Source organism: Coregonus clupeaformis, chromosome 10 (genome assembly GCF_020615455.1).
Source record: "Coregonus clupeaformis isolate EN_2021a chromosome 10, ASM2061545v1, whole genome shotgun sequence".
In the NCBI taxonomy this organism is placed as follows: Eukaryota; Metazoa; Chordata; class Actinopteri; order Salmoniformes; family Salmonidae; genus Coregonus; species Coregonus clupeaformis.
The window spans coordinates 13,023,157-13,288,156 of NC_059201.1; the positions used below are offsets into that span (position 1 = coordinate 13,023,157).

The following is a 265,000-nucleotide window of genomic DNA, read 5'->3' on the forward strand; positions in this document are numbered from 1 at the left end:
GCAGTTGTTGATGTTGTTGGGGGTTAACTGCCTTGCTCAAGACTTCTTCACCTTGCCCCTCAGGGATTTGCTCTTAACCGCTCTTAACCGCTCTTAACCGCTAGGCTACCTGCCGCTACCTGTTTTACCTACCCTAGTTAAATGCACTGACTGTAAATCGCTCAGGATCAGTGTTGGGGAACGTTACTTTTAAAAGTAATTTGTTACTTTCCATAGTAAGGAACATTGTAATGTAACTTGTTACATTACTTTTGCGTTACCAAACACAGAAAACCCTCTGAAGATGCCTTGCTCGTGTTGGTCATTCATTCTTATGCCCAGTAGAGGGCGCACACTACCTTTGAATGGCTTGCATTATAGCTTACCGCCCGTAGCCTAATCTATAACTCTGGGCTATACCAACTCAAGGACTAATGACAGATGTAATATCTCCTTTACAATACTTAATATAAATGATTTTGTTGAATTATTTACACATGAGTAAATACATATGCAAACCAACTGGCCCAGTAAAAAGAGAGCTCAAATACGACTGGCTACCAATCTGTTTTACACATATATGAACTGGCCAGAGAGATCTAAAACTATTTGTGTAATTGTCCTTTTCTTTATATTTATCGTGAAGAAGGAGCTGGAGAAATGTCTGTTCTTATCAATTGAGCATAACTTGATCACCTAACTAAGTTGTTTGCTTCATTACCAGACAGTAAATGGGGCACTCACCTGAACCCCATGATCCCGTGTTTGCGCGTGAATCCTGCAAGTATCGTCAGTCAAGTAACATCTGTACTTTTTCTCTACCAATTCAAAGTAATGCGAATACTTCCACGATAAAGGCTATTGTCTCTGCCATCTCGCTAGCTATCTACCAGCTACCATGCCAGCTACCATGCCAGCTACCATGCCAACTACCCGCCACAATGTTCATGCAGAAACGTGAAGAGCGCAACAGACGTAGCCTGGGGGGATTTTCATTTTAAATATGCGTCAACAAAGAAAAAGGGAAATAATATTGTAAAAGTAACTAAGTAACTGATTACTTAAATTGACAAACTAATGTGTTAGGTTACTCATTACCACAAAATAGTCATCTGAATACTCTTAACACGTTATATATAACGCGTTACCCCCAACAATGCTTTGGATCTTCTGCTAAATTACCAAAATGTAAGGATAACACAAAGCCACTGACTTTATGTCCACTGGGTTTCTCTTGGTGCAGATGGTGGAGCAGCAGCGGCAGCAGCCAACGGAGCAGAGCTCTTCATCGTCGCCGTGGCAATGATCGCAGAGAAGCTTCGCGAGGGGTGCCAGAAAGACCAGGACCTGTCTCGCTTCATGGCCGTCTACTTCGACTACTCCCACGAGAGCGACGTCCCGACCGTGCTGAGCCTGGCTCCGAAGTTCAAGCTCATGGACCAGCTCCCTCAGATGTTCAGCCGCCTCCACTCCCGACAGCTCAGTTTACCGGAGCGCGAATCGCAGCCGCTCAACATCAGCAAGAGGAACTACTTCAGGAGCAAGTCAGGGCGGTCTCTATACGTAGCCATCTGTAACATGCACCAGCACATTTCACTGGAGCCTGATTGGTTCGAGAGGCAGCTGATGCCCGCCCCCGCAGCCCCGCCTCCGAAGCAGCGTGATGCTGCTGGAGCATCTTCATCATCATCATCATCACCTCACATGGAGAAGTTTGACTCTGGGCTGGTGCTCAACGAGGTTCTGTTTAAGTTGCCATCAGAAAGTGAGGGTACTCTGAAGAGGAATGTGCTACTCACGTCTCTCCCCCACAACCTCGGTCTGGCCCACGGCTCCCTGGACGGACCTGTGGGGCCTGGGCCCAGCTCCAGCCTCTCTCAGGGGGAGATCGGGGGGCTGTCGGGGGCCTCATCTGGTATGGGTCCTCTGGGTCTGAGGTCTCTGAGGCCTGTGGTCCCGCTCCAGGCTGGGGACGGCTCGGCCAGTCCTCCCGAAATGCCCAGGGATTCGGGGATCTATGATTCGTCAGTGCCTTCCTCTGAGTTGTCCATCCCACTCATGGAGGGCCTGTCACCTGACCAGGCTGACTCCTCCTCTCTGGCCGAAAGCGAATCATCTTCTTCCGGACTGGGTAAGAGACCAATGACTAAAAATGCCTAAAAGTATGTTGTATGACATTTTCACATACAAGTAGTCATGAACCATAACTTCCATATGTGGTCATGAATCATAAATCAGATTGCGAATTAGTCAGATTTAAAGCCCATTGCCTAAAAATTCCTAAATTATGTTGTATGACATTTTCACATTCAAATACAACAGGACTGATAATTAACCATGGGTCAGATTGACAATGAGTCATCTAATTTGAATCGGAGATGATTCAGTCAGATGAGTCAGACTGACATCATACCAGAGTTTCTCAATCCACTCCTGAGGGACTCCTGGTCGTTTCACAGAATTGTTTTATACACTGTGTCCATATTCATAAGAAGCAATTCCCTTCGACCACACCCACAAATTGGGGAAAACAAACATTCTTTCCCATTGACCCCCATTGTAAAATATAAAACAAAACATGCTGAAAAGCTGTTTTGTTGTTCAATGGTCCTCTGTAGCTCAGCTGGTAGAGCACGGTGCTTGTAACGCCAAGGTAGTGGGTTCGATCCCCGGGACCACCCCATACACAAAAAATAAATAAAAAAATGTATGCACGCATGACTGTAAGTCGCTTTGGATAAAAGCGTCTGCTAAATGGCATTTTATTATTTTATATTATAAGTAACTAGGTCAAAAATCCCGACCTACGGTTTGCAACGCTCCCATGTAGGGAAATGGAGCCTCACTCACTAACGTGGCTTCTAGCACTGTCATGAAAAGGGGTAAGCCCTACAATATTATGTAGTGAGAACATTCGGGAGCAGGCAATGTTGAAAAGTAATCTTTAGACGTGTTGTACTTTTCTTAAATGTAGTTTTGTAATTGACTGAAACAAGCAGACAACAAAAAAAGGGTTTGAAAAAGGTTGTTTTCCCCACAGGCGGGTGGGGGCCGTGACGTTCTATCTAATACCGACTGGGAGTATTCAGGGGTGGAAATTGAAAAAAGTCACTAATTCCCACCCCTTTCTCTGTTTCACCACTAGCACATCTGAATCAACATGTTCAACTAATCATCAAGCCCTTGATTGGTTGAAACAGCTGTGCTAAAACTACACTGTATTTTACATCTGGCCATGGCCTGTTTCTAACGTCACGTAATTTGTGTTGGAATATGTTTGTTGTGCCTCCAAAAGTTGCTGAATATCTCTTCATCTTGTGTGTCTCCAGGTGATGAGGAGCCCCCTGCTGTCAGCTCTCTGCGCTGCGCCATGTCAACCATCTGTAAAGCTGAGCTCCACCACCACCATCTTAAGCAGTCTGAAGGACTGGGGCTCCCTCCTGTTCCTGTTCCTCCCTTGTAGTGAACGTAACAACAACTTTACATTACCTGGACACGCATAAAGACACTTTACTGCCTTCAGTGACACTGCCTTGATACAGACCCTAACCCTGAGTAGTACTAGCTATCTACACATTGGATGATCCCAAATGGACAGTGTACAGTAACCAAGCCCATGGATACCAGTGATGTCATCCCCTTCGGAATCTCTGTGGACTTGTGGCTGATAGAACACTGAGGAATGTTGATGTCACTGTTTTAGAACACAGAGAGTTTTGTGAACGTTCTAAATTGTGAGAAGACAAGGCGTTATTTAACCAAATGGTTTTATGTTGTTTTGCAGCGCTGTCCTGTAATTGTTAGTGGTCTAAAGGTGTTTATTTTAGACTTCCCTTTAAAATGCCCCATACCAGGTTACCAGTTCACTAACACACCTGCTTCAACTCCTCTAATAATCATCAACCCTTGATTACTTGAATCAGGTTGTGTTATTGCTGGGCTTGAACAAATAATCTGCGACTTCAACACTAGATGTAGTGTGTTTCTAACTGGGACAATTCCGTGAGCCAGTGGTGATGACCATGCTCGTTTGAGTGAGAGAACTTTTGTTTGTTACTTCATTTTAATTTATTGTCAATTATGAAATAACATTTTAAGGATACAAGGTGCTGAAATTGTGTGTCAAAACACTTTTACTTGTTTTTTAATGTAGTTTTCACACCAATTTGTTTTACTAATAGAAAAGGTTTGACAACGCTTGTGTAAGAGATCAGATAAGTTGTGAGTACCTAGGGCTGTGGCGGTTATGACATTTCGTCAGTCGGTGATTGTCAAGCAAATAACTGTCGTTCTCACGGTAATTGACCATTAATTAACATTGCCTACAAGCCACTGATGCAGACCTTTGGAATGTCGACATTTTAATTTTAATTCTAATAAATCCATGTAATATAGCCTACACCTTCACAATAAATCCATTATTTATTTTAGACAGGTCTAAAGAAACATGATATGAAGAAAATGTAGTCTATTTCAGAAGAACAGAATAACATACTCTGGCTATGCCATATGGCTGTGGGCTACACTAGTTCATTTAGCAGACAAGATTTGGTTTTATATTATTTTATAGTATGAAGAATGCAATTGAACCAAGCTGAATAAAATAGAAAGGATATTTTCTCTGAACGATTTGAGGGGTGCACACATGCGACTATTCAGTGTTGAGTGGTTGACAAACAAATAGGTACTCCTATATGCTTAATTTAGAGTTATTAATGTAACTTTAGTTGTTCTACAAATGTTGGGCTATATGTTTTGATTTTTAATACATTGTAAGGCTGCAAAAAAGTAGTTTGAAAGGCATGTGCTCTGCTTAGTTTTTTTTGCGCAGGCTGTAGACACTTCTTCAGTCTCTCATTCACAATTTGACAATCACTTGATAATGCCTTGAATTTCCCGGGGCCATCCCCTTTGTGTGGCCGTAATGCACCCTCAAAAATGCCTTGCCTTTTGCGGCCAGTACCCGTTGTGCCCTTCTCCCTGAGTGCTGCGCGCCCCGAAGCACCTCTCACTCACATGGCTCTCCATCAAGTGATCGGGTTTTTCCTCACAGGCTACAAGTGAAGACAGACACTTCGGGGACACAACTGTGTGTGTCCTTATCTAATTCCGAGGTGCATATTGAAGATATTGGAAGAACTGTCCACATTTACTTTTCGTCAGCCAACAAGATGAGTTGGCCTAACGAACAGCAAAAGCACTAGCCTATGTCAATCTACTATCCCCCATAGTGCAAAAGTTGACCTATTCTATTCTGTGCAATAAATAAATATTCCAAACATAGTCTGGGACAGTTGTGGGATGCGAATGATCCCAAATTAATATAACCACTAGCATCCCAAAAACGTTTTTACACAATGAGGCTGACGCAACAGATCAGAACATTTAGCTTAAAATGTGATAAACTATTAGGTTATTTCTTCACATTATCAGTGCAGCAATGCGCACACGGCAGTAGGCTATAAGCGTGAATGTTCCATTAGCGGTAAAACACCATTATCAAAAGTGACCTCAAATGTGATTATGCATGTAATGCTTTTATGATAAAGGTGCATTTTTATGGTGAAAATGATCTTCCCCAAACTTGAAACTCACGTGCTGCTTATGTATGCCAGTTAGGCTCTACACTCCTTGTAAAGCGGATTAATGTGCTTAATTTTAAGAAGTTATTTGGCCACTTTAGTTGTGATACAAACCTTATCAAAACATATAGGCCTATGGGCTAGGCTACATGAGGTGTGCGACTATGATTAGAAAAAGTCACACAAAAAAGGGATTGTTTCTTGCAATATTAGTGATAGTCTAATATTGTCACCCATCAGACTATTCTTGAATTAATCTTGTCTTTACATATACTAAATAATATATGTGTGAAATTTGTTTTGATTTAGAATGGACCATTATCATCACCTGTCTCGAAACAGGGGCAGGGGAAAAAATACATGTCATCTATGCACTTAAATAGCGAATGGAGGACGCGCTTCCCGTGGTTCATTTTCATGCCAGCCAGGTAGGCTATACTCCTGTTGTAAACAAAAGCAATGTGATTAATATTAGGAATGTTGAGAAATAAATATAGTAGGCCTAGCCTATAGAAAGCTGATGGGATCCTCCTCTTTTTAATAGAGGCCATCACTCTGTTTTGTCTCGCAATTGCATAGAAATGTTGCGCAACAGGAGCTCATGGGCTCTCATTAAGTGTTTGATTAGATTTTTTTATTACATTTGCATGTTGCGCAACAGGAGCTCATGGGCTCTCATGAAGTGTTTGATTCGATTTTTATATTACATTTGCATTGATGTCCGAGTGATTAGAGGGACAATAGAGTGCTGAGTACCAGGCAGTTAGCAAGTTTGGTAGGCTACTAATGACCATCAGCAGCATCAGAGCTTGGAGAAGCCTAATTACCGTGACTATACGGTCATGTGGAATTTGACTTGCGACAGCCGGTGTGGCGGTAATACGGTCACCGCAACAGCCCTGGGAGTACCCACACTCTTTTATCATAAATTTGACACCAGCAGTTCTGATTTTTTTTTGTCTCACTCAGAGGAGTGGACAGGGGTGTCATTTTAGGAGCAATCTCATTTCATAAACTAAATGCCTTTATTTGAAACTTTATTTGAAAAATGTAACCCAGCCTTATGGGGTCTTCAGTGTACAGTGCATTTGGAAAGTATTCAGACCCCTTGACTTTTTCCACATTTTGTTAACGTTACAGCCTTATTCTAAAATGAATTAAATACATTGTTTTCCTCATCAATCTACACACAATACCCCATGATGGCAAAGTGAAAACAGGTTTTTAGAAATGTTAGCAAATTAATTAAAAATCAAAAACAGAAATACCTTATTTACATAAGTATTCAGACTCTTTGCTATGAGACTCGAAATTGAGCTCAGGTGCATCCTGTTTCCATTGCTCATCCTTGAGATGTTTCTACAACTTGATTGGAGTCCACCTGTGGTAAATTCAATTGATTGGACATGATGTGGAAAGACACACACCTGTCTATATAAGGTCCCACAGTTGACAGTGCATGTCAAAGCAAAAACCAAGCCATGAGGTCAAAGGAATTGTCCATAGAGCTCCGAGACAGGATTGTGTTGAGGCACAGATCTGGGGAAGTGTACCAAAAAATGTCTGCAGCATTGAAGGTCCCAAAGAACACAGTGGCCTCCATCATTCTTAAATGGAAGAAGTTTGGAACCACCAAGACTCTTCCTAGAGCTGGCCGCCCGGCCAAACTGAGCAATCGGGGGAGAAGGGCCTTGGTCAGGGAGGTGACCAAGAACCCGATGGTCACTCTGACAGAGCTCCAGCGTTCCTCTGTGGAGATGGGAGAACTTTTCCAGAAGGACAACCATCTCTGCAGCACCGATCGAACCTGATAGAACATCTCTGGAGAGACCTGAAAATAGCTGTGCAGCGACGCTCCCCATCCAACCTGACAGAGCTTGAGAGGATATGCAGAGAAGAATGGGAGGAACTCCCCCAAATAAAGGTGTGCCAAGCTTGTAGCGGCATACCCAAGAAGACTCGAGGCTGTAATCGCTGCCAAAGGTGCATCAACAAAGTACTGAGTAAAGGGTCAGAATACTTATGTAAATGTGATATATATATATATTTTTATATACATTTGGAAACATTTCAAAAAAACTGTTTTTGCTTTTTTATCATTATGGGGTAGTGTGTAGATTGATGAGAGAAAATAACAATTTAATCAATTTTAGAATAAGTCTGTAACGTAACAAAAAGTGGAAAAAGTCGAGGGGTCTGAATACTTTCCGAATGCACTGTATGATCCAACAATGTTTTCAGTGCCAGTCAATTTTACAGAACTTTGTAAATATGCAAAAGTTTAAAAAAAACAAAAAAACATCTGTTTTATTCCAGTTTTGTATAGTTTTTAGATTTTTTTTTTTTTCTACATTATATACTGTGTACTGTTTTATAGTACTCTAATGTAGGAAGTAAGCATAAAATGAAATAAACATTTTTTTATTTACTTTTTTATTATTGAATACTTTTATTCTAGCCTCGTACAACCACGAGACTAAATGTTTTTTCCTGCTCAAAAACTAAACATGTCACTGCAAGAACACAATCTGTTGCAATATCATTTACACCCTTTATTTGGAAACAGAGATGTATATTTGATATCTTCCCAGTTGAAGTGGTATTTGAAGTGATAGACCAATTGAGTGAGAAACTGATTTCCCTGTACAGTACATATAACCTAACGTAGCAGGCATTAAAGAAACGCCTGAAACTAGATCCCCTAAATCAGGGTTCCCCAACTGGCGGCACGTGGGTGGTTTTATTTGGCCCCCCAAGTTTTCTGAGCAATATACTCTACCAGTCAAAAGTTTGGACACACCTACTCATTCAAAGGTTTTTCTTTATTTTTACTATTTTCTACATTGTAGAATAATAGTGAAGACATCAAAACTATGAAATATCACATATGGAATAATGTAGTAAACAAAAAAGTGTTAAACAAATCAAAATATATTTTATATTTGAGATTCTTCAAATAGCCACCCTTTGCCTTGATGACAGCTTTGCACACTCTTGGCATTCTCTCAACCAGGTTTACCAGCATATCACTGTAGAATGATGTGGCAGCCATACTGGTTAAGTGTGCCTTGAATTCAAAATAAATCACAGACAGTGTCACCAGCAAAGCACCACCACACCATAACACCTCCTCCTCCATGCTTTACGGTCGGAAATACACATGCAGAGATCATCCGTTCACCCACACCATGTCTCACAAAGACACGACGGTTGGAACCAAAAATCTCAAATTTGGACTCCAGACCAAAGGACATATTTCCACCGGTCTAATGTCCATTGCTCGTGTTTCTTGGCCCAAGCAGGTCTCTTCTTATTATTGGTGTCCTTTAGTAGTGTTTTTTTGTTGCAGCAATTCATTTAACATTTACATTTTAGTCATTTAGCAGACACTCTTATCCAGAGCGACTTACAGTTAGTGAGTGCATACATTTTCATACTGGCCCCCCGTGGGAAACGAACCCACAACCCTGGCGTTGCAAGCGCCATGCTCTACCAACTGAGCTACAGGGGAATTCGACCATGAAGGCCTGATTCACGCAGTCCCCTCTGAACAGTTGATGTTGAGATGTGTCTGTTACTTGAACTCTGAAGCATTTATTTGGGCTGCAATTTCTGGGGCTGGTAACTCTAATGAACTTATCCTCTGCAGCAGAGGTAACTCTGGGTCTTCCATTTCTGTGGCGGTCCTTATGAGAGCCAGTTTCATCATAGTGAATGATGGTTTTTGCGACTGCACTTGAAGAAACCTTCAAAGTTCTTGAAATGTTCTGGATTGACTGACCATCATGTCTTAAAGTAATGATGTACTGTTGTTTCTCTTTGCTTATTTGAGCTGTTCTTGCCATAATATGGACTTGGTCTTTTACCAAATAGGGCTATATTCTGTATACCACCCCTACCTTGTCACAACACAACTGATTGGCTCAAACGCATTAAGAGGGAAAGAAATTCCACAAATTAACTTTTAAGAAGGCACACCTGTTAGTTGAAATGCATTCCAGGTGACCACCTCATGAAGCTGTTTGAGAGAATGCCAAGAGTGTGCAAAGCTGTCATCAAGGCAAAGGGGTGGCTACTTTGAAGAATCTCAAATATAACATATTTTGAATTGTTTAACACTTCTTGGTTACTACATGATTCCATGTGAGTTCTTTCATGAGTAGGTGTTCTAAAACTTTTGACCGGTAGTGTATATAGTACACCGAGTGTACAAAACATTAGGAACACCTGCTCTTTCCATTACATACTGGCCAGGTGGATCCACCTTAAAGCTATGATCCCTTATTGATGTCACTTGTTAAATCCACTTCAATTAGTGTAGGTGAAGGGGAGGAGACAGGTTAAAGAAGGATTTTCAAGCCTGGAGACAATTGTGACATGGATTGTGTATGTGTGCCATTCAGAGGGTGAATGGGCAAGACAACAGATTCAAGATTCAAATATATATATTTATTATTATTTTATTTACTTTTTCTTTGAGAGAGACGTGATCGTATACAAATGTCAGCAAGGTTTGAAATGATTGTTTTAGTCAAATATTAGATCTGTTTGGGCTTCTTGCGGTCAATTTGCAGTCTACATATTATTTGTAATTATCTTCCGGTTCCCCGACCATCCGCTCAAGAAGAAATCGTCCCGTGGCTGAATCTAGTTGATGATCCCTGCCCTACATACTGGTCTTTAAGAGATGAAAAAAACTGTCGCCGGAGGTTCTTTCCTCTGCACTGTTCAACCAATTCAGTAAATGTGGAGGAGGAGTTAAGATGGATTTTCGCTTTGTTAAGGCTGGGACTCTGCGGAGGTTATTGTAGCTCTGAGCCAAGTGCACTTGCACGTGTGCTGTAAATCAAAAGTCCAGGTCAAGATACACACCGGTAGTTATGATACAATGTAGCCTATCATTCCACGTTTCAGTAACTGTCAGATGTGGTGTCATATGTATTGGGATAGAATTAAACCTTTGTAAAAGCTTTACATAGTCATATTTCCCCCAACATACAAATGAAGTCACATGTTTGCCTATTATAAACATGGCTTTCATTAGGACTGACAGTCACGCTTAAATTCAGTAGCAATATGGAAAGTGTATTATCCGTTATTAATCTTCCTTTTTTAGATGGTGTAGATTAGCTTCCAGTGGTGAATATAATTTACTATTCAAAAGAGAAAATCAGGGTAAAGAGCAGATTAGAAATCACACCGATGACTACACTTCCTGTAGGATAGTTACGAATGTAATTTCCCGTAGTGTGCACGGTACTGTATTATCTCACTGTAAAAAAATAACCACTTCGGTCAAACACACACACACAAACCCATACACTGTTTATGGGCGGTGTTTAGAGCGGCGATATACAACTCCACAGTTTACCATAGTCTGTGTTCCGTGAGGCATCAATCCGTGAAACAACAGTAGCCACAGAAAAAAGAAGTGTAAAAACTTGATGGTTAAAAACAAAGCTAGGCGATGCGTTATGTATGTAAATATTGGTGATTCAAAGTGAACGTTTGTCATTGACGACCTGTTTTATTATAAGCGGAAAAAGTAGTTTCTTCTTTTTTAATCGGGACTGTTTTGAGTTGACAGTCTATGAATGACGAGAGACGATTATAGATTACTTGTTTCCTCGTTCTAAAAACGTTTTAGTTTTTTTGGAATACATTACAGTGGAATAACTCTAATCACATGCAAACAAGCGATGGAAACAAAGACGTTTCAGGGTAAGATGTCTTTCTATTATAACTCTTTATTTAGATAGCTCAAACTCAACCAATCAAACTTGCCATAATTTCCATAAATGCAGTCAACACCAACTACAAACATGTTATGATTTATTTGTTATATTTCGTAGGATACATTATGGGATACACTGTAGACTACAATGTAGGCTAAATATACTGTCAACAGGTTCTTAATCATTAACTTTTATCCTTATCCCGACATGATGTAAATCTGAAGCTGAGTAATAATCTTCTTTGCATGGCATTGTAGTGTATAGTCAGTAGCTTATTCCTATGACCAACTGTAGCCTATCTTTTAACTCAGTTTCTAATTATGCAACCTTTATCCTACATCCCACATAGACATAGCTTCATTTGTCAATTCAGGAAAGCATTGCCAAGACATTATTTTTCCAATATTGTCATTTGTATATTCAATCTCTCACATATAGACCAGAGGGATGTCAGAATGGGCTCATATGAGGTCACTAAGAGTTAAAATGGCCAACTGTAGGAACCTACTTCTTATCCTACTGTAGCTGATGACTCAAGTTTCCCCAGTTGTCTGTGATTTACTGTGTGTGTCTTTCTGTCTACCAGCAGGGTCAGTCCTCAGGGTCAGACACTGGTGGCCTCTGGTACTTGTAATGTTTTGTCACATCTTTGTCCTCCCATTCATGGTCTTTAGGAGAGCAAACATCATCAAGGTGTTGGAATGCTGCTGTCTCTTTGTGGCTTGTATTGCCGGAACCTTCATGAATTCCAGCCACTGCCTGGTAGTTCTGATTCTTCTTCTTCACAGTTCCATTTGTTCCAGTTCTTAGTATTTTTTTATGTTCTGTTCTCTCTCACCCATGTGCTTTATGACCATGTCACTTGATGACAGAAAGGAACTATAAAGGAACTGTTTGAGTGTTCTCATCAACCTCTGCCATTCATACACTTTTAGATGTTGTTTTTGATTGAGACAGGAATGTTTCACTGGCTAAGCTCAGTTAATATTCTAAACATCTACATTTCAACATTCAGTCAAAAGCCATGATGACAGACGTGGCGACCGGCTTTCCTTTTCCCATGTTGCATCTTTCTAATCAGCAGGTGTTAAGACCGTCGAGTTGTAGTAGTACCCTGGTTGTCTACACAGTGTCTCAGGCTTGTGCATACCAGGATTTGTGCGGTATGTGGGAGCCGGCAGATCAGGTTTTTGTCTGTGAACACATGGATTGAACTAAATAGGTCAGGTTTTTGGATGTGAACACAGAAGTGGGTGAACCCAGGGATGCATCCCAATTGGCACCCTATTCCATACATAGTGAACTACTTTGAGAGAGAGAGAGAGAGAGAGGGTGCCATTTGGGACCAGCCCAGCAAGGGAGAGGACCAGCATGCTCACACCTAATCCCCAACCTAATCCCCTTTCAATGTGCCAGAATAAATAATATTTTGACATGGACTGACGGCCGCATTGCTCCTCTGAGGTTGGGGCTATCTCTACCCTCTTTCCACGTCCTCTTTCTATCTCTCTCTCTCTCTCTGTCCCTTTCTCTATTCTTCTCTCTTTTACACGTTCATGGCCAACGAGAGCCCTTCCCTGTGTTTTCAGCCTATGGTAGTAGTTTCTCACTCTGTCAGGCTTCCCTCAGTTCAGTCAGTCTCTACCTACTGTATATGGTTTCTCTCTCTATTTGTCTATTTGCCACAGTGTCAATTAGAAAGTTCCCTATCTCTTCCTCACACATGAGTTCACACACTCACTGAGTTCAGCATGGCAAGTGAGGTAATGGCAGATTTTGTGCAGGCCTGATTGCAGAGTGGTGGTGGGAATCACAGACACAGAGTGCTGCTGGAAACCTCCTCCAGAGGACTGGAAAGTTGTTGGGAGCTTCCAGCTTTCATGGTTACCACTCCCAACCATTTTCCTGCCTCCCTCTCTACCCTCTCTCCCTCGCTCTCTACCCTCTTTCCCTCCCTCTCTCCCCCCTCTCACTACCTCTCTCCCCCCTCTCCCTCCCCCTCTCCCTCCCTCTCTACCCCCTCTCCCTCCCTCTCTACCACCTCTCCGTCCCTCTCTACCCCCTCTCCCTCCCTCTCTACCACCTCTCCGTCCCTCTCTACCCCCTCTCCCTCCCTCTCTACCCCCTCTCCCTCCCTCTCTACCCCCTCTCCCTCCCTCTCTACCACCTCTCCGTCCCTCTCTACCCCCTCTCCCTCCCTCTCTACCACCTCTCCGTCCCTCTCTACCCCCCTCTCCCTCCCTCTCTACCCCTCTCCCTCCCTCTCTACCCCCTCTCCCTCCCTCTCTACCACCTCTCCGTCCCTCTCTACCCCCCTCTCCGTCCCTCTCTACCCCCTCTCCCTCCCTCTCTACCCCCTCTCCCTCCCTCTCTACCCCTCTCCGTCCCTCTCTACCACCTCTCCCTCCCTCTCTACCCCCTCTCCCTCCCTCTCTACCCCCTCTCCCTCCCTCTCTACCACCTCTCCGTCCCTCTCTACCCCCCTCTCCCTCCCTCTCTACCCCCTCTCCCTCCCTCTCTACCCCCTCTCTCTCCCTCTCTCCCTCCCTCTCTACCCCCTCTCCGTCCCTCTCTACCCCTCTCCCTCCCTCTCTACCCCCCTCTCTCTCCCTCTCTCCCTCCCTCTCTACCCCCTCTCCGTCCCTCTCTACCCCCTCTCCCTCCCTCTCTACCCCCTCTCCCTCCCTCTCTACCCCCTCTCCCTCCCTCTCCACCCCTCTCTCTCCCTCTCCACCCCCTCTCTCGCTCTCTCTCAGGGCAGAGGGTGGCAGTGTGTTTAGTAGCGTGGGAACTTTATCCCTCCTAATAACGGTTTGTAATATTCCACTCTACTCTTCTCTTTACAAACAATCCCTATATATTTATAAATTTCCCCTCAAAAGTCTAAAAATGTTCCAGTGGACAAAGCCATTCTTCAGGGGAAAGACAGGGAAATGATTTTGTACAGTTACTGTTACACCTCTTCTTCTCTAGTTGAGGTTTAGGTGGAACTGAAAGTTCTAACAATCAGAGAAGCAAGGTTATACTACGCCCTACAGTCCTAAATGAGGAAGAGACAGTGGTGTAAAGTAACTACGTAAAAATACGTTAAAGTACTACTTAAGTTGTTTTTGGGGATATCTGTACTTTACTATTTCTATTTTTAACAACTTTTACTTTTACTCCACTACATTCGTAAAGAAAATATATACTTTTTACTCCATACATTTTCCCTGACGCCCAAAAGTACATTTTCAATGCTTAGCAGGACAGGAAAATGGTCAGATTCACGCACTTATCAAGAGAGCACATGATCATCTCTACTGCCTCTGATCTGGCGGGCTCACTAAACACAAATGCTTCATTTGTAAATTATGTCAGTGTTGGAGTGTGCCCAACGCTATCCGTACATTTTTAAAACAACAAAATTGTGCCGTCAGGTTTGCTTAAGGAATTTGAAATGATTTATAGCATTTACTTTTACTTTTGATACTTAGTATATTTTAGCATGTACTATTACTTGTAATATTTTAAGCATATTTTAAACCAGATACTTTTAGACTTTTACTCAAGTAGTATTTTACTGTGTGACTTTCACTTTTACTTGAATCATTTTGTATTAACATATCTTTACTTTTACTCAAGTATGCCAATTGGGTACTTTTTCCACCACTGAGATTCATTCTGCCCATAAAAAGGACAGCTAGTATACAGCATGTTGTGTACTATGTATTTCTTCAGTTGATAACAGTGTCTTATTTACTATGTATTACTATGGTATTAATATTATATTATATCACTATGTGTTAGCTCATTCGAATTGGGGTTGTCCTTCGGGCTTGAACCATATGTGAGTCAGTACTGTGTTCCCATAGGAAAATGGAGGCAGAGGGAGTTCTGAGAAAAGATTGTGGTGCTTCAATGATATATCATGGGCTGGCCCTCCTAGCAGTTAAAGAGGGCAGCTGTGGGCAGTGTGAATCTGTCCCTCCCTGCCCACTATGGTACATTACTACAGTACATGTGCTGTCACCATGTTGAATACAGATGTCTCCGTATCTGCCATTACCCTGCGGTGTCCATATCTGTGAGAACTCTCTCTCCTGCAACAAGGCAGTTATATTATGAATTTAAAGAGCAACTGCCCCTAAAAATCAACTGCTCATTTAGAAAACAGTCTATATGGCATCGATATGAGTCAGAAACATTTATCTCCTATCAAAATTGACTACAAAGTGTAAATAGGATAATTTCAGTCTCATCCAACACTGAGTTTTGTGAGACTTGTGGTCGTGACTGCATCACAACGTAAATGAAGGTTGGGTTTGTTTCAATCCTTCCCACATGCCGACAGTTGGCAGCACACAAGTAATCGTCAATTCGTAGTGCAGCTGCACGTGTCACAATCGTAATGCCCGTGGTAAATTTAGGTTGACATTGGATATCCCATGGGGCGGCGCACAATTGGCCCAGCGTCGTCCAGGGTAGGGTATGGAATGGCCGGCAGGGTGTAGCTCAGTTGGTAGAGCATGGCGTTTGCAACGCCAGGGTTGTGGGTTCGATTCCCACGGGGGGCCAGTATGAAAAAAAAAAGATATATATAATAATAATGTATGCACTCACTAATTGTAAGTCGCTCTGGATAAGAGCGTCTGCTAAATGACTAAAATGTAAATGTAAATGTATATCCAAATGGGGCTAGTTAGGGACCATCTGTAATTTACACAATGTACATGGAACAATATATTCAAATTTCAATGACTTAAAAACCTCAAACCAGCTATAAATTGTAGAAATTAATGTACAAATATTGAAAGCATTTAATGAGAAAACTAAAAGGTGTGCAACATGAAAATATTGTCTCATTTAACATTGTGCAATTTATTGACGGTCCCTAACTAGCCCCGGAAGCTATCCAATGTCAAACCAAATTTGCCAAGGTCGCACACCAGCCGGCTAAAGCTAATTGGCTAAATAATTTGTCTATCTCTTCCCACCTGTGAACACACACAAGAGACAACAACATCAAACCACACCCCAAACCAACTCACTTTTGAATTCATTCGTGGCCGCTAACTTTCGTGATGAACCAAATCTAAAACCAGGCCAAATCAGGAAGTGCAGTCACTCTTTAACCTTTATATGTATTTAATAGACTAGGAACTTGAAGTTGTGTTTTCTGTGCTTCCTTGTGTGTTTGCTTGTCTCCTTGGTTAACAAGTTGGTAAACAAGCCTTACAATCTTTCAACCACGCTGGTAAACAGCAGTGTGTATACACTCAACTGGATCACGTTTAGAGACAATTATTTGAGTGTAATAGGCTCTGCCAAAGCAGTAATATAGTATATTATATTGTATATAGTATATTATATTGTATATAGTCCTATAGTAATATCTAGATATCATGGTTGGTGATGGGGGTAGTTGGATACAGTAGTTGACTACAGAGAACTGAGCTGGTTAACATCCTGTATTTACCATCCACTCACAGTGACGTTGTAATGCTAAAGTCCCAGCCAGCCTACTGATAGGATACGGTGTGTGTGAGAAAGTTGTGCACACACAGCAGTAGTTGCTATGTGCTGGAGAGGAGACAACGGCTGTTATCAGAGAGAGAGAGAGGGATAAGGACTTACAGTTTCAGGTAGTGTGTTCATGCGTATGTGTGTGTGTGCACGTGTTGATTCTTACCAGCTCCGCATTGTAGTCTCCTCTGGTTGTTACTGTCTGTTCTCTCATGGTATTGGTGGGCAGACCAGGCATCACACATTGTGAACCAATCAGACTCCACCGCAGGGAATGGTTTACATGGAGGAGTCTCTCCTGAGGGTCCAGTTCCTCTGCCAGACCTTTATCACTAGTTGATAAGTTGGGCCTCTACAGTTGATAGGGATGAATACAATTAAGGTGTGGTTGCTCCTCTGTATGATCAAATAGATACAGGGTGATCCAATGTGGGTCTAAACAGAATAGCCATTTAAATATACTGAACAAAAATATAAACGCAACATGCAACAATTTCAACGATTTTACTAAGTTACAGTTCATATAAGGAAATCAGTCAATTGAAATAAATTAATCAGGCCCTAATCTATGGATTTCACATGATAGATTGGGAGACAGGGCCACCCACTGGGGAGCCAGGCCCAGCCAATCAGAATTAGTTTTTCCCCACAAAAGGGCTTTATTACAGACAGAAATACTCCTCAGTTTCATCAGCTGTCCGGGTGGCTGGTCTCAGCCGATCCTGAAGGTGAGGAAGCCGGATGTGGAGGTCCTGGGCTGGTGTGATTACACGTGGTCTGCAGTTGTGAGGCCGGTTGGACGTACTGCCAAATTCTCTAAAACAACGTTGGAGGTGGCTTATGGTAGAGAAATGAACATTCAATTCTCTGGCAACAGCTCTGGACATTCCTGCAGTCATCATGCCAATTGCACGCTCCCTCAAAATTTGAGACATCTGTGGCATTGTGTTGTGACAAAACTGCACATTTTAGAGTGGCATTTTATTGTCCCCAGCACAAGGTGCACCTGTGTAAGGATCATGCTGTTTAATCAGCTTCTTGATATGCCACACCTGTCAGATGGATAGATTATCTTGGCAAAGGAGAAATGCTCACTAACAGGGATGTAAACTTGAAAACTTGAGAGAAATAAGCTTTTTGTGCGTATGTAAAATGTCTGGGATCTTTTATTTCAGCTCATGAAACATGGGACCAACACTCTACATGTTGCTTTTATATTTTTGTTCAGTGTAAATACAGAATAGCCATTTAAATAGATACAGAGTATATTATCTTAGTCTAAATCTAGAAGATGATAGCCAGGTTCAAGATTTGTTTGTGCTAAGCCCCTCTGACTATCATTGTAGACGTTTGCTAATATAAGCACATGTAACAATTGGCAATTATTTAAAAAAGAAAAAAAGTGGTTGTCCCACTTGCTATCATAAGTTGAATGCACCAATTTTTAAGTCGCTCTGGATAAGAGCGTCTGCTAAATTATGTAAATGTAACAGATCTGAGGTCAGTGCAGACTACCCAGCTAACAATACTAGGGAGAGAGAACGTTTTTGTAATGTTACCGTAACGTTCCCCTAATGCTTGAGTGTCCAGCTTTCCGTTAGTTAGGAGAACATTCTATCTATGTTAGCAAAAACCTTCGGATAACCTTTTTAGCATGTTGTGGTGTCAATGTTAGGAGAACATTCCCTTAATGTCAAGCAGAACTTATCTAGAATATACAACATTAATGTTCTAGATGTTTTTTATGGGACGTTGCATGAACATGACGTGTCCAGTTTTCTGAGGGTTAGGAGAATATTCCATCAACGTCACATCAAACATACACAGAACGTGGTTGCCATGTTCTCAGAATGTAAGATATTAATGTTCTAGACACGTTTCATGGGAAGGTTGCAAGAATATTTCTGTGTATTAGTTGTCAGGACGTCGCCGGATGGTTCCAAAAAATGCTAATACACATCACGCATTATTACCAAGGCTCTTTTTGTCTGTTGGCAAGGTTAGGGATACTCACACACAGTGTGTCCTCATCTGGGACTTGAACTCACAACCTCTTGGTTCACAGCATTCAGAGCTTCCTGCGACGCCACCATGTCTGTGTCAGTTGTCAATTAATTTGACTATTCTCTCGTCATTGATGATTTACTTATTTCAACAATTTAAGAGCTGTCTGTAGAGTTGTCTAATTTTGGTGGGGCATATTAACGATTTTTAATAATACTCATTAATCACTATGATCAATAAACATTTTAATTGAGTGTACTTTTAAACAGAGCTGAGATTTACTTCAAAGTGCATTCACCCTATTGCTTACACCTATCAAGTTATTTCAGATCTACACAAGTGCCTAGGGAGGAGGGCTTAGGGTTTCTTCTGGACAGGGCCTAACTATACTGACCCAATAAGCACATGCCCTAGAGACAGGGGCGCAACTTTGGTTTTAGAAGTGGGGGAGACATATATACATGAAACGTGTCTAGAACATTCACATCTTATATTCTGAGAACATGGCAACCATGTCCTGTGTATGTTTGGTGGGATGTTGATGGAATATTATCCTAACCACAGAAAACTGGACACATGAATGTTCATGCAACGTCCCCAATGCTCAGGAAGCAGATGTGACGGGGGTGTGTGTCAGAAGGCTTTCCTTTCCTGTCCCAGGTACAGTGAGAGAGGTCAGGAAACAGAGGATTGTAAATCTCTCAAGGTGCCCTTCCCTCTCTGTTTCTCTATTTCTCTCTACCTCTATATTTTTCTCTTTCTCTAAGTAACATACTTATTGAGGGTGGTGTTCAAATTAAACTGTCAAATGTTCCCCATAGCCTCATTTTCCCACACCGTCTTTTAAAATTACAGCAGTACTCAGCAGACAGATATATTTGTCTCCTGGAACAACGCTGACACAAATGACTCTCGACTGCTAACTCTTGGCAATGGAAGCTTTTAGCAGTTTTCAAATCAGACAGAAGTGGAAAAGCCAAGTTGACAGTTGCTCCTAGATAGTTTCCTCAGGGCCTAATGGCCAGGTGATGGAGCTCCAGTTTAGAGAGTGAGAGAGAGATAGGGAAGTTCCCAGAAAAGTAGTGCCTCCAAGCTCATGTCCAACACAGAGGACAGAGGAAAGACAGTTTTTAATGTTGAATTAAGGTGTTTTCGAGGTGCAATATACAGATTCAGAGGACGGAGAGTTTCAATCTGCATGAGGATCTTTAGACTGAAACGCAAGTCTTCTAGTCTGGTCTCTCTCTAGCAATTAGCCTGAGGACGAGGTTACACGTCTTCAAGTCTTAGGTAAGGTTCATCAGGCGATCATGATTCACCGATCCACCTCTGTTTTAGTCATGCCATCAGTATGAAAAATGTATGCACTCACTAACTGTAAGTCGCTCTGGATAAGAGCGTCTGCTAAATGACTAAAATGTAAATGTAAAATGTAATGTGGTAATCTGGAAATGCATTCCCAACTCCTGCGTGTGCTGACCTTGTCATGTGGTAGTATTTACAGGGTGTTTACAGGGGGCTCGTAGGTTTTTTACATGATGAAACCTTGTAATTAAAAGATGGCGGTTAATGTTCTCAGTAATTAGTCTACACACAGATTCACCATGCATCACATTCCCATCTAAACATATCTTTCATGCTGTATATCTCCCAAAAATGAGATGGTTCAATCATAGTAGACATATCACCTAAAATCTAAGAAGAGGTATGTTTTCCTAAATTGGCTTTTGAAACCTGACAGTCACTTGTGGCATGAGGGTTAGTTTTGTTTTATAGTGAACGTTCAGCTCTCGACATATGCTTTTACTGGACCTGGAGTTCTTCAAACCATCATGGCCCAGTTTTGATCGGATTTTGGCAATCTGATAGGATTAAATGCATATAAATAGAATGAATAGAACGGGCGTCCCCATTCAAGTCAATGATACGCTCATTCTCCTATCCTACGCATTTAATCCTATCCGATTGTTGAAATCCGATCAGAAACTTTTGAAAAACTGGGCTGTGATGAACAGGGAAAACTCCTGACCCTACTAAGTCATAACCTTTTAATGTACAGTCGTGGTCAAAAGTTTTGAGAATGACACAAATACTAATTTTCACAAAGTCTGCTGCCTCAGTTTTGATGATGGCAATTTGCATATACTCCAAAATCCCTCTTTGCCATGAAATTGAACTTAATCCCCCAAAAACATTTCCACTGCATTTCAGCCCTGCCACAAAAGGACCAGCTGCCATCATGTCAGTGATTCTCTCGTTAACACAGGTGAGAGTGTTGATGAGGACAAGGCTGGAGATCACTCTGTCATGCTGATTGAGTTAGAATAACAGATTGGAAGCTTTAAAAGGAGGGTGGTGCTTGAAATCATTGTTCTTCCTCTGTTAACCCTTGTTACCTGCAAGGAAACACGTGCCGTCATCATTGCTTTGCACAAAAAGGGCTTCACAGGCAAGGATATTGCTGCTAGTAAGATTGCACCTAAATCAACCATTTATCGGATCATCAAGAACTTCAAGGAGAGAGGTTCAATTGTTGTGAAGAAGGCGTCAGGGCGCCCAAGAAAGTCCAGCAAGCGCCAGGACCGTCTCCTAAAGTTGATTCAGCTGCGGAATCGGGGCACCACCAGTGCAGAGCTTGCTTAGGAATGGCAGCAGGCAGTTATGAGTGCATCTGCATGCACAGTGAGTCGAATACTTTTGGAGGATTGCCTGGTGTCAAGAAGGGCAGCAAAGAAGCCACTTCTCTCCAGGAAAAACATCAGGGACAGACTGATATTCTGCAAAAGGTACAGGGATTGGACTGCTGAGGACTGATTTTCTCTGATGAATCCCCTTTCCGATTGTTTGGGGCTTCCGGAAAACACCTTGTCCGGAGAAGACAAGGTGAGCGCTACCATCAGTCCTGTGTCATGCCAACAGTAAAGCATCCTGAGACCATTCATGTGTGGGGTTGCTTCTCAGCCAAGGGAGTGGGCTCACTCACAATTTTGCCTAAGAACACAGCCATGAATAAAGAATGGTACCAACACATCCTCCGAGAGCAACTTCTCGCAAACCATCCAAGAACAGTTTGGTGACGACCAATGCCTTTTTCAGCATGATGGAGCACCTTGCCATAAGGCAAAAGTGATAACTAAGTGGCTCGGGGAACAAAACATCGACATTTTGGGTCCATGGCCAGGAAACTTCCCAGACCTTAATCCCATTGAGAACTTGTGGTCGATCCTCAAGAGGCGGGTGGACAAACAAAACCCCACAAATTCTGACAAACTCCAAGCATTGATTATGCAATGGGCTGCCATCAGTCAGGATGTGGCTCAGAAGTTAACTGACAGCATGCCAGGGCGGATTGCAGAGGTCTTGAAAAAGAAGGGTCAACACTGCAATTATTGACTCTTTGCATAAACTTAATGTAATTGTCAATAAAAGCCTTTGACACTTATGGAATGCTTGTAATTATACTTCAGTATACCATAGTAACATCTGACAAAAATATCTCATAATACTGAAGAAGCGAACTTTGTGAAGACCAATACTTGTGTCATTCTCATGTAGTGGAACAGGTTGAGAGCTTCAAGTTCCTTGGTGTCCACATCACCAACGAACTATCATGGTCCAAACACACCAAGACAGTCGTGAAGAGGGCACGACAAAGCCTATTCCCCCTCAGGAGACTGAAAAGATTTGGCATGGGTCCTCAGATCCTAAAAAAATTATACAGCTGCACCATCGAGAGCATCCTGACTGGTTGCATCACCGCCTGGTATGGCAACTGCTTGGCCTCCGACCGCAAGGCACTACAGAGGGTAGTGCGTACGGCCCAGTACATCACTGGGGCCAAGCTTCCTGCCATCCAGGACCTCTATACCAGGCGGTGTCAGAGGAAGGCCCTCAAAATTGTCAAAGACTCCAGCCACCCTAGTCATAGACTGTTCTCTCTGCTACCGCACGGCAAGCGGTACCGGAGTGCCAAGTCTAGGTCCAAAAGACTTCTCAACAGCTTCTACCCCCAAGCCATAAGACTCCTGAACAGCTAATCATGGCTACCCGGACTATTTGCATTGCCCCCCCACCCCATCTTTTTACGCTGCTGCTACTCTGTTAATTATTTATGCATAGTCACTTTAACTCTACCCAAATGTTCATATTACTTCAACTACCTCAACTAGCCGGTGCCCCCGCACATTGACTCTGCACCGGTACCCCCCTGTATATATAGCCTCCCTACTGTTATTTTATTTTACTTCTGCTCTTTTTTTCCTCAACACTTTTTTGTTGTTTTATTCTACATTTTTATTAAAAATAAATGCACTGTTGGTTAAGGGCTTTAAGTAAGCATTTCACTGTAATGTCTGCACCTGTTTTATTCGGTGCATGTGGCCAATACAATTTGATTTGATTTGATTTCTCAAAACTTTTGACCACGACTGTAAACTTGAGACAATGGTTGATGTTGTGCACCTTTTGACCACTAGATGGCCCCAGATGTTTGTTTTGACTGAGAGGGGATCAACCATATACTGTAGGGAACATGAGTGAAGTTGTGGCTTTATCATCTGCTTTTTCTAAACAGATGGAAACTGTCACCCTATTCTCATCAGGCTCCTGGCCATCCATTTTCAGGACTCATTGTACTTTCATCATTTTATCTAAAAGCCTTTTTAAATGTCATTATTTAGCATCCTGAAGTGCTGTTTTGGCAAACACTCATATTTTGCCTGACATTTGCTCATCTTTAGTTATGGAGCAGTCCTTTATTTTGCTTTTAAAGGATTACAAAAAACACATTTATTTGGTAATATAAACCCAGGGGAGTACAGTAGGGGGCATGGAAGGGGACTAGGGGAGTACAGTAGGGGGCATGGAAGGGGACTAGGGGAGTACAGTAGGGTGCATGGAAGGGGACTAGGGGAGTACAGTAGGGTGCATGGAAGGGGACTAGGGTAGTACAGTAGTGTGCATGGAAGGGGACTAGGGGTAGTACAGTACATGGAAGGGGACTAGGGGTAGTACAGTAGGGGGCATGGAAGGGGACTAGGGGTAGTGCAGTAGGGGGCATGGAAGGGGACTAGGGTAGTGCAGTAGGGTGCATGGAAGGGGACTAGGGGAGTACAGTAGGGGGCATGGAAGGGGACTAGGGTAGTACAGTAGGGTGCATGGAAGGGGACTAGGGGAGTACAGTAGGGTGCATGGAAGGGGACTAGGGTAGTACAGTAGTGTGCATGGAAGGGGACTAGGGTAGTACAGTAGGGGACATGGAAGGGGACTAGGGTAGTACAGTAGGGGGCATGGAAGGGGACTAGGGGAGTACAGTACATGGAAGGGGACTAGGGGAGTACAGTAGGGTGCATGGAAGGGGACTAGGGGAGTACAGTAGGGTGCATGGAAGGGGACTAGGGTAGTACAGTAGTGTTCATGGAAGGGGACTAGGGTAGTACAGTAGTGTGCATGGAAGGGGACTAGGGGTAGTACAGTACATGGAAGGGGACTAGGGGTAGTACAGTAGGGGGCATGGAAGGGGACTAGGGGGTAGTGCAGTAGGGGGCATGGAAGGGGACTAGGGTAGTGCAGTAGTGTGCATGGAAGGGGACTAGGTTAGTACAGTAGTGTGCATGGAAGGGGACTAGGGTAGTACAGTGCATGGAAGGGGACTAGGGTAGTACAGTAGTGTGCATGGAAGGGGATAGGGTAGTACAGTAGTGTGCATGGAAGGGGACTAGGGTAGTACAGTAGGGTGCATGGAAGGGGACTAGGGTAGTACAGTAGGGTGCATGGAAGGGGACTAGGGGAGTACAGTACATGGAAGGGGACTAGGGGAGTACAGTAGTGTGCATGGAAGGGGACTAGGGTAGTACAGTGCATGGAAGGGGACTAGGGTAGTACAGTAGTGTGCATGGAAGGGGACTAGGGGAGTACAGTAGTGTGCATGGAAGGGGACTAGGGGTAGTACAGTACATGGAAGGGGACTAGGGGTAGTACAGTAGGGGGCATGGAAGGGGACTAGGGGTAGTGCAGTAGGGGGCATGGAAGGGGACTAGGGTAGTGCAGTAGGGTGCATGGAAGGGGACTAGGGGAGTACAGTACATGGAAGGGGACTAGGGGAGTACAGTAGGGTGCATGGAAGGGGACTAGGGTAGTACAGTAGTGTGCATGGAAGGGGACTAGGGTAGTACAGTAGGGGACATGGAAGGGGACTAGGGTAGTACAGTAGGGGGCATGGAAGGGGACTAGGGGAGTACAGTACATGGAAGGGGACTAGGGGAGTACAGTAGGGTGCATGGAAGGGGACTAGGGTAGTACAGTAGTGTGCATGGAAGGGGACTAGGGTAGTACAGTAGTGTGCATGGAAGGGGACTAGGGGTAGTACAGTACATGGAAGGGGACTAGGGGTAGTACAGTAGGGGGCATGGAAGGGGACTAGGGGTAGTACAGTAGGGGGCATGGAAGGGGACTAGGGGTAGTGCAGTAGGGGGCATGGAAGGGGACTAGGGTAGTGCAGTAGTGTGCATGGAAGGGGACTAGGGTAGTACAGTAGTGTGCATGGAAGGGGACTAGGGTAGTACAGTGCATGGAAGGGGACTAGGGTAGTACAGTAGTGTGCATGGAAGGGGATAGGGTAGTACAGTAGTGTGCATGGAAGGGGACTAGGGTAGTACAGTAGGGTGCATGGAAGGGGACTAGGGGAGTACAGTACATGGAAGGGGACTAGGGGAGTACAGTAGTGTGCATGGAAGGGGACTAGGGTAGTACAGTGCATGGAAGGGGACTAGGGTAGTACAGTAGTGTGCATGGAAGGGGACTAGGGGAGTACAGTACATGGAAGGGGACTAGGGGAGTACAGTACATGGAAGGGGACTAGGGTAGTACAGTACATGGAAGGGGACTAGGGTAGTACAGTACATGGAAGGGGACTAGGGTAGTACAGTAGGGGGCATGGAAGGGGACTAGGGGTAGTGCAGTAGGGGGCATGGAAGGGGACTAGGGTAGTGCAGTAGTGTGCATGGAAGGGGACTAGGGTAGTACAGTAGTGTGCATGGAAGGGGACTAGGGTAGTACAGTGCATGGAAGGGGACTAGGGTAGTACAGTAGTGTGCATGGAAGGGGATAGGGTAGTACAGTAGTGTGCATGGAAGGGGACTAGGGTAGTACAGTAGGGTGCATGGAAGGGGACTAGGGTAGTACAGTAGGGTGCATGGAAGGGGACTAGGGGAGTACAGTACATGGAAGGGGACTAGGGGAGTACAGTACATGGAAGGGGACTAGGGTAGTACAGTACATGGAAGGGGACTAGGGGAGTACAGTACATGGAAGGGGACTAGGGTAGTACAGTAGTGTGCATGGAAGGGGACTAGGGTAGTACAGTGCATGGAAGGGGACTAGGGTAGTACAGTAGTGTGCATGGAAGGGGACTAGGGTAGTACAGTGCATGGAAGGGGACTAGGGTAGTACAGTAGTGTGCATGGAAGGGGACTAGGGTAGTACAGTAGTGTGCATGGAAGGGGACTAGGGTAGTACAGTAGTGTGCATGGAAGGGGACTAGGGTAGTACAGTAGGGGGCATGGAAGGGGACTAGGGTAGTACAGTAGGGGGCATGGAAGGGGACTAGGGGAGTACAGTAGTGTGCATGGAAGGGGACTAGGGTAGTGCAGTAGGGTGCATGGAAGCAGAACTCTAGAACTCTCCTGAAATAGATTAGGGAGTCACAGACGGAGCCTGTTGAGGGGCAGTGGGCTCATTAGACCCCAGGCCATTTATAGCTCAGCCGTCTCCCAGGGGACTGAGATGGGTCTATTACAGTACAACAGGAGGACCATGACTCCAAGATCAGATGCCTTGTATTGTTCAATGATATCTTTATTGTATTTTGAATGTGCTAGGATGCCCTTTGGGCGGGAATTAGAGAGATGTTTTTCAACCTGTTGCTTCCCTACTAAAGGAAATCGGGGTTTATCCTGCGAGGGCCTGTGTGGGTGCAGGCCTTTGGTCCAGCTAGCCAAAACAGTTACATGCACAGCTGATTCAACCTAATAAAGTTATAATTGAACATTGTGTTTAGTTGATTAGCTGAATCAGGTGTGTTTCTGCTTTAGACAGAGAAAAGGCCTGCCCTCTCACCGGCCCGTCCTACTCGTTGCACCAAGGAGATCATATTAATGGTGCTGTAGTATTTTCATGCAATGGCTAAAGAAAGTCCACACTCGTCATCTCTCCTGCTGTAAGTATTTTTAAAGTTGGCATTCATCAGTGTGGCCTGGGTCATTCATCAGTGTGGCCTGGGTCATTCATCAGTGTGGCCTGGGTCATTCATCAGTGTGGCCTGGGTCATTCATCAGTGTGGCCTGGGTCATTCATCAGTGTGGCCTGGGTCATTCATCAGTGTGGCCTGGGTCATTCATCAGTGTGGCCTGGGTCATTCATCAGTGTGGCCTGGGTCATTGATCAGCGTGGGCTGGGTCATTGATCAGCGTTGGCTGGGTCATTGATCAGTGTTGGCTGGGTCATTGCCTGAGGGGATTTCAGCATGACTGCGGTGATGGCTGACGGGGCATCTCCTGTCTCACTATCAGCGAGAGGATGTGATTTATCATCAATACCTGGTGTCAGAGAGCCTGTCTGGTCTGTGGTCTCAGGTTAGAGTGGTCTTATCATAGCTCCTCTAATATAACCTCTGACCTCTAGGACTGTGGGAAAAGACCTCTGCAGATAAGATAGGACAAGAGTCCCACATTAAAAAATACTATAGTATACTATGGTATAAAAACTATAGCATTCACTGTAGTGTTTTTGCGGACTTTACTGTAGTATACTGTAATATTTCCAGTTAACTATAGTATAAATATTGTAGTAAAATAACGATAGTATATACTGTAGTATTTACTATAGTGTTTTTGTTGTATTATCTTTAATAAAAAGCATGAGCTGGCGACACACCCAGAGAACATTATTTAGTGTAGAGGTGCTGACCAACGGAGAATAAACTGTAAGCTATAAAAACAAATAAAGAGAGTAGCACACACTATATTGGGTAAGAAACCACCAACGTTTCGGCATCACTGTGCCTTCTTCAGGGTGACAGAAGTGGAGGCTTTCACCTTAAGGAAACATCTGGAGAATACTAAAAGAGTACATTTTCCATAACCTGTAGGTAGGTAGGACTGGGGTCTAAAGAGATAGTTCAGCGCTTCTGCTCTTTTCTATAACACATGTAGGGTACACAATATATGGTCTATATTTGGCATATTGGTTTCTCACTTATGGGTGGTACAAATTGGGATATGGGGGAAGGGAATGGGTAGGTTATATGCATATTAAATACTGTAGTTAAAAAAGTGTAGTATGTTTTTGCGGACATTACTACAGTGTTTCTTTTACATTTTAGTCATTTAGCAGACGCTCTTATCCAGAGCGACTTACAGGAGCAATTAGGGTTAAGTGCCTTGCTTAAGGGCACATCGACAGATTTTTCACCTAGTCGGCTCGGGGATTACAACCAGCGACCTTTCGGTTACTGGCACAACGCTCTTAACCACTAAGCTTACCCACTAAGCTACCTGCCGCCCATTTGTGGACAATACTGTAGTATTTACTATAGGATTCTACAGTATATTACAACATTCTATAGTAACTACTACACATGATTGAGGTATACTAAAGTGTTTAGTATAGTATTCTAAAGTATACTACAGTTTATTACAAAATTCTACAGTAAGTACTGTAGTATTCTATAGTAAACTGTAGTATTCTTTCATGTGGGGTGGAACACATCTGATCATGTTTAGTTTAGGCTGTGGGAACATCTCTTCACAGGGGGTTTGTGTCTTGGTTTTCATGTTTAGAAAAGAGAGACCGTAACAGAAAGAAACAGTACTCTTTTAAGGGACAGTAAAGGTTAAACACATTGTTTCTCTCACATATTTTATTCAGGTCTAACGTGTAACAGAGATACACTATACAGTGCCTTCAGAAAGTATTCACACCCAATGACCTTTTCCACATTTTGTTGTGTTACAGCCTGAATTTACTGGCCTACACACAATACCGCATAATGTCAAAGTGGAATTATGTTTTTCTAAATTTTTACAAATTAATTCAAAATGAAAAGCTAAAATGTCTTGAGGCAATAACTATTCAACCCCTTTGTTATGGCAAGCCTAAATAAGTTCAGGGGTAAAAATGTGCTTAACAAGTCACATAATAAGTTGCATGGACTCACTCTGCGTGCAATAATAGTGTTTAACATGATTTTTGAATGACTACCTCATCTCTTTACCCCACACATAAAATTATCTGTAAGGTCCCTCAGTCGAGCAGTGAATTTCAAACACAGATTCAACCACAAAGACCAGAGAGGTTTTCCAATGCCTCGCAAAGAAGGGCACCTATTGGTAGATGGGTAAAAACAAAAAAGCAGACATTGAATATCCCTTTGAGCATGGTGAAGTTATTTAATTACACATTGGATGGTGTATCAATACACCCAGTCACTACAAAGATACAGGCGTAATTCCTAACTCAGTTACTGGAGAGGAAGGAAACCGCTCAGGGAGTTCACCATAAGGCCAATGGTGACTTTAAAACTGTTACAGAGTTTAATGGCTGTAATAGGAGAACTGAGGATGGATCAACAACATTGTAGTTACTCCACATACTAATCTAATTGACAGAGTGAAAAGAAGGAATCCTGTACAGAACAAAACATGCATCCTGTTTGCAACAAAGCACTAAAGTAATACTGAAAAATGTTTGGCAAAGCAATTAACTTTTAATCCTGAATACAAAGTGTTATGTTTGGGGCAAATCCAATACAACACAATACTGAATACCACTCTTCATATTTTCAAGAATAGTGGTGGCTGCATCATGCTATGGGTATGCTTGTAATCGTTAATGACTGGGGAGTTTTTCAGGATAAAAAAGAAACGGAATGGAGCTAAGCACAGGTAAATTCCTAGAGGAAAACCTAGGTCAGTCTGCTTTCCACCAGACACTGGGAGATTCATTCACCTTTCAGCAGGACAATAACCTAAAACACAAGGCCAAATCTACACTGGAATTGCTTACCAAGTAGACAGTGAATGTTCCTGAGTGGCAGAGTTACAGTTTTGACTTACATCTGCTTGAATATCTATGGCAAGACCTGAAAATTGTTGTTTAGCAATGATCAACAACCCATTTGACAGAGCTTGAAGAATTTTGAAAATAATAATGGGCAAATGTTGCACAAACCAAATGTGGAAAGCTCTTAGAGACTTACCCAGAAAGACTCACATCTCTAATCACTGCCAAAGGAGCTTCTACGAAGTATTGACTCCAGGGTGTGAATACATATGTAAATAAGATATTTCTGTATTTAATTTCCAATAAATTTGCTAAAATCTACAAAAACATGTTTTTACTTTGTCATTATGATGTATTATGTGTAGATGGGTGAGAGAGAGAAAAATATTGAATCCATTGTGAATTCAGGCTGCAACACAAAAAATGTGGAATAAGTCAAAAGGTATGAATACTTTCTGAAGGCTCTGTATATACTTAAGTATGTGGACACCCCTTCAAATTAGTGGATTCGTTGCTGACAGGAGTATAAAATCGAGCACACAGCCATGCAATCCCCATAGACAAACATTGGCAGTAGAATGGACTTACTAAAGAGCTCAGTGACTTTCAACGTGGCACCATCATAGGATGCCACCTTTCCAACAAGTCCGTTTGTCAAATTTCTGCCCTCCTGCTGCCCCGGTCAACTGTAAGTGCTGTTATTGTGAAGAGACCCTGTATATAGCCTCTCTACTGTTATTTTATTTTATTATTTTTTACGAAACTTTTTTTTCTTAAAACTGCATTGTTGGTTATGTGCTTGTCAGTAAGCATTTCACTGTAAGGTCTACACCTGTTGTATTCGGCACATGTGGCAAATAACATTTGATTTGATTTGATTTGAAGCGCGTAGCCCGTAAAAATTGTCTGTCCTCGGTTGCAACACCCACTACCGAGTTCCAAACTGCCTCTGGAAGCAGCGTCAGCACAATAACTGTTCGTCAGGAGCTTCATGAAATGGGTCTCCAGGCTGAGCAGCCGCACACAAGCCTAAGATCACCATGCGCAATGCCAAGCGTCTACTGGAGTGGTGTAAAGTGCATAGTGCCAACTGTAAAGTTTGGTGGAGGAGGAATAATGGTCTGGGACTGTTTTTCATGGTTCGGGCTAGGCCCCTTAGTTCCAGTGAAGGGAAATCTTAACACTACAGCATACAATGACATTTTAGACAATTTTGTGCTTCCAACTTTGTGGCAACAGTTTGGGGGAAGGCCCTTTCCTGTTTCAGCATGACAATGCCCCCGTGCACAAAGCGAGGTCCATACAGCAATGGTTTGTCAAGATCGGAGTGGAAAAACTTGACTGGCCTGCACAGAACCCTGACCTCAACCCCATCGAACACCTTTGGGATGAATTGGAACGCCGACTGTTAGCCAGGCCTAAACGCCCAACATCAGGGCTTCGACCTCACTAATGCTGTTGTGGCTGAATGGAGGCAAGTCCCCGTAGTAATGTTCCAACATCTAGTGGAAAGCCTTTCCAGAAGAGTGTAGGCTGTTATAGCAGCAAAGGGGGGACCAACTCCATATTAATGCCCATGATTTTGGAATGTTCGACAAGCAGGTGTCCACGTAATTTTGGTCATGTAGTGTGTCTCTCTCTATGAACTACCTGAATAAATAGGATAACTCGTCTTCACTGATTTACATTCTTTATTATTCTCAATGTATGTAAAGTTGTATGGACCATTCTCAGTTGTATGAAACAACACAGGGAGTGATGTGATGTCCTGCTCTGTGTGATGAGAAACAGAGACATCATGAAAACCATACAAAGAATCTCCCAGCACCAATCATCCAGGGAGTTAGAAAAAGTATGAAATACACTTAGATCACATTAATATACACTTACATCACATTTTGATTTGATATGTATCTTATAATTAAGTTAACCTTAGGAAAACAAAGCACAAATCTAATCAGTGATACTGAGTGGAAGGTTATTACTGTCAGACAGTGGGTTCATGTTCTTCCTGAGTGTCCGAACCTATATCTCTCTAAGGTGTGCGGTAATGAATGGTTGCGCCTTGTTCTCATTTTATTTTATTGGGGAGGAATGCAGGGTGACTGTCAATAGCTCCAGGTAAGAACTACAGGCTCAGAGAGAGAGAGAGAGAGAGAGAGAGAGAGAGAGAGGGAGAGAGAGGTGAAGGATGCTTGGTGTTCACAGACGGAGGACAGTAGTCTTCCCTACTGACGTGTCCTCAGCTTGTTGACAGACTCAGGCCTGAAGACATTTATCTAACTCTGACCTCACCTTTTGGAGGATCCAAGACCCACAGTTGTGTAACATTGTTATTGTATTAGTATGCTAGTAACACAGTGGCTACCGACAGACTGAGCTTACTTTCTACTGTTGATTCAACCCTTCCTGATCTGAAATTGAGACCTTAGCTACTGACTGGCCACCTCTGCGCTGGCCAGTGAACATTTATGTTTACAGTCACGAGAAACTACTAGAGGTTAGAATCACGTCTGCTCTTTAGGCCATCCCAACCTGGTCTCAGAGCATTTCGTATTATTCTGTTCGTAAATCCATAAAATTACATTTAACATGATATGTTACGTTCCGTATGGTGTGTACGCATTTGTGGATTTCCATCACCTATTTCGTATGATATATTTTATGAATTACAATTCGTATTATAAGTTACGAATTTGCAAAAACGTATGATATGTTACAAATTCTAGCTAGGTGGCTAACGTCAGCTAGTTGGCTAACTTTAGCTAGGCTATGGGTTAGGGTTAAGGTTAGGGTTAAGTTTAGGAGTTAGGTTAAAGGGTTAAGGTTAGGGTTAGCGGAAGGGTTAGCTAACATGCTAAGTAGTTGCAAAGTAGCTAAAAAGTAGTAAGTAGTTGAAAAGTTGTCCGTGATGAGATTCAAACTCAACCTTTGGATTGCTAGACGTTCATTATACACCTACCCATCCACCCCGACCAACCACCCTACTTTTGTTTTTGCCTTAAGTAACTTTCTGTCTTATGTAACCAGACCAAACGTAACATATCTTACTTTTGAGTGTCTCGGATTTACATTTTACTATGTTACGTCTAGTCTATGAGACCAGGCTGGCCATCCACATAGTCTACTTTAAACTTCCTTCCCAGACATCAAGGCCTGCTGTAACCCTGTAGCACCTGTAGCCGTCTAAACTAAACCACGGCCGTCTCTCAGTCATTCCTACCGCCTGTAACTCATGCCTGGCTTCGCAGCTTTGAACTCTGTAGTGCACTTTAAACACACCATCAGCAGGTCCATGTACATCCATGGCTCTGACCACCACCCTCGTCAGGCTTCGAAGTGTCCTGAATCACCAGTTAACCATGGCCATCTTCAGACTCTTCAGACAACACAGCTTCTCCCCTCTCCATTAGCCATTAAGGCCATAAAGACTTCAGAGTGTTTATGTTTAGGGATCTGGGTGTCGGTCGGCTTTGTGTCTGTGAGTTTGTGTCTGTGCGTGCGTGAGTGTGTGAGTGCGTGTGTGTGCGTGCGGGTGTGTATTCATGCTTGCGTGTTTGCCTGTGTGTGTGTGTGTTTAGGATCCATCAGCTGCTTCCGGAAGTTCAAAGGGCCACGCCACCACTACCAGGTTCATCTCCATTAACATTAACTGTGGAGTGATGTCATCTGTCTGGTCTCTGAGGGCCTGACTGGAGTGAATGTGATTAGAGGCTAGCTGGGCTGGAGCTGCTGCCGCTTCTTTAGTGTCTTTTTTTTACTGTGGTTTAATGGACAGACATTTACTCTGTTTGTCTCTCTCCTCTCCTCTCCTCTCCTCTCCTCTCCTCTCCTCTCCTCTCTCTCCTCTCCTCTTCCTCTCCTCCTCTTCCTCCCCCCCCTCTCCTCTCCTCCTCTCCCTCTCTTCCTCTCCTCTCCTACTCTCCTCTCTTCCCTCAGGCCAACGCTGCAAAAAAAGAGCTGCTTCTCTCTGCTTCCCTCACCCGACAGCTGGATGTTCAGAGGGGTAAGTGGTTTACATTTATTTTTTATTTTTTTACATTTTTAGTCATTTAGCAGACGCTCTTATCCAGAGCGACTTACAGTTAGTGAGTGCATACATTATTATTATTTTTATTAATTTTTTCATACTGGCCCCCCGTGGGAATAGAACCCACAACCCTGGCGTTGCAAACGCCATGCTCTACCAACTGAGCTACATCCCTGCCGGCCATTCCCTCCCCAACCCTGGACGACGCTGGGCCAATTGTGCGCCGCCCCATGGGTCTCCCGGTCGCGGCCGGCTACAACAGAGCCGAATAGGGCTGTGTGTTTTGTGTGTGTGTGTGCGTGCGTGCGTGCGTGCGTGCGTGTGTTAACACTGCCATATTCATACTCCTCTGTATTGATTACGATAATTCTGATTACAATGGATCTCTGATCACTACTCAGAAAATGAAAACAAAACAATGTTTGTTTATTTTCAATTAAGGACATTATGTCATTTACACATGCAAATCTTACCCAGGATGTCCTTTGTGTTTCTCCCCTCTATGTTTGTCTGGAGCTAGGCTGAAAGAATGGCTGTGCCTGGCCATAGGGCTCCTGGCAAAAGTAGTGCACTATGTTGGGAATAGGGTGCTGTTTTGGACACAGCCAGAGAGTGTGTTACATATTTTACTTTCACTATGGTCTCACTTAACAATCCAGTTTGTCTGAACGTACTGGATTTGATTCATGTTTGATGAGTTTGATAGCTGATTGTATTTCAAAGCAAACCTGACACTGGATGGCAGAGGAAACTAGCTGTTTGAATTTGTTGCAGTTACAGCTACCTACAGATACCTACAGGTACCTACAGACACCTACAGGTACCTACAGGTACCTACAGACACCTACAGGTACCTACAGGTACCTACAGGTACCTACAGGTACCTACAGGTACCTACAGATACCTACTGATACCTACAGGTACCTACGGACACCTACAGGTACCTACGGACACCTACAGGTACCTACGGACACCTACAGGTACCTACAGACACCTACAGGTACCTACAGGTACCTACAGATACCTACAGATACAGTGAGGGGGAAAAAGTATTTGATCCACTGCTGATTTTGTACGTTTGCCCACTGACAAAGAAATGATCAGTCTATAATTTTAATGGTAAGTTTATTTGAACAGTGAGAGACAGAATAACAACAACAAAATCCAGAAAAACGCATGTCAAAAATGTTATACATTTATTTGCATTTTAATGAGGGAAATAAGTATTTGACCCCCTCTCAATCAGAAAGATTTCTGGCTCCCAGGTGTCTTTTATACAGGTAACGAGCTGAGATTAGGAGCACACTCTTAAAGGGAGTCAATCAGATCAATCAATCAATCAGATTCCAAACTCTCCACCATGGCCAAGACCAAAGAGCTCTCCAAGGATGTCAGGGACAAGATTGTAGACCTACACAAGGCTGGAATAGGCTACAAGACCATCGCCAAGCAGCTTGGTGAGAAGGTGACAACAGTTGGTGCGATTATTCGCAAATGGAAGAAACACAAAATAACTGTCAATCTCCCTCGGCCTGGGGCTCCATGCAAGATCTCACCTCGTGGAGTTGCAATGATCGTGAGAATGGTGAGGAATCAGCCCAGAACTACATGGGAGGATCTTGTCAATGATCTCAAAGCAGCTGGGACCATAGTCACCAAGAAAACAATTGGTAACACACTACGCTGTGAAGGACTGAAATCCTGCAGCGCCCGCAAGGTCCCCCTGCTCAAGAAAGCACATATACATGCCCGTCTGAAGTTTGCCAATGAACATCTGATTGATTCAGAGGAGAACTGGGTAAAAGTGTTGTGGTCAGATGAGACCAAAATGGAGCTCTTTGGCATCAACTCAACTCGCCGTGTTTGGAGGAGGAGGAATGCTGCCTATGACCCCAAGAACACCATCCCCACTGTCAAACATGGAGGTGGAAACATTATGCTTTGGGGGTGTTTTTCTGCTAAGGGGACAGGACAACTTCACCGCATCAAAGTGACGATGGACGGGGCCATGTACCATCAAATCTTGGGTGAGAACCTCCTTCCCTCAGCCAGGGCATTGAAAATGGGTCGTGGATGGGTATTCCAGCATGACAATGACCCAAAACACACGGCCGAGGCAACAAAGGTGTGCCTCAAGAAGAAGCACATTAAGGTCCTGGAGTGGCCTAGCCAGTCTCCAGACCTTAATCCCATAGAAAATCTGTGGAGGGAGCTGAAGGTCGAGTTGCCAAATGTCAGCCTCGAAACCTTAATGACTTGGAGAAGATCTGCAAAGAGGAGTGGGACAAAATCCCTCCTGAGATGTGTGCAAACCTGGTGGCCAACTACAAGAAACATCTGACCTCGGTGAATGCCAACAAGGGTTTTGCCACCAAGTACTAAGTCATGTTTTGCAGAGGGGTCAAATACTTATTTCCCTCATTAAAATGCAAATCAATTTATAACATTTCTTTTTTGTTGTTATTATGTCTCTCACTGTTCAAATAAACCTACCATTAAAATTATAGACTGATCATTTCTTTGTCAGTGGGCAAACGTACAAAATCAGCAGGGGATCAAATACATTTTTCCCTCACCTACCTACAGATACCTACAGCTACCTTGAGGCAGGGAGGAAACAAAGACTTGCGACAAAATGAACGTAAAGTTTCAGAACACAATGTCCTGATATCAGACCAGTTATTACATGGTAATATATGGTAGATAGGACCAGAACCTTCTATTTGGGATATATCCAAAGCCTTATATAAGGAATATATTTGGAATATATTTGGAATATTACCATTTTAGCCTCTTCGGATGTGACTTCAGCTTTACCATGTTCACGCTGTGGCTGTAGATCAGTTAACTCAGGTCAGAGAGCCTGCCTTTTTGAGGTCCTAGTAGCTGGAGGACTCCTGTCAATCAATGTAAACATATCCTGTCCTGTGCTGCCTATCCTGTCCATGGCTTTAGGCCTCAGCTCAGTTCCCCCTCCTGCACATTGCTCTGACGCTAGCGCTGTGACAGAGACAGGGTCGGTTGGGCGAGCAGACAGTGAGTCTGGTGGTTGGAACAGCCAACACAAACAAGGCCAGGGGCTGGCACATCGCTGGCATCTCACACCCAGAGATGAGCACTGGAATCCTGGACTGATTCAGTCACTGGAGAGGAAAACAGAGCCCTGGCCTGACTTCCTTTCTTAGGTTAGATCACAACACTGTCAGTCTACTCTGCTGCATCAGAATGTTGTTGAAGATGAAAGTTTGTTTGAAATATCAGTATTTTATTGTAAAACCAACACGTTTTGGCAAATGCGTTTATTTGGGTCTGAAGCGTCTGAATGTTGTGTTGCACTTCAAGACTTTAAAGTTGTAAATATTCCAGAGATTTCAGCTGGAACCACGGCAACTCCTAACGAACAGCACAACGTGACCACCTCTCCTTCCTACCTGGCTCCCCATCAAAACCTTTTTGTCTTCAGCACACACACAAGAAAACACACACGCTTCACACACCAAGCTGACCAAATTTGTCGTTGTGTTTTTCCTTGCTCGAGGCTGGCCGTGGGGTCACAGCCAAGTTGAGTGTGAATTGAATAAAAAAGCATTAGCCACTACTCTGAGCGATGCCGTATCTATCTCAAGAAAAAGGCCTGACGAGAGATAAAGATAAGGCATCTTGGAGGTATATCTAAAAAACTGGAACAAGAACAGCTGCTTTCTCTCTGCCAGCTGTAGTTATCTATATACAGTGGGGAGAACAAGTATTTGATACACTGCCGATTTTGCAGGTTTTCCTACTTACAAAGCATGTAGAGGTCTGTAATTTTTATCATAGGTACACTTCAACTGTGAGAGACGGAATCTAAAACAAAAATCCAGAAAATCACATTGTATGATTTTTAAGTAATTAATTAGCGTTTTATTGCATGACATAAGTATTTGATCACCTACCCACCAGTAAGAATTCCGGCTCTCACAGACCTGTTAGTTTTTCTTTAAGAAGCTCTCCTGTTCTCCACTCATTACCTGTATTAACTGCACCTGTTTGAACTCGTTACCTGTATAAAAGACACCTGTCCACACACTCAATCAAACAGACTCCAACCTCTCCACAATGGCCAAGACCAGAGATCTGTGTAAGGACATCAGGGATAACATTGTAGACCTGCACAAGGCTGGGATGGGCTACAGGACAATAGGCAAGCAGCTTGGTGAGAAGGCAACAACTGTTGGCGCAATTGTTAGAAAATGGAAGTAGTTCAAGATGACGGTCAATCACCCTCGGTCTGGGGCTCCATGCAAGATCTCACCTCGTGGGGCATCAATGATCATGAGGAAGGTGAGGGATCAGCCCAGAACTACACGGCAGGACCTGGTCAATGACCTGAAGAGAGCTGGGACCACAGTCTCAGAGAAAACCATTAGTAACACACTACGCCGTCATGGATTAAAATCCTGCAGCGCACGCAAGGTCCCCCCTGCTCAAGCCAGCGCATGTCCAGGCCCGTCTGAAGTTTGCCAATGACCATCTGGATGATCCAGAGGAGGAATGGGAGAAGGTCATGTGGTCTGATGAGACAAAAATAGAGCTTTTTGGTCTAAACTCCACTCGCCGTGTTTGGAGGAAGAAGAAGGATGAGTACAACCCCAAGAACACCATCCCAACCGTGAAGCATGGAGGTGGAAACATCATTCTTTGGGGATGCTTTTCTGCAAAGGGGACAGGACGAAGATGGGTCGTGGCTGGGTCTTCCAGCATGACAACGACCTGAAACACACAGCCAGGGCAACTAAGGAGTGGCTCCGTAAGAAGCATCTCAAGGTCCTGGAGTGGCCTAGCCAGTCTCCAGACCTGAACCTAATAGAAAATCTTTGGAGGGAGCTGAACGTCCGTATTGCCCAGCGACAGCCCCGAAACCTGAAGGATCTGGAGAATGTCTGTATGGAGGAGTGGGCCAAAATCCCTGCTGCAGTGTGTGCAAACCTGGACAAGACCTACAGGAAACGTATGATCTCTGTAATTGCAAACAAAGGTTTCTGTACCAAATATTAAGTTCTGCTTTTCTGATGTATCAAATACTTATGTCATGCAATAAAATGCAAATTAATTACTTAAAAATCATACAATGTGATTTTCTGGATTTTTGTTTTAGATTCCGTCTCTCACAGTTGAAGTGTACCTATGATAAAAATTACAGACCTCTACACGCTTTGTAAGTAGGAAAACCTGCAAAATCGGCAGTGTATCAAATACTTGTTCTCCCCACTGTAGCTGTTTATAAGCTTAATCATAGTGGAGGAATGAGCTTCTCTGTCTGGTCTGGTCTGGTTCTTCATGATGCCAGTGACTCTCAAATCAAATCAAATCAAATGTTATATGCCACATGCGCCGAATACAACAGGTGTAGACATTACCGGAAATGCTTACTTACAGCCCTTAACCAACAATGCATTTAAACAAAAAAAAGTAAAATAAAACAACAACAACAAAAAAGTGTTGAGAAAAAAAGAGCAGAAGTAAAATAAAATAACAGTAGGGAGGCTATATACAGGGGGGTACCGGTGCAGAGTCAATGTGCTGGGGCACCGGCTAGTTGATGTAGTTGAGGTAATATGTACATGTGGGTAGAGTTAAAGTGACTATGCATAAATAATTAACAGAGTAGCAGCAGCATAAAAAGATGGGGTGGGGGGGGGGGTGGGGGGCAGTGCAAATAGTCTGGGTAGCCATGATTAGCTGTTCAGGAGTCTTATGGCTTGGGGGTAGAAGCTGTTGAGAAGCCTTTTGGACCTAGACTTGGCGCTCCGGTACCGCTTGCCGTGCGGTAGCAGAGAGAACAGTCTATGACTAGGGTGGCTGGAGTCTTTGACAATTTTGAGGGCCTTCCTCTGACACCGCCTGGTATAGAGGTCCTGGATGGCAGGAAGCTTGGCCCCAGTGATGTACTGGGCCGTACGCACTACCCTCTGTAGTGCCTTGCAGTCGGAGACCGAGCAGTTGCCATACCAGGTGGTGATGCAACCAGTCAGGATGCTCTCGATGGTGCAGCTGTATAACTTTTTGAGGATCTGAGGACCCATGCCAAATCTTTTCAGTCTCCTGAGGGGGAATAGGCTTTGTCATGCCCTCTTCACGACTGCCTTGGTGTTTGGATCATGATAGTTTGTTGGTGATGTGGACACCAAGGAACTTGAAGCTCTCAACCTGTTCCACTACAGCCCCGTCGATGAGAATGGGGGCGTGCTCAGTCCTTTTTTTCCTGTAGTCCACAACCATAGGGTCTCATCAACATCGCAGTAAATGTCCTCATTGTTCATGCACCTGGGGAAAAACCTTTTGGCATGGTGAATCCAAGCCTAACATACAGTACCAATCAAAAGTTTGGACACACCTACTCATTCCATGGTTTTTCTTTATTTTTACTATTTTCTACATTTTAGAATAATAGTGAAGACATCAAAATGATGAAATAACACATATGGAATCATGTAGTAACCAAAAAAGTGTTAAACAAATCAAAATATATGTTCTATTTGAGATTCTTCAAAGTAGCCACCCTTTGCCTTGATGACAGCTTTGCACACTCTTGGCATTCTCTCAAACAGCTTCATGAGGTAGTCACCTGGAATGCATTTCAATTAACAGGTGTGCCTTGTTAAAAGTTAATTTGTGGAATTTCTTTCCTTCTTAATGCGTTTGAGCCAATCAGTTGTGTTGTGACAAGGTTGGGATGGTATACAGAAGATAGCCATATTTGGTAAAAGACCAAGTCCATATTATGGCAAGAACAGCTCAAATAAGCAAAGAGAAACGACAGTCCATCATTACTTTAAGACATGAAGGTCAGTCAGTCCGGAAAATTTCAAGAACTTTGAAGGTTTCTTCAAGTGCAGTCGCAAAAACCATGAAACGCCATGATGAAACTGGCTCTCATGAGGACCGCCACAGGAAAGGAAGACCCAGAGTTAACTCTGCTGCAGAGGATAAATTCATTAGAGTTAACTGCACCTCAGATTACAGCCCAAACAAATGCTTCACAGAGTTCAAGTAACAGACACAACTCAACATCAACTGTTCAGAGGAGACTACAGTTGAAGTCGGAAGTTTACATACACCTTAGCCAAATACATTTAAACTCAGTTTTTCACAATTCCACAAATCCTAGTAAAAATTCCCTGTCTTAGGTCAGTTAGGATCACCACTTTATTTTAAGAATGTGAAATGTCAGAATAATAGTAGAGAGAATTATTTATTTCAGCTTTTATTTATTTAATCACATTCCCAGTGGGTCAGAAGTTTTCATACACTCAATTAGTATTTGGTAGTATTGCCTTTAAATTGTTTAACTTGGGTCAAACGTTTCGGGTAGCCTTCCACAAGCTTCCCACAATAAGTTGGGTGAATTTTGGCCCATTCCTCCTGACAGAGCTGGTGTAACTGAGTCAGGTTTGTAGGCCTCCTTGCTCGCACACGCTTTTTCAGTTCTACCCACACATTTTCTATAGGATTGAGGTCAGGGCTTTGTGATGGCCACTCCAAGCACAGAACATGGGAGTAGTCCTCCCTACCTCCCTGTCTCCTCCCTCCCTTGTTCTGTCTGTCTGTCTGTTATTTCATACCAGGGAGAGCTGGAGTGAAGATGATGCCGTTTTCCACTCATCAGCCGACTCAGACTTGTTTTCCGATTTGTTCATTTTTTAACGACCTGGCTATGTTGTGATGCGTGTGATAGAAGGAGTCAGACACAGGAGAGTAATATGCATCCAAAAAGTGTATTCCGTCGATAAACAGTTGCGCAAGCATGCGACAACAAAACTCAGGCACAGGGGAAAATCTACCCTGGCAAACAACAAGGTAAGGGTAGCTCAACCGAGCTACACACAGCTCACAACAAACAATCACCCACACAGACAAGGAAGCAGAGGGAACACTTATACAATGACTAATTGGGGATAAGGACCAGGTGTGTGTGATTAATTAGACAAGACAAGTGGAGTGATGATAAATGGATCGGCAGCAGCTAGTAAGCCGGTGACGACGAACGCCGAAACCTGCCCGAACAAAGAGGGGAGGCAGCCTCGGCGGAAGTCGTGACATATGTGCACAACATGAGAATTGCACTAGAGTTAGCGGCATAACACATTTCCATCCAAATGTATTAGTAGTGCATAGTTCGTACACTAAATACAAATTACTATTCATGATTATTCATGATATAATAAGTTAAAATAAATCATTATAGAGTGTCGCTATCTTCTTTGTTGTGTAAAGTCCCAACACAACACTGTATCTATCAAGTTCTATTAATCATATGTATCTATCTCCAGGGTATGAATGTTCTGTTCCTTCAACCAGGAGATCAGCCAAGTTTAGAGGCTATGGCAGCGTCCCAAACGGCACGCCTATTCCCTATCTAGTGCACTAGATAGCCATTTGGGACGTACCCTATGATTTACAGTACAAGTCAAAAGTTTGGAGACACCTACTCATTCAAGGGTTTTTTCTTTATTTTTACTATTTTTTTACATCGTAGAATAATAGTGAAGACATCAAAACTATGAAATAACACATATGGAATCATGTAGAACCAAAAAAAAAAAGTGTTAAACAAATCATAGTTGTGATGTCTTCACTATTATTCTATAATGTAAAAAATAGTAAAGATAAATTAAACTGTTGAATGAGAAGGTGTGTCCAAACTCCATAAATAGTTGAGTTTGTACTTTACAGTTTTTTTCCTATTTCATTTTTTATTGAGATTTGTTGTTTGTGTGACCTAAATACCCCTCTCATTTTAGTGTTATCGGAACTTTGGTTGTCTGACACGTTGGTTTGCCCTGTTCCTATGAGTGTAATAGCGACTATTGAATGCTACCATATACTTCATTGCAGCGTTTCAACCAGAGATAACTGGGTGCAGTGATCTATTTCTCTCTGAGTGGAATTCCACCTGGGGAACGTGCACAGTCCGGAGTTGGCAGCCACTTCTGAAATGTTTTACACCCTGCTCCTGGATAATTGCTAGCTGTGTGTGTGTGTGTGTGTGTGTGTGTGTGTGTGTGTGTGTGTGTGTGTGTGTACTCTACGGTTGAACTGTGTGCCCTGTTGTTTGCAGTGAGCCCACTTTTCCTAACCTTTAGAGCAGGGTTCTTCAATTCCGGTCCTGAAGGGCTGAAACACCTCTGTTTTTCATCCTCTCCTTCTAATCAGGGGCTAATTCAGACCTGGGACACCAGGTGAGTGCAATTAACTACCAGGTAGAAATAAAAAACAGAAGTGTTTCGGCCCTCCTGGACCGGAGTTGAAGAACCCTGCTCTAGAGTAACATGAGGCAAATCTGGAAAGTATTATTGTAATCTCGAACCACAAGACTATGACAACACGATAACATGTTGTTTCCAGTGAGGTTATCTAATGCTTTTATAACAACATATCAATGTTGTGATATAGCCTATACACTTGATCAGCAAACACCTTGAGTGAGGTTTTCAGACAGGAATCGGATTGAAGTTTGAAAATTTAAAAATTCTAACTAATAAAAGCAGAATAATGATAAACATATGCTATCAACACAATAATGTTTTCAACTTATGAAACATAAAACAAATGAATTAAATAAAACATTTTGGATTGATGCATAAAGTAACAGGAGGTCAATGTGGTGACGTCATTAATATTAAGTACAGTTGGGGTTATTCAAATAGAACTTGTACTGCAGTTCGTGAAACACTTCAAAGTGGATGAAACTGCACTTTCAGGGTCGTATTTCAGACATGTATTTTATAGCATGAGTTATTGTCAGATGATTACTACTGAACTTGATGCGTGGTGTCACCCTCAATGTACCTTGCTGCAGCAAGCAGGTATTTTGAGAAAGTCACTCTTTAATGCCCCAAACTGAAGGCTATAAATCAGCTATACATGTTCTTGTTTTATCCTGTCTCAAGATGGTTTATGTAATCCACACATATTTTAGTAATACACAGTTACACAGGGCAGGTTTTTTCGGACATACTTGCTTTATTAAAGTTAAAGGTATAGCTTCGACCACTGTCGTCTTGACGACTTCAGTCTTAGCTATCTGTTATGGTCTCGCTCTTCTTCCCTTTGTATTCAGGAAATACAGGAAATGCTTCCAGGAAGTTGTGACTCACTGTAGCGTCTTAGATTCCTGTTAGTTTCCTGTTAACTTCCTGTTCTCACAAGCAACACCCTGTTAGGTGAACAACATCCTGTCATACACCTACTGTACTGTAGGCAGTTAACCAAATACTTTACCATCCATTTGCACAGTATGAAGTTTGTTTCTATCCCAAATATGGGCAATGTTGTTATCAGGCTATCTGTGTCACCAGGGCTACAATGACGAGTGATTGAATAAACTTTATTGATTCCTATAGGGGAAAAACATTGGATTTGATATGGAGTGAGATGATAGCATTGAATGTGATGGTAAACATTGGTTTGCAGGCTATAAAAGTATTTCACACTGTCACACATTTCTAACAGCATGGATTTTTTTTTCAGTGGAAATAAAGCTTTTAAGGCTTGTAGTACTGCCAGTTCTTTATTGACCTCAGTAATGGGTGTGAGAAGTGGACCACAGAACCTAATGATCATGAGGAGATGGCACTAGCACTACACCCCTAGTACTGCTCTCTCTATTTGTGGCCAGGGACTGCATTGTCTGTCAGGCCGAGAGGCAGCAGGGCAGGCGGGTGGGCGGTGCACTAACCTTTCGGACGAGAAGAGGAAGAAGAAAAAGTGTGGTCTGTCGGCCATTGTGACTCGTCAGGCCCGATATAGCATCAGCTCAGTTACTCCTCTCGCTACTAGAACATCCTGTTGTGAAGCAGCGCGACTCTGCCTCGTCTGGCTGTCGCTCATGCATGGGACTCTCTCTCTCTACCACACACACACATTCAAACAGATACAGGCACATACACACCTCTGTGGACCCTGTGTGTGAAGAGCAAGCTGGATGTGAGACCCTTGTTTCCTGGGCGAGCAGAGGAGCAGACTAGATCTGAGTCTGTGTGACCTGGGCTATCTGAAGAACGGGCTAGATCCGGGCTAGCAGTGGCCCTCAGTGGGAAAGGAAACCGTTAACGTGACTCTGGGGAGCAAACCGGCTCAGGGGTCCCTCATGATGGGGTGCTGTCTGTTTGTGCATCAGAAGGTAAGTAAGAGGAGAGGTCCTGTATGTACCAACCCTGCTCTGGAGGATATAGTGAGAGAGTCCTACCAAACCTGCTCTGGAGGATATAGTGAGAGAGTCCTACCAGTGCTGCTCTGGAGGATATAGTGAGAGAGTCCTACCAGTGCTGCTCTGGAGGATATAGTGAGAGAGTCCTACCAGCGCTGCTCTGGAGAATATAGTGAGAGAGTCCTATCAGGGCTGCTCTGTTATTAAGTACAGTTATAGTCCTACAGTAGACTGCCAACCCTGGTAACCCTGACAAAATGATGCTTCTGATGTTTGATGCAGAGCAGAGCATGAAATGACCATGTCTTTTATAGGTTTTTGTTACAGCCTGCATTACAAGTTAAGCGATAGTTGAATTGCGTAACTTTTTGGAAGCCAATAGTCAGGCAATGTTAGTAGTACATGATCCTGCTTAGCTAAGGGAATGCATAAACGGGCAAAATAATTATTGTCTCAAAGTGATACATACTTTATTCAATCTTGAACATCATCTGTAATGTTCTATTAGTAGGTTATACAATTTTTAGCATTTTTTAAAAATTGTATTGTCCAATCACACACTAATTACTACCTTTTAGGACAGACCGGTCACATATTAGTGAGATAAACAGGTCTTCACAACATCCTCTGGTCTGGAGGAAACAGAGGTAGTTTCACTGTATAGTCAAACAGAGAGCTAGTCACCATCTGTTGTGTCCCCATGCACTCAATGCTCTGTATGATAAGGTGTGTGTGTGTGTGTGTGTGTGTGTGTGTGTGTGTGTGTGTGTGTGTGTGTGTGTGTGTGTGTGTGGGAAGGCTCTTGTCACTCTACACAGGAAGTGTTATATGTTCCCTGGGCCGGCTGCACCTGCTGTGCCTCTGGAGTAAAGACGTGCGTTGATATAAACTAGTCTGAGTGAACATAAACTAGTGAAACGTTTTGAAACTAAGCTAACAGGTTCTATATAGATGGGGAGGGGGGTGGTGATGGAGTAGGGAGGGGGGTGGTGATGGAGTAGGGGAGGGGGGTGGTGATGGAGTAGGGGAGGGGGTGGTGATGGAGTAGGGAGGGGGTGGTGATGGAGTAGGGAGGGGGGTGGTGATGGAGTAGGGGAGGGGGTGGTGATGGAGAAGGGGAGGGGGTGGTGAAAGGAGTAGGGGAGGGGGTGGTGATTGGGAGGGGGGTGATGGAGAAGGGGAGGGGGTGATGGAGTAGGGAGGGGGTGGTGATGGAGTAGGGAGGGGGGTGGTGATGGAGTAGGGGAGGGGGGTGGTGATGGAGTAGGGGAGGGGGGTGGTGATGGAGAAGGGGAGGGGGGTGGTGATGGAGTAGGGGAGGGAGTGGGGTGGTGATGGAGAAGGGGAGTGGGGTGGTGATGGAGTAGGGGAGGGAGGTGGTGATGGAGAAGGGGAGGGGGGTGGTGAAGGAGTAGGGGAGGGAGGTGGTGATGGAGAAGGGGAGGGGGGTGGTGATGGAGTAGGGCAGGGGGGTGGTGATGGAGTAGGGAAAGGGGTGGTGATGGAGAAGGGGAGGGGGTGGTGATGGAGTAGGGAAGGGGGTGGTGATGGAGTGGGGAAGGATGTCTCTCTGCCAACTAACTGCATAGATACCAATATCTTTGATACAGATCTGTGACTCAAATGTTAATGAAGAAATGTTCATCATAAGGTAAAGCTCTTTGATGGAGATGGTGTTTAAACCCTCCATAAAGTTTCACTATTAATAGGAAATGAATCTCTCAGTTCCATGAACTATGACTAGTTTCCTTTCAGTCTAACCAGTTATTTTCCTCTGAATGCTTAATAAGATTTAAAATAATGATGACCTCGAATAGTCAGTTTACTGGAAAACGTTTACTCCAGAAGTGCTGTAATTTCTAAAAAAAAAAGTGCTGTAATTTCTAAACAGTTCACCCGATATGGATTAAAATACCCTCAAATTAAAACTGACAGTCTGCACTAACCTCATAGTCATTGTATCATTTCAAATCCAAAGTGCTGGAGCACAGAGCCAAAAGAACAACAAAATGATCATGTTCCCAAGACTTTTGGAGCCCACTGTAAGTGTTTAGATACGTCTGTGCTACCAAGGCCCTTTGCATAAAGGTTCCATATGTAACACACTCCAAACAACACATCTGTCTGCGTTGTGGTCCACGTGCCCCATTGTTCAGCTCGAGAAGATCCGTTGGAGTGTGTTGTGGAGGTCTGTTGTACAGTAGGGAGGATGTTTCATTGTCCTGTTCAGCTCAGATCCAGAGGATTTGTGTGCGTCTGTTCTGCTGTTAGAATGCAATGTAATGTTGTATTCCATTATAGAAGGACTTCTATCTCTGCCAAGGCAAGTAGTTAGGCCCCAGAAATATGCAGATACTGTACATCTCAGAGGCCCTGTACTCATTTGACACAACTGTACAACAATAATTACACAAGCGTTGTGGAGAGATTATTGTGCAGACAAACTCTCTGTTGTTTCAGGTCAAATGTACATCAGTTGTACAACCTGATTGTGTACCGTGTTGTGCTGAGTTCACATAAATAATGCATATTTCTCTCTGTGCTACCTGTGTTCCATTACATACATTGTTCAACTCCTCTCCCTGACCTCAGAGAAGCCCTGGTAACCAAGCTGGAGAACACTTGTTGTCATGGTAATTAACCAAGTAGAAGAAAACAGCGGATGGAATCCATTTAGACTAACTGCTGCTAGGCCTGTAAATATAGCAGCCTAGTTTATCTACTAAATGGTTGGGGAAGAGCCAACTATTATGTGCACCAATGATTGGTTTACTGTATGCTGGATTTCTATTAGCCTTAGGCACATGCATATTTCATTCCTATCGAAACGCCGAATCGGAGTATGCAAAATATAGAAAGAGGCTCTACCTCTTCTTCTCACTGGCCTCATAGCCTCCATACCTTCATTTAACCTTTATCAATCACGAAAGACCCTAACGTTTAGAAACCTCTTTTGTTTTCACAGGTCAACCTGTAGCTTAGCAACCGTGTGAGGCAGTAAATTACTTTTATTCAGTTGCTCACGTTACCGAACTTCCATGTTCTCTCTAAAACTCACCCTTTTGTGTTGTTGTTGTGTGTTTACAGAAGAAGAGGAAACAGAGGAGGAGGGATGTGGACTCTCTCAGCCTGTGCAGCCTGGACATCAACGTGAGTACAGATTCATCTCAGAACGCTGGCTTTGTCTTCGCCCTCCTTTTCCACTCTATCGCCATGTCTCTGACATGAACTTGTTAGGACCATCTTTGACTTACGGTCCCTCGGTTCTTACCTTTGTACGGTAGCTCCCCAGCTCCCCTCTCTCCTCCCGTTACTGGTAAGTGATATTCTAAATTGGTGATAATGGGTGATTGAACAACACTGTTCCGGAGGGAGAACTCTCTGTCTCTCTCTCTCTCTCTCCCCCCCCCCCCCTCCCTCCCTCTCTCTCTCTCTCTTTCTCTCTCTCCCTCTCTCTTTTTTCTCTATGGTCTGTGTGATGCAGACAACAACTTGCTTTACTCTCTGGTCATTACGAGACTCTCTGCTTCCCTAAAGGTCAGGCCATTTCCAGGCCTATGTCTATTTCCTAAGGTCCGTGCTACCTAGACCCTTTAGTGAATAGCAGTAGTAATAGCTGGGTCTTTATAAAACCAACTGTCAACATTTTGTTCTCCTTGGTTGGGCCAATGCTAAAACGCTGAAGTACCGTACAATGCTATTGGCGCTTTGGCTGTGTTGACGTGGACATTCATTGGCAGCCAAGTCCAAATTCTTAGCTAACAGCATAAAACCACAACAACAACGTCAATTGCTCCGAAGCTGTACCTTTAAAGACCAGACTGAAGAAACCTTGACAATCCAGACAGTGTGTAGCTCAGTCAGAGAACAAAAGAGTTTTGAGTGGTGTCAGGAAAAAAATGCAGTATATGACTTGAACTTGTGTTGGCTGTTGGTTGTAGGCTATTTCCACAGAATACATTGAGCATGTCCAAACACAAAACCAACCATGTGGAATCTGCTTCAACGTGTTTTTCTACTTAGTTCCTCTTTAAAGTGTAGAGGCAGCAGGTCTGGGTGATAATGGAAGTTGTGAGTGTCTCTGGGTGGGGTGTCAGTTGATTGACAGGTCCAGAGCTGGCGGAGACAGGTCTGGGTGTGGGATGGATGAGGTCAGATGTGAGGTGGAACTGTGGTGTTTGAATGCAGAGCATTGTGATTTTACTGTCTTTGTCCGACCATTGTTTTTAAAACAGCACTCCTCCCTTTACCGCTTTAAATGATATGACTCAGGTTGTAAAGTCAGACAGAAATAGGAAACATTAATCCATGGAATAAATTGTTTATTTTAGATACAAACAGTTTCTAACAGATACAATCTATTTTTGGATTGTCTTGTATTCTTTTTGGATTATTAGTTGGCATAATCGTGCTATTATCTTTAGCTATAGATAGTCAAACTTGTGTTGCTTTCAGTATTCTAGTCAACACATTAATTGTATTAGAAGGTACCTACAGTACCTACTATTATTATTATTATTATTATATATTTTTTATTCATACATTTTTATTCAAGAGCACATAAATGATAAATTCTAAACTGTTATTTTAGGAGTTACGGCCAGGCCAGGTCCTGTGTACTGTAATCTAGCCACGTGTTAGTTTGACTGGAGTCCAGGACAAGCAGGGTGCAGGACAGGACAGGACAGGGCAGGACCAGAGCTTGAGGCAGGGCAGGGCTAGATCTAGGGCCAGGGCTAGAGCCAGGGGTAGGGGGTAGGGGGGTGATGTGGTGCCACGTGACTGTTTGGCCTGTGTTCAGCAGTGTGACTGACTGACTGGCCTGGTCGGCTCACACAAAGGTCGGCCTGGTATTGTCAGGGCCAAGCCTCTGCTGGCAGGAGACCACTGGAAAAGGAAAAGGAGGTCAACTATTGTTTCTCCCTCCACTCCTTCTGGTGAGGAACATAACCTAGTGATTGCTATCAAGCGACTCAACGGTAAATCTACAATAACAACAACATGCTGTGGATTGCCGTAATAGGCTATACACCCATTAACGATAGCAGGCCCAGATGGGATGTGTGCACGAGCTACGAACACAAGCATTTCGCTACACCTGCAATAACATCTGCTAAATATGTATAATACAATTTGATTTGATTTTTTATTTGATATTCCTAAACCAAAGCCACGTGTATTCCATATAGGACACTCCTCTCTATTTATATGGGACTCTGTATATTGTTACAAAAAATGATGTTGATAAAACTGATAAGCGCACCCCCATGGAAGCTAGCTTTCTTGGTGCTTCCCCGAATTGCTACAACATGTAGAACTTTGCTACAAACTTTATTTGCAGGGTTCAACAAGAGCACATGTCAGTGCCTTCCAGATCATAGCTAGATATGTGAAAGGTATTCAACCACTCTTTGAGGAAAATGGCAAATGTCTTAGTTGTTGATTTTACCCTAATCTCGTGTTGCCACAAGTCTGGTTTTCACTCGGCTATTGGAACAAACATGAGACAGCCGGAAATGGAGGTTCATTTGACCTACGGTGGCTTGCGAAAGTATTCACCCCCCTTGGCATTGTTCCTATTTTGTTGCCTTACAACCTGGAATTAAAATGGATTTTATGGGTGTTTGTATCATATGATTTACACAACATGCCTACCACTTTGAAGATGCAAATTATTTTTTGGGTGAAACAAACAAGAAATAAGACAAAAAAAACGGAAAACTTGAGCGTGCATATCTATTTACCCCCCCAAAGTCAATACTTTGTAGAGCCACCTTTTGCAGCAATTACAGCTGCAAGTCTCTTGGGGTATGTCTCTATAAGCTTGGCACATCTAGCCACTGGGATTTTTGCCCATTCTTCAAGGCAAACTGTTCCAGCTCCTTCAAGTTGGATGGGTTCCACTGGTGTCCAGCAATCATACCACAGATTCTCAATTGGATTGAGGTCTGGGCTTTGACGAGGCCATTCCAAGACGTATAAATGTTCCCCTTAAACCACTTGAGTGTTGCTTTAGCAGTATGCTTAGGTTCATTGTCGTGCTGGAAGGTGAACCTCCGTCCCAGTCTCAAATCTCTGGAAGACTGAAACAGGTTTCCCTCAAGAATTTCCCTGTATTTAGCACCATCCATCATTCCTTCAATTCTGACCAGTTTCCCTGTCCCTACCGATGAAAAACATCCCCACAGCATGATGCTGCCACCACCATGCTTCACTATGGGGATGGTGTTCTCGGGGTGATGAGAGGTGTTGGGTTTTTGCGCTAGACATAGCGTTTTCCTTGATGGCTAAAAAGCTCAATTTTTGTCTCATCTGACCAGAGTACCTTCTTCCATATGTTTGGGGAGTCTCCCACATGGCTTTTGGCGAACACCAAACGTGTTAGCTTATTTTTTTCTTTAAGCAATGGCTTTTTTCTGGCCACTCTTCCGTAAAGCCCAGCTCTGTGGAGTGTATTGCTTAAAGTGGTCCTATGGACAGATACTCCAATCTCCGCTGTGTAGCTTTGCACCTCCTTCAGCGTTATCTTTGGTCTCTTTGTTGCCTCTCTGATTAATGCACTCTTTGCTTGGTCTGTGAGTTTTGGTGGACGGCCCTCTCTTGGCAGGTTTGTTGTGGTGCCATATTCTTTCCATTTTTTAATAATGGGTTTAATGGTGCTCCGTGGGATGTTCAAAGTTTCAGATATTTTTTTATAACCCAACCCTGATTTGTACTTCTCCACAACTTTGTCCATGACCTGTTTGGAGAGCTCCTTGGTCTTCATGGTGCCGCTTGCTTGGTGATGCCCCTTGCTTAGTGGTGTTGCAGACTCTGGGGTCTTTCAGAACAGGTGTATACAGTGGGGAGAACAAGTATTTGATACACTGCTGATTTTGCAGGTTTTCCTACTTACAAAGCATGTAGAGGTCTGTAATTTTTATCATAGGTACACTTCAACTGTGAGAGACAGAATCTAAAGCAAAAATCCAGAAAATCACATTGTATGATTTTTAAGTAATTAATTTGCATTTTATTGCATGACATAAGTATTTGATCACCTACCAACCAGTAAGAATTCCGTCTCTCACAGACCTGTTAGTTTTTCTTTAAGAAGCCCTCCTGTTCTCCACTCATTACCTGTATTAACTGCACCTGTTTGAACTCGTTACCTGTATAAAAGACACCTGTCCACACACTCAATCAAACAGACTCCAACATGGGGCCATGTATCGCGAGATCTTGGCCAACAACCTCCTTCCCTCAGTAAGAGCATTGAAGATGGGTCGTGGCTGGGTCTTCCAGCATGACCACGACCCGAAACACACAGCCAGGGCAACTAAGGAGTGGCTCCGTAAGAAGCATCTCAAGGTCCTGGGGTGGCCTAGCCAGTCTCCAGACCTGAACCCAATAGAAAATCTTTGGAGGGAGCTGAAAGTCCTTATTGCCCAGCGACAGCCCCGAAACCTGAAGGATCTGGAGAAGGTCTGTATGGAGGAGTGGGCCAAAATCCCTGCTGCAGTGTGTGCAAACCTGGTCAAGACCTACAGGAAACGTATGATCTCTGTAATTGCAAACAAAGGTTTCTGTACCAAATATTAAGTTCTGCTTTTCTGATGTATCAAATACTTATGTCATGCAATAAAATGCAAATTAATTACTTAAAAATCATACAATGTGATTTTCTGGATTTTTGTTTTAGATTCCGTCTCTCACAGTTGAAGTGTACCTATGATAAAAATTACAGACCTCTACATGCTTTGTAAGTAGGAAAACCTGCAAAATCGGCAGTGTATTAAATACTTGTTCTCCCCACTGTATATACTGAGATCATGTGACAGATCATGTGACACTTAGATTGCACACAGGTGGACTTTATTTAACTAATTATGTGACTTCTGAAGGTAATTGGTTACACCAGATCTTAATTAGGGGCTTCATAGCAAAGGGGGTGAATACATATGCACGCACCACTTTTCCGTTATTTATTTTGTAGAATTTTTTGAAACAAGTTATTTTTTTCATTTCACTTCACCAATTTGGACTATTTTGTGTATGTCCATTACATGAAATCCAAACAAAAATCCATTTAAATTACAGGTTGTAATGCAACAAAATAGGAAAAACGCCAAGGGGGATGAATACTTTTGCAAGGCAGTGTAGATACTGTCTGGGGGCACCTGTAAGTAACAACTCAGCACATTTTAGTATTCTGTCTAAATCTGTCTAATCCAGCGTGAGAATAGTTTAATCTGGATTTGAGGACCAACCTATTAATGGCATTGATTCTAGGAACTGGCTGCCCACTCACCACAGGACACAACCAACAACAAGACTAATGAGACGATTAAAGTATTAAATCTGGACCAAACACAATCCCTTTATCCTGAGCTAAACATGGCCTCTTAAAGGGAATCTTCATATTCATAATCTCCAGCACCACAACATCAACATACAGTTTGTGAAAATGGCACGTTTCTATGTTTTGTAGTGAAAAAGAGAGAGGAAGATAAGTGTTTCCAATGACATCATCAACCAATTAGTGGGCAATTAGTAGGCAATTAGTAGGCAATGCCTCCTCATAATTGATTAAAATCACATGATGCATACCGATGATGTCATTGGAAACACATCTTGTTCTATCTTTTTTACTACAAAACATAGAAACACGCCATTTTCACATACACTACATGACCCAAGGTATGTGGACACCTGCTCGTCGAACATCTCATTCCAAAATAATGGGCATTAATATGGAGTTGGTCCCCCCTTTGCTGCTATAACAGCCTCCACTCTTCTGGGAAGGCTTTCCACTAGATGTTAGAACATTGCTGCGGGGACTTGCTTCCATTCAGCCACAAGAGCATTAGTGAGGTCGGGCACTGATGTTGGGCGATTAGACCTGGCTCGCAGTCGGTGTTCCAATTCATCCCAAAGGTGTTCGATTGGATTGAGGTAAGGGTTCTGTGCAGGCCAGTCAAGTTCTTCCACACCGATCTCGACAAACCATTTCTGTATGGACCTCGCTTTGTGCATGGGGGCATTGTCATGCTGAAACAGGAAAGGACCTTCCAGAAACTGTTACCACAAAGTTGGAAGCACAGAATCGTCTAGAATGTCATTGTACGCTATTAGTGTTAAGATTTCCCTTAACTGGAACTAAGGGGCCTAGCCCGAACCATGAAAAACAGCCCCAGACCATTATTCCACTATTCGCTGGGGCAGGTAGCGTTCGCCTGGCATCCGCCAAAGCCAGAATAGTCCGTCAGACTGAAGCCTGATTCATCACTCTAGAGAACGTGTTTTCACTGCCCCAGAGTCCAATGGCGGTGAGCTTTACACTACTCCAGCCGACGCTTGGCATTGCGCATGGTGATCTTAAGCTTGTGTGCGGCTGCTCGGCCATGGAAACCCATTTCATGAAGCTCCTGACGAACAGTTCTTGTGCTGACGTTGCTTCCAGAGGCAGTTTGGAACTCGATAGTGAGTGTTGCAACCGAGGACAGGCGATTTCTACGCACTTCAGCACTTGGCGGTCCCTTTCTGTGAGCTTGTGTGGCCTACCACTTCGCGGCTGAGCCGTTGTTGTTCCTAGATGTTTCCACTTCACAATAACAGCACTTACAGTTGACCGGGGCAGCTCTAGCAGGGCAGAAATTTGACGAACTGACTTGTTGGAAAGGTGGCATTCTATGACGGTGCCATGTTGAAAGTCACTGAGCTCTTCAGTAAGGCCATTCTAATGCCAATGTTTGTGTATGGAGATTGCATGGCTGTGTGCTCGATTTTATACACCTGTCAGCAACATGTGTGGCTGAAATAACCGAATCCACTAATTTGAAGGGGTGTCCACATATTTTTGTATATATAGTTTATGTTGAAGTTGGGTTTGTGTTGAGATGATGAATATGAAGTTGAACATTTAAAAAATGTCCCTTTAAGAGTAATTGGTTTCACGTTAAAAGGTTGTTCTGGGCTGTAAATCAAGTTTATTTATCTACCCCTGTGTGGTGTGTGTGTGTGTGTGTGTGTGTATATTTGGCTGGATACAGCAGAATATTTAACAGGACAGAGAGGAATAAACAAACCACAACAACCTTCTAGAACATTTACACTCTCTGTCACTAAAATAGATGGCTTCATGAGAGAGAAAGACATAATATAAATGTAGGAACATTTATATGATTAGAACAATTTACAGTATGCCATATTGTATACTCTATCCAAGTTTGCCCAAGCCCTCTGTAACAGACTCCCTTGGTATCATGTAAAATGGCACGACACCTCACAAAAATTACAACAAACCCTCTCCAAAAGGGTTCTACCTGGAACCAAAAAGTGTTCTTCAAAGGGCTATCCTATGGGGACAGCCAAAGAACTCTATTAGGTTCTAGATAGCACCTATTTTTCTAAGAGTGTTTATCACATAGCTCTAACAAAATTACTACTGGCCTGCTATCAGTAACCTCAGAGAACGTTGCTCATCTCCCTGTGTGCTGTTAGAACCAGAACATTAATAAACATGATGTTTAATATACAGTAGTTGGTTACAGTACAACAGCTTTCAGTTCTCACTGACTAACGCTGAGGGTCTCTCACATCACTGTCACTACAGCAGAGATAATATTGTGTGTGTCGGAATAATCTTTTACAATGACGTGACACGTCACTGTCACTGTAGCATGGGCCCAAGCCTTTCTAGAGAGAAGGCTGGCAAAGGTAGTCATTATTATGCATTGCAGTCCCCCAATTTGACTGTCATGTTTTATTGGGACAGACAACAATAGGGATCTGTCGTTTCCTGTCTAGTCATGTTTGTTTGAATTCAATATGAACTCGATTTGCTTTTCGTTTTGCATTTGTGTCAGCAGCTTCAATTGTATGGGATGAGCCATTCACTCTTGTGAGAAAATAGACGGCCTCTGATGTAAGCAGCTTTGTAATACAGAAGATGCCTTGATTATTTATTCATTCATCCATTCATTCATTTATTTATTTACTCACTCACTCATTCACTCATTCACAGATTCACTCATTCATTCACTCAGTCATTCACTCATTCACTCATTCACTCACTCACTCACTCACTCACTCACTCACTCACTCACTCATTCATTCATTCACCATAGAGCGGTTCTGGATATTATACAGACAAACAGAAATAAACACCAGAACACAGACATGAATTCTGATCCCATAACAGGCAGGCTCAATCATATGATTGTGTTAGAGCTATGGGTAACTGAGGAGTGGTCTACAGGACCAACCAGGTGTCTGGCTGTCAGGTCACATCCTCAGTCTCTCATGAAGCCCTAAGCTTTGATCATATGCTGCATATTGTTCAGTGGAAGATGTGTCAGATCTGTATCTGATGTTCGTGGTGGGGTCAGAGGACTCAGAACCGTCTCTATGGTGATGATCCCACACACAGCACTATTTCCTCTGAACTATCCCAGCCAGGTACAGCAGGCAAATAGTCAACATTACCCAGGTCTCTCTTCAGGCCAGGTTCTTTCTGAACCCAGGCAAAGCGAGGCTAATAAACATTGTTTAGAGATTCTTAAAAACAAGCAAGTGAAAACTGTGAACAATGTGCTTGTGTCTGTGAGCCGGGGATAAAATATATCCATGTTAATTCCTTTTTGCCTGGAAATGCCTCTTGAAAATGATGTAACAGACTGAAGTAAAAACAACAAGCCTTAAAAACAACTCAGTGGAGACTTGAGAAAGGACCCCTTAAGACAACACATCAGTCCATGTTTTTAGCCCCAACAACGTCCTGCCAGGACTGACAAGTGAAGTGATCAATCAGTGTGTGTGTGTGGTGTGTGGTGTGTGGTGTGTGTGTGTGGTGTGTGGTGTGTGGTGTGTGTGCGTGTGCGTGTGTGTGTGCGTGCGTGCGTGCGTGCGCCTGCGTGTCTGCGTGTGTGCGTGTGTGTGCATTATAGGCCAGTGTTAGGGCTGTAGCCTGTTTGTCAGACGGTCAGCAGTCTATTTACCTTCCTGCATTCGTCGGGCCAGAGAATAGAGACCACTGCTCTATCCTGGCGGACAGGAAGCCTGACATTAGTTGGTATCTTATAAATAACCTTGGCATGGGCTCTACCCACTCTCTTCCTACAATGCAGCCTAATATGGTCCTGAAGACATGGTTTAGGTTTGAAGTATTATACTGTAGGTACAACTTAGGTACATAACAGGGCCCCGTTTAGCTCAGTTGGTAGAGCATGGTGCTTGCAACGCCAGGGTTGTGGGTTCGATTCCCACGGGGGGCCAGTATGAAAAAAAAAAAAACATGAAAAAAAAAATGTATATGCACTCACAAACTGTAAGTCGCTCTGGACAAGAGCGTCTGCTAAAAAAATTAAAAAATAACACTAAGCTACAGTGAACCACATAATTAGCCAATTAGATGTAGTTCATGTCTGGCATGGATATTATTCACAATATGCACCCAATAAAAAAACACAACACATGGACAGTGGGATTATTACGTGGTCATTGGATAGTTGTTCTATGTAGAGAATTGGTTGATAGATTCACATAACTAGCAGCAGTCCTAGAGGACAGTTACCAGTAGTCCTAGAGGACACAGTTACCAGTAGTCCTAGAGGACAGTTACCAGTAGTCATAGAGGACAGTTACCAGTAGTCCTAGAGGACACAGTTACCAGTAGTCCTAGAGGACAGTTACCAGTAGTCATAGAGGACACAGTTACCAGTAGTCCTAGAGGACACAGTTACCAGTAGTCCTAGAGGACACAGTTACCAGTAGTCCTAGAGGACAGTTACCAGTAGTCCTAGAGGACACAGTTACCAGTAGTCCTAGAGGACACAGTTACCAGTAGTCCTAGAGGACACAGTTACCAGTAGACCTAGAGGACAGTTACCAGTAGTCCTAGAGGACACAGTTACCAGTAGTCCTAGAGGACAGTTACCAGTAGTCCTAGAGGACACAGTTACCAGTAGTCCTAGAGGACAGTTACCAGTAGTCCTAGAGGACAGTTACCAGTAGTCCTAGAGGACAGTTACCAGTAGTCCTAGAGGACAGTTACCAGTAGTCCTAGAGGACACAGTTACCAGTAGTCCTAGAGGACACAGTTACCAGTAGTCCTAGAGGAGTCCTAGAGTCCTAAGGGCTCTAGCTAGCTATCAGTAGCAATATTTGGGGCCTCTTTCCTGTTTACTGTCTGTATGGGGGGTCCTGTTAAGGAAACTCTTCAGTGAGGGAGAGAGACCGAGAGGGAGAGAGATAAAGCAAGAGATTGGGATAGGGGGACACATAGAGAGGGGGAAGAGAGAGAGGGGAGGAAGGGGAGGGAGTCTGTAGGTACTCAGGACATGTACAGGGTCGTTTGCAGTAGTTTCAACATGGAAGAAAACTGAGAAAAACGGGGAGTGAACACCTGAACTGTTCCCATAATTTTTTTTAACACAACCTGGTATGATCTGACAGCCAGCTGTGCCTTTAGGTCAACCCTGGGTTAGCTGGCTAACTAGCTGCTTCAGGGGAGGCCAGCTGTGCCTTTAGGTCAACCCTGGGTTAGCTGGCTAACTAGCTGCTTCAGGGGAGGCCAGCTGTGCCTTTAGGTCAACCCTGGGTTAGCTGGCTAACTAGCTGCTTCAGGGGAGGCCAGCTGTGCCTTTAGGTCAACCCTGGGTTAGCTGGCTAACTAGCTGCTTCAGGGGAGGCCAGCTGTGCCTTTAGGTCAACCCTGGGTTAGCTGGCTAACTAGCTGCTTCAGGGGAGGCCAGCTGTGCCTTTAGGTCAACCCTGGGTTAGCTGGCTAACTAGCTGCTTCAGGGGAGGCCAGCTGTGCCTTTAGGTCAACCCTGGGTTAGCTGGCTAACTAGCTGCTTCAGGGGAGGCCAGCTGTGCCTTTATGTCAACCCTGGGTTAGCTGGCTAACTAGCTGCTTCAGGGGAGGCCAGCTGTGCCTTTATGTCAACCCTGGGTTAGCTGGCTAACTAGCTGCTTCAGGGGAGGCCAGCTGTGCCTTTATGTCAACCCTGGGTTAGCTGGCTAACAAGCTGCTTCAGGGGAGGCCAGCTGTGTGCTTCTACCTATCTGGTCTCTGGGGAGTTGCAGGGAAATGTAAGGTTCTAAAAGCAGAGTGCCAGGCAAGCAGCATTCCTGGGCCTGCATAGTGTGCGAGAACTGTGTGTGTGTTGCTCATCGTGCCCCAGGGATCAGACGTCTAGTTCTCCACAGAGAAAACACTCTGACTGACTGAGGATTGTTACAGCGGGAGGCTGCGCCCAGTCATCATAAAATACTCATACACACACACTCACAGACACACTTATTTCAGATGGAAGATGTGGTCCTATTTGTAAGTCGCTCTGGATAAGAGCGTCTGCTAAATGACGTAAATGTAAATGTATGTTACCTGTCAAAAAATATACGGCAATGCTTATATGACCCCCTTTCAAACCGCCCCTTGTTTAAAAGACCATGATTTATACCCCTACCCCTTTCAAATATACAAAGAAGCTGGTATAAAAACCTGTTATGGTACATTTTGGGGATTTTTGTTTGTATATGAAAGTGACTAATTACACGTTCCCTCAGACCCGTCTGACAAGTGGATCAGCATGATGGGCAGTGTGGTCTTTTGGTCAACAGTCCAGTTCTGTCTGAAATCACTTCCTGTTAATATACTACTCAGATTCCTCAGTGGCAGCTCTGTGTTTGTGGTAGCTGGTTAGCTGCCTCTTTCGTTCGTTCTTTCGTTCTTTCGTTCTTTCTTTCTTTCTTTGTCTGTCATCTAGACAAACTATAAGCTGATAGACTGTGTGTGTGCTCATAGTATCATTTTCAGATCTTTGAGCTTTCAGAAGTCTGTGTTATCTACCCTGGTGCAACAGGTTGTCAAACATGGTTTGAGTTCTAACTTCTAAAATAATTTGACACAGAGAGAGATATCTCCGCTCCCCATTTTTGATCAGCTATGGTTCTGATAGTGGATTTCTTGACAGTTGTAATGTTTAGCTCTAGCTAGCTGTTGGAAAAAATACGTGTTTTTCTCAACGACGGAGATGAAAGAAATAAAGTAACTGAAACTCTCTCTCAATTTCAATTTAAGGGCTTTATTGGCATGGGAAATGTATGTTAACATTGCCAAAGCAAGTGAAGTAGATAGTAAACAAAAGTGAAATAAACAATAAATATTAACAGGAAACATTACACTCAGAAGTTCCAAAAGAATAAAGACAATGTGCAGAGTTAAAGTACAAATGGGAAAATAAATAAACATAAATATGGGTTGTATTTACAATGGTGTTTGTTCTTCACTGGTTGCCCTTTTCTTGTGGCAACCGGTCACAAATATTGCTGCTGTGATGACACAGTGTGGTTTTTCACCCAGTAGATAAGGGAGTTGATCAAAATTGGGTTTGTTTTCGAATTCTTTGTGGATCTCTGTAATCTGAGGGAAATATGTGTCTCTAATATGGCATTTGGCAGGAGGTTAGGAAGTGCAGATCAGTTTCCACCTCATTTTGTGGACAGTGTGCACATAGCCTGTCTTCTCTTGAGAGCCAGGTCTGCCTACGGCAGCCTTTCTCAATAGCAAGGCTATGCGCACTGAGTCTGTACATAGTCAAAGCTTTCCTTAAGTTTGGGTCAGTCACAGTGGTCAGGTATTCTGCCACTGTGTACTCTCTGTTTAGGGCCAAATAGCATTCTAGTTTGCTCTGTTTTTTTGATGATTCTTTCCAATGTGTCAAGTAATTCTCTTTTTGTTTTCTCATGATTTGGTTGGGTCTAATTGTGTTGTTGTTGTTGTCCTTGGGCTCTGTGGGGTCTGTTTGTGTTTGTGAACAGAGCCCCAGGACCAGCTTACTTAGGGGACTCTTCTCCAAGTTAATCGCTCTGTAGGTGATGGCTTTGTTATGGAAGATTTGGGAATCGCTTCCTTTTAAATGGTTATAGAATTTAACGGCTCTTTTCTGGATTTTGATCATTAGCGGGTATCGGCCTAATTCTGCTCTGCATGCATTATTTGGTGTTTTTCTGATATTTTTGCAGAATTCTGCATGCAGAGTCTCAATTTGGTGTTTCTCTCTCTCGCTCTCTCTCTCTCTGTCTCTCTCTCTGTCTGTCTGTCTCTGTCTCTGTCTCTGTCTCTGTCTCTGTCTCTGTCTCTGTCTCTGTCTCTTTCTCTCTCTATCTCTGTCTCTGTCTCTGTCTCTCTGTCTCTCTTTCGCTGTCTCTCTCTCTCTCTCTGTCTCTCACTCTCTCTCTCTCTCTCTGTTTCTCTCTCTCTGAAAAGGAGAGGCTTCAGAGCACAGGAGGCTGCTGAGGGGAGGACAGCTCATTATAATGGTTGAAATGGAGTGAATGGATTGGTTTCAAACACATGGAAACCGTGTGTTTCATGTGCTCGATACCATTCCATTTATTCCGTTCCAGCCAGTACTATGAGCCCGTCCACCCCGATTAAGGTGCCACCAGCCGCCTGTGCTTCAGAGGCTGTGTAATGTGTTCTGTACATACTGTCAGTCTCTCTTACCTGTACCCTACTGCCTGTACCCTACTGCCTGTACCCTACTGCCTGTACCCTACTGCCTGTACCCTACTGCTTGTACCCTACTGCCTGTACCCTACTGCCTATTACCCTACTGCCTGTACCCTACTGCCTGTACCCTACTGCTTGTACCCTACTGCCTGTACCCTACTGCCTAGTACCCTACTGCCTGTACCCTACTGCCTGTACCCTACTGCTTGTATCCTACTGCCTAGTACCCTACTGCCTGTACCCTACTGCCTGTACCCTACTGCTTGTACCCTACTGCCTGTACCCTACTGCTTGTACCCTACTGCCTGTACCCTACTGCCTGTACCCTACTGCTTGTACCCTACTGCCTGTACCCTACTGCCTAGTACCCTACTGCCTGTACCCTACTGCCTGTACCCTACTGCTTGTACCCTACTGCCTGTACCCTACTGCCTGTACCCTACTGCTTGTATCCTACTGCCTAGTACCCTACTGCCTGTACCCTACTGCCCTACCCTACTGCCCTACCCTACTGCCTGAACCCTACTGCCCTACCCTACTGCCCTACCCTACTGCCCTACCCTACTGCCTGTACCCTACTGCCCTACCCTACTGCCCTACCCTACTGCCTGTACCCTACTGCCTGTACCCTACTGCCCTACCCTACTGCCCTACCCTACTGCCTGTACCCTACTGCCCTACCCTACTGCCCTACCCTACTGCCTGTACCCTACTGCCTGTACCCTACTGCCCTACCCTACTGCCCTACCCTACTGCCTGTACCCTACTGCCTGTACCCTACTGCCCTACCCTACTGCCCTACCCTACTGCCTGTACCCTACTGCCCTACCCTACTGCCCTACCCTACTGCCTGAACCCTACTGCCTGTACCCTACTGCCCTACCCTACTGCCCTACCCTACTGCCTGTACCCTACTGCCCTACCCTACTGCCCTACCCTACTGCCCTACCCTACTGCCTGTACCCTACTGCCTGTACCCTACTGCTTATTACCCTACTGCCTAATACCCCACTGCCTGATAATGCCACCAGCTCCTGACCCCAATTCTGACAGGTTGTTTGATACCTCACCACAGCAAAGGGAGAGCTGGCTTTCATACGGAATCTTTGAACGTCACTTTACTGAGCTGAGCTGCTGAGCCATATTTTTTTTATTTCACCTTTTGTTAACCAGGTAGGCCAGTTGAGAACAAGTTCTCATTTACAACTGCGACCTGGCTAAGATAAAGCAAAGCAGTGCGATAAAAAACAACAACAACACAGAGTTACACATGGGATAAACAAAACATACAGTCAATAACAAAATAGAAAATCTATATACAGTGTGTGCAAATGTAATAAGTTATGGAGGTAAGGCAATAAATAGCCCATAGTGCAAAATAATTACAATTTAGTATTAACACTGGAATGATAGATGTGCAGAAGATGATGTGCAAATAGAGATACTGGGGTGCAAATGAGCAAAATATATAACAATATGGGGATGAGGTAGTTGGGTGGGCTAATTACAGATGGGCTGTGTACAGGTGCAGTGATCGGTAAGCTGCTCTGACAACTGATGCTTAAAGTTAGTGAGGGAGATAAGAGTCTCCAGCTTCAGAGATTTTTGCAGTTCGTTCCAGTCATTAGCAGCAGAGAACTGGAAGGAATGGCGCCAAATGAGGTGTTGGCTTTGGGGATGACCAGTGAGATATACCTGCTGGAGCGCAGACTACGGGTGGGTGTTGCTATGGTGACCAATGAGCTAAAATAAGGCAGGGATTTGCCAATCAGAGATTTATAGATGACCTGGAGCCAGTGGGTTTGGCGACGAATATGTAGTGAGGGCCAGCCAACGAGAGCGTACAGGTCACAATGATGGGTAGTATATGGGGCTTTGGTGACAAAATGGATGGCACTGTGATAGACTACATCCAATTTGCTGAGTAGAATGTTGGAGGCTATTTTGTAAATGACATCGGCGAAGTCAAGGATCGGTAGGATAGTCAGTTTTACGAGGGCATGTTTGGCAGCATGAGTGAAGGAGGCTTTGTTGCGAAATAGGAAGCCGATTCTAGATTTAACTTTGGATTGGAGATGCTTAGTGTGAGTCTGGAAGGAGAGTTTACGGTCTAACCAGACACCTAGATATTTGTAGTTGTCCACATATTCTAAGTCTGACCCGCCGAGAGTAGTGATTCTAGTCGGGCAGGCGGGTGCAAGCAGCGTTCGATTGAAGAGCATGCATTTAGTTTTACTAGCGTTTAAGAGCAGTTGGAGGCTACGGAAGGAGTGTTGTATGGCATTGAAGCTCGTTTGGAAGTTTGTTAACATATCAGCAAGCAACTCTGACCTTAACCTACAGTAGATATCTTCTGAAGAGCTTATTCATCCATTCCTTTGCTTAGAGTCACTACAGATGCCATATCAGATTTTAAATGTAGTATATATTTTATATTTTTTCACTGCAACTGCAGAAAGACAAAGCCCCGGGACATATGATTTCTTAATCCGGCCCGGCCTATAATAGCAAAAAGTTAAACACTGATCATGTGTCCTCCTGTTCTGTGTTGCATAACATATTATAAAAACTGAGTAGTGGCTCCTGATTGGCTGAGTAGGTGGCGGGGCCGAGTGTGGGTCGATTTTTCCAAATTCACCAGCCTGATAGCAGCTCATTTACAATTTGATGAATTTCTCTAAACTCTGAATAGAATAGGAAAGTAGTTATAGGTCTACTCAGGCTGGTTATAGGCAGACTATCACGTTCAACCTATATCGTAGTAGACCATGTAGCCCATCTAGCATATTTAAAAAGGACTGAAGACAGAAACAGATCATTTGGTTCCATTTCAACATATTTATTAGTGAGCCCAAAGTGCTGTAACATATATAAATTAAATCAAATAGCCTCCTACACACACAAAAACTTTTCAAATGTTCAAATCAAAAGGCTAATGCACCAAAAAACATGGACAGTCGGGAGCATCATAAATTCAGGACCGCTGGACAGCAACATAATATAGTAAAGCGCTGATCATTGGGAACGGGATCAGAATGACTGCTGAGGCTTGATCCATACATTAAATAATGAAATCGGTAGCCTACAAAATAAAATCATTCCATTCAAATGAAAAGGCCTGATTAACATGACATCAATAACGCAGCCACATCCCCAGTCCCTGGTGCTGACACATTTAGAAATCCAAAGATGGTTTAGTATTTAGTTTAAAAGCTCCGTTGAAAGCCAAGAGAACAAGAAATCAGAAATCCACTTTGGGTAAAAAATTAAATAGAAAATACTTATGTTTTCAAAGATGTAACCTACAATGCAATACTCGTGATCATTTTAAGGAGAACAAAAACTACTTAGCCTACATTTGAACACCACCGCAGAAGCTTCGGTCATCTTCACAATTAAGTAAACTAGTTTTGTTGTGGCTATTTGAAGAGAACTAGGGCCTATCACTTGCAGCCCACCTCTTCCAATGCAGTGTAGAAAAGTGTGCATCGAATTCTACTAGATGAAGAGCGGTAATGAGTATCATCCTGGCATTTAAACCATACTCGATTTTCTAAACGTCGCATACTATTAAACATTCTATTTTGGCATACTGAGAATGCGCCATGCGTGATTGCATTGTTTCCCGCTATTCGTTGATTTCGGTAGCTCCTCCGCACATCTAATTGATCAGCTGTTGTCAAAGCAAGAAATTAGTATGACATCAGGGCATTTAAAGTATCCTCGATCGCATAATATTCTCTTTTTGTTTTTGTCATACTCAAAAGGCCTACTATTTAGGACACAAGTATGGGTATTCGGACACAGCAACTGTGTCTACTCTACTGATGTCCTGGACAGTAAAGGTGTTTGTGTGTGTGCGTGTGCGTGTGCGTGTGCGTGTGTGTGTGTGTCTGCACTGTAAAAAGTGGGACGGCGCTGTTGTTCATCTGAAGTGATTTTTCTGATTGGTACGATAAAGAAATCACGCTGGCTTGTTCAACCTATTCTATTCAATTTGTCTGAAATCAAATAACGAATTTGATAGCTCAATGTGATTTTTTTGAATTAAATGAAAGCTTCTAAATTGCTTTCAACAACCCATGCGCATTCAAATTGGATAGCTCTGGGTGAAATATAGCGGCGGCAGCCTATCAGAAGATTTGGAGGCGTGGCCTATTGGGGGCATAGCTTTGAGTTAGTTATTTTTGGCCACCTGTGAGAGAGTGGATGTCATTCCAGGTAATGTGTTCATTTTGGGGTTTTCTTATGATTATATGTACACTGCCAGCACTGAATCTTAAATTATATCTGCGTAAGTACTGTGATACTAAAGAGCCTGGAAATGTTTCCATTGATGAGATGGTCGTCATTTGGTTACAAAATTATAACCAGTTAATGTGACTTGCAGTCATTATTGAATGTTATGTGTGAAGGAATTCCAAACTGTGTGTGAGCTGAGGACAGGAAGGCGGTGTGTGTGGATAAGTCCCTGTCCAGACACCAGAAGCTCTCAAACCAGCTGTGTTTCACATTTCACATACTGTTCAGCTCTAGACAGATAATCACAGCCATGTGTTTTACATATTACAAGCTACCTTTTTTGAAACTGACAATACATTACGTAAAATGTGAAAAAATAAAAAAATTACATAAGGACATTGTAAAGCTAAACATACGGTTCCAGTAAAAGCTGGTTGAACAATGAGTGACTATGATTAGTAATAGTAATTAGTAATAGGGAAAACACAACTTTGTTTGTGTTGAGGTTGGGTCTCTCTTTGACTACAAAACAGGATAATTGTCCCAGAGGCTGAGAAACTCACTGGTCTAAACTAAAGGCCTGGGTCGAATTCATTTGTGCAGATCGTAGCGAAACGTTTTGCAACAGAAAATAAAACAAGCGTTACTTATTGGTAAAGGTAGTCTCGCCCTGTGAGTCCGTTTTCTTCCGTTTGGTGCCTAATAAATATGACCCTGTTGTGATAAAAAAGGAGGGTCCTGACTGAGAGCCCTCCTTTATAACATTGATCTACTTAATAAATATCATGCCCTAGATGGGCTATAGAAAAGCAAATATGTAGATTGGCTACAATGCTGAAGGGCTGTTGACTTAATGTGAAAATGACGCTGTTACAGAGCAACAGCATTCACCCAAGCATAATGATGACAACCGTGATGAGAGGGTGTCAGCAGGGTGGGTATTGTACAGGAGTAATTTAGTGGGATTGTATTGAATTGAAGTCATATGCCACATGAATAGTAAAATAGCGGGCTGTTAGACAAGGACAGACAGAACAGAGAGAAGTCCTGTCATTTGCACTACGGTAAATAAACACACTGGATGAAACAGACTGTAATTTGATAGTCTGACAGATAGCTGCTCTCCTGGTGTGATTCTTGTTTGTATAACACCAAGCCTGCCTACACACAAACACAAACACATGCACGTACGCACACACACACACACATGCACGCACACACACATACGGCTACACGTTGCCTCTAATTAAATTAATGGAGAATGAAGCATCCTTTATATCAGTGGTCACCAACCTTTTCTGAGTCAAGATCACTTCCGGTCCAAAGGTAAGCTGAGATCTCTGATTTTTATTTATTTAAACATGACTTAAAAAACATAAGCTAATGCAACATTAACCTACTAAAAACTGTTCTGTAGCAATGAGGTTTTTGCAGTAGGCTATATGCCCAATACTTTATCCCTGCATATTGGCTATGCTTGAATTGCCCTGCCTACAGTTGCTTGCGAAAGTATTCCCCCCCTTGGCATTTTTCCTATTTTGTTGCCTTACAACCTGGAATCAAAATGGATTTTTTGGGGGTTTGTAGAATTTGATTTACACAACATGCCTACCACTTTGAAGATGCAAAATATTTTTGGGTGTGAAACAAACAAGAAATAAGACAAAAACACAGAAAACTTGAGCATGCATAACTTCACCCCCCCAAAGTCAATACTTTGTAGAGCCACCCTTTGCAGCAATTACAGCTGCAAATCTCTTGGGGTATGTCTCTATAAGGTTGGCACATCTAGCCACTGGGATTGTTGCCCATTCTTCAAGGCAAAATTGCTCCAGCTCCTTCAAGTTGGATGGGTTCCACTGGTGTACAGCAATCCTTAAGTCATACCACAGATTCTCAATTGGATTGAGGTCTGGGCTTTGACGAGGCCATTCCAAGACATTTAAATGTTTCCCCTTAAATCACTTGAGTGTTGCTTTAGCAGTATGCTTAGGGTCATTGTCCTGCTGGAAGGTGAACCTCCGTCCCAGTCTCAAATCTCTGGAAGACTGAAACAGGTTTCCTTCAATGATTTCCCTGTATTTAGTGCCATCCATCATTCCTTCAATTCTGACCAGTTTCCAAGTCCCTGCCGATGGAAAAACATCCCCACAGCATGATGCTGCCACCACCATGCTTCACTGTGGGGATGGTGTTCTCGGGGTGATGAGAGGTGTTGTGTTTGCGCCAGACATAGCGTTTTCCTTGATGGCCAAAAAGCTCAATTTTAGTCTCATCTGACCAGAGTACCTTCTTCCATATGTTTGGGGAGTCTCCCACATGGCTTTTGGCGAACACCAAACGTGTTTGCTTATTTGTTTCTTTAAGCAATGGCTTTTTTTCTGGCCACTCTTCCGTAAAGCCCAGCTCTGTGGAGTGTATTGCTTAAAGTGGTCCTATGGACAGATACTCCAATCTCCGCTGTGGAGCTTTGCAGCTCCTTCAGGGTTATCTTTGGTCTCTTTGTTGCCTGTCTGAATAATGCCCTCCTTGCCTGAGCTTTGGTGGGCGGCCCTCTAATTGGCAGGTTTGTTGTGGTGCCATATTCTTTCAATACATTTTTTATTTTATTTAATGGTGCTCCGTAGGGGTTGTTCAAAGTTTCTGATATTTTTTTATAACCCAACCCTGATCTGTACTTCTCCACAACTTTGTCCCTGACCTGTTTGGAGAGCTCCTTGGTCTTCATGGTGCCGCTTGCTTGGTAGTGCCCCTTGCTTAGTGGTGTTGCAGACTCTGGGGCCTTTCAGAACGGGTGTATATATACAGAGATCATGTGACAGATCATGTGACACTTAGATTGCACACAGGTGGACTTTATTTAACTAATTATGTGACTTCTGAAGGTAATTGGTTGCACTAGATGTTATTTAGGGGCTTCATAGCAAAGGGGGTGAATAGAAATGCACGCACCACTTTTCCGTAATTTATTTTTTATAATTTTTTGAAACAAGTTATTTTTTTCATTTCACTTCACCAATTTGGACTATTTTGTGTATGTACATTACATGAAATCCAAATAAAAATCCATTTAAATTACAGGTTGTAATACAACAAAATAGGAAAAACGCCAAGGGGGATGAATACTTTTGCAATGCACTGTATGTTGTTCTTCTTAGACCGTTTTGAAATTATATTTTAAATTTGTAGGTTTGATCACACTGGTAATAGATCATTTGTTGTATTTCTTGTGAGGCACAACTGAGTGAGCCTAATAATTTGCTTTTTTTTATTTTACTGGACTGATGGCCTGCATCTGATGGTCAGTCTGAGGGGAGGGAGGGAGCAGCGGTGAGGCTGCCTCTCACCCGACTCACCATCCCTCCTCTCTCCCTCCCTCCGCTGAGAAAAGGGGACACAGTCTTCCTTCCAGCTGCTGGTAGAAACTCAAGTTGCACTGCATTATTTCTGCCTCGTGCACCAATTCATGTTTTTACTCCTGTGACCAGAGAAAGTGAAATATTATTCGATTTTAAAAAAAGCCACAAGCCACTAATTAATAACAACACAAGCTTATCGAAACACTTTGCTATACTCATTCATTGCAGCTGCAGTGCTGGTTCTAGTGTGAGTGGAAGTAGGGAGAACATGCATTTTATGGCTTATAAAAGTGTTGATCAAAGTGTTGACAGTGCTGAATAACAACTTAAACATGAACTTATAAAAACAGCAGTCTCTCTCTAGTCATGGTTTTAAAAGTTTTGAAACCTCAATATCAACTTTGCTGTGCGCTCTAGGCTTCTTTTTACAGTCTATGGCGTGAGGAAACTGTGCAGACACAGTGATCTGCGCTATCTGATTGGCCAGCAGTAGGCCTATAGGTGCACTTGATTTGCTCTCTCGGCCTGCCGGGTATACAGAGTTGTACCTTCACACAACACTTTGCCTTCCCCGCGCTAGGGCTGCTGAATCAAGTGCACCTACCGCCAACATCGCAAAAAAATTTTAATAAAAGGAGCACAAGGCTTTATCTTTGTTGTTTTTTACAGAAATGTTTGGTGATCGACTACGAATGCCTTGGAGATCAATTGGTTGGTGACCACTGCTTTATATGATTAAATTAGTCTTCCTGTCAACCCCAATAACACCCACAAAATGCCATCTAAAATACACACACACAAGCACACACACACACACACACACACACACACACACACACACACACTTCAATCTCAACACCACGGAACTGTGAGTCCCTAGTTAATTAACTCAGTCTCTCATCTCCACTCATCAGAGCATCAGCCCAATGTTTAATATGGAGGATGTTCAGTCGACTGCTTCACTCTGCTCTTCATCATGCAACAGCATTACTCAGCCTGCCAGACTAACTCTTCATCAGGCTAACACCATTACTCAGCTGTATTAGACAAACTCTTCATCAGGCTTACACCATTACTCAGCTGTGTCAGACAAACTCTTCATCAGGCTAACACCATTACTCAGCCTGCCAGACAAACTCTTCATCAGGCTTACACCATTACTCAGCCTGCCAGACAAACTCTTCATCAGGCTAACACCATTACTCAGCTGTGTCAGACAAACTCTTCATCAGGCTAACACCATTACTCAGCCTGCCAGACAAACTCTTCATCAGGCTTACACCATTACTCAGCTGTGTCAGACAAACTCTTCATCAGGCTAACACCATTACTCAGCCTGCCAGACAAACTCTTCATCAGGCTTACACCATTACTCAGCCTGCCAGACAAACTCTTCATCAGGCTAACACCATTACTCAGCTGTGTCAGACAAACTCTTCATCAGGCTAACACCATTACTCAGCCTGCCAGACAAACTCTTCATCAGGCTAACACCATTACTCGGCCTGCCAGACAAACTCTTCATCAGGCTAACACCATTACTCAGCCTGCCAGACAAACTCTTCATCAGGCTAACACCGTTACTCAGCTGTGTCAAACAAACTCTTCATCAGGCTAACACCATTACTCAGCCTGCCAGACAAACTCTTCATCAGGCTTACACCATTACTCAGCCTGCCAGACAAACTCTTCATCAGGCTAACACCGTTACTCAGCTGTGTCAAACAAACTCTTCATCAGGCTTACACCATTACTCAGCTGTGTCAGACAAACTCTTCATCAGGCTAACACCATTACTCAGCCTGCCAGACAAACTCTTCATCAGGCTAACACCATTACTCAGTCTGCCAGACAAACTCTTCATCAGGCTAACACCATTACTCAGCCTGCCAGACAAACTCTTCATCAGGCTTACACCATTACTCAGCCTGCCAGACAAACTCTTCATCAGGCTAACACCATTACTCAGCCTGCCAGACAAACTCTTCATCAGGCTAACACCATTACTCAGCTGTGTCAGACAAACTCTTCATCAGGCTAACACCATTACTCAGCCTGCCAGACAAACTCTTCATCAGGCTAACACCATTACTCAGCTGTGTCAGACAAACTCTTCATCAGGCTAACACCATTACTCAGCTGTGTCAGACAAACTCTTCATCAGGCTAACACCATTACTCAGCCTGCCAGACAAACTCTTCATCAGGCTAACACCATTACTCAGTCTGCCAGACAAACTCTTCATCAGGCTAACACCATTACTCAGCCTGCCAGACAAACTCTTCATCAGGCTTACACCATTACTCAGCCTGCCAGACAAACTCTTCATCAGGCTAACACCATTACTCAGCCTGCCAGACAAACTCTTCATCAGGCTAACACCATTACTCAGCTGTGTCAGACAGGCTTCACTGAGCTGAGCTCCCTCAGTGTTCAGGAATAAGGATAGAAAATAGGGCTGGGAATTGCCAAGTACCTCACGATATGATATTATTACGATACTTAGGTGCCGATACGAAATGTGTTGCGATTCTTACGATTCCATATGTATTGCGATTCGATACTTTGATTTTATTGCGATTTGATATTCCAAATATACTATATGTCTTCTGCAGAGACAAGAAAGAGCATGAGAAAATTAGTTTTGATCAATCATGGCAATAAAAGTGTTGATAACATGTTGGCTCACTATTTAAAAAGAAGATGGAGAACAAGCTATAGGAAGAAAAATACCAGAGTTTTGGTGCAGGTACAGCCAACTAGCGCTAGCTAATGCTAGCTAGCATAACAATAAAAACAAATGCTTGGAGTCAAAGGATCCAAAATAATATTGCGATATGTTAATGTAGTGATGTTTCCCCTATCACTAATAAAAATAGAATATTGGGTTGGACAGGTTAGAAATGACATATATCTGGTTTCCAATACTTTCTATTTAGAAAATAAAATAAAAAAAAGTGAAGAAGCAAGCTTATGTTCCCACATTCAATGTTGTTTGAAAGTCACTTCCAGATGAATACCTCAGGGCCAGAGGGCATGTTTTTGTACAGACAAGGGATGTTGTGTGAAGAGCTAACACAAGCTGCTCTGACTGACATTGATCTATGGAACTGCCAGAGGATAGGATTTGATAATCAATTGTATCTCTCTGGTGGGTGGAAGGTTATCATGAAGGCCACGTATTAATAGGCAATCTTCAGTAATACCATCAGATCAGAAGAGATGTTCCTTTCTCAATGATAACTAACTGACTCACTGTCTGACTGACTCACTGACTGACTGACTGTCTGACTGGCTGGCTGACTGACTGGCTGACAGGAAAGAAAATAACTGACTGACTGACTGGCTGGGTGACTGGCTGACTGGCTGACTGACAGAACAGAAAAGGACTGACTGACTGACTGGCTGGCTGACTCGCTGACTGACTGACTCACTGTCTGACTGACTCACTGTCTGACTGACTGACTGACTGACTGACTGACTGACTGGCTGACTCACTGTTTGTCTGACTGACTCACTGACTGGCTGACTGACTGTCTGACTGACTCACTGACTGTCTGACTGACTGACTGACTGGCTGACTCACTGTCTGTCTGACTGACTCACTGACTGGCTGACTGGCTGATTGACAGGACAGAAAAGGACTGACTGACTGACTCGCTGACTGACTCACTTGCTGACTGACTCACTGTCTGACTGACTGACTCACTCACTCACTGACTGACTGACTCGCTGACTGACTCGCTGACTGACTCACTGTCTGACTGACTGACTGACTGACTGACTCACTAACTGACTGACTGACTGACAGGACAGAAAAGGACTGAATGACTGACTGACTTACTCACTGACTGACAGGACAGACTGACTGACTGAGTCACTGCCTGACTGACTGCCTGACAGACTGACAGACAGACTGATTGCCTGACTGCCTGACTGCCTGAAATACTGACTGCCTGACTGACTGAACTATATGGATAGGGCCAAATTGAAATGTTTTTAACAGAAGAACTATAAAAAGCATACTGTATGACCATGGTAACAATTGAAAGAAAACACTTTGGAGATTGTGGGGAAATGATCAGACCAAAGGTGAGGACACAACAGTTCACCTGACACAAGACTGAATCCAAACATTACACTGTTGATTTTATGTGAGTTTTTGCATTTGCTGTACTTTTTTGTCAATAACGAAGTCTGAAAATACTCCGGAGACATTCAGTAACATAATAAGAATATTCATTGAAAAGTTGGAGTAGGTGCAAGATAAGAAAAACGATTCCAAGGGTTTGAGTGAGAGGTCTAACTGCTGTCTCCAAGTGGCCACACACCTCTCCAAACTGTGCACAGTTCCTAAGTCATTTCAATGCACTTTTATGACTCAAGGAAAGAGCCTTCAACTAAAAGGTGCTTTTTTTTAGCTCTCCTAGCTTTGCCGTTGAGGGACTGAAGCAAGGACACTTCTAGTTTATTGTTTGTAAAACAGTCCTGCGTCCCCACTGTCACCCAATTACTGTTGTTGTTTACGCAATCCAAAAACGTTATAAATCACAATCTGGGTCATGTGGGCATAATTTGAAAACGTATTCTATTGCCAACATGGCTAGCTAAGTTATAAAATAGGATCTTACAGTGTTAGGCTTTCAAAAGTCACTTCAGACAAACAGATTGTAATTTTGTTGCCCATAGAATAGAATCAAGAGTGCATTCAAGTGCGTCTTCCACTGCTAATTGTATTCACAATATGACAAACATAGGCTCATTGTGTTCAGGACAACCCAGGGTATAACGCATGTCATCTTTGTAACTATGGATCAAACATAGCGATCATAAACGGTGAAACTGTAAATGACTCCCTTACCGTCGGGCAGACGGTATCGGAGCAGGAGGTCTGATACCAACAGGCTCAGAGACAGTTTCTATCTCCAAACCATCAGACTGTTGAACACTGGAACTGGACTGACCACCTGCTCTGATTCTCCGCACCTTAGCACACACACCCACTCACGCACACCCACACAGACACACATACATTCATGCTACACATACATCACAACTGCTGCTGCCAGACTCTTATTATTATTGCAAAATGGTGCACAATTTAAACACTTGGACTCACGAGTGTGTGGTTAGCTTGTATGACATCAAAGCTGTATTTATTATAATCCTCAACGTCTCATCTTTCAGAACACATTGACTCCTCTTGACTTACAGCATTTTCCTCACTCAGACAACAACAAATGTGCAAAAGTAGCCCAATTAGGGGGAGGGATGGGGGCATCTTCTTGTCACGCTGTGCTCAAGTTTATAAAGGCTGACAGTCAAAACCCATACAGCTCTATGAGGAGGAGAACCTGAACTCTGACAGTCAAAACCCATACAGCGCTATGAGGAGGAGAACCTGAACTCTGACAGTCAAAACCCATACAACGCTGTGAGGAGGAGAACCTGAGCTCTGTCAGTCAAAACCCATACAACGCTGTGAGGAGGAGAACCTGAGCTCTGTCAGTCAAAACCCATACAGCGCTGTGAGGAGGAGAACCTGAACTCTGACAGTCAAAACCAATACAGCACTATGAGGAGGAGAACCTGAGCTCTGTCAGTCAAAACCCATACAGCGCTATGAGGAGTAGAACCTGAGCTCTGACAGTCAAAACCCATACAGCGCTATGAGGAGGAGAACCTGAGCTCTGTCAGTCAAAACCCATACAGCGCTATGAGGAGTAGAACCTGAGCTCTGTCAGTCAAAACCCATACAGCACTATGAGGAGGAGAACCTGAGCTCTGTCAGTCAAAACCCATACAGCGCTATGAGGAGTAGAACCTGAGCTCTGACAGTCAAAACCCATACAGCGCTATGAGGAGGAGAACCTGAGCTCTGACAGTCAAAACCCATACAGCGCTATGAGGAGGAGAACCTGAGCTCTGTCAGTCAAAACCCATACAGCGCTATGAGGAGGAGAACCTGAGCTCTGACAGTCAAAACCCATACAGCGCTATGAGGAGGAGAACCTGAGCTCTGTCAGTCAAAACCCATACAGCGCTATGAGGAGGAGAACCTGAGCTCTGACAGTCAAAACCCATACAGCGCTATGAGGAGTAGAACCTGAGCTCTGTCAGTCAAAACCCATACAGCGCTATGAGGAGTAGAACCTGAGCTCTGTCAGTCAAAACCCACACAGCGCTATGAGGAGGAGAACCTGAGCTCTGTCAGTCAAAACCCATACAGCGCTATGAGGAGGAGAACCTGAGCTCTGACAGTCAAAACCCATACAGCGCTATGAGGAGGAGAACCTGAGCTCTGACAGTCAAAACCCATACAGCGCTATGAGGAGGAGAACCTGAGCTCTGACAGTCAAAACCCATACAGCGCTATGAGGAGGAGAACCTGAGCTCTGACAGTCAAAACCCATACAGCGCTATGAGGAGGAGAACCTGAGCTCTGTCAGTCAAAACCCATACAGCGCTATGAGGAGGAGAACCTGAGCTCTGTCAGTCAAAACCCATACAGCGCTATGAGGAGGAGAACCTGAGCTCTGACAGTCAAAACCCATACAGCGCTATGAGGAGGAGAACCTGAGCTCTGTCAGTCAAAACCCATACAGCGCTATGAGGAGGAGAACCTGAGCTCTGACAGTCAAAACCCATACAGCGCTATGAGGAGGAGAACCTGAGCTCTGTCAGTCAAAACCCATACAGCGCTATGAGGAGGAGAACCTGAGCTCTGACAGTCAAAACCCATACAGCGCTATGAGGAGTAGAACCTGAGCTCTGACAGTCAAAACCCATACAGCGCTATGAGGAGTAGAACCTGAGCTCTGTCAGTCAAAACCCACACAGCGCTATGAGGAGGAGAACCTGAGCTCTGTCAGTCAAAACCCACACAGCGCTATGAGGAGGAGAACCTGAGCTCTGACAGTTAAAACCCATACAGCGCTATGAGGAGGAGAACCTGAGCTCTGACAGTCAAAACCCATACAGCGCTATGAGGAGGAGAACCTGAGCTCTGACAGTCAAAACCCATACAGCGCTATGAGGAGGAGAACCTGAGCTCTGACATCATGTACAGCATATTACTGTACAGTTCCAATTGAGGCTCCTTATCAACGACAAAATCTGCTATTTTCAACCTGTATATGAATGGGCTAAAGCACATCAGCTGAGGCCAGATGTTTATCATGGCCTGGGGGACCTGAGAAGGGTGGGAACAAAAATATATCAAAGTCTCTTAGATATCACACATAAATGAATGCCAACAACAAACATTAAAATCAAAAAATATACGTTCTATGTAATTTATTGATTTGCTGTATTGACATAACCTGATTTGTTTACTGATTGTCCATATTGAAGTTTAATGTTCACACGTGATACTGGGAGCTGGATGGATTCTATTCTGACTTCACAGAGTCGTTGACCCGTGTAGCAGCCCTGACATCTGAACCCTGACACACACACACTCACTCACACACGCACACACACACACAAACACGACCCCCCGAGCCCATTTAAAACACATCACTTTCTGTCCTCTAACCAATCTCCTCTCATCTCATCTCATCTTTCTCTACCAGAGCACAGGATGTAATCCAGGGGTGAGTCTATTGCGAGGTGTCATTTTTAGGTGTTGATGCAGAATTTCCTGTCATCTGAGCGTGCAGCAGAGCAGGACCATCGCCCATACGTTTATTTTACAACACACATCAGATTAGAAAATGGATAAGCAAGAAATGACACAAAAAGTAATGCAAAAAATAGATTGACGAGAAGTTGACGTGTATAGTTATAAATATGAGGAAACTGCTGCATGGCGCGTTACCAGCAGATGTAGTTCTACTCTGTACTTCTTTCTTTTCATCTTGTAATAGTGATGCCAAGAAAAATGTTCATCCTAGGATGGAAAATAAAGTTATATTCTATTATATTCTACTCATGTAGTGTACTTCAACACCATGCTCACAGTGATGCCAACGGCTGCCAGAGGCCTGGAGGTAGTAGTTAGGAGGTTGGGCCAGTAACCGAAAGGTTGCTGGTTCGAATCCCCAAGCTGACTAGGTGAAACATCTGTCGACGTGCCCTTCAGCAAGACACTTAACCCTAATTGCTCCTGTAAGTCACTCTGGATAAGAGTGTCTGCTAAATGACTAAAATGTTTATATATATATATATATATATATATATATATATATATATATTATCATAGTAGCACACTAATTAGAAGTCCCCATGTTGATTTCCAATACATAGAACAACAGCAGACCGAACTGGATCACTAGGCATCCAACTGGGTCACTATGCACTGGCATGACATGAATAGTATATTAGTTGTATCTGTAATACTTTATTTGAAGAGTATCTATATAATAGTAATGAAAGTAATAATAATTTGGTGGGTGCTTATATTTGTCTTATGGACTAACACATTCATAAGCCAAAGCGAACACTTCCATATACCGTACACAATCACTTCTGATTATGGTAGTATCCTTTCAGCTGGGCTCCGTTTTAGATCCTGTTTGTATTTGTATCAGTCAACGTACACCTGTAATATCCATTGACCTATTTATTACACTGAATACTGAACAACAGGAAACTAGAATATATCTTGGAACAAACAGGTTGGACCCAGACATAATCCAGGGGTCAGTGAGTTAGTTGAACCTATAATACAGTTCCCAGCCAGCCAGGTCAGGACAGACCAACTCTATTTTCTATTGTATGATTGTTGGCACCGTGGATGGAACTGGAACTAAGGCCTCCAGTGTTTTTAAACATGCAGGGCAGGGGCCGTTAGGTTTGAGTGACTCTTCGTTGAGTGACAATGTGAAAGCCAGCGTTTGTTTACAGCCAGGCAGTAGCTTGGCTCGAGTGTGAGGGGAGAGGACTGGCAGGTGCCGGGCTGGTCCACACACACACACACACACACACAACACACACAACACACCTTCCTCCCCCTGGCCTAGCCCCTAGCCTACACACTTCCCTGGTCTTATAGAAAAACACAAAGCCAGGAACTTCTCAACCCCTCCAGAACAAAGACTCTTAAAAGTGCGATCAATTTCCTGCTGGTCTGAAACTGGATTTGGGAACCGCTTTTTTGGAGAGCTATTACTTTAACAAATCATAAAACACAACATGCAAGGGAAAGCAAGGCACCCCACCTCTGCTTTCTGAAACAGGAGTATGCACTGTGCACAGGTAGCTGCTGGGGATTTAATTAACCTTTTACTGCAGTGGGCAAAATCAGGGTCACACAGAGTGTTTCTTGGTAGTCTTAAACAAATCTACTTTGAAACAAAAGTATACACCTCACACACATGGTTATGGGCTTAACAAAAAGAAGACACCTGTACCATGTCAGATATAGAGTTGAAATGTATAACATTTTCAGTTTGCATCCCAATATTACACTTTATATACATCACAGAAGATTGAAATATAACAAAACCATTTGACATAGCAACACCTGATTTTCTGCGGGTTTTAAAAATAATGTTTCTTAATATAATATTAATATCATTCCACCCATGAGGCCACTAGGTCAGAGCAGGAAAGGGCTACTGAATGTTGTTGTTTTCTCTGGTTTTATTTCTATAATTTTACCAAATCATAAAACACAACATGCAAGGCAAGGTACCCCAGGTGGAGCAGTCAGAGTTAGGTCTCAAGGTTTATGTCCCTAGGCGTTTTCTGATTCATGTTAAATAGGATAATATGGCTTTCCATACTGCAAAATATGGGAGGGTTGTCAAACTTTGTGTTTTTTTTATTTTATCCAAAATAGGGGAGGGTTGTCAAACTTTATTTATTTTTACTTTATATGTGTGGAGCTGAGCTGGGGTGGGGGGACTGGTCCAACTCAAGGTGTCATAGAGAAAAAATGCACCCCCCCCAACATTAAGAGCAAACCCACAACTGATCCAAGTGGAATTAAATATTCAAATCACAGGGTTTTTGTGCGGTTATTCAAATGACATTTTCACTGCAGTTTACAGCCTAGAGTAGAATTGTACTCACTTGAAAACAATAATGCAATTATTCATTGCATTGTGGTGTTGTAGGCTAGTGTAGGTAGGATAATTGTATTGTCCCTAAACAGGATAAATAGGGGACATTTTCTTTCATGAACAATGACACACCTGGCCTCTCTGCTTATATTGAAAAGTGGTGCAGCTTTGAATGCTTTTATGTGTGGTATGATGCTAGTTAGCCTATTGCAGATCTGGATAAACGATCCACCAAGCACTACTGTCACTAAGAATGGTGGATAGAGGGCAGGATAGACAGACTGGTACACTATATTGACCTGTGGTTTCGTTAGTGCTCCGAAAAGCATAGTGCATAAGGGAAGTACCAAAACACCTTGATTTAGGGGAGGCACATGCAAGCAGATAAGGAAATCTGACTAGGATGAAAGAAAATGTATAGTAAAACCTGCAAATAAACCAGGGAAAAGTGCCCCTCCTTCCCCTGTGCCCAATAAAAAAACACAAAGTTTGACGACCCTCCCCTCGGTTTCAATGAGATAACAATACACGCTGAGCGCGCACGGCAGGATAATTTTTACTGACACAGAGGCTCTCTCTACTGGCAATCGCGGATTCCACAGCAGTAGAGTAGACGGACACAACGCGCCGGGATGAGTTGGCAGGAAGAGCGGTTAGATTTTACATTACTGGAACTTGACTTCGAGCAGCCCTAGCGAGCACAATAGCTGCTGGAAGACTAGACCGTGTCTGTGACTACGCTGCCGCGTTCACAAGCTCCGTGGCCGGGGAAAGTGACAGCATGGTGGTGGCCAAGGATTACCAGTATTACCTCGTCTTTAAGAGGGCGAACTGCTCTCCGGAGGTGCAGACAGTCAGCAGCAACATCCATCCGGCTAAAGAAGTGGAGGTATGTAGATAATGACTAATATGCGATATAACTCTTATAAATTGCATACATTTTCCTGTATGGTGAAATGAAGTGGAGGCAACACTGACAGCGAGTGATGTGCAGACTGGCTTGTTGTGGATATTTAATGAAACAATGTTGCAAAAGTTAAATGTAATCACTTATGGAATGTTGACAAAATAGTATCGGCTGAAGGATTTGAAGACATTTAATGCCACATTTGCACTGATGATTGCACAACTATTTCCCATGTGAATCACATTGTTGGTAGTGCTATTATTGCTTTTGAAGTATGGAGTATTATTTTGTATATAAATACATTGCTGACGTCCTATTATGTAAATGTAACCCAACAGTAGTTTTGAGGGAGTTAAATGAGTCTTGAGTAAAACCATTGCCTGAGACCTGTTGGCTAACGTCTACTCTAGACTTTAGCTCAGCAGGCTAACACAGTCATTTGAGCAAATTGATATCAGAGCAGAAGTCTCACAGCTGATGTTTGGTCAGTCTCCTCATTTCAACTTCTCAACTTAACCACAAAGCCAGTTTCACATGTTCATTTATATTGTTTTGTCCTTTAGCGTTTCACAGTGGTGAACATGGTGGGCAAAAGGCCTCCTCCAGGGACGGGGGCTGGGATTAAGATGTTTATATATATATATATATATATATATGTGTATATATATGTGTATATATACTACCATTCAAAAGGGGTCACTTAGAAATGTCCTTGTTTTCGAAAGAAAAGCATTTTTTTTGTCCATTAAAATAACATCAAATTGATCAGAAATACAGTGGAGACATTGTTAATGTTGTAAATGGCTATTGTAGCTGGAAATTGCTGATTTTTTATGGAATAGCTACATAGGCATACAGAGGCCCATTATCAGCAACCATCAGTCCTGTGTTCCAATGGCACGTTGTGTTTGCTAATCCAAGTTTATCATTTTAAAAGGCTAATTGATCATTAGAAAACCCTTTTGCAATTATGTTAGCACAGCTGAAAACTGTTGTGCTGATTTAAAGAAGCAATAAAACTGGCCTTCTTGAGACTAGTTGATTATCTGGAGCATCAGCAATTGTGGGTTCGATTACAGGCTCAAAATGGCCAGAAACAAATAACTTTCTTCTGAAACTCATCAGTCTATTCTTGTTCTGAGAAATGAAGGCTATTCCATGCGAGAAATTACCAAGAAACTGAAGATCTTGTACAACGCTGTGTACTACTCCCTTCACAGAACAGCTCAAACTGTCTCTAACCAGAATAGAAAGTGGAGTGGGAGGCCCCGGTGCACAACTGAGCAAGAGGACAAATACATTAGAGTGTCTAGTTTGAGAAACAGGCGCCTCATAGGTCCTCAACTGGCAGCTTCATTAAATAGTACCCGCAAAACACCAGTCTCAACATCAACAGTGAAGAGGCGACTCCGGGATGCTGACCTTCTAGGCAGAGTTGCAAAGAAAAAGCCATATCTCAGCCTGGCCGATAAAAATAAAAGATTAAGATGGGCAGTCTGAGATATGGCTATATATATGACCAAACACACATCACAACAAGAGAGACAACCCAACACTACATGAAGAGAGACCTAAGACAACAACATAGCATGGCAGCAACACACGACAACACAGCAAGGTAGCAACCCAACATGAAAACAACATGGTAGCAACTCAACATGAAAACAACATGGTAGCAACCCAACATGACAACAACATGGTAGCAACACTACATGGCAGCAGCACAAGACATGGTACAAACATTATTGGGCACAGACAACAGCACAAAGGGCAAGAAGGTAGAGACAACAATACATCACGTGAAGCAGCCACAACTGTCAGTAAGAGTGTCCATGACTGAGTCTTTGAATGAAGAGATGGAGATAAAACTGTCCAGTTTGAGTGTTTTTTGCAGCTCGTTCCAGTTGCTAGCTGCAGCGAACTGGAAAGAGGAGCGACCCAGGGATGTGTGTGCTTTGGGGACCTTTAACAGAATGTGACTGGCAGAACGTGTGTTGTATGTGGAGGATGAGGGCTGCAGTAGGTATCTCAGATAGGGAGGAGTGAGGCCAACAGGGTTTTATAAATCAGCAGGAGCAATTCAAAATAATAAAAAATATTAATGTTGGGACTGGAAAACTCTATTCTGTCTGATGCGCTAATATAGGTACTATGAGAGAACAAAATGTGCTTTTTCCACTTTTCCTCTGCAGATAAGGAGGTAGATGCTGAATTACTGCTGTTATTATTATGGTGAATGCTGCCTTTTCTGGCGATATGAAGCTCTGACTGAAGTGTTTGTTTCATTTTACATTTTAGTCATTTAGCAGTCATTTATCCAGATTGACTTACAGGAGCAATTAGGGTTAAGTGCCTTGCTGTATAAAAGAGGGTCTGACTCTGATCGAGTGAGTCAACGCAGCATGATGATACAGAACTAATCCAAGCTGTCTGCCCCCAAGTCTTTGTCCTGTCCTGGAAAAGTCAAGACTCCTCTCAGGTCAATACTGTAGAGAGGAACAGTCATGTCTTCACTGAAAGGACTGCTAATACCCTGGCCTTTATAACAGTAGAGAGAGAGAACCCCTGTGGCAATGTTGGGACGGGGGCTGGGGCTAGGATGGGGACTGGGACCCCCCACAACACAACATGAGTGTTCCTATTGCTCATTCTAACAGGAAGCTCAGAAGAACAGCTAAGCTACTGTGGATCCCTGTGTCAGCAGCCTCTGACATGAGAGTCACACAGTATAATAATAATAATAATAATAATAATAATATGCCATTTAGCAGACGCTTTTATCCAAAGCGACTTACAGTCATGCGTGCATACATTTTTGTGTATGGGTGGTCCCGGGGATCGAACCCATAGTCATTTAGCAGATGCTCTTATCCAGAGCAATTAGGGTTAAGTGCCTTGCTCAAGGGCACATCGACAGCTTTTTCACCTAGTCAGCTCAGGTATTCAAACTAGCAATCTTTCAGTTATTGGCCCAAGGCTCTTAACCACTAGGCTACCTGCCACCCCAGATAAAACAACAATCAATGTTCATTCTATGACATAATTCCCATGTACAATCAGTTTTGAATTAATCATCTGGAGAGCCGCTTTCACACTTTAACGTTTTCCATCAGCATCAGATTATTCACACAATCAGAAATAAAACATATCTCTAGAGAACAGAGCAGGACAGAGCTGCAGCAGTGACTCAGCTAGGTTAATTGGCCAATAACAATGGAATGGAGGTGGGGTGGCAGGGTGGAGGTGGGGTGGCAGGGTGGAGGTGGGGGTGGCAGGGTGGAGGTGGGGGGGGTGGCAGGGTGGGGGTGGCAGGGTGGAGGTGGGGTGGCAGGGTGGTGTGGCAGGGTGGAGGTGGAGGTGGGGTGGCAGGGTGGAGGTGGAGGTGGGGTGGCAGGGTGGAGGTGGAGGTGGGGTGGCAGGGTGGATGTGGGGGTGAGGATGGAAGTGAGGTTGGCGGGGCTGCCATGCTCAGATATGAAAGGGCAATTCCACAGTTTTGGAAATTGTTAAAAGTTGTCCTTGTATATAGATTTGTATGGCTTGTTTAACTTTGCAATCATTGGTTTTAGTTTGACAGACATTTTAAAGTGAAACAGCTGTCTCAGCATAACTCTGTTGTGCTCTACAAACTGAGCCACACGGGACCATTACTGACATGGTTATTCTAATTTAGGTCGTTTCCTTTATCGATTTTCTAAATGCAGGTTGCGTGTGATTTAAAAGTTTAAAAAAAAAATGGAAATCCTAACTCTGGCTGGATTCCAGTAGGAATTACATATAATTTTGTGATTTGCCCGATATGACCTGCAAACCAGGAGTTTCAGACCACTGGGTAAAACTAGACTGTGAAAGTATGGCCCTATTATATATGTAATATATTGTCATAATGAGTTTAATTTCAATGATAAAATATTATCTTAGGCACTCACTTTGGAGAAAGGCTACAGGACTGAAAGCCATTGAATGCAACAACCATGTCTGTCACTAGTAAACACAGTCGTGGGTGGTACTCGTAACTCAAAATTTAACTTGAAAGGCACCCTGGGAAATATGCAAATAATGCTTTACACCCTACAGTGTTACCCTAAAAAGGCAAATGTGTAACTTTTCCAAAGGGATGCTTTTGTACCTGTACCATCTTGTCCCCTACGGTACACTATTGTCTCTTTTTAAGGTACGAACTGCAAGGATACAATTATGTACCTATAACTAAAGGTACAAAGGTCGTGCCATACAGGTTACCACTACAGTGAAAAGCGTTTGTAGGCACCACGAGGCCCGGGAACCTGGCAGCCACGTCTGGATAGCGTTAGTTTGCCAGCCAGACAGGATGTCAGCTGTGGCTGTGACAGGGAGATAGGAGTCCAGCCAGCACAGGCAGTGCTTTAGTGATTGTATGAACTATGAACAGACCATAAGCAGCGATTAGTGCCAACCTATTAGTCACTGACTCACTTTACCGGGAAGAACTAGGTGTTCTGACTGAAATCTGTTTTTTTGTTGTGTTCTATTAACGTTTCAATGAGCAAGGTTATCAGCTGAAAAATTATGATTAAGTATTTTTAAGTGCCTAAATACCTAACACATTTTCTTTCAATTTTAGTAGTTGTAGCAGTTTTGTGCGTAGTTGAATGTTGGCTTTTGTTTATGTGAAAAATGAAGATTTGAGTGTATCTGAAAAAAATGTTGACATTTATAAACAAATCACTTCTGGTATAGTCACCCCCCCCCCACCCACACACACACACTCCAACTCCATCTCCATCCATACATTGTTTTTGTCTGTCCTGTTTCCTTATATAAACAGGCTATAGGCAGCTCTCTGTCTCTGTCTTCCCCCAGTGCTGGCTGATCTAATGTATATATCTCTGGACCCTTGGATTCCCTCTCTGTATGTTTATGGTCCTCTGTAGCTCAATTGGTAGAGCATGGCGCTTGTAATGCCAGGGTACTGGGTTCGATCCCCGGGACCACCCATACGTATAAATGTATGCACACATGACTGTAAGTCGCGTTGGATAAAAGCATCTGCTAAATGGCTTATTATTATTATTATTATCATCTAGTTGAACATGCCAGTAGTTCACTAAGCCACAGGTAACTGGGTGGATGGGAGACAGCTAACTGGGTTAGCACTTTTCTATGAGATCTGCTTTTTGATGCTAATGCTGGTAATCGATGACTGCTTTTTTTGTTGACATTAGATAGACAGACAAGTTGTTTTGAAAAATAAATGAAAGTTGCCGCAAAACAAAAAAAAATTCACTACAGTGTTGAAAATCTGTTGTTCTACCATCATGTAATTACCCAATTTGTAAAACCACTATGTGTATTGATTTACTAGTTCCAATCCAGGACAGGCAGCTTGGAGGTATGTTCAGACCAACATCAGGACATATTGAGCTGTGGGCCCCACGCCACGGACTAATCTCACCCTCTGTGTGCGTGTGTGTGTAGTGATGTAGTAATGTAGTGCTATGCTCCTCTCATGTTCAGATATGATTAACTTAACCCCCGTGGGCCAGTTGGATCAGGCCAGTATAGGAACATGATATACAAGTTCCAACAGGTGTTAAGTTAAATTATATTATTAGGAGTTTTTCTGAGATCGGACTTCAAATGAGCATAGCCGCAGAAATATGTTTTTTTTTTTTTTTTTTGGGGGCGGCATTTTGCCAGCACTACAGATGGCTATATCGGTCTGCTAATACAGGACTAGTAAAGGCCCAGCGCACTACTTTTGTGAAATATATATATTTATATTTTCCATTGTGATTTTTCGGAAGGTGCTGCAGCACCCTCAGCACACCTACTTCCTGTTGCTATGGAGACAGGTAGACATGGCAGCAGAATGCCCTCTACTTCCTGTTGCTACGCATATGGAAGACCTAGATAATGATGTACGGTTAGTTTATACGTCTGTTCGTTTTTAGAAGAACCAAACCATGTATCCGAATGTGTTTGTTTGTGCATCTGTAAAGGGATGTCAAAATATATAACAAAACAAAAGGAAAGAAATATAGACATTGAAAAAGACAATGTACGAAAGACATTCAGAGTTTATGAGGTCAAACGCACAAAGGAGGACAACGTTTGAAAGAGTGCTACGCTCTGCTGTATCTAATCAGTTGATGGGAGTGGTAAACAGAGATAACAAATGAAGTAACTTCTCCTATAGTCTGATATGTCTTTCGTCATATCTCTAGAGCCTTTACTGGCTATGTACTATCTATCTCCCCTGTAGAGATCAGAGCCTCTACTGGCTATGTCCTATCTATCTCCCCTGTAGAGATCAGAGCCTCTACTGGCTATGTCCTATCTATCTCCCCTGTAGAGATCAGAGCCTCTACTGGCTATGTCCTATCTATCTCCCCTGTAGAGATCAGAGCCTCTCACTGAGACAGGGGATGTAGTAAAGAAATGAAGGAGCTGCTGATGATGATGATGATGATGATGATGACGATGACATTGATTGGCAGGTCAATTTAAAGCACAGGAACAGATTGTGTAACATCTTTTAGGTCATTGCTTTAAGTGAGGCAGGGGTCAGAGCAGCAGAGCTTTGAGGTACTAGACCTGAAATCAGTTAGTCTGCAGATGATGGAGGACGTTGTATTGGAACAACATCATTTGTTCACAGTACTTATTCACTGTTGACAAGTCTCAAATAGCATCCTATCCCCTAGATCAGTGTTTCCCAACCCTGGTCCTCCAGTACACCCAACAGTACACGTTTTTATTGTAACCCTGGACAAGCACACCTGTATTCAACTTGTCAACTAATCATCAAGCCCTCAATGAGTTGAATGAGGTGTGTTTGTCCAGGGCTACAACGAAACTGTGTACTGTTGGGGGTACTCGAGGACCAGGGTTGGGAAACCACTGCCCTATATAGTGCACTACTTTTGACTAGAGTAATATGGGCCCTGGTCAAAAGTACTGCACTATATAGGGGAATAGGGTACCATTTGGGATTCAGTCTAAGTAAGCAAGTAGGCTTTGATTAAATTGGAAATGGATCCCATTGTGAGTAGATGGTAGATACTGTTCAAATTGACACCATTTGTACAGTCTGATTTGTACTGTCACTCACTTCTCTCCAGTTGAGTAATATCTATAAGGAATAGATAGATTATCTATATTGTGTGAGGCACACTGGCTCTGCTTTTCTGCTGCATAACCATAACTATCGTGCGTGTGTCTGTCTGTGTGCGTGTGCGTGCGTGTGTGTGTGTGTGTGTGTGTGTGTGAACGTGTGTGTGTGAACGTGTGAAGCAGGCGTGCGTGAATTGTGAAGAGGGGGTACTCGGTCTGAAAAGACTGTTTTCCCAGAATAGTGATTAAATAGCTGCAGTGACGTCACAAGGCGGCTCTGCAAAGGCACCGACGAGGAGAGAGCAGGAGAGGGGAAGAGGGGAAATGGAGGATAGGAGAATGGAGTGCTAATGCTGCTACCATGAGGGTTTGCAGGTTGCAGATATTCTCTTTCTGTCAGTCTGTTTTTCCCCTGATGATTCTGACTGACTGCAACCACTGGAGTATGGATCTCTTCTTCTGGTATCCTGATGGAGTGATGCAGAATGAATCGAAGGGTATTCTAAAGCTCTTCTCCCTGCTGTAAGGTCACATTATCTGTCGCGATCAGAACAGAACAGGAGTTTTGTCAGCTGAGACCGTGAAGGCACACAGCACAGGCTGATAAACCTGTTGAGGGGAGAGGAGAACAAGGGAAGGAAGGAATAGGGGATCTATGAAAAAGGGAAACATACACACATCCCACTGGTTAAGGTGCTGGAGGTACGGACCGTACATCCTTCTTTAATTTCTCTCTCACCTACAGGACACCTGTGTCTTTGGTCTGATTACAGGAGACCCTGTCTGACTGGATCTCTGTACTGTAACCTTGAAGGGCATAAAGGAGAACAGAGTAGAGGAGAAGAGTGCGTTGATGTGTGTAGGTGTGACGGGGGTTCCCCTGGTTAACAATGCAACAGCTGGTCAGGAAGGCTGAGGTTCCGTGGTCGTGATAGAGGGAGAGATAGAGGGAGGGGGATAGAAAGAGAGATGATTAGGTGCTATGAGAATGATAGTCCTGGTGTTGATCACAGAACTCATCAAAACCGCTGGTTAAGTTCAGCCTGTTCCACACCTAAAGCTCTGGTCAAGAGTTGATGGGCTCCGATGGAGATTGTGAGGCAGAAGGTACTAAACTACCGTACATTGTTTGGCATGAGTGACAAGGAGTTGGCATGGTAGCACAAACATACTGGCACTCAGGCTACTGCTGTACTGACCTCACAGCATCGTGTCTTCTTCTATCCGGACTTTTATGGGATGTTTCTTTCCTCTATTTGCTGGTAATGTTTGTGTCTGACTGGGTGTTAACAACAAGGTGTCTCTCTGTGTCCACTGTGTCCTAGGAGCCCAGTAACAAGCGGGGGAAGCCCCTGTCCCGCGTCACCTCGCTGGCCAACCTCATCCCTCCAGTCAAGACTGCTCCTCTGAAGCGAATAGGACAAACACTGCAGGTACAACAGTACAGATAACTATGCTGACAAATACGAACACGTAGGACAACCACTGCAGGTACATATAAAGAGTATCTAAATGCTTAATTACAAAAATGTCATTAATAACACTTCACAAATACGACCTGCAGGTTTAGTACGTTATGCTGTGGTTATAATGCATTGTAAGGTTTGTCATAAGCATTTATGACCCTCTTATAAGCTCTCATTGTCATCTCACCATGATCCTGACTAAATATCAGCCATTTTGAATCAATGCAATGGACACCACATGTAGTCTACTAAATAACTTTGCTGATGATGTGTTATGCTGTAACATTTTACATTTTTGCATTTTAGTCATTTTAGCAAACGCTCTTATCCAGAGCGACTTACAGTTAGTGAGTGCATCCATTATTCATACGTGTTGTGATGTGTTTTCTTCTTGATGGTGTTGATGACACCCTCCAGTGTTATTATGCAACACGATGCTCAGTGATTGAAAGGTGGGAACGTTCACGCCCGATTATCACTGGTCCTCTACGATTACGTCCCAAATGGCACCCTATTCCCTATATAGTGCACTACTTTTGACCAGAGCCCTACAGGGTGCAATTTGGGACGTATCCCTTATGGTACACAGATGCAGGGCTTTGATCCTTTGTCCTGTGAAGGGACATTTTTCTCATCTTTTGTCTTTTCATACTCTCCTCTCAATCAGTCACCCTCCTGTGTGTCTCTCTCTATTCCGCAGCGTTCCATCAGCTTCCGCAGTGAGAGTCGGACAGAGACGGTCATGCCTCCTCGACCATGGACGCGGCCGGCCCCACAAGCCAACACCAAGCGGCGTGACAGCAAGCTTTGGAGCGAGACCTTTGACGTGCGGCTCGGACACCAGATGCTGTCCTCTAAGGAAATCAAACGCCAGGAGGTAAGGGTTTTCCTCAGGGTTACCATGGGAACACCGTTACAAAACAATAGAAATACCTGCTTCTATATAGTACTGTACTATATCATCCTGTTTTGATGTCTTCACTGTTATTATACAATGTAGAAAATAGTAAAAATAAAGAAAAACCTTTGAATGAGTAGGTGTGTCCAAACTTTTGACTGGTACTGTATATATTTGTTGTTGTATTTTACCCCCCTTTTCTCCCCAATTTCGATCTTGTCTCATCGCTGCAATAGCATAGTTATACCAAGGATGTACATCTCCTAGAATGCATGAAAGATGCTCAGATTAAGGGCCCATAGCAAAACCCAAACCCAGAGAGAGATATTCCCTAGTCTATGAGCAGATCCTGCCTGGTAAGCACTGATGGGAAAACCACAGCCAAATTACAGAGGAACATCAGGGTCAGGAGTGGCTTGGAGGTGGAGGGGCTCCAATAACATCCCAGCTGCTTCTTTTTCTCTCCCTCCTCTCTCACTCTCTGTCTTTCTCCCCCCCCGCCCCTCTATCTATCTATCTCTCCCTCTCTCTCTCTCTCTCTGCCCTTTCTCTATCTCTCCCTCTCCCCCTCTCTCTCCCCCCTCTATCTCTCGCTCTCCCCCCTCTCTCTCGCTCTCTGCCCTCTCTCTATCTCTCCCCCTCTCTCTATCTCTTCCTCTCTCTCCCTCTCTCTCCCTCCCCCTCTCTATCTCTCCCCCCTCACTATATCTCTTCCTCTCTCTCCCATCTCCCTCCCCCCTTCTCTATCTCTCCCCCTCTCTCTATCTCTTCCTCTCTCTCCCTCTCCCCCCTCTCTCTCTCTCTCTCTCTGCTCCTAGAGATCTCCTCCACTCTCCCAGGCTTAGACTCAGTCACAGAGGGGATCAAGTATCACTTCACAGTTTTAACAGTTAAAATTAGAAGGCCTGTCTGAAACATGCCCCCCCCCCCCTCCACTAAAACTGGGACTCCCCCTCTCAGGCCACACAGAGTAGACATCAAAGGACAGGAGATATGGGATAGGGTGTTCACAACAGAACCCAGCTGTCCACTGGGAAGTATTGCATTTTTAGGGGTCAACGGGGTCTTGTGGTTTTCTCTCTGTGTGCCCAACAGAAGTCTTGTGGCTGTAGAGAGGCGAAGCGTTGAAAGCTCATCTTTCTGCAAAGACCTTTAGATTTGTCAGTCTGCCATTTGTTATTTCATACATGTACTCATTTTTCTAAAAAGACAGAAAGAAAGAAATAAGAAAGAAAGAATGAATGAAAGAAAGAAATTATGTGTATATGTTTTCAATGTTCATGGTGGTGAAATAGCTTTGATCTTTGAAGCTATTGACTTGTTGTTTTTCTGAAATGTTTGACTGAACAAGGACCCTTGTTTCACCATTCTGTCTTTCTCTCCTTCCTTTTGTGTGTTTGCAGGCAATCTTTGAGCTTTCTCAAGGGGAGCAGGATCTCATTGAGGATCTGAAGCTGGCCAAGAAGGTACGATCTGCTTTTCAAATTAAGATAATTTCCCTTTTTCGTTTTCATTGAGCGTATCACAGCTCAGTTATTCTACGCTGGTGATCAGCCAGTCTCCGGTTTCCCCTGTGCTCCCACAATCACACACCTAAGACTGTGTGTGTGTGTGTGTGTGTGTGTGTGTGTGTATGTGCGCACGCGTGCTTATGGTTTCTCCCAATACTTTGTTACTCACACAGCACTTTCTGTGAATGACCATTAGGCTACGTGTTCTGTGATTGACCATTAGGCTACGTGTTCTGTGAATGACCATTAGGCTACATGTTCTGTGAATGACCATTAGGCTACGTGTTCTGTGAATGACCATTAGGCTACGTGTTCTGTGAATGACCATTAGGCTACGTGTTCTGTGAATGACCATTAGGCTACGTGTTCTGTGAATGACCATTAGGCTACGTGTTCTGTGAATGACCATTAGGCTACGTGTTCTGTGAATGACCATTAGGCTACGTGTTCTGTGAATGACCATTAGGCTACGTGTTCTGTGAATGACCATTAGGCTACGTGTTCTGTGAATGACCATTAGGCTACGTGTTCTGTGAATGACCATTAGGCTACGTGTTCTGTGAATGACCATTAGGCTACGTGTTCTGTGAATGACCATTAGGCTACGTGTTCTGTGAATGACCATTAGGCTACGTGTTCTGTGAATGACCATTAGGCTACGTGTTCTGCGAATGACCATTAGGCTACGTGTTCTGTGAATGTCCACGTGTTCTGCATGGAGGTACAAGACACCAACAGATGTTTAGGCTATTTATGTCCAATACTGTTTCTGAAAATATCTTTAATATCTTCTTGACATGTCCCATTTGACGTCAGTTACCTTTCTTAGTGCTGTTTTGGAACGCGAGTAAAGTGTTTTTTTTACTAATATTGGGTGTGTAGTTTATATGATCCATCTGAGCTTGGCTCAAGTAACTTATCTGGGTCAAACACTTTTTACATTTCCATTGTATTCTTATCCAAAGCGACTTCCAGTTAGTGAGTGCATACATTTTCATACTGGCCCCCCGTGGGAAACGAACCCACAACCCTGGCGTTGCAAGCGCCATGCTCTACCAACTGAGCTACACTTGTAGATATCCACGTCATAAGCTACCAATAAACCCCAAGGGTATTTCCATCTTTAGAGCAAACTCTTGATTCAGCTTTCAATGCTTATAAAGCACGTGAGTAAAATAGTGTATAAATAGAGTTTGGTTTCATTGCTACTGTTCTAACTTAACCGTTCTCCTTCCTCTGTACCTGCAGGCGTACCATGACCCTATGCTGAAGTTGTCCATTATGACAGAGCATGACCTTAACCAGATCTTCGGAACCCTGGACTCCCTCATTCCGTTGCATGAAGGTGAGAACGGAAGCTTGCAAAGGGTAGAACCACAGGATAGGGAATTGCAAAGAAACACAGTTGCTCACACAAACACAGAAGCCATCACACACACAGTGGTCCTCTGTAGCTCAGCTGGTAGAGCACGGCGCTTGTAACGCCAGGGTAGTGGGTTCGATCCCCGGGACCACCCATACACAAAAATGTATGCACGCATGACTGTAAGTCGCTTTGGATAAAAGCATCTGCTAAATGGCATATTATTATCATTACAGTCACGCAAACACACAGGCACACATCCACCCACACACACACACACACACACACACACACACACACACACACAGAGTTCTTACACCTAAAAGAGCCGATAGACAGAGGCTGAGCGCTCTCCTCCTTCTCATCCATCAGATCTGCTGAGTCGACTGCGAGAGGCCAGGAAACCAGACGGCTCTACAGAAAATGTGGGACACATCCTAGTGGACTGGGTAAGACCATCTATATCCGCCTGTGTTATAATGCTGTTATAATCATATAGGGCGGTGAGGGTTTCCTGTCCATATGACCTAAACAGGAAAAACGGATAGATCAACTGTATTATATAACAGTTTTAATGCAGATTTTACTTTTCTAGAAATCAGGCATTTGTACGTTCATACTACACATGCCCAAGGTGGGGATATCTAACAGTCAGCAACATGTACTTCTGAAACAAGGTAGAGAAGAGGGGTATGACCTGAATTGTTACATAGATGAGTTGTGGTAGTTACAGAGTTTAGTCTATTAATCAGGGTGACTGGCCTGGTCAGGATTAGCAGGAATTTTGTGTCACTTCCTTTCAACAGCATCAATTTACTTTCTGAGGAAGGACTTCAGCCATCCAGAACCCCAAAACAGCTAGTTTACGAGGCAGCCTGCGATGTTGTTTGTTTTCCATAATGTAGCTATCTTATAACAACCGATAAATCCCCTGTGTTTTAAGGACCTTTTGGCCCAGTTTTCTTTTTTGATTCTCTGTGTGTGTGTGTGTGTGTGTACTCAGAGCTCTGTAAGTTGACCTCTGGGGTTCACACAACAACAGTAGCTGTTGAACCCAGATGAACCTCTTTTGGTGTGGAGTCAGGTTACCCTGTGTGGAGGTTAAAACAAAGCTCTTAAGTAACATGCAATGATAACTTCCTCAGAATGCGTGCAGTAACACTTTAGCTGGACACAGAGCTGGAACCAGGCTAGTTCTGCAGTGCTGTGAAGTGTGTTAGTGTAAGGATGCTGAGCAGCTCCTCTCCATCCCTTTCCCTCCATCCCTACTTCCTGTTTACACTAGGTAGTTATGGAGGGGAACAATGCATGCCTGACGGGGACGCGGAGAGCCTCCTCCGCTCCTCTGCTTCTCAGCTGTTTACTTGCCCTAGTCCACCTCTCCTCTGAACTCTGCTCCACCGCGGAAAGATGTCAATATGGTTGCATAATAGAGTAAATATGTCCCATTTCCATGGTAGATGGCCTGGCTTATGCCTTGGTTTATCTATCGGTTACATTAACACTGACATCTTTCTGGCTCTGACTGCACCAGCCCACTGACATTCCTATAGTGTTCAATGTGATGTAGACCAGGTACAGTATATTGAATAGATCTGGAGGTCCATTTAAAGATGAAGAGACGTGTTGTATGGTAGACCTACACAGAGCTAGAACTGGAACGCTAGTGCTGAGAGATTAACATTTCTGGGGGGTTTCGGTTTTTCAACAACTAATTGACTAACGTCAGTTCAATTACTTGAATTCCATTTAGTTCTGTTTTTTTTTGTGAGCACAGCGCGCTGTTTCTCTAGAGAGAAATCAAATCATTCACGAGAGAAATCAAGTCAAAAACGATGTGGGATGCTCGGCTGAAGGGAGTTGTAGTTTTCACTAAGCAAATATTCATGCTAGTTCTGTTCAGAAACGTGGTAATTAACTACAATGACCATAATCCATTGTGCCTGTTCTTTCCAGCTCGGACAGAGATGGATACACTTTTACGTCTGCTAAGTTAGGTTAGATACACACTGACTGCATGAGAGAGGAATGTACACAACACAGCGACATAGAGACAGTTCGTGAAAGTATGCCTTATCTACTTTGAAGAACTAGTACAATTATTTCCGTCAGACAGCTCTGCAGCATACTTAAATCAAATCATAAAATCAAAATGTATTTGTCACATGCGCCAAATACAACAGGTGTAGACCTTACCGTCAAATGCTTACTTACAAGCCCTTAACCTACAATGCAGTTTTAAGAAAAATAAGAGTTAAGAAAATATTTACTAAATAAACTAAAGTAAAAAAGAAAGTAATACAATAACAATAATGAGGCTATATACAGGGGGTACTGGTACCGAGTCAATGTGTTGGGGTACAGGTTAGTCAAGGTAATTGAGGTACTATGTACATGTTGGCTGGGGTAAAGTGACTATGCATAGATAATAAACAGCGAGTAGCAGCAGTGTAAAAATAGAGGGAGGGGGGGTTGGGCAATGCAAATAGTCCGGGTAGCCATTTGATTAACTGTTCAGCAGTTGTATGGCTTGGGTGTAGAAGCTGTTAAGGAGCCTTTGGACCTAGACTTGGCGCACCTGTATGTACCTCTAACCCTTTTCCTGTAGTGCACGATCAGCTCCTTTGTCTTGATCACGTTGAGGGAGAGGTTGTTGTCCTGTTGAGGGAGAGGCTGTCAGATCGTTGTCGGTGATCAGGCCTACCACCGTTGTGTCATCAGCAAACTTAATGACTGTGTTGAAGTCGTGCTTGGCCACGCAGTCGTGGGTGAACAGGGAGTACAGGAGGGGACTAAGCACGCACCCCTGAGGGGCCCCTGTGTTGAGGATCAGCGTGGCAGATGTGTTGTTGCCACCCTCACCACCTGGAGGAGGCCCGTCAGAAAGTCCAGGATCCAGTTGCAGGGGGAGGTGTTCAGTCCCAGGGTCCTTAGCTTAGTGATGAGCTTTGTGGGCACTATGGTGTTGAACGCTGAGCTGTAGTCAATGAACAGCATTCATTGAACAGCATTCAACTGGCAAGTGAAGACACTTGCCAGTTGGTCAGCACATGCTCTGAGTACAAGTCCTGGTAATACGTCTGACCCTGCGGTGTTGTGAATGTTGACCTGTGTAAAGGTCTTACTCACATTGGCTACGAAGAGCGTGATCTCAGGCTAGCCTTGCTAAATAGGATGACTAAAGACAGTACGTTATGGGGAGTACCGACCTCCCGAGTGGCGCAGTGGTCTAAGGCACTGCATCGCAGTGCTAGCTGTGCCACTAGAGATCCTGGTTCGAATCCAGGCTCTGTCGTAGCCGGCCGTGACCGGGAGACCCATGGGGCGGCGCACAATTGGCCCAGCGTCGTCCAGGGTAGGGGAGGGAATGGCCGGCAGGGATGTAGCTCAGTTGGTAGAGCATGGCGTTTGCAACGCCAGGGTTGTGGGTTCGATTCCCATGGGGGGCCAGTATGATTTTATTTTTTTTTAATTTACAAAAATAATAATGTATGCAATCACTAACTGTAAGTCGCTCTGGATAAGAGCGTCTGCCAAATTACTAAAATGTAAAATGTAATGTAAATGTACTGGCTGGTACTGCCTGAGCAGGATGAAATGATGACTTTAAGGAATGACAAATAATAAATTAATCAAATAAAAATATATATTTTATCAGAAGTCAAAAAACGTGATTTAAAATCAAATCCAACCTCAAAAAGCGCTATGGAACATGCACACTACATAAGAGATCCTGCTAATAAATATTAACTTGACTGAAGGAGAAACTCAATTACTGACCTCTCCCCCCCCCACCTTTCTCTCTTCCTCCCTCTCGCTCTCTCCCCCTCCCTCCCTCCCTCCCTCCCTCCTCCCTCCCTCCACAAGTTACCGTGTCTGGACTCCTACAACTCGTACTGCAGTAACCAGGTGGCAGCCAAGGCTCTGCTGGACCATAAGAAGCAGGACCACCGGGTGCATGACTTCCTGCAGCGCTGCCTGGAGTCGCCCTTCAGCAGGAAGCTGGACCTGTGGAACTTCCTGGATATACCCAGGAGCCGGCTGGTCAAATACCCTCTGCTGCTCAGGGAGATCCTCAAACACACACCTAACGACCATCCGGACCGTCAACACCTGGATGAGGCAGTGAGTGGATTTGGTGATAGACATGAATGCATGCACACACACAAAACCCCACACTAACCCCCCCCCACTTTTCATTCCCTCATCCTGTCACCAGATCAACATGATCCAGAGCATCGTGGCTGAGATCAACACCCAGACGGGCGAGTCAGAGTGCCGTTTCTACAAGGAGCGTCTCCTCTACCTGGAAGACAGCCAGAGAGACCTGCTCATTGACAACTCCCGTATTCTCAGCTGTCACGGGGAACTGAAGAACAACAGGGGAGCTGTGAGTAGAGCTGCCTAGCATCTATCACTACTAAGTATGCATATGAACAGACCTGCTACACTACACAGCTAAAAACCTACAATAACAGGTTGCTTTCATCATGCAAACACAATGCAAACGTTACTCAGTGTAGCAGCTCTTTTAATGGTAAAACGGCACGGCAACGTCTGCTGACAGGGAATTCAATACTAACACTCTACTGCTTGGTACGTCTTCTGGCGTAAGTAAGGTCAACGGTGAGGATATTTGTTTAGCATTGAATGAGTCACAGTTTTACGTTTGTACCATGTAGAGATATACAGTGTACCTGTGATGGTACGAGCAAACCCTCTGACCATGACCCCTAAAGCACCTCTCTGCCACCACATATCAATACGTCTACTGGGGTCAGGGGTCAGCTCTGAGAGCGTTGGTTCACCTCTAGGCCCTCGCTGGGTCATCTTTCCTGCTGAGGGAAAAGACGTTTCCAAGGTCAAAGACAAGAAGACAGATTTTTGAAACATCTAGTCAATCACTCCGCTCCGTCAACACTGTTACGTAAGCTACATAACAACAACAGGCAAGCGCAGGGCTGCCGGGGTCAGGGAGGGCAGAGGGAAGGTGTAGGCTAACCTAGCCAAGCCAGAGGGCAATGTCCTTAAACATGCCTAGGATACACTCTAACATAGGCTTAGAAAGAAACATAACATCACGTGCATTGTGTGTGTTTAGAAAGAAACATTCTGTTGTGACATCCTGAGAAGCTGATTGGGTTCTGGGTGCCGAGGTGAAAAAGAAACGATGTGGACTGTCAGTCAGAGAGAGGGGCCGGAACATTTGTTTCATCTCCTCCCTTCAACCAAAGCTTTTCATTTGGGTTTTGTTTACCATGTTTGTGCCACATGGTACAAATTGGAAGCACCTGGTCGCGTGTTGTTAGATGTTGCATATCCCTATCCATCTCTGGGTTGGTGGTAGCATACTGGTGGTTTGGGCTTTGATACGGTTCAGTTCCCACCAGCAGTAATAAGAGGGTAGTGGTGGTGTGGAGAGGGACGGAGAGAGAGGGAGGGGGGGGAAGAGGGAAGGAGAGAAGGAGGGAGAGAGGGAGTAATCACAGGAAAGGAGAGACTGAAGGCTATTAATCAGGCTGTGCTGGGGTAGCTAGCCAGGACCGACCCAAGCAGAGGCACACACAGCCTTTCAAGTCCGGTGGGAAAAAACACTGAAACATTACCATATTGTGTTTTAACAATAAACCAATAAATCTACCTGTATTATACAGGAAAAGGACTAAAGGCATTACACTAAAGATCTGCACATTAATTTAGCTATGAAGTTAATTTATTGTTTGTTTTATCAAGTGTTAATATGAGAAGAATGGAAGCCTACAGGTCGTTAGAATCGAGGTGAGGTCATAGTGACTCATGGTCGACTAACATGGCCTTTGTCTCTGTCTATCTGCGGTAAAGTGTTGTTATTTAAGGATGAACAAAGACACAGAGCGAGAAAGTCAACCAGATGAAAGTTCCACTTCTTTCATCTTCTCACGCTGGTTTCACCTAAACCAGCCCATTGAAACCTGAGGGTCTTCATGCAGACACACACATAGCCTGTACTCACACACACACCACAGATTTTTTTGTGTGTGTTTATGTTCTGTTCCTTTATGGTCAGCCATGACTGGCTTGTGTTCTATATTAGACTCATTCTTATACGGTCTTATATCGGTATCTCAGAAAGAGTTCTTATAAGTGAAAATTGAAATGTTGAGAGAAGAGAGATTCCCCCTTTGATGGAGTAGTGTTAGTGGGTGTTCTATCGTCAGGATTCACTGTATTCTTACACAACACAACCCTGGAAGCCTCCACATCACATCTCTGCTAAAGTCTGTTACAACATTATAGACCATCTCTGTCTCTACTCCCTTAAAAGTCTTCCAGTGTTTACTAAACACTGGTCCTCTTAAATCAAACAGTGTAAGTGCTACAGGAACACATCATCCCCTTCCTACTCCAGTTTTGAACTTTCAATACAAGTTGAAGATGTTCTCTTATGTATCATGCAGGGTCAGCTTATGAAGCCATTCATCACATGGAAAGGAAAACATGGGCCAAAGTGTGTTTAAAGTAAACATACCACCCACACTGGTGGTGTTCGTACTATTTTCTAGTCTGAGGAGTTGGATTTTGTGGGAGTAGTTGGCCTGCTGCTGAAATATCTGGCCCTGTTTGGTCCAATGACCTTTATTTCCAATGTAGCTATGAATTGTATTGTGTTATGGTGTATTGTATTATTTTTGTATTGCTTACTGCTGCCGCCAGGGCTCCCTTGAAAAATATATTCCAATGAGATCTCAATGAGTAACCTGGATAAATATGTTTTAAATGAGGAAAAAGCAGCTTACCCTTACACCTTCCTTATCCCTCTATCTCCAGAAGCTGCATGTGTTCCTGTTCCAGGACGTGCTGGTCATCACCAGGACCATCACCCACAGTGAGCAGCTGCTCTACCAGATGTTCCGCCAGCCCATCCCCGTCAGAGACCTGCAGTGGGAGGACCTGCAGGACGGGGAGATCCGTCTGGGAGGCTCCATCAGAGGGGCCTTCAGCAACAATGAGAGGAGTGAGTGTTTACTCCATAGAATTACATATAGAACATTGGAATATGAATGATAGGATCTGTATGGTTTATCCCTAGTGGATAACGACTGTGGCCGCCGATAACTGGAGCTTGACACCCTATCCTATTAATAATGTGGTCATTAACTTGTAATCTGCCCGTCTAATTTCCCCTGTCTAACCTCTTCATCTCTCCTCTCCTTTCCTACCTCAGCCAAAAACTTCTTCAGAGTGTCGTTTCATAGTGGTGGCCAGCTCCAGTCCCACTCGTTCCAAGCCAGCGATGCCTTTAACAAACAGCAGTGGCTGAACTGCATCCGCCAGGCCAAAGGAGCCGCCGAGTCGGCCGTGGGGGTGGGGATTCCTGTCAGGGTGGGGACCAGTAGCAGTGACCCAGACCCCGCTCCAAGCCCACTCAGCCCCCAGAGTCTTCTGAGCCCTACAACACCTGCCCTCTCAGGAGCACTGGCCCCCCAGCTGGTCCCTCAGCCAGAGAGCATGGACAACAGCGACAGTGACTCGTCTGTAGACTCTCCAGACTGTAGCGTGGACGTGGACATGAGCGAGGCCTCTGACTCCACCACAGGCTGCCCTGGCTCTGCCCAGATGGACCAAACAGACTCTAGTAGCAGCAGCAGGCCAGCAGAAGTGTGACCACTGGGGTGCCATAGCTACACCTGGGCAGTATTGGTGGCGACATGGCAATGGTCTTTATATACGGGAGGGAGGAAACACAGTGTATGGATATTGGAGAGCACTTATTTTTTTCTACCCCTTTTTCATTTGTTGATTTTGTCTTAACTTTCACAATTCTCCCTCCTTTTCTTTCTCTCTCTTTCTCTCTCTCTGTCACTCCCTCTATCGTTTTGAGTCTTTCTATGAGACCGTGGTGTAGTCTATAGCAGTGGTATCCATGTGTCTTAGCTGTGACTGTCAGGTCCACTATGGAAGTCTACATGGAGAGGAGAGGAAGGCAGCCATGACTGGGACCTCAGGACAGTATTGTTGTTGTTGCTCCTGGTCTGACTCTTGACCTCTGCTGTAGGCGGAGTCCTCCTACCCTACAGACAGGCTCCTCTCATCACCTTCTCACCACAACTAGAGACACTGCCATCACACCTTATCCCACTGCACTGCTACTGCGTTCTCCCAGAGCGAAGAGAATACACAGATGATATTCTCTTTATTTATATATATATATATATATATATATATATATATATATATATATATATACTGTATGTATATTGATGTAGGAATCTAGAGAACCTGTTGTGTTTGCAATAATTTACCCAGTCAAAATGACCAGAAGAATGTTTTCAAAGACAATCAATATGATGATATGTTGTTGTTAGGACTTGACATGGTGTTGGAGGGTCTTTTGTTAAGGATGGGTTACAACAGTGTTAATGGGGCAGAGTTGTTTGCTACAGATTCTTCCCACATCTTGGCCAGAACTATGATGTTCCAGAACTATGGTGTTCCAAAACTATGGTGTTCCAGAGGTCAGCAACTGGCATCTAGAACTGGCCTCTTGGTAATGTAACCTAGTATAAACACGTCACTCAGAGGGGAGAGCTGTTGTTGTTGGTGGGTCAAGCTTGTTTGATTATTTTTATAATCTATTGGGTGTTTATTTTTTATATCCTGTCTAAAGGTAAATTCTGCATTGGTGGGAAAGGGATCGTAAGTAAGCATTCACGGTAAAGTCTACACCTGTTGGATTCTGCGCATGTGATAACTACAATTGCATTTGATTTTAAATTAATATGAGTTAGAAAAAAAACTTTAAAAGGCAATTCCACCACTTTTCAACCTCATTGTCATGTTCTCCAGCACAATACCAGTGTCTATGTTTTGTAGAAGTAAACATGAAGTTAAAAAGTTCTACCTGATGACATCATTAAAAGTTACAATATTTTTCAAACAGTGGTTTTCAAACACTATGAGATTTGCGGTGACGTGGGACGCAAGTAAATAACATCCCTCTGGCTAGAAACTCGTTGCAAGGTTTGAAAATCACAGTTATTTTAATCCTACCCTGTGATGTCACACAAAAGCATTTTTTAGGAACTTTCTTATCTTTTTAACCATGGATCATAGAAAAGCTCAGTTTTCACATATGTAGACACTGGTATGGTGCTGAAGATGATGAATATGAGGTTGAAAAATGGCAGAATTGCCCTTTAACTCATTACATGAAATTCCATGAAAAATGATGCAGATGCCCTAGCTGAAAGGATTCCATTGTCATGCAGTTTTGGACCACCTATATCTCCACAAGTGGGACGTGGGAACAGTAGCATTTTACAACAAGTAAAGAGCTCTGGAGGAAGCAAGATTCTCAGTGGTGTTAAGAGTCAATGTCTTACAGAGAAGCTTTGTATTAAAACCAGTATTAAATGAATTACTGTTGGTGTGTTTTAGTAGTGTCAGGTTTTTATCACCCACAAAGTTCTTTACTCACTGGACATTTGTGTAAAAAGTGATGCTGAGACTTTCATATTGTTTAAAGAAGTAGTCGCTTGTGCCATATAGCTGAGCTCAGACCAGTCCTCTGTCACTGGGTGCTCTCTGTGTTGAATTGATGAACTAGGACTGCTAAATCGTTGCCAAAAAATGTGTACGTGTCATATTCTCTCTCATTTGTATAGAATGTCACCCTGTTAAAAAAGGAATCAGTTTGACCAAGTAATCACTAAAATAAATACCCAAAATACAGTATATTATTTTATTGTGTTTTGTTTTTTAAAGAAATGTATTGAAATATATTCTTTAGGATGTCTATTTATAGTTAATTTTTTACTATGAATTAATGTTATATGCTTTTGTTTGGTTCTTGCTGGAGACTGGAGGTGAGAATTATGGTTGCACAGGGAGATATGGGAATGGGAGGAGCCCAAAGAACTCGACTGGAAAAGAAGGGTTTCAGAACTAGACAGAAAAAGAAGGGTTTCAGAACTAGACTGGAAAAGAAGGGTTTCAGAACTAGCTACTATGTGGTTGTAGGCTATGTAAGCCCTCAGACACATGGACTTGAAAGGTAAAGATACTATATTGAATTATGATATATGAACTGACTGAGAAAGATTGACATGAACATGTATAACCTAATGGAATTTAGACTGTACCAAATAAAAGATACGAACCAAGCCATATTTGTCATGTTTATTATGGTCTGTTGTGATATTGAGTTATATTCCATGTGATGACTTATCATTTTTCACATGTAGCTGTGTTCAAACAAGGTCAATGTCTAGCTATAAAATGTAATTGCTATTCTACTGATAAGACTATGATAATAAATGACAGTACATCAATGGGATGCAAATGCCTTAGTAGATGCTTGCCAGACTCATGACAAAATACTGCAGCTGTGACTGCTACCTTTGAATCCCTCTATGTAACATAATGTTAAGGAAAATAATAACAAATATAAATGTTTTATTGTCACACACCAGATAGGTGCAGTGAAATGTGTTGTTTTACAGGGTCATACAATGTATTACTATAATATAATTTGAGTTTAGTCCCCATTCTCTTCCTGGGGGGTCCACATAAAACGTACAAATACATGACAATGTACAGAACAGTAATAGACATAAACAACATAAAATAAAACAATAAGAGTTATATATAGGAAAGACACGAACAGACAAAAATACTATTTACACACTATTCATACATACATATTCATATTCTTGTATACAGTACAGTTAAATTAGATCTTCAGAGTTACAACATAATGTATAAGATTAGAGGATTTTTGTGTGAACTTACAGGAAAGTAAATGTCTCTCAACTATATATTGGTAAAAATCATACACAAAGAGAGTGAATTATACCATCATGGCATGGGAACACCCTTAATGGCCTAACTGTTGGTGTGGCTGAATACCTCTCCTCATGGGACCTCTCTTAGCCAATAGTAGTGGCTGGGGCCCTCTTAGCAGGCTACCTACCACAGGTGAGAAAGGCCTAATCAGACAGGTGTGTTTGTGTATGTCCCCCGGGCCCTGGTTAAATGGTTGGTTTAACTCCCCTTTGTCATGATGCAATCACATGCAATCAGACCAAGGAGAACACAGACACACGTTGGCTTGGATGTCAGTCTGTTTTTGCTTTCTTCACAACTCCTTATGGAATTGTCAGGCCAGGAGCACAAACAGATCTGGGACCAGGCTAGACACAATGCCCATGTTCCCCAGAGAGAGAGAGCCTTAAGGGGTGGGCTTACAGGCATTGGCGTACCTTGTCTCCCAAGGGCCTCACCTCATGTCAGCTCAAGTTTCTTTTGCCCATCTGTGCATCAGGCCAACAGAACAAATAGCATCTCATTCAAGAGCTGGTTATTTTAGTCCGTGAATAAGTGGAAGAATACAGTACTTATGAATATTTCTGAAACACAAATGAAAAAATATATACAATTATTTTCCATCAAATAAAACAAGCTACTTTTGTATAATGACTTCCTATATCTCACATGTAATATAAATTGAGCCGTCATGCCTTTCGTTCATATACCCGCAGGTGGCGCTACAACCCTTCGCATAAAACCCAATGTATCGATTGTCTGATCCGGCAGCGTCAGCCGTGGTTGAGGGAACAAGGCAGTCCTTGCGTCGAATACGTCAGTGAAGCAGCATGGCGGAGATGTGGTTGGAGTGTCTGCGCTCTGAATGTGTGTGGGGAAAAAATTATCTGCCGATTTAAAAAGAAAGATAAGTGTTGATTGCATTTGGTGTCAAATAAGTGTTTATCTACGATGGAGAGCCACAGCGGTGGCAACGTCCCTGCATCGAAATACAGCTCAGTGAAATATTACATCCCACCCGAGAGTAACGTTACACCAAGTCAAGATGGCGAGCATTCTGGTACCGAGCAAGCTGGTGGTACCGAGACAAGACCGAGAACTGGAGTATCTTCTACGCAATATATTCCAAAAGCGGGGGACCGCTTGAACTTTCAAATACCGAGAAAGAACAAAGAAAAGAGAGGTAGCTACTTTCTCAAAAGCTAAATTCGCCGTATATGCTAGCTAGCTGATGTTTTCCAACATTTAAATAATGCTAACGTTACTGCATGCTAGCTGGTAGCTAACGTTACTTGTAAACAAACTGTATTCCATCTGTCTGATCATTGAATTTGACCCTGTTCAGCAAATAGCTAGAGGGTAGCTTGTTCACTTAGCATGTTCTTCGCTAAGGTCAGCTGCTTTTATTGCACCTGAAAGTGAAACATTGTTTACCTGTGGTCAGGTAGGTAGCTAGCTAGCTAGGTAGCCATTTGAGTGTAGTGTAGAGTGGAGGTAGGCACTACGTGAGAGTTGTATGTCTTGTGTGAAATGTGCATGCTGTTAGAACAGCATGTTTTCTAGTTTCCCTTGCACACTACTGTAGGCTAGCCTACATCTTACACACTGTTTCTGCAGGTGACGTTAGCAGTCTTTGTTTGGACACACCCACGTCCCATGGTTGTTGTTACATACCCTTCCCGACACACACGTCTTTGGATCCTAAATACAGGGAAGTCCTCCTAGACAACCTGTTCTACAGAACACCATTTATGTAGAGGTGTCATCTCTCGAGCCCCAATCAGTCAGTATGTTCTAGTGTTGTGTATGCTGCCAAAATGTTATTGATAGAAAAATTGTTGGACCGGAAGAATATAGATTTGATTTGTTCGAATGGACAAAAATCGCAATATTAAACAATTACTCTTAAGTGTCCTCTGGATGTGATTTATTGCTGGGCATTGCCTAGCCCTTGATAATCTCTCAGTTCCATTACATTACACATACAGTGCATTCGGAAAGTATTCAGACCCCTTGACTTTTTCCAAATTGTATTATGGTATAGCCTTATTCTAAAATGTCAATCTACACACAACATAATGACAACGTTTTTTTTTTTTGTATGTGTATATATATATATATATATATATATATATTACAGAAATGCCTTATTTACATAATTATTCTGATCCTTTGCTATGAGACTCGAAATTGAGCTCAGGTGCATCCTGTTTCCATTGATCATCCTTGAGATCGTTCTACAACTTCATTGGAGTCCACCTGTGGTAAATTCAATTGATTGGACATGATTTGGAAAGGCACACACCTGTCTACATAAGATCCCACAGTTGACAGTGCATTTCAGAGCAAAAACCAAGCCACGAGGTCGAAGGAATTGTCCGTAGAGCTCTGAGACAGGATTGTGTCGGCACAGATCTGGGGAAGGGTACCAAAGAATGTCTGCAGCATTGAAGGTCCCCAAGAACACAGTGGCCTCCATCGTTCTTAAATCGAAGAAGTTTGGAACCACCAAGACTCTTCCTAGAGCTGGCCGCCCTTGCCAACTCAATATCGGGGGAGAAGGGCCTTGGTCAGGGAGGTGACCAAGAACCCAATGGTCACTGACAGAGCTCCAGAGTTCCTCTGTGCAGATGGGAGAACATTCCAGAAGGACAACCATCTCTGCAGCACTCCACCAATCAGGCCTGTATGGTAGAGTGGCCAGACGGAAGCCACTCCTCAGTAAAAGGCACAAGACAGCCCGCTTGGAGTTTGCCAAAAGGCACCTAAAGGACTCAGACCATGAGAAACAAGATTCTCTGTTCTGATGAAACAAATATCAAACTCTTTGGCCTGAATGCCAAGCGTCACATCTGGAGGAAACCTGGCACCATCCCTACGGTGAAGCATGGTGGTGGCAGCATCATGCTGTGGGGATGTTTTTCTGCGGCGGGGACTGGGAGACTAGTCAGGATCGAGGGGAAAGATGAACGGCGCAAAGTACAGAGAGATCCTTGATGAAAACCTGCTCCAGAGCGCTCAGGACCTCAGACTGGGGTGAAGGTTCATCTTCCAACAGGACAATGACCCTAAGCACACAGCCAAGACAACGCAGGAGTGGCTTCGGGACATGTCCTTGAGTGGCCCAGCCAGAGCTCAGACTTGAACCTGATCGAACATCTCTGGATAGACCTGAAAATAGCTGTGCAGCGACGCTCCCCATCCAACCCGACAGAGCTTGAGAGGATCTGCAGAGAAGAATGGGAGAAACTCCCTAGATACAAGTGTGCCAAGCTTGTAGCGTCATACCCAAGAAGACTCAAGGCTGTAATCGTTGCCAAAGGTGCTTCAACAAAGTACTGAGGAAAGGGTCTGAATACTTATGTAAATGTGATATTTCAGTTATGATTTTTAATTTGCAAAAATTTCTAACCCTGTTTTTGCTTTGTCGTTATGGGGTATTGTGTGTAGATTGAGAGAGGGAACTATGTAATCCATTTAAAAATAAGGCTGTAACGTAACAGTGGAAAAAGTCAAGGGGTCTGAATACTTTTCAAATGCACTGTAAGTCAGTGGATGAAGACAGACAGAAAACAGAGAGAACGCCTATGCTAATTAGCTATTTAGCAAATCATGCTCCGAACACCTGTGTGTGTGTGTGTATTGGAAGAAGGCAGCCAGAAACATGTTGTCACTGAAAAATACTGTCGGCTGCAACAGTGATAAAGCCGGTTAAAACAGTGTACAATCAGTGTATATTTTGCGTTTGTGAAATTATTTTGATGTGAAATGAAAGTAAAGGGCTTTATGATTCTGTAACCGTATCGCAATCGAGAATCCATTTACTTTTAGATGGAGAATCTGGCTGTTTTGGCTGCCTGAGCCAGTCTACCTCTGAAAATAGCATATGTTGACCTTAAGGAGCAACGGTAGGCTCCTGAAGAGTACATCTTGGGCTAGCTAGGCAATTCCACGCCAACAGTGACCCTGAGACTCAGATTGTTCCCTTTAAAATGTATGTCGAACAAAAAACCAATGATTGCAACGTTAAACAAACCATACAACTCATTGCACAAGGACGACTTTTAACAATTTCCACTGTAAAATTTACAAACACATTTACTTGAAGAACAGTGCAGATGCAAAGTTTGGTAACAGAATGACTGCACAAACCACACACAACCTTCATTCTGTTACCAAACTCTGCAGCTGCACTGTTCTTCAAGTAAACATGCTTTTGTAAAATGTTCTGTTGAAATTGTTAAAAGTAGTCGTTGTGCGTAGAGTTGTATGGTTTGTTTAACTTTGCAATCATTGGTTTTTGTTTGGCAATACATCTTTAAGTGAAAAATCAGAGTCTCCGTGTCGCTCGATTACCATGGAAATTGCCCTGCTGTTATCAGAATTTCTGCAGAGCGTATCGCCGTAGGATTGCATTGCATTGACCGGCAGAGTGGTCTTTTAGTCATCCCGGTTGCGAGATGCACTATTGAGATCAAAGAGCAGATCCACATTTAGCCGCGTGCGCACATTTAGTTTATTGCTTGTTAATTAGTGAATTATTTGCACAGTTATAGCAAATTTTTGGTCAGCAAACAGGCTTCGTACAGTCATGAAAATCTTGGTGTAAATTAATTACAGCGGTAGCCAATTCAACACACATCATGTGTGCTGGCTAGCAGGGGTGAAACTTTGGTTTTAGAAGTGGGGGGGACATAATAAATATATATTTATATATTACAGTGAGGGGGGAAAAAGTATTTGATCCCCTCCTGATTTTGTATGTTTGCCCACTGACAAAGAAATGATCAGTCTATAATTGTAATGGTAGGTTTATTTGAACAGTGAGAGACAGAATAACAACAACACAAATCCAGAAAAACGCATGTAAAAAATGTTATACATTGATTTGTATTTTAATGAGGGAAATAAGTATTTGACCCCTCTGCAAAACATGACTTAGTACTTGGTGGCAAAACCCTTGTTGGCGATCAGAGGTCAGACATTTCTTGTAGTTGGCCACCAGGTTTGCACACATATCAGGAGGGATTCTGTTCCACTCCTCTTTGCAGATCTTCTCCAAGTCATTAAGGTTTCGAGGCTGACGTTTGGCAACTCGAACCTTCAGCTCCCTCCACAGATTTTCTATGGGATTAAGGTCTGGAGACTGGCTAGGTCACTCCAGGACCTTAATGTGCTTCTTCTTGATCCACTCTTTTGTTGCCCTGGCCGTTTTGTTTTGGGTCATTGTCATGCTGGAATAGCCATCCACGACCCATTTTCAATGCCCAAGATTTGACGGTACATGGCCCCGTCCATCGTCCCTTTGATGCGGTGAAGTTGTCCTGTCCCCTTAGCAGAAAAACACCCCCAAAGCATAATGTTTCCACCTCCATGTTTGACGGTGGGGATGGTGTTCTTGGGGTCATAGGCAGCATTCCTCCTCCTCCAAACACGGCGAGTTGAGTTGATGCCAAAGAGCTCGATTTTGGTCTCATCTGACCACAACACTTTCACCCAGTTCTCCTCTGAATCATTCAGATGTTCATAGGCAAACTTCAGACAGCCCTGTATATGTGCTTTCTTGAGCAGGGGGACCTTGCGGGCACTGCAGGATTTCAGTCCTTCACGGCGTAGTGTGTTACCAATTGTTTTCTTGGTGACTATGGTCCCAGCTGCCTTGAGATCATTAACAAGATCCTCCCGTGTAGTTCTGGGCTGATTCCTCACCGTTCTCATGATCATTGCAACTCCACAAGGTGAGATCTTGCATGGAGCCCCAGGCCGAGGGAGATTGACAGGTCTTTTGTGTTTCTTCCATTTGCGAATAATCATTGTCACCTTCTCACCAAGCTGCCTGGCGATGGTCTTGTAGCCCATTCCAGCCGTGTGTAGGTCTACAATCTTGTCCCTGACATCCTTGGAGAGCTCTTTGGTCTTGGCCATGGTGGAGAGTTTGGAATCTGATTGATTGCTTCTGTGGACAGGTGTCTTTTATACAGGTAACAAGCTGAGATTAGGAGCAGTCCCTTTAAGAGTGTGCTCTAATCTCAGCTCGTTACCTGTATAAAAGACACCAGGGAGCCAGAAATCTTTCTGATTTGAGAGGGGGTCAAATACTTATTTACCTCATTTAAAATGCAAATCAATTCATAACGTTTTTTACATGCGTATTTCTGGATTTTTTTGTTGTTATTTTGTCTATCACTGTTCAAATAAACCTAACATTAAAATTATAGACTGATCATTTCTTTGTCAGTGGGCAAACGTACAAAATCAGCAGGGGATCAAATACTTTTTTCCCCTCACTATCTATATATACAGTGGGGAGAACAAGTATTTCATACACTGCCGATTTTGCAGGTTTTCCTACTTACAAAGCATGTAGAGGTCTGTAATTTTTATCATAGGTACACTTCAACTGTGAGAGATGGAATCTAAAAAAAAAAATCCAGAAAATCACATCGTATGATTTTTAAGTAATTAATTTGCATTTTATTGCATGACATAAGTATTTGATCACCTACCAACCAGTAAGAATTCCGGCTCTCACAGACCTGTTAGTTTTTCTTTAAGAATCCCTCCTGTTCTCCACTCATTACCTGTATTAACTGCACCTGTTTGAACTCGTTACCTGTATAAAAGACACCTGTCCACACACTCAATCAAACAGACTCCAACCTCTCCACAATGGCCAAGACCAGAGAGCTGTGTAAGGACATCAGGGATACAATTGTAGACCTGCACAAGGCTGGGATGGGCTACAGGACAATAGGCAAGCAGCCTGGTGAGAAGGCAACAACTGTTGGCGCAATTATTAGAAAATGGAAGAAGTTCAAGATGACGGTCAATCACCCACGGTCTGGGGCTCCATGCAAGATCTCACCTCGTGGGGCATCAATGATCATGAGGAAGGTGAGGGATCAGCCCAGAACTACACGGCAGGACCTGGTCAATGACCTGAAGAGAGCTGGGACCACAGTCTCAAAGAAAACCATTAGTAACACACTACGCCGTCATGGATTAAAATCCTGCAGCACACGCAAGGTCCCCCTGCTCAAGCCAGCGCATGTCCAGGCCCGTCTGAAGTTTGCCAATGACCATCTGGATGATCCAGAGGAGGAATGGGAGAAGGTCATGTGGTCTGATGAGACAAAAATAGAGCTTTTGGTCTAAACTCCACTCGCCGTGTTTGGAGGAAGAAGAAGGATGAGTACAACCCCAAGAACACCATCCCAACCGTGAAGCATGGAGGTGGAAACATCATTCTTTGGGGATGCTTTTCTGCAAAGTGGACAGGACGACTGCTCCGTATTGAGGGGAGGGTGGATGGGGCCATGTATCGCAAGATCTTGGCCAACAACCTCCTTCCCTCAGTAAGAGCATTGAAGATGGGTCGTGGCTGGGTCTTCCGGCATGACAACAACCCGAAACATACAGCCAGGGCAACTAAGGAGTGGCTCCGTAAGAAGCATCTCAAGGTCCTGGAGTGGCCTAGCCAGTCTCCAGACCTGAACCCAATAGAGGGAGCTGAAAGTCCGTATTGCCCAGCGACAGCCCCGAAACCTGAAGGATCTGGAGAAGGTCTGTATGGAGGAGTGGGCCAAAATCCCTGCTGCAGTGTGTGCAAACCTGGTCAAGACCTACACGAAACGTATGATCTCTGTAATTGCAAACAAAGGTTTCTGTACCAAATATTAAGTTCTGCTTTTCTGATGTATCAAATACTTATGTCATGCAATAAAATGCAAATTAATTACTTAAAAATCATACAATGTGATTTTCTGGATTTTTGCTTTAGATTCCGTCTCTCACAGTTGAAGTGTACCTATGATAAAAATTACAAACCTCTACATGCTTTGTAAGTAGGAAACACTGCGATTTTGCAGGTTATCAAATACTTGTTCTCCCCACTGTGTGTGTGTGTATGTGTGTGTGTGTGTGTGTGTGATATATATATATATATATATATATATACACACACACACACACACACACACACACACAGTGGGGGAAAAAATTATTTAGCCAGCCACCAATTGCGCAAGTTCTCCCACTTAAAAAGATGAGAGAGGCCTGTAATTTTCATCATAGGTACACGTCAACTATGACAGACAAAATGAGAGAGAAAAAATCCAGAAAATCACATTGTAGGATTTTAAATGAATTTATTTGCAAATTATGGTGGAAAATAAGTATTTGGTCAATAACAAAAGTTTCTCAATACTTTGTTATATACCCTTTGTTGGCAATGACAGAGGTCAAATGTTTTCTGTAAGTCATCACAAGGTTTTCACACACTGTTGCTGGTTTTTTGGCCCATTCCTCCATGCAGATCTCCTCTAGAGCAGTGATGTTTTGGTGCTGTCGCTGGGCAACACAGACTTTCAACTCCCTCCAAAGATTTTCTATGGGGTTGAGATCTGGAGACTGGCTAGGCCACTCCAGGACCTTGAAATGCTCCTTACGAAGCCACTCCTTCGTTGCCCGGGCGGTGTGTTTGGGATCATTGTCATGCTGAAAGACCCAGCCACGTTTCATCTTCAATGCCCTTGCTGATGGAAGGAGGTTTTCATTCAAAATCTGACGATACATGGCCCCATTCATTCTTTCCTTTACACGGATCAGTCGTCCTGGTCCCTTTGCAGAAAAACAGCCCCAAAGCATGATGTTTCCACCCCCATGCTTCACAGTAGGTATGGTGTTCTTTGGATGCAACTCAGCATTCTTTGTCCTCCTTTTTTACCAAAAAGTTCTATTTTGGTTTCATCTGACCATATGACATTCTCCCAATCCTCTTCTGGATCATCCAAATGCAGTCTAGCAAACTTCAGACGGGCCTGGACATGTACTGGCTTAAGCAGGGGGACACGTCTGGCACTGCAGGATTTGAGTCCCTGGCGGCGTAGTGTGTTACTGATGGTAGGCTTTGTTACTTTGGTCCCAGCTCTCTGCAGGTCATTCACTAGGTCCCCCCGTGTGGTTCTGGGATTTTTGCTCACCGTTCTTGTGATCATTTTGACCCCACGGGGTGAGATCTTGCGTGGAGCCCCAGATCGAGGGAGATTATCAGTGGTCTTGTATGTCTTCCATTTCCTAATAATTGCTCCCACAGTTGATTTCTTCAAACCAAGCTGCTTACCTATTGCAGATTCAGTCTTCCCAGCCTGGTGCAGGTCTACAATTCTGTTTCTGGTGTCCTTTGACAGCTCTTTGGTCTTGGCCATAGTGGAGTTTGGAGTGTGACGGTTTGAGGTTGTGGACATGTGTCTTTTATACTGATAACAAGTTCAAACAGGTGCCATTAATACAGGTTACTAGTGGAGGACAGAGGAGCCTCTTAAAGAAGAAGTTACAGGTCTGTGAGAGCCAGAAATCTTGCTTGTTTGTAGGTGACCAAATACTTATTTTCCACCATAATATGCAAATAAATTCATTAAAAATCCTACAATGTGATTTTCTGGATTTGTTTTCATCAATTTGTCTGTCATAGTTGACGTGTATCTGATGAAAATTACAGGCCTCTCTCATCTTTTTAAGTGGGAGAACTTGCACAATTGGTGGCTGACTAAATACTTTTTTCCCCCACTGTGTGTGTGTGTGTGTGTGTGTGTGTGTGTGTTATATATATATATATATATATATATATATATATATATATATATATATATATATATATATATATATATATATATATTTTTTTTTTAATCCAGTCGGATAAACACTCCAAACAGCCTACCCGACCACTCGGAGGCGTCCACATGGTCCTAAAGCACAATGTTGCCTCGTTTTGTATCACATGTATCACACAGTTCCCAGTGGAAGTTGCGCCCCTGCTGGCTAGTTATCTCGCTAGTTAACTATTTAGCCATGATCATGTATTAGTCTAATTGTCATGTATGATATCCTAAACTTTCCATCGGCATAACCGCAAATGGCGACACTCTGTTGATAAAACAATGCTTAGCCTACTCCGGTTGTAAAACAGCATCTCCAGCGCCCAATATTGGGAGCTGAGAAATGACTAACACTGTTGAAAAGCTGGGATTCCCCTCTATTCAACATTGGTCATATCATTCTGACAACTTTCAAATATATTCCTAGAACAGCCTAATGGAAAAATATCTCCCATGCTGTCAATAGATCTCCTCTGAAACCTGAATATTTAAGCCTTACAAGGTTATAAATAAACATCTTCATTAGTTACCTTGCTTTGAAGTAGCCTACTTTAGCCATTTGATCCCAGATTCATTGATTGAGGACATTATTTTATAAAGAAATAAAACAAAACATATTTGGTTGTAATTTAAAAAATGAAATATGTCATAGCCTATGAATGGTGGCCAACCAACCGTCAGGAGAGCCTTGAAGGGGCTGTGTTGTATTTTGATACCGGCTTGAATATGCAAAGAAGCCAATAAGCAGAGAGTAGCCTACATTTTTGTCTGATTCTCTGTATGGTGATGGACCTAATAATGATAATAATGAATCTCTGTATGGTGATAGGCCTAATAGTGATAATAATGAATCTCTTTATGGTGATAGGCCTAATAGTGATAATAATGAATATATTTATGGTGATAGGCCTAATAGTGATAATAATGAATCTCTGTATGGTGATGGACCTAATAATGATAATAATGAATCTCTGTATGGTGATAGGCCTAATAGTGATAATAATGAATCTCTATGGTGATGGACCTAATAATGATAATAATTAATCTCTGTGTGGTGATAGGCCAAATAATGATAATATTGAATGTTATTCATTAAAGTGGTTCCTTGCATCATACAACACCCTTTTCACTTTTCAGACCATTTTTTTATTTTTGGAGATGTGACTTGAGCTTTCAGAAAAGTAAAAAAAAACAGTTGTACTTGTCTAAAGGACAAGTGGCTAAAAAGAGTTACTTTCAAACCCTGTGTATGTGTGGGCCAATATTTTGTGCTTGATTCTAGATTATGCATTATTTTGTCACGGGACAAATAAATTGTGATTGTCTCTTGTCTCCAACAGCCTTGTTCCAGTATGTGTCGTCAGAGTCCCGGGAGTTTGAAGACATCTTGACTGTCCTGTCTTCCAACTACAGAGAAGCCAGCTCCAACGGGATGTTCATGTACACCAAGCCAAGACTGGTCCACAGTGAACTGCTGGAGAAGGATGTAAGCAATGCTTTAGGCCGGGTGACATCATACAGAAATGCCATTCATCTGCAGCGCAGATGTTTTTTCATCTTTTCGATCATTGTTTGATTGACAGTTTGTAGAGAAAAGGAGGGAGCTGAAGCTGGATGGGAGGACAGAGAAGGAGCTGGAGGAGACCCACTGTTTCCTGATGGCTGACGCCACCAAGGTAAGAACCTGTAGTATTTACACATTTCTATGTACGATTGAGTGTACATATTACATATGATAATACTGTTATACCCCTGGTTATAGCTGCCATGGATCTGTGAGAAGGGCCTGCTTGTGGGGCACAGCTGGATCACAGCTCTGGGGAACCCTGCCAAGGGTAAGGTCATCGTCCAAGCACTTTTGGGTTATTTAAACCTGACGAAGTGTTGGCAATGTATCTTTGGTGTAGTTATTGAAGTTGGTATGTGTAATACAGAGATTTCTAAACTGAAGTGAGGCTAATTGTAGAAAAAAATATTGGGATAGTAAAACAGTTATAAGGAGGAATAAGACTGAATTGTTTCTGTTTTGTCTTTCAGGTGTTTATCTGTCTAAAAACTCAGACTTACTGCAGATCAATCCCTTTAACCCTGGAGTCATGGGAGAGATCATCATATTCAAGGTCATCAGGGTAAGAAACGACCATCGTTGTTGTTTTTCTCAAAAGGTTTGTCGTCCTTACGTGGTCAGGAAAAATTCAAGGCCGTTTTGAACATGTAAATGAAAGTGCTCTCTCTCTCACTCTCTCTCACACACACACACACACACACACACACACACACACACACACACACACACACAGGGTAAAGTGAAGAGCATCTATGAGAACATGTCAAAGAACCTTCTGGACCCCACGCCCAAGTTTGACAGCCATTTCTCCAAGAACGCCAGCAAAGTGACATCTCTCACCTCCTATAGAGCATACGAGCTTACTCAGGTAAATGCTGGTATTAACAACATTGTGTGTAGAGGATAGGGCTCAGTAGATGTGTTATACCGGTTACTTACTGATATTCTGTTTGTTTGGAAAACAAACATCTGTAAATCAAACTGAAATGCAAGTGCGGCATTAAGGTTTCTTGTTTAAGTCATCATACTGTCTCTTCATACCAGAAGTCCCATTCTGTCCTGTTTGTTTGCTTTTTCCCCCCACAGCAATACTTCTATGAGTATGACTTTGATGAGCTGAAGTCTCGTCCGAGGCATGTGTGTCCCTATGCAGTGGTCTCTTTCCAGTTCAAAGGCAAAGATGCTCCTCTTCAAGCCAAGCCCATGGCTCCCCTAAGGTACTCCAGCACAGATAGAACAATGAGACGGGTATTTTACCGGATGTATAAATGTGAAGCATCCGCTTGGCGTTTCCACTCACTACCAAATATGGTAGGGAGAGGAAGCCCAATGGCCGGCAGTGGGAGGAGATGGATTTTGGCCGACATTCTGCACATTTTCTCATCGATGAAACATTTGATCTCCATACAGTTTTCTGTTCCCAAAACTAGAATCGGTTACGAACACAGAGGACTATGTTTTGTGGACTTTACACTTTGCCAAAGTTGTTAAAAATTGCGTTATTTACAAGGAGTTTAAAGGCAAATTGAGTTATTGCGCACTTCACAGAGTAGGCGTTCCCTAGCGGAAATATGTAGATGCATGCTAAAATGGTCCAATAGGATCTCCCTAGCTCATGCTTGGCTCTGCCCACCTCCTTGCTTGTTCTGCCCACTATGACTCATTAGTTCCCATTGGAAACGACAGGCTGTGGACTACCTTTTGGTTTAATTATATCCTAATACAGGTATATATGTGTTCATGTGACAATGTTAGGCAAATGATTTAGTTTTCTTTCCCTATCAGGTCAAACAGCCAAACGTCTGAAGGAAGTACAGGTAATCCATATCTTTTGAGACTAATTCATGAATGGCTTTAAAAATACGGTGGGTTTTAAAAAATTGTAGTCATTGAGCAGTGCTCGTATACAGAGCGACTTCCACTGTGTTTGTGTTATTTACTGATGGCTGTTTGACTGTCACGTCCCTGTGTCTACAGGCAGGAGTAAATACACAGTGTGGAGTGGAGAGCTGGTGAATGAGGGTAGGGCCGTGTCCCACGTCTCCTTCTGTTCCTTCTCGCCCCCCTTCCTGCCTTTCAAACTGTGAGTCATGTGACCTGTTTTACAAATCAATGTCAACTTGTTAATGAAGTCACCATTTTATGTATTTATTCATAACGTTTGCTTTTTAGCCACGTTAAGTCTAAAGGTGTCCACGTGAGGAGGATTCAATGTTAGTAAATGAACCTGTGTCTCTTTTGTGTGTCCGTCCGTCTGTAGGCCTGAGAAGCTGGATCTGGGTCTAGTGATGTGTATCGACCAGGTGAATCAGATGATCCCCTCAGCTCTGTTCTCCTGGAACCTGTACGCAGGCAGCCACGAAGGTACACCTTACAGGAGGGAACACGTGACACACACAGTGGTAATATATACATTATGTTCAGTGAAAAGTTAGTGCACACTGCGATCTATGCTTCCACGTTGTACAACATAGGGGTGGGTACCTGTTGTCTTTCTACTTGTGCGGTGTAGATTTCACAGTGATATTTTAATGTGTCTTGAATACTCCGCTGTTCCTGCCATAACCAACCAGCAATTTGAAGAAGAGTCGCTGCTATTCACAGGGCTTCTAACGTCTCTTCTGTAACATCTGTGTGTGTGTGTGTGTTGGCTATTCTAGTGTTGAAGAATGGAATCTACTGCAGCCTGCTGGAGGTGGTGAATAAGAGCAAGTCGGGAGACCGTCTGGCAGCACTACTACAAGGCCTGGAGACACAGAGACTGGTAGGTCCAGGTCCAGGTCCTCCTGGAGGGCTACTGAGAATGCAGGCTTTTGCTCCTGGCCTGCTCTAACACCTCTTCTATGTGCAGGTGCTTGTCCACGCATTGGCTGACAAAGGATTCCTCTTCCTCCTGTCTTCAGTTCAGATGGCTGCTCCGGCTGGTAGGTCAGAGTAGAAAGTATGTTGTACTAAAACTGTGAAGGAGGTAATTGCTCCAGTAATGATTTGTGTTTTTGTGTTTTTCAGAAAGAAGAGACGGGTGGAAAAGAGGCCTTCAAGCGCTCTTCGTTTTTCAAGAGTCGAGGGATGTGACAAAATACAGTACAAATTCTCCAGCTACCCAGGAGCCTTTGCAGTCGTCATCCTCCCCTGACACTGTGATGCCCCAGCTGAACAGCTTTGTCCCGGCCCTGCATCACGCCCTGGTCAAGGTGCGCTCCAACCCGCCCGCTGACCTCTCGGCCGGGGTCGAGCACCAGGCCAGGGACTATCTAAGTGGACTTCACGATGGAAAGGTATAAATGTGTGACAGTATGATAATTATATGATATTATAAACCAGGTAGTTTGGATGCTGATTGGCTGAAACCTGTGGTATATTGGCCAATATACAACACCCCCTTAGGCCTTATTGCTTAAATATATCATATTGATTTAAATGTTATGTTTTGACTAGATTTCTGTCTAGTCAAAGTTTTTCCCACATGGTGCAAAGACAGCCATAAGGTGTATGTTATTGATGATCTATTATGTGTGTTATACTGTGTAGCTTTCTGTATGACATGGAGCTAGTGATTTTCCATGCAAGCAGACGGTAAAGTACTGCATCATCTCATCATCTCCTCTCTAGCTCCGCCACGTTCCCATGACGGAGTACGACGCCAAGCTGGATGACCGGGGGAAGCTCTTCCCGGCTCCAAAACACCATAAGCTCAACATGGAGGGCTACCTGCGCTCCTACGTCTACAGCCCTAACCTTTTCACCATGCCCGTGGTCCGAGCCAAGGAGATCATGGAGAGTTACTGCGTCGTGCTTGATGACAACAGCCCTGTGACTGACTGGGAGGGTGGCAGTAGGGCCAGCGGGAACAAGCCAGTGGTAGGGTCGGAGGTCGAGCCTAATGGTGCCACTGCTGCCCAGCCCCCTGCGGTCCAGGTCAACCTCTCTCCTTTTCAGTCTCCTACTGACTCCAACCCTCAGAAGGTGAAGGAGCTGATCAACCTGATCCTGAAGTGTCGGAAGAACGCAGAGGGTGATGTGAGGAAGAGAGGGGAGGCGCAGGGAGGAGCGAAGGAGGGGGCAGGGCCGTTGGACCCCCGTGGGCTGAAGAGGAAGCTGGAGAGGGAGACTGCAGAGAGGACTCTGAAGTACCTGAAAAGGGCCTCACAGGAGAGGGGTGGAGTGGACAGCAGACCAGGTATGATAGGCCTTACTGAGGGGTCGTGGTGCCTTGGAATTGCTTCAATACTGTGGCACTGTCTTTGGGATAACATAGGTCCCACAGTTTTCCCTTGACAGGTCAGATAAACTCCTAGCCTGCCTAGGCATAAGGAAAGCATGTTGATGTCAAGCTTCTCTTAGATCTAGGCTCTCAAGTGTGTCTATGGGCAACTTCCTGACACTCCTAGCAAAACAGATACATTACATCTTGAGTTGATCCCAATCTGTCTTCTGTTCTCACTTCCTCCCTCTAGCTGAAGGGGGCCAGAGCCAGTCCTGTCTGTCCTCTCTGATGCTCCACAGTGTGGGTCTGAGAGACGTGGACCTAAGGAGAGACGGATCAGAGGCTGCTGTCAAGTTACTGAAAATGTTAACCAGCCTGAAGAATGCTGCAGGTCAACATCCACAGGGTTCTGAGGGGAGGGGAGGAGGGTCAAGAGAAGGGACGGAGCAAACTGAAGCTCTGCTGTTTGATAGGATGATCAAGCTGGGTCTGCCGCCCAATCAGGACATTGACCTAAGGAAACGACCTTCTGGGGGCCTGCAGGACAAGTCTGAGTACTTAGAGGTACTGAACTAAACTGGAATTATCACTTCAAAGATGATATCCCCAACTCTGATATGCTTCCAACAGTGATTTCACAAATAAATCACTTAGGAGCTATCAGTATGAATTCAATTACTGTAAATCCAAGTGCAATATGGGTGTGTCCTATGTGTACATGACATTGTATTCTCGTGTGTGTGTCTCTCTGTCTGTCTCTGTGTGTGTGTGTAGGAGCAGGCAGCAGGCAGCGTGAGCAGTCTGGAGGGCTTCAGCCCCAGTTCCAACGGTGAAATGCCCAGGAGATCGCACTCACAATATCAGGGGGAGGAGCAGATTCCATGGGTCCTCATCCCCATCACAGGTAAGGATGGACTATCCAATCCCCTATGTGTCGCCTGACGGGGGGTCGAGCGTGCCCAAGCCTTGTTCAATAATCCAGAGTCTTGCAATAGTTGCCGAGGACTGGTCTACAGAGGAGACCGTAATGCGCAGCCCCCTCCCGAGGCCCCTCTACGTCCAAGCCTGTCACAGTCGGAGACACAACAATTGAGGCTGTTCTGAGTGCAAAAGGGGGTGCAACTCAATATTAGGAAGGTGTTCCTAATGTTTTATACACGCAGTGTATGCTATGTAGAACAGACTTGGTGTTTCTCGGGCATGTAGAGTATAGAATCGCGGAAGCTCTATATAGGCTAAGACCTTTTTCTTCTGCAATGACCAAGCCTCCGACCAGCTCTGCTTGGGATACCAGGTTCACGTGACATCGCTTACACAAGGTCGGCCTCTTCGGAGGAAAGGAAGGTCAACCGTTTGCCCTCGAGACAGCCACCTTCATTTTTCACCATGTGCTCGATTGGCTTCCCGACCAATCCGGATCCGCCCGTGACGGGCACATGCATCGGCTCAGCCTTAGGCAACAATAAACGCAGACAATCAAAAGGACAAATAGCCTAAAATAGCGACAGATATTAGATTTTTATTTATTTATTTTTTAGTTGGATTGAAAATAAGTGTTTAGCTCATTAGGCCTATATTACAAAATAGTATATTGCTAAGTATTTTAGCAACACAAACAAGTAGGCTAGCCTAAAATTATACGAAGTCAGTCAACATACTATTTTGGGCTATTTTGAATTAAAATCAGTCTGCCATTTTTAACTCAGTAAGACTCTCGCGTTAGCTATCTATAGATACAGAAAGTACATTCAAACCTGTAAAATGTTTCATTAGAATTTTCCTCCTCAAATAAAGTCAGTATTAGATAATTTTTCTGTGCGCTCAAGTGAAGAACGGGGGGCAAGGCTATCTCTTGTCTTGCGTACTTCAAATAGGCTGCTAAACCTGTCTGAGGCTAGTAGGCTGCTAAACCTGTCTGAGGCTAGTAGGCTGCTAAACCTGTCTGAGGCTAGTAGGCTGCTAAACCTGCCAATAGAAAAGCTGCAGGTGCGAGGTGCAGTCACTCTTCCATAGGCTACCTGTGAGTAGCAGTAGCTAGTAGTCTAACGGGTGACAGCATGTGCAGCGAATCTGACTATCCTACTTTCTCAGCACCATCACTCACGTACCACAATAAGAAAATACCAGGAAGACTGTTTTTTAAATATGTGTAAAGAAATATAAATTGATTTACATTTCTGTGAGAAGCGGATCTTGCTGATATGTGATATGTGAAACTATTATGATATTTTGTAATACCTTTTCCTCCTGTGCAGGGTTGAAGTCAAAGAAGTACTGCCAGAGAGAGAAGGACAACCCTCAGGACCCACGCTTCGTACCCCAGATCCCCATGGCAACCAGCAGCTACCCCCCCTGTGTTCCGGAGCGAAGGGAAAGAAACTTCACCCCTACGCTAGAGGAGCCCCCAGAGCCTAGCCCCAGTCCTCCCCTAGAGGAGCCCCCAGAGCCTAGCCCCAGTCCTCCCCTAGAGGAGCCAGAAGAGCACAGCCCCGTCCCCAGTCCCTACCCCAGTCCCTACCCCAGTCCCTACCCCAGTCCTTACCCCAGTCCCATAGAGGATGATGAGCAATTAGCTGAAACCCCCTGTGACCCCACAGAAATAACCAACAACGAAAAGACAACCACAGACAAGACAAACCAGAGCCTCCTTCAGATCCCTGTTACTCCAGAGAGCACCAGCCTTCCAGAGAAAAGCAGCTACCCATCCCCCTCCCCTGAGCCAGGGCCAGCTGAAGAACCAACCCATACTAACCCTAGCCCCGTGGAGGCTGGCCAGGAACAAGCTGAAGGCAGCACAGGAAAATATATACCAACTGTTGTGGCATTTGAAGACCGAAGAACAATGGAGGTTGAACAGGAAGAGGAGGTTGTTGAAGAGAGAGAGGAGGAGGAACAGGTGACTGAGGAAGTAGAGGAGGAGGAAGATGTGATGGAAGTGGTAGATGAGGAGGAACAGGTGACAGAGGATGTGAAAGAGAAAGATGATGTGGAGGAGGAGAACGTGGTGATGGAAGTGGAGGAGCAGCTGGAGGAAGGGGAATTGGTGGAGGACGAGAACAAACATGTGGAAGAGGAGGTGGAGACAGAGTCTAAACAGACAGAGCAGGTGTCACCCAGACCACCCTCCCCCATTCCTCCTGTCCATAATCGCCAACCCATCCAGAATCCTCCTCTTGTCCAGAATCCTCCTCTTGTCCAGAATCCTCCTCTTGTCCAGAATCCTCCTCTTGTCCAGAATCCTCCTCTTGTCCAGAATCCTCCTCCTGTCCAGAATCCTCCTCCCGTCCAGAATCCTCCTCCCGTCCAGAATCCTCCTGTCCAGAGGCCCGTTCTGACCGGAGTGGAAGGTATCCTGGACCAGCAGTTCAGTGACTTCTCCACAGAGATGCAGATCCTCCTGCTCAGAGAGAGCGTCCACTACAACTCACCGCTCCTCCATACCCAGAATGCTCCACAGCAGCTCCTGGTGCCTCTGCTCCTGCACTTCTCAGAGTACGTCTCCTTCTACAACTCCTCCCCTCCCATGCAGGCCTACGTCTCCTCGCTCCGAGACCGCATGGGCACCATCATAGACACACAGGAGCAATGGATTCCCAGCACGTTAGCCACCCACCCTGCCCTGGTCTCATCTAACACTAACCACGTTAGCCACCCACCCATCTTAGCCACCCACCCTGCCCTGGTCTCATCTAACACTAACCACCACCACGTTGACCACGCTCCTCCTACCACTACATACAACTGGAACCCTTCTCTCTGTGGCACTAAGTCTCCGTCTGTCCCCAGCCACCGCCTCTCTCCTGCTCCTGGCCTTAGCCTTGCTGTGTCTCAGTCTGTCCCAAGTCGTCACTCTCCTACGCTGTTTGCCCCTGGTCTTGATAGCTCAAACTCTTACAGTTCTCTACCTGTGTCTCAGTTTCACTCAGCTGAATCTCATTTTAATAGTAATAATAATAATAATAGTGCAACGATTCCCTCTTCATTGTTTCCCGGCACGGCCTGTCCTCCTACTCTCTACAACAACCCACCCCAGACACAGACGGGCCTACCTCAACTCAGCTCCAGTCTAGCGCCACTGCCCCTCCAACCACTGGACAGCCAATGGACAACCACAACACAGAACCCTGGCTCAGACGGGAGACTGGGAACCTGCAAACCAAGTGATATGTCAAAAGTAAATAAGTGGACAACCACAACACAGAACCCTGGCTCAGACGGGAGACTGGGAACCTGCAAACCAAGTGATATGTCAAAAGCAAATAAGTGGACAACCACAACACAGAACCCTGACTCAGACGGGAGACTGGGAACCTGCAAACCAAGTGATATGTCAAAAGCAAATAAGTGGACAAACACAACACAGAACCCTGACTTGGATGTCCGAGGGCTACGAGCAAAGTGCAAGCCGCAAACAAGTGCCATGTTTGAATCAAAAGACGATGTCATAATGGTGGATCAGCCGGTTTCAGCAGCCACTGTGGAGGCTCCCCCTCCTCGCACTCAGATGATTGACAGTTTGTCAGGGGTGGGAGGACCAGTGGTAGAGCCTGGGCCAGGTCCCGCCCCCCCTTTAGCCATCAGTAGTCTGATCAGCCAGCTGAAGCCGGAGTTGTTCAGTAACCTGGTGGAGATTATAAAGGATGTCCAGAAGAACTCTGTCCAGTTCTACATCCACACACAGGAGGGGGAGAGGGAGGTCTCCCACCACATCAAGGTTATTGTAAAGCAACTGCTAATGTAAAAAGAGCTTTAGAAATACATTGGAATGATTGAATGGGGTCTGGGGCGTACACATGTAGTCACACACACACCAAGCTCTCTCTTTTCATTGCATGTTTAAATGTGTGTGTATTGTAGCAGCATCAATGTATGAAACTGAACTTGTTTCTCTGTTGTCCCACTAGGAGTACCTGCAGAGGTTGGGGAACGTGGAACGCAGTCCTGTGAGTTTCCTGGAGAGAGAGAACCGGATGGACAAACTAATGGTTCTCATCCAGAACAAGGACATTGCAGCGCACATTCATAAGGTACACTACAATAATATTAACGATATATCAGTTCTAGTCATGACATTTCTATGACATTATTATTTCTACGTAATATATCAGAACGTCCCACAACGTTGTGCCTTGCTGAACGCGGACCTGGTAACTAACATGCTTGGCATCTTCTTTGTTTTAATGAAAGAAAGTTGACCTACTGTTCCGCTATTGGCAGTTCACAACATCAGTAACAGCTCTAAGGTGTTATTAATAAGGTGTCATTAAGTTAATCATGCTGGTATGCGTGTGGTGGTCAGATCCCGGCGCTGGTGCAGCTGAAGAGGCAGCCGTCGGTGATCTTTGCTGGAGTAGACAGTCTGGACGATGTGAAGAACCACACCTACAACGAGCTGTTTGTTTCCGGAGGATTCGTCGTCTCAGACGAGTTTGTCCTCAACCCCGAATACATCACTCACGGTGAGTCTGAGTTTTAGAGGGATGGACTCAGAAGACAACCCACCTGCTTCTCGGGCTTTGGGTAGACGTTGAGCCAAGAGGATACTCACAATGTGTGTCTGGGACTGGAGCATGGCCAAATTGGGACTTGACCAACTGCCAGTTTTCTTATTGTTGACCAGCAGGGGTTTTACATGCACGTTTTTAGAAGATGAAGTAACTGAGTAACATGTTGTGTTGTAGAGCGTCTGCGGGTGATTCTGATGTTCCTGGACCAACAGAACTCAGCGGAGAGCCTGTGGAGGTGGAGGGTCCACTGGAAGACCCAGAAGAAACTGAAGGAACAATCCAGGTACTGGTGCTTTTGAAATGGTCAATGTTCAATAGCGCCAACATAAAATGATTATGAACAAACTCGAAGGCAGTTTTTGTTTGCGTTGGTGAAACTGTAGTATGCACTAAACTCTGAACTAAGACTTAACTACATTTGACATTTTAGTCATTTAGCAGAGTACATGTTTATCCAGAATGACTTAAAAGGGGCAATCAGCAATTGCTACATACATTTTTGGACTTATAAATTAATTATATGTACCCATTGATTCTTGAAGAATATAACTTATAAATGCCTTATGAGCTTAGTTTAACTGTCGTACCCCATCAGAACCTAAAATATAAGTTTGTTTAACTTCAATGTTTGTAAACAATGGAAATGCAAACAAACAGTGTAAAGCCTCAAAACATGGTTCAAACGATCATGTTGATATCATGGATGTTCAGTCCTCAAAACGATCATGTTGATATCATGGATGTTCAGTCCTCAAAACGATAATGTTGATATCATGGATGTTCAGTCCTCAAAACGATCATGTTGATATCATGATGTTCAGTCCTCAAAACGATCATGTTGATATCATGGATGTTCAGTCCTCAAAACGATCATGTTGATATCATGGATGTTCAGTCCTCAAAACGATCATGTTGATATCATGGATGTTCAGTCCTCAAAACGATCATGTTGATATCATGGAGGTTCAGTCCTCAAAACGATCATGTTGATATCATGGAGGTTCAGTCCTCAAAACGATCATGTTGATATCATGGATGTTCAGTCCTCAAAACGATCATGTTGATATCATGGATGTTCAGTCCTCAAAACGATCATGTTGATATCATGGATGTTCAGTCCTCAAAACGATAATGTTGATATCATGGATGTTCAGTCCTCAAAACGATCATGTTGATATCATGGAGGTTCAGTCCTCAAAACGATCATGTTGATATCATGGAGGTTCAGTCCTCAAAACGATCATGTTGATATCATGGAGGTTCAGTCCTCAAAACGATCATGTTGATATCATGGAGGTTCAGTCCTCAAAACATGGTTAAAATGGTCAAATCAAATTGTATTTGTCACATGCGCCGAACACAACAGGTGTAGACCTTACAGTGAAACGCTTACTTACAAGACCTAACCAACAATGCAGTTTTAAGAGAAATAACTTAAGTAATCAATAGATAAGTACAGAGTCTATATACAGGGGGTACGGTACAGAGTCAATATACAGGCTATATACAGGGGGTACCGGTACAGAGTCAATATACAGGCTATATACAGGGGGTAACGGTACAGAGTCAATATACAGGCTATATACAGGGGGTAACGGTACAGAGTCAATATACAGGCTATATACAGGGGGTACCGGTACAGAGTCAATGTGCGGGGGCACCGCTTAGTCAAGGTAATTTTTAGGGCCTTCCTCTGACACCCCCTGGTATAGAGGTCCTGGATGGCAGGAAGCTTGGCCCTAGTGATGTACTGGGCCATACGCACTAACCTCTGTAGTGCCTTGCGGTCGGAGGGCGAGCAGTTGCCATACCAGACAGTGATGCAACCAGTCAGGATGCTCTTGATGGTGCAGCTGTATAACTTTTTGAGGATCTGAGGACCCATGCTTTGATATCATAGAGGTTCAGTCCTTGCATCCATAGCTCTGTCCAAGAATTTGAGGGATTACATTTTCTCCAGGCCCATCCCTAAGCTTTTTACCAAAACAGTGGCGGTGAGTACGCTTTGTTTCAACAGCTGATTGGCCCTTTAATGAAATAAGTAGAATTTCTGTTCAAAATTTTCCCCCTAACTTCTCAGATTTGATTGAACTGATATCCTCCTGATCTCTGTCCCCATCCAGGTTTAAAAGTGAAGCCAGGAAGATCTTGAACCTGCTGACCACGTACCAAAAGAAGAACATTGTGGAGTTCCTGCCGTACCATGAGTGTGATGCTCCGTCTCGCCCCGCCCCCGACCTGGACTGTCTCCTCAAGCTGCAGGCACAGCACATTCAGCAACGACACATCATCTTCCTCACAGGTAACACACACACACTACCTAGACTGTGATCAAGCTGCAGGCCTGGTACATCCAGCAAAGACACATTTCCCTCACAGGTAACACACACACACACACACACACACACTAAACTAATGCTTTTCTGTTCCAGAGAGCCACTACGAGATGTTCCCCCACTACTCCAGCACTGGCATCGTCATCGCCAACATCAACGACATCATGCACAACTTCGGTGGCCTAGTTGGTTTCCATGACATCAGAGACAAGCGGTCTACCTCAGAGGACCTCATAGCTGCAGCTACCACAGGTAGTTAGTATGAGTCATATTTAGGAACAGGAGTTTTTCCACTGACCATAGCCTGTAACTAAGGCCCAGAGTTTGTTCTGGTCAGGTCACATGGTCAGGAAATGCTGTTGGCCAATAGCATATCACAGAATCATATTGTTTTCGTAGCTTTTTGGGGTAAAAGAGGCATCTAAACATGATCTCTAGAGCACAGAACAATTCTGCCCTTCCCAATGTTTTACAATTTACCCACAACCCTGACTATTGAAACCTTTTGTATTTTCCATCCACAGTCCGAGAGGAAAAGCGTGTGCTGGAGGAACCCATCCTCCTGGACTCCCCCTCCTCCCCAGATCGCCTGGTGGACCGCTTGTCCACTCCGCTGAACGAGGACGACTTCCGTCCGCCCCTCCCCGACCAGCTGGTCCCTGATGCGGGGACCCCCATGGAGCTCAACTTCCAGGCCCTGAAGGAGGCCATCTCTCAGTTCAAGGCTGATAAGGCTGCTCGGTCACAGATGGCACCTCCAGAGGTGGAGGGGGAGGGACCAGACTCCCCACCAGGACCAAGGATTCCTGGCCTGGGTACAGACTCACCGGGGGGTCTAGGGGACTCTGGAGTTAATTTCCTCACCCCTGGTCCTGGTCTCACCCCTGGTCCTGGCCTCCTCACTCCTGCCCCTGGTCTCACCCCTGGTGCTGGTCTCCTCACTCCTGCCCCTGTCTCTCTCCTCTCCAGCCAGTCCCCTGCTGGAATACACAAGAAAGTGGGACTGACTCCCACATGGCAGGCCGAAGAAGCTACCCTCTCCTCCCTCCACTCTAAGCTGGGTCTGAGTGGAACTGGTGGTGCTGAGGTGACCAGTGACATGTCTCTGTGTGGCTCCCAGGACAGACTGAACGCTTTCAGCAGCCACCGGGGTCCTATAGCTGGCATTGTCACTGAGGGCCACGGAGAGTCAGGAGCCACACCCAGCAACGCTAACGACCCCCACGGCCCTGAGCCTCCAAGGACCCAGGGGGAGAACACTAAACCCAGCCCAGTGGCAGGCAGCCTCCAGGGGGGAGGAGGAATGACTGACGAGGCCCCTAGCAGCCCCCTCCCTGGTCCTCCTGGTCCCAGGGCAGCAGCCCCCCGGCATGGTGGTGTTGGGGATAACATAGCGGCAGCTGCAGACAGACTGGCACAGGCAGCCAGACAGCAGCAGAGAAACGGCTTGTTACCCATGCCTAATACACTGTTCCTTAACAGCAACCTCAATATGCACAACCATGGCATGAGCGTATTGCAACGGCCCATGTTGAACAGGCTGGAAGGACCTGCAGGACTGGGAGGTATCAGAGCATTGATGCCTAACGCCATGGCATGGGCTAGGATGGGCCAGGCAGGGGGGCCCGAGTCCTGTCTATGGGCCCTTCAGCACCAGAACATGGGGCTGGGGGGCCACACCTTCCCTCCTCGACTGATGGGGAACCCTCATCACCCCTGGGGGGGTAACCAGACAGCTAACCAGGGGCGTGGGAATGGCCCTTGGAAGCGGTGACGAACGGCCGTGTGAACAAACGAGGGTTGTGTTCAGTAGGTATCAACCTGAAAACACTGAGTGAAACAGGGAGGAACTACCTGGATGTTCATTTTCGTTTTCTGTTGTGCCCCAATGGATAGAGCAGCCAGCACGACTACCTACTTCACGGATAGTCCAATCTGTTCTATACATTAACATTTTTCTAACTGAACAATTGTGTAAAATTGCACCCTCCTGTCCCGAACAGGCCCCAGTAGTGAATCTTTGTTTATGATCCGAAAGAAGCGCTTCAACAGACTTGACATTAAATAACTTTTTTTTTCTCCACCAGATCAATCAATTTTATTTTTCAATCAATTTTATTTTATATAGCCCTTCTTACATCAGCTAATATCTCGAAGTGCTGTACAGAAACCCAGCCTAAAACCCCAAACAGCTAGTAATGCAGGTGTAGAAGCACGGTGAAGGTAAAGCCAGCTGTGGGCTGGCGATGCTACTCACTAACATGTCAGATCTTGTAAAACGAAACGATTATATTTGTATTTTCTAGGAAAAACTTTTTGGTTATTACTTGTTTGTTTGTTTGTTTGTGTAGGGGCTGGATTCAATCATATCCACTTTAGCCGACGTCTGCGTAGCGGTTATTTTGGCGATGTTTGAGGTGGAACTGTGTTAGAGCTGTCAAATACACAAGCGGCTCCTGGCATTACACCTAAAGCGGACATTGCAATTGGCTGCATGGAGTCGCATTAAGAGAAATCCCATGCAGCCTTGTTTACAAATTCTAACACTGGAATGTGAGATGTAATCTACACCTCGATTAGGCTGATAGAAATCCTCATTATTTCATTATTTTTCAATTTGAGCGTAATTATTTCTATATAGCCTACACGTTCTCATTCTGAACTTCTAATGGGAGTGGGGCAGGTGTGGCTTTGTGACAATGATCAAGAGCAGCTGCTCACCCATTTAAGGCCCAGTTCGACCTTCAACACCGCCAAACCATCTGCGATGCAACGCTTGATCTCATTTCATCTAGGCCTAAGTTAATATCATTGTACCTTTTTTGGTTTTGTAGCCATGTGGCCTTGTACAGAAAACCAGTGGTTTTTATCTTAAATGTTATTTTTTACACAACTTTGTTAGTATTAAAACATGCTTGTCAAAATGATGGCGTTCTTGTTTGGCTCTGTTTTATTATTTCAACTAGCACTGACTTAAATCCGGACATTTGAACAAAATAAAAAGTTACCCTTTAAATAATTGTATATTTAAAAAATAATTTTATTCACACAACACAGTACATTTTAAATGAGTTTGTTAAATAACAGAATTGATACACATGGTCATTAGATGACATCAGGTCCCTTCGAAGTTTCTAAATAAACTAACAGCGTCCCACAGTGGAAGTGTCATAATACCCATAAAACCTAGCAGTCAAACAAGTCATTTTTCCCCATAGGGGATTTTAGAAACACTTAAAATAAGGGCTGTGTTTCATGTAGAGTTACTGTAAATCTCTCTCTGACAAGTGGACTTACTATATTCGGCTGAATGTATTAGTGTCTTATGAAATGCTGATTGTTGGCCTGTTTGGGTTAACTATTTTTAGGCTGGGGGGGTAAATGTATATCATGTGATTATATTGTGATCTAAAACGAATAAATAAAAAGAATTAGAAATATATTCCCAAGCTCCTGCACGTCATCTCTAGCTGACACATTTGATAACCGGTCAATTTAAAACTTGCACAAGACACTTCATAGAATTGTCCATTTGAAGAAATGTAGCCAATTTATTCATTACTACATTTAGCTAACATTAGATAGTTAATCCAGGGATTCTTACTTTTGCCTCGATTTGACAGTCTCGTCCAGATCATCTTGACATTTGTAGTTCTTTATGATAGCCACATTAGCAGCAAATTAGCATTTCATTTTTGGGGGTAAATACAGGAGAATATATTGATTAAGTCCCCTTGTCCGAGAGTTTTACATAGTTATCAAAACGTCACGCCAGGGTAAACCTATACGAAACAGCCCATAAGTGTTTCAAATTCCCTATGGGAAAAATAATTGGAACCATTTCCCTGTTTGCCCACTAGGCTTTATGGGTACTATGACTCATACTGTGGTACTCTATTCTATGGCAGCAAAAGTACCACTACATATCAAGTGATCACAAATACCAACACTACAATCATAGCCACTCACACACAGGCCATTACATTCTATATAATATCTACAATGTGGTCAGTAAAGTGCCAACTTTAGCTTAAATACTCTTTACAAACTAAGATGTCAGTTCAATCATAATGGTAAAGTGCTGTATGTATGCTCCAGTTCAGGATTGCGTAATACACACTCCAGTTATACAACACATTCAACACAACGATTGTGATACAATGGATATCTTGAGTTTGTCTGCACAACAATGCTCTCACAAACCGTTGTCAAATGCTTTGTACATCAGTTGCACAACCTGAGTGTTTACTAGGGCCTTTGTGCCTTTGGACATGAGGCTGTGGGTCACGTGTAGTAGAGGAGGTCAGTGGTGGTCCTCAGCAACGATCAACAAAGGGTTCAGTCCTGTCTCCAGCTCTTTCTGCTTCTGTAACAAACCCTGGAATCAAAACACAGTGCTTGTGAGTTATTTCCTCCCGCCTACTTTCAGATTCTCTACTCTCTCCCTGAAGTGTTCACTCAATTACTCTCCCTCGTGGATTTAAAAGAAATGGACTGGTGTAAGAAACAAGGGGAGGGGGCCATTAACACATGCTTGCTTTTTACTTTAGAGTGAAGGAGAGCTCACTGAGGAGAAGGGTGGAGAATGGCACAGAAGACACTGAAAATCTAGAATATGGAATAGGTGTGTGCTAGGTGTAATACAGATACCTGCCGTAGCTTTGAGAGGCTCTTCAGTATGGCCTGCTGTCTCTCTGTGTTCCTAAGCAGCTCTGGGTGGAGCAGCGGGTCCTTCTGTTGGGGAGGGCTAATGGGCCTGCACTGGACCGCATCTGTTACAATACCCACAACATGAAACTAGCACTATACACAAAATACATCTGACAATACCCAGAATACATCTGAGATGATCCCTATGCACAATAAATCTGTATATTATTGTAAATTTGCCTTTGGCTCGACAATAACATGACAAAGTTACGGTGTTGAGAGCAGAGCCGCAGCAACAGTGAAACTGACCTGTGTGTGGCTGTTGCTGTGTCTGTGGATGTGTAGAGGGTCTGGAGATGGGGGCACGGGGATCCATGTGGTACACCTCATCGGTCCTCAGGTAGGGGACGTAGTCAGAGGGGGGGGGGGGGCTGACTGTGTCCTGGAGCGACCCATGGGCCTGGGTAGGGGGGCGGGAGCCACGGGACTGCTTCTGAAGGCGGTGTTTGATGGCAGGAACTGGAGGGGATCTGGGGGGCCCCCTGGAGGAGCAATACCTTATTACACTGTCACTATATCTGTCAATGTGGTAGCCTGGTTAAACCAGACGGAATGTGGTAGCCTGGTTAAACCAGACGGAATGTGGTAGCCTGGTTAAACCAGACGGAATGTGGTAGCCTGGTTAAACCAGACGGAATGTGGTAGCCTGGTTAAACCAGACGGAATGTGGTAGCCTGGTTAAACCAGACGGAATGCTGAAAATGATTTCACCTCAAACAGTAAACAGTCTGTGTTCAGTCTGATTTAACCAGGCTACAGATGTAACACCACGGCCTGTATTTCTACTCACCTTCCAGTGTGAACAGCCATGGCGTGTGTCACACCTGTGATAGCATTTTTAATCCTGCCCTGTGCAGTGCTAGCAGGGTAGTTGGCATGTGGTGGCGAGGGGTCAGCAGGTTCGGGGTCAGGGGGGTGAGGGGTTCTGGTGTTCCTCTCCATCAGGGTCATGAGTTCCATCTGCCTGTGGAGGCGGCTCTCCTGCCTGGTGTGTTGCAGCCCTGCAGGGTAGCGCTCCGATGCTGGGACAAAGGGTTTACTGGGTCTCTGAGTGTTCCACTCTGGCCTGCGACCTCCTCCCCTATGTCTCTGGCCCTGGCCTCGGTCTGTCCGGGCAAAGGCCTCGTACAGGTCTCCTGCACCTGAGATGAGACTGTACTTTATTAATCCCCAAGAGGAAATTATTTTGTCTCACTTATAGACAGTGAAAAAAACAATACACACCACCTTCTCCACCTCCTCCTCTACCTCCCAGGTCGTTCAGCCAAACGTTCTCCTTCCCCGCCCCTGGGCCAGGAGGGTTCCTCTGGGCCAGCCGTGCCTCCTGCCTGGCCTCCCATCTGTACCTCTTGGCGTTGGGAGGAGGAGGAGGTCTGTGCTCTACAGGGATGTCTGAGGTCTGCACCGCCTGGCTTCGATTACCTAGAGCCTCCACTGTGTATGTGCAGCCTTGCCTGACTGCTGGGTTCACCTCTATGCAGACACAGAGAGAACACACACAGGGAGGCATTTTAGAATGCCTATTTACAATGGGGATTTGGTGAGTAGTAGATGCATGCCTTTATAGTACACGGTACATGACACTAAATCAGTAGTGTAATGTATATTACCAGTCTGGACTGCCGTGTCCTTCCTAAGGGAGGTGGTGCTGCAAGTCTCTTCTCTCAGGGTGTCCATCTCCCTCCCTGTCTGGTAGTGGTATGGTCCTGAGCCGGTGTTAAAGACTGAAGACAGAACAATCACAAACCTACTTTGCTTTCATCAAATACCAAGAGTCCCAAGGTTTCCCGGGCCCTGGTAGTCATCTACTAAACACCATGTTCAATGGAGAATCTCTATTGAACGTTTTTTAGTCCAGGACTAGTTATAGTCCAGTCCGGGAAACCAGAAGGCTTAGTCAAATAGCACTGTTACTGTATAAAGCACATGCGGTCGACTCCCCACCTGGAGAGCTAGGCCACTGGGTGTGCAGGATTTTGATCCAGCACTGCTCAAACACACCAGGGTCAGCTTAACATGGTCCTGTTGAGCAGTTGATTTGTAGAATGTGGTGTGTTAGAGTAGGGCTGGAACAAAAGTCTAAACACCCAGTGGCTCTCTTGGATGTAATATGCTATAACATTATAACATACATTAGCCTACAAACAAAAAGTATAATAAAATAATTCCCTCATTCAGTGAATCAGGTATCAAATGGCTTTACTTCGAAGCAAGGTCGCTAAGCGGAAGGGTTCTACAGTGGCTTGCGAAAGTATTCAACCCCCTTGGCATTTTTCCTATTTTGTTGCCTTACAACCTGGAATTAAAATAGATTTTTGGGGGGTTTGTATCATTTGATTTACACAACATGCCTACCACTTTGAAGATGCAAAATATTTTTAAGACAAAAATACAGAAAACTTGAGCGGGCATAACTATTCACCCCCCCAAAGTCAATATTTTGTAGAGCCACCTTTTGCAGCAATTACAACTGCAAGTCTCTTGGGGTATGTCTCTATAAACTTGGCACATCTAGCCACTGGGATTTTTGCCTATTCTTCAAGGCAAAACTGCTCCAGCTCCTTCAAGTTGGATGGGTTCCACTGGTGTCCAGCAATCATACCACAGATTCTCAATTGGATTGAGGTCTGGGCTTTGACAAGGCCATTCCAAGACATTTAAATGTTTCCTCTTAAACCACTCGAGTGTTGCTTTAGCAGTATGCTTAGGGTCATTGTCCTGCTGGAAGGTGAACCTCCGACCCAGTCTCAAATCTCTGGAAGACTGAAACAGGTTTCTCTCAAGAATTTCCCTGTATTTAGCACCATTCATCATTCCTTCAATTCTGACCAGTTTCCCAGTCCCTGCCGATGAAAAACATGGGGATGGTGTTCTTAGGGTGATGAGAGGTGTTGGGTTTGCGCCAAACATAGCGTTTTCCTTGATGGCCAAAAAGCTCAATTTTAGTCTCATCTGACCAGAGTACCTTCTTCCATATGTTTGGGGAGTCTCCCACATGCCTTTTGGCGAACACCAAACGTGTTTGCTTATTTTTTTCTTTAAGCAATGGCTTTTTTCTGGCCACTCTTCCGTAAAGCCCAGCTCTGTGGAGTGTACGGCTTAAAGCGGTCCTATGGACAGATACTCCAATCTCCGCTGTGGAGCTTTGCAGCTCCTTCAGGGTTATCTTTGGTCTCTTTGTTGCCTCTCTGATTAATGCCCTCCTTGCCTGGTCTGTGAGTTTTGGTGGGCAGCCCTCTCTTGGCAGGCTTGTTGTGGTGCCATATTCTTTCCATTTTTTAATAATGGATTTAAATGGTGCTCCGTGGGATGTTCAGGGTTGGGTTATAAAAAAATATCTGAAACTTTGATCTGTACTTCTCCACAACTTGGTCCCTGACCTGTTTGGAGAGCTCCTTGGTCTTCATGGTGCCGCTTGCTTGGTGGTGCCCCTTGCTTAGTGGTGTTGCAGATTCTGGGGCCTTTTCAGAACAGGTGTATATATACTGAGATCATGTGGCACTTAAATAAAGTCCACCTGTGTGCAATCTAACTAATTATGTGACTTCTGAAGATAATTGGTTCCACCAGATCTTATTTAGGGGCTTCATAGCAAAGGGGGTGAATACATATGCACGCACCACTTTTCCCGTGACTTATTTTTTAGACAAAAAAATTTATACGTTATTTTTTCATTTCACTTCACCAATTTGGACTACTTTGTGTATATCCATTACATGAAATCTAAATAAAAATCAATTTAAATTACAGGTTGTAATGCAACAAAAATGCCAAGGGGGATGAATACTTTTGCAATCCAGTGCCAAGTAAGACATGAAAGAAGTTAACTATTTCATCTAACATGTTCAGGGAAAGCTGGATATTTTGACATGCAACATGTCAAAATAGGATCCAGAATAGTTCGATATTTTTGTCTCTTTAGAGATCAATTTGCCTGCATGTTTTCTGTGCATATTGTCCTAGGCCAGGGTTCTCCAACCCCGTTCCTGGAGAGCTACCCTCCTGTAGGTTTTCACTCCAATCCCAGTTGTAACTAACCGGATTCAATTTATCAACTAGCTAATTATTAGAATCAGGGGTGCTAGATTAGGGTTGGAGCGAAAACCTACAGGAGGGTATCTCTCCAGGAACAGGTTGGAGAGCCCTGGGCTATGCCTATAGCTACATTATTTAACACATAAGGAAGTGGGAACACAAAACATTTGCTAGATTGCTAACTAAATATGATATTGTTGCTAGATAGCCATGCAATTGATCTTACAGTAAATGTGATGTCCTACAAAATCTTTCCACTGGTAGGCCTATAAAATCGGCCGATGTAGGCCTTTTCACCTTAAATGGCTTGCTCCACTCCGTTCTGCTGGCGCATCATCTCAATTACACACTGTTTGTGAAGGTGTAATTTCCTCTATATTGACACTTGAGAAATACTTTTTATACCTCATAAAGCTGAGACTATCCTCTTTTTTAACAACAGTAACGGTAGTTGTTTTTCCTGCAATTACATTTTGAAATGTTGCTCAACTGTCAGTATGCTTGCGCTAATCAGAACGCATATCTCCCTTCACTCAGTGTGCAAAGGGGGGAGAGGGAGTGAGCGCCAGCAACGAAACAGGGACAGGGCAGATACTTTCACTGCAGGAAGCAGGTTAATGCATAATACTGTTGACCAAATAATGGTTTTAGAACCCAAAAATCTGCAGGAACATTGTGTAGCCTAAATTACCGAAATTACCGACGTTACAGAAACAGGAGACAGACTCCTGCTCCCATGTGCCATTCTAGGTCACCTACTTTACCTCGGTAAGAGGAGAGCAATGTCGGTAATTTTTTGGTTTGACCACCGTCCCAGCTCTATTAGTGTTGTGGTCTATATAATTGTAGGCCACCTTGCTCTCTCCTCTGGCAACCGCCCGGCTTGCACTGGCACACGCACATGACGTGAACCAACAGAGGCACACGTGGTTGGATAGCTCTCTTGACAGTGCGCTTCGAGTATTATTTCATGTAAAAATATATATATATATGTTTTGCTGCGTGGCAACAATTAAGCAGACTAAGACTTTTTTAGGCCCGGCAACACCCTGTAATTAGCCCCGGTAACTGTAATCACCCCGTGACGAGCCAGGTTCCCCCTCCAGAGAGCATTGCAGCTTGGAGACGTCGTGTCCCTTCCTGGCCAGCTCTCTGATCCTCTGCTGGTGCTTGTCCTTCAGGGCCTCCTCTTGGGCCCGCTGAACACTCAGGTAAAGCTCCTCCTGCTTCCGACTGTGCTGCTCCTGCAAGGAACCCCGCACGTGTTACAAAGACCCCAACAAACACAGTCTGTTGTCAGTTAATATAATGCATGCTTGGCATGACAACACAACAGGAGTAGGCTAAAACTCATAATACAATTCAAAATGAAAAAGCTGGCAAGCTCCAGCCACATGACATTAACTTAATTTGTGATTGCTAGTCATCTCTTTTATTAAAGCGGATCTACTGCCAGAGATCCCCAATGAGCTCTAAGTTCAGAAGTGTAACGTCTGTGTGCTCTGACCTCCTTGTGTCTCTTTCTCTGAGTGTCAAGCTGGTACTGTGTCTGAAGCAGCTCTCTCTCCTGCGCCACTCTCCTCTCCTCCTCCTGCTCCACAGCCTGGCGCACGGCCTCCTCCGCTTCACGCTGCCTCCTCCTCTCCTCCACCTGAGCCTCAATGGCACGCTGGAACAGGACGGGACAACCAATCCACAATCCTGTCAATCATCTCAGAGTCTCAATGGCCAAGAGAATTCAACATTTTATTAGGATCCCCATTAGCTGACGCCATGACGTCAGATAATATTCCTGGGGTCCAACATAGAACATTGCGTAAGATTCAACATTAGGTTAAAGGGCTTGGTCTTCTCCCGTTATCCCACTCATACCTGATGCTCCAGCTGTTTCAGTCTCTTCCTCTCTCTCTCCTCGATCTGGGCTGGGTCCAGTAGGGCCGTCATGGTACGGAGATGGCTGAACACAGAAATATAATCATAGAATAGAATAGAATTAATAATTGTTCCTCCTGTACTGGATGGCTCACCTGGCCTTCTGTGGGAAGCCTCCAGTGGTGTCGACGCTGGCTCTCCCAAGACTGTCCCCTCCGTAGGTGCTGGCTCCGTCCCAGGCCACAGACAGGGCTCCAGAAGCGGTCCTCTGGTGACTGAGGGAGCTCAGGGGCTCTGACTTGCCCCTTTCTGCAGCCACGGGGACCTGGAGAGGGACTCTCATCTGCGGGGAGTCAAAGTGCATGGCCCAGCGCTCATGGTCCTCAGCCTGGGAGAGAGGGAGGGAGGTGGGTTAGTGTAAACACGCTATTGAGCAATGCTTTCAATTCAAGTCCTGGGAACCTACAGGGGCAAACATTTTAATTATATCCCGGCACTAACAAACCCGATTCAACTAAGCAATTAATCAGCCTGTTACTTGGCTGAGATACTGTTTCTCCTTCCGGCGTCGAAGCTTGTCCTCCTCCCTCTGCTGGTCCAGGTCCTGCAGCCATCTCCTATGCTGCTCCTTCTTCTGAGCACTGAAGGCATGTTCTACTGGGGTGGCCTCCTGGACATCACAATCACAAAAACAGCAACATTACAACAGCACTCTGTTGTAACCTTCAGTTGAGATGGCCTGTGGCTGTTACCTGTAACTCTAATAGTAAATGTGTGTTTTTTACGTTATGGTAGTGAATGGTACTCTACCCCCACCACGAAGGCAGATCTGATAGCAGAAGGGAGGTCTCGGTGACTGCTGCAGCTCTGAGTGGACCACACTGTGTCTGTGTCCTCCAGACCGGGTCCTCCTAGCCTCTCCTCCTGCATCTGGCCAGAGACCACAGAAACTTGTCAACAAACATATTCTTAGGACATTGACAGTGAAAACTATTAGAGCCAATGAGCTGATAATAATGACATTGATTGGGTGAAATCCATTGCCTACCCTGGTGTGCATGTGACCATCTCCAGGACCAGGTTTAGATGAGATGGTCATTTTTCCCCTTGGGCCATAGTCTGCCGTGACATCTGGTCTGCTCAGGTCTTTCTGCTGTTCCTTCAGAGCCATCTGTTCATCTTAACCAGACAGAGAAGCAAGCCAATCAAATCACTTCATTAATGTCTGATATAAGCTGTATCACACCACAATACCCAGACACCACCAATCAATCAATTAAAGTGATGCTCCAGAGGTTTTGAATAATTTCAGGCAGTAGTTTTGAAAATAATGCTAAGGAGCCAAAATGGGTCCCAGAAAATTGTGCACTACGTCATCCATTTCGTATGATATGTAATATAATGTGAAATTCATATGATATGTTATGAATTTGTAAGTGCTTAAAATCCCATAGATAAAAATAAAAAAATGTAAAGGCACTACCGAAAGTGAAATCAGACCTTTGCTGTATGGTGTGCTGTGGTCCTAGGGTTTGGAATTGCCAGGGACTTCACAATACTATATCACGATACTTAGGTGCCGACACGATATGTATTGTGATTTTCACGATTCTATACTGAACAAAAAAATATAAACGCAACATGCAACAAATTCAAAGATTTTACTGAGTTACACTTCCTAGAAGGAAATCAGTCAATTTAAATAAATTCATTAGGCCATAATCTATGGTTTTCACATGACTGGGCAGGGGCGCAGCCATGAGTGGGCCTGGGAGGGCATAGTCTCACCCACTTGGGAGCCAGGTCCACCCACTTGGGAGCCAGGCCCAGCCAATCAGAATGAGTTTTTCCCCACAAAAGGGCTTTTTACATAAATAAAAATACTCCCCCCCCCCTGCTTCTTTGGCCTCCACTGATTCTTTGTCCATCTCTCTTTCTCCCAGAGAACTGAACAGGCCAGACAGTAGACCACCATTCACCCACCTGCTCCTCTGTAGCTCAATTGGTAGCGCATGGCGCTTGTAACACCAGGGTAGTGGGTTCGATCCCCGGGACCACCCATACGTAAAAATGTATGCACACATGACTGTAAGTCGCTTTGGATAAAAGCGTCTGCTAAATGTCATATTATTATTATATTATAAAAGAAAGTAAGTTAAATACAAGTTGTCAAGTTGTGAAATGTGCTACTAGAACATGACCTTTCATCCTCCCTTTTTCCCTGTGAGTTTCCATTCCCACTAACATGTGGCGCTTAGTGGTTAAGAGCGTTGTGCCAGTAACCGAAAGGTCGCTGGTTCTAATCCCCGAGCCGACTAGGTGAAAAATCTGTCGATGTGCCCTTGAGCAAGGCACTTAACCCTAATTGCGCCTGTAAGTCGCTCTGGATAAGAGCGTCTGCTAAATGACAAAAATGTAAATGTAATGTGCAGCACTCCCTTCTCTCCCCGTTCCATTCAACAGGCAATCCTCTTTAGAGTTCCCTGCATTTCCTTAGGGATATGCAGACACTGTTAGCTACATGTATCATAGCAGGTAGTGGTACATCTTCAATTTCATCATCAGGTTTATTTAACAGAGTGCCAGTTGCACTAGAATTGGGATGATTGTAAACATCCACTCTCACCTGTTTGAGGCTGGGTGTGTACGTCCTGATTGTTGATTGTGCTGAGGATCTGTTGGAGCTGCTCATTGGTCAAACAGACCAAGCTGTCCTTCACAGTGGTCTTTGGAGGTCTATCAGTGGCTATCTGCCTGTGTTCTTTAGCTGAGGGCACTTTGGCCACGGCTTTGGTATTGTGGTCAGTGCTGCCCTTGGCCTTTGGTTTTGTATGATTGGATGCAACCATTGGAGTGTCATTCTTGACTGGCACAGTGTTGGTGATAGGGACTGCCGTCCTCCTCTCTGCACGTTTCCTCTGTACTCTCAGAGGCTCCTCAGATACTGGCTCAGGAAACTTCTTTGAGTTGAGAGCATTTTGCGGTCTGGTTCGAGAGAGTATCTAAACATTAAGACATAAAAAGGAAAGGAAAACAACAAGGAAAGTTACAGTTCATGCATTTAGTCCCCTGTAGCTCAGTTGGTAGAGCATGGCGCTTGCAGCGCCAGGGTTGTGGGTTCGTTTCCCACGGGGGGCCAGTATGAAAATGTATGCACTCACTAACTGTAAGTCGCTCTGGATAAGAGCGTCTGCTAAATGACTAAAATGTAAATGTATGACCCTAGGTGCAAAAAGTAACAGTTGGTTGTTAGATAGCAGATCAATCTCTTACCTTATTTTGATTCTTCGTATCAACACCTACAATCATGGCAAGACATAAATTACAACTCAAGTTCAAATCAGCTTTGATTCCTTTGAAGCACATGGTAATGTATATTGATATCTTAAAGTTTAACTGAAAGGTATGATACCTACCATGATGATTGGTTAGAATTAGCCTGGGCTTTCCATTTTCAAGTTCGAACATCAGACCATCCCTGTTCACCAAAACAAAAGGTTATAGCTATAGATCTAACGTTAGGTAGCTAGCTTGCTACATAAGGCAGATATAGATATAACATTACAGTACAATGCTAGACAAATTATCTTTCCAAACTTTGCTGGCTGGTTTACAAGCTTTAGCTAGCTAGCTAGCTTACGTCACCAACTGCAAAACTCGCTAGCTAACGTTAGCTATGCTAGCTAACTTTAAACACGACTGGTGATAGAAAAAAACATAACTCACCCCAGATTCATTTTAGCTGACAGTTGTCAATCAACTGGCTGAACGATATACATAAATCTTGGTTAGCAACGTTGTTATTTGGTGAGAAACATTGCTAGGTAATAATTGTCCAGTTAGCCCAAACTGCTAGCTAAACATTGACACCTCTTGATATGTTTATTGTGTCAGAGATCCTTTTCTAATATCTCTGATTGTGTATGTTGGTTGCTGTCAACGACCAATGAGAACATCATTGATTGGCTTATCATTCACAAGTTTGTATTGAGCAGCGAATCAGAAAGCGTCTTGCTAAACAGGTTAACTTTACGTTTCCGACATTACGGCGGTAAACCCCTCAGTGTGTTAAACTCGGATTTTGACTAGATGGTATACGGGACAAGAGAGCAAGAGGCGAATCGAGAGGATTTACTCCGCCCAAAATATGTCCGAATGAGATTTTTTTTAAAGAATTGTATGGAGGTCTGTGAGAGTGTCGAATTACGTAAGGCTTATTTGATCGAATAGAAGTTTCGTAATATTTAGGCTGTTACAAATGTATTGATATAAGTGGATGCACGTCGCATTCCGACAACTTTGAGAAAAATGACCTAGTTCATGTTGTTTTTATTTTTGCACTGTCTCTATGTACACCAAATATTGTATAAATAAAGATGCACACTCACATGACTCTACACACTGCACTAACCCTCCAACACACACACATAACATGCAAACACATTTATATTGACTCTACACACACTCACATTCAATCATCATTTACACTGCTGCTACTCTGTTTATTATATATCCTGATGCCTAGTCACCTTACCCCTATATATACCTACCTCTATCACTCCAGTATCCCTGCACATTGTAAATATGGAATTGTAACTGACCCTGTATATAGCTTCTTACTTTATTGTGTTCTTCTTATTTCTTATTTGATTTATCATGTGTTTTTGTTCTACCTTTTTTTTAGTGCTACATTGATATTGATTACTGCATTGTTGGGTTTGGAGCTTGCAAGAAAGGCATTTCACTGTGCTTGTGCAAGTGACATTAAAAACTTGGCAGCAGCTACTCTTCCTGGGGTCTGGCAAAATTAAGGCAGTTCCACAATTTTAAAAACATCACAATACATTCATAACAGATTTCACAACACACCAAGTGTGTGCCCTCAGGCCCTTACTCCACTACCACATATCTACAACACAAAATCCACGTGTACGTGTGTATAGAGTGTGTTATCATGTTATCATGTGTGTGTATGCGCCTATGTTTGTGTTGCTTCACAGTCCCCGCTGTTCCATAAGGTGTATTTGTATCTGTTTTAAAAAATCTGATTCTACTGCTTGCATCAGTTACCTGATGTGGAATAGAGTGACATGTAGTCATGGCTCTATGTAGTACTGTGCGCCTCCCATAGTCTGTTCTGGACTTGGGGACTGTGAAGAGACCTCTGGTGACATGTCTTGTGGGGTATGCATGGGAGTCTGAGCTGTGTGCTAGTCGTTTAAACATTGATTAACATTAGAATGGTCCCGCCTGACCTTGCCTGCCTTGAGGACATGTATTTCCATTGTTAGAGCGGTCACTCTGCAATCTTGTCAATATAATAGATACTCTGACGGGACTCCTGAAAACACGCCACTTCGACGGTTATGGCTAGCAGGGATTCAGTTTTAGTCAGAATGTACTTTTCTTAGCAGGTTTAGGAGAACGTATGCAGCAGGTTATAAGAATAAACGTGGCAGGTTAGGAAAAGGGTTAGGGTTAGCTAAAATGTAAAAAAAAAACTAACACATTTGACAAAAGCTGGATCCCATCTAGATTTGATCCACTTTGGATACAGTTCCGACCGGAAGTGACTTTTCGTAGCAGGTTAGGAGAGCATTTTCGCTAACCCTAACCTTAACCTAATTATCATAGCCTGCTACGTTAGTTATCCTAACCTGCTGCACACATTTCCATAACCTGCTAGGTTAAAGTCACTTCCGGAAGTAAGTGGCATGTTTTTTTAAGGAATCTCGATGGTATACACACATACAGCTACAGACATAAGTTACTTTTTGTAGCAGGTTAGGAGAACGTCCGCAACATGTTAGGATAATTAACGTAGCAGGTTAGGATAATTAGGTTAGGGAAAATGCTCTCCTAACCTGCTACGAAACGTCCTTTCCGGTCGTAGCTATATCCAAAGTGGGTAATGTCTAGAAGGGATCCAGCTTTTGTCAAATATATGTCAAGTTTTTTTTGTTGTTGTTGCTGCATTTGACCTAACCATAACCTAATTGTCATAACATGCTGCGTATGTTCCCCTGGGTGAATGAACGTAGCAGTTTATGAAAATTAGGTTAAAGTTAGGGAAAGGGTTAGCTAAAATGCTATCATAACCTGCTTCAAAAAGTCACTTCCGTCCGTAGCTGCATTCTTTCTAGTCACAACCGTAAACTCGGCCTTCGTTGCTTTACGCCGGTGAAACGAGCATACCTGAGTAACGTGTCATTAATTTTTCACAATCACACGAATGAGGAGGGGACTAATTAGGAGGAAACATGAAAATGTAACAACAAACGGAAAAAAACAACCCTTTGGACCATGCTAGCAAAGATACTGATACTGTTCTGTGACGCAAGGACATGCTATTGCTAGCTAGCTAACATGATGAGACCAAAGAGAACCTGTTGGGTCGGTGTATGTCGTGCTTGTGGGGAAAACATTTCCCATAGAATATACATGCACAATCTCTTCAGTCAATTCGAAGGTCAATGTTTGAAACCATATGACTACACCACAGCATTGGAGGACCTCACTGGACCAATTTCTCAGGACGATGCCTTACCACAGATCATTTGCGAAACGTGTCGCAAACTTCTCAAAAGGTATTACAAAAGCTTTTGCGATGTGGAGAAAATTGGCAGTATATTTCGAGAGAGTGCTCAGAGGCAGAGGGAGAGTCGCTCTCTCGCATGGCGAACTCTGGAGGCCCAGCAAGGTAAGAGTAGTATCACCCCCTCCCCTCAAGAGAGAATGACAGACGCGTGTAAGGTTACCCCGCCAGATTTTACAGTAACGTTAGTAGTTGTGCCAAAGAGCGAGAACACAGACGAAGACGCAACACCAGACCCCAACAGCGATAGCATCAAACATGAGCCTGCAGAAATCTCAGTATACTTGGAAGAAGATATGGAGCAGGAGCCACAGTCTGGCGATGATGATGATGATGATGATGATGATGCTGCTGCTTCTTCGAAGCTAAGCCAGGTAAACACGTGTTGTCACCTCTAATACCTGCTGTATGTTGGAGAGAAGTCGGGGGTAGTGTGAAAGGATCTAAACATCTTGATATAGTTTCTAGGTAGGTGTTTAAGGTCGCTAGTCTGCACACTACCCCCTTCCTTCAGAAAATGTGTGCTGAGGTTCTGAAGTCCTGCACCCCTCTTATAGCACCACACAGTAGTGCCATGATCCTATTTCTGACAGCAATGCGGTGATAATTTATAACCTATAAAGTTGAACTTCACTCAACCCTGGTCAACGTTCACATCAAAATGACAGAATTTTTATAGTTTGGTCGCTGGTATCAGGTGAAAATGCTTGCTGGGCCATTAAAAGTTACATATTGATTGATATTGATTTCCCCCTCCTATTTCTAGGTGAGTGTGCAGTCTAAATACATCCTTTCTGGACCCATGGAGAAACTTGTGGATAACATTTTGAATGGACAATTCTTCAGCGCAGCAAAGGCAATAATGGAAGATCCTGATTTGGCTCCCCTTGTCACCAAAGAGGTTTTGAATGAAGTCGTCAAAGAATGCAAAGAGCTCACTAGCGTTCCATTCAACTCCATACTTAGACAGACCAGTCCATCCTCTCTGGAAGCCTTCAAATGGGACACTGTTTTTACTGAATGGAAGACAACCGCACCCACGTTCCTTAGGTTTCTGGAGTCTGCAAGCACATCTACATGGGTTTCTGCCATGACCAAAGAACGTACGCAGAGAAAGAACTTTGCCATAGGCATGGCTGGAGCCACTCTTCTCAAGGCACGTTGCGGCAGGATGAGTGCACCCATGTTTCGGAACTCGCTTATCCTGCACCAGGCTCAGAAGAAAAAATGCTTCAATAGGTTTGCCAGACTTGGTGTCTGTGTTACTAGGCAAAGCATGCTTCATCTGTTGAGAAGAGTCAGGGCATCCGACGAAGTAACCAGGACTCCCTCTGCAGGTGAAGACCACAACTACGACTCAGTAGCACCAAGAAGATCCACAGAAAATACTGACAGACAGGTGTGTAGTATTTCTTTCTATCAGGGTTGGGGTCAATTCCATTTACATTCCAGTCAATTCGGGAAGTAGGCCTACACTGAAATTCCAATTGTCTTCAATGCTTTTCAAAGATGAAAAATTGGAATTGCAATTTGGTTTACTTTCTGAATTTAATTGGAATTGCCCCCAACCTTGGTTGCGATATACAGTGTCTTCAGAAAGTATTCACACCCCTTGACTTTTTCCACATTTTGTTGTTACAAAGTGGGATTAAAATTGATTTAAATGTCATTTTTGTCAACTATCTACACAGAATACTCAAATGTCAAAGTGGAAGAAAAATTCTAACCTTTGTAAAACATTTCATGAAAAATAAAACACTATCTTGATTAGAGAAGTATTCAACCCCCTGAGCCAATACATGTTAGAATCACCATTGGCAGCGATTACAGCAGTGAGTCTTTCTTAGTAGGTCTCTAAGAGCTTTCTACACCTGGAAGGTGCAACATTTGCCCATTATTTTATTTAAATTCTTCAAGCTCTGTCAAATTGGTTGTTGATCATTGCTAGACAACCATTTTCAGGTCTTGCTATAGATTTTCAAGCAGATTTAAGTCAAAACTGTAACTCGGCCATTCAGGAACATTCAATGTCTTGGTAAGCAACTCCAGAGTAGATTTGGCCTTATGTAATCAGTTATTGTCCTGCTGAAAGGTGAATTCATCTCCCAGTGTCTGGTGGAAAGTAGACTGAACCAGGTTTTCCTCTAGGATTTTGCCTGTGCTTAGCTCCATTACGTAAATTTTTTTATCCTGAAAAACTCTCCAGTCTTTAACGATTACAAGCATACCCATAGCATGATGCAGCCACCACTATGCTTGAAAATATGGAGTGGTACTCAGTAATGTGTTGTATTGGTTTTGTCCCAAACATAACAATTTGTACTAGCGATGTACATTTTGCTGCCGACTAACCGACCCTCATTAACCGGTCAACAAACGAAACGAAAAAAATTCCAAACAGTACATTGCTTGTACAGAAAATACTATGCATGCATACAAGGAACAGACATTTTTCATTAAGAGCTTAATGAAAACATAACAATAGCAAGCCTATTGTTTTGCAGTCAAAAGCCTATTGCTTATTATTGAACATGAAACTCCTTTAATGAAGCAGCTAATAAAATTGCATTTAATATTATTTGTTGCGCAACGACTAGGTTAAAAAAAAGCTTGTTTAGCTCCAATACCAGCTTTTTGAGGTGCTCTCTCGCTGTCTGACAGGTGATAGGCTATTCCACTCATCAAACTAGGCTCTGTATACTGTGCGTGTTTGATAAATGACGACTAACAAATACACACGAGTCAATTTAATTCCATTATGCTAATTAACCTATAGACCGATAAGCATGACCAGCCAAATGTATTTTCGGTGGCCAACCGAATAATGGTTAGCCATTAACTTTTTGTCCTGAATAGGGATGTTAATTGCTTTTTTTTGCAGTATTACTTTAGTGCCTTGTTGCAAACAGGATGCATGTTTGCAACAATAATATTTTTTTATACTGTACAGGCTTCCTTCTTTTCACTCTGTCAATTAGGTTTAGGGCTGTCCCCTAATTTTTTTTATATACAGTGGGGAGAACAAGTATTTGATACACTGCCGATTTTGCAGGTTTTCCTACTTACAAAGCATGTAGAGGTCTGTCATTTTTATCATAGGTACACTTCAACTGTAATGATGTGCAAATAGTTAAAGTCTCTCTCTGTTTACCAGTCACGAGCATCTGGCTATCCCAGACCTGTCATCACCTGGTCCTGGTTGGAGATACCTTATCTACAGATCTCCCCCACCTCCACCCTTATCAACCCCCTTGAGAGACTATAGCCCCTCCCTGCCCCAAAAATCCTTCCAGATAGCCCTGGGTCATGTTCAGTTGGGCACATCCTAGCAAACAAGAAGATAGTGATGCAGTGGATAGCAGCTTTCTAACTGGCTCCTAACCAATTGTGCAATTTTTTTTTTACACTGATCTGAACTTTTTTTGTAAATAATATTTCCGCCTTCATTTCCCATGACCGAAAGCAGTTTCTGGACATCAGAACAGAGATCACTAACCTCCATTTGGATAAAGATTTCTACTTCAACGAGTCGGCAGCTGTGGATGTACTGCTCATTCTGGACCAGGCCCTAATCCCCGGGACTCGAGAGGAAGAGACGGTGCAAGACAGGCAAACGAGGGGCTCCCTGATGAGACTACTTCGGCGATTAAATAAACCGCCTCTACCATCCGTTCTATTGGCGAACGTACACAATATATACAAAAGTATGTGGACAACCCTTGAAATTACTGGATTTGACTATTTCAGCCACACCCATTGCTGACAGGTGTATAAAATCGAGTACACAGCCATGCAATCTCCATAGCCAAACATTGGCAGTAGAATGGCCTTACTGAAGAGCTCAGTGACTTTCAACGTGGCTGGGTTTGGCAGATGCCAGGAGAACGCTACATGCCCGAATGCATAAAGTTTGGTGGAGGAGGAATAATAGTCTGGGGCTGTTTTTCATGGTTCGTGCTAGGCTCCTTAGTTCCAGTGAAGGGAAATCTTAACGCTACAGCATACAATTACATTTTAGACGATTCTGTGCTTCTAACTTTGTGGCAACAGTTTGGGGAAGGCCCTTTCCTGTTTCAGCATGACAATGCCGCTGTGCACAAAATGAGGTCCATACAGAAATGGTTTGTCAAGATCGGTGTGGAAGAACGACTAGCCTGAACAGACCCTGACCTCAACCCCATCGAACACCTTTGGGATGAATTGTAACGCAGACTGCGAGCCAGGCCTAATCGCCCAATATCAGTGCCCGACCTCACTAATGCTCTTGTGGCTGAATGGAAGCAAATCTCCACAGCAATGATCCAACATTTAGTGGAAAGCCTTCCCAGAAGAGTGGAGGCTGTTATAGCAGCAAAGGGGGGACCAACTCCATATTAATGACCATGATTTTGGAATGAGATGTTCGACACACAATTCATCTTCTCCTTTCCCTCTTCTGATAACCAGGTGGCGAATCACATCTCTGCATGTCTGGCAGACATATCAGTGTGGATGTCGGATCACCACCTCAAGCTGAACCTCAACAAGACGGAGCTGCTCTTCCTCCCGGGGAAGGACTGCCTGCTCCATGATCTGCCATCACGGTTGACAACTCCGTTGTGTCCTCCTCCCAGAGTGCAAAGAACCTTGGCATGACCCTGGATCTGTCGTTCTCCGCTAACATCAAAGCGGTGACCCGATCCTGTAGGTTCATGCTCTACAACATTCGCAGAGTACGACCCAACCTTACACAGGAAGCGGCACAGGTCCTAATCCAGGCACTTGTCATCTCCCGTCTGGATTACTGCAACTCGCTGTTGGCTGGGCTCCCTGCCTGTGCTATTAAACCCCTACAACCCATCCAGAACGCTGCAGCCCGTCTGGTGTTCAACCTTCCCAAGTTCTCTCACGTCACCCCGCTCCTCCGTACACTCCACTGGCTTCCAGTTGAAGCTTGCAAAAAATATATATATTTTTTAATAAATATAAATATATATATATATATATATATATATATATATATATAACAAATGAAAATTAAAAATATACTCAAAAATATAAAAAAATACATTGTAAAGTGGTTGTCCCACTGGTATCATAAGGTGAATGCACCAATTTGTAAGTTGCTCTGGATAAGAGCGTCTGCTAAATGACGTAAATGTAAAATGTAAATGTACTTCTATGCTTAATCAGGTGTGCGTCCTTACTCAACATTGACAGGAGCGCTCCAAACAAAAGACAATTACTAAATTGACAAAACTCCTAAATTGAATGCCCTTTGCGAGGCATTGTAAAACCTCCCTGGTCTTTGTGATTGAGTCTATGTTTGAAATGTACTGCTTGACTGAGGAACCTTACAGATAATTGTATGTGTGGGGTACAGGGATGAGGTAGTCATTCAAAAATCATGTTAAACATTATTGCACACATTTACATTTTTTTTACATTTTTAGTCATTTAGCAGACGCTCTTATCCAGAGCGACTTACAGTTAGTGAATACATTTTTTTTTATATATACTGGCCCCCCGTGGGAATCAAACCTACAACCCTGGCGTTGCAAAAGCCATGCTCTATCAACTGAGCTACATCCCTGCCGGCCATTCCCTCCCCTACCCTGGGCCAATTGTGCGCCGCCCATGAGTCTCCCGGTCGCGGCCGGCTGCGACAGAGCCTGGATTCGAACCAGGATCTCTAGTGGCACAGTTAGCACTGCGATGCAGTGCCTTAGACCACTGCGCCACTCAGGAGTTGAGTCCATGTAACTTATGTGACTTGTTCCATTCTTACTCCTGCACTTTAGGCTTGCCATAACAAAGGGGTTGAATACTTATTGACTCAAGACAGTTCAGCTTTTCATTTGTAATTAATTATTTAACAATTTCGAAAAACATTATTCCACTTTGACATGATGGGATATTGTGTGTAGGCCAGTGACCAACAATCTCAATTTAATCTATTTTAAATTCAGGCTGTAACACAACAAAATGTGGAAGAAATCAAGGGGTGTGAATACTTTCTGTAGTAGGTTGCATCGTGGTTGTGATATACAATGTGCTTGTCCCTTTGTGGGATTGACTCAAGGAAGGGCACAAATGGTTGTTGTTATTCAGTAGTTTCATGGCAGAGCAGAGGGAAGTACTGTCAAGAGTTAGAGATTTCCAAAATATTAAAATACTTGAGTAATGATTTTCTTACACTTGCAGGAGGACCCAGAGCCCACAGTGACTGAGAAGCAGCAGGAACCAAGGACCAGTCAGAAGGAAGAGCAGCTTCCAGAGTCTGGAACGACAGAGTCCACCACACCCACAGTCACATGCACTCCTCTCTTTAGGAGCAAAAACCATGTTCAGGGCCCATCCAAATCCCAGGCCAAGCCCAAACCTCTGTCCAAACCCCTGCCCCAGACTCAGCCCCAGGCTCAGCCCAAACCTCTGCCCAATCCCCAGCCCCAAGCCCAGCCTCAGCCCTTCCCCACAACCTTTCTCCTGGCCCATCCCTCCCAGCCCTTCCGAACAGCACAGAACCAAACTGTCATGTTGTCTCAACAGAATGCCCCCCTGATGATATTTACGCTTCCCTGTGTGAAAAGCCCTGCAGCACAAAGTCAGAAAGTCAAAGATGTGGAAAGCACTACAATGTTGCACAACTACAACGTTCCTTGTTCTTGCCAGGTGTGTGGGCAATCATTTGACTTCACACGTCATTTAATAAGACATGTTCAGATGCACTCAGCGGAGCAAAACCGTTTGTGTGGTTTGTGTGGGAAGGTCCTTGAGCCCGCAGAGAACATGGCGGTTCACCTGCAAATTCACAGTCTAATGAAAACTTTTTGTCATATTTGTGGCAAATGTTTCCCTAAGAATGCTGAGCTAAAATATCATATAAGTATTTATCACTATGTGGAGAAGCCACATCTGTGCGAAGTGTGTGGCAAAACCTTCAGACATGGCAAGGCCCTTAAAGAGCATCATACGTCCTTTCACATAGAGGGACAAGATAAGCCATATAAATGCCATTTGTGCAGAAAAGGCTTCTCAGGAGAAAGACAAGTTAAACTCCACCAGCTAACTCACACTGGAGAGAAACCGTATCAGTGTGAAGATTGTGGCATGTGCTTCAGGGAGAAGAACACTCTTAAAGGGCACATGAGGACTCACACAGGAGAGAAACCGTATAAGTGCAGAGAGTGTGGAAAATGCTTTAGATTATTAGGTGCTTTAAAATGTCACCTACTAACTCACACTGGAGAGAAACCGTATCGCTGCAACGTCTGTGGCAGATGCTTCAGTCAGTCCTCATCCCGCAAGACTCACATGAAGACTCACAAAATGGCTCACGCAGTGGAGAGACCACAGAGTGCAGAAAAGGCTTTGTCGTAGTAGAATTTCTAAAACGCCACCAATGTTTTAGGCCCAATGTAGACACACCATAGCTTAGATCCTCCCACAACACACATTAACTTTTACCAAAGGGAGAACCCACAACCTGCCTTAGAAGTTGGAAAAGTGTCCCCTTCTGACACCTTTTAGAAGACAAAGACATGCCCCTAAAGTCACTGCTGTTGTTTAAATACATTGGGAATTAGCCGTTTGAAAACATCGCTAATGGACTTGTACTGTGGAATGTTAGAGAGTCAGTCTGTCATTGTTTTCATAAAGAGGAGTTGACAGCATGTGGTCAACTTGTCTGTCCCAAGTTGTTATGGATTGAGACTGCCAACTGGTCCCTAAAATGTGTTAGTCTCACAGTTACAGATTGATTCATTTGTTTATGTTTTGGTTTAAAAAAATATTGTGTATAGTAGCTTCCAGAGGATAACACAATAAAATATTTTGTACTGCTTTTCAGTGGTAGTTGCTTTTCACTGTTATATTTGCTGTTACCTTGGTTTCATTCCAGTCCCAGAAGGTGGCGATAATGCGCCGACTTGATTGTTGTTGGGTGCGCCCTGAACCGCAGAAGAAGACTTACAATCGTACACAACTAGCTAACGTTAGCTAGCTGCTGGTGTGCGTTTCTTTTCGCAAAAATGGCCAAAATAGAGTTGCTAAGTTTGTTTCTCACTGAACGATTAACGTCAGCTGCACAGGATATTTATAAAATGGTAGAAGAAACGTTTGCAGAATACCAAGCAGAGGTCACTTACGTAAAGAGAGAGAATGCATTTCTACGGAAGCAGTTAAATGCTAACAGACCGAGAAAAGTGAACTTAAAACGAGGTTTGTAGGACCTAATAATGCACCTTTCATTATTGGAAATAAAAAACAAATGTATATCTAAAAGAGTATATATCAGGGTGTAAACTAGCTACCGTACTTGTTTTTAGGGGAAGTTGTGACATGTGCAGTGCACGCACGTCCGCTATAGAATTGTTTTACCAACAAGGGGTCTGTCTGAGATGTTATTTTGTCAACCATCCATAACTGCAGGTCTACGACAGATCACCAGCATTGTCTCTGTAGCAGGAGCTCCCCCAAAGCTGCTGCAGCAGAGTGTGCAGGAGTCGAGCCCCAGTATGGGGAAGGAGGTATCACAAACTGAGGAGAAGAAGCAAGCAAGGACCAGTCAGGGGGAGGAGCAGTTTCAAGAGTCAGGAACGACAGAGTCGACGCCTACACCCACCACTCACTGTTGGCGCAAAGACAATGATTTGGGCCCTTCCAAAACCTTGCCCCAGATCCATCCCAAGCCCTTACCCTCCTTACCCATACCCCATCTCCTGGCTCAGCCCTCACAGCCCTTCCAAATCGCACAGAACCAAGCCATCGTCTTATCTCATCAGATATCGCCTCTGGTCATTCAGGTTGTAAAGAAATTGTTTATTTGTAAAGAATGTGGGAAGACTTTCCGTTACATGAGTCGTTTGAAACAGCACACACGCATGGCTCACACGCAGGAAAAACCCCACTGCTGTACGTTGTGTGGAAAGTGTTTTCTTACCGCGAGCAAGTTAAAAACACACCAGCTAATACACACCGGTGAGAGACCCTACCTCTGTAATGTCTGTGGTCACTGTTTCAACCAGAGGTCAAACCTCAAAGTACACATGCAGAGGAAACATAAAGGTGTGTGACAATTATTATAGCATACAGTATAAGGATTTACATTCATATTTAAATTTGAGTCATTTAGAAGACGCTCTTATCCAGAGCGACTTACAGTTAGTGCATTCATCTTAAGATAGCTAGGTGGGATGATGAAAAGGTTATGTGAGAATAAGACAGCAAAAATAAATGTATGATTCAATAGACAATAAAGTTGTGTATAAGACACACATCTCCCCCACCCCTACACTCAGGTGTATATCAGTGGAGGCTTCTGAGGGGAGAACGGCTCATCATAATGGCTGGAACAGCGCAAATGGAATGGCATCAAACCTTGTGTTTGATGTATTTGATACCATTCCACATATTCCCCTCCAGCCATTACCACAAGCCCATCCTCCCCAATTAAGGTGCCGCCAACAACCTGTGGTGTATATAATTTCTCGTCCCTTTCTTCCCTGTATTGTCTCAAATCATAAACTACATTAAAGATGTAAAACAGCCTGTTTTCTTTTACTTTGTTTTGTCAGTTGACAGCTTGTACCATATTTTGACTCTAATTGCTGGACAGGTCTTGCATGGTAAGATGCTTTCTTGCTCAGCTATAAAGCAAATACAGTCGACCCCTGAAAAGTGCACATTGGTTAAGTGCACCAGTCTATACAAAACAGTCTCAACTCACTGGGTGTGTTCTAGATACACACACCCACAAATCATCAGAGGATTCATATGTTATTCTAACGTGGGGAAGATGGTAAACACTTTTCCAGGCACAGCGTAAGGAGTCGGCTATATTCTGTATGCAAAATTCACCTGGGTATACCACTCAAAGCTCACTCATTGGTATTCACTTTTGTAGCCTGTGGTAGGTGCTCCAAAGGAAACAAGTCCTTTTTAACCTTCATAAACAATTTCAAAATCTTTACTGTGGTGCTGTCTTCCATAAGACCCCGTACAATAATGAAAAGGATGGATTTACGTGAAAAAATCATGCATTTTCAGCATTCCTTGAGAGCTGAACATGATGTTTGGGTTTGGCCCCATCATATTTAGGGCCTCATGTTTTCGTATTATTACGGTAACAACGGGCATTCCTTATCACGTGATCAGGGAGAGCATCTTTTAGGTCCATTTTGGATAATAGCGAGAGCCCTTGTAGCTAGCTACGACATCCGAAAATGACTAAATTGCAGTTTTTAAATGTGTTTTTGACCGAGCGGCTTATGCTCGCTGCCCAGGAGATCTATAAATCTGTCGAAGACACGATTTTGGAATACCAAGAGGAGATTGCGCTCAGGGAGAGGGAGAACGACCATCTGAGACGTAGGCTTCGAGACGCTGGGATTGAAATATGGCCAGGTTAGTAGCTACCATGCTAAAATTAGCGCCGAAGCCGCACGCTAGTTAAACCAAATTTGCTCGCTGCGTAACTAGCTAAAGGGCCATTTGGTTATTTTATATTTGACACCTTGTATTAACGTTTCCAGAACTAGCCAGCTAACTAATGTTTTTCAGAAGGCTAACGTTAATTTATAATGTAAGCGCTAGCTAACTCAGCTAGCTAGTTAGCCACCTTTGTTCGTTAGCTAGCTGACTAGCTAGCCAGCTTCTTAACTAGCTAGTTGTTGCGATTTAGACTCAAATTTTCAGGCATCTGTCTTGCTGATTAATTTCTGAAATCGGGTTCCTGTGATAACGTTACATAAATGTTGTTTATCGTATTTTTCCTCGATCGTAAATCCAATCTGACTGCCACGTTCCGCCTCCCTCTCTTCCACCCAGACCGTCAGTCCATGGCGCTATTGGAGGAGGAGGATGGCGAACATCCCCGCCGGGAGTGGAGCCCCAGTATGGGCCATGAGGAGCGCGTCCCCATCCTGATCAAGGAGAAACGGGAGCTCAGGTACAGCCAGGGGGAAGATCAGCTCCGCGGCCACGGCTCCTGCAGCACTCCAGAGTCCATGTTCACCCCTCCCCGTGTCAGCAACGAATACCCCCAGGACCCTCCCCACTCCTCCAACCTGCCCCAGAACCCGTCGGTGGAGAACAGAGAGAGGGAGCCTGGTCCCAGAAGCTCATCCAGACATGTCAAATCAGAAGGGTCCCACAGAGGCTCATCATCGTCTTCGTCCAACAGCGGGCCGCAGCCCCTGGCCACGGTCAACCCCAACTGCTCCAACGAGAACAACATTGACATCATCGGGGTGGAGAACGGAGGACAGATGGGGTCTGGGTCTAAAGGACGAGCCGGCGGGAGCAGAGGTCAGGGCTCCCACTTAAGCAACCAGGGCGCTAATTCCACCTCGGCCGCTGAGTGTGGAAAATCTCCTCTCCAGGTGCACGTGTCGTCGTTCTGCTGCAGGGTGTGTGGGGAGACGTTCAGCCATGTCGGACACCTGCATGTCCACGTCCAGGTGCACACCCGAGAGAAGCCGTACCGTTGCGGGGTTTGTGGAAAGTGCTGCAGCTCCTCCGGCAGGCTCCAGGAGCATGCCAGGAGTCACACTGGAGAGAAGCCGTACCGCTGCCAGAGCTGTGGAAAAGGATTTACCCAGATGGCCCATCTTAAGGTCCACATGCGTATCCACACTGGAGAGAAACCTTACAGCTGCCCTGTGTGTGGCAAGTGCTTCAGCCGCTCTGACAAAATTAAACGTCACCTCCAGACCCACAGCCGTGAGGGCACCTACTTCTCGGGGCAGTGAGATGAGAGAGACGCCACCACCGGTGGTGGTGGGTGGTTGTTGTTAATGAACGACTGAGTCTCGGTGTATGAATGAATTGCTGATTATGGGACATTTTTTAAAAGCTCAAATTGCTGCCACTAAGACAAGGCTTGTTTTATTTTTCTCTCTCTCAGAGCTAGGGATTCTGTGACATTCTTAGAATGTTTTATCTCTGCTAAGTAACAGTTCTCTCTCATGCAATAGGATTTGTATTGCAGTATAGTCAATTTAGTAGGTGTCCATTTTCTTTTTGTACTTGAGTTATTAGCTAGTCTTTCCTAATTATTTAGTATTTTAGTAATAAACTTGATAGCATGATGATATTGAAGTCTTCCACAATGCGCCTTGAACGGAGATGCATTCAGGATTCCAACAATGCAGTGTTCCAAAACGTGGTCTTGCCCCAGATGATTTGCACAGGGCCAATTTACACCAATTTCAAGTTTCTAAAAACAATGGTTTATTTTTTATAAAGTATATCACAGCTTATTCTGATTTCCTGAATCACCTGGCTGAAATTCGTAAGCTGTTTTTATTTGTGTTTTTTATGAACACTGGCTAACCGTATGGGCATTGTCTATGAACAGTTGTCCATTCTTTGAGTTTCCAAATATGGATAAGTAGACATATTAGCCATTGTTAGTTTGGGTGAGGTCAGGGGTGGGAATTAGGGTTAGCAATAGAATACAGCAGGCAGGGCTATGTTTCTGTACGGTTAGACACCTAAAGCCTCCCTGATATACTCCATGTTAAATAATCATTACATCGCTCTCTCCCTTAATCACACCAACAGCGTCATTGCATTTGGTACACCAGAAGTATACTGAACAAAAATATAAACGCAACAATTTCAACGATTTTTCAGAGTTACAGTTCATATAATGAAATCAGTCAATTGAAATAAATTCATAATGCCCTAATCTATGGATTTCACATGAATGGGCAGGGGCGCAGCCATGCCCACCCGTTTGGGGGCCAGGCCCACCCACTGGGGAGCCAGGCCCAACCAGTCAGAATGAGTTTTTCCCCACAGAGGCTTTAATATAGACAGAAAACCCCCTTAGTTTAATCAGCTGTCTGGGTGGCTGGTCTCAGACGATCCCGCAGGTGAAGAAGCCGGATGTGGAGGTCCAGGCCTTGCGTGTTTACACGTGGTTGTGAGGCCGGTTGGACGTACTGCCAAATTCTCTAAAACGACGGAGGCGGCTTATGGTAGAGAAATGAACATAAAATTATCTGGCAGCAGCTCTGATGGACATTCCTGCAGTCAGCAGGCCAATTGTATGCCATCTCAAAACTTGAGACATCTGTGGCATTGTGTTTTATGACACAACTGCACATTTTAGAGTGGCCTTTTATTGTCCCCAGCACAAGGTGCATCTGTGTAATGATCATGCTTGTTTGATCAGCTTCTTGATATTCCACACCGGTCAAGTGGATGGATTATTTTAGCAAAGAGAAATGCTCACTAACAGGGATGTAAACAAATTTGTGCACAACATTTGAGAGAAATAAGCTTTTTGTGCATATGGAACATTTCTGGCATCTTTTATTTCTGCTCATGAAACATGGGACTAACACTTTACATGTTGCGTTTATATTTTTGTTCAGTATCAATTTATTTCCAATGGACCGCTGCATTTGCCTTGCAGCATTGCGAGGCAGAGGCAGTTGCAGTGCGTTGTGTGGTGCATGCGTTGGATATATCCAATGTATGCATCAAATTGTATGGTAGATATACGTGTTCAGTATATTTGCGTAGCAACCCAAAATGGGATGCAATGACGCTGTCGGTGTGATCGAGGTGTTAGCCATTGTTGCAGAACTGTATACGGCCACCTGAATTTCAGTCAACTTGTAACTGATACAATAAAAACGTACAATTATCACATAGGAATCAACACTAAGACTGCTATTCTGCAAGATAAATGTGATCCCGATTATGATAATTCTGTATATGACCACTATCTATCCCCCACCTCTGATGCAGATAGGGTTTGTGTGTTCTCTATGACCTGCAATACTACTGTATTTGACCAACACGGTGCAGAGAAAGGCTGATTCCTCAGCTGAGCCATACAGTATTACCCTGTATCTATCTGTGCTGCTTGTTCACAAGGATTGGTCCTGAGCTAGGCGCTGCTGCACATATATTCACTATAGTAAATATCTAGTAATGGTGGCCGGTTGTTTGGAAGTGTTGTTTGGAAGTGTAAAATACATATTTTCGGACCCAGATCAAGGTTTTTCCTGGAATAAAAAGCACTTTAATGTATATTGTGAATGCATTTAATCCAGGAGTAGACTTAATCTAAATCTGTCCCTTCACAAGTTTATATAGCAGATAACTTGAGCAGTGCCCAGCTGAGACCAATGCTCATGAACAAGCAGAAAGCCTATGGCCCATACCAGATACAAAACACAGCCCCACTTCCCTTAGGCAAGTGTCTTGGGCAATAGGGGCTTGGGGTTGTTACAAGACCGGGCCTGTATCGCCTCTCAGGACTGAGGCTAGGACAGTAGGCCATCTAACTCGACCGGCATCCCTCCTCTCTCTTTCCACACAGTATATTCTGGGACACCGGTGCACCCACACACATTACTGTACAGTGTTGTATCATTGTGTACTAAATGTTATTTTTTAATAAACTAGTAACTGACTACGTTGTCTTTGTTCACTTCCCCATACATAGTCACACTAGCTGAGAGCTGGCCGGCCCTTGAATGAGTTGTTTGTTTGCATGATTATTAGCTGTTCAAGTAAACAAATGAACTCCGACTGAACCTAAATGTACAGTTAAACAACTTCACAGCCACAGTAGAGTCCCTAAATCCGAACGGTTGATGTTAGCTGCCCAAGAGATATATCAGACCGTGGAAGAGCCCATACTAGAATACCAAGAGGAAATAATACAGGGAAAGAGAGAGAATGATCAACTGAGACGCAAGCTTCACGGAAATGTGATTCCATGACCAGGTTAGTAACGGTAGATAGCTAGCGAGGATAACGGCCTCAGGTCGTCTGTAAATATCTTATTTGAAATATGAATTAATGTTAGCTCAAATGTGTCATGCCACTGGCTAGCGTGGCAGGTTAGTTAGCTTCCCCAGTATCTGCGTTTAGAGATGTCGACGATGAGTATGACGTGTGGTATAAAGGGCTCTACAGACGTCACTCCGCCGAAAGCCGTGTGTGCATGGGCGGAGTCGGGAGTTTTTGGAGCAATGCGCACTTTTGCTCACGTCCCAGTTGCGTTCAACCACAGACAGAATAATGAGACAGATATTTCACCTGATGTATAAATGTGAAGTATCTGGTATGCGTTTCCACTCACTACCAAATGGTGGTGAGAGGAAGCCCAGTGGCCGGCAATGGAGAGATGGATTTTGGTCGACATTCTTCACATTTTCTCATCAATGAAACATTTGATCTCAATACAGTTTTCTGTTTCCAAAACGAAAATATGTTACGAACAGAGTGGACTTTACCCACAAGCAAATCTCAAGTCACAAGGTCAGTGTCTCAAGTCCCAAGTAGAACGGGTGGAGTCAAGTCGAGTAGAGTCACACGTTTTTTCAAGTCAATTCTCAAGTCAAGTAAAAAAAAAAAAAAAAAAAGTATTTACATGCAATGACTTGTTCAACTACAAATCTATGTATTGAGGCTGCCAGACAGCCCTTTTCATGATTTTGTCTACAGCACATTTTAATTATATAATAATTAATTTGAACAACAAATTCCAAATGCAAACTTCATAACAAAATTATATATTTAAAAGCAATTTTGACATTTCAAAAGACCAGTAGGCCTATGCTAATAATTGTTACTTGATGCCCCATTGCTGGTGAGCTTGCAAAGTAAACAGTTAATATTATTTTGGAGCTGCATATTTATTTATGGAAATCCTCTCTCTCTACAATTTGATGTTTGCGCTGCACCCAATCCTAAAACTGTACAGCAAATCAGCAATCTGTTCGCTAAATCACTGGTTCTCAAACTTTTTGACCCGCAAACCCCAAAAAAGAGTGGTTCAAAGCTTGCGAACCCCCGCGCAGGCACATGCACGCGCGCACTCGCGAACGCACTCGCGAACACAATCGCCGCGCAAATGTAGCCTGTCATTACAGCCATAAATGGTGATGCATTTTCAAAACGCAAGATACAGAAATAAACAGTGTTTTACACCTGCATTTTGAGCTGAAGGTTATTCATGTTAGCAGTCAATATGAACTAGGGATATCATGTCAATTCTCTAGAGTCCAGAGCTAGCAGGATCATAAGGCCTACATGTATGCAGCGGAGTTTGGAAAGCATGATTTGAATGTAGCCTTTTTCTTCCTCACAAAAATCGTTATACATTTGCCTGAATATGTTACATCTTCATCCCATATGAATTGAAGGCACGCGATGTTACAACTATCTTAAGACATATAGCCAGTACGCAGAACTGAGGTATATAGCTTAATTAACTCACCCAAACTAGGCCCATCTGAAATATGAAAACTATCATTTAAATCGACAGGTATTGTTCTGGCAAAGATGCGTCCGTAGCAGATCACTAAACTGTCTTTTATGTGGATAACATAAACATAGTCTACCCTGTTTTTATCAGGCAAAACCGGAGAAAATGAAACAAGTGCTTTCTGGTCAGTAATCTGGATATGTGTGCCAAGTGGTGGAAAAAGTACCTAAAATCATACTTGAGTCATACTATTAAGATACCTTAATAGAAAATGACTTAAGTAAAAGTGAAAGTCACCCAGTAAAATACTACTTGAGTAAAAGTATTTGGTTGGAAATATACTTAAGTACCAAAAGTAAATGTAATTGCTAAAATATACTTAAGTATAAAACGCAAAAATGTATAAATAATTTCTAATTCCTTATATTAAACACACTCCAACTCAGATATCATTCACAAATGAAGCATTTGTATTTAGTGATGTCAGATCAGAAGCAGTAGGGATGACCAGGGATGTTCTCTTGATAAGTGCGTGAATTGGACCATTTTCCTGTCCAGCTAAGCATTCAAAATGTAACTAGTACTTTTGGGTGTCAGGGAAAATGTGTTGAGTAAAAAGTACATTATTTTCTTTAGGAATGTAGTGAAGTAAAAGTAAAAGAAATCAAATGTATGAATAGTAAAGTGAAGTACAGATACCCAAAAAAACTACTTAAGTAGTCCTTTAAAGTATTTTTACTTAAGTACTTTACACCACTGTGTGCGCTGCCTTTGCGTGCCAATGCTGATGATTGGTCAACAGTCAAGATGCCCAACTGTTCGGTTCTGAAGCACATATAAGATGTTTTTGAGACAAGAATTTGGTGTAATGCCCTAAGCCTATGTTAGTAACCAGATTGAATAGGCAAAGGTATAAATATAACGTTTTGCGAGTTTTTTTGCAAGCTACTGTGTCTCTGGCTGTGTGGAGAGTAATCCACGGAGACTGTGTGCCACAAAATAAGTGACAAAACGTTACAAAACCTGGCCAGATCATTTCAAGTCATCAGTCTCAAGTCAAAGTCGAGTTCTTATTTTATTTTCTATCAAATCGAGGCTCAAGTTATCAAATTTGTGACTCATGTCAGACTCGAGTCCAAGTCATGTAACTCCAGATCACACCTTGGTTATTACTCCAACCTTGTGAAAGTTACAAAGTGAAACGTTTTAATTTTTGTCAAAAACGACTTTATATCGAAGAAGTGTGACTTTGATTAGACTGCCTGCACATGCACAGTTCGTGAAAGTGACAAAATGACAAGTTTTCATTTTCGTCAAAAACAACTTAGTATCGAAGGAGTGCCTTTGATTTGACGACCTGCACATGCGCAGTTCGGCGCGTGACGATCGTTAGACCCGATGACGTGTTCAACGCATGAGCTTAGCTAGCCAACGTCGCCATGACATCGCCTACAAGTGTGATCGGGGATTTCTGTTGGAGAAGCAGTTTTTTTGCCTATCTTCATACTGTACTGTTTTTGGTATGAAGATAGGCAGACACTGCTTCTCCAATAGAAAAACCCCCAATCACACTTGTAGGCAATGTCATGGCGACGTTGGCTAGCTAAACTCATGCGCAGAAACACTTCATCAGGTCTAACGGTCGTCTCACCCGAACTGCGCATGTGCAAATCAAAGGCACTCCTTCGATACTAAGTTGTTTTTGACGAAAATGAAAACTTGTCATTTTGTCACTTTCACGAGATTAGAGTAATGACATGTTCAACTACTTAAGACATTGGCTCGAATCTAGGTTGTGCCTTTAGATTAAGAGAAAATGAACAACTAAGGAAGAATTTATCTTCTCTCATTGATTTCTCAAACCCCAGCCTGGTCTGCTTCGCAAGGGTTGCTGGAAGTCTCGCGATGTTACACCTCTGGGTTTAGAAACTCTGTGGAGGCACTCTTTGACAGTAGCTAGTGACAACATTTTAACTTCCGGATCCGGTGTTGTATGCCTTTTGTTTACAAATACTAGCTAGCTACATGTCTGGCTATGATGGTATTTTATGCTTTTCAACGCTACTTTTTAAGGATTTAACTAGCTGCAGAAGCAACATGTCTCTCTACAAATTAGAAGAGCTTGAACTGCTCTTACATTTACATCATTTAGCAGACGCTCTTATCCGTTCCCCTCACAGCTCCGTAGGCAAGCACCATGGTCTTGTAGTAGATGCGAGCCTCAACTGGAAGCCAGTGGAGTGTGCGGAGGAGCGGGGTGACGTACTCTCCGAATGTTGTAGAGCATGAACCTGCAGGATCGGGTCACCGCTTTGATGTTAGCGGAGAACGACAGGGTGTTGTCCAGGGTCACGCCAAGGTTCTTTGCACTCTGGGAGGAGGACACAATGGAGTTGTCAACCGTGATGGCGAGATCATGGAGCGGGCAGTACTTCCCCAGGAGGAAGAGCAGCTGTGTCTTGCCGAGGTTCAGCTTGAGGTGGTGATCCGACATCCACACTGATATGTCTGCCAGACATGCAGATATGTGATTCGCCACCTTGTTATCAGAAGGGGGAAAGGAGAAAATTAATTGTGTGTCGTCCTCGTAGCAATGATAGGAGAGACCATGTGAGGATATAACAGAGCCAAGTGACTTGGTGTATAGAGAGAATAGGAGAGGGCCTAGAACTGAGCCCTGGGGGACACCAGTGGTGAGAGCACGTGGTGCGGAGACAGATTCTCGCCACGCCACCTGGTAGGAGCGACCTATCAGGTAGGACGCAATCCAAGAGTGAGCAGCGCCGGAGATGCCCAACTCGGAGAGGGTGGAGAGGAGGATCTGATGGTTCACAGTATCAAAGGCAGCGGATAGGTTTAGAAGGATAAGAGCAGAGGAGAGAGAGTTAGCTTTAGCAGTGCGGAGAGCCTCCGTGACACAGAGAAGAGCAGTCTCAGTTGAATGACCAGTCTTGAAACCTGACTGGTTTGGATCAAGAAGGTAATTCTGAGAGAGAGAGCAGGAGAGTTGGCTAGAGACGGCACGCTCAAGAGTTTTGGGGAGAAAATAAAGAAGGGATACTGGTCTGTAGTTGTTGACATCGGAGGGATCGAGTGTAGGTTTTTTGAGGAGGGTGCAACTCTCGCTCTCTTGAAGACGGAAGGGACATGGCCAGCAGTCAAGGATGAGTTGATGAGCGAGGTGAGGTAAGGGAGAAGGTCTCCGGAAATGGTCTGGAGAAGAGAGGAGGGGATAGGGTCAAGCGGGCAGGTTGTTGGGCGGACGGCCGTCACAAGTCGCAAGATGTCATCTGGAGAGAGAGGGGAGAAAGAAGTCAAAGCATAGGGTAGGGCAGTGTGAGCAGGACCAGCGGTGTCATTTGACTTAATAAATGAGGATCGGATGTCATCAACCTTATTTTCAAAATGGTTGACGAAGTCATCCACAGAGAGGGAGGAGGGACGGGGAGGAGGAGGAGGATTCAGCAGGGAGGAGAAGGTGGCAAAGAGCTTCCTAGGGTTAGAGGCGGAGGCTTGAAATTTAGAGTGGTAGAAAGTGGCTTTAGCAGCGGAAACAGAGGAAGAGAATGTAGAGAGGAGGGAGTGAAAAAATGACAGGTCTGCAGGGAGTCTAGTTTTCCTCCATTTCCGCTCGGCTGCCCGGAGCCCTCTTCTGTGAGCTCGCAATGAGTCGTCAAGCCACGGAGCAGGAGGGAAGGACCGAGCCGGCCGGGAGGATAGGGGACATAGAGAGTCAAAAGATGCATAAAGGGAGGAGAGGAGGGTTGAGGAGGCAGAATCAGGAGATCGGAGGGAGAAGGATTTACCAGAGGGAAGAGATGATAGGATGGAAGAGGAGAGGGTAGCGGGAGAGAGAGAGCGAAAGTTGCGACGGCACATTACCATCTGAGTAGGGGCAGAGTGAGTAGTGTTGGAGGAGAGCGAGAGAGAAAAGGATACAAAGTAGTGGTCGGAGACTTGGAGGGGAGTTGCAGTGAGATTAGTAGAAGAACAGCATCTAGTAAAGATGAGGTCAAGCGTATTGCCTGCCTTGTGAGTAGGGGGGGATGGTGAGAGGGTCAGGTCAAAAGAGGAAAGGAGTGGAAAGAAGGAGGCAGAGAGAAATGAGTCAAAGGCAGACGTAGGGAGGTTAAAGTCACCCAGAACTGTGAGGGGTGAGCCATCCTCAGGAAAGGAACTTATCAAGGCGTTAAGCTCATTGATGAACTCTCCAAGGGAACCTGGAGGGCAATAAATGACAAGGATGTTAAGCTTGAATGGGCTAGTGACTGTGACAGCATGGAATTCAAATGAGGAGATAGACAGATGGGTCAGGGGGAAAAGAGAGAATGTCCACTTGGGAGAGATGAGGATTCCTGTGCCACCGCCGCGCTGACCAGATGCTCTCGGGGTATGCGAGAACACATGGTCAGACGAGGAAAGAGCAGTAGGAGTAGCAGTGTTTTCTGTGGTAATCCATGTTTCCGTCAGCGCCAAGAAGTCGAGGGACTGGAGGGTAGCATAGGCTGAGATGAACTCTGCCTTGTTGGCCGCAGAACGGCAGTTCCAGAGGCTGCCGGAGACCTGGAACTCCATGTGGGTCGTGCGCGCAGGGACCACCAGATTAGAGTGGCAGCAGCCACGCGGTGTGAAGCGTTTGTATGGCCTGTGCAGAGAGGAGAGAACAGGGATAGACAGACACATAGTTGACAGGCTACAGAAAAAGGCTACAATAATGCAAATGAGATCGGAATGAAATGAACTAAACATCTGGGAAAGTGAGAGAGCGGGGCCTCCCTCACTTACGTTTCACTGAAACACTCAAATATAACTCTCCCAACTTCCACTTTAGAAGTTATAATTGTTGTAAACTACAGCGGTTCAATGTTTTCTAGGAATATACTCTAACTTAGTTTATTCAGCTAGCTAACTTGGTACAGTATTCTTCCGTGAAAACCGTCCAGGGCACCGAATCCTATGACGCCATAGCCAACTAGCATGCCAGCCTCAAATAACACGGTTTAGCACCAATACTCGGTTACAACAAACCACCAGTGTGTTATCACGCCAAACATATCATTAGTGTCCGTGTCTAACGTTGTGTAAAGTTTTGGGTTAGTTTTGACAGTTTGAGTGAGTACTTCGTCAACTTATTCAGCCAGTTAGTTAGATAGAATAGTTAGCATACTAGCTAGCTATTGCTCTCTGCCAACGAACCAACCCCTCCTCCCACGGCACGAAACACAGAGAGAGCCAAGCTAACGTTAACTAGTCACCCATGTCCCGAATTCCCTTCAACGACTCTGGTTACCAGTATGTAAAAACAAAACAAAAATAAATATATGTTATAACTTACCCTTAGTAGCTACTGTTATCCAGTTAAGTGCAAAGCTAGCCACTGAATCGATTCAGCCAGTTCGCGTCTGTCCCAAAGGAGAGAAAGCATCTCCAAATATTACAGCTAGGTCGTTCCAGCTATTGTTTAGTTAGCTATCCAGGTAGCAACAAGCTAGCTACATTTCGAGTACAGTAGCTACTAACTACCTAACGTTAACGCTTCAGATAATGAGGTTATAAAAACAGCTGAATGGTAGGTAGCTAGCTGGCATAATTACAGGTACTCTTAAGCGTGAAATAACATTGGAAACAACTATCCACAGTTGCTAATAGTTACCAGTAGCTACCCGCTAGCTAGCTAGCTTTATTGGTCCAGGTAGTGGGTTAGCTAGCCTCGTGCTTCACCGGGCTCAGTCGAATACAATACTTACCTACAATAACTACCTAGATAAACTACCTACAATACCTACCTACAATCTAAATACATGGTTTAAGCTTTACTCGACACCATATAAGAAGCCAAGCTTACCTCCCGCTAGAGAAACACAACCTCACCCGACCAGTATCCTTTACTATTCAGGAGGATAAATAAAAACAAACAAGGGAGAAAATGTCATGTTCATCCATGATAAACCAGAATCTGGGTTTACAGGAGACATATTCAACGTCTCCTGTAAGCCCAGATCCTGGTTCAGTTCGTCCACTGAACACTACAAGAGTGGACAAGCTTGCCCGTATCTAAGTGCTGCATAAAGGCTGTCTGTGACCCTTCGGTTTTTGGCGAGTGGCAGCACACAGAAAAGTATCGCTTCGAAACTAGGAATCTCATCCGTTTGTGCATCGTCACGGAAGTGTGCCAGGCTATCTGGCATGTCCTGAAGGAGGATTTTGTTGCCTATCCTTCTGTGGCAAAAGTTTTGGGATCGTTGGAATTATTCGTTTTATGCAGGAGCTGTCGACGGAAAACATATTCGGATCTGAGCTCCGGCAAACTCGGGCAGCGAGTACTATAACTACAAGGGCCTTTTCTCAATGGTCCTGATGGCAGTCTGCAATGTAAAATACCGCTTCACCATGATCGACGTGGGCGCATATGGTCGGGAGGGAGATGCTGGAATCTACTTGAGAAGCAAGTTCGGCTCCCAACTCATTGCAGGTACCAAGGCCGGAGTGTTTGCCGGGGACCCAAACACTGAGCCCATACGTCTTCATGGGAGACGAGGCATTCCCTCTGAGGTTAAACCTGATGCGACCATATCCAGGTAAGATATGCTAAATGCATGTGGCTATAGACTGAGTGTACAAAACATTAGGAACATCTGCTCTTTCCATGACGGACTGACCAGGTGACTGCAGGTGGAAGCTATGTACCCTTATTGATGCCACTTGTTAAATCAACTTCAATCAGTGTAGATTGAAGAAGTGTAGAAGGGGAGTAGACAGGTTAAAGAAGGATTTCTAAGCCTTGAGACAATTGAGACATGGATTGTGTATGTGTGCCATGCAGAGGGTGAATGGGCAAGACAAAATATTTAAATGTCTTTGAACGGGGTATGGTAGTAGGTGCCAGGCGTACCAGTTTGAGTGTGTCAAGAACTGCAACGCTGCTGGGTTTTTAAAAATGTGTATAAAAATGGTTCACCACCCAAAGGACATCCAGCCAACTTGACACACCTGAGAAGCATTAGAGTCAACATGGGCTAGCATCCCTGTGGAAAGCGTTCGAGTCCATGCCCGGACGAATTGAGGCTGTTCTGAGGGCAAAAGGGGGGTGCAATTCAATATTGGGAAGGTGTTCCTAATGTTTTGTACACTCAGTGTACATGTGGTCTGAAAATTATACCAATAAAGAACTTGTCATTATATGCCTCACATAAGTGATCTGGCATCCCAATAAGAGGATGGGGGCCTATATCCAAAGCATAGGCTACACAGTTGTTACACAGTACACATTTGATAGCCTTCATGTTCCTGTTAAAAACTAATGGAAACACATATTTTATTCAAAGGTTCTTCTTGCCTTGATGTGCACAACAACCTCAAGGACTACTTCCTCACACAAGCTGGTTAAGTGTCTTTCCAGGTTGCTGCTATCACGCGTTAGTCTTGCTAACACCAGCCTCTCTACGTCCTTGACTTGAGAGTCTGGAACGGCTGCTTTGATGTGTCTGACGAAGCGAAGGTAATGAAGGGGCTGTGCCCTCAGACTTCAAGGCGGCATCCTACGCTGGTTGAATATCCCTGTTTCAAATTAAACAAATCATGATCTATTGTTTTACATATGACCGCCCCAGCCCTTCAGGGATAAGCAAACATACACAGTAGCTAGCTAGCACAAACCTTCGGAGTTTGGACATCGTTTGCCGCTTACATCATGAATAAATCATCACACACATTTTCAAAACGTTATAACAACCCTTCTACTCTAAAACGAGTGGTATATATATATATATATATATATATATATATATATATATATATACAGTGGGGAGAACAAGTATTTGATACACTGCCGATTTTGCAGGATTTCCTGCTTACAAAGCATGTAGAGGTCTGTAATTTTTATCATAGGTACACTTCAACTGTGAGAGACGGAATCTAAAACAAAAATCCAGAAAATCACATTGTATGATTTTTAAGTAATTCATTTGCATTTTATTGCATGACATAAGTATTTGATACATCAGAAAAGCAGAACTTAATATTTGGTACAGAAACCTTTGTTTGCAATTACAGAGATCATACGTTTCCTGTAGGTCTTGACCAGGTTTGCACACACTGCAGCAGGGATTTTGGCCCATTCCTCCATACAGACCTTCTCCAGATCCTTCAGGTTTCGGGGCTGTCGCTGGGCAATACGGACTTTCAGCTCCCTCTATTGGGTTCAGGTCTGGAGACTGGCTAGGCCACTCCAGGACCTTGAGATGCTTCTTACGGAGCCACTGCTTAGTTGCCCTGGCTGTGTGTTTCAGGTCGTTGTCATGCTGGAAGACCCAGCCACGACCCATCTTCAATGCTCTTACTGAGGGAAGGAGGTTGTTGGCCAAGATCTCGCGATACATGGCCCCTTCCATCCTCCCCTCAATATGGTGCAGTCGTCCTGTCCCCTTTGCAGAAAAGCATCCCCAAAGAATGATGTTTCCACCTCCATGCTTCACGGTTGGGATGGTGTTCTTGGGGTTGTACTCATCCTTCTTCTTCCTCCAAACACGGCGAGTGGAGTTTAGACCAAAAAGCTCTATTTTTGTCTCATCAGACCACATGACCTTCTCCCATTCCTCCTCTGGATCATCCAGATGGTCATTGGCAAACTTCAGACGGGCCAGGACATGCGCTGGCTTGAGCAGGGGGACCTTGCGTGCGCTGCAGGATTTTAATCCATGACGGCGTAGTGTGTTACTAATGGTTTTCTTTGAGACTGTGGTCCCAGCTCTCTTCAGGTCATTGACCAGGTCCTGCCGTGTAGTTCTGGGCTGATCCCTCACCTTCCTCATGATCATTGACGCCCCACGAGGTGAGATTTTGCATGGAGCCCCAGACCGAGGGTGATTGACCGTCATCTTGAACTTCTTCCATTTTCTAATAATTGCGCCAACAGTTGTTGCCTTCTCACCAAGCTGCTTGCCTATTGTCCTGTAGCCCATCCCAGCCTTGTGCAGGTCTACAGTTTTATCCCTGATGTCCTTACACAGCTCTCTGGTCTTGGCCATTGTGGAGAGGTTGGAGTCTGTTTGATTGAGTGTGTGGACAGGTGTCTTTTATACAGGTAACGAGTTCAAACAGGTGCAGTTAATACAGGTAATGAGTGGAGAACAGGAGGGCTTCTTAAAGAAAAACTAACAGGTCTGTGAGAGCCGGAATTCTTACTGGTTGGTAGGTGATCAAATACTTATGTCATGCAATAAAATGCAAATTAATTACTTAAAAATCATACAATGTGATTTTCTGGATTTTTGTTTTAGATTCCGTCTCTCACAGTTGAAGTGTACCTATGTTAAAAATTACAGACCTCTACATGCTTTGTAAGTAGGAAAACCTGCAAAATTGGCAGTGTATCAAATACTTGTTCTCCCCACTGTATATATACAGTGGGGAGAACAAGTATTTGATACACTGCCGTATATATACAGTGGGGAGAACAAGTATTTGATACACTGCCGATTTTGCAGGTTTTCCTACTTACAAAGCATGTAGAGGTCTGTAATTTTTATCATAGGTACACTGGCAGGACCTGGTCAATGACCTGAAGAGAGCTGGGACCACAGTCTCAAAGAAAACCATTAGTAACACACTACGCCGTCATGGATTAAAATACTGCAGCGCACGCAAGGTCCCCCTGCTCAAGCCAGCGCATGTCCAGGCCCGTCTGAAGTTTGCCAATGACCATCTGGATGATCCAGAGGAGGAATGGGAGAAGGTCATGTGGTCTGATGAGACAAAAATAGAGCTTTTTGGTCTAAACTCCACTCGCCGTGTTTGGAGGAAGAAGAAGGATGAGTACAACCCCAAGAACACCATCCCAACCGTGAAGCATGGAGGTGGAAACATCATTCTTTGGGGATGCTTTTCTGCAAAGGGGACAGGACGACTGCACCATATTGAGGAGAGGATGGATGGGGCCATGTATCGCGAGATCTTGGCCAACAACCTCCTTCCCTCAGTAAGAGCATTGAAGATGGGTCGTGGCTGGGTCTTCCAGCATGACAACGACCTGAAACACACAGCCAGGGCAACTAAGCAGTGGCTCCGTAAGAAACATCTCAAGGTCCTGGAGTGGCCTAGCTAGTCTCCAGACCTGAACCCAATAGAGGGAGCTGAAAGTCCGTATTGCCCAGCGACAGCCCCAAAACCTGAAGGATCTGGAGAAGGTCTGTATGGAGGAGTGGGCCAAAATCCCTGCGGCAGTGTGTGCAAACCTGGTCAAGACCTACAGGAAACGTATGATCTCTGTAATTGCAAACAAAGGTTTCTGTACCAAATATTAAGTTCTGCTTTTCTGATGTATCAAATACTTACGTCATGCAATAAAATGCATATTAATTACTTAAAAATCATACAATGTGATTTTCTGGATTTTTGTTTTAGATTCCGTCTCTCACAGTTGAAGTATACCTATGATAAAAATTACAGACCTCTACATGCTTTGTAAGTAGGAAAACCTGCAAAATCGGCAGTGTATCAAATACTTGTTCTCCCCACTGTATATATAAAATGTAAAAATGTATATTCGACAGCTACAACCTGTTAAACGTTACAATCTTGTGGCTTGCAAGTAGCAACTAATGTTAACTAGCATTGCTATCATTAGCTAGAATTGTTCAACCCATAGAAAGCCAGCCAGCTAATAACTTTAGCTTGCTTGCTATCAACTTGAAATCAGGTAGCTAATCAAATGTATGTATTAGTTATAAATTAACTAGTTAGCTAATTAAGGAGGAAACTGACGCCTTTGCAGCCTGAATGGAGAATGTTTTAGGTACGAACCGGTCCACGGGGAATACGAATGTATTGCCGGGTGCATACAATGCGTTGGATGGTAAGATGAAACCATCAATACCAGATCAATATCGCCATCTGCCGACCTTTGGGCTAGCTTGGTATGGTTGGTTGCTGTCTCTTTGTCTCTCCCTCCCTCCTTGTTGTTCCCGTGTCATTCGCTCACAGTACACACACCGCAAGGCTCCTCCTCCGCCTGCTAAATCGGCACCTCTCTCCCTCGTGCTTTATCAGCTCTGGTTAATAAAGTAGCTAACAAATTGACTTTTCTGCTGCTTCCCTCATTCGGATCGGACCGGGCCTGGATCCGACCAGGTCTATATGGAAATGGTCTAGTTGTCCTCGGGTCCGTTCGGAAACAGATCTTTATATTGAAAAATGTATCTATGCTTATCGGGTCCGGGTAGGAAAGCCCCAGGTCCATTTCGGAACGGGTACAACCTTTTTGACCCGTGAAGACCTCCCTGTCACAACAGACAATGCCAGGAACATTGTGAATGCTGTCACAGAAGCTGGACTTGGGTCACAAATAGGGTGTTTTTTAGTTTAGCATCTTTTGCCAAATAAACAAAAATTAACTACAGTAACTGTTGGTATTTCATTTTCCAGCTGTACCGAAACCGAACCGAACTGTGACCTCAAAACCGCAATACATACCGAACTGTGGGTTTGGTGAACTGTTACACCCCTACTAGTAACATAACACTGTCCCTTCTTGACTTTCAGACCGAGAGCCCTCTGCTCCTGTAGAATCCGAGGAGCAGGGAGGCATTGGGCAAAAGCAGGAACCAGAGCCCAGGCAGACTATGGAGAAACATGAGGGAAGGACCAGGAAGGAGGAAAATCAGTTTAGAGGACCGGACTCTCAGTCTAGATTCACTCCTTCCAATGGAAACAATGACTATGATCAGAACCCACCTCAACCCACCTCACTCAGTGAGTTCCAAACTCACACTGGGGAGAGTAGAGAGGGAGGCTCTCTATCCAGCTCATCAATATCCAAACCAATCAAAACAGAGACTGAAGGACTGGGTGTTTGTCCATTGGATCCGTCAAGTGACCCAAATGCATTCTCTTCAGTGAACCTTGACCTCTGGGCAGCACAGATTGAGAACAAGTATGAAGGGGGTAGAAGGTGATGACAGACTACTGTTATGTTCTGAAACGCTACAGATACCGCTACATTCGGAACATTCAAATTCCCATTAAATACACCACGCCAACACAGCGTTGTGTTGCAAGGTGTGTGGGAAACCCTGTAGACATATGGGCCATTTAAACGCAAACGTGCGAATGCACACGAATGAGAAGTCATTTCTCTGCGGGGTTTGTGGTAAGTGCATTAGCTCGTCCGGGAGGTTGAAAGGGCATCAGCGGATTCACACAGGGGAGAAGCCCTATCAGTTGTCCCGTGTGTGGCAAGTGCTTCAGCCGCTCCGACAAAATCAAACGTCACCTCCAGACCCACAGCCGTGAGGCTTGTTATTCTGTTTCTCTTGCTCTCAAAGAGCTATGGGTTCTATGACTTTCTTAGAGAATGTTCTCTCACTATCACTTCTCTCTCCATGCCAAAGTCTCTCTCTCTCATGCAATAGGTTTTGTTTTGCATTATAGTCAATTTAGTGTGTCCATTTTCTTTTTCTACATGTCACTGAATGGAATAATAGGGAATCTTTAAAAATACCAAATTTGATGAGTTAGTTGCTAGTCTTTCTGAATTATACGGAACAAAAATAAGCTGATTAAACAGCATGATCATTACACAGGTGCACCTTGTGCTGGGGACAATAAAAGGCCACTCTAAAATGTGCAGTTCTGTCACATAACACAATGCTACAGATGTCTCATGTTTTGATGGAGCATGCAATTGGCACCAGAGCTGTTGCCAGAGAATTTATGTTCATTTCTCTACCATAAGCCGCATCCAACGTCGTTTTAGAGAATTTGGCGGTACGTCCAACCGGCTTCACAACTGCAGACCACGTGTAACCACACCAGCCCAGGACATCCACATCAGGCTTCTTCACCTGCAGGAATGTCTGAGCGAGCGGCAAGCTGATGTCAACATTGTGAACAGAGTGCCCCATGGTGGCGGTGGGGTTATGGTATGGGCAGGCATAAGCTACGGACATCGAACACAATTGCATTTTATCGATGGCACTTTGAATGCAATACCGTGACGAGATCCCATCATGCTTAGGGTCATGTAAAAAATGCTGGGCTGGCCATTATTTTGGCTACCATGGTAATGCCCCCATTCACATAGCACGAGTGTTCACTGAATGGTTTGATGAGCATGAAAACGATGTAAACCATATGCTATGGCCGTCTCAGTCAACAGATCTCAACCCAATTGAACACTTATGGGAGATTCTGGAGCGGCGCCTGAGACAGCGTTTTCCACCACCATCAACAAAACACCAAATTATGGAATTTCTTGTGGAAGTATGATGTCACATCCCTCCAATAGAGTTCCAGACGCTTGTAAAATCTATGCCAAGGTGCATTAAAGCTGTTCTGGTTCGTGGTTGGCCCAACGCCCTATTAATACATGTTATGTTGGTGTTTCCTTTCATTTGTCCATTACCTGTATATTTACTATAGTAAAGATCTGTTAATGGTGGCACGTTGTTTGGAAGTGTAACAGAAGTTTTTTCATACCCAGATCAAGGCTTCTCCTGGAATAAAAGCACTTTAGATGGTGTATATTGTGAATGCATTTAATCCAGGAGTAGACTGTGGTAGGCCTGATCACTGAGTCAGCCTACAGGGAGGAGGTCAGTGACATGGCAGTGTAGTGCCAGGACAACAACCTCTCCCTCAACGTCAGTAAGACCAACGAGCTGATCGTGGACTACAGGAAAGGATGGGGGCTACATCGACGGGACTACATTGGAGCGGGTCGAGAGCTTCAAGTTCCTGTGTCCAAATCACTAAGGACTTCAAATGTAAGAATTTTTCTATTTGTAATAATTTTTAGATTTTTTAATGAAATAAACCCAGTAAATGTAATAACTTGCCAGGAAAACATAATAAAATGTTGAATGATAAATGTAATAACTTTTTCTGCTAAATGTAGTAAGTTATTAAATTAACCAGCGGTTATTACCGGTGAGTAACAACTTTTTTTAATGAATGTAATAACTTCAACCAATCATGTAATAACATACCAAAATCAATGTATTTATGTACTACTTCCTCAATTTGATGCACATACCACCACCCACTGCCAATCACAACACAAACAAAGTAACTCATGCACATCATACAGGAATACTCATACATAGAGACACTCACAAGCACACACTGAAATGTACACAAATGCATAGTCATAGACACACACACACACACACACACACACATTGATAAAAATCTGTAGGCCCTAGATTTAAACATGTAATCTGCAATAGTTCCCTCCAAACAATAATGAGTTGTTAGGATGTCCCCGGGACATCATGAAATGGTTGCCCAAAGTCGTCAGGACGTTGTGTCATGGTTCCCTGGAGGTTTTGTCTAGTTCCCGGTTCGTCCCGGGGATGTCCCAGAGGACCTTTTTAGGGACGTTGTGTCATGGTCCCCTGGAGGTTTTTGTCTAGTTCCCGGTTTGTCCCGGGGACGTCACTTGATGGGAATTATTATTTAACATGTCCTGACCTGGGATTTGAACTAGCAACTTCTTGGTTAACGTCATTCCAATCTTCCTGCTATGCCACCACGTCTGTATCGATGTCTGATTTCACCTGTAGGCCTGTTCCTACACTTTGCACTTCAAAGTAAATCTCAGCTCTGTTCAAAAGCTGAAAATAAAAACTATTGTATTTATTATAGTGATTCAGAAGTAACATTAAAACACAATATGGCCCACCAACATTAGACAACTGTCCTAAAAACCCATACTGAAATATGTCAATGAGAGAATAGGGATCATCATGGAACGTCCAAAGAACCTTCTAGAATGGTCCTGACATGGTCCTCTGTGACGTCCTGGGAACTTACAGGAAACTAGACAAAGGTCCCCCAGAGAATGTTCCCCTTGGGACCATCACGTGACGTTCTTAGAACGTTCTCAGAACGTCAGAGGGATAACGTTGCGCCGAAAGCCTTAAGGGACCTAATGGGAATGTCGCCGAATGTCCTCAGGAAGTCCCCTGTTTGCTTGGTTATTGCTGTTCAATGTTCATCTCAGTAAATGCCTATGTGCATGTATTCTGTTTTTTGCTGTTTGTAGTGTGCGGATTCCTAAATTATTTGTCTACATTCTGTCAGTATACTATGTTTATTGTCTCTATTCACCATTTTGCCTAATTGTTTTATTCTGTGTTCTTACAGCATTCAACCCCCATAATGCATAGTGCATTTAATGTTTGTTTTTTAAATAATTGAAAACAAACTAACCTCAAAAAGTACTAATCGCTCAGCACTAGAAAAAACTATTGTCAATTTTCGCTAAAGCAGTTAGCGTCTAAGAATGGGGTAGTACTGACCCTGTATATAGCTTATTTACTTTACGTTTTTATTTCTATTTGTCATGTGCTTTTGTTCTACTTTACTTTATAGTACTACTGATACTGATTACTGCATTGTTGGGAAAGAGCTTGGAAGAAAGGCATTTCACTGTACTTGTGCACATTACAATATAAACTTAACTTGAAACTTAATCTAAGTCTGTCCCTTAGAAGTTTATATCAAATTTTTAACAAATGTTGTTACATGCTTCATTAACAACAGGTGTAGACTAACAGTGAAATGCTTACTTATGGTCGGCCCCTTCAATGCAGTGAAAAAAATAGAAATAATATAAAAATAATAACACAAGGAACAAATATACAATGAGTAATGAAAGCTTGGCTATATACACGGGGTACCAGTACCGAGTTGATGTGCAGTGTGGTGCGAGGTAATTGAGGTAGCTATGTACATATGGGTAGGTATAAAGTGACTGTATAATATATACAGTATATACAAAAATGTATGTGTATAAGGTGGCTTCAGAAAGTATTCATACCCCTTGACTTATTCCACATTTTGTTGGGTTTCAAAATGGATTAAATAAAACAAAATCTACACAAAATACCCCATAATGACAAAGTGAACACAACATTTATTGAAAATGAAATACAGAAATATCTAATTTACATAAGTATTCACACCCCTGAATGAATACTTTGTAGAAGCACCTTTGTCAGCGATTACAGCTGTGAGTCTTTCTGGGTAAGTCTCTAAAAGCTTTGAACACCTGGATTGTACAATATTTGCACTTAAAAAAAAAAAAGTATTCAAGCTCTGTCAAGTTGGTTGTTGATCATTGATAGACAGCCATTTTCAAGTCTTGCCATAGATTTTCAAGCCGATTCAAGTCAAAACTGTAACTAGGCCACTCAGGAACATTCAAACGTCGTCTTGGTAAGCAACTCCAGTGTACATGAATTTGTCTCCCAGTGTCTGTTGGAAAGCAGACTGAACCAGGTTTTCCTCAAAGATTTCGCCTGTGCTTAGCTTTATCCCGTTTCTTTCTGTCCTAAAAAACTCCCTAGTCCTTGCCGAAGACAAGCATAAACATAACTTGATGCAGCCACTACCATGCTTGGAAATATGAAGAGTAGTACTCAGTGATGTGTTGTGTTGGACCTGCCCCAAACATAACGCTTTGTTTTCAGGACAAAAAGTTAATTTCTTTGCCACATTTTTTGCAGTATTACTTAAGTGCCTTAATTCTGTACAGGCTTCCTTCTTTTCACTCTGTCATTTAGGTTAGTATTGTGGAGTAACTACAATGTTGTTGATCCATCCTCAGTTTTCTCCTATCACAGCCGTTAAAAACATTTTTAAAGTCACCATTGGCCTCATGGTGAAATCCCTGAGCGGATTCCTTCCTCCCCGGCAACTGAGTTAGGAAGGACACATTTATCTTTGTAGTGACTGGGTGTATTGATACACCACCAAAGTGTAATTCATAACTTTACCATGCTCAAAGGGATATTCAACGTCTGCTTTTTTATTTTGACCCATCTACCAATAGGTGCCCTTCTTTGCGAGGCATTGGAAAACCTCCCTGGTCTTTGTGGTTTAATCTGTGTTTGAAATTCATTGCTCGGCTGAGGGACCTTACAGATAATTGTATGTGTGGGGTACAGAGATAAGGAAGTCATTTAAAAAATCTTGATAAACACTATTATTGCACACAGGGTGAGTCCATGCAACTTATTATTGTCACTCCTGCTCCCTCGACGTCGCCGGTCTACTAACCACCGGTCCTGGCAACCCACATTGTGTGCACCTGGCAACCATCATTGTGCACACCTGCTCCCCATCGTTAAGCACACCTGAACTTCATCACCACCCTGATTACTCTCCCTTCTCATAGCACTCACCAACCTCAGTCATCAGGCAGTATTGGTTCTGTTTTCATGTCCAGACACGTCTCTTGTTTTGCTCTATGTTCATTATTATTAAACATGCTTCCCTGTGTCATTGTTACAATTATGTGACATTTTTACTCCTGAACTCATTTAGCCTTGCCTTAACAGATGGGTTGAATACTTACTAGACATTTAAGCTTTTAATTTCTTATTCATTCGTCAAAATAAAAATAAAAACATAATTTCACTTAGTTGGGTATTGTGTGTAGGCCAGTGACACAAAATCTCAATTTAATCCATTTTAAAATCAGGCTATAACAACAAAATGTGAAAAAAGTCAAAGAGTGTGAATACTTTCTGAAGGCACTGAGTATACAAAAAATTCAGAACAACTGCTCTTTCCATGACATAGATTGACCAGGTGAATGCTATGATCTCTTATTGATGTCACTTGTTAAATCCACTCCAATCAGTGTAGATGAATGGGAGGAGACAGTTTAAGGATTTTTAAGCCCTGAGACAATTGAGACATGGATTGTGTATGTGTGCCATTCAGAGGGTGAATGGGCAAGACAAAATATTTAAGTGCCTTTGAACGGGGTATGGTAGGTGCCAGGCGCACCGGTTTGTGTCAAGAACTGCAACACTGCTGGGTTTTTCATGCTCAACAGTTTCTGTGTGTATCAAGAATGGTCCACCACCCAAAGGACATTAAGCCAACTTAACACAACTTTGGGAAGCATTGGAGTCAACGTGGGCCAACATCCCTGTGGAACGCTTTCGATATCTTGTAGCCCCCATCCCTTAGGCAAGTGTCTTGGGCAATAGGGGCTTGGGATTGTTACAAGACAGGGCCTTTAACTTCTCTCAGGACAGAGGCTAGTACAGTAGGCCATCTAACTCGACCAGCATCCCTCCCCTCCTCTCACTCTCTTTCTCCCACACAGTCTATTCTGGGACACCGCTGCTCCCACACACATTACTGTACAGTGTTTACCATTGTATACTAAATGTTATTTTTAATAAACTAGTAATTTATTACCTTGTCGAAATTGTCTTGTGTTCCCTCCTGCATACACCTAAAAAGCACAGCTGAGCTCTCTAGATTGAATAGTGTTAGTGTGCATTATTATCTGACAGCGATTCAAATTAAAGCCTAGTTTGTTGGAACACAAATGAACTATCCTGAACCTAGAGGTAAGGTGTAGCTACTGTAGAGAAGCTGAATCCCCAATCAAATCAAGATGGAGCTACTTGCACCTTAGCCCAATAATGGACTAAAAGAGCCTACATAATGTTACTCCTTATAGTCCAAGGACCTTACATGTTCAGTTTAAACGTGACTCAATTCCCAATTGCTGTACGATTTGTTAAATTGCGTCAATTCAAATCTGGTGTAGGAACAAAAAGAGGTCAACACACGTCTTCTAAGATAGACTAGTATTTTAATTAATGCAAACACTTGAATGGTAAATATGATGTTCGTATATACGGGCCCACTGAAACACCACGCAGGGCAGACAGAGAACTGAGCTATTGTTTATAAGTTCTTCTTTAAATACTCTGACAGAGATAGTTCCCGCTCCCTACTGGGCCTGTCAGAGTAGAGGCTGGGTGTGGTTTAAACTTACCCAACCTATCGATGGCGCACAGGCTGGTCCCAGCCCCTTGACGCTTCACTGTTGCCGGGCATTGGTTGTTATCTTTACAACTTGTCTCGAGTCAGCAACCTCAGACATAGTTTGTTCTTCTTCATTGTAGCAGAACACATGTCCTTGAGCGGTTTAACAAAGAGGCAGTGTTTGTGTGAGTCACAAGTCTGTCTCAGCCTACCCCCTAACGGTTCCTCACATTAATCACAGCTTGTTATGTTAAACAATCTATATCAGTACAGCACAAACCTATTATGTTTAATCATTAATGTATTCTTTCTAAGCTAGGCATCACATCTAGTTATAAGAAAATAGATCCCCACAGATTCTAGAAACATAAAGCCCTCTACTTTCATATCACATCAAAATAATTTCCCAAATGCAAAATATGCACTTACTGTACACTGTTTTAACGAGTTTTAATACAGTTACAGCCAAAAATGTTCAGTGACAACATGTTTGTCATCCGTCTTCCGTTTCCACACAGGTGCAGTGTTGCCAAGTTAGTGACTTTGTCGCTATAATTAGCAAGTTTTCAGACCCCTCTAGCGACACATTTTCAAAAAAGCGACTAGCGACAAATCTAGTGACTTTTTCTGGTATTATTGGAGACTTTTGGAGACTCTGACGTGAAAGCACGTATCGTTCTTACTCTTCTCAACGAGCAGCGGGTGCTTTGTTACCCCCGTCCTAAAGCACTCACAGGTGGCCCAGTCCTCGCGCTGCAGTCAGAGCAGGAGATGTTAACCCCTCCGCGTCCAGACTGCAAATGAATCGCGCATGCGGGAAACCGCCACTGGCTGTACCCGCCCTGGCTTACATTCAGGGCGGGATGTAAATGCAGGGTGTTTTTTATTCACTTTTTGTCTCTCCCACGACGTTATTCCTCTCTCCTACAGCGTCCATCACAATTACATGCACATGGCCAATTATGCATATTAGGTGATGCCGTCACTTAGCGACTTCTAGCGACTTTTAGGACAGCCAATAGCTACTTTCCTTACTGAGGAGTTGGCAACACTGCACAGGTGTTCTGAGAGGCAGATAGCTAATTAGCACAGGTAGGCCTACGCCTCTGTCTTCTGTCTATAAACAAGCGCTGTAACATGGAAATATGACAGCGTGGGAACCCTATAAAGGTGTGTAGTAATTTAACCTTGAGTTTTTGGAGAAAACAAATCTTGCTGATATGAAAGATATGTTCCTTATGTTTCCAAAACCGTAACGCAAGCAATGCAATGTGAAGACTTATAGAAAACGTTTGACCTGTGTCATTGCCAACAAAGGGTATATAACAAAGTATTGAGAAACTTTTGTTATTGACCAAATACTTATTTTCCACCATAATTTGCAAATAAATTCATAAAAAATCCTACAATGTGATTTTCTGGATTTTCTTTCCTCATTTTGTCTGTCATAGTTGACGTGTACCTATGATGAAAATTACAGACCTCTCTCATCTTTTTAAGTGGGAGAACTTGCACAATTGGTGGCTGACTAAATACTTTTTTTCCCCACTGTATCCAATCCTCTCCGATCTACATCTAGTGCCAGGGGTTGATTTGGGATTCAGAGTTTGAGTAGGCCTACCGCATATACTGAACAAAAATATAACCGCAACATGTAAGGTGTTGGTCCCATGTTTCATGAGCTGAAATAAAAGATCCCCTACATTTTCCATACACTCAAAATGCTTATTTCTCTCAAATTGTGTGCACAAATTTGTTTACATCCCTGTTATTGAGCATCTTTCCTTTGCCAAGATATTCCATCCACCTGACAGATGTGGTATATCAAGAAGCTGATTAAACAGCATGATCATTACACAAGTGCAACTTGTGCACGAATGTGCAGTTTTGTCACACAACACAATGCCACAGATGTCTCAAGTTTTGAGGGAGTGTGCAATTGGCATGCTGACTGCAGGAATGTCCACCAGAGCTGTTGACAGAGAATTTAATGTTAATTTCCCTACCATAAGCCGCCTTCAACGTTGTTTTAGAGAATTTGGCAGTACGCCCAACCGGCCTCACACAACCGCAGATCACGTGTAACTACGCCAGCCCAGGACCTCCACATCCGGCTTCTTTACCTGTGGGATCGTCTGAGACCAGCGACCCGGACAGCTGATGAAACTGAGGAGTATTTATGTCTGTAATAAAGCCATTTTGTGGGGAAAAACTCATTCTGACTGGCTGTGCCTGGCTCCCCAGTGGGTGGGCCTATGCCCTCCCAGGCCCACCCATGGCTGCGCCCCTGCCCATTCATGTGAAATCCATAGATTAGGGCCTAATGAATTTATTTTAATTGAATGATTTCCTTATATGAACTGTAACTCAGTTAAATTGTTGAAATTGTTGCATGTTGCGTTTATATTTTTGTTCAATATACAGTGGGGAAAAAAAGTATTTAGTCAGCCACCAATTGTGCAAGTTCTCCCACTTAAAAAGATGAGAGAGGCCTGTAATTTTCATCATAGGTACACGTCAACTATTATAGACAAAATTTTTTAAAAAATCCAGAAAATCACATTGTATGATTTTTAATGAATTTATTTGCAAATTATGGTGGAAAATAAGTATTTGGTCACCTACAAACAAGCAAGATTTCTGGCTCTCACAGGCCTGTAACTTCTTCTTTAAGAGGCTCCTCTGTCCTCCACTCGTTACCTGTATTAATGGCACCTGTTTGAACTTGTTATCAGTATAAAAGACACCTGTCCACAACCTCAAACAGTCACACTCCAAACTCCACTATGGCCAAGACCAAAGAGCTGTCAAAGGACACCAGAAACAAAATTGTAGACCTGCACCAGGCTGGGAAGACTGAATCTGCAATAGGTAAGCAGCTTGGTTTGAAGAAATCAACTGTGGGAGCAATTATTAGGAAATTGAAGACATACAAGACCACTGATAATCTCCCTCGATCTGGGGCTCCACGCAAGATCTCACCCCGTGGGGTCAAAATGATCACAAGAACAGTGAGCAAAAATCCCAGAACCACACGGGGGGACCTAGTGAATGACCTGCAGAGAGCTGGGACCAAAGTAACAAAGCCTACCATCAGTAACACACTACGCCGCCAGTGACTCAAATCCTGCAGTGCCAGACGTGTCTCCCTGCTTAAGCCAGTACATGTCCAGGCCCGTCTGAAGTTTGCTAGAGTGCATTTGGATGATCCAGAAGAGGATTGGGAGAATGTCATATGGTCAGATGAAACCAAAATATAACTTTTTGGTAAAAACTCAACTCGTCGTGTTTGGAGGACAAAGAATGCTGAGTTGCATCCAAAGAACACCATACCTACTGTGAAGCATGGGGGTGGAAACATCATGCTTTGGGGCTGTTTTTCTGCAAAGCGACCAGGACGACTGATCCGTGTAAAGGAAAGAATGAATGGGGCCATGTATCGTGAGATTTTGAGTGAAAACCTCCTTCCATCAGCAAGGGCATTGAAGATGAAACGTGGCTGGGTCTTTCAGCATGACAATGATCCCAAACACACCGCCCGGGCAACGAAGGAGTGGCTTCGTAAGAAGCATTTCAAGGTCCTGGAGTGGCCTAGCCAGTCTCCAGATCTCAACCCCATAGAAAATCTTTGGAGGGAGTTGAAAGTCCGTGTTGCCCAGCGACAGCCCCAAAACCTCACTGCTCTAGAGGAGAACTGCATGGATGAATGGGCCAAAATACCAGCAACAGTGTGTGAAAACCTTGTGAAGACTTACAGAAAACGTTTGACCTGTGTCATTGCCAACAAATGGTATATAACAAAGTATTGAGAAACTTTTGTTGTTGACCAAATACTTATTTTACACCATAATTTCCAAATAAATTCATTAAAAATCCTACCATGTGATTTTCTGGAATATTTTTTCTCATTTTGTCTGTCATAGTTGACGTGTACCTATGATGAAAATTACAGGCCTCTCTCAACTTTTTAAGTGGGAGAACTTGCACAATTGGTGACTGACTAAATACTTTTTTTCCCCACTGTACATGCTGGAATAGATGTGTCAATTAATCAATTATTGTCATCCATATGTTGATTTATTTATTTCAGGTGGATGCCCTAATTCGTAAACATGGGCACCCTCATAGATATCATCCTGACTAACTTACCCTCTAAATACACCTCCGCTGTCTTCAACCAGGATCTTAGCGATCACTGCCTTATTGCCTGCATCCGTAATGGGTCCGCGGTCAAACGACCACCCCTCATCACTGTCAAACGCTCCTTAAAACACTTTAGCGAACAGGCCTTCCTAATTGACCTGGCCCAGGTATCCTGGATGGATATCGATCTCATTCCGTCAGTAGAGGATGCCTGGTTGTTCTTTAAAAGTGATTTCCTCTCAATCTTAAATAAGCATGCCCCATTCAAAAAATTCAGAACTAAGAACAGATATAGCCTCTGGTTCTCCTCAGATTTTACTGCCCTTGACCAGCACAAAAACATCCTGTGGCGTACTGCATTAGCATCGAATAGCCCCCGCGATATGCAACTTTTCAGGGAAGTTAGGAACCAATATACACAACCAGTTAGGAAAGCAAAGGCTAGCTTTTTCAAACAGAAATGTGCATCCTGTAGCACTAACTCCAAAAAGTTTTGGGACACTGTAAAGTCCATGGAGAATAAGAGCACCTCCTCCCAGCTGCCCACTGCACTGAGGCTAGGAAACACTATCACCACCGATAAATCTACAATAATCGAGAATTTCAACAAGCATTTTGAAACGGCTGGCCATGCTTTCCACCTGGCTACCACTACCCCGGCCACCAGCTCTGCATGTCACGGATTCTGCCGAGACTGCCCTTCCTTCTGGCTCGGGCAGGCTTTGGCGTTCGTCGTCACCGGAGTACTAGCTGCTGCCGCTCTATGTTATATGTTTCTATGTTCATTTGATTGTTGTCTGTTGTTGCACACCTGTTCCCTATTATGTTAGTTTGTCTTCCCTATTTAACATGTTCCCGTCCACTGTGTGGTGTGCGTGTTTATTTTCTTGTACGAGTGTCATTTTGTGAGCGGGTTTTGCTCCTCCCTTGTTGTTGGAGGTTTTGCTTGTATTTCTTTACTACTAAGTAAAGTGGTTCTTCATCTCATTCTGTGTCCTGCGCTTGACTCTGCCTACCGCATTCCACCGACATTCGTGACAGAAACACGCACCACTATGGAGTCAGCAGGAGCAGCCAGAGTAACCGAGACGATGGAGAAACGAGTCCAACGTCAGGAATGAATGATTCAGACTCTCGGGTTCACCATGGAACGAGTGTTCCAGACAATGGAATGATGGGAGAGAGGTGGTATCCCGTCACCATCTCCAACCACTCAACCACCTACAACACTGGTCACCGCTTCGCCATCTGGGTCCAGTGGGATTCGGCTCTCGCTCCCGAGGGCATATGACGGAACACCTGCCGGGTGCCAGGGATTTCTCCTCCAGGTCGAGCTTTACCTGGCCACCATTCACCCAGCGCCCTCGGGATACGAGAGCGTGTCCGCCCTCATCTCCTGTCTATCGGGGAAGGCGCTGGAATGGGCCAACAGCGAGTGGGGAGGAATAGACGCAAGTTCTGTCCGCTACAAGGATTTCACCCGCCGCTTCCAGGCGGTATTCGATCATCCACCAGAGGGGAGAGCGGCGGGTGAACGTCTGTTCCACCTACGACAGGAGATGAGGAGCGCACAGGAGTTTGCGCTGGAATTCAGAACTTTAGCAGCCAGCGCGGGATGGAATGAGAGGGCCCTGATCGACCATTATCGCTGCAGCTTAAGGGAGGACGTCTGTCGGGAGCTGGCCTGCAGGGACACCGATCTCACCCTGGACCAACTGGTGGACATGTCCATCAGGTTGGATAACCTGTTGGCAGCCCGCGGATAACCTGTTGGCATCCCCCAGCACCTCCAAGCCTACCCCCATGGAGCTCGGAGGTGCTGCGGTTAGGGAGACAGGGAGAGGGACCGTCCCCTGCACCAACTGTGGCCGCAGAGGACACACTGCTGGTCGGTGCTGGGGAGGGTCCTCAGGAGGTTGAGGCAGCAGGCAGGGTACTGGTTGACCGTCTCAGGTGAGTAGGCACCCGACAGAGCCTCCTGTTGCTAATTTGTGTATAGATATTGTTTTCCCGGAAGTTTCCCCCCCATTCCCAGCATAAGGCGCTAGTAGATTCAGGCGTGGCTGGGAATTGTATTGATCGCCAGTATGCTCGTAGTTTAGGGATTCCTACTGTGTCTGTTGATAAACCTTTCCCTGTGCACGCGTTAGATAGTCGCCCGTTAGGGTCAGGTATAATCAGGGAGGTCACCACCTCACTCCTGATGAGGACGCAGGGGGGTCATGAGGAGAGGATTAGCCTCTATCTGATTGATTCTCCTGCGTATCCTGTGGTGTTGGGACTTCCCTGGTTAACCATTCATGAACCCACGATTTCATGGCAACAGAGGGCTCTTAAGGGATGGTCCGGTCAGTGTTCAGGGAGGTGTGTAGGAGTTTCCTTGGGGGCAACTATGGTGGAAAGTCCAAACCAGGTTTCCACTATGCACATTCCTGCCGAGTATGCCGTTTTGGCTATCGCCTTCAGTAAAAAGAGGGCGACTAAATTACCACCCCATCGTCCAGGGGATTGCGAGATAAATCTCCAGGTAGGAGCTACTCTTCCCCGGAGTCACGTGTATCCTTTGTCTCAGGAGGAGAGGGCGGCTATGGAGACATATGTCACCGAGTCTCTGAGACAGGGATACATTCGGCCATCCACTTTACCTGTCTCCTCGAGTTTCTTTTTTGTGAAGAAGAAGGATGGTGGTTTACGCCCGTGCATTGATTACCGTGGCTTAAATCAGATTACCATCAAGTACAGCTATCCATTACCCCTGATAGCTAGTATGACAGAATCATTGCACAGGGCACGCTTCTTCACAAAATTGGATCTCAGGAGCGCGTACAACCTAGTGCGTATCCGGGAGGGAGATGAGTGTAAGACCGCATTTAGTACCACCTCTGGACATTATGAGTATCTTGTCATGCCATACAGGTTAATGAATGCTCCGTCAGTCTTCCAATCATTTGTGGATGAGATTTTCAGGGACCTGCACGGACAAGGGGTAGTGGTGTATATTGATGACATACTTATATACTCCACTACAAGAGCCAAGCATGTGTCCCTGGTGCGTAAACTGCTTGGAAGACTGTTGGAGCATGACCTGTATGCTAAGGCAGAGAAATGCCTGTTCTTTCAGGAGTCCATCTCCTTCCTAGGTTACCACATGTCTGCGTCTGGGGTGAGGATGGAGAGTGACCGCATTTCGGCCGTGCGTAATTGGGCGACTCCAACCACGGTAAAGGAGGTGCAGCGATTCTTGGGGTTTTCCAACTACTAAGGAGGTTTATCCAGGGCTTTGGTCAGGTAGCGGCTCCCATTACCTCGTTGCTGAAGGGGGGACCGGTGCGTCTGCGGTGGTCAGCTGAGGCGGACAGGGCTTTTAGTCACCTGAAGGACCTGTTTACCTCGGCTCCAGTGCTGGCTCATCCGGATCCCTCCTTGGCCTTCACGGTTGAGGTGGACGCGTCCGAGGCTGGGATAGGCGCTGTACTTTCTCAGTGCTCGGGCACGCCACCCAAGCTACGCTCCTGTGCTTTCTTTTCGAAGAAGCTCAGCCCGGCGGAGCGCAACTATGATGTGGGGGACCGGGAGTTGTTGGCGGTGGTCAAAGCCCTGAAAGCGTGGAGACATTGGCTTGAGGGGGCTAAACACCCTTTTCTCATTTTGACTGACCACCGCAATCTGGAGTACATCCGAGCGGCGAAGAGGTTAAACCCTCGCCAGGCAAGGTGGTCCATGTTTCTAACCCGTTTTGTTTTCACCCTTTCTTACAGGCCAGGCTCCCAGAATGGTAAGGCAGATGCTCTGTCCCGACTGTATGACACGGAGGAGAGTTCCGTGGAGCCCACTCCCATACTTCCGGCGTCGTGTCTGGTGGCACCGGTGGTGTGGGAGATTGACACGGACATCGAGCGGGCGTTACGTAACGAACCCTCTCCTCCCCAGTGTCCAGAGGGTTGTAAGTACGTACTGCTGGAGGTCCACGATCGTTTGATCTATTGGGCTCACACGTCACCCTCCTATGGTCACCCTGGCATCGGTCGGACAGTAACCTGTCTTAGTGGGAAGTACTGGTGGCCCACCTTAGCCAAAGACGTGAGGGTTTATGTTTCCTCCTGCTCGGTGTGCGCCCAGTGTAAGGCTCCTAGACACCTGCCCAGAGGGAAATTACAACCCCTACCCGTTCCACAATGACCGTGGTCCCACCTATCGGTGGATTTTATGACTGATCTTCCTCCCTCAAGAGGGAACACAACCATCCTGGTCGTTGTGGATCGGTTTTCTAAGTCCTGTCGCCTCCTTCCTCTGCCCGGACTCCCTACGGCCCTACAAACTGCCGAGGCCCTTTTTACACACGTCTTCCGGCACTACGGGGTGCCTGAGGATATAGTGTCTGATCGGGGTTCCCAATTCACCTCAAGGGTTTGGAGGGCGTTCATGGAACGGTTGGGGATCTCAGTTAGCCTTACCTCAGGTTTTCACCCCGAAAGTATCGGGCAGGTGGAGAGAATTAACCAGGAGGTGGGTAGGTTTCTGAGGTCGTGTTGCCAGGACCGGCGAGGGGAGTGGTCGGTTTTCCTTCCCTGGGCAGAGATGGCTATAAACTCCAATCGCCACTCCTCAACTGACCTCACTCCTTTCCAGTATGTGTTAGGTTATCAGCCGGCCCTGGCACCGTGGCATCAGAGCCAGATCGAGGTACCTGCAGTGGACGAGTGGGTTCGGCGCTCGCAGGAGACCTGGGACGCTACACATGAACGCCTGCAGCGGGCCATCAGGCATCAGAAGGCGAGCGCCGACCGCTACCGCAGTGAGGCCCCGGTGTATGCACCGGGGGACCGGGTCTGGCTCTCGACCCGAAACCTGCCCCTTCGCCTGCCCTGCTGGAAGTTGGGTAGGCGGTTTGTGGGCCCATTTAAAGTCCTGAGGAGATTGAACGAGGTATGTTATAGGTTACAGCTTCCTATTCATTATCGTATTAACCCCTCGTTCCATGTGTCTCTCCTCAGGCCGGTGGTAGCTGGTCCACTCCAGGAGTCTGAGATACGGGAGGTTCCTCCGCCCCCAATGGACATCGAGGGGGCACCGGCATACTCGGTCCGTTCCATCCTGGATTTGAGGCGTCGGGTGGGGGGCCTGCAGTATCTCGTGGAGTGGGAGGAGTACGGTCCGGAGGAGCGGTGCTGTGTTCCTAGGAGGGATATCCTCGATCCCTCCTTGTTGAGAGAATTCCATCAGAATCATCCCACTCGCCCCGCGCCGCGTCCTCCTGGCCGTCCCCGAGGCCGGTGTCGACGCACGGCTGGAGCCGCGCGTCAGGGGTGGGGTACTGTCACAGATTCTGCCGAGACTGCCCTTCCTTCTGGCTCGGGCAGGCTTCAGCGTTTGTCATCACCGGAGTACTAGCTGCTGCCGCTCTATGTTATATGTTTCTATGTTCATTTGATTGTTTTCTATTGTTGCACACCTGTTCCCTATTATGTTAGTTTGTCTTCCCTATTTAACCTGTTCCCATCCACTGTGGTGTGCATGTTTATTTTGTTGTACGAGTGTCATATTGTGAGCGGGTTGGCGCCTCCCTTGTTGTTGGAGGTTTTGCTTGTATTTCTTTACTACTCAGTAAAGTGGTTCTTCATCTCATTTTGTGTCCTGCGCTTGACTCTGGCCTACCGCATTCCACCGACATTCGTGACACTGCACCCTCCGCTGCAACTTGGCCATGCCCCCCCCGCTTCTCCTTCACACAAATTCAGACAACTGATGTTCTGAAAGAGCTGAAAAATCTGGACCCCTACAAATCATCTGGGCTAGACAATCTGGACCCTTTCTTTCTAAAATTAGCAGCCAAAATTGTCGCAACCCCTATTACTAGCCTGTTCAACCTCTCTTTCGTAACGTCTGAGATCCCCAGAGATTGGAAAGCTGTCGCGGTCATCCCCCTCTTCAAAGGGGGTGACACTCTAGATCCAAACTGTTACAGACCTATATCCATCCTGCCCTGCCTTTCAAACGTTTTTGAAAGCCAAGTTAACAAACAGATCACCGACCATTTCGAATCCCACCGTACCTTCTCCGCTATACAATCCGGTTTCCGAGCTGGTCATGGGTGCACCTCAGCCACGCTCAAGGTCCTAAACGATATTATAACCGCGATAATAGACAGTACTGTGCAGCCGTCTTCATCGACCTGGCCAAGGCTTTCGAATCTGTCAACCACCGCATTCTTATTGGCAGACTAAATAGCCTTGGTTTCTCAAATGACTGCCTCGTCTGGTTCACCAACTGCTTCTCAGATAGAGTTCATGGCAGTCTCTATGGGGGTGCCACAGGGTTCAATTCTCGGGCCGACTCTTTTCTCTGTGTGTATATCAATGATGTCGCTCTTGCTGCTGGTGACTCTCAGATCCACCTCTACGCAGACGACACCATTTTGTATACATCTGGCCCTTCGTTGGACACTGTGAGTCTCCCGAGTGGCGCAGTGGTCTAAGGCACTGCATCGGAGTGCTAGCTGTGCCACTAGAGATCCTGGTTCGAATCCAGGCTCTGTCGTAGCCGGCCGCGACCGGGAGACCCATGGGGCAGCGCGCAATTGGCCCAGGGTAGGGGAGGGAATGGCCGGCAGGGATGTAGCTCAGTTGATAGAGCATGGCGTTTGCAACGCCAGGGTTGTGGGTTCGATTCCCACAGGGGATATGAATAAAAAATAATGTATGCACTAACTGAGCTTCAATGCCATACAAAACTCCTTCCGTAGCCTCCAACTGCTCTTAAACACTAGTAAAACTAAATGCATGCTCTTCAATCGAACGCTGCTGGCACCTGCCCACCCGACTAGAATCACTACTCTCGGCGGGTCTGACCTAGAGTATGTGGACAACTACAAATACCTAGGTGTCTGGTTAGACTGTAAACTATCCTTCCAGACTCACATAAAGCATCTCCAATCCAAAGTTAAATCTAGAATTGGCTTCCTATTTCGCAACAAAGCCTCCTTCACTCATGCTGCCAAACATGCCCTCGTTAAACTGACTATCCTACCGATCCTTGACTTCGGCGATGTCATTTACAAAATAGCCTCCAACACTCTACTCAGCAAATTGGATGTAGTCTATCACAGTGCCATCCGTTTTGTCACCAAAGCCCCATATACTACCCACCACTGTGACCTGTCCGCTCTTGTTGGCTGGTCCTTACTACATATTCGTCGCCAAACCCACTGGCTCCAGGTCATCTATAAATCACTGCTAGTTAAATCCCCGCCTTATCTTAGCTCATTGGTCACCATAGCAACACCCACCCGTAGTATGCGCTCCAGCAGGTATATCTCACTGGTCATCCCCAAAGCCAACACCTCCTTTGGCCGCCATTCCTTCCAGTTCTCTGCTGCCAATGACTGGAACGAACTGCATCTCTGAAGCTGGAGACTCTTATCTCCCTCACTAACTTTAAGCATCAGTTGTCAGAGCACCTTACCCGATCACTGCACCTGTACACAGCCCATCTGAAATTAGCCCACCCAACTAACTCATCCCCATATTGTTATTTATTTTGCTCATTTGCACCCCAGTATCTCTATTTTCACATCATCTCTTGCACATCTATCATTCCAGTGTTATTACTAAATTGTAATTATTTTGCACTATGGCCTATTGATTGCCTTACCTCCATAACTTGCTACCTTTGCACACACTGTATATAGATTTTCTGTTGTAGTTTTGACTTTATGTTTTGTTTACCCCATATGCAACTCTGTGTTGTTGTTTTTTATCGCACTGCTTTGCTTTATCTTGGCCAGGTCGCAGTTGTAAATGAGAACTTGTTCTCAACTGGCTTACCTGGTTAAATAAAGGTGAAATAAATAAATAAAATAGTTTATCTAGTTATGGCGCTTTCATGACAACTGGGAACTCAGGGGAAAAAAACGAGTTCAATTCATGACGTCATTGATTTTCAAGACGGAGCTCTAGAAAGATGCCGAGTTCTGACTGGGAATGCAGAGTTGTATGAGCGTTCAAAACGATTTTTCCCAGATTTTCGAGTTCCCAGTTGTTATGAACGCGGCAGATGTACTTACTGTAACTGCGAGTCATTTTCTGATTGCGTCACCAGAAAGCGTCATTTTCTCAAAAACCGTTTGGTTTATTGTGTGTATTTAAGGTGGATGTGCCCCGGCTGCCATCGACCCTCAAAATGACCAAATTACAGTTTCTAAATGTATTTTTGACAGAACGGTTGATGTTAGCCGCCCAAGAGATATATAAGCAAGTGGAAGAGACAATATTAGAATACCAAGAAGAAATAATCCAGGGAAAGAGAGAGAATGATCAACTGAGACGCAAGCTTGGGATTCCATGGCCAGGTTAGTAACGAGCCTAGTTTTGCTAACGAGGATAATGAGCACACATTATGTAGCTAGCTATGTATTTGATCTGAAATATGCCGTTATGAATGTGCTTTGTTTTAGATAACCAACTATGAATGTGCCAGTGGCTAGCTTGGCAGGTTAGCTAGCTAGGTTAGCTAACTAAGCTACTGTATCTTTGTTAGCTTCAGTGCAGTCAGAGAGACAGTTAGCTAACGTTGCCTAGAAAATCGAGAAACACTATTTTCACGCCACGTCGATACGGAAGTGACTTTTTCGTAGCTGGTTAGGAAAAGGGTTAGGGAAAATGTTCTCCTAACCGGCTACGAAAAGTGTGCCTAGAAAATAACAGTTGTCAATACATTCTATATGTTTTGTTTCTCAATAGCTAGCTACTCAAACTCAGAACTGTGTGATAGCGCAAGTAAAGGTGCTTTGCTAACAACGCTACGTTTTCCCTTCTTGACTTTCAGACCGAGAGCCCTCTGCTCCTGTAGAATCCGAGGAGCAGGGAGACATTGGGCAAAAGCAGGAACCAGAGCCCAGGCAGACTATGGAGAAACAGGAGGGAAGGACCAGGAAGGAGGAAAATCAGTTTAGAGGACCGGACTCTCAGTCTAGATTCACTCCGTCCAATGGAAACGATGACTATGATCAGAACCCACCTCAACCCACCTCACTCAGTGAGTTCCAAACTCACACTGGGGAGAGTAGAGAGGGAGGCTCTCTATCCAGCTCATCAATATCCAAACCAATCAAAACAGAGACTGAAGGACTGGGTGTTTGTCCTTTTGATCCGTCAAGTGACCCAAATGCATTCTCTTCAGTGAACCTTGACCTTTCGGCAGCACAGAGTGAGAACAGTGTAAGTATGATGGGGGTAGAAGGTGATGACAGACTACCGTCAGGGTATAAGAGTCTACAGATACCACTACACATGGAACAGTCCCTTCAAAATCACCACAACACAGCGTTGTGTTGCAAGGTGTGTGGGAAACCCTGTAGACATATGGGCCATTTAAACGCACACATGCAAATGCACACAAATGAGAAGCCATTTCTCTGCGGCTTGTGTGGTAAGTCCTTTAGCTCGTCCGGGAGGTTGAAAGGTCACCAGAGGATTCACACAGGGGAGAAGCCCTATCAGTGCCATATCTGTAGGAAACGGTTCAATCAGACCGCACACCTGACGGTACACCTGAGAGTCCACACAGGTGAGAAACCGTTCAGTTGTCCCGTCTGTGGGAAGAGCTTCAGTCAGTCCAACAAGGTGAAAAGACACCTTGTAACACATTCTAGGGACAGGACGTTCCTACCAGGCCTATGAGGGAGATGCGGTAGATGTTTAAGTGGAAATGTACAGGATAGGGGTTATAACTCCATTTCAAATCCATTTCAGTGTAGGAAATGATTTGAAAATGTTTAGGCTAGCTATTTATTAGTTTAGGCTGGCTATTTATAATAATGTGTCTAATCAAGCATTTTACCTCAATGGCATTGTCTATGTAAAGCAATTGTCAAAAGGTATTTTTTACATTGTTACGCCTACAAGTACTGAAACAGAATTTTCTGTAATACTTTTTGGAAATCAATGGACATAAACATCCAAACTACTTATTGTATTTTTAAAGCATGAAACCAACGTGATTTTGGTGAAAATAGTTATTGGGCAGTTGGATGTAAATGGGATGTTTTGGACATTGTTGTGTTGTGTATTTTGGTAAATAAATGTCAGAATTCTTGAAACAAACCATCAGATTTTTCGTTTTTATTTAGTGGTGGAGGTTTGGATGATTGTCGTCCCTCAAAACATTAGATGTCAAGAAGATGTTAGAATGTGAAAAGTTGAGTGAATGATCGAAGCTGGTGATTCAAAGGAAAGAAGCAACCCTCCAAAGCGGGAGAGCTTCATAATTGCTGAAAATCGGCTGACTTAAAATATTAATTTAGTCGAGCTCAGTATGTAGAACTCTAGAGCGTTGTAGAACTCTAGAACTCTAGAACGTTATAGAACTCTAGAACATAGAATCAATCCTGGGAACAGGATGTTGTCAACAAACAACTACTCTGGTCTCGTACCCCCTCAACTGTCCACTATTGCCTGAATTATGTGATGTTCTACCTGAAAATGAAAAACCATTCATAACAAATATAATAAACATGAAAGAGTGCATGTTCATCCTTTCTTCCTATGTGGGTTCCAGGACTATGAGAACACGGATGACTTCTGGTGCTGTGCGGTGTGGAGGGAAGGCCAGGAGGAGGTGGAGGGTGTGGTTCCCAGTACCTGGGTGGTGGGCAGGAAGGTCCTGTGGCCTCCAGCCAATGGCAGGAAAGCTCTGAAAGAGAGACACAAGCCAGGAGCCAATTGGATGACATATGACCTTGTTAAGGTCAAACTATTCTCAGGTACTGAAGCATCTTACCTACCACGTACACAATGTTGAGTTCTTAGTGGTTATGTTTGATGTTTAAATACCTTATTGAAGAATTTCCCCTAAAGTTCTCAGAAAATCAAGTGCAGTAATACATGTGAAATGTAAATAAGCTCCTTGTAGTGTGTCACCCCAGTGACTGAAAGAATAACTGTTTCATGATCCCATATCCCTCTTTACCTTTGTTTGTGCCAAACTACCAATTCTCGGAATGCTCTCAGGGCAGTTGCAGTTACACACTTAATGTGTTGAGAAATCTGTTGAGAAATCTGTTGTGAAATGTAATGTTTTTAATTGTACAGAACTGCCTTAATTTTGCTGGACCCCAGGAAGAGTAGCTGCAATGGGGATCCACAATAAATACAAAATACTCTAGCCGAATCCCAGATCTGTGACTGACAAACATATCTGGGACTCAGGCTAGCTACCCTGTATGGTTTCAGAATCTCTGGAAGAGTGCGAAGGCTACAGTAGGTCCAGTGATGAGCTCACTGACAATGGCGACAGTGAGCCCAACACGCAGAAGAAGATGAGGAGGAGGAGGAAGAGGAGGACGGGTGAGGGACACGTTTCCGCTCAGTGTGAGACAGCTTAAACATAGACGTTGATAAATTAGGATTGCTTCTGTAGAACAGCGTGTTTAACGAACATTTGATTTCCATCAACTTTTACAAAAGGCACTGAGCAGATACCTCAAGGAGGACCCAGTGGAGATGGAAGGACACACACAGGTGACAGAATCCTTGGAGAATGTATTGGGCCACCGTGTTGTACTTTCACTAAACTAGCCATATGTATGAAACACAATTCTGTAGTGTTACATGATGTGTAGCTGTACTCATACATGTATACTCATTGCCTGTTTATCCAAAGGTGTGTCAGGATCATCAAACTCTCCTCCTCTGAAGAGGAGAGTGATGACGAAACCTGGAACCCTGGAGGACAGTTCTGGAGCTCTAGAAGCAGAACCGCAGCTGGATCCATCTGAGCTCAGAGGGCAAGTTTCACTACATCTACCAGTGTTCCCATTGGTTTGTCACACAAATGTTCTATGTCAGTTTGAGGCGTTGTATGTGTTCCGATCAGCCTCTTTTTGTTGTGTTATTACAGCCTTGATGACTCACTCAACAAGGAGAGCTACCTCATAGAGGGACCACACTCTTCTGACGCATGTAAGAGAAACAGAGACTCAGTCTAATGGTCCTGTGTGAATGTTGCCCATATGAGTGTTTTAATACGCTTAATAATACATATTAATACGTTTTACTGAATGTTGTATATAGTTGAAGAGAATACATAAACCTACTGTATGTGAATTTCTTCCTTGGTATTTCCACTCTTGCTTTTTTTAGGGGACGCTGTTTTTCCAACCTCACAGTCCAGGGAGGGAGCATTCCTAAGGTATGTGCTGCAGCTGAAGAATGTAACCGTGGCACTACGAATGCCAAGGCATATGGATAAGAAGTAAGAACACTCTGATGTAAGTGCTGGGGAATTAAGTGTCCTCCCTTTGAAAAATGTTTTGTGTGTTTGTAGTGGACAGGATATGATGGGAAACCTGCTGAATTCAACCCAAAGTTTTCCTCTTCCAAATGACCGTAAGTATAATCTTTATTTAGTCAATCTGGTCAATCACACAGAAATGCATAATGGCCTGTTTCATGGACCCAGATTACGCCTATTCCAGGATTTAAAAGCCATCACCGTTAGCATGCATTTCAATCCAGGTGTAGGATTAATCTGAATCTGGGAGCCGATAAAGATTCAATTAAATTCCATTCATTCCATTGTACCACATTCTGACTCTCCATCTCCAGAGTTCCAGGAGCAGGTCTTGGGTCTGCTGGTGGACATCAGACAGTCAGTGTGGGATCTAGGAGGAAGGGTGGGAGTTCTAGAACACTGGGGTGGTTCTAGGGGTTCTGGAACAGATTTCCATTTTGACGTGTGCGGAAGCTACGAGGACATGGCCAACCTGGAGAAAGTTCTAGAGCCTCCGGAGGTAGCTGCCCAGATGGTACGTGGATTTGCAGAGCATTGAATGATACGCTAGCATTACAATGGCAGTGTTGTTGGAACCCCAATGTACATGAAATAACTAGTTGTCTTTGTTTGTTTCTCAGAAACAGTTCCTGAGCAGGATCGGTGGGAACACCTTGAGGGAAAATGTCACCAGGGTGATGGAGAGGTGGGTACAGGACACACACACGCTTTTGGAATGATGAAATACTGACTCTGTTCTCTTACTAGGCTGATGACCAACGAATTGATGAGTACCTTCAACATGAAAGGAAGGAAAGGGACCAAGAAGAGTTTTCTCACACACTCCCTTAGCAAAATCATTATTGGTAAGAGTTACCTGCACACAATTGTATTCTCCCGACTCAATGGTTAATTACAATGTTTCGATCCTGAAAGTCTTTGTCTGACCACGATGATGATGGTGACTATAATCATTTTACTGCAGAAGTATTACATTTTCATCTTTGATGCCTCGTTTTAATGTGATTGAATGTCCACTGATCTTGTGTTCTCTCCTCTCTGAACCTTTCAGACAGCATCATGATCACCCACCCGTACGCCACAGAGTCTGCTGTGATGCACCTGATGGCCAACGTACTGAAGTATGCCCCAGACCGACGCGGAGGAGGAGGCAGACCCCCCAGACAGTCACCCCAGGTCCCCCATACCCAGAGACAGCAACACATCCAACAACACATCAACATCAAACAGGAGCAAGACTATTGATGTCTGTACACCTTCCTTCTAGCCTGGGTACCAGTCTGTTTGTGCTGTTATTCTACTCCTTGCCACTCATTGTCATGCCAAGGAGTGGGATGATAGCACAGACTGGTACCTAGGCTACCTTCCTACTCTACCTGGGTCGTATTCACTAGTAGGCACCACACCAGTGTTCATTTCGTCAAACAGAAAATAGTGACAAAAATATTCGGCAAACACCGATTTTTCAGTGGCAATTGACAAGACTATAACTGACTAAATAGACCCAGAAAAACTATAACTAAACTGATTTTTCATTTCAGTTGACTAAAACGAGACGAGAATAAATTATCTGACTAAAATCTGACTACTAAATAGACTGGACAAGAGCTTTTCAGTGATAAGCACAATTAATATTAGCAGCACAGATGCGCAGTGCAAGTGAGTTCAGCAGTGGGTAGGACCCGGCACATACAGCCGACATCAGCTGGTGGGCTGGGGGGGGGGAGCAAGCGATGAGTGGGGACAGACCGGCTCCGCTCCGCCTTCGATTATACACATCGCTCAGGCGACTCTCTTGCTTCCTCGTAGCTAACCAGTCACCACCAGCCTTCTGGTTAGCTACCCTTTGCCTGGTTAAGAAACACAAGCTGCTTTACGAAATTAAAAACAATAGCAGCATTGAGTTTAATAGTAAAACAACAGTCTAGCTATATTTTTCTCTCCCTTGAGTATAGAGAAGTAGGCTGTCTTTGAATTTGTAGTCTCGCTCAACCATCCCACTTTCCCCCCTGCATTTCATAGCCAGGTTCTGCAGCCAACGTAGCCAAGTCTCCCTCTTTTCTTTAGAGAAAATGGCTTGAGAGATTACCGTTCAAAAGATATGACCCATAATACCGGCACTCTGTTTTTTTCTTTCTATCGTGTATTGGCGGGCCGCATTTTATATTCATAAAGAATATCGCGGGCCGTTCTAAAACTAGGCTACTTGTGGACCGGACCGTTAACCATTTGTTTAGGGCTACACCTTGTTCAGTCATGTTACCTCATTAGGTAGCTATAGCTAACAACCTGAGGGCGTGTTCAGCAGGATGCAAAGTTTTTTGAACCTTCAGATATATATATATGCTATGTAGAACAAACATGCCTCTATGACATGTTGAATAAGGAATAACATAGGCTCTATTCATGTTTGAGAACATTTAGCATCTGAACGTGGCCATGGTAACATTACCAGTAGCCTGCTGAACGTGGCCATGGTAACATTACCAGTAGCCTGCTGAACGTAGCCATGGTAACATTACCAGTAGCCTGCTGAACATAGCCATGGTAACATTACCAGTAGCCTGCTGAACGTAGCCATGGTAACATTACCAGTAGCCTGCTGAACATAGCCATGGTAACATTACCAGTAACCTATATGCAAACATTTGGTGGCACAGAAAGAAAGGAAAAGGTATAGCAAACAATTGATTGACTAAATTCCTCTTGCCTCTATACTATATCTGACTGGGTAAATAATTCCTCTTGCCACTATACTATATCTGACTGGGTAAATAACTTTATTTTGAGTTAATGTGGACCCAGTGACTCAGACTTGAGCACTTGTACCAGGACTCGAGCACTGGGACTCGGACTTCAGCCATAGGGACTCGAGCACTTGGGACTTTATTGGGATTTGAGGTTTAGTGACTCGACTACATCACTGGGCGAAATGGTCATTAGCTCCCATTCAAAGTAATTAACCCCCTTTCTACTTCTGGACATCAATGTGGCTGTGGCATCTGGGGAACGTTGATTACAATGGCAATGACGTGACTGAGTGACGGAGGTGCAACCCATACTACTTTGTCAATACTTTAAAGGCACCATCTGGTGATAGTGCCTCTCTCTCGCTCTCTCTCTCTTCCTCCCTCCCTCCCAGCGCTTGTGTCTGTTTGTTTTTTATGTAATGTGCAATATCTATGTAGGCTGAATTAGGAATTTACATGGCCAGATAATTCTTAAATATGTTTGTCATATTTCTGCTGTTGGGAAGAGAATAGGATGTTATGGAGAAAAATATGTTGGTAGGACAAGTGTATGTATGTTTGTGCACATGGAAGTCAGTGATCTATGTTTACAATAGGTTAGTGAGGCAATACAAATGTGATGTGACTAAAATGAAAGGGCATTTAGTTGACAAAAAAACTATACTAAATCATTATTCAAATGACAAAAATGTGACTAAGACTTAATTATATTTTAGTCAAAATGACTAAGATTAGACTAAATCTAAAAAAAAGAGTGCCAAAATTGATACTGCACCAAATGGACTGAAACAAGTTCTTGCCAAGTCCATTGCTATCATTGTCAAGCCAAACATGAGTTTGCAAGAGCGCACACAGACTGGCATGGCATCCAGGCTAACACCTACTGTACTGTAGGCCTACCTGATGGACCCTCAGCCTCCTTCTGCTTTTATGTTTCACATTTATACATGCACTGTATCTATCATCATTAGTTGCCTTTTTGAATTTAACAATTTAATATTAAATATTGAATTTAGGATTAATTTCTCTTTGTTTTTTAAGTTATGATAAATGCATTTTTGGAATGTATGATGGGAAGAAAAAGTTCTGTAGTATTTTATAATGTACAAAGCCTTGACTTCTGGTTCTAAATAAAATGCATGCATAGAGTTACAGTCACCGTGTGGTATGTGGTTTAAATATGTTTGATGAAAGTGAAAAATGTGTGCAGTATAATGGATAGTAAAGTAGACTATAACATTATTGTATATCAAAGACATTACAACTGAAAGTGATGTAGTTTGCTGCATATTTCCTAATGTTTACTGAGATAAGATGTACTCGCTTTGTTTGAAGATATGATGCATATTCTGCTCATAGAACTTGATAATAGATCAAGTGTACGTTCTTCCATTTCTATGGTAGACGCGCCGATACTGTCTGGCGCGCTGACGTCACTTCCGCAAAGTGCAACGTGCATGTTTGACAACAAGCTCTACGTGGATTTCGGGAATATCTTTTGCCTCAAATCGTCCAACGATGACTAAATTACAATATCTGAATGTGTATCTGACTGAGCGTCTCATGCAAGCTGCTGGGGAGATACTAAGAGTTGTTGCAGACACGTTCTCCGAGTACCAGGAAGAAATAGCCCGGACAAAGAGAGAGAACCAATACCTGAAACGACAGCTGAACACACCGGTACTACCGCAGGGTATGTAGCGAACTAGCTAGTGTAGTTCTCATTTTATCTAGGCCTTATCTTGCTTAGCTAGCTAACTAGTGTGTTTAAAACCCCCACCTGAATTGTATTTGATACTGTACTATAGGGAAGAGGGAGACATGCCGTTTTCAGAGCCAAAGTGTAGGGGTGGTCTCTTGTCATTTACTTGATGAAAGTCTGTCTCATGATTCCTTGGAGGCTGTCATTACATTATGTCTGTTTTCGTCTTTCCCCACAGCCCCTCCGCCCATACTGTCTTGTGTCCCGCAGCAGCAAACTCCCCCTGAGCAGCAGCACTGTGAGCAGGAGTGGAGCCCCAGGCTGGGCCAGGAGGACCTAGAGACCACATATATTAAAGAGGAACAGGGTGAACTCAGGGCCAGTCAGGAGGAAGAGCACCTTCAAGTACCGGAGTATGATACCAAAGAAGACTCCATATCTACTCCTCCCTGTGTGGAAAATAATGCGGACCGACCTCAGCCCTCACATCTTCCCCGAACCCAAACTGTGGAGAACAGAGAGGGGGAGTCTCTACTGACCAACACAACTGGAAAGATCAAAACAGAACCTGATGGCTATGGAGTATCACTATCAGAACCAACCAGTGACTCCCCTCAGTCTCAGCCCGTCTCTGAAGTAAATCCAGACTGTTCTAGAACACAACAGTCAGAACACTGAGAACACTGAAAGTGTTCCTATTGTTCCAAGAGATCTAGAAAGGAGACCAGAGGAGGACACACAGACACACTCATGTACTCGGTGTGGTGCCGTGTTCTTTGAACTATCCCAACTGGAGGCACACATGCTAGCCCACACAGTACCACACAGTGGTGACACTAGTCACAGGCAAATCAACTGCACAGTCTGTTGGAAGTCATTCACCTCTACCAGTTACCTCAAGGTCCACCAGCGTTCTCACACTAAGGAGAAGCCCTTTCACTGTGGTGTGTGTGGCAAGAGCTTCAGCTACTCAGGGAAGTTCAGGGAACACCAGCGGATCCACACGGGAGAGAGACCTTACCGTTGCCACATGTGTGGTAAACGCTTCAACCAGTCAGCCCACCTGAAGGCCCACCTGAGGGTACACACGGGGGAGAAACCCTACACCTGTCCTGTCTGTGGGAAAGGATTCAGTCAGTCCGGACAGATCAAGGGACACCTCAGAACTCACATTCAAGGGAGGTAGAAGAAAGATAACTTGGAGTGGAAAGAGCCCAGGAGTGGATAAAGGGTAACCTCGCAAGCCGCCTGATCTCGCGTGCTTACATGAATGGTTCGCTTCCACGGAATCAGTCTGGTAATTACGAGTCTAGATAGACAGAGCGTTCTCAAAATGCCCAGCGATTGGGAAGAGAAAGAGATAAATAAATTTCTTATTTTTTAATAATTTTACATATAATTGTAAGACTAGATGGTTATAGAATGTGTGATGTTTTTCGGACCCATAACTGAGGCACCGTATATCTGCATTGATTTGAATTGATTTTAGAGAGCTGCTCAATAACATGCTATGAAAAGACTTGGCTCATCCCCTGTATCACTAGGTGACACTAACTATGTTTGAGAGAAATATAATATTAATTTTGGTGTGATCCCCCTTTCTTTCCTGTTGATGATTCCATTTGGAGCTGGTTGTTCTCCTTGCAAATAAACTAACTCTGTCATATTGATTAAGTATGTGTGGGAACATTTCTTTCTGAATGTCTGTTAATGAATAAAACAAATGGTCACATCAGGTCAACGTTAGCCAGAGTGATCAGTGGGACTAGTGTTACAGACAACCTATCCTCACCAATGTTGTTGTAATACTATGTTTGAACACTAGATGGTACACTTGAATTGTTTCTCCTCCACGAAAGTGTTACAATGTTCAATATTATTGTCCTCGCAGGTCTTGCTGAGCAGCATAGCCTTAAATCCAGAAACCAAGTTATTGGTAAGTTTATACATAAACATTCCAGGGTTTTAGTAGGGTCCCTCCTATATTAGACATACAGTACCAGTCAAACGTTTGGACACACCTACTCATTCCAGTGTTTTTCTTTATTTGTACTATTTTTCTACAGTAGAATAATAGTGAAGACATCAACATTATGGAATCATGTAGTAACCAAAAAAGTGTTAAACAAATCAAAATACATTTTATATTTGAGATTCTTCAAAGTAGCCACCCTTTGCCTTGATGACAGCTTTGCACACTCTTGGCATACAGACGATAGCCCTAATTGGTAAAAGACCAAGTCCATATTATGGCAAGAACGGCTCAAATAAGCATCATTACTTTAAGAAATTAAGATCAGTCAATCCGGAAAATGTCAAGAACTTTGAATGTTTCTTCAAGTGCTATGATGAAACTGGCTCTCATGAGGACCGCCACAGGAATGGAAGACCCAGAGTTACCTCTGCTGCAGAGGATAAAGTTCATTAGAGTTACCAGCCTCAGAAATTGCAGCCCAAATAAATGCTTCACAGAGTTCAAGTAACAGACACATCTCAACATCAACGGTTCAGAGGAGACTGTGTGAATCAGGCCTTCATGGTCGAATTGCTGCAAAGAAACCACTACTAAAGGACACAAATAAGAAGAAGAGACTTGCTTGAGCCAAGAAACACGAGCAATGGACATTAGACCGGTGGAAATTTGTCCTTTGGTCTAGAGTCCAAATTGGAGATTTTTGTTTCCAACCGCTCTGACTTTGTAAGACGCGGTGTGGGTGAACGGATGATCTCCGCATGTGTATTTCCCACCGTAAAGCATGGAGGAGGAGGTGTTATGGTGTGGGGGTGCTTTGCTGATGACACTGTGATTTATTTAGAATTCAAGGCACACTTAATTAACCAGCATGGCTACCACAGCATTCTGCAGCGATACACCATCCCATCTGGTTTGCGCTTAGTGGGACTATTATTTGTTTTTCAACAGGACAATGACCCAACATGTAAGGGCTATTTGACCAAGAAAGAGAGTGATGGAGTGCTGCATCAGATGACCTGGCCTCCACATTCCCCCGACCCCAACCAAATTGAGATGGTTTGGGATGAGTCGGACTGCAGAGTGAAGGAAAAGCAGCCAACAAGTGCTCAGCATATGTGGGAACTCCTTCAAGACTGTTGGAAAAGCATTTCTGGTGAATCTGGTTGAGAGAATGCCAAGAGTGTGCAAAGCTGTCATCAAGGCAAAGGGTGGCTATTTGAAGAATCTCAAATCTAAAATATTTTTTGGGTTACTACATGAATCCATATGTGTTATTTCATAGTTTTGATGTCTTCACTATTATGCTACAATGTAGAAAATAGTAAAAATAATGATAGATCCATAGGTGAATAAGGCAGTGCTTACTTAGCTCATTAGTTTCTTTCAAGAAATAAGTTTACTACTTCACATTTACTTAAAGGGTCTCAACTTTGACATTGCAGGGGGGCAATCACCATGGCAATCATCACCACATTCACTAGTGTTATTATATATCATAATGCCATCATAAAGCTGAGTCATTACACCCCCCCCCAAATGTCACTAAGTTATTGACCAATGAGTGACCCTTGATAGGATAGGAAGGAGAAGGTGAGGGAGGATAGGAAGGAGAAGGTGGGGGAGGATAGGAAGGAGGAGGTGAGGGAGGATAGGAAGGAGGAGGTGAGGGATGATAGGAAGGAGGAAGTGGGAAAGGAGAAGGGTGTGTCAGAAAAATGGCATGACTTTATCCTGCCTTCCAGTTCCTTTGAGGGAACCTGAACACAAACGAAAATACTGTACCTACAGATGTCTTTTCAGTTCCACCCCCCAGATTCCATCCAGAACAAACTGAAGCATTTTGTAACAGTCGGTTTATAGCCCTTCAGTTAGAGTTAGTTATAAATCTGATGGTATTATGTGGTCAGCTGCAGCTGTGTAAATTGGGAGCTGTCTGTGTTCTGTGAGCTGCAGACATTGGTTCAAATAGTGTTTGAAATTATTTCAAATCATTTAGCTGTGTTTCATTGAGCTTGCCTAGTGCAATGGAACCAATAAAAGCAAATGCTCAAAGAAGTAATTAATTATCCATGATAAACATGCAAAGGACAAGGCCAAGTGCATCATAGAGGACCCCACACACAATCTGTTTTGAGCTGCTGCCCTCAGGAAGGAGATAGAAGCTCCCATTGTTCAGCAAGAATAGGAGCAGGGCGAGTTTCATTCTGGCAGCCATCAGACTGCTGAACAGTGGGGCATAGGACAGATGCAGGCCCAATACATGGTGAGACAGTAGGCCGCAGAGAATTTGAATGTGTGTGACTTGTGTACTAACGTTCCAGTTTTCCGTACTGCATGTATTACAGTGTGTTGTGTTTGTATGCTGACTTCTCTAAATGAATTTCCATGTACAGATGTAAGGTCTTAATTTGACCTATATTGTCACAGCAAAAATAATCCTGCATCAGCAGGATTTGAACGTTTAATGCATTGCTTGATCGGTAGTTAGACTATTAGCTGGACAAAAGTAGGCTACATGAAGAGTGAATTACTGTTAATATTACCGTGTGTTAGAGTGGGTTTTCAGTGAATTTATGTAAATCACGAAGCTCATCTGCATTGTGTGGTGCAGGAAAATTCTCAGCAACAAAACCCACTGGGCACAGACGTCAATTCAATGTGTAGTTTTGATTTACATTTGGTTGAGTTGTCAACTAACGTGAAATCAACAACAAAAATTCACCATGTCATTGGATTTAGGTTCAAAGTTGGGTGAAAAAAAGGCTAAATTCCATTACGTTGATTACTTTTTTGAAATCAAATCAGTTTTTCCACATTGATTCAACGTTACATTTTCTGGTTGAAATGACGTTGAATCAACGTTTATTCAACCAGCTTTTGCCCAGTGGGAAGAGTGATCAAATTAAGATCCTACACCTGTAAATGGACAATAAAGTATATCGTATGTACCGTAAAATATTTCAAATAGTATTTGAACCCAGGTCTGGTGTGCGTAGGATGAAGGGCCTCACACACGGACCCTATAAAACATGATTTGAGCAGCAGAAGGAGGCGCAGCGCGGTGAGGGAGGTTGTCAACTGGGTGTAAACTCCTCTCCTTGACTCCCACCCTGTCCTCTACGGTCTGCCTTGCACTGGAGATACCAATCATACAGTGGGGGAAAAAACGTATTTAGTCAGCCACCAATTGTGCAAGTTCTCCCACTTAAAAAGATGAGAGAGGCCTGTAATTTTCATCATAGGTACACGTCAACTATGACAGACAAAATGAGAAAAAAAATCCAGAAAATCACATTGTAGGATTTTTAATGAATTTATTTGCAAATTATGGTGGAAAATAAGTATTTGGTCAATAATAATAGTTTCTCAATACTTTGTTATATACCCTTTGTTGGCAATGACACAGGTCAAACGTTTTCTGTAAGTCTTCACAAGGTTTTCACACACTGTTGCTGGTATTTTGGCCCATTCCTCCATGCAGATCTCCTCTAGAGCAGTGATGTTTTGGGGCTGTCGCTGGGCAACACAGACTTTCAACTCCCCTCCAAATATTTTCTATGGGGTTGAGATCTGGAGACTGGCTAGGCCACTCCAGGACCTTGAAATGCTTCTTACGAAGCCACTCCTTCGTTTCCCGGGCGGTGTGTTTGGGATCATTGTCATGCTGAAAGACCCAGCCACGTTTCATCTTCAATGCCCTTGCTGATGGAAGGAGGTTTTCACTCAAAATCTCACGATACATGGCCCCATTCATTCTTTCCTTTACACGGATCAGTCATCCTGGTCCCTTTGCAGAAAAACAGCCCCAAAGCATGATGTTTCCACCCCCATGCTTCACAGTAGGTATGGTGTTCTTTGGATGCAACTCAGCATTCTTTGTCCTCCAAACACGACGAGTTGAGTTTTTACCAAAAAGTTATATTTTGGTTTCATCTGACCATATGACATTCTCCCCAATCCTCTTCTGGATCATCCAAATGCACTCTAGCAAACTTCAGACGGGCCTGGACATGTACTGGCTTAAGCAGGGGGACACGTCTGGCACTGCAGGATTTCAGTCCCTGGCGGCGTAGTGTGTTACTGATGGTAGGCTTTGTTACTTTGGTCCCAGCTCTCTGCAGGTCATTCACTAGGTCCCCCCGTGTGGTTCTGGGATTTTTGCTCACCGTTCTTGTGATCATTTTGACCCCACTGGGTGAGATCTTGCGTGGAGCCCCAGATCGAGGGAGATTATCAGTGGTCTTGTATGTCTTCCATTTCCTAATAATTGCTCCCACAGTTGATTTCTTCAAACCAAGCTGCTTACCTATTGCAGATTCTATCTTCCCAGCCTGGTGCAGGTCTACAATTTTGTTTCTGGTGTCCTTTGACAGCTCTTTGGTCTTGGCCATAGTGGAGTTTGGAGTGTGACTGTTTGAGGTTGTGGACAGGTGTCTTTTATACTGATAACAAGTTCAAACAGGTGCCATTAATACAGGTAACAAGTGGAGGACAGAGGAGCCTCTTAAAGAAGAAGTTACAGGTCTGTGAGAGCCAGAAATCTTGCTTGTTTGTAGGTGACCAAATACTTATTGTCCACCATAATTTGCAAATAAATTCATAAAAAATCCTACAATGTGATTTTCTGGAGAAAAAAAATCTCAATTTGTCTGTCATAGTTGACGTGTTCCTATGCTGAAAATTACAGGCCTCTTTCATCTTTTTAAGTGGGAGAACTTGCACAATTGGTGGCTGACTAAATACTTTTTTTCCCCACTGTACAGTGTTGTAACAATGTGCAAATAGTTAAAGTACAAATGGGAAAATAAATAAACATAAATATGGGTTGTATTTACAATGGTGTTTGTTCTTCACTGGTTGCCCTTTTCTTGTGGCAACAGGTCACAAATCTTGCAGCTGTGATGGCACACTGTGGTTTTTCACCCAGTAGATAAGGGAGTTTCTCAAAATTGGGTTTGTTTTTGAATTCTTTGTGGATCGCTGTAATCTGAGGGAAATATGTGTCTCTAATATGGTCATACATTTGGCAGGAGGTTAGGAAGTGCAGCTCAGTTTCCACCTCATTTTGTGGGCAGTGTGCACATAGCCTGTCTTCTCTTGAGAGCCAGGTCTGCCTACGGCGGCCTTTCTCAATAGCAAGGCTATGCTCACTGAGTCTGTACATAGTCAAAGCTTTCCTTAAGTTTGGGTCAGTCAAAGTGGTCAGGTATTCTGCCACGGTGTACTCTCTGTTTAGGGCCAAATAGCATTCTAGTTTGCTCTGTTTTTTTGTTTGTTCTTTCCAATGTGTCATGTAATTCTCTTTTTGTTTTCTCATGATTTGGTTGGGTCTAATTGTGTTGTTGTCGTCCCCCCTCTCTCTCTCTCTCTCTCTCTCTCTCTCTCTCTCTTGTCTCTCCCTGTTTCTCCCCTCTCTCTCTCTCTCTCTCTTGTCTCTCCCTGTATCCCCCCCTCTCTCTCTCTTGCCTGTCCCTGTATCTCCCTCTTCTCTCTCTCTCTTGTCGCTCCCTGTATCACCCCCCTCTCTCTCGCTCTCGTCTCTCCCTGTATCCCCCCCCCCCCCCCTCTCTCTCTCTCTCTCTCTCTCTCTCTCTCTCTCTCTCTCTCTCTCTCTCTCTCTCTCTCTCTCTCTCTCTTGTCACTCCCTTTATCTCCCCCGCTCTCTCTCTCTCTCTCTCTCTCTCTCTCTCTCTCTCTCTCTGTATCTCTCTCTCTCTCTCTCTCTCTCTCTCTCTCTCTCTCTCTCTCTCTCTCTCTCTCTCTCTCGTCTCTCCCTGTCTCTCTCTCTCTCTCTCTCTCTCTCTCTCTCTCTCTCTCTCTCTCTCTCTCTCTCTCTCTCATTGCTCCCTGTATCTCCCCCTCCCCTCTCTCTCTCTCTCTCTCTCTCTCTCTCTCTCTCTCTCTCTCTCTCTCGCTCTCTCTCGCTCTCTCTCTCTCGTCGCTCCCTGTATCTCCCCCCTCTCTCTCTCTCTCCCTGTATCTCCCACCTCTCTCTTTCCTCTTGTCACTCCCTGTATCCCTCCCCCTCTTTCTCTCTTGTCGGTCCCTGTATCTCCCCCCTCTCTCTCTCGTCGCTCCCTGTATCTCCCCCCCTCTCTCGTCTCTCCCTGTATCTCCCCCCCCTCTCTCTCTCTTGTCTCTCCCTGTATCTCCCCCCCTTCTCTCTCTCTCTCTCTCTCTCTCTCTCTCTCTCTCTCTCTCTCTCTCTCTATTGTCGCTCCCTGTATCTCCCCCTCTCTCTCTCTCTCTTGTCTCTCCCTGTATATCTCCCCTCTCTCTCTTGTCTCTCCCTGTATCTTCCACCTCTCTCTTTCTCTCTTGTCGCTCCCTGTATCCCTCCCCCTCTTTCTCTCTTGTCGATCCCTGTATCTCCCCCCTCTCTCTCTTGTCTCTCCCTGTATCCCCCCCCCTCTCTAGTCTCTCCCTGTATCTCCCCCCTCTCTCTCTCTCTCTCTCTCTCTCTCTCTCTCTCTCTCTCTCTCTCTCTCTCTCTCTCTCTCTCTCTCTCTCTCGCTCACTCCCCGTATCTCCCCCCCTCTCTCTCTCTTGTCTCTCCTTGTATCTCCCCCCTTTCTCTCTCTCGTCTCTCCCTGTATCTCCCCTCTCTCTCTCTCTCTCTCTCTCTCTCTCTCTCTCTCTCTCTCTCTCTCTCTCTCTCTCTCTCTCTCTCTCTCTCTCTCTCTCTCTCTCTCTCTCTCTCTCTCTCTCTCTCTCTCTCTCTCTCTCTCTCTCTCTCTCTCTCATCGCTCCCTGTATCTCCCCCTCTTTCTCTCTCTCTATTGTTTCTCCCTGTATCTCCCCCCTCTCTCTTTCTCTCTCTCTTTCTCTATTGTCGCTCCCTGTATCTCCCCCCTCTCTCTCTCTCATGCCTCTCCCTCTCTCTCAGATGGGAAACACACACACTTCACACTAGTCTGATGTCATCACCTCATATCTCAGACATACCCCACTGTTCCTGTCTAACCCTTTTTCTCTGCATCGATCAACCCTCCCGCCTCAGCAGGGAGGGAGGTAGGGAGAGAGAGAGGGAGAGCGAGAGAGAGGTGACAGCATTCCCTCTTCTATATGCCCCCCTAGGCACAACTACGACAACATAACCAACAACAATGGGTCACAACTCCTGCAGCTCTGTCGCTGGGTATGTACATAGTCAGTGGTAGGCTTCGAGGAGACTCCTATGGTAGGTACACCTATAGCTCATCTCTTGGCACTAGTACTGTATACTTTATCACTGACCTCAAACCAGAGTCTCTCAGAGCGTTCACAGTCAGCCCACTGACACCCCTATCAGATCACAGCAAAATCACAGTCTACTTGAACAGAGCAATACTCAATCATGAGGCATCAAATTCAAAGGAACTGAATAATATTAAGATATGCTATACATGGAAGGAAAGTAGTGTAGAAACCTACCAAAAACCAATTAGGCAACAACAATCCCCTTTAGACAACTTCCTGGACAAAACATTTCACTGTAATAGTGAAGGTGTAAACTTGGCAGTAGAAAACCTAAACAGTATATTTGGCCGCTCAGCTTCCCTATCAAATCTAAACATTTCTAACAGAAAATGTACAACAATGACAAATGGTTTAATGAAGAATGAAAAAACCTAAGAAAGAAATTGAGAAACCTATCCAACCAAAAACATAGAGACCCAGAAAACCTGAGCCTACGCCTTCACTATGGTGAATCACTAAAACAATACAGAAATACACTACGGAAAAAGGAACAGCACATCAGAAATCAGCTCAATGTAATTGAAGAATCCATAGACTCTAACCACTTCTGGGAAAATTGGAAAACACTAAACAAACAACAACAGGAAGAGTTATCTATCCAAAATGGAGATGTATGGGTAAACCACTTCTCCAATCTTTTTGGCCTTATAACAAAGAACAAACAGCAAAAACATATACATTATCAAATACAAATCTTAGAATCAACTATTAAAGACTACCAGAACCCACTGGATTTTCCAATTACACTGAATGAACTACAGGACAAAATACAAACTCTTTAAACTATTTAACATCATCCTTAGCTCTGGCATCTTCCCCAATATTTGAAACCAAGGACTGATCACCCCAATCCACAAAAGTGGAGACAAATTTGACCCCAATAACTACCGTTGTCACGGTTCAGACAGACGACAAGAGGACCACAATTGCGTCACACCAGAAAGTTTATTTAAACTTAAGGGGAAAAGGGAAGTAGGGAGTGAGTGAAGGCTCCAGGGGTTATCCCGTCCAATGGGCTGGGTCTGTGCCTCCCCAGTGGCAGCGATGCGTCCGATGACGCCGGTGGTTGGTGGTCCAGAAGTCCGGGGTCGAAGAGTAGTCAGGAGTCGAGTGGCAGAAAGCAGGTCTGGTTTTCCTGGGGCAGAAGAGTATCCAAGAATCAGGCAGGTCCGGGGTCACAAAACAAGGGTGAGCCAGAAGCGCGAGCACACAGGTTCGGGTGTGAGCTTTGCAGACGATCTGACAAAGGAGAGCTGAAAGACGGGACTTTAAATACTGGGAGAGGTTAGTGGGTAATGCAGCGCAGCTGGCAGAGTAATTAGAGCCGAGCAGAGCAGGGACAGGTGGAGCTCGTTAGGCTGAGTAGAGAGAGAGAGATGAGCAGAGTGGAAGATAGTGGAAACACATTAAGGTGGTAACCCGGTGGAGTGAGAGGGCTCATGACAGAACCCCCCAAGGGACGGCCCCAGAAGTCCCAAGAGCAACACCACGCCGGGCGGGAGGAGGGGAGCCGGAGGAGGGCTGAGAACTCCTCCGAACGGTCCGAGCGAACGCCCTCATCCTCGGAGGAAGCCGGAGGGCCGTGGTCGGGGAGATGGGACAGGTCCCGAGACAGGATCAGGCACAGGACAGGAAGCCGAGCGGGCAGGACGGTTAGGGATCCCTCTGGGGCGGCCCCTACGGATTGCAGGTTGATCAGGATGCCGTTGGTGGAAGGCGGTGATGAGAGTCCTATCCACAATCCGACTAGCTGGCACCCAGGTCCTTTCCTCAGGTCCATAGCCCTCCCAGTCAATGAGGTACTGGAGACCCCTACCCCTCCGTCTGGACCGAAGCAGGCGGCGGACGGTGTAAACCAGACCACCATCGACGAGCCGTGGAGGAGGAGGACAAGGCGCAGCAGGGACCAGCGGACTCTCATGAATGGGCTTAATCTTAGACACATGGAAAGTGGGGGTGCACCCTCATGGAATTAGGCAGTTGGAGCCGGACAGCAGTTGGGCTAATCACTCTTATGATAGGGAATGGGCCAATGAACCGAGGTGCCAACTTCTGCGACTCCACCCTGAGTGGCAGGTTCCTTGACGACAACCACACCCCTTTGACCAACATGGTAGGTGGGAGCAGGGATTCTCCGACGGTTGGCCCCGGTAGTGTAGCTGGCAACGGATCTGAGAAGTGTGGCTCGGGCCTGTGACCAGGTGCGGCGACATCGACGGGCAAACGCAAGTGCAGATGGGCAAGTAACCTCCCCTTCCTGACTGGCAAATAGAGGAGGCTGGTATCCATAAACACATTGGAAAGGGGACATACCGATGGCAGAGCAGGTCAGAGAATTGTGTGCGTACTCCACCCATGTCAATTGCTGCGACCAGGAGTGGGGGTTGCGTGAAGTCATGCATCGCAGTGCCTTCTCGAGCTCCTGATTTGCCCGCTCTGACTGCCCATTGGATTGGGGATGGAATCCGGAAGTCAGACTGACTGTGGCTCCCAGCAGGTGACAGAACTCCTTCCAAAAAGCGGAGGAGAATTGTGGACCACGGTCAGAAACTACATCCTTTGGCAGTCCGTGGATCCGGAAGACGTGTTCCAGGACCACCTGGGCGGTCTCCTTGGCGGTTGGGAGCTTGGGGAGGGGAATGAAGTGTGCCATCTTGCTGAATCGGTCAACTATGGTGAGAATGACGGTCTTGCCCCTTGAAGGGGGCAGCCCCGTGACAAAGTCAAGGGCGATGTGAGACCAGGGACGTCTGGGCACAGGCAGGGGCTGCAGCAATCCGGCTGGGGGGCTGGCAGGACGACTTGTGTTGGTTGCAGATGGGGCAGGCTTGGACGAATTCCCCGTACATCCTTTCTCAGAGCGGGCCACCAGAACCTCTGGGCGAGCAGGTTGTAAGTGCGGGTGGAGCCAGGGTGACAAGCTAGGCGGGAGTCATGTCCCCACTGAACGACCTGGGACCTTAGGTCTTCGGGGGACAAAAAGGCGGTCAGCTGGGCAAGTGCTGGGACCGGGCTGGTTACGGAGAGCTTCCAGCACCTGTTCCTCAACAGCCCAGGTCAGAGCTGCTGCGATGCAGGGACTTGGCAGAATCGACACAGGATCCTTGGAGGGGTTGTCATCCTTCTGGAATTGACGGGAGAGGGCGTCTGGCTTGGTGTTGCGTGATCCAGGCCGGTATGACAGAGTGAAATTAAACCTGGTGAAGAACAGGGCCCAGCGGGACTGCCTGGAGTTCAACCGTTTGGCCGTGCGGATGTACTCCAAGTTCTTATGATCGGTCCAAACGAGAAATGGAATGGTGGACCCCTCCAGCCAGTGACGCCACTCCTCCAAGGCAAGCTTCACAGCCAGCAGCTCTCGGTTCCCCTATGTCGTAATTGCACTCAGAGGGGGACAACCGACGTGAGAAAAAGGCACAGGGATGGAGCTTCCTATCCTCCGCAGCCCACTGAGAAATCACAGCACCAACTCCCACATCCGAGGCGTCCACCTCCACAATGAATTGCCGGTCCACGTCAGGCATCTGGAGGATGGGAGCGGAGGTGAACCTTACCTGAGGGTACTGAAGGCCTTGTCGGCTGCTGGGGTCCAGGTGAAGGGTTGCTTGGTGCTGGTTAGAGCAGTGAGAGGGGCAGCAACGGTACTGTAGTTCCGGATAAACTTTCTATAGAAGTTAGCAAACCCCAGAAACTGTTGCAGCTTCTTTCTGTTCTCCGGAACTGGCCATGACGTGACTGCTGATACTTTGGCAGGATCCATTTGGATACTTCCCTCTGCCACTATGTACCCCAGGAAGGCCACTGTCTTGACGTGAAACTCACATTTCTCTGCCTTGGCGTAGGGGAATTCTCCAGAAGACGATGAAGGACTTGCTGGACATGGCGGGTGTGTTCAGACAGGTTTCTGGAGTAGATTAAGATGTCATCCAGGTAAACGAAGACAAACTTGTTTAACATGTCCCGCAGTACATCATTCACTAGAGCCTGGAACACAGCAGGAGCATTGGTGAGGCCAAAAGGCATAACCAGATACTCGTAGTGGCCTGTTGGTGTATTGAATGCGGTCTTCCATTCATCTCCCTCCCGGATCCGCACTAGGTGGTAAGCGTTTCTGAGATCCAACTTGGTAAAAACAGTGGCTCCCTGGAGCAACTCAAAAGCAGAGGTGAGCAGAGGGAGAGGGTAACGGTCTTTCACTGTGATGTCGTTGAGTCCCCTGTAGTCGATGCAGGGGCGAAGAGATCCGTCCCTCTTCCCCACAAAGAAGAAGCCAGCACCAGCCGGAGATGAAGATGGAACGGATCAATCCTGTGGACAGAGAGTCATTGATGTAGTCCTCCATGGACCTTCTTTCAGGAGCAGACAACGAATAAAGACGGCCCCTTGGAGGGGCTGTTCCAGGGAGGGAGGTCGATGGCACAGTCGCACGGTCGGTGAGGGGGCAGAGATGTGGCTCTTGCTTTGTTAAACACTTCTCTGAGACCATGGTAGCATTCTGGGACATGGGAGAGGTCAGGGGCGGAGTTAGTAGGTACTGGCCGAGGGGGTAGTGCGGCAGCAAGCAGGCAGGTTCGGTGGCAGTCCTCTCCCCACTCCCCTGATCACCCCGGTCACCCAGTCGAGCTGAGGTTGTGCCGGGCGGAGCCATGGGTAACCCAGGATGAGGGGTTGGCCTGGAGAGGGGAGCAGGTGAAACTGGATAGTTTCTTGATGGTTTCCGGACAGACCCATCAAGACCGGGGCCGTGACATGAGTGACCGATCCGAGTAAGTGTCCGTCCAGTGCCCGGGCAGGAATAGGAGGTGTCAAACGGAGGTTCTCCAGTCCCAGTTGGCGTGCCAGCTTGATGTCCATTATGTTGGCTTCGGCGCCAGAATCCACCAGAGCAGCCAGGGTGTGAGTAGAGTCAGAGAGGCGGAGGTGAACTTGCAGCAAGGGTTTGCGGTCGGAGGACTGGATGGTCATTGAGCTCAACCGGACTCCCCCTATGCCCGGTGAGCTTCGGCTTTTAAAGGGGCAGGTTACCACACGATGTCCATCACCTCCACAATAGAGGCAGAGGTTTGAGGTGAAGCGGCGCTGGCGCTCTGCAGGAGTGAGAGGGGCTCGCCCAATCTCCATAGGCTCAGACTGATCAAGCTGACTTGGGTGAGTGGCAGTAGCTGACAGGAGCCCAGTCGGATCTCTCCGAATGCCGGTAGTTGGTGGACCTTGGCGCCCCCTCTCACGACGACGGGTCTGTATCCTTCTGTCGATCCGGACAGTCAGTGCGATGGCTTCATCAAGAGTGGAAGGCAGTTCATGGGAGACCAACTGCGGCCTTGATATAGTCAGCCAAGCTATGGAAGAACGCGTCCACCAACGATGGTGTGTTCCAAGAACTTCGTCTTGCCAGGGTTCGGAAGTCGATGGAATGGTCTGCGACTGTACGTCTGCCTTGTCGAATACTGAACAGTTCACGAGACGCCTCTGCGGTTGGTGAATCCAGGTCAAACACCTTCAGCATCTCCTCAGCAAACAGGTCGAAGGTTGCACATGCGGGGGTTTGACGTTCGAACTCTGCTGTTCCCCAGAGTCGAGCTCGGCCCGTCAGGTGAGTGATGGCATACCCGACCCTAGCCCCTCCGTGGCGAAGGTCCTTGGCTGCAAGGAGAACTGAAGTCGGCAGCTAGTCAGGAATGGCCGGACCTGGGTAGAATCGCCGTTGAACCGCTCGGGGTTTCCAATCTTGGGTTCCGGGGCAGCGGCTGAAATGACCGGGGCAGGTAACTCGGAGGCAGGGCTGGTGGGCAGACTGGCTGGGGTAAGGTTGGTGAGGAGTTGGATGATCCTGGCGAGTTGTTGTTGCTGCTGCTGGGACTGCTGCTGGTGCTGCTGGAACTGCTGATGCTGTTGGTAGCCGACCTGAAGCAGAGAGGTGATGTCGCCGCTCATGCGGCCTAGCTCTCTCTCAGTGTGTTCCAGGTGTAGCATGGCGGTGGGTTGCTCAGGTTCTTCGGTTTCCATGTCGGGGGAAGTGTGCGCTGAGTCCATGATGGTCAGATCGTACTGTCACGGTTCAGACAGACGACAAGAGGACCACAATTGCGTCACACCAGAAAGTTTATTTAAACTTAAGGGGAAAAGGGAAGTAGGGAGTGAGTGAAGGCTCCAGGGGTTATCCCTGGTCCAATGGGCTGGGTCTGTGCCTCCCCCCAGTGGCAGCGTGCGTCCGATGACGCCGGTGGTTGGTGGTCCAGAAGTCCGGGGTCGAAGAGTAGTCAGGAGTCGTAATGGCAGAAAGCAGGTCTGGTTTTCCTGGGGCAGAAGAGTATCCAAGAATCAGGCAGGTCCGGGGTCACAAAACAAGGGTGAGCCAGAAGCGCGAGCACACAGGTTCCGGGTGTGAGCTTTGCAGACGATCTGACAAAGGAGAGCTGAAAGACGGGACTTTAAATACTGGGAGAGGTTAGTGGGTAATGCAGCGCAGCTGGCAGAGTAATTAGAGCCGAGCAGAGCAGGGACAGGTGGAGCTCGTTAGGCTGAGTAGAGAGAGAGAGATGAGCAGAGTGGAAGATAGTGGAAACACATTAAGGTGGTAACCCGGTGGAGTGAGAGGGCTCATGACAACCGTGGGATATGCGTTAACAGCAACCTTTGGAAAATCCCCTGCATCATCATTAACAGAAGACTCGTACATTTCCTCAGTGAAAACAATGTACTGTGCAAATGACAAATTGGCTTTTTACCAAATGACCATATGACAGACCACATATTCACCCTGCACACCCTAATTGACAAACAAACAAACCAAAACAAAGGCAAAGTCTTCTTACGCTTTGTTGATTTCAAAAAAGCTTTTGACTCAATTTGGCATGAGGGTCTGCTATACAAATTGATGGAAAGTGGGGTTGGGGGAAAAACATACGACATTATAAAATCCATGTACACAAACAACAAGTGTGCGGTTAAAATTGGCAAAACACACACACATTTATCTCAGTAACACAAAAATAATGGTGTTCCAAAAAAGGTCCAGTTGCCAGGACCATAAATACAAATTCCATCTAGACACCGTTGCCCTAGAGCACACAAAAAACTATACACACCTCAGCCTAAACATCAGCGCCACAGGTAACTTCCACAAAGCTGTGAACGATCAGCGAGACAAGGCAAGAAGGTTGAATCAGTTATAGAACCCATTGCCCTTTATGGTTGTGAGGTCTGGGGTCCGCTCACCAACCAAGAATTCACAAAATGGGACAAACACCAAATTGAGACTCTGCATGCAGATATCTGCAAAAATATCCTCAGTGTACAACGTCAAACACCAAATAATGCATGCAGAGCAGAATTAGGCCGATACCCGCTAATGATCAAAATCCAGAAAAGAGCCGTTAAATTCTACAACCACCTAAAAGGAAGCGATTCCCAAACCTTCCATAACAAAGTCATCACCTACAGAGAGATGAACTTGGAGAATAGTACGCTAAGCAAGCTGGTCCTGGGGCTCTGTTCACAAACACAAACAGACCCCACAGAGCCCAAGGACAACAACAACAACACAATTAGACCCAACCAAATCATGAGAAAACAAAAAGATAATTACTTGACACATTGGAAAGAATTTACAAACAAACAGAGCAAACTAGAATGCTATTTGGCCCTAAACAGAGAGTACACAGTGGCAGAATACCTGACCACGGTGACTAATCCAAAATTAAGGAAATCTTTGACTATGTACAGACTCAATGAGCATAGCCTTGCTATTAAGAAAGGCTGCCGTAGGCAGACCTGGCTCTCAAGAGAAGACAGGCTATGTGCACACTGCCCACAAAATGAGGTGGAAACTGAGCTGCACTTCCTAACTTCCTGTCAAATGTATGACCATATTAGAGACACATACTTCCCTCAGATTACACAGACCCACAATTTGGATAAATTCCCATATTTATTGGGTGGAATACCACAGTGTGCCATCACAGCAGCAGGATTTGTGACCTGTTACCAACAAGAAAAGGGCAACCAGTAAGAACAAACACCATTGTAAATACAACCCATATTTATGTTTATTTATTTTCCATTTGTACTTTAACTATTTGCACATTGTTACAACACTGTATATATACATAATATGACATTGGAAATGTCTTTATTCTTTTGGAACTTCTGTGTGTAATGTTTACTGTTAATATTTACTGTTTATTTCACTTTAGTTTACTATCTACTTCACGTGCTTTGGCAATGTTAACATACGTTTCCCATGCCAATAAAGCCCTTAAATTGAAATTGAATTGAATTGAATTGAATTGAGAGAGAGAGAGAGAGAGAGAGAGAGAGAGAGAGAGAGAGAGAGAGAGAGAGAGAGAGAGAGAGAGAGAGAGAGAGAGAGAGAGAGAGAGAGAGAGAGAGAGAGAGAGAGAGAGAGAGAGAGAGAGAGAGAGAGAGAGAGCTGTAATCACAGATCAGCGCCCATGGGGAGAGAAACACACTGTTTGATTTATCCTCTCCCCCTCTCTTTCTCCATGGGGTTATTGCCCTCTCTCTCTCTCTCTCTCTCTACTGGGCAGCCGAAGAATTGGTTAGTTGGTCAGGTCGGCTTCAGGTACAATAGGTTCAGTCACACCTCCTATGAGAACTTTGTATGAGGCTCATTTGGGATGGTGATTGGTTTGTATAGGGTCTGTCCCAAATGGCACCGTATCCCCTATACAGTGCACTACTTTTGACTAGAGCTGGGCCATAAAGTCAAAAATAGTGCAGTGTAGGAAATAGAGTGCCATTTTGGACTCATATCCTTATTTTTAAGCCACAATGAGAATTGTGTCGTGGTTAATATCAATGAGGGGCAAGGAGTGGAATGATAGCACAGACTGGTACCCAGGCTACCTTCCTACTATACCTGGGTTGTATTCACTAAAAGAAAACTGACTGGAACAGGCACTGCCTGGTCACAGATCTGTTTGTGCTCTTGCTAAGTCCATTGCTATCATTGTCAAGCTTAACATGACAATTACACAAGGAGTTGGCAAGAGAGCATAAACAGTGCAAAGGGAAGGGATCACTTCCGCTACCTCGCTTTCCAACCAAGGTGCATGAATTGAGGAGCAAACTGAAGGAGAGAGGAGATTCAACAACACTAGGAGGACAATGGAATTCAATAAAAAAGCTTATTTACCTGGGTTCAATAAAAATAGTTGCTTTTTGCTTCCCTTTGATATTTTAAGTAGAAACTGTGCTCCAAAATTGAATTTTAAAAGCCTATTATATTAAATGTAGTGCCCTTTAATATAGACCACATGGAGAATTCACTAAATCTTTAAAAAAATTCTCTCCCCAATTTCAATCTTGTCTCATCGCTGCAACTCCCCAACGGGCTCAGGAGGCAAAGGTTGAGTAATGCGTCCTCTGAAACATGACCTGCCAAACCACACTTCTTAACACCCGCCCACCTCACCAATGTGTCAGAGGAAACACCATTCAACTGACTACAGAGGTCCGCCTGCAGGCGCCCAGCCCACCACAAGGAGTCACTAGAGCGCGATGAGCCAAGTAAATGAGCCCCCCCTGCCAAACCCTCCCCTAACCAGGACAATATTGTGCGCCGCTCTATGGGACTCCCGATCACGGCCGGTTGTGATACAGCCCGGGATCGAACCCAGGTCTGTAGTGACGCCTCTAGCGCTGCGATGCAGTGCCTTAGACCGCTGCGCCACTCGGGAGATCAATACATCTTATTTTTTATATAAATAAAGGCTTGCTAGTGCCAAAATTCAGCATTTTGACATGTCCCTCTGTCAACCCTGTGTCACTTCTAGGAAGAGTTTAACCCACTTAATCCCCACATTTTCACCATCATTGTAAAGCCCTAGTTATTTTGTTGCTTTGAGAAAGTAATTTCTGAAGATTATTATTTATTCCATGAAATTATATTTACGTCTGAACTGAACTCTCATTTTAATATGGTGAAACTTTTCCTTTTAAAATATGTTTTTCAAAAGAAACATTGAACATCTAATAGTCAAATCATATAGTAAAAGCTGGTTCTATTCCTTTATTTAAAAACCTTTCTGGCATTTTGTGGTGGAAAACTGAGCGTGTCGAACATAACAGGTCAACCCTGTTACCCATAGATAGACAGGCTAGAAATGTTTTAACAATGTCTTCCATTCCCCCTGTCACAAAGGGGATCACAAGGGGATTCATAGCTGATTTAAGAAGAAATCGTCAACCCTGTTAGGGGTTGGCACTTACTAGGTACTTACTATAGTCATTCATGTATTATTCTTTATGACAGAATGTTACAATTTTACCTGGGTACCAGTCTGTTTAGCTACCATAACACTCACTCCTTGCCAGTCCTTGTCATTGCCAAAGAGACTGACCTTTCAGCAATCTCAACTTCAATATGCAACTGGATTTAAAGTGGAGTTGCTGATTGGTTGTTAAACTTAACATAAATAATTCCATGATAACATGTGGAGTCTCCATAATATAATTATAACAACAAAATCAAAAACAAACATTTACAGTGGGGAGAACAAGTATTTGATACACTGCCGATTTTGCAGGTTTTCCTACTTACAAAGCATGTAGAGGTCTGTAATTTTTTATCATAGGGACACTTCAACTGTGAGAGACGGAATCTAAAACAGAAATCCAGAAAATCACATTGTATGATTTTTAAGTAATTAATTAGCATTTTATTGCATGACATAAGTATTTGATACATCAGAAAAGCAGAACTTAATATTTGGTACAGAAACCTTTGTTTGCAATTACAGAGATCATACGTTTCCTGTAGGTCTTGACCAGGTTTGCACACACTGCAGCAGGGATTTTGGCCCACTCCTCCAGACTTCTCCAGATCCTTCAGGTTTCGGGGCTGTCGCTGGGCAATACGGACTTTCAGCTCCCTCCAAAGATGTTCTATTGGGTTCAGGTCTGGAGACTGGCTAGGCCACTCCAAGACCTTGAGATGCTTCTTACGGAGCCACTCCTTAGTTGCCCTAGCTGTGTTTCACATTGTATGATTTTTTAAGTAATTAATTTGCATTTTATTGCATGACATAAGTATTTGATCACCTACCAACCAGTAAGAATTACAGCTCTCACAGACCTGTTAGTTTTTCTTTAAGAAGCCCTCCTGTTCTCCACTCATTACCTGTATTAACTGTCCACACCTGTCCACACACTCAATCAAACAGACTCCAACCTCTCCACAATGGCCAAGACCAGAGAGCTGTGTAAGGACATCAGGGATACAATTGTAGACCTGCACAAGGCTGGGATGGGCTACAGGACAATAGGCAAGCAGCCTGGTGAGAAGGCAACAACTGTTGGCGCAATTATTAGAAAATGGAAGAAGTTCAAGATGACGGTCAATCACCCTCGGTCTGGGGCTCCATGCAAGATCTCACCTCGTGGGGCATCAATGATCATGAGGAAGGTGAGGGATCAGCCCAGAACTACACGGCAGGACCTGGTCAATGACCTGAAGAGAGCTGGGACCACAGTCTCAAAGAAAACCATTAGTAACACACTACGCCGTCGTGGATTAAAATCCTGCAGCACACGCAAGGTCCCCCTGCTCAAGCCAGCGCATGTCCAGGCCCGTCTGAAGCGACAGCCCCGAAACCTGAAGGATCTGGAGAAGGTCTGTATGGAGGAGTGGGCCAAAATCCCTGCTGCAGTATGTGCAAACCTGGTCAAGACCTACAGGAAACTTATGATCTCTGTAATTGCAAACAAAGGTTTCTGTACCAAATATTAAGTTCTGCTTTTCTGATGTATCAAATACTTATGTCATGCAATAAAATGCAAATTAATTACTTAAAAATCATACAATGTGATTTTCTGGATTTCTGTTTTAGATTCCGTCTCTCACAGTTGAAGTGTCCCTATGATAAAAAATTACAGACCTCTACATGCTTTGTAAGTAGGAAAACCTGCAAAATCGGCAGTGTATCAAATACTTGTTCTCCCCACTGTAGCTGTTAGCAAGTTAGTTAGTTAGTTAGCTAGGCAAGTTGTTGTATTTTGAGGCTTAGAATCAAAACTAAGGGTGTGTTCGTAAATTCACTCTGGAGTGCCTGGGCATTCGAAATTCAGATCCTTGTCAGATTGTCTATTCATAAATTCAGAGTGTTGGTGGCTTTAACTGTGATGCTCGCAACAATTTAATTAGGTAGCTACGTTTTTTTAAATACTGACACCGGTCATATTCAATGGGTTACGCTTTTGTAAATTCATCAGTTATTCTGCGCTCTGGTACACTGAGACAAGAGTGCTCTGAAGTTGGAGTAGATAGCCAGAGTGAATTTCACGAATGCACCCTAAAACGTTTTTGTGGTTGGAATTGCAGTATGTATTTAGTTTGAGAATTTTGACTTGAGCTAGCAACTTCTGACAGACTGGTTTCGTCTGGACAAACAAACGGTTGCTTAGCAACCATATACCTACATGATCTGTAGACAAACAAATATTTGCAAAATCATTGTGATTGGAGGATAGCTGTGAGGGTTATCGAATCAGGATCAAATCCTCTATTCTCCTGGAGCTCATTAATGATAGAATGTTCATACTGAAGTTGGCAGAAAGGCCAGTCGAATGATAGCTAAACAGACTGGTACCCAGACTAATTAAAATTAGGTGAAATAATAATACTAATACATTTTTTTTTACCAAGTTACACTTGTCTTTATAATTGTTATGAAAAAATAAATATGATACACTTCTCAAAAGGGACTACAGTGGCTTGCAAAGTATTCCCCCCTTGGCATTTTTCCTATTTTGTTGCCTTACAACCTGGAATTAAATTTGATTTTTTGGGAGTTTGTATCATTTGATTTACACAACATGCCTACCACTTTGAAGATGCACAATATTTTTCTTGTGAAACAAACAAGAAATACAGAAAACTTGAGCGTGCATAACTATTCACCCCCCCCCCCCAAAGTCAATACTTTGTAGAGCAACCTTTTGCAGCAATTACAGCTGTAAGTCTCTGGGGGTATGTCTCTATAAGCTTGGCACATCTAGCCACTGGGATTTTTGCCCATTCTTCAAGGCAAAACTGCTCCAGCTCCTTCAAGTTGGATGGGTTCCGTTGGTGTACAGCAATCTTTAAGTCATACCACAGATTCTCAATTGGATTGAGGTCTGGGCTTTGACTAGGCCATTCCAAGACATTTAAATGTTTCCCCTTAAACCACTCGAGTGTTGCTTTAGCAGTATGCTTAGGGTTATTGTCCTGCTGGAAGGTGAACCTCCGTCCCAGTCTCAAATCTCTGGATGACTGAAACAGGTTTCCCTCAAGAATTTCCCTGTATTTAGCGTCATCCATCATTCCTTCAATTCTGACCAGTTACCCAGTCCCTGCCCATGAAAAACATCCCCACAGCATGATGCTGCCACCACCATGCTTCACTTTGGGATGGTGTTCTCGGGGTGATGAGAGGTGTTGGGTTTGCGCCAGACATAGCGTTTTCCTTGATGGCCAAAAAGCTCAATTTTAGTCTCATCTGACCAGAGTACCTTCTTCCATATGTTTGGGGAGTCTCCCACATGCCTTTTGGCGAACACCAAACATGTTTTTTTCTTTAAGCAATGGCTTTTTTCTGGCCACTCTTCCATAAAGCCCAGCTCTGTGGAGTGTACGGCTTAAAGGGGTCCTATGGATAGATACTCCAATCTCCGCTGTGGAGCTTTGCAGCTCCTTCAGGGTTATCTTTGGTCTCTTTGTTGCCTCTCTGATTAATGCCCTCCTTGCCTGGTCCGTGAGTTTTGGTGGGCGGCCCTCTCTTGGCAGGTTTGTTATGGTGGGATGTTCAAAGTTTCTGATATTTTTTTATAACCCAACCCTTATCTGTACTTCTCCACAAATTTGTCCCTGACCTGTTTGGAGAGCTCCTTGCTCTTCATGGTGCCGTTTGCTTGGTGGTGCCCCTTGCTTAGTGGTGTTGCAGACTCTGGGGCCTTTCAGAACAGGTGTATATATACTGAGATCATGTGACTTTTCATGTGACACTTAGATTGCACACAGGTGGACTTTATTTAACTAATTATGTGACTTCTGAAGGTAATTGGTTGCACCAGATCTTATTTAGGGGCTTCATAGCAAATGGGGTGAATACATATGCACGCACCACTTTTCCGTTATTTATTTTTTAGAATTTTTTGAAACAAGTTATTTTTTTCATTTCACTTCACCTATTTTGTGTATGTCCATTACATGAAATCCAAATAAAAATTCATTTAAATTACAGGTTGTAAATCAACAAAATAGGAAAAACGCCACGGGGGATGAATACTTTTGCACGGCACTGTACTTAGGCCTACCGCTTTCCACTTTCACGTTTCACATTTATACATGCATCATGATTTGCTTTTTTGAATTTAACAACTGAATATTAAATGTAGAATTTTGGATGAATTTCTGTATTAGATTTTTTTTATTTATTAAAAAAACAAAAAATTAATGTATGATTGGAAGAAAGCATTCTGTAGTATTTTATCCTCCTGAGAGACCCAGTAATAAATTTTTGTCCAATCTAATGGACATTGGTTTTTTGTCTGTATCTCTGAGGTCATACATGCCACTGTGTTAAGTCAAAAACAGTGGTTAAGTCCCGTTGTACCGTTGAGAGGACATTCTGGGCTTTTCAATGAGTGTGTGACTTATACATTTCTCTTCCTGTTTTTTTTTCTTCAAAATGGCTGCCATCAAAATTAACACCTGTTATGGAAGAAATAAAGGTAAATGTGTGTAATTGTGTAATTATAATTATAGCTTGATATTCAAATAGTTTCTAGTAAGTAAATATCTCAGGAGTAGATTGTTGAGTATACAGAGCAGTGTAATAGCCCATGTATCTGATACTGTCTGGCCAAAAATAGTATGGCATGTCACTAACTGTAAGTCGCTCTGGATAAGAGCGTCTGCTAAATGACCACAATTAAAAATGTATGCGTTACATAAAGGCCTAGTAAGACAGAGGGGCGCTTTTTTGCTCGCTAGGATCCTTTCTCCGGTGAGATAGTTTCAGCCACTTGTGAATTGAACAGTGTAGCCTACTGTTCGGATGCTGTAATTATTTTGGATGAACATGTGAAGGTAACCTATTTTTTGAATGATTTTGTTTGACAATCAAATGGAAAAAATCATGACTGGTTGTGTTCATGGCACATTAAAAGGTAATACAATTTGACACTTAAATTACATGTCTTTACTATAAAACCAATAAAATATTTTTGGAGTTGTGGAGGGATCCTCAGACTGGCCTCTGCCTGGGGCCTCCAAATCACTAAGTCTGCCCGGGTCCTACAGTCCACTAAAGTGCACATACAAGAAAAAATAATGACTAATATGTTGTAACTTTTTTTTTTCACCCTAAACACTTATGTGGAGGTTATAATGTACAAAGTCTTGACTTCTGGTATAAAAGTAAAATGCATACCTTGATTTACAGTAACTGTTTGGTATTTTATTTGGCGCAAATATAAGAGCATCCCATGGACCATGAATATTTTCGGAGAAAGGGAAGAATGTTGTATATTATTTATTATCTGCTGTATAATGTACCGTTATATAGCAGACTATTATTAGATTATTGTATATCAAAGACATTGCAAATGAAAGTGATGTAGTGTGCTGCATATTTCCTCAAGTTAACTGAAAAAATATATTCAGTTTGTTTGAAGATCTAGCAATCGATATAGATTAAAGATCCATTCTACGTTCAGTACATTTCTATGGTGAACTCGCCGATATGTGCCTAGAGCGCTGACGTCACTTCCGTGCAGTACAGCGTTCATGTTTGACAACAACTACGTGGATTTCGGGAAGATCTTTTGCCCCCTTAAATCGTCCAACGATGACTAAATTACAATATCTGAATGTGTATCTAACTGAGCGTCTCATGCAAGCTGCTGAGGAGATACTAAGAGTTGTCGCAGACACGATCTCCGAGTACCAGGAAGAAATAGCCCGGACAAAGAGAGAAAACCAGTACCTGAAACGACACTTGATCACACCGGTCCCACCGCCGGGTATGTAGCAAGCTAGCTAACTAGACTATTGTACTTTCTTCTCATCTGCACGAGTTATCTAGATAGTTAGAAACGTGTTACATTGTGTAATACAGAATTTGACTCTGTAGGGCAGAGATAGACACATAGCTAGCTATGCCATTCCCAGAACAAACTACACTTAGCTAATGGAATGGTGGTCTTGTCAATCAAGCGTCAACAGCTGTCAGTGATTCCATTGCTCTCAATGATAATTTATTGTCTTCTTTCCCCCAGCCCCTCAGCCCACACTGTCTTGGGTCTCGGAGCCGCACACTCCCCCTGAGCAGCAGCACTGTGAGCAGGAGTGGAGGCGCAGTCTGGGCCAGGAGGACCCAGAGCCCACACAGATTAAAGAGGAACAGGAGGAACTCAGGACCAGTCAAGAGAAAGAGCAGCATCAAGTGCTGGAGTATGATACCAAAGAAGACTACATATCTACTCCTCCCTGTGTGAAAAATGATGCGGACCGACCTCAGCCCTCACATCTTCCCCGAACCCAAACTGTGGAGAACAGAGAGGGGGAGTCTCTACTGACCAACACAACTGGAAAGATCAAAACAGAACCTGATGGCTATGGAGTATCACTATCAGAACCAACCAGTGACTCCCCTCAGTCTCAGCCCGTCTCTGAAGTAAATCCAGACTGTTCTAGAACACAAAGTCAGAACACTGAGAACACTGAAAGTGTTCCTATTGTTCCAAGAGATCTAGAAAGGAGACCAGAGGAGGACACACAGACACACTCATGTACTCAGTGTGGTGCCGTGTTCTGTGAACTATCCCAACTGGAGGCACACATGCTAGCCCACACAGTACCACACAGTGGTGACACGAGTCGCAGGCAAATCATCTGCACAGTCTGTTGGAAGTCATTCACCTCTACCAGTTACCTCAAGGTCCACCAGCGTTCTCACACTAAGGAGAAGCCCTTTCACTGTGGTGTGTGTGGCAAGAGCTTCAGCTACTCAGGGAAGTTCAGGGAACACCAGCGGATCCACACGGGAGAGAGACCTTACCACTGCTACGTGTGTGGGAAACACTTCAACCAGTCAGCCCACCTGAAGGCCCACCTAAGGGTGCACACGGGGGAGAAACCCTACTCCTGTCCTGTCTGTGGGAAAGGATTCAGTCAGTCCAGCCAGATCAAGAGACACCTCAGAACTCACATCCAAGGGACGTAGAAGAAAGATACCTTGGAGAGGAAAGAGCCCATGACTGAATAGATGGACAGAGCCCATGACTGAATAGATGGACAGAGCCTTCTGTTCTCAAAGTGCCCAGCGTTTGGGAAGAGAAAGAGATAAAGAAATGTCTTATTTTCAGTGCTACTAATTATACATATACAGTGCCTTCAGAAAGTATTCATACCCCTTGATGTATTCCACATTTTGTTGTTACAGCCTGAATTCAAAATTGATTAAATATATATTTTTTCTCAGCCACCTAAACACAATACCCCATAATGACAAAGTGAAAATATGTTTTTAGAATTGTTAATTTCTTTATAGAAAATTAAATATCTAATTTACATAAGTATTCACACCCCTGAGTCAATACTTTATAGAAGCACCTTTGGTGGCGATTATAGCTGTGAGTCTTTCTGGGTGTCTCTCAGAGCTTTGCACACCTGAATTGTATAATATTTGTCCATTATTCTTTTTAAAATTATTCAAGCTCTATCAAGTTGATTGTTTATCATGCTATACAGCAATTTTCAAGTCTTGCAATAGATTTTCAAGCCGATTCAAGTCAAAACTGTAACTAGGCCACTCAGGAACATTCAATGTCGTCTTGGTAAGCAACTCCAGGGTAGATTTGGCCTTGTGTTTTAGGTTATTGTTCTGCTGAAAGGTGAATTTGTCTCCCAGTGTCTGTTGGAAAGGATTTTGCCTGTGCTTATAGCTGTATTCCGTTTATTTTTATCCCAAAAAATCTCCCTTGCTGATGACAAGCATACCCATAACATGATGCAGCCAAAAAATATGAAGCGTGGGACTCCGTGATGTGTTGTGTTGGATTTACCTCAAACATAACGCTTTGTTTTCAGGACAAAAAGTTCCTTTCTTTGCCACATTTGTTGCAGTATTACTAAAGTGCCTTGTTCCAAACAGGAATATTTTGGAATATTTTTTATTCTGTACAGGCTTCCTTCTTTTCACTCTGTCATTTAGGTTAGTATTGTGGAGTAACTACAATGTTGTTGATCCATCCTCAGTTTTCTCCTATCACAGCCATTAAACTCTAACTGTTTTAAAGTCACCGTTGGCCTCATGGTGAAATCCCTGAGCAGTTTCCTTACTCTCTGGCAACTGAGTTAAGAAGGACTCCTGTATCTTTGTGACTGGGTGTATTGATACACCACCCAAAGCCTAATTAATAACTTAACTATGCTCAAAGGGATATTCATGATCTGCTTTTTTTTTATTTGTACACATCTACCAATCGGTGCCCTTCTTTGTGAGGCATTGAAAAACCTCCCTGGTCTTTGTGGTTGAATCAGTGCTTGAAATTCACTACTCGATTGAGGGACCTTACAGATAATTGTATCTGTGGGGTACAGAGATAGGGTAGCCATTCAGAAATCATGTTAACCACTATTATTGAACACGGAATGAGTCCATGCAACTTATTATGTGATTTGTTAAGCACATTTTTACTCCTGGATGTATTTAGGCTTGCCATAAACTCAAGACATTTCAGCGTTGAACTTTTTATTAATACAACAAAAAAATTATACAAGCAAAGTGAACTGACATTATGGGGCATTGTGTGTAGTTCAGTGACATAAAATCTCAATTTAATCCATTTTAAATTCAGGCTGTAACACAACAAAATGTGGAAAAAGTAAAGGGTTCGTGAATACTTTCCGAAGGCACTGTAATTGTTAGACTAGATGGTTATAGAATGTGTGATGTTTTTCGGACCCATAACTGAGGCACCGTATATCTGCATTGATTTGAATTGATTTAAGAGAGCTGCTCAATAACATGCTATGAAAAGACTTGGCTCATCCCCTGTATCACTAGGTGACACTAACTATGTTTGAGAGAAATATAATATTAATTTTGGTGTGATCCCCTTTCTTTCCTGTTGATGATTCCATTTGGAGCTGGTTGTTCTCCTTGCAAATAAACTAACTCTGTCATATTGATTAAGTATGTGTGGGAACATTTCTTTCTGAATGTCTGTTACTGAATAAAACAAATGGTCACATCAGGTCAACGTTAGCCAGAATGATCAGTGGGACTAGTGTTACAGACAACCTATCCTCACCAATGTTGTTGTAATACTATGTTTGAACACTAGATGGTAAACTTGAATTATTTATCCTTTTCAAGTCGAAATGAAAACTACAAAACGTACAATACTTAGTAACAATAATAACTACTATCTAATAATAATAATTAAATAATAATAATAAAAAACGTAAATTAACAGCATAAAACAGTTTTGTACAACTACTAATAGGCCTACAACTAATAAAAACTACTACTAACACTACTAATACAACTAATTAAACTAAGTACCTATAATACAAACATACATAAAACTCAGCAAAAAAATAAACGTCCTCTCACTGTCAACTGTGTTTATTTTCAGCAAACCTAACGTGTAAATATTTGTATGAACATAACAAGATTCAATAACTGAGACATAAACTGAACAAGTTCCACAGACAGAAATTGAATAATGTGTCCCTGAACAAAGGGGGGGGGGGTCAAAATCAAAAGTATCAGTCAGTATCTGGTGTGGCCACCAGCTGCATTTTATTTTATTTTATTGTATTTTTATTTAACCTTTATTTAACCAGGTAAGCCAGTTGAGAACAAGTTCTCATTTACAACTGCAACCTGGCCAAGATAAAGCAAAGCAGTGTGATAAAAACAACAACACAGAGTTACACATGGGATAAAACAAAACATACAGTTAATAACACAATAGAAAATCTATATACAGTGTGTGCAAATGTAGTAAGTTATGGAGGTAAGGCAATAAATAGGCCATGGTGCAAAATAATTACAATTTAGTATTAACACTGGAATGATAGATGTGCAGAAGATGATGTGCAAATAGAGATACTGGGGTGTAAATGAGCAAAATAAATAACAATATGGGGATGAGGTAGTTGGGTGGGCTAATTACAGATGGGCTGTGTACAGGTGCAGTGATCGGTAAGGTGCTCTGACAACTGATGCTTAAAGTTAGTGAGGGAGATAAGAGTCTCCAGCTTCAGAGATTTTTGCAGTTCGTTCCAGTCATTAGCAGCAGAGAACTGGAAGGAATGGCGGCCAAAGGAGGTGTTGGCTTTGGGGATGACCAGTGAGATATACCTGCTGGAGCGCATACTACGGGTGGGTGTTGCTATGGTGACCAATGAGCTAAGATAAGGCAGGGATTTGCCTAGCAGTGATTTATAGATGACCTGGTGCCAGTGGGTTTGGCGACGAATATGTAGTGAGGGCCAGCCAACGAGAGCGTACAGGTCACAAAGGTGGGTAGTATATGGGGCTTTGGTGACAAAACGGATGGCACTGTGATAGACTACATCCAATTTGCTGAGTAGAGTATTGGAGGCTATTTTGTAAATGACATCGCTGAAGTCAAGGATCGGTAGGATAGTCAGTTTTACGAGGGCATGTTTGGCAGCATGAGTGAAGGAGGCTTTGTTGCGAAATAGGAAGCCGATTCTAGATTTAACTTTGGATTGGAGATGCTTTATGTGAGTCTGGAAGGAGAGTTTACGGTCTAACCAGACACCTAGGTATTTGTAGTTGTCCACATATTCTAAGTTAGACCCACCGAGAGTAGTGATTCTAGTCGGGCGGGCGGGTGCAAGCAGCGTTCGATTGAAGAGCATGCATTTAGTTTTACTAGCGTTTAAGAGCAGTTGGAGGCTACGGAAGGAGTGTTGTATGGCATTGAAGCTCGTTTGGAGGTTTGTTAACACAGTGTCCAATGAAGGGCAAGATGTATACAAAATGGTGTCGTCTGCGTAGAGGTGGATCTGAGAGTCAGCAGCAGCAAGAGCGACATCATTGATATACACAGAGAATAGAGGCCCAGCTGATTTGTAGGGGTCCAGATTTTGCAGCTCTTTCAGAACATCAGCTATCTGAATTTTGGTGAAGGAGAAGCGGGGGCATGGGCAAGTTGCAGCGGGAGGGGCAGAGCTGGTGGCCGGGGTAGGCGTAGCCAGGTAGAAAGCATGGCCAGCCGTAGCGAAATGCTTATTGAAATTCTTGATTATCGTAGATTTATCGGTGGTGACAGTGTTTCCTAGCCTCAGTGCAGTGGGCAGCTGGGAGGAGGTGCTCTTATTCTCCATGGACTTTACAGTGTCCCAAAACATTTTGGAGTTAGTGCTACAGGATGCACATTTCTGTTTGAAAAAGCTAGCCTTTGCTTTCCTAACTGATTGTGTATATTGGTTCCTGACTTCCCTGAAAAGTTGGATATCGCGGGGGCTGTTCGATGCTAATGCAGTACGCCACAGGATGTTTTTGTGCTGGTCAAGGGAAGTCAAGTCTGGGGTGAACCAGGGGCTATATCTGTTCTTAGTTCGGAATTTTTTGAGGAAAGCACTTTTAAAGAACAACCAGGCATCCTCTACTGACGGAATGAGGTCAATATCCATCCAGGATAGCCGGGCCAGGTCAATTAGAAAGGCCTGCTCGCTGAAGTGGTTTAGGGAGCGTTTGATAGTGATGAGGGGTGGTCGTTTGACCGCGGACCCATTACGGACGCAGGCAATGAGGCAGTGATCGCTGAGATCCTGAAGGAAGACAGCGGAGGTGTATTTAGAGGGTAAATTAGTCAGGATGATATCTATGAGGGTGCCCATGTTTTACGGATTTAGGGTTGTACCTGGTAGGTTCCTTGATAATTTGTATGAGATTGAGGGCATCTAGTTTAGATTGTAGGATGGCCGGGGAGTTAAGCATATCCAAGTTTAGGTCACCAAGCAGTACGAACTCTGAGGATAGATGGGGGGCAATCAATTCACATATGGTGTCCAGGGCACAGCTGGGGGCTGAGGGGGTTCTGTAGCAAGCGGCAACAGTGATAGACTTATTTCTGGAGAGGTGGATTTTTAGAAGTAGAAGCTCAAACTGTTTGGGCACAGACCTGGATAGTATGATAGAGCTCTGCAGGCTATCTCTACAGTAGATTGCAACTCCGCCCCGTTTGGCAGTTCTATCTAGACAGAGAATGTTGTTGTTGGGGATGGAAATATCAGAGTTTTTGGTTGTCTTCCTAAGCCAGGATTCAGACACTGCTAAAACATCAGGGTTGGCGGAGTGTGCTAACGCTAACTTAGGGAGGATGCTTCTGATGTTAACATGCAAAAAAACAAGGCTTTTACGGTTACAGAAGTCAACAAATGATAGCGCCTGGGGAGTAGGAGTAATACTGGGGGCTACAGGGCCTGGGTTAACCTCTACATCACCAGAAGAACAGAGGAGGAGTAGAATAAGGATACGGCTAAAGGCTTTAAGAACTGGTCTTCTAGATTTCTGGGCGTTGTAGAATAGATTCAGGGCATTATGTACAGACAAGGATATGGAAGGATATGAGTACAGTGGAGGTAAACCTAAGCGTTGGGTAACGATGAAAGAGATAACATCACTGGAGGCACTGATTAAGCCGGTCTCCGCGTGTATGGGGGGTGGGACAAAGGAGCTCTCTGAGGCTGGTTGAGCTGTACTGGGGGCTCTACAGTAAAATTGTATAATAAGAACTAACCGGAACAGCAATAGGCAAGGCATATTGACATGGGAGAGAGGCATAAAGCAATCACAGGTGTTTTTCGAGAGAGCTAAGACAACAACTGGTAATGGCGACGAAAGTTTGGGCTGAGGTTAAACAGATAAACAGGACAGATAAACAGGATGGGGGTACCGTGTAAAGGAACAGTCCAGCAGGCATCAGCTGTGCAGCTGATTGATCATAAGGTCCAGTGAACAGCAATAGGTGAGACCGGGAGCAGTTCGAATGGCTGCTACAGCAAAGGCGAGCAGGAAGCACGGCTGTTGATGGCGTGTGCTAGCGGGCCGGGGCTAGCAGATGGATCTTCGTGGTCATCGCAACGGGAAGCCTGTTGAAACCACATCAGACGATTACGTCGGCAGACCAGTCGTGATGGATCAGCGGGGCTCCGTGTCGACACTAGGAGGTCCCGTCCGGTTGACAGAGAGGTAGATAGCCGAGAGATGGGCCTGGCTCGAGGCTAGCTCAAGGCTAACTGGTGCTTGCTTCGGGGGCAGTGGTGATTAGCCAACAACATCCATTCGGTTGCAGCTAGCTAGTTGCGATGATCCGGTGTTAAGGTCCAGTGATTCAATGATTCCGGCAGAAAATCCGAGATGTTCTTGGTCGATAGCGCGCTGTGCAGACAGTGCAGACTGGCCGATAATAGTCCAGGCTAGAGCTGGCTGGTAGGTAGTGCAGGCTACGGACAATGGTGAAAACCGCTAACGGTGGCTAATAGCAAGTAGCTAGTTAGCTAGTTAGCTGGCTAGCTGGCTAGTTTCAACTGGAGGTTCTGGATAAAAAGGTAAAATAAATGATAGAATCCGTTCCACATTGGGTGAGGCGGGTTTCAGGAAAGTATATTTAGTTGAAGGATGAAAAGTGTGATTGAGAAATATATATGAAAGAGACAAAAAAACAAAAAAACAGGCTATTTACACGGACACACTACGGAGTACACGACCGCACTTCTACGCCATCTTGGATGATTTGTGAGGACCTGCCTTACAACAGGCCTTAAAGCCCTCAGTCCAGCCTCACTCAGCCTATTGCGGACCGTCTGAGCACTGATGGAGGGATTGTGCGTTCCTGGTGTAACTCGGGCAGTTGTTGTTGCCATCCAGTACCTGTCCCGCAGGTGTGATGTTCGGATGTACCGATCCTGTGCAGGTGTTGTTACACGTGGTCTGCCACTGCGAGGACGATCAGCTGTCCGTCCTGTCTCCCTGTAGCACTGTCTTAGGCATCTCACAGTACGGACATTGCAATTTATTGCCCTGGCCACATCTGCAGTCCTCATGCCTCCTTGCAGCATGCCTAAGGCACGTTCACGCAGATGAACAGGGACCCTGGGCATCTTTCTTTTGGTGTTTTTCAGAGTCAGTAGAAAGGCCTCTTTAGTGTCCTAAGTTTTCATAACTGTGACCTTAATTGCCTACCGTCTGTAAACTGTTATAGTCTTAACGACCGTTCCACAGGTGCATGTTCATTAATTGTTTATGGTTCATTGAACAAGCATGGGAAACAGTGTTTAAACCTTTTACAATGAAGATCTGTGAATTTATTTGGATTTTTACGAATTATCTTTGAAAGACAGGGTCCTGAAAAAGGGACATTTTTTTTTTTGCTGAGTTTATTTAGCCAGGTCACCCTTGATGCAAGTCAGTATTCGACGTCCAACCACATCTGAGGATGACGTGGAAACCGGCCACTAGGGACAACAGTGAGCACTGTTACCTTCAAGTATGTTTCGGTTTTGGCACGGTGCCGGCATTTGCCTCTGATTCCAAAGATTGCAAGTTCAAATCCAGCGATAGAAAGTTGGTTTTGATATTTTTGTTTTAAGCCTATGCCAAACCTTAACTCTTATCTTAATCAATCAATGTTAATGCCTAACCTTAAGAATGTAGAGTTAATGCCTGAACTTAACATTAAACACTTGAAAAACTTGAGAGCTGGTATATTTACAAATATCTCCACATGCTGATGTTTCTATTAGTAAAAAAAAAACGAACAGTTTGTTCTTAACATTTGAAAAAGGGCTTTCTTAAATTTACTGTGTGATTTTAATGCCCTGATTTCTATAGGTAAATTATCCCAGTCAGTTGGGTCTTTGTATCTGAAAGATCTTATTCCAACCTCATGATGTTCCCTTGGAATTTGTAATTGCTGTTGTTGTCGAAATAAGTAGTGTGAGTCTTATAAAGAATGGTGTTCCTTAATATATACTGGGAAATGTAAATTAATACATTTAAAAATAAATTGGTGCCAATGCAGTTGTCTTCTGTTTGGGAGTGACAGAAATGGTGCAATGATGTCTTATAATGGCATTCAAGAATGAATCTGCAAAGATTGTTATAAATTACATCTAATTCGCAAAGTAAGGTCTTGTTTGTGTTTTGATAGATGATGTCCCCATAGTCTAGGATAGGAAGCAGCAGTTGGGCTACTAAGGTCTTTCTAATGGATACAGTAAAACAATTATCAGATCTGTATAATAACCCAAGCTTATCTAGCCTCAAATCCAGATATTTCAAACAATCAACACTTTCAAGCATTGTTCCATCACTTGCATGAATTTTTTAATTGCCAGCTGTGGATATATGATAGTTGAATTAGGCAGTGCTTAGTTCATCAGTTGCTTTGTGCAATAAATAAGTTAACTACTTAAAGTTTACTACAAGGGTCTCAACTTTGACATTGCAGGGGGGCAATCACCATGGCAATCATCACCACATTCACTAGTGTTATTATATATCATTATGCCATCATAAAGCTGAGTCGTTACACCCCCCTCCCCCCCGATAGAGCTAATCAGAACGATAACTGCCGCTGTGCAATCAGACAGCAGTGTCAAATGAGGGGGTGTATTCATGCTACTCTGTGTAAGCTGATAGCCTCATCATCACTGTAATGGAAAGCATAGACCTACCTCATGAGTTCAGCAGAGGATTGTTCCTCTTAACATTCTCTTTTCTTTTTTGCCTAGTTCATTAGATTTTGAGCTGTTTATCATTTTTTTTACTAATAATAACTAAATCATATCTGGGTCTCTCATGGGACAGGCCACAAGACAGACTCAAGCGGCAGAAGATTGATGCGGTCTCCTGTCCCGCCCAGGATGAAAAGGTAAGTAAGTGAGTCATATCTGTTTCAGTCCCAGACTTTCATAAATAAAACGTTTCAAATGTGTGTATTATGTTTATTAAGAGTATTGTATTCAGTGGAACAGGACCCCTAGCCATTAGATACACTAAGTGTACAACAGCCTCAATTCGTCGGGGGCATGGACTCTACAGGGTGTTGGAAGCGTTTCACAGGGACGCTGGCCCATGTTGACTCCAATGCTTCCCACAGTTGTGTCAAGTTGGCTGGATGTCCTTTGGGTGGTGGACCATTCTTGATACACACTGGAAACTGTTGAGTGTGAAAAACCCAGAAGCGTTGCAGTTCTTGACACACTCAAACTGGTGCGCCTGGCACCTACTACCATACCCCGTTCAAAGGCACTGAAATCTGTTGTCTTACCCATTCACCCTCTGAATGGCACACATACACAATCCATGTCTCAATTGTCTCAAGGCTTAAACATCCTCCCCTTCATCTACACTGATTGAAGTGGATTTAACAGGTGACATCAGTAAGGGATCATAACTTTCAATCTATTTCATGGAAAGAGCAGGTGTTCCTAATGTTTTGTACAATCAGTGTATATGGATATTCTACCGTTAGAAAGTTAATTTTATATGAGTGAGGCTTGTATTGGAATGCAGTTGCTGTATTTCAGTAGGACAACTTACCCTTTCACTAGCTGATTTGTTCCAGAATTAGCAAACTGCTTTGATAATGGTGAAATAATTGAGTCTGGCGGAAGGCTTAAATGTCACTGAGTTATTGACTAATCAGTGACCTTGGGGAGAGGGAGGTGGGGGCAGGGGCGGACTTAGTGATTTGGAGGCCCCATGCACGGGCCAGTCTGAGGCCCCCCTCAGACTGACATATAATTTGTAAAATGCATTACCTTTTAATGTGCCATGAACACAACCAGTCATGATGTTTCCATCTGATTGTCAAACAAATCACTTCAGAAAGTAGGTTACCTTCGCACATTCATCCAAAATAATTCCAACAGTGCACTGTGGACCAGCCAACTTTCCTTCAATTCGCAAGCCCACAACAGTATGGGGGGGCCTCAAGCAAAGAAATGCTAAATAATATATATATTACTATTTTTAATTATGCCCAGCTCACAAGGCCCCTTGATGATGTGAGGCAATTGCCTATTCTGCCTAATGGTAAGTCCGCCACTGGGTGAGGGAGGATAGGAAGGAGGAAGTGGGAAAGGTGTGTCAGAATAATGACATGACTTTATCCTGCCTTCCAGTTCCTTTGAGGGAACCTGAACACAAACACTGTACCTACAGATGTCTTTTCAGTTCCACACAGAACAAACTGAAGCATTTTGTAACAGTCAGTTTATAGCCCTTCAGTTAGAGTTACATTTACATTTTAGTAGACACTCTTATCCAGAGCGACTTACAGTTAGTGAGTGCATGCATTATTATTTTTTAGATATTTATTATTTTTTTATACTGGCCCCCCGTGGGAATCGAACCCACAACCCTGGCGTTGCAAACGCCATGCCCTACCAACTGAGCTACATCCCTGCCAGCCATTCCCTCCCCTACCCTGGACGACGCTGGGCCAATTGTGCGCTGCCCCATGGGTCTCCCGGTCGGCTACGACAGAGCCTGGATTTGAACCAGGATCTCTAGTGGCACACTGCCCACTACCCACCGCCTTAGACCACTGCGCCACTCGGGAGACTGTTATATTTAGTTATAAATCTGATGGTATTATGTGGTCAGCTGCAGCTGTGTAAGTTGGGAGCTGTTTGTGTGCTGTGAGCTGCAGACATAGATTCAAATAGTATTTGAAATCATTTCAAATACTTTACCTGGGTTTGCCTGTTGCAATGGAACCAATAGAAAAGTCCCAAAAGTGCAAACTCCGACCTGGCCGACCAACTGACACTCCAGAAAGGCTAAAGCAAATGCACAAAGTATTTGAAAGATTTAAAATAGTATTTGAACCCAGGTCTGGTGTGCGTAGGATGAAGGGCCTCACACACGGACCCTATAAAACATGATTTGAGCAGCAGAAGGAGGCGCAGCGCGGTGAGGGAGGTTGTCAACTGGGTGTAAACTCCTTGACTCCCATCCTGTCCTCTACGGCCTGCCTTGCACTGGAGATACCAATCATATACCTGCAGAGGAGAGAAGGGAAAAGCTTTTCAGGAACTGTTTATCACCGTGTTGGAAAACAGGAGAGGAATAAGTGCAATAACTGAGATGTTATGAGGAGAGGAGATGTGGCTGGAAGGTAGAGGGGAGTTGTTCTGACGTGATTCAAGGCTAAATTGGGCTCCTGCCTGGTGAGATTTGTTCTAGGAAATTAACTCTGGTGGCATTTGCGTGAGTGTGCTCGTTTTTGTGGCCAAGTGGGCAAGCACAGTGCAGCAGCCACACACTCTCACCCACTGCCCACTGCCCACTACCCACTGCCCACTGCCCACTACCCACTGCCCACTGCCCACTACCCACTACCCACTGCCCACTACCCACTGCCCACTACCCACTGCCCACTGCCCACTGCCCACTGCCCACTACCCACTGCCCACTGCCCACTACCCACTGCCCACTACCCACTGCCCACTGCCCACTGCCCACTGCCCACTGCCCACTGCCCACTACCCACTGCCCACTGCCCACCTCCCACTACCCACTACCCACTACCCACTACCCACTGCCCACTACCCACTGCCCACTACCCACTGCCCACTGCCCACTGCCCACTGCCCACTACCCACTACCCACTGCCCACCTCCCACTACCCACTACCCACTACCCACTACCCACTACCCACTACCCACCTCCCACTACCCACTACCCACTGCCCACCTCCCACTCACTGCCCACTGCTCACTACCCACTACCCACTACCCACTACCCACTACCCACTGCCCACCTCCCACTACCCACTACCCACTGCCCACTGCCCACTACCCACCTCCCACCACCCACTACCCACTACCCACTACCCACCTCCCACTACCCACTGCCCACTGCCCACTGCCCACTGCCCACTGCCCACTGCCCACTACCCACTACCCACTACCCACCTCCCACCGCCCACTGCCCACCTCCCACTACCCACTGCCCACTGCCCACTACCCACTGCCCACCTCCCACTACCCACTGCCCACTGCCCACTGCCCACTACCCACTGCCCACTACCCACTGCCCACTGCCCACTGCCCACCTCCCACTACCCACTACCCACTGCCCACTGCCCACTGCCCACTACCCACTGCCCACTGCCCACTGCCCACCTCCCACTGCCCACTACCCACTACCCACTACCCACTGCCCACTGCCCACTACCCACTGCCCACTGCCCACTGCCCACTGCCCACTACCCACTGCCCACTACCCACTGCCCACTGCCCACTACCCACTACCCACCTCCCACTACCCACTACCCACTACCCACTACCCACTTCCCACTGCCCACCTCCCACTACCCACTGCCCACTGCCCACTGCCCACCTCCCACTACCCACTACCCACTGCCCACTACCCACTACCCACTACCCACTGCCCACTGCCCACTACCCACTACCCACTACCCACTGCCCACTACCCACTGCCCACTGCCCACTGCCCACTGCCCACTACCCACTACCCACTACCCACTGCCCACCTCCCACTACCCACTACCCACTACCCACTACCCACCTCCCACTACCCACTACCCACTGCCCACCTCCCACTGCCCACTGCCCACTACCCACTACCCACTGCCCACTGCCCACCTCCCACTACCCACTACCCACTACCCACTGCCCACCTCCCACTACCCACTACCCACTGCCCACTACCCACTACCCACTACCCACTACCCACTGCCCACTACCCACCTCCCACTGCCCACTACCCACTACCCACTGCCCACTACCCACTACCCACTACCCACTACCCACTACCCACTACCCACTACCCACTACCCACTACCCACTGCCCACTACCCACTACCCACCTCCCACTGCCCACTACCCACTACCCACTGCCCACTACCCACTACCCACCTCCCACTACCCACTACCCACTACCCACTGCCCACTACCCACTACCCACCTCCCACTGCCCACTACCCACCTCCCACTACCCACTACCCACCTCCCACTACCCACTACCCACTACCCACCTCCCACTACCCACTACCCACCTCCCACTGCCCACCTCCCACTACCCACTGCCCACTGCCCACCTCCCACTACCCACTACCCACTACCCACCTCCCACTACCCACTACCCACTGCCCACCTCCCACTACCCACTGCCCACTACCCACTGCCCACTGCCCACCTCCCACTACCCACTGCCCACTACCCACTACCCACCTCCCACTACCCACTACCCACTGCCCACTACCCACTACCCACTGCCCACTACCCACTACCCACCACCCACTGCCCACTGCCCACCTCCCACTGCCCACTGCCCACCTACCCACTGCCCACTACCCACTGCCCACCTCCCACTGCCCACTGCCCACTGCCCACCTCACTGCCCACTGCCCACCTCCCACTGCCCACTACCCACCTCCCACTACCCACTGCCCACTACCCACCTCCCACTGCCCACTACCCACTACCCACCTCCCACTGCCCACTACCCACCTCCCACTACCCACTACCCACCTCCCACTGCCCACTACCCACTACCCACTACCCACCTCCCACTGCCCACTACCCACTACCGCTTGTCCTCTTTCCCTACTTCCTATGAAGGTGATCTACCCTCACAGTGTAAAGCCACTAGACCTAATGAAAAGCTCTGTTTAAACACCATCCATTAATATGAACCACTTTTGCAGTTTCATTAGTTGATAAGTCTATCCATCACAAGACGTAGTTGTGTCCTGAATGGCCTATTGCATTATTATTACAACTTATTTATCATATTTTATTTTAGCAGGAAAGATATTACAATTCATACATATCCCAGTCAACATTTATTTGAATTTTTTCCCAGGGGAAAGGTTTAGAAACAAATACACACATACATTTAAACATATACATTCACAAACACAGCAAAAGCACAGCCTCCATAGAATTAATTTCATCAAAATAATGTAGCACTCTCTTGCACACAATCAGTCCTGGGTTCAAATACTATTCCAAATATACCAACCATTTTCACATACAGTTGAAGTTGAAAGTTTACATACACCTTAGCCAAATACATTTAAACTCAGTTTTTCACAATTCCTGACATTTAATCCTAGTAAATATTCCCTGTCTTAGGTCAGTTAGGATCACCACTTTATTTTAAGAATGTGAAATGTCAGAATAATAGTAGAGATAATTATTTATTTCAGCTTTTCTTTCTTTCATCACATTCCCAGTGGGTCAGAAGTTTACATAAACTCAATTAGTATTTGGTAGCATTGCCTTTAAATTGTTTAACTTGGGTCAAACATTCCGGGTAGCCTTCCACAAGCTTCCCACAATAAGTTGGGTGAATTTTGGCCCATTCCTCCTGACAGAGCTGGTGTAACTGAGTCAGGTTTGTAGGCCTCCTTGCTAGCACACGCATATTTCTGTTACTCTAAGCAAACCAGAGATAACCAGGCTGTGTGTGTGTGTGTGTACATATGTGTGTGTGTGTGTGTATGCGTGTGCATTGGATCAAATGAAGAAGGATCAAATCACTAAGGCAGGCCACGAGCACACAGTGCGAGCATATCACGTACGATTTTGAGCCCAAATGCACATTTTCCCATTAATTGGACGAGATCACAGCAGAGAGCAGAGAGAACAGAGAGAACAGAGAGAACAGAGTAATGGTTAGTGAGTACTTATTGTGTCTGTCTGTCCTGGTCTTGCTGACCTTTGCCCCCAGCCTCCACAGCAGCAGTATAGCCCAAAGCCCACTGCAGTATGACTCACTGAGGTGCAGCAAACTCCATGGAACTGCACACTGAATGTTTTCTGTCTGTGTTAGTATAATCTGCTAATTGAATGGACACAAGACCATGTACAGTACACCGTATTTAATGTAGTGAGGGTTCTGCTCTCTGTTCTTAGTAGGCTACATTTCACCTAAATAGAAGATAAGAGCCAGTGATATGTTTTTACTGTAATGTGAAGTTTAATGTGGATAAAATATTGCTGGATGTAAGGTTGATTGATTTTTCAGAACAACAAGAAGCAAACAGAATACCAAACAGGAAACAGGACATTGTGTACCTGTTATGATTTGGGGAAGTCTATTCTGTCTGTCTTTTAACAGGGTTGGGTCCAATTCAGGCAATACACTGAAATTCCAATTCTCTTCAATGCTTTTCAATGAGGAAAACTTGGAATTTGATTTACTTTCTGAATTGACTGGAATTGAAATGGAATTGACCCCATTCCGGTTCTTAGTATAGTCTGTTCCACACAAGTAGAAGATGAGACAGTGCTAGGTTTTTACTATGAAGTGTTATGTGGCCACAGTATTGGTGGTAAAACCCTGTCTGTGGTAGGTTAAAACATTGACTCATTCACACTCATTATCCAGGCTCTCTGGTGGCAAATGAGATATGAACTCTCCAGAGGAGTTAATCTCTCTTCCTCTTCCTCTCTCTCTTATTTTTTTTCTGTCTTTTTCTGCCTTCTGTCATCCACACACACACACACACACACACACACACACACACACACACACACACACACACACACACACACACACACACACACACACACACACACACACACACACACACACACACACACACACACACACACAAACACACACACACACACACACACACACACACACAAACACACACACACACACACACACACACACACACACACACACACACACACACACACACACACACACACACACACACACACACACACACACACACACACACTAGTCTGATGTCTTCATCTCAGACATACCCCACAGTTCCTGTCTAACCCTTTTTCTCTGCATCGATCGACCCTCCGGCCTCAGCGTGTGAGTTCAGACAGAAAGAAAGAGAGAGAGAGAGAGAACAAAAGCCAGAGAGATAGCTGTCCGTCCAAAACCCACAGTGCGTGAGCCTCCATGGTTAAAACCCACTGCATCTCTATTTCCCATTACTCAACATGGTGGCCAGTCACATCTGATCTGCCGACTCTGTCTGACTCTGTCACATGATGTGTTTTATTTCTCCACACACCAGCGGGGAGCCAACACACTGATTGATTTATCCCCCACTACGGGTTTATCCCCCCCTCTTTCTCCATGGGTTTATCCCCCTCTCTTTCTCATTTTTAACATTTACATTTTAGTCATTTAGCAGACGCTCTTATCCAGAGCGACTTACAGTTAGTGAATACATGTTTTTTTTTTTATACTGGCCCCCCGTGGGAATTGAACCCACAACCCTGGCGTTGCAAACGCCATGCTCTATCAACTGAGCTACATCCCTGCCGGCCATTCCCTCCCCTACCCTGGACGACGCTGGGCCAATTGTGCGCCGCCCATGAGTCTCCCGGTCGCGGCCGGCTGCGACAGAGCCTGGATTCGAACCAGGATCTCTAGTGGCACAGTTAGCACTGCGATGCAGTGCCTTAGACCACTGCGCCACTCAGGTTTCTCCATGGGTTTATCCCCCCCTCTCTTTCTCCATGGGTTTATCCCCCCCCTCTCTTTCTCCATGGGTTTACCCCCTCTCTCTTTCTCCATGGGTTTACCCCTCTCTTTCTCCATGGGTTTACCCCCCCCCCTCTCTTTCTCCATGGGTTTATCCCCCCCTCCCTCTCTTTCTCCATGGGTTTATCCCCCCTCCCTCTCTTTCTCCATGGGTTTATCCCCCTCCCTCTCTTTCTCCATGGGTTTATCCCCCCTCTCTTTCTCCATGGGTTTATCCCCCCTCCCTCTCTTTCTCCATGGGTTTATCCCCCCTCTCTTTCTCCATGGGTTTATCCCCCCCTCCCTCTCTTTCTCCATGGGTTTATCCCCCCTCCCTCTCTTTCTCCATGGGTTTATACCCCCCTCTCTTTCTCCATGGGTTTATCCCCCTCTCTCTCTTTCTCCATGGGTTTATACCCCCTTCTCTTTCTCCATGGGTTTACCCCCCCCCCTCTCTTTCTCCATGGGTTTATCCCCCCCCTCTCTTTCTCCATGGGTTTATCCCCCTCCCTCTCTTTCTCCATGGGTTTATCCCCCCCTCTCTTTCTCCATGGGTTTATACCCCCTCCCTCTCTTTTCTCCATGGGTTTACCCCCCTCTCTTTCTCCATGGGTTTACCCCCCTCCCTCTTTCTCCATGGGTTTTATCCCCCTCCCTCTCTTTCTCCATGGGTTTATCCCCCTCCCTCTCTTTCTCCATGGGTTTATACCCCCCTCTCTTCTCCATGGGTTTACCCCCCCTCCCTCTCTTTCTCCTCCATGGGTTTTATCCCCCCCTCCTCTCTTTCTCCATGGGTTTATCCCCCCTCCCTCTCTTTCTCCATGGGTTTATCCCCCCTCTCTTTCTCCATGGGTTTATCCCCCCCCTCTCTTTCTCCATGGGTTCCCCCTATCTTCATGGGTTTATCCCCCTCTCTTTTTCCATGGGTTTATCCCCCCCCTCTCTTTTCCATGGGTTTATACCCCCTCCCTCTCTTTCTCCATGGGTTTATCCCCCTCTCTTTCTCCATGGGTTTATCCCCCCTCCCTCTATTTCTCTCCATGGGTTTATCCCCCTCCCTCTCTTTCTCCATGGGTTTATCCCCCTCTCTTTCTCCATGGGTTTATCCCCCCTCTTCTTTCTCCATGGGTTTATCCCCCCTCCCTCTCTTTCTCCATGGGTTTATCCCCCCTTTCTCCATGGGTTTATCCCCCCTCACTCTCTTTCTCCATGGGTTTATCCCCCCTTTCTCCATGGGTTTATCCCCCCCCCCCCTCTTTCTCCATGGGTTTACCCCCCTTTCTCCATGGGTTTACCCCCCCTCCCTCCTCTCTTTCTCCATGGGTTTATCCCCCCCTCTCTTTCTCCATGGGTTTATCCCCCCCTCCCTCTCTTTCTCCATGGGTTTATCCCCCCCTCCCTCTCTTTCTCCATGGGTTTATCCCCCCCTCCCTCTCTTTTCCATGGGTTTATACCCCCTCCCCCTTCTCTTCATGGGTTTATCCCCCTCTCTTCCTCCATGGGTTTATCCCCCCCTCCCTCTCTTTCTCCATGGGTTTATCCCCCCCCTTTCTCCATGGGTTTATCCCCCCTCCCTCTCTTTCTCCATGGGTTTATTCCCCCTCTTTCTCCATGGGTTTACCCCCTCCTCTCTTTCTCCATGGGTTTATCCCCCCTCTCTTTCTCCATGGGTTTATCCCCCCTCCCTCTCTTTCTCCATGGGTTTTGTCCCCCCTCTCTTCCTCCATGGGTTTATCCCCCCCTCCCTCTCTTTCTCCATGGGTTTACCCCCCCCCTTTCTCCATGGGTTTATCCCCCCCTCCCTCTCTTTCTCCATGGGTTTATCCCCCCCCCTCTCTTTCTCCATGGGTTTATCCCCCCTCCCTCTCTTTCTCCATGGGTTTATCCCCCCCCCCTTTCTCCATGGGTTTATCCCCCCCTCTCTTTCTCCATGGGTTTATCCCCCCTCCCTCTCTTTCTCCATGGGTTTATCCCCCCCTCTCTCTTTCTCCATGGGTTTATCCCCCTCCCTCTCTTTCTCCATGGGTTTATCCCCCCTCTCTTTCTCCATGGGTTTATCCCCCCCCTCTCTTTCTCCATGGGTTTATCCCCCCCTCTCTTTCTCCATGGGTTTATCCCCCCCTCCCTCTCTTTCTCCATGGGTTTATCCCCCTCTCTTCATGGGTTTATCCCCCCCCTCTCTTTTTCCATGGGTTTATCCCCCCCTCCCTCTTTTCTCTCCATGGGTTTATCCCCCCCTCCCTCTCTTCCTCCATGGGTTTATCCCCCCCCTCTCTTTCTCCATGGGTTTATCCCCCCCTCCCTCTCTTTCTCCATGGGTTTATCCCCCTCTCTCCATGGGTTTATCCCCCCCCCCTTTCTTCATGGGTTTACCCCCCCTCCCTCTCTTTCTCCTCCATGGGTTTTATCCAATCAATCAATCAATCAATTTTATTTTATATAGCCCTTCTTACATCAGCTAATATCTCGAAGTGCTGTACAGAAACCCAGCCTAAAACCCCAAACAGCTAGTAATGCAGGTGTAGAAGCACGGTGGCTAGGAAAAACTCCCTAGAAAGGCGAAAGCCTAGGAAGAAACCTAGAGAGGAACCAGGCTATGAGGGGTGGCCAGTCCTCTTCTGGCTGTGCCGGGTGGAGATTATAACAGAACCATGCCAAGATGTTCAAAAATGTTCATAAGTGACAAGCATGGTCAAATAATAATCAGGAATAAATCTCAGTTGGCTTTTCATAGCCGATCATTAAGAGTTGAAAACAGCAGGTCTGGGACAGGTAGGGGGTTCCATAACCGCAGGCAGAACAGTTGAAACTGAAATAGCAGCAAGGCCAGGCGGACTGGGGACAGCAAGGAGTCACCACGGCCGGTAGTCCCGAGCGTATGGTCCTAGGGCTCAGGTCTCTCAGTTGGCTTTTCATGGCCGATCATTAAAGAGTTGAAAACAGCAGGTCTGGGACAGGTAGGGGTTTCGTAGCCGCAGGCAGAACAGTTGAAACTGAAATAGCAGCAAGGCCAGGCGGACTGGGGACAGCAAGGTGTCATCATGCCCGGTAGTCTGACGTATGGTCCTAGGGCTCAGGTTCTCAGAGAGAAAGAGAGAACGAGAGAATTAGAGAGAGCATACTTAAATTCACACAGGACACTGGATAAGACAGGAGAAGTACTCCAGGTATAACCAACTAACCCCAGCCCCGACACATAAACTACTGCAGCATAAATACTGGAGGCTGAGACAGGAGCGGTCCCGGAGACACTGTGGCCCCATCCGAAGAAACCCCGGACAGGGGGTCCAAACAGGAAGGATATAACCCCACCCACTCCGCCAAAGCACAGCCCCGCACCACTAGAGGGATATCCCCAACCACCAACTTACAATCCTGAGACAAGGCCGAGTATAGCCCACAGAGGTCTCCACCACAGCACAAACCAAGGGGGCGCCAACCCGAGACAGGAAGATCACGTCAGTAACTCAACCCACTCAAGTGACGCACCCCTCCCAGGGACGGCATGAAAGAGCACCAGCAAGCCAGTGACTCAGCCCCTGCAACAGGGTTAGAGGCAGAGAACCCCAGTGGAGAGGGGAACCGGCCCGGCAGAGACAGCAAGGGGCTGTTCGTTGCTCCAGCCTTTCCGTTCACCTTCACACTCCTGGGCCAGACTACACTCAATCATATGACCTACTGAAAAGATAAGTCTTCAGTAAAGACTTAAAGGTTGAGACCCGAGTCTGCGTCTCTCACATGGGTAGGCAGACTGTTCCATAAAAATGGAGATCTATAGGAGAAAGCCCTGCCTCCCGCTGTTTGCTTAGAAATTCTAGGGACAATTAGGAGGCCTGCGTCTTGTGACCGTAGCGTACGTATTGGTATGTACGGCAGGACCAACTCGGAAAGATAGGTAGGAGCAAGCCCGTGTAACGCTTTATAGGTTAACAGTAAAACCTTGAAATCAGCCCTTGCCTTAACAGGAAGCCAGTGTAGGGAAGCTAGCACTGGAGTAATATGATCAAATTTCTTGGTTCTAGTCAGGATTCTAGCAGCCGTATTTAGCACTAACTGAAGTTTATTTAGTGCTTTATCCGGGTAGCCGGAAAATAGAGCATTGCAGTAGTCTAACCTAGAAGTAACAAATGCATGGATTAATTTTTCTGCATCATTTTTGGACAGAAAATTTCTGATTTTTGCAATGTTACGTAGATGGAAAAAAGCTGTCCTTGAAACAGTCTTGATATGTTCGTCAAAAGAGAGATCAGGGTCAAGAGTAACACCGAGGTCCTTCACAGTTTTATTTGAGACGACTTTACAACCATCTAGATGAATTGTCAGATTTAACAGAAGATCTCTTTGTTTCTTGGGACCTAGAACAAGCATCTCTGTTTTGTCCGAGTTTAAAAGTAAAAAGTTTTCAGCCATCCACTTCCTTATGTCTGAAACACAGGCTTCTAGCGAGGGCAATTTTGGGGCTTCACCATGTTTCATTGAAATGTACAGCTGTGTGTCATCCGCATAGCAGTGAAAGTTAACATTATGTTTTCGAATAACATCCCCAAGAGGTAAAATATATAGTGAAAACAATAGTGGTCCTAAAACGGAACCTTGAGGAACACCGAAATGTACAGTTGATTTGTCGGAGGACAGACCATTCACAGAGACAAACTGATATCTTTCCGACAGGTAGGATCTAAACCAGGCCAGAACTTGTCCGTGTAGACCAATTTGGGTTTCCAGTCTCTCCAAAAGAATGTGGTGATCGATGGTGTCAAAGGCAGCACTAAGGTCTATCCCCCCCCCCTCTCTTCCTCCATGGGTTTATCCCCCCCTCCCTCTCTTTCTCCATGGGTTTATCCCCCCCCCCTTTCTCCATGGGTTTACCCCCCCTCCCTCTCTTTCTCCTCCATGGGTTTTATCCCCCCCTCTTCCTCCATGGGTTTATCCCCCCCTCCCTCTCTCTTTCTCCATGGGTTTACACCCCCTTTCTCCATGGGTTTATCCCCCCTCCCTCTCTTTCTCCATGGGTTTATCCCCCCTCTCTTTCTCCATGGGTTTATCCCCCCTCTCTTTCTCCATGGGTTTATCCCCCCTCCCTCTCTTTCTCCATGGGTTTATCTCCCCCCTTTCTCCATGGGTTTACCCCCCTCCTCTCTCTTTCTCCTCCATGGGTTTATCCCCCCTCTCTTTCTCCATGGGTTTATCCCCCCCTCCCTCTCTTTCTCCATGGGTTTATCCCCCCCTTTCTCCATGGGTTTATCCCCCCCTCCCTCTCTTTCTCCATGGGTTTATCCCCCCCCCTTTCTCCATGGGTTTATCCCCCCTCACTCTCTTTCTCCATGGGTTTATCCCCCCTTTCTCCATGGGTTTATCCCCCCCTCTCTCTCTTTCTCCATGGGTTTACCCCCCCTTTCTCCATGGGTTTATCCCCCCCTCCCTCTCTTTCTCCATGGGTTTATCCCCCCCTCCCTCTCTTTCTCCATGGGTTTATCCCCCCCCTCAATTTTCAATCAATCAATTTTATTTTATATAGCCCTTCTTACATCAGCTAATATCTCGAAGTGCTGTACAGAAACCCAGCCTAAAACCCCAAACAGCTAGTAATGCAGGTGTAGAAGCACGGTGGCTAGGAAAAACTCCTAGAAAGGCGAAACCTAGGAAGAAACCTAGAGAGGAACCAGGCTATGAGGGGTGGCCAGTCCTCTTCTGGCTGTGCCGGGTGAAGATTATAACAGAACCATGCCAAGATGTTCAAAAATGTTCATAAGTGACAAGCATGGTCAAATAATAATCAGGAATAAATCTCAGTTGGCTTTTCATAGCCGATCATTAAGAGTTGAAAACAGCAGGTCTGGGACAGGTAGGGGTTCCATAACCGCAGGCAGAACAGTTGAAACTGGAATAGCAGCAAGGCCAGGCGGACTGGGGACAGCAAGGAGTCACCACGGCCGGTAGTCCCGACGTATGGTCCTAGGTGTTCAGGTCTCTCAGTTGGCTTTTCATAGCCGATCATTAAGAGTTGAAAACAGCAGGTCTGGGACAGGTAGGGGTTTCGTAACCGCAGGCAGAACAGTTGAAACTGGAATAGCAGCAAGGCCAGGCGGACTGGGGACAGCAAGGTGTCATCATGCCCGGTAGTCCTGACGTATGGTCCTAGGGCTCAGGTTCTCAGAGAGAAAGAGAGAACGAGAGAATTAGAGAGAGCATACTTAAATTCACACAGGACACTGGATAAGACAGGAGAAGTACTCCAGGTATAACCAACTAACCCCAGCCCCCCGACACATAAACTACTGCAGCATAAATACTGGAGGCTGAGACAGGAGCGGTCCGGAGACACTGTGGCCCCATCCGAAGAAACCCCGGACAGGGCCAAACAGGAAGGATATAACCCCACCCACTCTGCCAAAGCACAGCCCCGCACCACTAGAGGGATATCCTCAACCACCAACTTACAATCCTGAGACAAGGCCGAGTATAGCCCACAGAGGTCTCCACCACAGCACAAACCAAGGGGGGGCGCCAACCCAGACAGGTTTATCCCCCCCTCCCTCTCTTTCTCCATGGGTTTATCCCCCCCTCTCTTTCTCCATGGGTTTATCCCCCCCTCCCTCTCTTTCTCCATGGGTTTTATCCCCCCCCCCCCTCTCTTCCTCCATGGGTTTATCCCCCTCCCTCTCTTTCTCCATGGGTTTACCCCCCTTTCTCCATGGGTTTATCCCCCCTCCCTCTCTTTCTCCATGGGTTTATCCCCCCTCCCTCTCTTTCTCCATGGGTTTATCCCCCTCTCTTTCTCCATGGGTTTATCCCCCTCTCTTTTTCCGTGGTTTTATCCCCCCTCCCTCTATTTCTCTCCATGGGTTTATCCCCCCTTTCTTTCTCCATGGGTTTATCCCCCTCCCTCTCTTTCTCCATGGGTTTATCCCCCCTCTCTTTCTCCATGGGTTTATCCCCCCTCTCTTTCTCCATGGGTTTATCCCCCCTCTCTTTCTCCATGGGTTTATCCCCCCTCCCTCTCTTTCTCCATGGGTTTATCCCCCCTTTCTTTCTCCATGGGTTTATCCCCCCTCCCTCTCTTTCTCCATGGGTTTATCCCCCCCTCTCTTTCTCCATGGGTTTATCCCCTCTCTTTCTCCATGGGTTTATCCCCCCTCTCTTTCTCCATGGGTTTATCCCCCCTCTCTCTTTCTCCATGGGTTTATCCCCCCTCCCTCTCTTTCTCCATGGGTTTATCCCCCCTCTCTTTCTCCATGGGTTTACCCCCCTCTCTTTCTCCATGGGTTTATCCCCCTTCTCTTTCTCCATGGGTTTATCCCCCTCCCTCTCTTTCTCCATGGGTTTACTCCCCCCTCTCTTCATGGGTTTATCCCCCTCTCTTTTTCCATGGTTTTATCCCCCCTCTCTTTCTCCATGGGTTTATCCCCCTCTCTTCATGGGTTTATCCCCCTTCTCTTTTTCCATGGTTTTATCCCCCCCTCCCTCTATTTCTCTCCATGGGTTTATCCCCCCCTCCCTCTCTTCCTCCATGGGTTTATCCCATCCCCCCCTTTCTCCATGGGTTTATCCCCCCCTCCCTCTCTTTCTCCATGGGTTTATCCCCCCTCCCTCTCTTTCTCCATGGGTTTATCCCCCCCCCTCTCCATGGGTTTATCCCCCTCTCTTCCTCCATGGTTTTTCCCCCCCTCCCTCTATTTCTCTCCATGGGTTTATCCCCCCTCCCTCTCTTCCTTCATGGGTGGCCAGATTCTGATCAGGAGGAGAATTCAGTATCTTCCTCCTTCTACATGGTTGGTTAGTTGGTCAGGTCTACTTCAGGTGTAATAGGTTCAGTTACACCTCCTATGAGAACACTCTGTGCATGATGTTTAGTGGAGTTAGGGTTAGTCAATGGTTTGTAGTTTAAGTCATTGATATGATATGTTAACCAACACCAAGAAGGGGTCTGCGTTACAAATGGCACCCTATTCACTATACAATCCACTACTTTTGACCAGAGCCCATAGGGTGCCATTTGGAAGACATCCTGGCTCTAGATAGATAGCATGAGTTACTGCTGATCATCATAGTATTCTGACAGTGGGAAAGTACTGGCTTGTCCATCAAACCTAAATACTACAAGGCCTGTCATGTGTTCATCATTACAAGTTATTTCCTGAAAGTACTTTGCTGTAGACGGCTATAGTATAAAAACTCTGTACAAGTTCCTTTTGTTATGATCGGCAGTGACTTTACATAATGGTGTTATTCGAGAGCCCTTTTCTACAGCGTGCTTTGTCATCCATCATCATCATCATCATCATCATCATCATCATCATCATCATCATCATCATCAATCATGTGTGGTTTCTTGCTGTGGGTCTTTGGAGTTGAGTTATACAATACATTCACTTTTCAAAGCCAAACTTTTCAAACAGTAACTTTTCAAAGCCCAGAACTTTCTTCATGATGAATTGTCAGAAGGTGTGTGTTGCTCTTCAGTACATCTGTAAAGCTCAGAACTTAAGGCTGTAATATAATACTGTGTTCTAAAAAAAGGCCCTGGAATAATATTAATGTCTGGCTGAGATGGAACGCATAATGTTCCCACTGGGAATGGTGTATAAATCCCAGTTGTGGTGACATTATGAGGGCTATATATGGGGACATTATTTATATTTTTACATTTTAGTTATTTAGCAGACGCTCTTATCCAGAGCGTCTTACAGTTAGTGAGTGCATACATTTTCATACTGCCCCCCCCCCCGTGGGAATTGAACCCACAACCCTGGCGTTGCAAGCGCCATGCTCTACCAACTGAGCTACACAGGACCTGTGAGGGCTATATATCTGAAAAGAGAGGGACAAGCATCCAAACAAGCATCTGAAGTTCTGTGGTGTCACTGAAGTATCTCAGGTTTGTAAATGAGTCGTTGAGCTGAAAATACCTTTTAACATTTGCTTTATAAATGTGTCTAACATGGTGTAAGAAATAACAATTAATTCATTGTGAATTTGACCAAAGATTATTGCTTTTTGTTTGCCTCCTGAGCCTCATTGTGTGCAGAATGACAATCTTAAGAAACCCAGTCTTCTAACAACACTAACAAAGTCCATATATACACTGAGTATACCAAACGTTAAGGACACCTTCCTAATATTGAGTTGCACCATATAAGCATTCACAGGCTTGCTCTAACAACCTTTAAATCCTAGCCTTCTGTGTTGTCTCTTCTCCTCTCCCTCTCTGTACAGCACAGTATATGGAGCCAGTGCTTGTGTAATACCAACCAGTGCTGCCTGCGGGTTTACTCTAATACTGTAATACTGTTTGCCATACAGTCTAATTAAGATCTTTAATCTCTTGTATAATCCACTATTGGGATTAGGGGAAATTAATTTGTCAGTAATAACATTAGAGAACTCACATTCCGGCAACAAAAGACTACAGGCAGTTGAAGAAAAATATTTTTTGAGGAAACTTTGAAACTGAGATGTCAAAAGAATTCTGCAAATTGCAGTTTTGTCAAAGGAATGACTTTTGTTTTGGGTCAGAAGAGAAAAAGGCTTGACAGTGCCATTACATTTGCTGTGACACTCGGTGAAAGCACAAGACATAACCCCTGGAGACAACCATGCTTTGAGTAGAAACTATTAAAGGGTTGCCTAAGAATCTAGTCTGTTTTAGGGAGAAAACTGTCACAGAGGGTTTTACATGGAACCCAAAAGAGTTCTAGCAGCAACCAAAAAGGGTTCTACCTGGAACCAAAAATGGTTATCCTATGGGGACAGTTGAAGAACCTTTTTGGAACCCTTTATTCTAAGATTGTACCTAAAAAAGCTCCAAACACAACCCCGGTGCACCTTAGATCAAAACTAAGATTTTTTTGTCTTCTCTTCCCCTGAGTCTCTATCCAATGTATAGTCTCCTCTTCCCTTCTGTAACTCTTCCTCATCTCTCCTCCTTTATACAACTCTATGTCGCCTATTATCTCCTCTTTCTTCTTTGGGCTCGATTCAATCAGATCTGCTTTAGCCAACATCAGCATAGCGGTTGTTTTGGCAGCGTCAGGGGTGGAACTGCGTTAAACTGTATGTGTTCTGACAGAAGTCCATTATTTCATTGGGAGGCGATCCGCAAAGCTGCGACTCATCTGCCGGACTAGGTTGCTGTGTGTGGCAATGCGTTGGTTTTGTTCAACTTGTGCGTTGCTTTGCTTTCAGTTTCAGTAGCAAAACACCAAATACGTTTTTAATGAGTAGCGTGATTCTTTTTGTTGGGATGTGGCGCATGGATTGTGAAGACTACGTAAAATGTATGTATGGCAATTACCTGTGTGCATGCAGCGTTAGAGCTGTCAAATACACAAGTGGCTCCCTGCATTACACCTAAAGCGGACATTGCCATTGGCTGCACAGGAGTCGCATTAACAGAAATCCCATGCAGCCTTGTTTACAAGTTTGAACAATGGGATGTGAGATGTAATCTACACCGCGATTAGGATGATAGTGTTCCTCAGTATTTAGATGAATGATTTTTCAATTTGAGCGTAATTATTTCTATGTAGCCTACACTTTCTTGTTCTGAACTTCTGACAGGAGTGAGGCGGGTGTGGCTTCTTGACAATGATCGCAAGAGCAGTTGCTCACCCATTTGACGGCTCCAACGCAGTTCCACCTCCAACACTGCCAAAACATCTGCTATGCTGGTGTCTGCTATCACCGGTTAATAATTGATCAGATTGAATCTAGACATTATTTCTCTCAATGTCCCCATCTCTTCCCTATATGCCCTTGGCATCACTTTCCTGCTCTCTAATGCATACAGTGCATTCGGAAAGTATTCAGACCCCTTTGATGTTTCCACATTTTGTTACGTTACAGCCTTATTCTAAAATGGATTACATTGTTTTCAACCTACACACAATACCCCATAATGACAAAGCAAAACAGGTTTTTAGAAATTTCATATTTACATAACTATACAGACCCTTTACTCAGGACTTTGTTGAAGCACCTTTAGCAGCGATTACAGCCTTGAGTCTTCTTGGGTATGACGCTACAAGCTTGGCACACCTGTATTTGGGGAGTTTCTCCCATTCTTCTCTGCAGATACTCTCAAGCTCTGTCAGGTTGGATGGGGAGCGTCGCTGCACAGCTTTTTTCAGGTCTCTCCCAGAGATGTTTGATCAGGTTCAAGTCCGGGCTCTGGCTGGGCCACTCAAGGACATTCAGAGACTTGTCCCAAAGCCACTCCTGCGTTGTCTTGGCTGTGTGCTTAGGGTCGTTGTCATGTTGGAAGGTGAACCTTCGCCCCCAGTCTGAGGTCCTGAGTGCTCTGGAGCAGGTTTTCATCAAGGATCTCTCTGTACTTTGCTCCGTTTATCTTTCCCTCGATCCTGACTAGTCTCCCAGTCCCAGCCGCAGAAAAACATCCCCACAGCATGATGCTGCCACCACCATGCTTCACCGTAGGGATGGTGCCAGGCTTCCTCCAGACGTGACTCTTGGCATTCAGTCCAAAGAGTTCGATTTTAGTTTCATCAGAACAGAGAATCTTGTTTCTCATGGTCTGAGTCCTTTAGGTACCTTTTGGCAAACTCCAAGCGGGCTGTCATGTGCCTTTTACTGAGGAGTGGCTTCCGTCTGGCCACTCTACCATAAAGGCCTGGTTGGTGGAGTGCTGCAGAGATGGTTGTCCTTCTGGAAGGTTCTCCCATCTCCACAGAGGAACTCTAGAGCTCTGTCAGAGTGGCCATTGGGTTCTTGGTCACCTTCCTGACCAAGGCCCTTCTCCCCCGATTGCTCAGTTTGGCTGGGCTGCCAGCTCTAGGAAGGGCCTTGGTGGTTCCAAACTTCTTCCATTTAAGAATGATGGAAGTCACTGTGTTCTTGGGGACCTTCAATGCTGCAGACATTTTTTGGTACCCTTCCCCAGATCTGTGCCTCAACACAATCCTGTCTCGGAGCTTGACGGACAATTCCTTCGATTTCATGGCTTGGTTTTTGCTCTGACATGCACTGTCAACTGTGGGAGCTTATATAGACAGCTGTGTGCCTTTCCAAATCATGTCCAATCAATTGAATTTACCACAGGTGGACTCCAATCAAGTTGTAGAAACATCTCAAGGATGATCAATGGAAACAGGATGCACCTCAGTTCAATTTCGAGTCTCATAGCAAAGGGTCTGAATAGTTATGTAAATAAGGTATTTCTGTTTTTGCTCTCTTATAGATTTGCAAAAATTTCTAAAAACCTGTTTTTCCTTTGTCATTATGGGGTATTGTGTGTAGATTGATGAGGATTTTTTTTTATTTAATCAATTTTTGAATAAGGCTGTAACGTAACAAAATCTGCAAAAAGTAAAGGGGTCTGAATACTTTCCGAATGCACTGTACATCAAACCCTGTACTTCTCCCTCTCTCTCTTTTTCTTCTCTTCCTCTATCCACTAACTCTACCTTCTCCCTTCTCTCCAACGTTATCTAGCCAACTCTCCTTGCACCTGTCTACCTCCATCATCCGCTCTTCTCCCTATCGCCCTCCATGTCCAGGGAAGCCTTCACCTCTCTCTCTCTCTCTCTCTCTCTCTCTCTCTCTCTCTCTCTCTGTCTCTCAATTCAATTCAATTCAATTTCAATTTAAGGGCTTTATTGGTATGGGAAACGTATGTTAACATTGCCAAAGCAAGTGAAGTAGATAGTAAACAAAAGTGAAATAAACAATACATATTAACAGTAAACATTACGCTTAGAAGTTCCAAAAGAATAAAGACATTTCAAATGTCATATTATGTATATTTACAGTGTTGTAACAATGTGCAAACAGTTAAAGTACATATGGGAAAATAAATAAACATAAATATGGGTTGTATTTACAATGGTGTTTGTTCTTCACTGGTTGCCCTTTTCTTGTGGCAACAGGTCACAAATATTGCAGCTGTGATGGCACACTGTGGTTTTTCACCCAGTAGATAAGGGAGTTTCTCAAAATTGGGTTTGTTTTCTAATTCTTTGTGGATCGCTGTAATCTGAGGGAAATATGTGTCTCTAATATGGTCATACATTTGGCAGGAGGTTAGGAAGTGCAGCTCAGTTTCCACCTCATTTTGTGGGCAGTGTGCACATAGCCTGTCTTCTCTTGAGAGCCAGGTCTGCCTACGGCGGCCTTTCTCAATAGCAAGGCTATGCTCACCGAGTCTGTACATAGTCAAAGCTTTCCTTAAGTTTGGGTCAGTCACAGTGGTCAGGTATTCTGCCACTGTGTACTCTCTGTTTAGGGCCAAATAGCATTCTAGTTTGCTCTGTTTTTTTGTTTGTTCTTTCCAATGTGTCAAGTAATTCTCTTTTGTTTTCTCATGATTGGGTCTAATTGTGTTGTTGTTGTTGTTGTCCTGGGGCTCTGTGGGGTCTGTTTGTGTTTGTGAACAGAGCCCCAGGACCAGCTTACTTAGGGGACTCTTCTCCAAGTTCATCTCTCTGTAGGTGATGGCTTTGTTATGGAAGTTTTGGGAATCGCTTCCTTTTAAGTGGTTATAGAATTTAACGGCTCTTTTCTGGATCTCTCTCTCTCTCTCTGTCTCTCTCTCACCCCCCCTACCCTTCTCTCTGCCAATTATAGCAGCCTTTTAATGTGGTCCTGGCCTGGCCGCGAGGACACCATACATTCTCCCAGAGACCGTACATTTCTTGGATTACACTCAGACTCATATTTCCACAGCTTACTCTGTCTCTGTGGAGGACAGGTAAATCAATGTGTGTGTGCGTTTCCTCCCACAGACGGACATGTATCTGATTGCCTTTTAGTAGGTAGATGATTCACAGGGCTGCAGTGCTCTATGGTACCTCGTGGGAGGACCACGACCCCCTATAGGGAGACGTGACATCACAGTCATCAGGGAGACAGAGATGTCTTCTGTGATAGTGTGGGCTACCATTGTGAAGACCTTCAAAATGTTCAGATGAGATTTCTAAGAGAATGGAAGTTTTACTTGATCTGCATATTTGATTGACACAACTTTAGCTGTTTTTGTTTTTTGGCAGCATTAGGCTTGATTAGAATTAACTGAACAGATTAATTCCAGATTAATTACATTATTTAAGGCTTGAGGAAATTTTACCCAAGTAAATTATCTCACTGCAGTAACGTATAGAGCAGGGATCATCAACTAGATTCAGCCGTGGGCCGATTTCTTCTTGAGCGGATGGTCAGGGGGCCAGAACATAATTACGAATAATGACTGCAAATTGACTGCAAGAAGCACAAACGGATACAGTGCATTCGGAAAGTATTCAGAACCCTTCCCTTTATCCACATGTTGTGCCTTATTCTAAAATGGATTAAATTAAAAAAATTCCCTCATACACCATAATGACAAAGCGAAAACAGGTTTTTAGTAAAAGGCACATGACAGCCCGCTTGGAGTTTGCCAAAAGGCACCTAAAGGACTCTCAGACCATGAGAAACAAGATTATCTGATCTGATGAAACAAAGCTTGAACTCTTTGGCCAGAATGTCAAGTGTCACGTCTGGAGGAAACCGGCACCATCCCTACGGTGAAGCATGGTGGTGGCAGCATCATGCTGTGGGGATGTTGTTCAGCGGCAGGGATTGGGAGACTAGTCAGGATCAAGGGAAAGATGAACGGAGCAAAGTACAGAGAGATCCTTGATGAAAACAGTCTCCAGAGCGCTCAGGACCTCAGACTGGGGGCGAAGGTTCACCTTCCAACAGGACAACAACCCTAAGCACACAGCCAAGACAACGCAGGAGTGGCTTCGGGACAAGTCTCTGAATGTCTTTGAGTGGCCCAGCCAGTGCCCGGACTTGAACTCGATCGCACATCTCTGGAGAGACCTGAAAATAGCTGTGCAGCAACACTCCCCATCCAACCTGACAGAGCTTGAGAGGATCTGCAGAGAAGAATGGGAGAAACTCCCCAAGTACAGGTGTGCCAAGCTTGTAGCGTCATACCCAAGAAGACGTGAGGCTGTAATTGCTGCTAAAGGTGCTTCAACAAAGTCCTGAGTAAAGGGTCTGAATAGTTATGTAAATATGATATTTCCATTTTTTTAAACCTGTTTTTGCTTTGTCATTATGGGGTATTGTGTGTAGATTGATGAAAGTATTTAATCCATTTTAGAAAAATGCTGTAACATAATGTGGAAAAAGTAAAGGGCTCTGAATATTTCCCGAATGCACTGTATCAAATTTGACTAAAACATAATCATTTCAAACCTGGCTTACATTTGTTTACGATCACATATTTGGAGCAGGGCTTTGTAAACAAAAAGAGTGTAATGATGTGATCTACATTCCCTTAAAGAGGTCCAGCCATTGTCTCTATTATGCGTGGGAATACTTTGGAATAGATTTCCCCCAATTACAGTCACTTGGAGCTGATTTGCTGGTGTTTTACAGTCTTTTATGTCCAACAATACAAAATAAATTCACCTTCAGTTTGGGAAGCCTGGTCTAGAGCCTTCAGTTTGGGAAGCCTGGTCTAGAGCCTTCAGTTTGGGAAGCCTGGTCTAGAGCCTTCAGTTTGGGAAGCCTGGTCTAGAGCCTTCAGTTTGGGAAGCCTGGTCTAGAGCCTTCAGTTTGGGAAGCCTGGTCTAGAGCCTTCAGTTTGGGAAGCCTGGTCTAGAGCCTTCAGTTTGGGAAGCCTGGTCTAGAACCTTCAGTTTGGGAAGCCTGGTCTAGAGCCTTCAGTTGACAGTTTCTCTGGCTGCAGTGGACACACAGAGCAAATCAAATGTATTCGTCACATACACAGTTTACAGCAGGTATAAAAGGTGCAGTGAAATGCTTGATGTGTTAGCTCCCTCAGCAATGCAGTACATTCATCATTAATAACAATGAAGTGTCAAGCTAAAAATAAGAAAATTAAAATAATAATTAGTAGAAGTAATAGAAGAGGTAGTATGCGTAGTAATAACGGACTGGATTTACACTGGAGTTACATATATAAAGTGGGTATTAGAATCAATAGTCTATATTAGAACAGCAGCGTTGACTGTGTGTGTGTGTGAGCGTGTGTGTGCACGGGTTCTGAGTGTGTTTGCGTGTGCTTGTGTGTGTTTGTGTGTAAGTTTGTGTGTAAGGGTTGGATGTGTGGGTAGTCAGTGTAAATCATTCCTAAGGTGCAGATAGTCTCTAAGGTGCAGGTCTGTGCAGGGAGACAGCTAGGTTGAGCTTTTCAGCAGTCTGATAGCCTCGTCGTAGAAGCTGTCTTGGAGCCTGTTGATCCGAGACCCGATACCCCGATACTGCTTCCTCAGACACCGGCCTTCCTCAGACACCGCCTGGTGTAGATGTCCTGGAGGGCAGGGACCCCGCCCCCAGTGATGTATTGGGCCGTTCGCACCACCCTCTGTAGAGCCTTCGGGTTGAGGGTGGTGTAGTCACCGTACCAGGCGGTGATGCAGCCGGTCAAGATGCTCTCAATGGTGCAGCTGTAGAACTTCTTTAGGATCCGAGCGCCCATGCAGAATTTCTTCAGGCGCCTGAGGTTGAAGAGGCGCTGCTGCGCCTTCTTCACCAAGGTGGTGGTGTGATTGGACCAGTGGAGGCTCCTCAGAAGAGGAAGGGGAGGACCATTCTCCTCAGTGAATTTCATAAAAATAAAAATAGTGAAACATTTAAAAAGTTATCCTTTTTAGATAAAACTACAGTGGGGAAAAAAAGTATTTAGTCAGCCACCAATTGTGCAAGTTCTACCACTTAAAAAGATGAGAGAGGCCTGTAATTTTCATCATAGGTACACGTCAACTATGACAGACAAATTGAGAAAAAAAATCCAGAAAATCACATTGTAGGATTTTAATGAATTTATTTGCAAATTATGGTGGAAAATAAGTATTTGGTCACCTACAAACAAGCAAGATTTCTGGCTCTCACAGACCTGTAACTTCTTCTTTAAGAGGCTCCTCTGTCCTCCACTCGTTACCTGTATTAATGGCACCTGTTTGAACTTGTTATCAGTATAAAAGACACCTGTCCACAACCTCAAACAGTCACACTCCAAACTCCACTATAGCCAAGACCAAAGAGCTGTCAAAGGACACCAGAAACAAAATTGTAGACCTGCACCAGGCTGGGAAGACTGAATCTGCAATAGGTAAGCAGCTTGGTTTGAAGAAATCAACTGTGGGAGCAATTATTAGGAAATGGAAGACATACAAGACCACTGATAATCTCCCTCGATCTGGGGCACCACGCAAGATCTCACCCCGTGGGGTCAAAATGATCACAAGAACGGTGAGGAAAAATCCCAGAACCACACAGGGGGACCTAGTGAATGACCTGCAGAGAGCTGGGACCAAAGTAACAAAGCCTACCATCAGTAACACACTACACCGCCAGGGACTTAAATCCTGCAGTGCCAGACGTGTCCCCCTGCTTAAGCCAGTACATGTCCAGGCCCGTCTGAAGTTTGCTAGAGTGCATTTGGATGATCCAGAAGAGGATTGGGAGAATGTCATATGGTCAGATGAAACCAAAATATAACTTTTTGGTAAAAACTCAACTCGTCGTGTTTGGAGGACAAAGAATGCTGAGTTGCATCCAAAGAACACCATACCTACTGTGAAGCATGGGGGTGGAAACATCATGCTTTGAGGCTGTTTTTCTGCAAAGGGACCAGGACGACTGATCCGTGTAAAGGAAAGAATGAATGGGGCCATGTATCGTGAGATTTTGAGTGAAAACCTCCTTCCATCAGCAAGGGCATTGAAGATGAAACGTGGCTGGGTCTTTCAGCATGACAATGATCCCAAACACACAGCCCGGACAACGAAGGAGTGGCTTCGTAGAGAAGCATTTCAAGGTCCTGGAGTGGCCTAGCCAGTCTCCAGATCTCAACCCCATAGAAAATCTTTGGAGGGGAGTTGAAAGTCTGTGTTGCCCAGCGACAGCCCCAAAACATCACTGCTCTAGAGGAGATCTGCGTGGAGGAATGGGCCAAAATACCAGCAACAGTGTGTGAAAACCTTGTGAAGACTTACAGAAAACGTTTGACCTGTGTCATTGCCAACAAATGGTATATAACAAATTATTGAGAAACTTTTGTTATTGACCAAATACTTATTTTCCACCATAATTTGCAAATAAATTCATTAAAAATCCTACAATGTGATTTTCTGGATTTTTTTTTCTAATTTTGTCTGTCATAGTTGACGTGTACCTATGATGAAAATTACAGGCCTCTCTCATCTTTTTAAGGGGGAGAACTTGCACAATTGGTGGCTGACTAAATACTTTTTCCCCCACTGTATACTAAATATATTCACGTCAACAAATAATTGATTAAAACACAATGTTTTGCAAAATGGTTATTTTTACTGTTGTGTTTTTATTATTAGTTACTTTTATTTCTTTTTTTATTCTTTCTTAAAACTGCATTGTTGGTTAAGGGCTTGTAAATAAGCATTTCACTGTAAGGTCTACACCTGTTTTATTCGGCGCATGTGACAAATACAATTTGATTTGATTTGAAGGTCTACATCAGCCTTAACAGCACTCTGTATGGTAGCACCATGGTGTAACTGACATGTCCTGAAAGCATGAACTACAGCTAGGTAGCACTGCAGTGCATAAAATGTGGTGAGGATTTGACTCAAAGTGAGATAAAGACAATAGTTGAACAGTTTTGAACAAATTCATTTATTTATAAATCAAGGACACGCAAGAGAGAGAGAGAGAGAGCTGGCTATATTTTGTTGTATTTTCTTCACTTTCACTCAGTTAGCGAATGCAGCTAGCTAGTTTAGCCTACTCAAATACCCGCTCAAACAGAGAGGGAATGGTATTTGATTCATTTAAGCTTTATCAATCATCAATCAATCAATCAATTTTATTTTATATAGCCCTTCTTACATCAGCTAATATCTCGAAGTGCTGTACAGAAACCCAGCCTAAAACCCCAAACAGCTAATAATGCAGGTGTAGAAGCACGGTGGCTAGGAAAAACTCCTAGAAAGGCAAAACCTAGGAAGAAACCTAGAGAGGAACCAGGCTATGAGGGGTGGCCAGTCCTCTTCTGGCTGTGCCGGGTGGAGATTATAACAGAACCATGCCAAGATGTTCAAAAATGTTCATAAGTGACAAGCATGGTCAAATAATAATCAGGAATAAATCTCAGTTGGCTTTTTCATAGCCGATCATTAGAGTTTAAAACAGCAGGTCTGGGACAGGTAGGGGTTCCATAACCGCAGGCAGAACAGTTTAAACTGGAATAGCAGCAAGGCCAGGCGGACTGGGGACAGCAAGGAGTCACCACGGCCGGTAGTCCCGACGTATGGTCCTAGGGGCTCAGGTCTCTCAGTTGGCTTTTCATAGCCGATCATTTAGAGTTGAAAACAGCAGGTCTGGGACAGGTAGGGGTTTCGTAGCCGCAGGCAGAACAGTTGAAACTGGAATAGCAGCAAGGCCAGGCGGACTGGGGACAGCAAGGTGTCATCATGCCCGGTAGTCCTGACGTATGGTCCTAGGGCTCAGGTTCTCAGAGAGAAAGAGAGAACGAGAGAATTAGAGAGAGCATACTTAAATTCACACAGGACACTGGATAAGACAGGAGAAGTACTCCAGGTATAACCAACTAACCCCAGCCCCCGACACATAAACTACTGCAGCATAAATACTGGAGGCTGAGACAGGAGCGGTCCGGAGACACTGTGGCCCCATCCGAAGAAACCCCGGACAGGGCCAAACAGGAAGGATATAACCCCACCCACTCCGCCAAAGCACAGCCCCGCACCACTAGAGGGATATCCCCAACCACCAACTTACAATCCTGAGACAAGGCCGAGTATAGCCCACAGAGGTCTCCACCACAGCACAAACCAAGGGGGGCGCCAACCCAGACAGGAAGATCACGTCAGTAACTCAACCCACTCAAGTGACGCACCCCTCCCAGGGGACGGCATGAAAGAGCACCAGCAAGCCAGTGACTCAGCCCCTGCAACAGGGTTAGAGGCAGAGAACCCCAGTGGAGAGGGGAACCGGCCCGGCAGAGACAGCAAGGGCTGTTCGTTGCTCCAGCCTTTCCGTTCACCTTCACACTCCTGGGCCAGACTACACTCAATCATATGACCTACTGAAGAGATAAGTCTTCAGTAAAGACTTAAAGGTTGAGACCGAGTCTGCGTCTCTCACATGGGTAGGCAGACTGTTCCATAAAAATGGAGATCTATAGGAGAAAGCCCTGCCTCCCGCTGTTTGCTTAGAAATTCTAGGGACAATTAGGAGGCCTGCGTCTTGTGACCGTAGCGTACGTATTGGTATGTACGGCAGGACCAACTCGGAAAGATAGGTGAGCAAGCCCATGTAACGCTTTATAGGTTAACAGTAAAACCTTGAAATCAGCCCTTGCCTTAACAGGAAGCCAGTGTAGGGAAGCTAGCACTGGAGTAATATGATCAAATTTCTTGGTTCTAGTCAGGATTCTAGCAGCCGTATTTAGCACTAACTGAAGTTTATTTAGTGCTTTATCCGGGTAGCCGGAAAATAGAGCATTGCAGTAGTCTAATCTAGAAGTAACAAATGCATGGATTAATTTTTCTGCATCATTTTTGGACAGAAAATTTCTGATTTTTGCAATGTTACGTAGATGGAAAAAAGCTGTCCTTGAAACAGTCTTGATATGTTCGTCAAAAGAGAGATCAGGGTCAAGAGTAACGCCTAGGTCCTTCACAGTTTTATTTGAGACGACTTTACAACCATCAAGATGAATTGTCAGATTTAACAGAAGATCTCTTTGTTTCTTGGGACCTAGAACAAGCATCTCTGTTTTGTCCGAGTTTAAAAGTAAAAAGTTTTCAGCCATCCACTTCCTTATGTCTGAAACACAGGCTTCTAGCGAAGGCAATTTTGGGGCTTCACCATGCTTCATTGAAATGTACAGCTGTGTGTCATCCGCATAGCAGTGAAAGTTAACATTATGTTTTGAATAACATCCCCAAGAGGTAAAATATATAGTGAAAACAATAGTGGTCCTAAAACGGAACCTTGAGGAACACCGAAATGTACAGTTGATTTGTCGGAGGACAGACCATTCACAGAGACAAACTGATATCTTTCCGACAGGTAGGATCTAAACCAGGCCAGAACTTGTCCGTGTAGACCAATTTGGGTTTCCAGTCTCTCCAAAAGAATGTGGTGATCGATGGTGTCAAAGGCAGCACTAAGGTCTAGTAGCACGAGGACAGATGCAGAGCCTCGGTCTGACGCCATTAAAAGGTCATTTACCACCTTCACAAGTGCAGTCTCAGTGCTATGATGGGGTCTAAAACCAGACTGAAGCATTTCGTATACATTGTTTGTCTTCAGAAAGGCAGTGAGTTGCTGCGCAACAGCTTTTTCTAAAATTTTGAGAGGAATGGAAGATTCGATATAGGCCGATAGTTTTGTTTATATTTTCGGGTCAAGGTTTGGCTTTTCAAGAGAGGCTTTATCACTGCCACTTTTAGTGAGTTTGGTACACATCCGGTGGATAGAGAGCTGTTTATTATGTTCAACATAGGAGGGCCAAGCACAGGAAGCAGCTCCTTCAGCAGTTTAGTAGGGAATAGGATCCAGTATGCAGCTTGAAGGTTTAGAGGCCATGATTATTTTCATCATTGTGTCAAGAGATATAGTACTAAAACACTTAAGTGTCTCTCCCGATCCCAGGCCCTCGCAGATCTGCGCAGATCCAGGACAGCTAAGCCCTGGAGGAATACGCAGATTCAAAGAGGAGTCCGTAATTTGCTTTCTAATGGTCATGATCTTTTCCTCAAAGAAGTTCATGAATTTATCACTGCTGAAGTGAAAACCATCCTCTCTTGGGGAATGCTGCTTTTAGTTAGCTTTGCAACAGTATCAAAATAAATTTTGGATTGTTCTTATTTTCCTCGATTAATTTGGAAAAGTAGGATGATCGAGCAGCAGTGAGGGCTCTTCGGTACTGCACGGTACTGTCTTTCCAAGCTAGTCGGAAGACTTCCAGTTTGGTGTGGCGCCATTTCGTTCCAATTTCCTGGAAGCTTGCTTCAAAGCTCGGGTATTTTCTGTATACCAGGGAGCTAGTTTCTTATGACAAATGTTTTTCGTTTTTAGGGGTGCAACTGCATCTAGGGTATTGCGCAAGGTTAAATTGAGTTCCTCAGTTAAGTGGTTAACTGATTTTTGTCCTCTGACGTCCTTGGGTAGGCAGAAGGAGTCTGGAAGGGCATCAATGAATTTTTGTGTTGTCTGAGAATTTATAGCACGACTTTTGATGCTCCTTGGTTGGGGTCTGAGCAGATTATTTGTTGCGATTGCAAACGTAATAAAATGGTGGTCCGATAGTCCAGGATTTTGTGGAAAAACATTAAGATCTACAACATTTATTCCATGGGACAAAACTAGGTCCAGAGTATGACTGTGGCAGTGAGTAGGTCCAGAGACATGTTGGACAAAACCCACTGAGTCGATAATGGCTCCGAAAGACTTTTGGAGTGGGTCTGTGGACTTCTCCATGTGAATATTAAAATCACCAAAAATTAGAATATGATCTGCTATGACTACAAGGTCTGATAGGAATTCAGGAAACTCAGAGAGGAACGCTGTATATGGCCCAGGAGGCCTGTAAACAGTAGCTATAAAAAGTGATTGAGTAGGCTGCATAGATTCATAGCTAGCTGGCTATGGCTATCCAACACTGGACCT

At 44.5% G+C, this 265,000-nt stretch overlaps 9 protein-coding genes across 17 annotated transcripts in view; 8 read left to right on the plus strand and 1 right to left on the minus strand.

The window, feature by feature from the left end:
- il17rd (interleukin 17 receptor D) overlaps positions 1–4,280 on the plus strand; it is a 76,508-nt gene extending 72,228 nt beyond the window's left edge. Inside the window, exons 13-14 of the mRNA XM_041887306.1 lie at positions 1,223–2,110; positions 3,309–4,280. Coding sequence (XP_041743240.1) covers positions 1,223–2,110; positions 3,309–3,442 — 1,022 coding nt within the window. The 3' untranslated portion in view covers positions 3,443–4,280. The remainder of the gene's footprint in view (positions 1–1,222; positions 2,111–3,308) is intronic.
- Positions 4,281–44,722: 40,442 nt separating this feature from the next.
- LOC121574752 (rho guanine nucleotide exchange factor 3) lies at positions 44,723–102,573 on the plus strand. Of its 2 annotated transcripts, XM_041887308.2 has the most exons (11): positions 44,723–45,057; positions 48,172–48,234; positions 88,518–88,625; positions 89,359–89,535; positions 90,960–91,022; positions 92,316–92,412; positions 92,803–92,879; positions 96,298–96,555; positions 96,650–96,820; positions 99,238–99,424; positions 99,635–102,573. In XM_041887308.2, exons 1-11 carry the CDS (start codon positions 45,025–45,027, stop codon positions 100,072–100,074), a joined length of 1,674 nt encoding a protein of 557 aa, XP_041743242.1. In that variant the 5' UTR covers positions 44,723–45,024; the 3' UTR covers positions 100,075–102,573. The 2 variants fall into 2 exon arrangements, with proteins under 2 accessions (XP_041743242.1, XP_041743241.1); XM_041887307.2 differs by lacking the exons at positions 44,723–45,057; positions 48,172–48,234 and adding an exon at positions 79,732–80,079.
- Positions 102,574–104,019: 1,446 nt separating this feature from the next.
- LOC121574753 (protein TASOR) lies at positions 104,020–128,646 on the plus strand. Of its 2 annotated transcripts, XM_041887310.2 has the most exons (24): positions 104,020–104,416; positions 114,230–114,375; positions 114,473–114,565; positions 114,652–114,724; positions 114,927–115,018; positions 115,190–115,324; positions 115,543–115,673; positions 116,242–116,273; positions 116,434–116,539; positions 116,717–116,820; positions 117,117–117,220; positions 117,308–117,380; positions 117,466–117,734; positions 118,069–118,636; positions 118,914–119,227; positions 119,438–119,567; positions 120,919–122,901; positions 122,983–123,377; positions 123,568–123,690; positions 123,963–124,122; positions 124,345–124,453; positions 126,294–126,472; positions 126,603–126,758; positions 127,031–128,646. In XM_041887310.2, the coding sequence occupies exons 1-24, from the start codon at positions 104,185–104,187 to the stop codon at positions 128,278–128,280; spliced, it is 6,957 nt and encodes a 2,318-aa protein (XP_041743244.1). In that variant the 5' UTR covers positions 104,020–104,184; the 3' UTR covers positions 128,281–128,646. The 2 variants fall into 2 exon arrangements, with proteins under 2 accessions (XP_041743244.1, XP_041743243.1); XM_041887309.2 differs by having other exon boundaries at positions 104,021–104,416; positions 120,919–123,377.
- Positions 128,647–129,879: 1,233 nt separating this feature from the next.
- On the minus strand, positions 129,880–141,518 carry ccdc66 (coiled-coil domain containing 66). 6 transcript variants are annotated; one of them, XM_041887313.2, is made up of 17 exons: positions 140,850–141,518; positions 140,540–140,601; positions 140,397–140,422; positions 139,750–140,125; positions 138,172–138,302; positions 137,934–138,047; positions 137,662–137,793; positions 137,279–137,511; positions 137,124–137,208; positions 136,759–136,920; positions 136,330–136,495; positions 132,827–132,940; positions 132,441–132,689; positions 132,007–132,358; positions 131,466–131,698; positions 131,157–131,278; positions 129,880–130,884 (listed from the first exon to the last, which is right to left on the minus strand). In XM_041887313.2, the coding sequence occupies exons 1-17, from the start codon at positions 140,858–140,860 to the stop codon at positions 130,810–130,812; spliced, it is 2,643 nt and encodes an 880-aa protein (XP_041743247.2). In that variant the 5' UTR covers positions 140,861–141,518; the 3' UTR covers positions 129,880–130,809. The 6 variants fall into 6 exon arrangements, with proteins under 6 accessions (XP_041743247.2, XP_041743248.2, XP_041743250.2 ...); XM_041887314.2 differs by having other exon boundaries at positions 137,940–138,053; XM_041887316.2 differs by having other exon boundaries at positions 132,465–132,689; positions 137,934–138,053.
- Positions 141,519–151,664: 10,146 nt separating this feature from the next.
- LOC123491606 (zinc finger protein 665-like) lies at positions 151,665–153,073 on the plus strand. Its single transcript, XM_045222855.1, has 2 exons — positions 151,665–151,917; positions 152,128–153,073. The coding sequence occupies exons 1-2, from the start codon at positions 151,728–151,730 to the stop codon at positions 152,769–152,771; spliced, it is 834 nt and encodes a 277-aa protein (XP_045078790.1). The 5' UTR covers positions 151,665–151,727; the 3' UTR covers positions 152,772–153,073.
- Positions 153,074–153,867: 794 nt separating this feature from the next.
- LOC121574761 (zinc finger protein 835-like) lies at positions 153,868–156,345 on the plus strand. The gene is made up of 2 exons (XM_041887323.1): positions 153,868–154,101; positions 154,525–156,345. Exons 1-2 carry the CDS (start codon positions 153,921–153,923, stop codon positions 155,445–155,447), a joined length of 1,104 nt encoding a protein of 367 aa, XP_041743257.1. The 5' UTR covers positions 153,868–153,920; the 3' UTR covers positions 155,448–156,345.
- A 34,479-nt stretch (positions 156,346–190,824) lies between these two features.
- Positions 190,825–196,515, plus strand: LOC121574757. 2 transcript variants are annotated; one of them, XM_041887319.1, is made up of 13 exons: positions 190,825–191,213; positions 191,690–192,081; positions 193,421–193,625; positions 194,095–194,232; positions 194,329–194,382; positions 194,525–194,648; positions 194,762–194,823; positions 195,004–195,052; positions 195,188–195,249; positions 195,469–195,668; positions 195,775–195,839; positions 195,902–195,999; positions 196,206–196,515. In XM_041887319.1, the coding sequence occupies exons 1-13, from the start codon at positions 191,045–191,047 to the stop codon at positions 196,397–196,399; spliced, it is 1,812 nt and encodes a 603-aa protein (XP_041743253.1). In that variant the 5' UTR covers positions 190,825–191,044; the 3' UTR covers positions 196,400–196,515. The 2 variants fall into 2 exon arrangements, with proteins under 2 accessions (XP_041743253.1, XP_041743254.1); XM_041887320.1 differs by having other exon boundaries at positions 194,095–194,208.
- A 1,239-nt stretch (positions 196,516–197,754) lies between these two features.
- Positions 197,755–200,284, plus strand: LOC121574760. Its single transcript, XM_041887322.2, has 2 exons — positions 197,755–199,597; positions 199,845–200,284. Exons 1-2 carry the CDS (start codon positions 199,423–199,425, stop codon positions 200,282–200,284), a joined length of 615 nt encoding a protein of 204 aa, XP_041743256.2. The 5' UTR covers positions 197,755–199,422.
- Positions 200,285–224,611: 24,327 nt separating this feature from the next.
- Positions 224,612–226,276, plus strand: LOC121574758 (zinc finger protein 583-like). The gene is made up of 2 exons (XM_041887321.2): positions 224,612–224,849; positions 225,105–226,276. The coding sequence occupies exons 1-2, from the start codon at positions 224,675–224,677 to the stop codon at positions 226,049–226,051; spliced, it is 1,122 nt and encodes a 373-aa protein (XP_041743255.1). The 5' UTR covers positions 224,612–224,674; the 3' UTR covers positions 226,052–226,276.
- The last annotated feature ends 38,724 nt before the right edge of the window (positions 226,277–265,000 follow it).

What these genes read in the sequence shown, in the direction of transcription:
- LOC121574753 (XM_041887309.2), top strand. Translation starts at nt 104,185, where the DNA reads ATGGAGAGCCACAGCGGTGGCAACGTCCCTGCATCGAAATACAGCTCA. An exon ending in AAAGAACAAAGAAAAGAGAG is followed by an intron (nt 104,417 to 114,229) that starts GTAGCTACTTTC and finishes TGTCTCCAACAG; the next exon opens with CCTTGTTCCAGTATGTGTCG. An exon ending in TGATGGCTGACGCCACCAAG is followed by an intron (nt 114,566 to 114,651) that starts GTAAGAACCTGT and finishes CCCTGGTTATAG; the next exon opens with CTGCCATGGATCTGTGAGAA.
- LOC123491606 (XM_045222855.1), top strand. Translation starts at nt 151,728, where the DNA reads ATGGCCAAAATAGAGTTGCTAAGTTTGTTTCTCACTGAACGATTAACG. An exon ending in AAAAGTGAACTTAAAACGAG is followed by an intron (nt 151,918 to 152,127) that starts GTTTGTAGGACC and finishes CCATAACTGCAG; the next exon opens with GTCTACGACAGATCACCAGC.
- LOC121574758 (XM_041887321.2), top strand. Translation starts at nt 224,675, where the DNA reads ATGACTAAATTACAATATCTGAATGTGTATCTAACTGAGCGTCTCATG. An exon ending in CACACCGGTCCCACCGCCGG is followed by an intron (nt 224,850 to 225,104) that starts GTATGTAGCAAG and finishes TCTTTCCCCCAG; the next exon opens with CCCCTCAGCCCACACTGTCT.
- LOC121574761 (XM_041887323.1), top strand. Translation starts at nt 153,921, where the DNA reads ATGACTAAATTGCAGTTTTTAAATGTGTTTTTGACCGAGCGGCTTATG. An exon ending in TGGGATTGAAATATGGCCAG is followed by an intron (nt 154,102 to 154,524) that starts GTTAGTAGCTAC and finishes TCTTCCACCCAG; the next exon opens with ACCGTCAGTCCATGGCGCTA.
- LOC121574760 (XM_041887322.2), top strand. Translation starts at nt 199,423, where the DNA reads ATGACTAAATTACAATATCTGAATGTGTATCTGACTGAGCGTCTCATG. An exon ending in CACACCGGTACTACCGCAGG is followed by an intron (nt 199,598 to 199,844) that starts GTATGTAGCGAA and finishes CTTTCCCCACAG; the next exon opens with CCCCTCCGCCCATACTGTCT.
- ccdc66 (XM_041887311.2), bottom strand. An exon ending in GATCTGCCTTCGTGGTGGGG is followed by an intron (nt 137,794 to 137,933) that starts GTAGAGTACCAT and finishes TGTGATGTCCAG; the next exon opens with GAGGCCACCCCAGTAGAACA. An exon ending in GGAACCTGGCTCGTCACGGG is followed by an intron (nt 132,941 to 136,329) that starts GTGATTACAGTT and finishes TTCTGTCTTCAG; the next exon opens with TCTTTAACACCGGCTCAGGA.
- LOC121574757 (XM_041887319.1), top strand. Translation starts at nt 191,045, where the DNA reads ATGACCAAATTACAGTTTCTAAATGTATTTTTGACAGAACGGTTGATG. An exon ending in GATCCATCTGAGCTCAGAGG is followed by an intron (nt 194,649 to 194,761) that starts GCAAGTTTCACT and finishes GTGTTATTACAG; the next exon opens with CCTTGATGACTCACTCAACA. An exon ending in CGGAGGTAGCTGCCCAGATG is followed by an intron (nt 195,669 to 195,774) that starts GTACGTGGATTT and finishes TTTGTTTCTCAG; the next exon opens with AAACAGTTCCTGAGCAGGAT.
- LOC121574752 (XM_041887307.2), top strand. Translation starts at nt 79,972, where the DNA reads ATGGTGGTGGCCAAGGATTACCAGTATTACCTCGTCTTTAAGAGGGCG. An exon ending in GTCAACACCTGGATGAGGCA is followed by an intron (nt 96,556 to 96,649) that starts GTGAGTGGATTT and finishes TCCTGTCACCAG; the next exon opens with ATCAACATGATCCAGAGCAT. An exon ending in CTTCAGCAACAATGAGAGGA is followed by an intron (nt 99,425 to 99,634) that starts GTGAGTGTTTAC and finishes TTCCTACCTCAG; the next exon opens with CCAAAAACTTCTTCAGAGTG.